The sequence below is a fragment of the Perissodus microlepis genome, chromosome 23, assembly GCF_051167445.1.
Source record: "Perissodus microlepis isolate ML-2025 ecotype Zambia chromosome 23, ASM5116744v1, whole genome shotgun sequence".
NCBI classification, from domain to species: domain Eukaryota; kingdom Metazoa; phylum Chordata; class Actinopteri; order Cichliformes; family Cichlidae; genus Perissodus; species Perissodus microlepis.
In genome coordinates this window covers 8164128-8452485 of record NC_140482.1, presented here as the reverse complement: position 1 = coordinate 8452485, position 288358 = coordinate 8164128, and the positions used below count along the sequence as shown (strand labels likewise).

At 40.2% G+C, this 288358-nt stretch overlaps 3 protein-coding genes and 1 long non-coding RNA gene across 8 annotated transcripts; 2 read left to right on the top strand and 2 right to left on the bottom strand.

Annotated features, from left to right (window-relative positions):
- Positions 1–12570: 12570 nt before the first annotated feature.
- On the bottom strand, positions 12571–99798 carry LOC146360919 (E3 ubiquitin-protein ligase Midline-1-like). 2 transcript variants are annotated; one of them, XM_084920522.1, is made up of 10 exons: positions 99709–99798; positions 51949–52742; positions 38004–38099; positions 29817–29924; positions 23747–23895; positions 22939–23066; positions 20553–20696; positions 16079–16240; positions 15582–15789; positions 12571–14965 (listed from the first exon to the last, which is right to left on the bottom strand). In XM_084920522.1, the coding sequence occupies exons 2-10, from the start codon at positions 52672–52674 to the stop codon at positions 14617–14619; spliced, it is 2070 nt and encodes a 689-aa protein (XP_084776648.1). In that variant the 5' UTR covers positions 52675–52742; positions 99709–99798; the 3' UTR covers positions 12571–14616. The 2 variants fall into 2 exon arrangements, with proteins under 2 accessions (XP_084776648.1, XP_084776649.1); XM_084920523.1 differs by lacking the exon at positions 99709–99798 and adding an exon at positions 70036–70344.
- Positions 99799–111431: 11633 nt separating this feature from the next.
- On the top strand, positions 111432–117271 carry LOC146360918 (uncharacterized). Its single transcript, XR_014799517.1, has 2 exons — positions 111432–117039; positions 117122–117271. It is a non-coding gene; the product is annotated as an uncharacterized LOC146360918 (long non-coding RNA).
- Positions 117272–151682: 34411 nt separating this feature from the next.
- On the bottom strand, positions 151683–267637 carry LOC146360917 (rho GTPase-activating protein 6-like). Of its 3 annotated transcripts, none has more exons than XM_084922282.1 (14): positions 266740–267637; positions 176207–176366; positions 172397–172468; positions 167487–167635; positions 167221–167349; positions 166931–167126; positions 165807–165862; positions 164195–164345; positions 163953–164101; positions 160714–160893; positions 158796–158887; positions 158471–158700; positions 158240–158311; positions 151683–154907 (listed from the first exon to the last, which is right to left on the bottom strand). In XM_084922282.1, exons 1-14 carry the CDS (start codon positions 267205–267207, stop codon positions 154363–154365), a joined length of 2649 nt encoding a protein of 882 aa, XP_084778408.1. In that variant the 5' UTR covers positions 267208–267637; the 3' UTR covers positions 151683–154362. The 3 variants fall into 3 exon arrangements, with proteins under 3 accessions (XP_084778408.1, XP_084778411.1, XP_084778410.1); XM_084922285.1 differs by lacking the exon at positions 266740–267637 and adding an exon at positions 207250–207886; XM_084922284.1 differs by lacking the exon at positions 158240–158311 and having other exon boundaries at positions 266740–267634.
- A 4625-nt stretch (positions 267638–272262) lies between these two features.
- On the top strand, positions 272263–286332 carry LOC146360916 (MSL complex subunit 3-like). Of its 2 annotated transcripts, XM_084921943.1 has the most exons (15): positions 272263–272523; positions 274857–274939; positions 275050–275145; positions 275342–275436; positions 275521–275618; positions 275841–275969; positions 276201–276358; positions 276867–276929; positions 278058–278216; positions 278320–278555; positions 278647–278736; positions 280166–280275; positions 280451–280550; positions 280636–280720; positions 285063–286332. In XM_084921943.1, the coding sequence occupies exons 1-15, from the start codon at positions 272425–272427 to the stop codon at positions 285160–285162; spliced, it is 1701 nt and encodes a 566-aa protein (XP_084778069.1). In that variant the 5' UTR covers positions 272263–272424; the 3' UTR covers positions 285163–286332. The 2 variants fall into 2 exon arrangements, with proteins under 2 accessions (XP_084778069.1, XP_084778070.1); XM_084921944.1 differs by lacking the exon at positions 276867–276929 and having other exon boundaries at positions 272264–272523.
- The last annotated feature ends 2026 nt before the right edge of the window (positions 286333–288358 follow it).

The window sequence follows — 288358 nt, the reverse complement described above, 5'->3', positions numbered from 1 at the left end:
CACATGGGGATATTGAAAACCCTCCTGGGGAGCGATTGTTGATGGAGGTAACTGTCACTCTTTGAAATCCTAATTTGCTGTAAGACAGAAAGCAAGCTTGTCAACTGAGAAAATTGCTACCTATATTTTCACACTCTTCCCTTCTGTTTAACGTAAATGACATAAATGACAGTCTGTCGCAGCAGAGACAAGTAACAAAGCTTCACCACAATATCCATACCTTCAGTAGAATAATCTCCCTGTTTAGCTTGTACATGTACAGTAATGTGCAAAAGTCTTGAGCCACCTGTCCTTTTTCTTTCTTTTTCTTGTTTATTTTAGAGCAAGACCTTATTTTTTATTTAGTTAGTTTTTAAGTTTGTCCTGGTCGGTTGGATTTTGGTCAGGCGAGCATAGGGAGCCAGTCAATGATCAATTCATCCATCCTCCAGGAACTGCCTGCATACTCTTGCCCCATGAGGCCAGGTATTGCTGAACACGAGGAGCCGCAAGGACCCACTGCACCAGCATTGGGTCTCACAATTGGTCCAAGGATTTTGTCCTGATACCTAATGGCAGTTAGGGTGCCATTGCATAGCCTGTAAGGGTCTTCGCGTCCCTCCATGGATAAGCTTCCTCAGACCATCACCCTCCCATCACCAAACCGGTCATGCTGAATGATGTACACAGGCAATATAACATCCTCCATGTTTTTTAGACCCGTGTACATCTGTCACATGTGCTCAGGGTGAACTGCGCTCATGCAGTGAGCACAGGGCCCACCAGAGGATGGCCTGCCCGTAGGCCACAGTCATAAAGTCCATTTCTCATTGTCTGATCAGAAACAAAGCCCTGTCCAGCTCTCTACAGTTACTGCCTGTCCCTTGAAATATCCTCCACGCTCTTGAAACTGTGCTGGCAGACACAGGAAACTTGTGGTAAGAACACATATAGATGTGCCATCCTGGAGGAAGTGGACTACCTGTGCAACCTCTGTAGGGTCCAGGTATCGCATCATGCTACCAGTAGTGACACTGACTCTAGCCAAATGCAAAACTAGTGAAAAAACAGTCAGAAAAGATGAGGAGGGAAGAATGTCAGTGGCCTCCAGCTGTAAAACCCTTTCTTTTTTAGTAGTTCTCTCATTGTTGACCCTTCAGAGAACTTGTTAATTATATTAACACCAAAGCAGCTGAAACTGATTAACAACCTCCTCTGCTATTTAAGTAACCAGACCAATATCTGAGAAGTTTAACTGATTTAATGCTATACTCTGATAAAAAAAAAAGTCTTCCTTCAACTTTTTTAGGAAGTGTAATTCTCCAGGCTTACCCAAGTGTTTCCAAGTGTTTCTTTGGACATTGGCTGCTTTTTTTTTCTTTTTTATGTTTTAAGCTACTGAACACCAACCTTTGAATCATTCAAGCATTATTTTATAAAAAAGCACCTACCTCAAGGGATGAAGCAGCGTTGTCTACACATACCAGGTAACTTAGAAGAGCACCAATTTAAAATTGCATCTTTAGGCATTTTGCTGCTAGGAGCCTGCTGCGAAAACACAATTTGTTTCCCTCTACAGTTGAATTTATGAGGAAAATGCCAAAATAACACTGTTTGACACACATAAAATGTGTTTTGTTAAACCACCTGACAAGCAAAAAAATATTACCGGTCAGGTACTAGGACTTTTATGTCTGCATTCTTGAGTCAACAAGCATTGTTAATTTTGTGTTCATTGCTGTGTATTTGATAAGTATTCCTAACACAAACAATAGCTAGTGTTTGGTGTTATGAATTTTAGTGGTGCACATTATAGCTCTGTCGGGTATATTTGTCAAGCAAGCACAACCACGTGCTTGGAATAGGCAGACATGAAAAGATTTATTCTAATTGCCCGGTAAACACTTACACCCTCACACTCACATGGTTTGAGCTAGAAATTCAGGGCCCCTTGAGAACAACACAGCAGTTATTACACCTGAAATATATGTAATTGCAGCCATCCTCTGAGGCCTCTGTGCAAATTTCGGCCTCTCAAATCACTGATGCTACACACTTTGTGGAAAAGCCAGCTATATTAAATTGTTTGCTGCACACAATCCATCTGGATAGGATGTCAAGTTGCACGAAAATGTTCCTGGTTTTAGTTTGTCATCTGCGACCACACGGAATTGAGCTGAATCATGGTTGATAGATTTCAGGGTCTCGGTGTATCTGTGTTCAGGCTAAGTTTATATGTGTGTGCAATGAACATCTCTGACGTCACAAGATTATTTCTTTGTGAGTCAGTTAGATGAAAGAGACAATGTATCCCCCTCGGATCTGCAAATGATTGCGGGCAACATATACAGATACAAGGGATGGCACACAAGGATGTGCACACAGGAGGCAGAGCAAAAATCAAACCCTCGCTCAGACCGGATATGAACATGATTCACCGAGTCACCCGGGAGTGTCATTTCTAAGTATCTCCAATGGGACTCGCCTCAGGTAATCCATAAGCAATTATTCTGCGGAGACAACAGACAGGCCTGTCATATCCGTTCTCTTCTCTTGGCAAATGCACTCAGGCAAGAACAAACGGTGCCACGAGCCAGCGCGCAAACACACCCACGCACGTACACACGCATCCATATACAAACGTGCATCTTCCTCTCACCTTCACACACAAATACACCTAATCTCACGCATACGCGATGCTCCTTTTTTTGTGTTTCCTGCACAAATTCATCAAATTCACCTTTTTATTTTTTCTGTTATCATATTTTCCCTGCTTCTCATCCTCACCTTTCTCTCCTTCATGCACTCTCACATAGCAGTTACATTTCAGACCTAATGAGGTCTTTTCAGTGCTCTTCCCCGTCAATGATTGTACGCGCAAGGTTCATATTACCCGTCACAAGAAGTAGTACTCAACCTGAACAACCGCTGTATAATGTTTTTAGCATCTCTGAAAGAAAGATGGGGCTTTTTCAGATTATCTATAATACAGATGTTACTGATTTCATTTTATTTATTGGTGATGTGCACATTCAAACTGGCTTTAAATCTGCAGTGTGTAGAGAAGAACTGGGTCTGCAACAACAGCGGCAGCCTCAATGTTGTCATCTTGTGGCATTTTTTAGCCTCAGAGTAAGTCGAACCATAAATTGTAGTACTGTGATTTGATCCATTTGGCTGTGAAGCCTCAACATTCAAAAGTTTTCTTTTTGGAGCCAGAAGTTTACAATGTTTGGACAGAAGACACAGAAGAGGTGGAGTGCTAAGTCATTAGTCATCGATGCTAGCACACCTGGTTTCTAGCATTGATAGATTGATAGTTAGATGGTCTTCACAGGTACAGATACCAGCTAATTAGTGCTAAGCAACATCATAATGAACTACTAAAATTTCTCTCACCAAAACTGGAGTATAGGCTTCTTGAACAGCCAGCTAGCATAATTAACTTCACAGCATGCTGTACTGACATGGCCAAATTTAATGCAGTTAGCAGCCAAAGAACTTCAGCACTACAGATCAAACCAAGAAGTGACACCTAGCAGACAGAAAAGGTCAATTACCTACAGAATCCAACCTAGTTTTTGCCCCAGGCTCTAAATATTCCTGCTATAAAGTTAGCTATTTTAACATGGGAGTTTATGGAGGTTGAGTAATTATTAGAGCCGCCATCAGGAACAGGAACTTTAGGCTCTTCCTCATAGGTTGGTACATAAGTTTAACAGGTTTTCAATTCTGACACAGCTTAAACTAACCTTGACTTGGAACTGCTGTTAATGATTTGCCTTATCTTCCTTTATCTTCACCCATCTCTTTTCAGTGTATGTGTTTATGAACTACTCTACATTTAGTCATTACTCATTATTCATCTCTGGCTCTTCTTCATAGAAGAGTGATTTTTGAGGTTTTGTCTCTATTATTGTAATGTCTTTATCTTTCAATGTAAAGGGCCTTGAGGAGACTGTGATTTGGTGCTATATAAATAAAAATGAAGTGGGTTGAACTGAATGTGAAATGGAAGATTTGGTGCTTTTAAAGCATGATACCTTTTGGATATATCTATGCCCACATTTGCACAATTTTCCTATTAAACGTCTGAGGTCGGAGTCATCATCTTTGATGACCCGAACACTAGCATCAAACCCTTAACCAGTATTAGAATTTGAGACAAGCAAAAAGTGTTTATTTAGAAAATAATGTCAATAGTTTTTCATGTCTGTCAGTTTGTTCCCCGATTGCAAAGAATTCGGAGAGCATTTTTTTAAAAGATCAAATTTAGATATTTTACTTGCATATGGTGGACCTGAAAGGACTAAAAGAGGGTACTAATCAACAACTAATATTGTTCAAAACCCTCAAGCTTTAACATAGTCAAATTACAGTATAATATGATCCTATTATGACCTAATGGTCCCATTTTAGAACTTGTAATAATGTACTGTGATAATTACATCTGATTATGAGAATTTGAACTTTGTGATCGGATGTGCGTGCGCAAAATGTTTTGGAAATAAAGAGGAGGAAAGGTTTACCCTTATGAAGAAATGTCATCTTTCAGTAGACAGTGATAAAAAGCGTATAACACAGACACATTTATTACATTTCTCGATATCAAGGAGAAAAGAGAAATGTGTACACATTACAGCAGGTATGGTCACTCAATTCTGAAATTCATCATTCTCCAGAGTTCTCTGTTTAGCTGCTACCAGATAAGGTGAACCTCTCCACTATCACCAATCAGACAGCCTGTCCTTGATGTAGTTCGTAGAGGCAAAACTCAGGTCACTATGCTTATGACTCTTTCAGACTTCCCCAAAAATAGTGAGACCTCAATAAATGGTGTGATCAACTTCAAAATATCCATCACACAAATTATAATAGGTAGATTTATCAAAAAACGTTGCACTTCCCAGGTCAGGGCAGGCCATTCTGCTTTATGGACTAGAAAATCTTTTTCTTTGTTGACCACAACAGCTTTAACCCTGCGGTCAGTCATCAGCAATGACACTGTAACCCTAAGTCTAAGAGTATGCTATCAGAATGTGATTTTTCACCTTAAAAATTATTCTTCCAAGTCTTTGAAATGAGGGGAAAACTTTCTAACTGACACACACACCAGGTCTTTGCCTTCATATGTCCTTTTTGTTCTAAGGGCGAAGTTGTTAGGACTTTTACACACAACACATGCCACAGCACACGCATTGAGTATTATCATTTGACTTATTCAAATTCATCTGTCTGATTGTTTAATGTTTTGACTCTTCATTCATTCTCTGTGACTTCTGGAAACTTTTAATTGTCTATTCTCCAACAAAATGATTGACCTGCACACGTTTTCAACCTAACCTTAGAGTGCCATCGCTATTGTACCTAAGAAGGTTAACTCTTCAGCCCCTGAAAGCCCGAGCAGGACTAAACCTTGAAACTCTTTCTGAACTGAGCAGTTTCTGTTATACTTCAGGCCTGCTTGACTGGGTTTGCTTCAGAAGTTAGTGAGGGTAATCTCTACCCATGCATTTACCCTTGGAAAGACCCCAAACCTGTTTTAATGGTCGTCAAAACCATGTGTTTACTGATATATACTGAGGTGTCAAAACTCGTAGTTAAGGGTAGGGGGATTGTCAGAAGTTGTGTTTTGGGGGGAAACGACAACTTCTCAAGACTTTTTTTCTCTGCAGTGGTACTGAATTTACACTGTAAGTCACTCACAGTACAAGTCAGACAAATCAGTGCCTGAAGTCTTCATACAGAGGTCAAAAGTCATCACCAAGTTAATAGTTACAAATTCCTTAAGACAAATTCCTGCTAATTTCAAATGACAAACAACATAGTACGGATATTTATTTTATTATTATTTATATTTTACAGCCTCCTCCAAAGTAAACAGCCAGCATTATGAGCTAAACAGTGATGGCAGTAATGGCAGACAGAGCTTTTAAAGGTGGCTTGGGGTACAAACATAAAATATACATTTTTATACATTTTCTTTACTCCTGATTTATTGTCAAGTGTTCTTTTTATTTAATATGTTAAATCTGTTCAAATATAGTGAGCAATAAAACTGTATTTATACACATATAGTAGTACAAACATGCCAACCGAGCAGCGCCGTTATGAGGAACCGAGGGTTAATGCTATCTGAACTTTTACTACTACATTTAGTAACACCAAAGTCTACTCACATATGAGAAATGCTGTCACTCAAGCACATACAGTACACACAAGGAAGTGCAGCCTTGTCTATTCTTCTACTTTTCCGGGTCTGGTACTCCCTCCAGCACTTTTCCGATAAAAATAAAAGTTGATGTGTTGCTCTCCTGCATTTTAAAACCAGATGAGACACATTCTAGCTCTGAGCCAACTTCTGTTGCACACCGCCCCGCTGGGACTTCTTTTGCAAATGCCTGCCACTTAATTTGGCCTTATTCAAAAGAGAAATGAACAGAAATAGCTGAAACTAACACGCGGCCAGTGTCTGCTACCTTTTTAATTCATGCCTTTATCATTTCTTGTTGCTTGGTTGCTCCCCTCTCTTGTCTACCTTATTTTTTTCTGCCAATTACTTGAGTGCACAAAAGCCCTTCCCCATTTGGAGTGCAATAAATTATCGTCTCTTAATTAGGCAGCAAGGCGGTAAAAGCATGTCTGTCCAAGTTTGTTTCAACCCAACTGAAGATTTTATGATTGAGAGGTGCAAACTAATTGGATTCTTGACTGGCTGTCTGGATGAAATTGCAAGACTATTGAAGAGAGACTGAGTGAGTGAAGGTGGGAGAGAGAAATTTTAAAGGAAAGAATCCCAGGAAAAGAAGAAGCGCTGAGAAAGACAGATTGTCAGTACCAAGAGAAAGGAGAGTTCAGAGGATGAAGGGAAATGAGAGACAAGAAAAACCCAGGGTAAAGACATGTTTATTTAGAAACCGTGATAAAGAGGCATTATGATCAACCATCAGAGAGTGTGATTTGTTTTAGTCAAAATTACAGTTATAAAGATCACACAACTAATTCTCTTTTTTTTTAATCTTAATATTTGGGGCTTGATGACTGTGTTCAGCTTCCTTCCTTCCAACTTTCCAAAACCCTATTATTTTTAAACCAGTCACTCTTTTCTGTTGCCAATGGCCTTGTCTGATCAATAGATTAGATTGTTCATCACAAAAATAATAATAATTTTTAAAAAAAAAACACCCTTTTCCAACGCAGTAAGATTAGAATGCTAAACTAGGGCATACATAACAGGTCTCAGATTAAAACCAAATGCATTGAAATAGAAATTAGGGTTTCTGTTCCAAAAATATTTAAAAAGAGGGTTTTGGCAAGCGAGGGTACATTTGAATATTGTTCGTCAGGTAGCGGCTGGTAATAGGAGCCCTAATAAGATGCTGAGCTGGATCTGATTCTCATTAATGACCCTCCTGTCTGCTGTCCCTTCAGGAGGCTTAGGAATGAGACCAAAGCTTGTGAGAATAATGAGTAAGCCACAGAGATGTTTTGGGTTTTTTTTGTTTTTTTTTTAAAGAAGATAGAGTTGCTATTAAGTCATGAACTTTGTGGAAAAGGGAAAGAGAAATTTGTTCTTAGAGTAATTGCATTGATCTGTAACAAGGTTTAGCAATGCTGACAAGATGAAAAGCCTGCTACCTCCAAATTCCACAACTGCTAGCCTGCAATTAGTAATGAGAGTAGAAGGGCTAATTGCAGGCTTAGGAAATGGAGTAGCCTGCTTTTTAGGGGTTTTCTAACACCAGCTTTTAATAAAGCCAGGCAATGAGTTCTGTGCTTTTAGAGGATTTTTTTGAGGCCATCAGTAGATATGCTTAGCTGGACAGACTTTGGCTCCTTGTAGCTACCCTACCTCCTTACAGGTGAGACCCAACTAGCAGCCAAAAGCCTTGCAGCACCCTCCCAGATGTACTTAAGCCAAGTGCAGAGCCTTATTCACGTAAACCAAGCCCGGAAGCAGTCTCTATTGCCAACAATCTGGTCTTCGGGATGTCGGCCAATTCCTGGATTCTCAGAGTCTGCAGCTTTGGTGGTCATTAAGAAGCTCAACCGGTAGGTGGAAAACATAGGCAGCAGCACATCAAAAGATATGGTTGACTGCCTTTAGTGGCAAATCTCTGCTGTAAACATTTGCTGCGAGAGACAATCGGAGCCAGCAGGGTTTGCAGCTGCCCACATCTCTCTCCACCTCTCTGCTAATGATTGACCTGGAACCTGTTAGCCACAGAAGCTAATAACTTGTCCACAATAATTATAATTTTAACATCAAAACTAGCAATTATTTTGTCAGAGTGGGTGTTATTTCTCACAAATAGTGGTTATTTAGCAGGTAATGTATAATAACACTAATACCAGTGGAATGATCCCTTTAGAATAAAAAGCAAATCAAATCACACTGTGGCATCTCTAGATTTGGCAGGGATGGGGTATCTCACTGACAGACACATGATTTTGTTCACTTTTATGGCTAGTCATTTAGAGATCTCAAGTCTCAGAAAGTGCTGCCACTGACTGACCTGAATGACATTCAGCTTAGGACTCTATGCCAGACTATTGCATCAGTCCTCGTTTGTCTTTTCGTTGAAGAATGACCAAAGCTGCATGCTAGTGTTTATTCCTGAATGAAGTTAGTACCACCCAGATGTAAAAATCTGAGGTGCGTTAATTTAAAAAAAGGAAGTGAGTGCAGGTTGAGCTACGTTTTTTAAAAACAAAGGTCTCCAGTTGGTGAAAAATGAATCCGGGCACCTGTTTTGCATCTATATCTGTATTGGATCTCTACCTGTATTATCACATTTTGAACGTCTTCTGATTTGAGGGAGGTAAACTTTTTTTTAAAATTGTATTTCAAGGGCACTAGCCTTTTTTCCACTAGTACCTACTGAGCTCGAGTTAACTTGACTCTACTCTGGACCACAGTGTTGGTTTTTGTGTACCCATTTCCCTCATTGCTGGTTTTCAAAAACTCGTTTCAAATGACTCGTTGAGTGACATCATTGACTAGCCAATCCGCTGCTACGACATTATGCCTGCAGTCAAGCCTCATGACGTAGTTTGTCTGTCCATACGCAAACATAGACACCTACAGCTTCTAATGGTGATACTATAACTTGTGAGGATTAAACAGTGGTTTGTAGTCACAGAGTGACCTGGTGGAGAGCCAAACAAGTTACTTGCTCATGCATACAGGAACTGCATTTCATTTTTTGATTTCCTCATTTATGTTTAATGAAGTCTAAATCAGTGAGAAGATGTATTATTTTTTTGGTTTGTTTTCCACAGCTGGACCAGAGGTCTCACTGTATATGAAATACCTCAACTTCATACGCATGAATTCCTTATAGATTATTATAAATGCCAATCAATCAATCGCCCTGATTGAGAATACCTTTTTCTTTGATGCCAGTAATGACTCACACACACTCATGTTTGCAAGACTTTACTACACTGCACTGACATATTCATTTCCTGAAAACGTCTTAACCCATAAACTAAATCCCCAAAAAGGGAAGCTGTGTGAGTAAACATCTTTATGTCCTTATGTCTAACACACGCACACAAAACACATACACACCATGTCTAAGTACACAGAAATTCATCTGCATGGTTGCCATTACTGTCAATAATGAAGTGCCATTTCTGTGGAGGTACTTGTGTGTTTATTTTCTTGAATCCTAGCAGTGACATCTGCTGGTCATTACAAGTAAGAGCCCTGTTTGCAAGACTGCACAGAGAACAAAGCTCCTGCACAGCCAAGCCAAAGACCTACATTAGCAGTTAGACATTAAGAAAAAAGGAAAGCTATTGTACCTTTCTTTTTTTTTAATTTAAGTGTGAAGTGTATTAGAATTTCTTCTGCACAGAGCTGGTGTATTAAAAGCCATTTTAACATGTTACAAATCGGAATGATGTGAAGTCACTAATGCTGTTGTTAGACTTGGGTTTGTTTTGTCTTTGTTGCTGCTGTGCCTCTGTAAGAAATGCTCTCTCATTTTGTACACCCACTCCTGAGGGAGTTGCTGGTATTGCTTATCTTGAAATTCTGCAGTTGCCTATTTGCTTAAAATGCCAAATTGTCAGCAGCAAGCAGCCACTACTGCATGCCCACTACACACACACACACACACACACACACACACACACACACACACCTCCTTGTATATTAGGATGGCAAAAGCCCATAGAGTACATGTACAGCTCCCCAGGGAAGACATAGGCTGTGTCTTTTTGTCTCTGTGTTGTAGTGTAGCCATGAGAAAAAAGATCCTCATGGGACTGCAAGGCCTCTGGACTCACCAGACAAGTACAGCTGCAGTGCACAAACAGCAACCCACTGAACCGACTCTGGCCTGATGGCATGTGCAAAAATGGGACAGTGTTTGCCTAAAGGACAGTGAAGTGGTCTTGTGAAGGAAGGTCAGTGGTTCAACTTCCCACAGGGGGGGAGGGAATGAATGAGCAACAGTTTCCTTGTCTTGCTAAAGTATCATCAAGGTCCCCAACAGGCAGCAAAGAAAAGGCCTGAGCTGTTTAAGTACACTAGTTCACACTAGTTGTCATGTGTTAATACAGTGCGACATCACGAACCGAGGCTGTGGAGAAAAACAACATGAGCTCAGCAAAACCTTCCCTTGACAAAGGTTAATAAAATTGTCCGGACTCAACCTTTTGAGGTACATTTGAGGCAAGCAGCAAAATCCCAAGACACATTAAGTTGCCGCATCGATTGTTTAAAATGTCACACAAACTCTTGTATGGCAACGCCAGAGGATGGGTAAGCGCTTTTGAACTTTGCTCAGATTGTATAAAGTTAAAAGCTGGGGTCAGAATTTAAAAATTTAGATTTTGCTGAAAGTAAAAACTAGTTTTATTAATACAGAAATAATGAATCAGTTAGCCTATGTTGACTCTGTACCAGGCAGGAACGTTTAGAATATAGACCTCCACATAGAATATCAAGAAAATATCTTCTTACTAATTTTGTAGTAGTACAGATGGGCTTATATAATTAGTTGCACCTCTTTGCATAAAATTATTAATCGATATAGACTAGAGCTATTTATCAATAAAAAATAGATGGAATTACCATGAGCAAGCACTTGGCAAAAAGTGGAAAGAAAAACTCCCTTTTAACAGGAAGAAACCTCCAGTAGAACCAGGCGCAATGAGAAGCAGCCATCTGCCACAGCCAGCTGGTTTGTTGTCCCTCCTTCAGATTGTTTCCTCTTTTATTTTGAAATTTAGAAGCTAGTTCCTTATATGGCTCATGGCGTTGTGTGCGCCCTAGCTTTGTTTCTTCCCCACCCTGTGGTATACTATCCTTTTTGCTTGGGTACATTTGGCTTCCTGTTGAGTATTCTCACTGTTGTTACATTCTCCCTGCTGGTGTTCAGAGTTTGGTTTCTTTTAAATTGTTTTTGGACATTCAGCTTACCTGGAGTGCTTTTCATCATCCATGTAAGCTTGGAATAAAATTCAATTATCTTACCTACCTGCTGTGTGCCTCCACAGGTGACAGTAACATTTCAGTTCAATTCAGTTTTATTTATATATCAACAAACCACAACAACAGTCACCTCAAGGTGCTTTATGTAGTAAAGTAAAGACCCTGCAATACAATTTTTCCTAAAAAAAAAAAAAATACATAAATTAAATGTAATAAAAAGTTAAGAACTGTTGGTAAGCAAAAAACTCAGAGCTGCCTATACTGACACGTTATTAAATCTCAAAAATAAGGCTTAAGATACATAGTTACAATACCACAACCCATATTTCCAGCTTGTTTTTTTGTCATAATGAATTTTATGAAAACAGGCAAAGAGCCATCCTAGCTGTGAATTACAAACATACACTCACACACACATGCGTGACTCTGCCATTTGGTGACCTGAAAAATTGTCTTTGTGTCCCTTTTGTTGTTTGCTCAGTGGAGCGCTGGGTAAACTAATTTGCCGTGCTCACGCCACTGAACCGTGTGAACGACACACAGAGCTTCAACTAATGCTACACTACAACAGTCTAGCAGTGAAGCCCCACTGAACCCCTGGCGTCTTAGAACAATTGCTCCTGGAAAAATCAGGAAGAGCCCCCGATGTCCGCGGGAAGTTCACGTGATAAACTTGACAGCTTCCTCTTCTACGGGAAACGTGTAAACTCGAGTGAACTCAGCAGGCTGAAGTCTGAACCTTCTGAAGTGTTTGACGTTAGAACATTTTTTGAATGATTCATGGCTTGACAGAAAAAGCCCACGCTGTCAAGTCCCTGTGCAGCATCTGTTCCTATAGAGTGAAATAGCAGTGAAGTACAATGCTGATGTAAGAATATTGATTACAGCAGCTTTAAATGACTGATTCTTGCTTACAGCACCGAGTGCAACACCTGCCCGAAGGGCACCAGTAACTTTATTCAAAACCAAAATGTCACAGTCTAAACTTATTGAATTTGGGACCGCCTGAATTTTCTCAATATGCGATCTTTATTTTTCACCAGAAATGGCTCCTGGCATTTCTCCTGGATATTTTATGAGATCGACTCTTGACATTCTCACACCGGCGCCATATTACTTAACTGAAGAAAAACAAAAGAGCACACTTTAATGTGAAAAGGAACAATGTTTATTTTTCACTCTCGTACAGACTTAGCTCAGACAGTAGTGACGCAAGCTTTCGTACTGTATTATTTTCCCGTAAAAATATCCACAGAGACTGAACAGATAACATCATGGCCTCATACAAAGTTCAAATGGAAACATTAAATTAAACACAATATTTGCATCATTTACAATGAAACACAGAGTTCAATCTATCGCCAATAAACACAGAATTGAAGCTCATTTGTCCTATGTATTGTGTTTTGAACCAACGTCCGTCAAGATATACAACCAAATCTTTACATTTACAATTTTGTAATGCTTAACAATTATTCAGTGGACTCTAACCTAAATTACAGAGCACATACTGTACTCGATTGTGTTTCTTCTGGGAGGTTTTCTTATACAGATTTGGACTATTTACGTATCAACAGCTAAAACTCACGTTGGCTAATTTTATCCGTTTAAATTGGAGAAATTAAGGAAAAACAAAAAAAAACAAATAGGACCCGGTGACTGAGTGAGGTGAGTTTACCCTACTGACATCGTCATTGTGCAACACGTCTGAGGACAGCCCCCCTGTGCGTGGGTGGTTGACTTAATAAAGTATCTTTTTATAGACAGTCTGAATATAGGTTTGATGACCTGAAGTGTAAAAAGAACATGTAAAGCAGTATGTAGAGATGAGAACACCCTGGTTTTGGTGTAACGGTACTGTGGCACAGATGTGTCCCACTAAATATCCATATGCTCAATTAGCAGAACGTTTAAAAAAAGAAGAAAAGAAAAGAAAAAAATTACACCCAAACGTCCATTTCACACCTAATCTCCAATAATAACCTGTGTCTACAACTGTAACACAATTCACATATTATGTACCACATAAAATAATAATGGCAGGACTTGTATGACTGCCAAAAACAAACTGAACACAATAAGTCCAACACAACACTTTCCCAATATGAATACATGTTAATTGCACCAGAATGCATTTGAATGTTAAGCTGCAAAAAGCATGAATAAAGTATGAACAATGTGCAAAGACAAAGTCTATATTTAAGGGAACGCTGCATTTAATGTTGACCATAATGCTATTTTCTTCTCTGTCACATTTTAAAAATAAGTCTCCATTTATTCTCGTAGCGTAAAACTTATATGAACAGCAATGGCTACTTTGGTTCCTTTTTAATGAGCAAGGAAAAGATAAGAGGGGTGAAATTACTTTACAAAATATACATCTGTAATTCTGCTCTTTCCAACAACCCTGACTGATGAAAGTATACTTTTTGTTTTTATGTGTGCAGTATGTGCAGTTTGAGGGAATTTCAAAATGCAATATCTAAGAAAATAATCTAAAAAAGGCAGGTAGAGAGGAAAATAATAATTGATTGTGGCTTGTATCCTAGTTACCATGGTACAAATATGCTCACCATAGCCCAAAGTGCCTTAGAGTAGACTTTTCTAGTCCAGCACAGTCTTGAGCTAAGACTGATTTAGACTGAGTTATCACAAAGCCTTTCAAAGTCAAGCCCAACATTAACCAGTGTCAGATTTGATTGAGCAAATTTTAATAATAGACAGAAAATCTGTTTGAGAAGCTGTGACAAAGCAACACGTCATGCAATACGTCTTTTTTGCACAGTAAAGCTGCACTAGGTAACTTTGCACAAATGCTAGCAAGTTCTGTTGCTGTCTGAGAAAGTGAAGTTGCCGTGATACTCACATAGACATTTAGCCCAAGACAAACAGGGTGTTATGGCATGTATCAAAGGAAGCCAGCTCGTAAAGAATAAATCAGACATTTGCAAGTCTGGCTTTTTATTAGGACAGTGTGCTTGCTAGCTTCTGATAGAGATGTCATTGCCTCTGGGTACAAAAGTGCATATGAGGAGAATTTATGTTGGGTAAATAGAGCAGAGCTGATTGAATTAAAGAGGATAGATCCCTCTTCTGTTCTCTATCCAAAGATGAGTACTTTCACATCTCTTGCCCAGTGCAGCTTTAAGATACTAAATTTGGGTTGATTTATTTTTGTCTCTGTGTAGCCTTCAGTTGTTGGGTTCCAGTCCCTCTAGATGGTCAGGGATCGGTAGACCAGTAAGAATGGTTAGACACTTGTTCCACACGTTGAACACAGGACACACGGGTTGGATGAAAGAGACATGAAATGTGTGTAGGTGCTGGGAGCCTACAGCATCATAGAAGCTCAGGTATCCGGAATCGTAATCCAGCAGGACCCCAACGCGTCGCAGGTGGGGTGATGGCTCGATCGCTAGCTCCTTGCTGTTGTGACGAACCACCCAGGAGTTGTTGCAGCGGCAGAGCACCCAAGACGCTGAGTTCTTGCCGATCCATTCGTGCTTGGGGGCTGACTTATAGGCTATGCCTACAGCATACCTTGGAAGGAGATAAAATTTCTATTATCATTATTTGGAAACCAAAGACCATCAGTATTTGCTTAGTTGAGTATCTCAGTATTCTGTTCATAATTGAATTTGGTGGTATAAGCAGATGAAGTGGTGAACTGTCAGAAGTAATTGTGAAATGAGGCAAAGCTTTCAATTTCAACATCAATCTAGGTTCCATCCTTCATTTGTTTCCATGACTGAAAAGTTGGGATTGCGGATACAGCTACCTGCGTAGTGTGTCTACACGCATCTTTTGCAACAGGCTGAGGATCTCAGACATCTCTAAGAACCTGCTGCTCCTTTATGCAGAAAGCAACAAACTGAGGTGGTCCAAGCATCTAAATAGGATGGAGCTTTCCTTTTAGAGGTTCTCTGGTCATGCTCGGCTGGGAGGAACCCCAAAGGCTGATCCAGAATACAATAGAGGGATTACATTTGTCATCTGACATAGGAGGATACCTCAGGAGAAAGAAGGAGGGTTGGTGGGGAAAAGTCTGCTTAGCCCCACAACCTAACTTTGAATAAGTGGACAGAAATGCATAGATGGATAGATGTTATCCTCAAACAGAATCCATAAATTATTACTTAAAATGTGTAGCTCTCACCATGTGCTCCCTCCAATGAGAGCTTCCCAGTAGTGACGCCCACTGTCAATATAGACATTTCCCACTACACCGTAGCTGCTCTGGCTGGTGAACCGCTCTTGGCTGTGGCCTTTCTTGGATGTGGTTTCATCTCGCTCCACTGTCAGGTTGTCGTGAGACACTTTCAGCTTCTTGTGAGCAGATTTAGGATCAAGCTTGAACGGTTGGCCTGTTCATAGTAAACGAGATAAATAGAAGAGTTGATTTACAAATGGTTCCCATAATTTGCTAGGAAAAGACAGAGTATACCTGAGTTCTTACTTGACCATAAGGACCATGTAGTTACCAGTAAGAGATTATAGTGAAGACTTTTCCAGCATATGTAATTTCTCTCCTTGACCTACTTACCACCTATGGCAAATATTTAGCAGTCCACCAAATAAATACTAATTAGGGGCTGTGTGTTTACAGACAGGAAAAAAAAAGACTCAGGACTATTTCAGTCTTTACTATCTTACTGTTTGTCTTTAAAGTCCCTGGTTCACTGCTTCTGCTCCCCGCTTGGTTAATAGCCTTCACAACAAAGATATACTTGGTGCCACTCTGCAGACCGTGCACTGTGTAGTGGTTCTGCTTGATGTTGGGAACAATCATCCAGCTTTCCAAGGAGTTACAGAGACCTGAGAGTGGAGGAAAAAAACAAAAAAGTCATGTCAGATTTAGTAAATAGACAGTTAATTCACTTAAATTATAATTCATTGTATTTATTTTTTGCATTATGCGACTCTATAGGACAAAGTCTAGAATGAAAATGAAACTGAAGTGCTGAAGAATTCATATAACTGCAGGCATTTCTCCTTAAAATAACTCACAAATAACAGAAAAACTATTTACTTAAGAGTTCCCTGGAAGAATAATGCATCGCTGTGTGAAAGGACGGTGAACAAAATAACTGGTTGTGTGCAACCCCATGCCAGTGGAAACAGGTGAGAGGGTGTGAAAAGGCACATGAGGAAACTATTCACACCTCGTTGACTTCATAGCTGCACTGTGCTCCCTCTGCTATGTGTGTTTGTGTGTCTTTGGTATGTGCTTTTTATTTAATGGCACTTCAGAGCTGCTGCACAACCTCCTAAGGCATATGTGTGTATATGTGGGTGTACATTTTCCCTCCATTTCATGTCTTTGTTTGCCTGCTAATTTACTCGGGAAGTTGCCACTGCTCGTTGTTATCCATCCATAGATGGAAACCAGTGTTTTGGGTGTGTGTGTGTGTGTTTTTTAAATAATGAGCACCCACAATGCAGATTTTAATGTCACTGTCACATAAACTGTTATGCCACATTCTAACAAAGACCTCTAAACAAACAAAAATATCATCGGGTGCGCTGACACTGAACACAAAGTCGTTTAAATATTTGTTTTACCTTTTAAAATGTTAAAGGAAGAGAGGAAATGAAGAGTCATATTCATTTACGAAATGAAATGGAAGAATTTCTGCAGTTATGTAAAGATAATTTGCAGCACAGGCCTAAAACTAACCTGTATATTATGGAGCCCTACAAGGGACATTGGACAAAAAAATGAAGATGAACTTTTGTGAGATCTCGCAAAGCTTTTGCGAGATCACGCAAAATAGGCCGCATCCTTCAGAGGCCGCATTTGAAGGCTGATTATGTCACAGCCAGGCGAAGACGGCTGTCCCAATTCGAAGGCTGCTCCAAATGCATCCTTCATTTCCCCGAATTTCATGGATGGGTCGGGTGTATCCTTCGTGGCCCAATCTATCCCAGAATTCATAATGTGGCGCAGCCAATTCCAGTTTCCAACAATGGGGGCAGCTATTACTCTTTCTGGGTCACAAAATACGCTTTTAAGATATTTTCAGGCGAGAATGTAGCTGTGTAAACTTCAAATATCTGCTCGGTTTATCAAGACATTTAACACTTGCAAAAGTGCTCCGAGGTTTTCAGAAACGCCTTTTACCCACCAGCTCAAACCTGACCAGGAGGTCGAGGCCCACTAGAGCTGGCGAGAACACCGCACTCCCAGTACATCGTGCCTGGACCTCCCGGTCAGCTTCAAGCTGGCGGCCTCCGAAGGGATGCAGCCTATTTTGGAAGATCTCACCAAAGGTTTGCGGGAAAAAGTAACTTGAGATCTCGCAAAAGTTCATTTTCATTTTTTTTTCTCTAATGTCCCTTGTGGGGCTCCGCAGTATATTGTAAACTCACATATGCTAGCTTAATTCTTTCAGAAATGATAGCTAGACAGTGAGATAGCCTTGATGACTAACTTTAGCTAACGCAAAAACATATCTTGTCAAGGTGATTATAGATGATAGTTTGTTATGTAATATATAATTCACTGATTATGGAAGAAAAAGCATCTAAAGTCAGGCTAACAAAAGCTAGCTTAGCATAAAAGTATGATCTGTTAATAATATAATATGGTCTAGTAAAGCTACTTTCAATATTCTGAATTATTTATATTGACAATAATGTGCTTAGTAAATGAATAATCATAATGAAAGTAGACAGGCACCTAAATTCATTAATTATCCGTTTAGGCTAATATGTTATACATGTATTTGTGTGTACTTTGTTTTTGAATGCAATTTAAATTCCTTTGGAGGAAAAAGAAACAATGGAATGTAGTTAACTGAAAATCCTGAATCCTGAAAATTATTAAATCCATGATGCTAAAGACTAAAGGCAATATTAGTGTATGCCACCATGCAGTTATTATTTAACTACTGAGGAAGCTACTGACACTACAACAAGCTAAAAGACCTCTAAGACTAAAAAGCAGTTTGTGCATGATCTTGTCATGTATTTCCCACTGGAAATTAGATTCAGAAGGCTGTACAGAACAATTAGAAGGATAATGTTTTCACTGTTCCATTCCATAAAATTACAATACTTCTACTTCCTGCATAGTGATACAACTCAATTTCCACAAGGGGGAAACTTCTTGCACATGACTTGAATGCCAAAAGCAACACCTCTGACATTACCAGACCTGATAACAAGAGGAGAGAAAAATCACGCTGTCTTCTTGAATGGAAAGAGACAGAAATGTGAAAGCAAGAGAAGAAATGAAGTGTCAAATGAGTTTAATGGCTGTCATTTTTAAATACTCTTTAATCTGTGAAGTAATGACAAGGCAATGGCAAAGGTGTAACCTTACATAGATGGGAAGGAAAAAAATAAAGGAAGGGTGTAACCCAAAAGTATCAGGAGCTGAGTGAAAAGGAGGGAAACAAAGCATGGGAACCAAGAAAGGAAATGGAAAAAGGTACTTTTGCTGTTAGGTAATTCTGTTTGAATGTTAGAAAGGATTTCAAAAAGAACAGATGAAAGACAGAGAAAAGGCGGTTTGATTGAAAGGGAGCAGGGGATCTCGCCTTCAGATGCCCTGACACCATTTTCTTCCTTGTAGTTGTTGCTCACTTGAGTGTGCTCATGATTGTCTAGGGCTTGTGTGTATTTGAGCAAGAGTGAGTATGTCGGCATATACTGCCTGTCTGTTGTTGCTCTACGAGACATTGTGTCACTTAACGTGTGTCAAGGATGCCGATTCGTTTCCCAGCTGTCATCCCTCCTGACACATCTCACTCCTTCGATGCCACTTAAACCTAAATGTTTCACATGTTTCAGTGTAAGAACTCTGCGTTTCCAGTGAAGTCTAATCTTTTACTGAGTGCTCTTCATGCATTCTGGATTTGCTATTGTCAAATCTTATCCCTCTTTCATCCTTCACAAGCTACAGTCATTTGATGTGTGACAACATCAGGGTGATAGTAGCATAAAGGCCAGAGGCTTCACTTCAGGAGCTTCCACTTCCACTCCAACGCTATCTTAGAAAAGCACTTCAACTCCCATCTGCCTAAGGGGAGCTAGTGGCCAGCAGTAGGGCAGCATAAATGTACAGAGTTGATCTTAGGTCTGACGAGGATGCCTCCTGGACGCCTCTTAGGTGAGGTGTTTCAGGTATGTCCTGCCAGGAAGAGGTCCTGGGGCAGACCCAGAACTCACTGGAGAGGATATATCTTTCAGCTGGTTTGGGAATGACTCGATGTGCCCTCGGATGAGGTGAGATGACTTGTCTAGAATTAGGGTTAGGGCTTGGTTTTGGATGTTTCAAGGTGGATGCGTTTAGAAGGCCCAATTGACATTGGTATGGGGCAGAATAGGGCTTTCTGGCACTACTTTGTCTACTTTCAAGGTGCATGGAGAGGAGAAGAAAATCTAAAGAAGTTAAAAGTCTATCAACACTTTTATAATAACTTTAGTTCTTGACCAAGCCATTAAAGCTCGTGGCCCTCATCACGGTCATCCCTGATGTCTGTAGTGCACCCGTGCATATAGACAGCTGTCACTGGATTACTGTGATGATGAGTAAAATTAAACTACCATAAAAGTGTCAGCATTCAAACATAACATGATTCTTAGACAAGTTTTGATCTTCTTAAAGGATATGTGAATGTTTATTCACAATTCAGCGTGACAGATGGAAATTACATCAATCTGTTTGCATTCACATTTACCAAGTTAGTACTGCTAAAAGGATTGCTTTTTTTCCCCACAAATTACATTAATTGGATACTTAGGAAATGGAGTTGTACCTTAATTACTTAATGGAAGCCATTAAGGTGCTTTAAGACCCTGAATGTGGCGCTCAATGGGTCGCTTCAACCTCTCTCCTTCCCCCTGGGAAGTTTTTTTTTATGCAGTTCAAAAAGCTTTTCCCTACAAACGACTCACCATCTTTCAACTTTCTTTTTTATTTTGCTAATGCTAATGAATTCACCCCCATAACCTCTTATTTTCTTTATTGTAGCTGGGACCTTAAAAATAACTACTAAAATAAACTTTGTAGATTGGTTATCTGAGCTGGGTTATATCTTTATGTATTTATTCATTCTTGTGCTTTCAAGATTTGAAAAACCATTTAGTTCTTATCTGATTCCAGCATTCATTTCATACTTACTGGCAATGTTGGACTGTCCGGTGAAAATAGCATACTGGAGCTCATAGGACGTCACAGTGAATTCATCATCTGACGTCCAGTGGGCAGTGATCGTGTCATAGGACGCCGTGCACAGTTCTTCCCTTATGCACGGAGCACTTGGAGCTGCAATGATTGAAGAAAAAAAATCATCGTCTCAGGCCCTAATTTTAGATTGTGTTTGGATAAAGTTACAAATTACATTAGCGATATTCCAAAGTGATGACACACTCAAAGGTTGTCAGCTGTTACAACGGTAGCCCTGATTAACCTTGTACGTGTTCATTTGCTTCGATTTATGAGTCTACAAGCTTCATTACACATAGGACTGAGGATGCTCTTTCTAATAGAGTGGTAGGCTGAGCATTAAAAGGAAGGCAGCAGCAAAATAATAAACAATTCAGATAAAAAGCAGATCGCATTAACAGCAGGAACAGTAAATGTAACAGCCCTTTTTAGGAGTAACAAATGCGAGTCGTTACATAACCAGAGATGTTAGATTGGCTCTCTTCCACTCATGCATTGATTCATTGGAAAACTTCATTATGTTATAACTGTTTTTGTTCCACAGAGAAATAAATACAATGAATCACTCTTGTATTCAGTGCATGAAGCCTCTCGGTAGAAAGAGATAGAAACAGAATGGACCGAGGTAAAGAAATAAAGATACAAAGGCACAGCTTAAATTGATTGTAAAGCCACTTCCTATCTCTTTCTCTGTCTGTCACTCGCTCCCTCTCCCGAGCCTTCTGTCATGAGTGGCTGCACATAGTGGAGTGATTCAGACTGATTCACTTAGTGAAAAGGCCCTCCAGCGAAGCCCTCATGCATCACAGAGAATAAATACGAGCCAGCCACTTTCACAGACCTTCAAAACCCACTACACTACCTCGTTTTTGTCCCCACCAAGCTCCATAATTCATGCAGTGACATTTTGATGGGGCCTTGCAAATAGGGCATCGGAAATTAATGTTGAAAATTAATTTTAGAGTTAATAGGCTGGGGTCTGTTCAAATGCAATGCTTGAAGAAAACCGAGACATCAAACGATTTTTTTTAAATCCTAAATTAAAGCATGAATATAATCTTAATTGGAGGCAATATTTGAGTTTCACAGTCCATGAGAAACTGAATCGTGTAATCAAAGGGCTACACTATAGATTAAGACTATACATTAGGTCATGGATTCAAAGAAAGAAGCCATCAAAAGATGATGATAATGAGGATGAACATGAACAGCAGTTCTCAGTGATTGTCACTACACATTTTGAAAATTAGTTGTCTGGTTAGTCAGTATAATCTGTCCTGTCTTCCACCTCTGTTGTTGTGATTTAGCACCGTATAAATAAAATTGAATTGAACTGAATTGAATCTTAATCAGCAGACGTCCATTTGAAAAATGGAGGTTAAACATAAAGGTTTCCCAAGCAGAAAGTTCTGGGTTTCTGGGTAAAAATAAAGCCTGCAGTTCCTTAAATGGCCACTTGAGGCTATCTTCAAATGCAAAGACTTCCATGTTAAAAGGCTGAACTTTACAGCAGAATAAACATCTTTACTGCCTGATACAAAAGACACTTTGCGTCTTAATGCCAAATTACTCCCTTTTGGAGTCACCCACCTGAATTGTATCTAGGCTATTGGGGTCAGATTTAGTTGAATAGGCAAAATAGAATAGGCAGATATTCCCATTTTCTACATGCCACCCTGTCACTGTCCTCTCTTTGTAAATACTTAAAATTTTAATTTAACCTTTAGGGCCCTACATGGTCAAGCTCCCCAGTACATATCTGACCTGCTGAAACCGCATTCCTCTTACCGAGCTCTAAGGTCATCAGGTCAGAGACTGTTGGTGGCCCCACGCACTCGATTTAAAACTCGTGGTGGTCCGGCCTTTCAGGCAGTGGCACCAAGGTTGTGGAATTCTCTCCCACTGGTTTTACGCTATATAGACTCCATTGATTCTTTTAAAAAGCAGCTAAAGACATTTTCATATAGGCAAGCTTTTAATTAATTTGTTGCTTTTATGTTGTATTTTACTGTTTTACATTGTTATTTGTTGTATTTCCATTTTTTTCATTTTCTTTGTTGTAAAGCACTTTGTGATTTTTATCTGCAAAAAGCGCTATAGAAATAAATTTTACTTACTTACCAACAGCATTTTTTTTTCCTCCAATACCCACTCTACACTAACGAAACACATTAGTTAAGCTGGCCCATAGTCTACTAACCAGTGTTCTAGCATTTTATTTGAATGCTACTTGGCACTAATTAGCAGTGATCTGTATAGTACATTGAATGCCTGCCAAGCTTGTTAGCATTAGTTGGTAACATAGCACATCACCCAAACACAGTCAGGCTATGATTTTTACCAGTGAGGTAATCCAGATTCTCCAACAGCTTCTTCTCTCTAGTAAAGTCCAGGGCAAATGTGTCGAAGGTGTCAGTCAGGTGTATCTCAGGGATCAGCACTTGGGTTGATGCAGTAGCCATGGAAACCCTATATCAGGACCATTAGATACTTGTAATACACATTTCATATGAACTAGTCAGTTTAAGTTATTTTGTAATTGTATATGTATGTGTTAGGGGTGTTTTTGAAGGGTAGACCACCCCAAAATAGATTTTAACTGGACTTGAAAAAAAAAAAGCATCGCTCATGTCAACATCACAAGTGTTAGCGATACAGTGACAAGCATTTTTAGCATTTTGCAAAGCATTGTACATAACATCCATATATAGAATTAACACCTCAACAGTTGCTAAATAAAAACACAAACTCCCAATCTAAAGAAAATCATCTTCCTAATTAGTGAAGCTGTGCATATTAGATTCTGATTGAAACACTGCTTTTATATGAAGGACTAAAGGATAATGATTTCTTTTTATATCACCCCTTTTGTTTCTCCTGAGGATGCACATATTGGAGAGCAGGTTTTGTTCTCAATTGCCAAATCAATTAGTCAGAGAGCTTAAGCAGGGAACGGAATAAGATTATGCTAAATAGAAGATGAAATCCCACTCTACTTGTTTTGGCTGTTGGCGAAGTTATGTACACAAAGTTTTCAAACTGTTTTTCACCATTTGTGTGGTTGCAGTCTTTAACCTCTCCCTTAAGCTAGATTTCAACATGCTGAGCTGAATAATTAAGGCATGCGGTCAGTGTGTGGGCTGTCTGACCTCTCATTGATGCTCTTGGCTGTCTGCAGAAAGCGAGCATGATCGGTTTCTTTCAGCGTTTGATCGGCCTGTGTTATGAGGGCTGTGGACCTCTCTATGCATTGCTTGCAGTTGGAGATCTGTTGGGCGAGCTTCCGAAGCCTCTGTGCCTAGAAAGTGTGAAAGAGAAAGTCACAGAAAAGACTATCAGGAGGAATCGGAATGGATGAAACAGTGGTTATGCAAGTTAAGGTGTTTTGAGTCATTATGGCTGATAACATAATCAGAGCTGATGGCACGAAACGTCCCAGAAATATGGGGTTTTATGGGCGCAAGAAGATGGATGTTAACATTTTGAAGTCACTCATACATGAAAAGGTCAAATCCATGGTTGACTAATGCAGGTAGTCATCAAATTCTGCATGTTTTCTTCTACTGGTATTAACATCACAGAAGGTTAACAAAGGGCATGAACATACCCATCATCCATAAATAAAATCACAGGACATTTAGTTTAATGGCTTTCACTTTACTTGTCTCTTTTTCCACAATCTTTTTGCACCTGACACTTCAAGGTAATGTTTTGGACATAGCTACCCATAATTGGTTGGTTTCCTAAATTCTGTTTTGAAGCCTCGAGGAAACAGACTTGACAACGAGATTGAAAAGTCATTAGGCATTGAGCACATTTATCCGCTATTTTGAAAAAGGGAAAAAAAGACTTTTGAAATAGACTTTTTATTTTATTCAGTATGACATAAAATTAGTGACTGACCCATTAACTTAGCAGGATAGCGTTTATAGGTGTCATAGGGGCTCATTTGCTTTCCCATAGACTTCTATAGAACGACTATAGAAAGGCTTTTTGCAACCAGATACTGGCTATCTCGTGGCCTTCGAATAGAATGGTGGTTTAAGACAGCAGTCCCCAACCTTTTTTGTACCAAGGATGGGTTTATGTCCTACAATATTTTCACAGACCGGCCTTTAAGGTGTTGCAGATAAATACAACAAAATCAAACCAGTACCGGTACCAAAAAAAAGAAGATTTATTCATAACGCACGGGAAACGACCCAGGGAAGCAGAGTTAACGATAAAAACAATTAAAAAAAATTATGCTAAAATTGCTGAGAACCATGAATTTCACACCCAAGCTTCAACTCTCACGGCCCGGTACCAAACGACTCACGGACTGGTACCGGTCTGGGGGATTGGGGACCGCTGGTTTAAGACACTTCTGCGCTGACTTAATTTTTCCAGCTTGGAAGCTACGTCCATGGTTTATCTTGTGTATGCCAATAAAAATGTATGAATTCAATTATTCATATGAATCATTTTAAGGGCATTCATTCTGGTAGGGAAATCTGAAATCGTGTTCATTATTTGAGTCACTTTACCCTACCTACCTTGTTGCTCATCTGCAAGATGCTTTGCAACCCACCAAACGAATATAACAACATGTCTCTTGTTTTCTGTGGTTGGAGATATGGGTGTATAGGTCTTATTGCCGCACTACTAGAGCTACCATCAAAAATAAATTGTTGCATATAAAAAAAAACCCAAAACATTTTTTCTTGGCTGGAGTAGTCCTCAGAAGCTCCATATAGATTTAAAATCTTAACAAAAGAAGAGTAAATAAAGAGCACACAGGGTGCTTGGCAAAATGTTTTCTTTCAATATCAGCTAATCTTCTCATGCCCCAGCTAATCTTAACTTTTTCAGAGCTGTCAGTGATTCTGCTAAATGCAAATCTGGGATTTTAGATGGCCTCGTTTGCTCCTCGGTTTCATTTTCTTTCCCTGTCAGCAAAGATTTCAGGAGACAGATTTAGGTCAGTGGTTGCATTGAGGTCAAAGGACATTTCATCAGCAGCTTGGCTTGCAAAGAACCCAAGATACTGTAATCCTGACTTAAGGGCACTGAAAATTTCCTTCAATTGCTAGTCATTATTACTACAGAAACTTTGTCTCAGAAAAGACAGTGTTGAGTTGTTTTTGAGTATGAGCTAACACAAACACCCAAAATCAATTTGTAAGAATTCTGTTGGTCTATAAACAATGATCCATCCATCTGTATCCATTTCTCTATTTGCTGCAAAATCCTAACAGCTGAAAGCCTAGATTACATGGTAAAAAAAAACACCCATCCCTAGTGCATTCCAAGTCTCATTAGACGGAGCTTAAAGAAATCATCTGTGTTTAGAGTACGAGAAAGAGTGCCGTCCCATATGCTCTGGGATCTGCTTTTGGGCAGTCTGTCTGTTTTTCCCTTCTGTTGAATATGTGTTGAAGGGTTTGCCGTCTGTTGGAAGAGTAAGGATCAGGTCAAGCAACTGTGATGATGCATTGTGTTGAATAGAAAATGAGGTCTGATGATATCTTAAATTGATGTCAGAGAGTTTAAATTGGGATTAATAAAAGCTTGGCCTTATAAGTCAATCAACTCTAGCAAAACACAAGCTCTAAATTGTAGTTCTGTGTAGATATTAAACACACAGCATGAATGAGGGAATCCATTTGTTTCACAGGTTATTACAGCTGCAGACAATGTTCACTCTCGGAGGATTATTATGTGTGCTTGAGCAATTGATAGATGGACTGAAGCAGCATTTTAATACTAAATGAAAGTTGTAAGAAAGATTGAGAGAATATGTAGGGAAAGCTTGTTATAAATACAGCATTTATAGCAAACAAATGGTGTCACAGTCCTCACCCCTCTGAGCGTTCTATGGGCAGAAATCTGTGCCATCAGAAACTGAATTTGAATAAGTTAAATTTGAATTTGAATTGCTCGGATTGAATCTGAATTGTAACTTGAATAAATGCTTTTAAAAACTGAATATGAATTAGCCTAATTTGAAATTCAATTTATTGGTTTGAAAATGATCATGACTAAACTGAAATTGAATTTTATAGTTTGAAAATGAATTCATTTGCTTTGAAACTGTATTTTATCCTTTAAAAATTTAGCTCTCGAATAATTTCAGATTCACTTATCACCATTCAGTTTCAGTTCTTAAATTCAATTTCAGTTCCAAAATTCAGTTTTTTTGGGACTTACATCCGGTTCCGGTTCAAGAGTAATCGAGCTCAGATTAATAGAACTACGTTTTACTAGCGGACCGAAAGTGTTACTGATGGGAATCTACAACGTCTTGAGCTGAATTAAGACTTCAGAAGTCATTCGTCATGTCGAATGACCAGCGGATAAACTCTCAGGTTGGTAATAAATGTATTACATGTATAAGAACAAGCGTCATGTTAACAAATGATAGCCGTACAGTAACTTTTATGCTTATTGTAGCTGTTAGCTAAAAACGCTAATTTAGCGTAGTTTGCCCTGGATTCAGCTTTGACAAACAAATATGATCGACTGTTTCTAGTAGAATTCCAAAGTTGTCATCTTGTACCCTGTCAGAGCCCTGTATGCTTGCAGAGACCCCTACAGTAGGGAAACATGCAAAACGGTGTCCAAACCTTTGTATTTTATCTTTATTTATGTCTTACACAGCATCCCAACTCTTTAGCTAACTTAATAACTTTAGCTAAAGTGAATAGTTAGTCTAATTCATTAGTTATTAATTAATTATTAGTGCAGCGTTACTGGATCACCTCTGTTTGAAGTGATATGATATGTGACTATCACTGTGTTTAACTACCATAATAATTCTTAGGGTACTGAGTGCATGCTTAATTAGTTTTTGTTTTTTTTTTTTAACATACTGCTCCATTACTATGTTTGACAGGCTGAAGTTGTTGGGTCACCTCCTAAGTCGACCATCTTTTACAGGTGTTTTGTGCCAGAAATGGAGTGTCCACTGAAGACTGAAGATACTGAATCTCTACACCTTGCCATTGATCCCTCTTGTGCCTTCATCTAGACAAGAGTCATTAACTTAACCACTCTCACATGCTCTGTACCTACATCACCTTCCCTGACAGTCGTAGCTGGGCTCATCTGAGGGTGAAATTATAAGAATGTGTTATTTTGCAAAGTGCTCTCTAGGGTTCCTAAATAAAATATGGCATTGAGGTCATTTCTTTTGAATTAATCCCTTCTTCTGAAATATAAGAACCTCTCCTGGTTTTAATGGCACTTTGGATTTCCTTACCTTCTGTTCCACTCCCAACCCCAAATAGATGCTGACAAGCTGACACAGTAACATGGAAGAGGGAAAGAAGTTGGAAAGGACTACTAGAAATAAACCTAATGCCTAACAATGTAAAATAAGAACAATAATAATAATAATAAAGGTAAAAGATGAAGTAACAAGTTTTTAGTTTTTTGTTTATTCCAAATGACCATCCAGATGTCTGTGACATGTGATGACAAACACCATAATGGAAGGCCTTTGTCATCACATGCTTAAACTCATCATATATTTTTGCATATGCTGAACAGGCAGTCAGACATGCTGTAGCTGTGGGGTAGAAAACTGCATGAACACCATACGGCAGGGGTCTCAAACTCCAGTCCTCGAGGGCCGCTGTCCTGCAACTTTTCTATGTCCCTGTTGCAGCACACCTAGTAGGTCATTAGGAAGACTATAGAACTTGACTGCATGCTGAGTTGGCAATTCAGCCATTTGATTCATGTTACAGCAGCTCATGAGTGAATGAACATGGTGCAATAAAAGTATTTTTAGAAGTATATGTTTCCAAATACATACATTTACTTAAATTTACTTGAGTAGGGTTAGGGGTTGCCACCTCAGCATGCAGTCAAGTTCTATACTCTTGCTAATGACCTACTAATTGTATTCAGGTGTGTTGCACCAGGGACACATGGAAAAGTTGCATGACACCAGCTCTCGAGGACTGGAGTTTGAGACCCCTGTCATACGAAATATGACAGGTGTGGTTGAACTGCATGAAGACTCTGAAGTTTCTCTTCTCTTCTGGCAGGACAGGAATGTAGCCTTGTCTTGTGAGCCACCGTAAGGGTGTACTTGGAGTTGAACTGTCACCAGCCTCAGGCTCTTCACCTTTTCAAAGACAAAGCAGTCATTTAGATAAAATATTAGATATTGTTTACCTGTAAATGCACAAAGTAAATTTAGAAATGTAATTATTGTCAAGAGTGAACAAGCACTGACAGTGTAATCTACAGCTGTGGCCAAATGTTTAGAGAATGAGAAGTGTTGTTTGTTTATTTACAAAGTTTGCTGTTTCAGTGATAGTTGTATATCATATTATATCACTTCAAACAGATGTGATCCAGTAATGCTGCACTAATGAATTAGACTAACTATTCACTTTAGCTAAAGTTATTAAGTTAGCTAAAGAGTTGGGATGCTGTGTAAGACATAAATAAAGATAAAATACAAAGGTTTGGACACCGTTTTGCATGTTTCCCTACTGTAGGGGTCTCTGCAAGCATACAGGGCTCTGACAGGGTACAAGATGACAACTTTGGAATTCTACTAGAAACAGTCGATCATATTTGTTTGTCAAAGCTGAATCCAGGGCAAACTACGCTAAATTAGCGTTTTTAGCTAACAGCTACAATAAGCATAAAAGTTACTGTACGGCTATCATTTGTTAACATGACGCTTGTTCTTATACATGTAATACATTTATTACCAACCTGAGAGTTTATCCGCTGGTCATTCGACATGACGAATGACTTCTGAAGTCTTAATTCAGCTCAAGACGTTGTAGATTCCCATCAGTAACACTTTCGGTCCGCTAGTAAAACGTAGTTCTATTAATCTGAGCTCGATTACTCTTGAACCGGAACCGGATGTAAGTCCCAAAAAACTGAATTTTGGAACTGAAATTGAATTTAAGAACTGAAACTGAATGGTGATAAGTGAATCTGAAATTATTCGAGAGCTAAATTTTTAAAGGATAAAATACAGTTTCAAAGCAAATGAATTCATTTTCAAACTATAAAATTCAATTTCAGTTTAGTCATGATCATTTTCAAACCAATAAATTGAATTTCAAATTAGGCTAATTCATATTCAGTTTTTAAAAGCATTTATTCAAGTTACAATTCAGATTCAATCCGAGCAATTCAAATTCAAATTTAACTTATTCAAATTCAGTTTCTGATGGCACAGATTTCTGCCCATAGCGTTCACCTCACCTTCCCCTCTTTGATCTTGTTCTCGATGATCTGCCTCCTCTGCTGAATAATGTCAATCAGGACGTCACACTCCTCCAAGAGCTTGCCCTCCTGGCGGGACGCGTTCACCTGAGAAACCAATTCACGGCGAGTATTAGACAAACAAAGAGACTGATGAAAGGTGTGGATGGGGTATATAGAGGGATGTATGTTTAGTGATTCCACATCATGTCCACTGAGGGACAGGGTGTTATTTTCATCCATCAGCCAGCCCTCCTGTCTGGAAGCAAACACTTGACGAAGATGGGGCATATTCAGCTATTTTGCCTCCTGCTGGCTAGAGGGCTGAATGATAAGGAAAGTAAGCGGGAAGCACTATGTCTGTAAGAAAGCACACATGACTCTCAGCAATATGCTGTGCAAGGGTAATGAAATGAGCTCTTATACACGGTACAGTGTATATATATTTGCCTTTTTATCTGAGTGTGAGAATTCTGAATGTGAAAGAAATGTACAGTAGGTTTATGTTTTTGCTGTTTTATATATTAAACAAGTACATAAAAACGTGAAGCGACGTACAAATAGACCTTGTGGAAAATCTGACTCTCTAAGCAACTTCAATAACAGAAGTTGCTTTTCAAATTCAACAAAGGGCATTTGTGAACTGTCACAGACATGTAGATATCTATATCAAAATGCCCAATTCACAGCAGAGATAAGCATGTTCACAGGCTGATAAACTAAAGTATTTTTGGTCTTATTTTCCCCTTCATAAAAACTCTACTTCCTAACTCATAACTAGTTATCCATTATTAGAAGTGTGGCAGCTTTCAGAGGCAGGTTGGCTAGCTACAAACTGGATGGCTAGCTCTTTGCTAATCATCGGTTCAGCTAATTTAAATCAAAGATCTAAATCTTCAAACTGTGTTTGAGATGTTGGTGCCTTTTGAATCATTTTTAATGCAATTATCTGACAAATAATATGCCATGCTCTTCCACTAATTTTACTAAACAGGCGTTCTATCTATTGTAGCTAACCTAGGTTAGTTAGCTTGCTAAAGAAGCTAACTAGTCAAGAATACTTATTATTCTTGACTAGTTAACGTGCTAAAGAAGCTAACTAGTCAAGATTACTTATTATTCATGACAAACAAAAATATGCAGCAACTTTATTTTTACAGATGCTGTCGTGTAGCATTTAAGGGGAATGGAATATAAAGGTGATTACATCTAAACAGTCAAATTATTCTTTTCATATACAGACATATATACCTACAATCATTGTAGGTATATATTATGGAATTCACAATATGGAATTCCAGTGTAGAGCCTAGTAATATCCTAAGTGAGCAGCAGTATTATAAAAGGAGCATAATTAGCCTAATTTCAGTCTGTGGACTGAAACATCTGTGTGCCTCAAATCCCACTGATGGCAGTTAACTTTAATAAAAATGATTTAGTCTAGCTGGAAGGTGTTTGAAAAAGTGCAGCTGACCGCTTTCAAGGTGGTTCTGCCATGAGGGTCCATTCTGTGAGGCAATTGATTCACTTTGCAGTTGGAACCTGTATAGTCTGAGCAGGCTATAAAAGTTGTTCAAGTCCAATTATGAGAGTGCAGGTCCAAACATAATGTGTAATTTCTCATTGTGGTCATTTCCTAGCGGCCCTTTCAGCACCTTGTAAAGTGTTTTCTTGCTGCAGCAGAGCGATAGCACTGGGAGCAATGAAAGGGAAGTCTGCTGTGAGCGTTACCGAGCTGAAGAAAGACTGCACAGTTATTCATGCAAACATACACTCTTACAAGCACACATCGATGCTGACAGGTGTTTTAATAATGACATCATAGGGGCTCATTTGCTTTTCCTCCACAGAGCCAAACGAGGTTGGAGTAGACTTCCACAATATCCTCAGCGTCCCTTCCTAAACAGCATTTATGTGATTTTCTGGGATCATTTTGCCAACAGAAACAATTTTCCACCTGGATTACATCTCAGTGCTTATGTTAGACATGCCGAGCTGAATGCCTAAGCTCTGCTCTATAGCAATGCCTCTGCAACTGTCTTTTCAACACTGTTAATTGGTTTCATCAACATCACTGTGACAGCTCTGGGGAAGCCTGACATTTTTAACAGTTTACTGTATATGTTATCTCTGAGTGGCATTTTGTACACCACTTAGTATACTTATGCAGATATAAGGTATTTTGGGTTGAAGCCTTTCTTAATATAAACCAAAAGAGCACATGCTGAGGCTAATCTGTTCCTTGGAAGGCAGCTCTTTTCATCTCTAGCCGCATTTATTTAACTTCTGGCACTGATTAATGTTTTGATGTTTTAGGAATGGCTTCCAAAAACTGATTGAAACAGCCTAAAATGAAGTTGGAACAAAAGCCTCAGAATTTTCTGGCATTACTTTGTCTCTTTAGTTTACCAGAAAGCTCTAACTTGCTTTCTCGGACATTGCGTGACTGTAGAATGTAACATCTGAAGGTGTCACTGTGGATTTAAGGTGATATACCCCTCTATGCTTATCTCTCAATAAGATGGCACAGACACACAAAAGTAATCTTAAGCTCTTTTCACAGATGCACTTTAGCCCTGAACCTTTTCGGGATTTACACAACAGACATTTGAGAATGCAAAGGTCTGACACATCCTGGATGTTAGCCAGTATGCCCTCTGTGCCCTCTCTGTTCAACTTAGTCTATGTGCTGTCTGAACATGCCCATGTGAGAATAACACATCTACAGGGAGTGCAGAATTATTAGGCAAATGAGTATTTTGTCCACATCATCCTCTTCATGCATGTTGTCTTACTCCAAGCTGTATAGGCTCGAAAGCCTACTACCAATTAAGCATATTAGGTGATGTGCATCCCTGTAATGAGAAGGGGTGTGGTCTAATGACATCAACACCCTATATCAGGTGTGCATAATTATTAGGCAACTTCCTTTCCTTTGGCAAAATGGGTCAAAAGAAGGACTTGACAGGCTCAGAAAAGTCAAAAATAGTGAGATATCTTGCAGAGGGATGCAGCAGTCTCAAAATTGTGAAGCTTCTGAAGCGTGATCATCGAACAATCAAGCATTTCATTCAAAATAGTCAACAGGGTCGCAAGAAGCGTGTGGAAAAACCAAGGCGCAAAATAACTGCCCATGAACTGACAAAAGTCAAGCGTGCAGCTGCCAAGATGCCACTTGCCACCAGTTTGGCCATATTTCAGAGCTGCAATATCACTGGAGTGCCCAAAAGCACAAGGTGTGCAATACTCAGAGACATGGCCAAGGTAAGAAAGGCTGAAAGACGACCACCACTGAACAAGACACACAAGCTGAAACGTCAAGACTGGGCCAAGAAATATCTCAAGACTGGTTTTTCTAAGGTTTTATGGACTGATGAAATGAGAGTGAGTCTTGATGGGCCAGATGGATGGGCCCGTGGCTGGATTGGTAAAGGGCAGAGAGCTCCAGTCCGACTCAGACGCCAGCAAGGTGGAGGTGGAGTACTGGTTGGGGCTGGTATCATCAAAGATGAGCTTGTGGGGCCTTTTCGGGTTGAGGATGGAGTCAAGCTCAACTCCCAGTCCTACTGCCAGTTTCTGGAAGACACCTTCTTCAAGCAGTGGTACAGGAAGAAGTCTGCATCCTTCAAGAAAAACATGATTTTCATGCAGGACAATGCTCCATCACACGCGTCCAAGTACTCCACAGCGTGGCTGGCAAGAAAGGGTATAAAAGAAGAAAAACTAATGACATGGCCTCCTTGTTCACCTGATCTGAACCCCATTGAGAACCTGTGGTCCATCATCAAATGTGAGATTTACAAGGAGGGAAAACAGTACACCTCTCTGAACAGTGTCTGGGAGGCTGTAGTTGCTGCTGCACGCAATGTTGATGGTGAACAGATCAAAACACTGACAGAATCCATGGATGGCAGGCTTTTGAGTGTCCTTGCAAAGAAAGGTGGCTATATTGGTCGCTGATTTGTTTTTGTTTTGTTTTTGAATGTCAGAAATGTATATTTGTGAATGTGGAGATGTTATATTGGTTTCACTGGTGAAAATAAATAATAGAAATGGGTATATATTTGTTTTTTGTTAAGTTGCCTAATAATTATGCACAGTAATAGTCACCTGCACACACAGATATCCCCCTAAAATAGCTAAAACTAAAAACAAACTAAAAACTACTTCCAAAAACATTCAGCTTTGATATTAATGAGTTTTTTGGGTTCATTGAGAACATGGTTGTTGTTCAATAATAAAATTATTCCTCAAAAATACAACTTGCCTAATAATTCTGCACTCCCTGTAATGTTCCAATGTATTAACCAATAGTAGGTGGGTGTCACCTTTGCTGTCACCTATATGCTCTATGTCAGGGGTGGGGGAAATCCAGGCCTCAAGGGCCGGCGTCCTGCAGGTTTTAGATGTGTCCTTGATCCAACACAGCTGAGTTAAATTGCTAAATTACCTCCTCAACATGTCTTGAACTCTCCAGAGGCCAGAGGTAATGAACTAATCGTTTGATTCAGGTGTGTTGACCCAGGGTGAGATCTAAAACCTGCAGGACACCGGCCCTTGAAGCCTGGAGTTCCCCCACCCCTGCACTATGTAGACAGTACCCTTGACTAAACCAGTAATCACACTTCTATAAGTGCAAATACATGTATTTATGAACTATCTATGGCTCATTCAGAATAATCAGACTGAAAGGGTAGTCTAAAGGTAAGGTAACCCATAACTGACAAGCATGGTTCTGCACTGGTAGTCCACATGGACTTTTGGCCTTAGTGTATAAGATGATTACTCACAATCGCTCTATCTGCACTACCCAAGATAGCCACCAACGTGGAACCATAAATCCCACATCAGAAAATAATCAAAGTTGAGCATGGTCTAAAGGACAAGGTTTCACAGCACCTGTATTTGTATATTGTTCCTCACATTCTTCAACTACCACTTTGTTTTTGTGTCACTTTCTTACAATAAATTAGTTATTGAGTTATGTGTAAGCTAACGTTAGCAGTGCTTGCGTCAGCACCTGATGCTTTTACCTTTTAGCTTTTACCTTGCAAGCTTAAGGGATCGCTCTGATCTTAAAAAAATGATTGATTGTATGTGGCCTGTGTTGGTGTACCACACAACCACACTGGTTAACACACAGCTGTCAACTGTCTTACTTTTTAACATCGACTGTTAATGACTTCCTGTGGTGTCTGGCACCATAACCAACTCTACCAATTCTAGTGCATTTCTAGCAGTGGTAACCAATCCCTCAGGAAGCAGTGCATAATTACAATATCTTATCAGCTAGTTTCCTGCTTCAAATCCACTTTCATAGTTCGACAAAGAAAGCTTATTTTCAAGTTAGGAAAAGAATACTTTCTGTACCCTTGAACATAGTTAACCTGTTAGTAAATGGATGTCATAATATAAACAGCAGTAACAAGGGAGTGGCGCAGACACACTGTCATGTACACAGCCACACAGACACCCACACACAATTTGTGACCAAAGTACATGATGTGCTGTGTAAAGATGTGAAGCATCTAATGACTGTGGGCAGAACCCTCTGGAGCATATGATCAGTATGACAGATTATAGCCTGAGAGGGACATTAAGTGATCCATTTAACCACAGAAACACACACGCATGCACACAAATGATTCAAGCCTGGAGGATATCCAAACTTTGTAAAATGCGCATCAAACAAACTTTCTGGAGGGGGGGTGGGGGTGAAGTTGGTCTTGAAGGGCCTATATTCCCTGACACGCATCAGAGGTAACGCTTTTCCTTCTCGCTTTGGCTTTAAAACAAAACTGCAAAAGCGCTAATCCTTTTTCATTTTCTTGTGTTCTTTTTCTTTTTTTAATGGGATAATTACCTTCCTTTCATTTAAATAAACAAACCAATTAACTGCCTAAAACGATCCCTCTTTGAGTATTTAGGATTATTGCATTGAAACTCATTGTACCTTCACCAAATTATAACTGTGCCCCATTTTTGCAAAAGAAAAAAAAAACAGCATAGAAGGGTCCAAATGTGGTTTGGCACTAGATTCTTTGAAAAAGAAAAAAAAAGTGTCACGATGCCAGCCGAAAAAGAATGCGTGCGTAATTTGGTGTGGGAGCGTTAAATGAAACTGTGGCCACAGCTGAACCACAGCAGATGGTGACTCAGAGGAACTGGGTGTACAGTCATTTTTTCTTCTTTGTTTTTATTTTTTTATTTTCTTTTTTTAAACATGACTCGTTAAGGAAGGTTGCCATTTGCTTGATCTTTCGCCAACATTCAGGGTCTGAGAGAATCTCAGCAGCCATCTTTAGTGAGGCTTTGGGAGAGTCTTAATGTGATGTGAAAAATTCAGAAAGCTCCATCAACAGCACGCCAACCAAAGCTGAGTGACCATCTATTTATTTATTTATTTTTAAGCACTGACATATTCATGCCAAGCACATCAGACAGCTCAGTTTCCTGAGTTCACGTAAGTTGTATTTGTATTTGATGTATTTTTTAGCCCATGATCGTTATTGGTTTTTTGCTTGCAACTTTTTCTAGTCCAGTTCGACCCTGTGCAGCTTGACCTGACGTGCTGTCAGTGTACACCTCAGAGGTTATTTAGGGTTATAGATTATGTTGCGAAACTCCACTGCATGTGTCATAATGCACTGGGGAGAAATAGGTCAAGTGGGTTTGTTTGCCCTTTTCATGTTCATCATTTATTCATCAGAAAAGGATCAAAGTTTTTCTTTCTCCTGTTTGAAATTCTTGCCTCGTCACAGTTTCCCCCTGAGCTTAAAGCTCAGAGGAAGCATATCTGTGTGATGGGAAACATGAAAACATGCTTGAAAAAAAAAATGTATACAGCGCTTAAATGTTAATAAATCATAATCCTCTTTCCTTGCAGCATGCAAAGGCCTTGCCACGCATGCAGGCTGTTCTCCGTTATTTCTAAACTAAGATGTCACTGCCTTTCAACCACTGCCTGTGGCATCACTTTATTTAAAGCTTCTTAGTGGGCTAGTGGAACATGAACAGGCAGACTTAGCACAGAATTGCCTTCACTCGAGTTAAATGCATGCAGACATTCGCACAATTTGTTGTTATCCCAAAAATAAACGTGTTAGACTGAAACCTGATGATTTGCACTTGCCTGTTTCTGCACTCAAAGCTTTTGGGAAATTTCAACATTTCAATTTCGAAAACAGTTTTTTTAGTGCATGGAGTTTGAAAGATGTTGCAGATGTTACATATATTTGTATTTTTATATATTTATATGTAACCCTTAAAAGATGCTAAAGACGCTATGTTTGTTTGTGTGCATAGATTTTTGTCTGCATCCTATGTAAGATCAGATTTTGGAACGTTCTCTGTTATTATTAAGAATATTTATGTGAAATTAAACAGAGCTCTGCAGTTAATGTAGATGCTAGATACATTTTAGAAGCAGTTTCATTAAAAATATATACTTTAGGAGCGTAATATTCATAATGTATTAATCACTGAAACTTTGAATGTTGTAAAAAAAAAAAATCTAATATGCTGGCCACACTCCCTGAGTCTACGATGACGCCTCCAAAATAACTTTTACGAATAATGAGAAATCTGATTTTCTTGAGTAAACTTTGCTTTACTCGTATTTGTTTTTAATGTAAATAAATCTACACTTTCACTTGTCATTTTTTTCCCTTGTTTCTGGGCAGATAAAAACATATATTAGACCAGTAAATGTGAATGAATAAAAGCAGGTTTAAAAAACAAATCAATGTAAATTAATTTTTTTTTGCCAAAGTCTGCTATGTTTACATCTTCATTTTTTAAAATGATATTCATTAACAGTCTCACGAATACATAAAGAAAAAAGGTTTTTGCAGTGCCATTACAAAATACAAAACACAAATAAAACAGCACAACAGTTTAAGTGAGTAATCAAGGAAAAATGACAAATATTAAAAAAACTAAAACAAAAAAATAAATATTATATTAGGTTTTCAAAATGATAGTCATATTCAGTCATTTACTGTAAGTTTTGTTGTCAACTCTTGCTACATGCTAAGCTAAGGGTTAATAATCAATGTTGAGTAACTATACTGTACAGGTTACACAGGAGATGCTACAGTTAAGTCTTAAGTAGTAAAATATTATATTATCCATTGATTTGATAAATTCCAACATACAGCTAACTATAAAGGGCCACGTGGGACTCACCTCTACATGCTGACAAGTTTGAATCAGTTTTCCCATAAGAGACTCCAGCTCGTTGTTCCTCTTGATCAGATTACTCAGGTTGGAATCCAAAGCTTGCTGCAGAAAACAATAACACAAAAGAGACAACGGAGAAACTGAGAGACAAGTAAAAAAACAGCCTCTGACGTGAATGTAAAGAAATCAAAGTGGAGAAAGAGCTGTAAATACAAGGAAGATAAAAATGCAAAAAGAACTGCTTTCCCTTTTAGTTTTCTCATGGAAGCCAGAGGGGATGTAAGAATATCAGAACAACAGCAACAACAGAAAAAGTTCTAAAGCAAGTGGAAAAGAGCTGCGTCTGGAAAACACAAGAAATAAAAAAAAAAAACTGTCTGATTCCTCAGTTCAGGTCCACAAAATAACAGCAAAGAGAAGCAACGATTTTCTATCAGCTCTCCTTCTGTGCAAGCGTCCCCAGGAGCTCCGGCGTTATCGACTGTCTTTTTAAACAGGTGCGTTTGGTGACCACGTACCTCTGAGCTCGGGTGATACCCCTCGTCTCTGTACTGCCTCCTCATACTGCCCCGTCCGAGTCCGAGCCTCTGATAGAGAAGCCTACTCTACGAGAGGATGTGACTGGGACAGCCACTCCACTGAGCACCAAGCCATGCGCAAACCCGGCCAACCGGCAAATTAGGCATCAAAAGCTTTCCCTATGAGAGCATGCAGCAGCGCTCCCGGCTAACGAACCGGCAAACAGGTGACAGCACGTCAGTGCTGTCCCTTAATGCTCCTCCCTGCTCCCCCCCCCCTCCATTCCCCTTCCCCCCCCTTTTTTTCCTCCTCTCTCTGTTGCTTTTCATCTGCCTGGGCACAAGCTGTTTCTACTTCTAAGACCATCATATTATTGCCAAACCAAGCGTGCTTAAGCTGCTCTGATGCCACATCTCCTCTTGCCCATTCAAAACTGTTTTCCAGATGAATTTCACCCCAGACTTGGTGAACTCTGAGATTTCCATGTCTCCAAAAACAAAAAAGGTGTGCAAGTTCGCTGGAGCAGCAAGGCCGTGACAGGCAGTACACTTTTCCTAATGCACAAGAAGTGAATCTTTTGCTTTCTTTACAGCTGCTACTTACTCGCCTTCACAAATGAAGCTGCTGTGAAACAACATTTGTATTTGCTCGACCTTTAACCCCCCCCCGTTTTTTTTTTTTATAGCCGCAGTGTAAACAAAGGTAGTTCTGATGCTACAATAAGGATTAAAAAGGCACTACCAAGAGGGAATATTGTATAAACAACCACGGTAAATAGTGATAGAGATTTGCGTGTGCAAGCATGTGTACACTACTGTACTCGGCTTAAATGGATGGCCTTAATACGGCAATGACACACAAAAACCAAACAAGGCATAAAGGACCGTTTGAACAGAAATATGGCGCTGTCATCATTATCCCTCTAAAAAAATTGAGCTCTGAAAGGATGGAGATGAGGACAAGAGAAACAACAATAAGTCAGCAGCTCCCTCAGATGCAGTTGAAATGTGTTTTCACACCCCAGTGTAATGTAGGAAAGGTAAAGTTCATGAAGTACACAAACACGCACACAAGGGAAAAGGAGCAACGAAAATTATGTTAAGTTTTCCATGCCTCTGTTTACGGCTACGTTCCTGTTCATGTTAACATAACCTTTGCGTGTTTGTTTGCTGTTTTATTTGGACTCCACATCGACAGCATCCATGTTGCCAAGTGGCGTTTATCTCTGGGGATTGCTAGCCCTGTCAGGTCACCTGTCAGTCATCCTGCCGGTTAATCCTACCATCTCTCTTTCTCTTTGTCTGCCTGTCCTCTTTTTCTGCTGCCGGTCCAAGCAAGATTTTTACCCTGCATCCCTCCAAAAAAACAGAAAAGTCTCTGTGTGAAGTTAATCTGCTCTGAATCACCTTGGCTAAGCCTTTTTGATTTGTTGAGTTTTATTATACATAGCGAGCCGCAGGATTTAGATTATCTTAACATGGATGCAAAATGATTTAATAAAAAAGGATGGATACTTTCACATTTGACACTGCAGATGTGAAATATACAGTTTATAAAAATGTGGAACACTTACATGTACTAAAAAGATTTTATTGCTTGAATGCTACGGTGATCTTAGACTACCTTTTTCCTTCTCCGTCCTCCTTTACTAAGTGGTTTTTGTCCTGACACAAAGACAAAGACTGACACAAAAACTTTAAAACTTAGTTATTAATTCAGAGTGTGTGACTATAGTTTTATTATTATCATGATATTTTACTTGTTTTTATTTTATCACAGATTTATCCTGCATTATAGCATTTCTTTATTTAAAAATGTGCCAGTATTTTGAAGTTTGGAGGTAAAACTTAATAGTAAAACTGAATATTTGAAACAGCTGACCGGGTTAATTTATTTGCAGAAAGGACGCACTAAGAAAGATACAGCTCTTTTCAAAGCCATCAGACAAAAGAGTGTTTTTTGTTGTTCGTCCCACTGAAACACAAGTTGCCGATAAAACCTGAGCTAACCGAGTGAGGCAGTGCCAAAAAATGTGTTGCATAAAATAAATGTCATATCAAAGTGTTTTTTTTTTCACTTCCTTGTTTGATATGGCTGTCTAATGGGAGGTAAAATTGTAAAAATGCTACAAAATGCTACAAATACTTGTTGTACACCAATAATGATTTCTTTTAGCTGGTTGTTCATTGCCATCTGCTGCAGAGAACACACTGACTGTGGATCAGACACTGATACTACTCCACTGCAACACCAATGAGCCATGCCCAACAGAGTGAAAACAGATTACCCAGTAAAACTGTAGTTGATTTCCAGTACTTTGTGACATCTCACATGTTTCTTTCATAGAAAATATCAAGAAATGGATTGTGTATCACCATGCAGCCTAAAAATATCAAGGTAGGACTTCTCAGTCCACTTGGTTTCCACACTTTCAGAAAGCTTGTTAGTTTACTCCCACAACCCACCTAGGATTTATGTAAACATCCAGAGGTCAGCGATAGAGGAGCAGTCTCAACCTGTTCCGTAGAGGCGGTTTGATTCAGGCTTTTGTGTAGAGACTTGAGACTTGGCTCAAACGGAGTAAGTAGGCGAAGTGAATGAAGAGCAGTTCCATGAGAAGACGCATAATTCAAGCCTGTTCTCATTCCCAGGGCCTCAATTAAAGCTGTTTTGGCAAAATCACCGGATTGGGGCTTTTGGAATGAAGGTATATTTGGCCACTGTGCCCGGATGCACAGGCTCACGGTGTTAGTAAGATGGGTTTAAGTCATTATTTTTCAAATGTTGTGAAAAAGAATTTTTTTTTTTGCCAAACTATGGTCTTTTCTTTAGTACCCACACCTAAGCAAGAAATTTCCAGTGCCTAAAACTAAACAAGTACTTTTCAGTACCTGAATCTAACCAAGTAGTTGTCAGTCCCTAAACCCAACTAAGTAAATTTCAGTACCCAAACCCAACCAAGAAACATTCAGTATCTAAACCTATCAAGGCGTTTTCAGTATCTAAACCTAACTGTAACTTTGTTATGCCCAAATCTAACCAAGTAGTTTTAAATGGATAAACCGAACTAAGTACTTTTCAGTACCTAAGAGTAACCAAAAAACTTTTAGTGCCTAAATGTAGCCAAGAAGTTTCAAGTGCTTGAGCCTAACAGCCATGAGAGTTCAAAACAGTTTTTGTGAGGTTTTTATATTTCAAAGAAAAGCTTATTCACTCAATGGCATCTGTTTTTAATTAGTAAGAAGCTGTTCTGCTGCAGCATGCTCAGAACTTCTCTTAGGTTCTTCTTAAATCGCCCTAAAAGAATCCACTCTTTGAAACCGAGGCAAATTTTTCATCTCTTTCATCACCTAACATCTTTGTGACGGCTTCAAAAACGGTTACATGTCTCTATATAACAAGCATCACACTTGTTATCAGTGTATGCACTGTTCGTGTGTTCAAAAATGGCTGTAGATGCATGCTGTGAATGAAACAAATCACCCTGGAGCAGTGCTGATAAGCTAAGAATGTATGCGAGCTCACTCACAGATAGCAAATGGTAAGCAACTGAAGTCAAAACTTCAGAGGACCTACGTCTTTTCTAAGATTTACTGTGACATTGAGCAGGATTGTGCTCTGAGGATTCATCTCCATTCTTTTCCTGGTTCATGAGTTAGAGAGATCAGAGAAACCTCAGTCACGCAGATGAGGAGAGAGACTGTGAGGAAAAGATGAGGAAGAACAAAGGCAGACAGTTAAACAGCAAGACAGACATTGAAGAGGAAGCAGGAAGGGGAAACGGGAACTTTAAAAGAGTCCATGCTTGTTTACTGCTCTGCTTTATAGTCTGTCCACCTGTCCCTACACACATCTATAATGTATTTATCTCATATCATCATTGAAGTAGGCGTTGTGTATTGGTTGGTTTCCACTAGTGAGCTAAGTTATAAATTGGGAACAAATTGTTTGTGTTTTTTTTATCAATCTGAGAGAAGCACAGATGACTGCTACAGGAAAAGGGCACTGATTATGAAGCAAAGCACAGCAGAGTAAAAAGAAAACACAGCATGAAAGGAGCATTGTTGTAGAAGATATTGAAAAAGGATGAGTTGTGTGTGTGTGTGTGTGTGTGTGTGTGTGTGTGTGTGTGTGTGTGTGTGTGTGTGTGTGTGTGTGAGAGAGAGAGAGAGAAACAAAAAAGCCCAGAGCGAAGAGAACATTGAGTACAGGAAGTAAAAGTTGTCTGCAAGTGCTACACAATGCACTGTAAATTTTCACAGAGTGGCTTTTATTTATTACAGTTAAAGAGAGAATCTCATATCTGTATATGAGCGCATGGGATACCAAGCATCTTATAACATCCTTGGTTTGAAATGCAGACTCTAGTTTAGGATTTATCCTTTTATCTTCTTAGTAGCTACATCAACACTGCATCTAACAGCAGCAGGCAGATCTTTCGAGGGCAAAATGACTCAAAAGCACTAAACAACAGGAAATGCTAGTAACCAGTTCCGAAGACAAAGAGCTTTAGCAATGACAAAGCCCAATGCACAAACACAGCAGTCTATTTATGCTAACCACAAATAAGCAAAGCTTGATAATAATGTCACTATTTCAACTTTACAAGGGCAACAATACAAATGCTAACATCGTGCTTTCACCTCAAACATACCAGACTTTGATATGACCAGAACCAGACCAGCGAAATATCCAAAGTGGCCTCATGGACATTTATTGAAACATGTACAAACATATAGTATGGAAGACAAAAACTGATTTTGCACAATTCTAACTTGAAAGCTTATAAGTCAATATTTGGTGTGACCACCCTTACTCTTCAACACAACCTGAATAGTTCTCCAGACGTCTTCTCTCCAGCCACACTCCTTCAATAATGTCGAGGTCCGGGCTCTGGGGAGATCAAGACTGAAAGAGTGGCTTTTCTATCCAGGTACACTTTTACTGCATTGGTGGAGTGTTTGGGATCATTGTCATGCTGGAAAATGAAGCCGTTGCCAATCAGATTCTTCCAGATGGTACTGAATGATGGATCAAAATCTGATGGTACGTTTCTGTTTCATATTTCCATGAATTTGGATCCGCATAGTCCGCAACATCACTGGCTGAAATGTATCCCCAAACCATGACAGAGCCTCGACCATGCTTTACAGATGGCTGTAGACACTATCATACCTGACCTGACTTGAGTCAAGAAAGAAATTTGGATTAATCACTTCATTTTTAGTCTACTTCCTTACAAAATTTGGTATATCTACAGCCTTTTCTCTTTGTTTCCCTTCTTCATAGACACTTTTCCACCTAGACCATTTTTGACGAACAATAGAACATAAACTGAAGGGCCAGATGCATCTCTCAGGTCCCAAGTCAGGTCTTTGTTGGATTTTTAGTTGATTTCTTAAGAGCATGACGTTAAAGTACTGTTCATCTGGAACAGATTCTTTCTTTACCCTCTACATGTCCAATTTCCTTGTTTTTTAAGGACACACTGCACACAGATATGCCATGTTTGCAGGTAATAGTTTTTTTTAGAATCACCTTGTTAGGACAAAAGCACTATTTTATGTCTGTCAAACTATGTTGTGACTGTGCTGTGTGTATGTGACTGAATGTTTAGAAAGTAGGACATTGTTGAAATTCTTTTTTGGAAGTGCTCCTTACACTTTTTGTCAGGATGTTGTTGATGTATTTTTTGTGGTTTTTGTTGTTTTTTTGGGGGTTTTTTTGGTTTTTTTTTTTTTTTGGGGGGGGGGGGTAGCTGAGAAAGATGATTTACCAACTAACTGACTCTTGCTTACTTCCAAACATGATCCTTCCTCAAGAAGTCCAAAAAGATCAGCTATTGAAGATTTAAGTGACTCTATACCATAATATTGTAGGTGATAAATATGACTGGCATATTAAAGAATAGCCAGTTGCCCCCTAAAAACATTGCCAATGGGTTTACTTTTCATCTTGCTGCATCAGTAAAGTGATGCAGAGTGTCCTCTACACTCTGGCATCACTGCTGTGTGGTCAGAGGGAAGAACCAGTGCTCACTCTCTCTGTTTGAAAGTTTCAAGCTTGTTGAGCTTTTGATCACACCCAGCGGCAGCACCAGTGGAGGGTGTGATGTCAAATTGTACTGACACACTGTATGCTTTTGGCTGTCAGCATATGTATTTCTAATTTTGCTTTTTATTGCTGTTTTATGATCCACTTTAAAGATTGTTTGCCAAAGTCAAGGTTGCATTTAAAAAAAGGAAGAAAAAAGGTCAGGACGATAGGATGGACTGTCAAAGCATGTAAGGGAATAAGTATTTTTTATGATATAAAACATGAAGGAAGTGGCTGGAGGACATGGAGCTAAATGTCATGCTTATCACCAAGGTTACGGTTCAGAAGCTTTTGTGTCTGCTCATGTTTTAATGTGTTTGTACTTGACAGCCCCACGTATTTTTTAACACTAAAGGGCAGCTGATTAACCAAAGTGGATTACAACAAAACAGAACCAACCTGTGATTTGAAATTACACACACAAAGAGCAGCTGCCATCTTTTATCCTCAAGGTTCTTTCTCCTCAGACCCAGAGCCAAGGACTTTAAAAGCTATTTCTAGCCGCCTCCTCTGTGACGGGGGTAATTTTATCTCCGAAAAAGGATGGGTGTTCCCACAATAACCTCCATGGCTCTTATCAGACACACACCACCACCACTGCCACTGGAAAAAAAGGAAACTATTCCAATCATCTGATATTCTCCCCCGCACCCCCGTGGAGTGGGGATATCTCAAACTCCAGCAGATCAGGGCAAAAAGTGATATGAATGAAATGTTCCAGAAAATATGACCAAAACAGTTCCAAGTTGTCAGACTTTATAATGAAAGACAAAAAAGTGAAAAATCATATCTAAAGAAAATCGGGTGACCTGTGACAGATTGAGCATTTTGGCTTTAAGCTATTGGAACTACCTGACAAAGGGAGGCTACGTGCTGGACCTCCTCGTTTAAGAAGTCTCCCCAAAGTTTTCTGTCTTTATAAATTAAATATCAAATGCGTTTTTCAGCATTAATATTGCATTGCACTTTACTTGGTAATTATGTTAGACCTCAATTTACTTCCTACCCTGTTTCTGTTTACCACGCAACCTGCCTTTTTAAAGCACAACACATTCAATGTATACTGTACAATGCTCATAAAATCTGAGGACAGTCTGTGTCTAAATGTACTTGTGTTGCATAATCATAGCTCAGCATTGCTTTTATTTATTTATGACTATATGCTGTCTGGTTTTAATGCATTGTTTCACAAAATACTGCCATGCACAGATTAGAGAAAAAGAAATAGCTTACAGAAATGAATTAAAGTTAAGTGACGTGACCTGTGCGGTGCCTTGAGTCAGAACTTATCCTGAGGCAGAGATATATTTTAAGCCTCACTCGTACCGAAGACAGCAAAACAAGCCAGTGGTCTGAAAAATAAAGTGTGGCTTTTAATGTGATTAGCAATAATCCGTCTTTAACTTGAAGGATAATGTATAATATTCAGCTCAATGGGCTTTTTTTTAATCCTGGACTTAAAGTCGTGTTTATGAAAATCAGAAATGCTGTTGTGTTAATGTTTTTTTCTTATTTTTTGAAGAAAAAAACCTGGAATTTTCACCTCAGTAACAAACAGTCAATTCATCAGTTTGTGAAGTGATTGCAAATTTGATTTTCTCACCATCTAGGCACGCAAAAATGCAATTTCTTTATAGCAGCTCAAAAGAGATGATTGAAATTAGTTCCTTAATTTTTTTAATTGCATGCCCTTCACCATTTCATTGAGACAAAGTGCAAAGACAGTTCATTTCAACTTGCTACCAAAACAAAACAAAACACAAAAAAGCTAATACCATGAAGCTGCATTATACTGGCACACCCCACTAAATATAAAAGAGTGAGTAGATGTAGCCAAAAGTACATGGCATCAGCTCAGTGGTGGCTTATAACATTATGTTTAGCTAATAATAGTAGCTTGCTAACACAGAGCTAATGTTAGCTATATGACAGCTAACACAAAACATGGTAAAATAATCAATTGAAATCAATTTTATTTCTACAGCACCAAATCATAACAACAGTCACCTCAAGGCGCTTTATATTGTAAGGCAGACCCTACAATAATACATACAGAGAAAAACCCAACAGTCATATGACCCCCTATGAGCAAGCACTTTGGTGACAGTGAGAAAGAAAAACTCCCTTTTAACAGGAAGAAACCTCCGGCAGAACCAGGCTCAGGGAGGGACGGGGCCATCTGCTGCGACCATTTGGGGAGAGAGAAGGAAGACAGGATAAAGACATGCTGTGGAAGAGAGACAGAGATTAATAACAAGGATGATTTCATGCAAAGAGGTCTATTAACACATGTTGAGTGAGAAAGGTGACTGAAAAAGAAAAACTCAATACATCATGGGAATTCCCCAGCAGTCTACGTCTATTGCAGCATAACTAAGGGAGGATTCAGGGTCACCTGATCCAGCACTAACTATATGCTTTAGCAAAAAGGAAAGTTTTAAGCCTAATCTTAAAAGTAGAGATAGTGTCTGTGTCCTGAATCCAAACTGGAAGCTGGTTCCACAGAAGAGGGGCCTGAAAACTGAAGGCTCTGCCTCCCATTCTATCTTTAAATACTCTGTCAAAGCTGCATATAAGAGTTAAGATATAAACAGATAAGAAATAAGGATTTTTTAAAGTCAAATATCAACTATATTCTACTGGAGTATAGCCTGGTGGAAGGCTATACCCCAGTATATGGAAGCCTGATGGTTTTCCTGCCTCCTCCAGGCTCCAGTCCACATGCCTATATGTCCTTGGGCAAGACACTGAACCACAATTTGCTCTCCAGTGTATTCATATGTGTGTATGTTAGATGGAAAGCACTTAGGTGGAGGAAAAAAGTGCTTGTATGACTGGGTTTGAGTGAGTGAATGAGGCTTTTTGTACAAGCACTTGTTGTGCAAGCTTGAGTAGAAAAGCGCTAAATAAAAACCAGCCCATTGACCATATTGAATATGTTAAAACATACTGAGGTGATGAGTCAGAAAGCTATGTTATTAAACACTGAAAATAGTGAACATAGTCACTGAGTCACTGAAATACTTGGAAATTATTCCAAATAATAATTGTTGAAATAATTTCACCTATGTGATTTTTAAAATAAACTTTCAAAGTTATGTTGCAAAGCACATGGTTAACTTGAAATACAATATGCAACTCAAAATTTCATGTCATTTTCTCTGAAATGTGATTTACAATGTTAAAAATGTAAGATACCACCAAATTACCTGAAATTATGACCTATAGATGGCAAAAATGTTTTGTTTTGTTTTTTCTTGGATAGAAATGTCCTTCCTACTGGCCTCACAATTCATTTAAAAAGCTGCCACTAGAATACTGCCTACACACCAAGAAGAGAGAACACATTAAACCAATTTGTTCTGGCTTCTTGTGTAATACAGCACTGAACTTCAGGACCTGGTTTGCTGAATAAAGAAACAAAAAGCAGACAAATCTCTCAAACCTGCAAGGACTGGTTCAAACCAAATCCAACAAACTGACTTTAAACCAGTGCACAGTTGTGATTCAGCTGCATTTGGGGCCTAGAGCTGCCCCAACTCGAGCTATGTTTAAAGCCAAGCTAATGACTTTTTTTTCTACTGCTTTTACTTAATATGGACCTTGTACTTATTTAATAAATTCAGATTTAATCTTACCTGCTCATTCATTCAACTGGTTCATATTTTATTATGTTATTTTCTTTGTCTTTTACTTCTTTTCCCCTGTCTTTGGCTTTTAAAGTGTTCTTTTCAGTCTTTTTTAAATATGCATTTTAATATTCTTATGAAGTTTTCCTTTCTTTTAAATATTTCAGTAGATTATGGAGAGCCCGTTGAAATGCCTGTGTGTATAAACTGTGTGTGTCCGTGTGTGTGTAGACGTTAGTGCCTTCGTGTGTATGTTTCCTTTTGTGTAAGTGTGCGAGAAAAATCGAGCGAGCGCGCTCACAAGTTAATGAAGCAGTCACATATGCTTTGTTTTCCCATCTGTTGTCAGTGTCCTCACAAGGTACTCTGAGTGATGTCAAACAGCAGGAGGACTATATATTTCAACAAGAACTTCATTTAACCAACGAGCCCTGTCAGAAGTAAATGTCAAGACGTTTGGGGGGGAAATGACTGAATAACAAAGTTGGAACATGTGACAGAAATCCCTCATTTGGTTTTAGACGTGTATCCTCTCGCATAACTGTTAAGAAACGCTTGAAACTTGGGAATGCACATGAGCTGCAGTAGTATTGCTCACGCGGATTCAAAGTATGACATGGTTTGCTTGGCCTAAACAATTTGTCTTGCACACTTTCTTGGCTTACACAGGCAGTATTTAAAAACCTCTGCGCAGGTAGGAGACACGAGTGCCATCCCGTTGTTTTGTTTTGGGTTTTTTGGGGGGTTTGTGTTTTTGTTTTGTGGTATAGGCGATAATTAGTTTGTATAATAACTGCAGGGTGTGCTGACCTGTGCTATTTCTCTCTGGTTGAATGGAGGGAGAGCGGGGAGAAAGAAAATCACGATAATTAGATGATGCACTGACCTGTAGCCTTCCTGCTAATTTTTCTTCTCTGCCTAAATTTGCTGAAACAGGCAACATGAGGCGGTAGAGGCACCCACATTAAATCTAATGACAAAGAACATCAAGCCCATCATTGGAGGCAAAGCTGGTTCTAAAACAAAACAATGATAAACAGAAAGGCAGGAGGGAATGTTTGTAGGCTTATTTATTGGGTGCACACATATGTAATCATAATCACTGATTTTAGTTAGGTTCAATTTCTCCAATTATATCACTGCATGCCCTTTCTCCAAGGATATATTACCAACTACTAACACATATTTCAAAGCCCTTGTAAAAGGAGAACCACGCTCAGTCTTGACATTTTATTTATGGGTGCTTAGCAAGGCTGAATAAACACTATTTGTGTGTGTGTGTGTGTGTAGTACGTGGCCAAAAAATGTCCCCTGGTTAAATGACACTTTGGAAAAGTTACATGTATTTCCCTGCCTGCTGCTTTGTTGCGGTGGTGGGGAATCTTTATTCTCCCTGTTGCACGTATGCTTGTGTGGACTTATCAGCAGAAAAGCTCAAACATTGTTTTTATTCAAATCATCAGGTTTGACCTAGGTGAATGCGCTTGTGCTGGACATTAGAGGTGACACAGCTGCAACCTAGATGCATAAATGGGTATACTTGGGATGCACCAGTGGGGATCATGTTGACTGGGGTCGATACCAAGAGGAACACAGAAATAGCACAAAAAAGTCAGTTCCTTCAGCTGCAGCTTGAGGCTGCCTCCAAAAGCGAGTCAGTCCCAGTAGATTAGCATCTTAAAATGCCCAACTTTAAAGCAGAAAAACATGTTTACAGCCCTGTGCTCTATAGCTAATTCCCACTTCTAAACAACTATAAAGGAGTGTTTTTGTTTTCTTTTAACATGACTCATTTTTTCTGGAAGAGAGTTTTATACAACCCAAGACACTTTCCTCCATATTTCAAAGGTATGACATCACAAAAATGTGACTGGTCCTGCATCGTCACAATAATGGGATATCTCACAGACCCATTTGTGCTATAATCAGCTAATTTCAGTTCATGTGCAGGAGGAGGAAAATGTGGTGATAGAAACATAGTTTTTTTCTTTGATAGCACAAAGGTACAAGCTCATGATTTGTCTAGGACAGAAACAAGCACCGCTAACACAATCTCAGTTCTTTTGCAACCCTCTACACAAAAACATGCTAACACAAAGCTAGTCAAGAGCACAGAATGAAGACAAAGTTATTCGCATGCTGGCCCCAGCCCAACAGCCAGAGTCTGAAGTTCAACAGGTAACAGAGGCAGTGACATTGTAGCCTCCATTCCATATTTGTAAAGTAGAATTACCATGGCGATCCCTTTAAAGTCTCTTTGAGTTTGTTTTCAACTTTGCTTTGTGTTCTTGGCACATTACATACGTACATACTAAAGGAAAGACTGTATATGTGTCCTCATTCAGACAATCATTTGAGTTGTGTGCAGAACTGTAGCCTATGGTTGATATTCCTAACTTGTAAGTATGAGACAATGTATTTCCATTCATTTTACTTAGATGAAAAGTACTGAATAATGTGTAATCTGTTACTTGTTTCGAGTAAAGACTCCAACACTGGTTATGATTCAACAAAGCTAAGCTGAAATAGTGATAGTGTATCTGTATGTGCCTATATACTGTTTTACATAACTTAAATAATGTCTAATTTTCAACTTTAACTGAAGACAAAGAAGCATTCTAAAACAGAAAGTGTTGTTGCAAACTGTTGACCTGTTGGCTTACTCTAACTGAACAGAAGAAATGATGTTTTCATTGTGTGACATAGAAGGCCGTTTGCCAGAGAAAACTTTCTCTGTGCTGATCTAAAATCAGATTACTAGCAGCCTAGTAGGACCACAAACGTGAGGTAAAAGTTAACTTACGTCATCAGGGGTGTGATGTGGAGACTAGCGATGCGTCTTGCATTCATTAATTCAGCTTTGTAAATGGAAGTAACTGCATACTCCTAGTTTCTGGATTTTGCTTTGTACTATGAAAGCTTGGCTTTGGACTGAAGTCGCTATACCTTGGCCATTTCTGCTTTGACCTATTTTTTCCCTTTTTTTGTCTCCCTTCCCTTTTATAGAAGCCATTAAAATACTCCAACATTATGCAAATGTAATCCTAAGTCACTGGAGACACTCTCCAGCAAAGTGCTTATATTAGTCAAAGGCAGATTAATAGAAGAAACCATCTGGTGGACATCCAAGGTAACATTTACTTCTGCATGATCTTTGCTGTAAGACACACACACGCACAGACACACACTGCCTCCATCTCCATTACCAGCACATTGTAATACCCATGCTCAATTAAGCACACCTACACCCAGCAGGCAATTGGTGCTCGTTAACCTGCAACCTCATTAAAGACACCATGCCTCGTCACTAATGACACTCCCCATATTCGCTCTGTGTGCTTGCTTCTGAACGCCCTCCTGGCACAGTGGCATGGCGCAGTGATTATGCTAATTGCTTAATTATTCAGCAGAGATAATAAGTCAGCACATGATAATCTCACATGATAATCGAGTGAGATACCTGGATAAGGATAATAGAAAATTTCACACTTTTGAGCAGAGTAAAATTAAAGTTTAATCTTCATTATATGGGTATAAGATAAAGAACAAAGAAAGTATAAGCTTATCTGTCATTAGAATGTGACGGATCTTGCAGGTTTTAATTAGAAAATGGGGATTTTTAGAAGATTTCAAATGTGATATAACTTCATCAAAATCAATTAAGCAAACATAAGAAGGGTGAGAAAAAAATCCATTTCTGTGCTTACCCTGAGTTTTTCATAGCGGTCGCTCAGTGCTGCCACCTGGTGGTCCCTGTGACGTCCAACTAACTTGCAGAGTGAGCAGATGAGCTGATCGTCAGTGACACAGTACATGTTCACCTTTTCCTCCTCGTGCTCCAGGCACTGGAGCCCTCTGAGGTGGCAGTCCGGCATAGGCTCGATGAGCCGGTGGCCGGTGAACGGCTTCTTGTTGGGGTGCGTCGCTCTGAGGCATTCGTCGCAGTACGACACCTCGCACGTTACGCATGTCTTAACAGCGTCCTGTGGCGGGTCCTGCTCGCAGAACTGGCACTGGACCGGCTCCGGAGGTGTGCTCGGGCTGGACATGGCAGCGCTGAGGGGGACCAGGGCCAACCGGTTGCTACCTTCCTCGCCGGGAGAGTTGGGCCCACTGTGAGGGGCAGGCAACGACAGCGGCAGGGGGAGCCCGGCTGAAGATGAGGCCCGTTGAACTCTATCAATAATATTCTGCAAGGTCACGTTTCTCTTAAGTCCTTCTAGTCCACGCTCTGGACTCAGGGAAATGACATATCTACAGGTGGGGCACTGGAAGGCGCCGATACTCTGAACTGATTCGTTGGTGGTGCAGTGGGAGACGAGGATGCGGTGGGCGCAGCCGAAGCACAGGCTATGGGCACAGGGGAGCAGCAGTGGGTCTTCAAAGAGCTCCAGGCAGATTGGACAAGTTAGCTCTGACTCCAGAGTGTCCATCCTGATTAAAAAAGGCCAGGCGGGACCAGGCGCAGTGTCAGCGAAATCCAGAAGAGCCACTCAGCTGTCTGGAGGCCAGAGAAATAGATGGAGGCGAGCAGAGAGAGGGAGAAAGGAAAAGAAAGCAGGGGGATTTGTGATTAAATGGTGTGAAACAGCTTACTTCTCTGCGCTTTCTTTGGAGGGCTTATATCTCAATGGAGCAGACCACTGAGTTGACTTAAAGTTGCCGGGTTTTCTACGTCTGACTGAAGACTGAAAATAAGATTAAGCAAACAGATTAATTAGCATGGTTCGGTATGTTCCACCAATAAGCATTTAGAAGTTTAAAATCAACACCTGATGATAATTTGGCTGTGGAACTTCTACTTTTGTCCACAGTATTAAGTAGAAAGGAGGCACAGGGGTCTATATATTCCAAATTATTTATGTACTGCCTGTTACAGTGGCCTCAAGGCTCTTTATTTTGTAAGCTACATACCCTTCAACATTAGAGAGAAAACCTCATTTATTACACAGTTCTCTATGAGCAAAAATGTGGTGATGGTGGGAAGGAAGAACTCACTTTGATGAGGAACAGACAGCCATCTACTGAGCAGTGAGGTCAAAAAGAAGACCGAAAAGAAGAACACAGCAAGGCCACAAATAAAAGACAAGCCAAAACTACAGGAGAGATGCTCAGTGCATGATGGGAGGTTCCTCATCATGGTTCTGGGTCATCTGACCCAGCCCTAATGATATCCTTTATCAAAAAATAAAAAAAATCTCAAGCTTAATCTTGAAAGTGAAAATAGCTGGGAGCCTATTAGCAGGAGTCAAGACAGTCTAAGTTAGAAAAAGCTGCATTAGTATCAAAAAATAAGCTGAGAAGAATGTTGCTAGTAAGTTTGGAGGTTTCTTCCTGTTAAAATGGGATTTTTCCCTTCCCACTGTCACCAAGTGCTTATTTATATGAGGCCATATTTATATGGCCTGATTGTTGGGGTTTTCTGTTGTGTATATACATTTGAATTGTACTAACAGAAAACGTAAAGACCATTCTGTAGGCTGAAAGCCAAACATATAGTTGCTCTCATGGTCTTTGTAGCAGCCACATTGCAGATGTGCTGTTGACCCACTTTGTGCCCTTTTGTGATTCTCATTGTTGTTGACCGCAGTACGCTATAGGTTTCCCTATGCTTGGATTAACAAGATTACACACCAGCAGCAGCAGCTGCCACCGTCAAGAAGCATCTGTCAGGCTGGACTTAAAACTACTGAGCCACAAGCCAGTAATGCAACTTCTCACTAATCAGATACTTTATGTAACTGGTAAATAGTGGCAGTGACGTTCGCTTTATCCCTCGTTCTTTACCATTAAGTCACTGTACAGTTAGAACAGTATGGAAGCCCTGAAAAGACAAGTGACAGAAAAGGCCTTAACAAAAGTCTAAGAGCAGGTTGAAGATGTCTTTTTTTTCAACTTGCTCTTAAATGGGTGGGATTATGGGATGTGGAAAATATGTTTGTGCTCTACTCATTTTGGCTACAGAAGGCTGACCCCACTCATGTTTTTTCAAATTATATTTAATTGCCTGATGCATGATAAACACACAGAGTACATTTTGTGCTAGCACCTTCTGTAACATTACTATCTTTCTTTTAGCTATGTACTAGAAGGGGTATAATTTTCCCAGCATGCTCTGAGTGAGACAAAATAATTAGTGTTCCAAGTCATCTGGTACATCATGTTCTAGCAAGAAGCACTGCGAGATCAGATAGGGGTAGCATGACAGATGTTTTAACTAGCTACACTGAAAGTTTCAGAACTCATCCGAAACTACTGTGTTCACAGACTGAATGAGGCTCGCACACAAACTCGACATAACCTCTTTGGCGGAAGTAATAATGCTTCAAAGAAATGACTATAGATTGTTCTTCTCACCTGGTTTACATTAAACAAAGGAAAGAAATGAAATGAAATTTGATGAAGCTTGATGAGATTTTTAATGGATTTTTATGTCTTTTGAGGCGTCCGTACATTCATTTCAAGCTATTTCAAGCTTACTTTTGCTCAAATCATAGAAATTCAACTTTGATGCACCTTTACCACTCGAGTTGAAATGGGAGTCTTGTTTTAACATTGACTACAGCTGTGGCTCCATCTGCCACATCTGGAGTCAGTTGCTAATTAGAACACATGCCAATTCATTTCTCCTGCAGAGCCGCTGACTCTGGATTTCCACGTGAACCTGCATGCTGTCAACATGTCTCCAAGAGACTCAGAAAGAAAATGTAGAAGAGGCTCAAACTCAACTCAAATTTAGAAACATTAGAAAAATTAATATAACTAAAAGTGCTCAAGTAAGCTAATGAATAAGTGTGGCTCTGTTTCCAGTCAGTTCTAATAAAGACAAGTTACCTCTGAGACTTTGCCTCCAAGTTAAAAATTCAACAGTGCATGCTTTCTTCATTTCTGAACTCATAGCCCTGGGCCTTTTAATACACTTTTGGTTAATTTTAAGAAGATAAATTGGATTTTACTGTAGCTGAAAATGTCAATGAAAAAAAAATCCCTATTTTAGAAGTGAAATAAAAGTGAAACCAACCCTTAGGGCTAAAAGGATCTTTGCCAGTTTCAGGAAATGTGTCACAGCACAAAAAAAGAAAAAAGAAAGAAAGAAAATGTCAGATTAGCACAGAGATAATTCTGAAAACAATGAGATTTAAAAAATAAATGATTTTGAGTATGAATGCATTTGATTATAATGAGTATGTAAATTGATATTATAAACCATGCTCCAATTTCTACACACTTTAAGCATAATAACGACAGTGACACACACAAAAGAAAAATGCAAGGAATGAAATGAAATGCAGGAAAGAAATCTGCTCTTATCTCCATGGTGCGGCCCTTTCAGCAGATGTCACTGTTTACTGAGATTAAAACTCGTGTGAGTGGACTGCTGCACTCTGAATATCTCCTCTTCATTCTCTAATCTATCTTTATGCATGGTTTCCTCTCATCCTCTGGGGAAAAAAACAAAAAAACAAGTGCTGCAGATAAACTGTCCTCATATGAGCTCAGCACAGTCCAACCACCACTTTTAGTACCCGTGATATTTGAGATCAGATATTTACTGTGAGACCTGATGAGCTGGTGAAAGAGATGGGATGGGGGGGAACTGTGTACAAAGACGTATTACCAAGCAAGCCCTTGATCTCTTGCGTTTATATCAGAAGGGAAACACCAAATGCTGCAATCAAGCAAATATGGAAGGATATACAGAGGAAAATGCAAGTAATTGAATGTGGGAGATGGGAGTGATTTGGCAATCGCATGCTTTAAATGAAACGGAATGGGTATGTGTTTGCTTGGACTGTTAAAAACAAACACTCAGAGAGACACACTCTTCTACACTGGCATCGCAGCATGTGCACACACAGTGATACACACTCATTCGCACAAAACACCTACTCTGAAACATCTAAGAGCCTCTCTGAGGTGTTTATAATGGCAACTAATCTGTCAGTGAGACCCGAGCTTTCCGACTGTCAAATAAAACTTGGAGGGTTGAAAGGGTTAGCGTATACTGTTATTCTTTTGGTCGAATTGCCTTTTCATAACAGCATCGTTGGATGTTAGCTTACAGCAGCTCTGAAGCTAAATAATCACTAAATGACCAGTTTCAACATGAGGGAGCAAAGTTTATGTAGTAGGGTGAGATGTAATCTTATTTAGCCCAAGTATTTAACAGTATGCATCTGCGGTCATGTATGTAAACACAAACTTAACACACAGACTTCTCCAAATGTAAGATCATGGTAGAAGAGCTCCAAATTCACTCCTACCTAAATGCAAGCAATGTAAGATTGGGACAAATCTTTCAACTTTTTTTATGATTTTTTACAACAAGAGGCTGCGACATGGCACGGCTTCACTAATCTGTTTCTTATATATATAAATAAGGAGAGAACACTTGTGTAGGGAATAATTATCATCAATCTCTGTATTTTAACTCCTGTCAGGTGTGTAAAGTTTTTTGTGACAAAAAAAAAATCTTCTTAAATCCTACTTTTACCCGGCATGCAACCAATAGTAGCCAGACTAAGTTAGCAACTAGCTTGTGGCTAAAGATGCCGAAAAGCTTGATAAGTAATTTTCTAGACAAACTCTAGAACTTGAACTAAATGCATATGCTGTCATTTAAAGCCAAAAAAAACAAGCCCTTGAATAGCTGTACACCATTAGCCTAACAGTTGGAAGACTAAGCTAAGTTAAGCTAACTTAACTTGTTGGTAAGACTGAAAATCCCAAAGAGGTCATTGTAACCTGTTTAATCTGGTATCCTCTTTATTTTAGCTTAATTAGATACGATGCATTAGTCAAACATCTTTTTTTTTAAATTTTTTTTATAATGTTCTACTATAATAATAAAATAATTTAGATATGTTTATAATACCCTTTGTTTATTTGTTTATCTATGGATTCTAATATCTAATATGTTACATATGTTATTTTAATAAAACTAATGAAACCCTTAAAACTTAATCCTAGAAACATATTTTGTTAAATCCTACTTATAATTAGAAAAATTAGATGACACATCTTCACTCTTTCAAGGTGATTTCTTTGGATTTCTGCTATTGTTGCAGGACAGGGTCAAAATGACCAACCATGGCAGTTGTGAGGGGAATGAATGATGCAAGTGGTTCTAGTATTAAAGAGCCTCATAAGCTAAAGTGAATGATAACTATTTCCTGACACATCAGCTTTTTTACTGTTCAGTGCACTTTTATGCAATCTAGTAATCATCAGTTCATAAGATACTAAAATATAAAACCATATAGCATTGTGTATCAGGTGATTTTTTAAAATATTCCTATAGGGCAGCAAATTATATTTGCCCTATTTATTAATATCTGTAATGAGTTTTCACTAATAAGCGACTGGGCATTTAAAGCTAATGTGTTTGTACAATCTTTCTGCACATGTTTAATAATTTCCCCTTTTTCTATCAGTAACAAACATCTCAACGTGACTCAAGCTGACAGAAAAAAGGGCACAAACTGGCTAAGATTAGCTGGCAAACTTGCAAACATTTATCCTTTAAATTAGTTTGAGGCTTGCATTTGTTTTTAAAGGATGTCAAAAAACGTGACAATCCAACCACGTTGATGAAGTTAATATTAAAAAATGTGTGAGCTCGGCCAATCGGATGTCCTCGAACTGGTTCATTATGTTCCACTTGTTCCACACTGATAGCAGAGGACTATTGACCGACTGTTGTTAATTAAAAGATGAACTAGATTAAATAGCTCACTGATAAAGACCGCAATCATCCAATATTACATTAAAAAAAGTTCTATTTAATTCTCAGGTATTCTTGAAGTCTAAAACAGTTCCACTCCTTCTGGAGCTTCCTTTTGTTAATCAGACTCTCTAGACTCATCACAATGAGGTTAATACAAAGCAGAACCATTAAAACAAAAGAAATCTAATGCATGAGTGTTGTCTGTTTGAAGGTAATGAAAGTGCATAAATGAACTAAATATGAATTGGACCAGTCTAAGGACTATTTTTTTATGCACTCCATTCCAGCACACAGCTGTCAGCCAACTAACAAACAAAGTAGAGAAGGTAGATGCAGGAAAAAATAACTTCCTGACAAAGCCAAAAAAAAGTTAGACATTGACGAACCTCTGACAGGTTTGAAAGGGGAGGGAGGAAACCTGGAGGCACGAAAGGATGAAGAGGGGAAAAAAAACCCTCAGTCTGACAAAAGAACACACACAAATCTAAATCTGCGCTTACATATAGACATGCCATAGTTACACAAATCCAAATTGGCAGGTGAGACGAGATGAAATGCCTCTCAACACACCATAGGTGACACTGTTGAACCATGTTTTGAGGTGACAGAGCACAAAACAGAAGACGAACGAGTGGAAAGGGGATGTAAAGAAGTACTTTCAAAAAACTGGAGGCAAAGAAGAGAAAGCAAGAGAGAGAGAGGGGAGAAAGGCCATTCAGAGTGGAGGAAAAACTTGATGGAATCAGAGTTGTTTATTTTTCCCACCATCACTTTGTGCCCCATGACTGTCAGAGCTGCCACTATGTGTGAAAGACTCGTCTGCTGTGCTGGAACCACTGAAATGTCAGTACCAATAGCGTTCAGTGGGGGGCAATACAAAGCTGAATGAGCGGTGGAAGACTCCTCCGCAGTCATTTCTCCTCTGTTTCTCTGCAGCTTCAGCATGTGAAGAAAATGTTTCATTCTGAACAGGAACTGATGTTCCTAACATTACTTGCAGCTATATTTTTATGGGATGCTGGATAGTGTCTCGTCCAAAATGACATCTATCTAATTTATAGAAGTCTATGTATAAAAAAAGGAGAAGGCTCATTATATTTTTGTTCTTCATCTTTCATTAAAATGCTTAACAATTTTGTGTGCAGACTAAAAATGTTCACAACATATTTATCTAGTTTATCGAAATGTTGTGTAACAGCTGCTTTCAAAGAAGTTCTAAATGTCGCGTTTCATTAAAATAATCAGTTTTCCTCTGTCTATATTCATCTATCTGCTTGGAACAATCTGCAATTGTTATTCATTATTTAACTATTTAAGGTTGTGTAAAAAAAACAGATTCATGATGTTTTGAATTTTAGCTTATGTTAGCAGCTCTATCCTGCTGTGTAATGAGTAATAATGCCATTGTACACGTTACTAAAGATATGTCCTCATGCTAAAAGCTTTCTGATATAATGCTAAAAATTTAAAAAACAGCTTTAAGCATACAGACTAATCCTTTCTATCAATACTTTAATCGTTTGCCTTGGTCATACAGTGTTAGCTATTAGCACGATACTATATAGTCTTTAATAAGCTTGAATGATGTTTTCACTTTTTAAAGGTGCCTGTTTACAGGTGAGTCATATTTCAACAGGAAACTGTTTTCAACCAAACTATACAGCTATTATAGGTTTAGCATTAGTGCAAACAAAATTGCTAGCAATAATCATCATTATGTCATGAAACTTTGCTAGTTTAGGTGTAGTCTCAACCAGCCATTATGCAATACTTACTTACAAATACTTACTAATACTTACTAATTACTAATTAGTAATTACTACTGCCAGTGAACACTATGTACTGTACGTGGTATTAGCTCAGCTCAAATGTTTAGTACCCTGAAAAGCTAAAAGACCTTTTTAAACTGCTATTTAAGTCGCAGTTATAACATTGATTAAGATTTCTATTGTTTACTGGCTGTTTGTTGGTGCTCGCAATCAGTGCATCCCTGCTTCTGTCTGTAAAATAGCTACTGTCTTACAGTTTTGTATTTTCAACCATTCCTAAAAGAGGATGCGGATATTGAAGCTGCTGACTGTTAAGTGTAGGGGAGCCTGCAAAATGATTTTTTTAACTCATTAACAAGGAAGCATTTCAACAATAGATCCTGCTCATCATGTAAAATCAATGAATGTTCCCACGAAGAGGATTTTGAGAGTGTACAAATCTCAAGGCAAATGAGGAGGCAGTTCAATTTCATTGCTTTAACCACGAAAAATTCAGTCAGAAAGCACAAACTGTAACAACATTCAGTGAAACTCTCTCAGTGACCTTTTCCTCAGAAATGGCAATATAATATTCAATAGATATGATAGGCTCAGAAGGATCAGATTGACATTTGTTTATCTCAGTCTTCCTCCGTTTCTGTTTCTGTCTCTACTCATCTCATGTTACATCATGACACAAGTCCAAAATGCTACATTTCTATTTTGAGCGGGCACAAATGTCATTGCCCCGATGCCTCGCTGAAATGCCTGCTGTTTTATTTTGAAAAAGAAAAGTAACTTTTATATGGTCTCTGATCCATGAATGCCAACACATAACCTTTTGCAACTGGCCGTTATTTCAGCGTTCACTTATTCAGTGAGGGTTAAATCAAACCCAACTTTTATCCCTGTGATTTCTAAGTACTCTGGTAGTCTCTTTAAATACTTAGGGTTTGGTTTAGGATGAGGGTTAAAGTAGATTCGCCAAAGATTTGGTGTGTGTAGCAACGAGTGTTTGTTGAGACAGACAGGGTTGGGTTAGAGGTTAAAGTACTTTTTAGAAATGAGTTCATATTTAGACAAATGCTCACTCACTCCACATACAAATGTATCTGAAAATAACTAATAAATTCATTTGGAATTTAAGCCTCTGTCAACTTTTGATCTCCCTTCCTGTTTATATTTGGGCCCGGCTCCCCCCATTAGTCTGCATTCGACTTCTAAATCTTTCATTAACGTCAGGTCCACGAAGGTTGCCGCTTTCCTTTCCCCTTGTAGTTTGAACTGTTAAAATTTTCATAGGACCTCTTTCTTTTCCCTCCATTTTCTAAAAACTGATTCAACAAGAGAATGATGCAGACAAAAAAAAAATCCCCAGATGAGTGAGAGAGAGATTCTGTGTTCGATTTAAAGGGAAAGACTGAGCGCTGCAATTTTACATAATGTACTGAGACACTCATAATGAAGATGATAATTGTTGCTAACTGCAGGTCTAAACACTGATATGTTTTATATGTTTTTGTAATAAAACTTACTTCATGATCATTTGTTCTCTTAAAATGTTGCTTCAGGGAAATTTGATTGCATTGCTTTTTCTGATTTTTTTCAGCACAATGAATTCTTCAACTGCACAAAAACCTGAAAAACTCAACTAAAACGAGCGACACTTCTGAAGTGTAGAGAGATTCCATTACCAGATAGCTTTGAGTAAATTGCATAAAAGAAATTACTCGGCAATAAGTACCCAAAAAAGCTATGAAAAAAACTCACATTTGGGTGCAGGGTCCATTTGGTGATTTGACGTGTGCGACTGTGGCAGCGCACGGAGCTGAACTGAGAAGTAGGTCATCCCCATTGACCTGGCTCGCATAATAAGCATACACACTGCATGTGTGTGTCACTTTATGATCTCGCTGTTCCAATTTGCTCTTAACTCAGAGAGGCAGAAAATAGCAAACACACAGCGAAATGTTACAACCGAGCGAAAGAGGGCAAAGCAATCTGAAGCCGAGCCAAAACATGACGATATCTGGCTGTCAGCCTTTTTAATGTTACATTTTACACGCCACAAAGTCTTTTCCTGCTCAAACTTCAAAATGGAAATTTGAATCTGTAATAGATTCAAAATGCGCTCAGGGTAAAGGTGACCAGAACCTGTCCGCGGTGGATTGTCAGGTACCATTTTGCCTAAACTGCCCACAAACATCGCCTACTTTAGCAACTGGGACAGAGAGAGAAAAAGAAGCAGCTCTCAATTATTCACATTTTTATAAAAAGCTGAATAAATTATTTACATTTTTGTGAGCACTTCAGTGCAACCTCTACTTGGCTTCGCTTTTTTGCCAACATCTAAACCATTTGACACCTCACATACACCAATATGTCAAAGAATTTTAAAGATCCCTCAAATGTTTATGTTTTTCCCTGAATTGCAAATCCTATAATCTGGTTTCATAGGAGGGCTGGAGAGCTAGAGAGATTAACCCTCAACCTCGTGCGGTTGTTGAGAACAAGGAGCCTTTTCGGGGGCTTTCTCTCCTTGCTAAGGTCAGAGGAGATTAATATTAACTGTGCACAACCAAATGTTTTAAATTAAACAGTTTTTTTTATTAAATGTAAAATCTAAGTAAATGTTTTGAACTTCATCTTTTTGTTTAAATGTTCTACTTAATATACGATTTCATTGTACTTGGCCATCAATAATTAACGGTCACATCCGGGAAGCTCTGGAATTCCAGGTCCAAATTATTACATTAGCTAAAATATTTAGCTAACGAAAAAGTTGGGTGATGAACATGCCCAGAGTTGAAACTAACAAAGTCCAAACTCCACTTCTAGTGATAAAAAAGCTTTTTGAGTGTTAGATGTCAAATTCAAGGGAGGATTAGAACTCAAAATCTTTTTCCTTTTCCTTTCCTTCCTTCCTTCTACCTCCTTAACTTCTCCTTCCTGTTCACTACAGTATGAGACTGGATATTTAACAAGTTACCAACACTAGCAGTTGCCACACGCACGCACACACTCAAAGCTTTTGTCTGATTCCAGATACCCTGCCATGCTGATCCCTAATCAGCTTCCTACAATACTGGCTGTGACCAATCCCGGCCTTTCATGTTTCGAAGCGGTCAGTCACACCTAACAGGATTGGCTGGTGATAGTCTGGGATGCAGAGGCTATTAGTGATTATAATAAAGGGTGACATTTGTGAATATGGTGTGGGTGCGTGTGTGAGCCGGTGCGTGTGTGGCAGGGTCTGTCTGGGATCTCACTTGTGTGACCCAGATTGGGTACAGTGGCGCATGTGAAAATGGAGGGCGGTAGGGGGGCGGAGATTATGTTAACAACTCAAAAGCTGTTGTTGTCAAGGACAGTTTTTGTCAGGGTGAATGATCTTTACTCTCCCACCGCATGCAAACACACAAAGCTGCCTTTATCATCTATTAGTAAAGGATTTCTATCTCCTATATAACTTTTAAAACCTGGTGATCTCAACATATTGCCCATAAATTCATGCAATAAATAAATGTAAAACATTTTATGGAAAATTAATCGCAAAATTCTCACTGTGTGCCAGAACGGTTAGCGCTGTTTTAGGCTCTATCTGTGGCCAAAGGTTCAACAATAAGCATGTGTAATCAGCAGCTCTAAACACTTTGTTTCTGATTTTTTTCTACTCTCAACTCTAAATGATGTCACAGGGGTTATCCCTAATGTGGTCTGCCAATTAGAAGAAAGTTGGCTTAAAGGAAGGGGAAAGGCAGCTAAAACACTCAGAGATGAAGTGGATGACTGCGCCAAGGCTCATCATACATGAACAAGTGTCATTTTGAACTTTGAATCACGCAATGTGACTTTAGTAGAGTCCAAGAGCAAAAATACAGAGCTGAAAATGAGTGTAATAGTCATCTTTTTGAATTGGGGTAGAAAAAAACACCCTACACTTAGCTGGAAGCAAAACGTCACACTTTTCTGACACCTTTTGATAATCACACATCACAATAGTGCTAGCTTGAATTCAAACTGTAATAGAATTCACCGCAGCAACAGTTCAGTTAAGTGCCATTTACTGTCCGATCCTTAAAAGCTGATGCACTTCAACGTTACTTCTGGTTCACTTTTCAAACTGTACAGTAAGATCCTCAGTTGGCTATTTGCCATAAGACTGACTGCAGAAAAGAGAGCACTCACTGAACCCTCATATGCTGCATTTCCGGACACTACAGGTTTAGTTAATGTCTCCTTCCATGAGCACAATTATTCTATAATGCCTTAATGCTGCCTCAAAATGTGTGCTTTGGATCCCCTAGTGGAGATGAAAGTGATTAAATTGTGGTTATGCCCTGAAGTGCTAAATTATCATAGCAACTTTGATTGGATAATGAAATGTTTTCGATGTGAAAATGGCCCCAGAGAGCTGGTAAAGATTAGGTAAGCCAGTGTTTGCATGCATGAACAGAGCACTAGTGGGATAAACACCACTCATGCAGCATTTGCATGACTCATGCAGTGTAGCATGCAAAAAGATCTTGTTTTCGGGAACTATTCAGGGCAATTAAGATTACTGATGCAAAATATCCTTCTTATCAAGTTACATTTACATGTTATTAAGGCTTTCCTACATAAAACAATGAATATCTTATAGTTGTGCACAGATTTCTCTGTCGAAAAACTCAGATTTTCTTTTGTGTTTGAAGATTTTTAACTTGTTGGAAATTAGGATTTCATCTTGTTGAGAATTTGTTAAGTTGTGGTCAAGCAGTCACCTTGGACATCTGCTTCTTCAAGAAAAAGCTGATTACTTCTATATAAACTCCGTTTAACCTGCCTGAAATGCCTAAATGACCCTGTTCCACAGGGCACCTTGTGTCATGACACAAGAGATGTGGAATATGCTAACAATTATACTAGATTTTTAATACAAGGCTTCAAGTCATCTGTGTTTATGTTGAACTGGAAGGTTAGGAATGTCAAAAAGCATGATGGTATTCAACCTATCCAAGACCTCAAGAATGATGGATATTCCAAACACATCTGCCGAGCCGCAGCTGATTGAGTAAGTCCCTTGATGCGTATCAAATGTCCGCAATGTTTTTTCAGAACCGAACACCCCAACCTGACACCTGTGAAGGGGTGTTTTTTCAGGCAGCATGCTGAGAGGATCACTGATTTTGCCTTCCATTAGTAAAGCTGAAACTTCATGTTACATAAACAATTTAAAAGCAGTGCTGATCTTTGGGATCTTCATTTTTGTTTTAATACTCTGAGAAAATATGACCTAATTGAGGATGGCTCCAAAAGTTAATTCATGCTGCCCACATAAGACAAAGACTCCAACCTACCAAGACTCTAATGCATACCCAAGAGTGAGTTGATGGATGTCAGTTGAAGTGACAAAATTATAAAGACATTTTAAGAAAAAAAATTTAAACAGAAAATGTAGCAAGTTTACAAAGACTGAAAGCAGCATTTAGAACTTGGGAGAGGTTAACTCAAGGCATTCAGATTTTTAATGCTTTGCAGAAATCATTGTGTGCCAACAAAGGCAACTGTACCTGATTGCTGTCTGCTAGCTTTACCTCCTGCTAACCTGAGTCGCTGAACTGGACTTCTGAACACGCTTAGCATTTTGAATACAATGATGTGACAAACTATATTGTTTTCTATGTTGCTAAACCAGAAAGTCTGCTTGAATTTTGGTGTAGCATATTAAATATGTTACTTAGCACTGATTAGTAGTTATCTTTAAAGCTTGCTAATCAAACTGCTTAGCATTAGCTATTAATGTGATAACTTCTGGTTCCAGAAAGCCAAGATGGCAACAACTATGATGCTAGAATAATTAGAAATCCATAGGCGACAATATCAGTGAGTGTAGTCACATGGCTATGTCCATCTTTTACAGTCTATGGATTGAGTTTAGGTTTTGTGTTTTTATTATTTTATGGTGAAATAGTCAAAGGTTCTTAGCCGATAATATGTGGAATCAAATGACCCAAAAAGCAAAACAATGCCATTAACAATGTGCAAAGAGACTTACAGAAATTGAGCTGATTTGTTTAAGGATGCTAGATTAAATCTTTAGATTTTATCCGTAAAATTTCAGGCTGTTTTTATCATAAATTTGACCACGCTAACATCACTCTGCTCCATACTACCGGCCGACTCTTATCAGTATATTTTTTAGTTATGATTTCCAAAAATCACCAGGCAATACAACAACTACTTGTTCAGCGGGGAAGCATCATGCAGAATGTGTGGCCGCTCATTAATTTAGTCAGAGAAGCAAAACTGTCATTTACATTTAGCGAACGAGACAAGGATTTAGATGTTGAAGAAGAGTTCGACGTCAATTATTTATTTATTTATTTTCATTTTTCTTCTTCCATTTCTCTGTGTTTCTGTTCAGAGATTCAGTATCACAGGTTTTACTGACCATATTGCCACATTAGTGGAAAGTTATTTGCAGTGCTGGGTCACTGCATCGTGGTATAATCCTCCACTCAACCTTTTAGTATAAACATGAATTATTTCGACTGCAGATCAGACAAAAAGGCTACACTTCAGCCTCCATTAAGTAGAACAAACTGTGTTATAGCCTGATAGTCGTACAAGCATTGTCAATTTCATATTTATATAGTTAAAATGTTGAAACTTGTCTAATACCACACTGCAGCACACTGTTGAGGCTCCTGACAACTTTAAAATAAAAAGTTTGAGGAACCACTTATCCTCTCCACAGGACTGCACAAGCTGCCAACTCTCACTGAACCGATTGTGCTCATTGTCACCGTTTCTGATGTTTCCATAGCAACATTGCACTCTCATCTTATCCAGTGGGTGATTAAAGAACGCACTGGGGTGGATAAAATGAACTGATCTGGAGTGGAAATAGAGTGAGAATGAGAGAGAGAGAGAGAGAGAGAAAGGAATCCAGTATGTCTTGTCCCTTTTGAAGCGTGTTTAGATAGCAATTAGCAGTTCACCCCTCGAGCGTCTGAAGTAGGCAACTGCTGACGCTTTGAAGATCAAATTAACCAATTACGGGCAGATAAGACTCTCAGGAGTTCTACCTCCCCGTTTTATCATGGATACTACATGCTTGTGAGATAACAGAATATTTTGGGGGTAGCACTGCTGTCTGCTTGTCACGGCATTAGCCACCAAAGTTTTTCTGGAATACATTTTTTTCTTGTGGTCAAAGCGTTATTGTACTTTCTTTGAAGCTAGGTCCATAATCGGTACCTGTACCTGCAGCATGCCCCCACTTTGGAGAAACTAAGTAGTGTGCTGCTTTATACACTGTTGCTAGCAAAGCCTATTTTAGCACTAACAAAATAACAGCAACCTAACCACCAAAATCAATATCCTAATTGTACTTTTGCAGTGCTTTACCTTAGAGTCCGATCATTCAAGAATTTTAGAGATCCTCATTAACTGGTGCCATGATTGGTTAGACTTTTTATCAGATTTAAATGGACTTAGTGACACGACTCCTAGTGAAGACACATGCAAAGTACAGCGGTCTTGAGTTTTGGTGATATTGATTAGTCTGACACTTGCAGTAATTAGCAGATACAGTATCTGTCTGTGCATTGCAATCAACAGTTTATGGATACAGCTGGCTAACCACGCTTGCAAGCATTAGTTGATAATTGAGCACATTACACTCTTGTCCAAATATGCTAACTTCAGGCTAAATAAAAGAAAACAACATGGAAACAGCCAAAAATGTTAAATTTGAGGAACTTTGACGAACTCTGATGTCAAACACTGACTTTGGGCTCCAGAGTGGTTAGGCTACGAGTGGAAAACTGATGTAACCAAACAGCTTCAGAAAAGGTAAAGTCTAAAACAAAAGTAAAATAGTTTTAAAAAAAAACAAACATGTTTCCTAACTTGAGGCCCCAGCTACCTCAGGAGAAGACAACATAAAATTTTAAGAGGAGATGGGGTTTGTGATTAAAAATGACTGTTGAGCTGGAAGTGAGAGCATGTTATGAGAATACTAAAGTCAAAGCTGTAGTTGATCAGCAACCAGTGTTCTGGAAGAAAAAATAAGTTATTTTTTGTCGAGGGCGTTTCTGAAGAGGTTGGCTTCAGTACCTCATCAGAAAGGACTGCCGTACAGCGAGGTAAAACGGTGACACAACTTACCCTACATTTTCTTCATCTGTGGGTCTCGGATTACAATATATTTGGCTTCCAACTCTGTCAATAGCAGCACATTGCTTATCTTGCAGTCCATTAATGCTTCCTGCTTCTCAAAACTAGAGGCTACACTGTCTATAAATACCTCACACAGCTCTTCTTCAAAGAAACCAAGCCATCCGTTTTACATCAGCAACGCTCAAAGTTTAAGAGTGCACCTTATCCCTGAGTCAAGTTTACATAAACTGACAGATGTGCTCCAAGAAGGAAAACAAATGGAAAAAAATCTGCATTTGCTATATTTGTCTACATAGTTCCCACGCTCAGTCTTCATTCACGGGAGAGAAAGGGGGGTTTGAAACCTAAGATGCTTCAGTCAAGCCTGCCCAGGCTGACAATGTCTCAATGAAACATGTCGGGGGGAAACAGGAAAAGAAACCATAACAATGCTATTGTTGCTATATTGGTCGGCAAAGTGACAGCTAAGGACCAAGTACAGAGGGTCTTTTTGTTTTTCCTAGTCTATTCATGTCAATGCAGACTTTGAATATGGCAACTTATGGTGAGCACATTTAGTACTGCTATATTTGGATGGATTGGATAATTTCACTTCCATATGACTTCTATAGACAGTTAAAATTAATGGTGAACAGTCTCTGTGAAAAGTGCTACACAAGCCGAAAACTAAGTGTTTTCAGACAAGTTGGCATCTTCCAAACAAACTATGGACAACTGTGGTAATCTGCTGGTGACCAAACTTTGACCTGTACGGATCAAAATACGTGGGTTTATAAATCATAGCAATCATAAACTATTTACTTTTTTCCCCACCAAAAAGTTCTATTTTATGAAGACTATATGGTTAGGGGTTAGGGTTACTTTACATCAGACCTCATGAAGTTAAAGCCATTTCCAACTTCAACATAAACTATCACTAAAAGTGAGCAGCACCTACTTCTATTTAATGCATTTGATTGCTTACTTAAGGCCTCAAGTTAGGCTACAGTGACCTCCCCTTCCTCAAGTTCTCCACTGTCTCGCAGATCAAACACAGAAACCTGGATTTCCTTGATCTCGCTGAGCCACCGCAGGTGAGAAAAAGCACTCGCAGCCCTGAGCCCGTGTTATCCAGCTGTCACCCACATGATTCAGCACGCACAAGATGCATGCACGCTCTCACACACATGCACTGATGTGTACTTAACACGGCTCAGCACAGAGAAATTCAATAACTTGACCTCTGGGAGGCTTAAAAACACAGAATGAGCGACTTGTGCGGATGTGAACAACGTGTAGAGCATGTAGTGCAGCTAACCTGTATACGAAGGTGTTTTATCCTATCTGCACATACAGGGCTTTCAAATGAGGAGGAAGGAATTGGGGAGGACAGTACAGATAAACATCTCCCCTTTCAAATTAACGCTGTCAAACTCCCTGCACACTTTAGTGGAAAGCAGACAAAACATTTGGGACCTCTGAAGCTGCTCTTACACACTCAAGTACTCAAGTACGAGCGCACTTTTAACCATCCTTCAAGGCACTGTCTCCTGTCTCCTTTATGTGTGCCGGTGCTTCAAGCAACCACCAAAATATCCAGTGGCTCTTTGAATTTGGGTCACAAAAAGCCAGACTCACATGCTACGTAACAATGCCCACACACAGACTTTTTTGGTAAGCTGCCAAAGTTTTACAGCTAATACCTGTCGACCTCTTAAAGTGGGATCAGCTGATTTGCTCGTGTCTGTGGAAGCTGCCACACTTCAGGGAGGACCATGAGCCCAAATTAAAAGCTGAAGTTCTTCAGAACTCCTCGCTATAAATGTCTGTCCAGCAACTGTTTCTTCACAAGTTTCTTTTCAACCACCATACAGACTGGCTCCACACTACTCGCTGGCTCAGTCCTGAAGCCACCGCTCTGTCATTATCATTCCAGCAATGCTGGCACTGAATGCTTCCACTCCTTATTTCCACTGAGAATACAGTCTGATCTGAGATGGAGGGTGAAAGTATGCGGGAATCCCCCAGGGACTGGGAGACTTAAGTAAACTACTCTAAGAAGAACTCCCTCTGAGACAGCCCACACCTCCCACACCTCCATACAGTAAGCACACAAACATACAAAAAAAAAAAATATACAAATCAAACTCCCCTCTCTTCTTCCTGTTCCTTACCTTCCACATGATTAAAATCCCATCATCCACAAACAAAAGTGAAAAAGAGAGGAAGAGAGAGAGAAGTAGGAGAGGGGGGGGGGGGGGGATGTCAGCTATCTTTGGCTCTCTCTCTCCTCTGTGGGATGCAGAAACAGCAGCGGCGGCAGTGGCAAAAGCAGCAGCGAGCAGCAAACTTGGGAGTCAGAGAGGATGTGGATGTGTCTCCGTGGCTGTGTCATCACCTCTCATGACATGTTTCCTCCCCTGCCTGTGTAAGCCTTTCCATCCTGACCCGGCACAGAGAAAGAGAGAGAGAGAGAGAGACGGGACAAAGTAGTGTACCGCCCCCCTCTCTTTATCCCCTCCTCCTCTGTCCATTCCTCCCTTTCTGTTTCCCTGTATTCAAATCTGCCAGCGAGCTGCTCTGTCTCAAAGTAGGCCAATCACTGAACTGCTCGGGGGTGGAGTCAGGGCCCGCTCTGTGTGCAAGTGTCCTTGCAGTCATACAAACAGACATTGGGTGTGCATGTCTACTTATCCTTGCTGCAATATGCTTTGCATGCAAATTCATATTCCAAGTGTGATGAGCACAAAAAAAAAACATCCCATAGTTCTCAAGAGTGGATTTTCAAATAATTGCTTAGTCTCAGATGCAATAATCGAACAAATAAAAAGACTCCAGATTATTTTGCTGGGTTTATGTTTTCGTCTTGCAAATATTTACTGCATCTCTCAGTCACTTCAAGTGCCCTCTAAATGGCCAAACCTCCGGGAGTGAAAAATGAAGCCAGTAACAGCAGCTCCAAGAGTGGTTACTTGAGCCTGAAACGCTAGAAAAGAGAAAGTCCCCACAGGCTCTCATGTTAAAATGCCCAACTTCATAGCATTAAAATACACGCTTACAGATACACGAAGCATTTGGGGTGTTTATGGATACTTTCCCCTTTCGTAACAGCCTTATAGTAGACACATTTTTTTCATAACTTCTCCTGTTGGATATTTTTAAGGCTAAAAGCTAGAGGTAGGGCTTTTTGATTGGCATAGATGATAACTATAATACTTTTAATCATGAGAGATATGGCTTGCTTATGTGGCACAGATTGTCCAAGAAGTTTCAGGTCTATTCTTGGTATATTAAAGTGCAGCATCATATTAGCCCATAGCTTTGCACCAGTTAGTGCTTCCAGCACATACAGATTATGCAGCTTGTTAATTGAGCTAGCTTATATTTACACCCCAGTCACTCAGGCCAAGATTGTTGCCCCAGTTGGCAACTGGCTGCCAACCACCATTTGGTATAGAAAAAAAAACTTCCTGAGTGTTTGCTGTAGGCAGCTGGAACCCTGAAGCCGATCACTAAAGTCTGAGTCATCCAGGTTTAGAGTCCATCAGTGACTGCCCGATAGCCTCCTGTCACTGGAAAAAATCTATATTTCGCAAGTAGTTGGCAAATGGTTGCTGGAGGTTGGTAGGTGAAATTGTTTGCCAAGCTTGTTTGTTTACAGTGCCTGGTGAACCAAACTTCAGATTGCCACAGTTGTCCATAGTTTGTCTGAAGATGCCTACTTGTCTGCAAACACTTGCCAACTGCTAGTAAAGTGGTAGTAAAGTAGTTTTCAGTTTGCATAGCATTTTTCACAGTTGCAGCATTAACTTTTGCTTTAAAGGCATCACAACCCTTTCATAGTTTCAGGTATTGTTTGGTAGTTAAGCATAATGGGGGACATAAAAACTGTTGTAAAAAACATTGCTAAGATTACATTTCTGATTATAGCTAATTTGTTTGGAGATTTGCAATGCAAAGTCAGTTCTTCAAATGCATCTGCACAGGTAGCATGCTAACACGAAGGAAGCCAAGAATCCAGAGCCCGAACTTAAACTGGTCCACAAATCACGTGTTGAGCTGTCAGGATTTAAGGCTCCATTTTCTAACTGCGCATGTTTCTAAAGACGAATCACTGTATTGATCGGTTACACTGGTGCCAGTACTGAAAGAAAGACCTGATGTGTGTCCTCATCAGGATAGGGATTTGTGTTGATGTGTAGGCCTACAGCTTTTACATTATTCACTTCAAAATAATAATATGTGTGTCTGACTTTTGTTGAATAAAAGTTACATAAAACTGAATTGCTTGAAATACAAGTGCAGCACGAAGATGAGGAAATCTCTTATTACATATTACATACTGACACTAGGTTTATCATCGTTGTGGTCAATGACCCCTAAAGACACCAGTTGAATTTGACATTTAACTTTAATTTATACCAGCTGTGCTACAGTTAATAGCAGTTAGTGAGGAAGAACATTGTTTATGCTAGGGAGCTTAAAACCACAGATTAGTATAAATGCTGTGACCGTGATTTGTTATTTACTAGGAGAACAACAAGCATAGTGGAAGCTGTACTAAAGGCGAATGACATCAACAGCAGTTCAAAGTAAGAACACTTCAACAAATATGTTAAATATTTGTCAAATGAAGTTCTCTTTGTATTGGAGATGAGTAAAATCCACTACACATGAGACACCTGTGTATTACCTTCCATCTGTCCACCCATGACACGTCCTCAGCACAAATTCACCCTCTGTAATTTATTTAAATGCCTCCCCGATGTCCCGATGTCGCTCCCTCTCTCCCTCCACCTTGAAACCTCAGCTGTTTTGGCTGCTCCCCATAAAAACAATCTCCTTTTTTTCCCTTTTTTTTTAACACAGCCCACAAGGAAAGCAGCTTAAATTAATCTCCGAGATGCAAGTCAGTCGCACACACAGCCCACGCTGGCCTGTCATTATTGCAATCTTTGATCCAGAATCTTCAGCTGCTTGGAAAGTCTACCTGTCTGAAATGCAGTGGACAGTTCACTTTGAGAAAGCGATTATGTGTGAGAAATGGCAGAAAGTCTGAATCAAAACCATTTTTAAGAAGTCTACAGTTTATGTTTTAAAAAAAACTTGATAGCAAGCAGCTCATTGCTAGCTTATCTGAAATAATCCCTAACATTTTGCCCTAGAGAAGTGACTCCTCTAGTTTTTGAGTGTAGAACATGGTTCCTGCTCTTGCAGTGGATTGTGGGTTTAACTCTATCTTACATGCTTGTATGTTTTGGCGTGAAAATATGTTGAATATGCCAGATAAACCTGTTTGTTTGGGTCTGGTAAGTCCCAAACAGCATGCCTAAAACTGTCAATGCTTGGCATTTCGTTTCACTGGCGCGTTTAACAGATTCCTATTAGATAAAGTGTTTTTGGAGTTCCTATAAGGTCATTTAGAACCAAAGTGGTAAAATACGCTTAAAGTGGGAAAGTATGGCATGCTTAGTGAATTTTTTAAACATCAGGGAACATTTTCATATTCCAAACCCTAGACTAAGTTCACTAAAGTGTATGTGTATGCTCAGTGTGTGTGTGTGTGTGTGTGTGTGTGTGTGTGTGCTGCGGTTGCAGGATTCTGGTGTGTATTTCTGGCGGTTGGAGTGGGATCAGTCGAGGTGAGGCTGCTGCTAAAGAATGCTCTTTTGGAAAAGGACAAGGAAAGAGTTTCCATCTCGGGTCAGTTGCCGGCAAGAGAGCAAGACCACTCACTTTCTGAACACTCTTTACCAGGCCGGTAAGATGTGAAGTGTTCCCTCGCTATGTGAAGAAGGAAAAGTAAAAGCACATGCAGTTAGTAAAAAAAAAGAAATGTCAAAGGAAAAATATGACCCTACGATCTAAGAACTAAGAATAAACATGAGTTGACTGGTGAAATTGGAAAATATGTCTCGCTAAAGGTTGGACTTTCAGGAGTGCCTTTTTTAAGTCTCAGATATTAGCTTCACAGAGATGGCAAGCATAGTCAGCTATGCTAAGTAACATACAAACACATTAATCGAATTTCTTTCTGCTGGTTAGTGTGATAGAGTGTGATACAATTACAGTGTGATGTAATTGTAGCAAAATTCTTAAAAAGCACACCTAATAATGAAAACTATAAGAACTTATACATTTTAAGATAGCTAGTTACAAAAGTATCCTGCTGGTACCACTGAGGAAACTAGCTATACACATACCAAAGCTGTATTCTTAAGTAGACGTTTAAGTTTGATTGGGACTTCTATGGAAAATCTGGGTCCTAACTTACGTCGTAACCTGAAACTCCTTTTAGTCCTACACCATAACCTTCCACGCCACTCAAGTCACTGCCGGCTGCATCAACCCAGCGTGTAGTTACATTTCTCAGGAGGTGCACGTCAGGTTACATATAAGGTTACGGTGTAGGGTTAAAAGGAGTTTCCGCTCCTGATGGACGTTGCAATGTAGATTTCCTGCTGAAGCATAAATAACAGAAAACTCTGTTTCTGCTCTAAAGTTGGGCCTTTTAACATTTGAGGATTGACATATTTTCAGAGTCAGACTCAAGTGGCCATTTCAGGAACTGCAGTTTTTCACAATCAGCATAACGTCAGTAAACTTGTGTACGATCGCCAGTTCCTGTTGGAATTACGAACATCGACCAGTTCTCAAGCAGTAAATTCATCAGACCATATCTTTGTGATGCTAATACTTGCATATAGGCCCCTACTGATCAGAGAAAAACTCTTTGTGAGGAAGGTAAGAGTTTGGTCTGAGGGATTAATAGAAGTCTAACAGAACTGCTTTGAATCCACACAGACATGTTCTGAGCTGCTGCCACTGATAATCAGCACACGAATGTGCAGGAGTATGCTACATCTGTATCTGCCTACATCCAGAAATGCACAGAGGACCTCTGTGTCATAAAGAACATCCCCACTAAGGCCAATGAAAAACCATGGATGATGCAGGAAGTACATGAAAAACTAAAAGTACAGAATGAACCAAGCTCAACTGTCTACAGAGGATGCCATTTCCTCTGCTTTCCACCGGAGCTTGGCACTTGTGGAGGAGAAGTCATGTATGAATGCTGCTTGTTGACTTCAGCTCAGCATTCAATACGGTCAGCAGATTGTCAACAAACCAACACCCGAGGGTATCTGCACCCCCATGTGTAACTGGCTGCTGGACTTCCTCACCAACAGACCTCAGTCAGTAAAAGTGGGAAACACCATCTCCCTCTCCATTAGCTCGCCTCAGGGCTCTGTTCTGAGCCCACTGCTGTTCACGCTGCTGACATATGACTACAGCGCTGCATCTGCTTCTAATCACATCATCAAGTATGTAGATGAAACAACAGTGGTAGGTCTCATTAGGAACAGCAATGACCTGTCCTATAGAGAGGAGGTGAAGCGATTGGTGGACTGGTGCAGTGTTAATAGTCTGTTCCTGAACGCTGAACATTAAGAGGACCAAGGAGATTATCATCGACTTCAGGAAAAAACAGCCCAGTCATTCCACACTTGTCCTTGACAACAGTGCTGTGGAGGTAGTCAAAAGCATCAAGCTTTTGGGGGTAGAGATAACTGACAACTTGGACTGATCATTTTATACAGGATCAGTAGTTAAACGGACTCAGCAGCGTCTGTACTTCCTGCTCCTGGATGAGGAGAGCATACCTTCGCCCTCCCATCCTCTCCACTTTCTACCGTGTCACTGTTGAGATCGTGCTGACCAGCTGTACCTCCATCTGGTTTGGCAGCTCCAGGGTCCCAGAGAAGAAGTCGTTACAGAGAGTGGTGAGAATTGCTGAAAAGATCAGTGGGACTTCTCTTCCATCCATCCAGGATATCCCACACAGACGCTGTCTCAGCAGAGCCCGTAACACCATCCCTACTATTCAAACTGCCATTATTCATTTGACTGATGTTAATCACCAGTCTATTTTGCCATCTGACTATATTTTGTTCTATTGTTTTGCGTGAAAAGCTTCTACCTATTTCTTTAAAAATTGCTGCCTATTTTTGAACTTACCATTTATTCAGTTTTCTGTACCACTAAAGTGAGAGTTTGCTTTCCTTTGAAACAAAGTTTTGTCTTTGAGCTTGCACAGACTCAAAATGTTTTATTCCACTGATGCAACACTGTAGACATGGATACTGTATTGTGTTGCATTGACAGGTCATCTGTTACTTTTTTTTCCCCTTGGAAGTTATCCAACAGCACTCTTTGGAATTAAAACATGAACACGAGGACTCTTCATTCAAGTCTCTCAGCACACACAGTAGCTAAAGCTTTGTCAAGCATGGTCTGCTGTAAAGCAGCGTGACTGTTTTTCACTTTGAACTATATATCCCTGTGATGCCCCTGGTGGTATTGTGATTGTGCTTCAAATGTCATTGTGGAAAAAGACAAAGGGGTGCTGAGTATTAGAATAATAATGGCTTCATTTGATAACTTTTAAAGCAAGAAATAAAGGAAAAATATTTTTTTCTTCTTTTTTTTTTTAGTAAAAACACAAAATCTTCCATTCTGTTCAGAAATGTCATTTCCGTGAAGATGTTTTGACACACACATAGAAACACAGATGTATTCACAAACCGGAGAGACCGAGAAAGTTTGACTCTGTTTGTATTCAAGGCTGCGGTTTTGTTTGTACCCAGAGAGCTTTTTTTTATCATCAGCTGTAAGAAAACATGAGACAGATAATAAAGTTAGTGACGGTAAAAGCTTTTCTATGGAAACCCAAAGCACTATTTCCAAGCTTGATTTTTATCGTCTGCTTTATGAAGGCTGCTCCATCTTTTGGTAAAATATAGGGCCTGTACTCTTGCCTTTTCATTTTCAAGTGTCCCATGACGACTCTCAATTTGGGAAAGGTTGGCCTCCGCTCAGAATTTAAAGAGGCTTTACTTTCAACTACCAGGAATGAGCGGAATGCAGAGGGGTCTGTCTCCTCTCTCGGACCATTACAGGGATAAAAGACGACAGGGTTATGACCAAGACCTTTGCAGAGGGCAGCAACGCCATGGGTAGCCTGGGATTTGTAGGATTTACCTCACATGTGTGCACTTCAAGGTATTTAAATAGACCCTGGTCAACATCCTGGGTGAACGATATGCAAAAAGACAAATTCTGTAGAGTATCCAACAATGCAAATCCTTTCAAACCCACCAATCCGTACTAAAAAAACATCAGATCCATCTGCATATTATCTTCCAGAGGCACCTTTACGACTTGGATGGAGAGCATCTTAAAACCTCCCCTCTTCACTGATTGTTATCTTTAACAGTATTTACTGTATGACTCATATGAAGCTTGGGAGATATTCTGTATAGGCCTTCTTATGTTTGCTCTTAAGTGCAGACCTTCTTGTATAAGACCAAAAGAAAACACAGGGCCATCTTTGTAGTTGCAGTAAAAGCCCTTTTGGAAAATGCCAAACAGATTTCCCCTCAAGCTGACCTTTGGCCCTTTTTTTAAGAGCAAGTTCACATGCGGTCAGCAGAGGACTGGTTTTAATCAGGAAGTCGAAGACATACAGCTGGTACCAGCTGAGACATTGTCTGCTTTGAAGCGCAGTTTGGGATTTAAGAGGGTGTAAAGTAGGAATGAAGTTGCATTTTGGTTGTGCTCCTTTATGTGTTTTGTTAAGGAGATACTCTTGTGGAGCCTGGAAGCTATCTGTCTCTGTCAAGTGACCTCAGTAAATAAAGTGATCTAATCTGTGAGAAACTAATACACAGAAAAGCCTCGAAAAACAGACATTAGGAAGGGAGCAACCAGGGACAAGAGGCAAGACAGACAGATTAAGAGATAAAAAGGGGGGGGGAGTGCAGGAGATAAAGAAATCAACTAAGTGCAAGGTCTCTCTTTTCTCAGATGTAGCTATATTTGTATGCAGACGAGGAAATAAACTAAAGGGGGAAAAAGAAGAAGAGAAATTGAAAATAAAATGACTATAGATCAAGAGTAACCTTTCTGTGGCAGCAAAGAGTAGTTCCAATAACAAACAAATCAGATGTGGGGCCTCAATTTGCTCTGTTAGTACACTCCATGTAGTGCACACTATTTTTAAATAAATTATATTGCATATTATGTGAGTTTGTCTCTAATCGAAGACAGTGAGTTGTCTTAGTTTTAGGCATGGCAGCAGTAGCATTTGCGAAACATACCTATCACCCAGCATTCACTTACAAGCAATTCAACTTGTGCATCATCTGATGACACATAATACAAGTTTACACTGAAGGACACACTTACAAATAAATTTGAGACACCTAGTATTTCAGTGTAATGTCGCTGTTATAGTAGCTAGTGATGAAATAAGAAACAGCAAATAAGGCAGTGGCTAGCAATGACTCCTGTCATCATAAATGTTGAATACAAGCTCCCTGTTTTCGTAGAAGTAGACACATTTTTATTAAAATAGAAAAGTAAATGGCTGTTGATCAAGAGTAACTTTTCTTTAGCAGCTAAGAATAGTTACAATAAAAAACTAATTTGACCCTACACCTGGTATTTCAATGAAACGCTGCTGCTAGCTAGTGACCAAACTCAGTGATAGCTTGCTATGCAATGGCTAGCTAAAACTGCTGTTATCCTATGCTCTTCTACTGGAACAGCAATGTTATTCAGGTAACCTGTTAGAGGATGTTCAGATGGTGAAGGTTTTATTCCAAGAAAATATCCTCCACGCCATGACATCACCACCACCAGCCTGAACCACTGACATAAGGTGGCTCCACGCTTTCATGTTATGCATGCCAGACTCTGACCATACCATCTGAGAGTCATCAGATCAGGGTTCTAACCATCTATAGTCCAATTTTGGTGAGACAGTGTGACTTGTAGCCTTTTTTTTATGTTCTTCACTGACATGTGCCTCCTGGTGTGCTCTTCTGCTTAAAGGTTTGATATCTTGTGAACCATTTAGAGATGCTCTTCTGCATACCTGGGTTGTAACAAGTTACTGTTGCCTTCTTATCACCTCAATGCAGTCTGGCCATTCTCCCCTGACCTTTGGCATCAAGAAGGCATTTTCCCCAGAGAAGTGCTGCTCATTGGATACTGTCTCTTTTTCAGACCATTCTCTGTAAACCCTAGAGATTTTGGTTGTGTGGAAAAAGTCCGGAAGATCAACATTTTCTGAAATACACTTATAAAATGTGTTCAATGTGCAGCCCATTGTGTTGGATTGTCAATGCAACCCTCTTCTCCCACTCTTCACATACTGATAGCAACACCGCAGGAGAAATGCCAGCACAGGCGACCCAGGTGCTGCACATCTCGTATCTTCACACCATAGACAATTGCCTTCAGATGACCCCAAAGATAAAAGTCTAAGGGGGTCAGATTGGGAGACCTTGGGGGCCATTCAACTGGCCCACGACGACCAATCCACTTTCCAGGAAACTGTTCATCTAGGAATGCTCGGACCTGGCAACCATAATGTGGTGGTGCACCATCTTGCTGGAAAAACTCAGGGAACGTGCCAGATTCAGTGCATAAAGAGGGAAACACATCATCATGTAGCAATTTCAAATATCCAGTGGCCTTGAGGTTTCCATTGATGAAGAATGGACCCACTATCGTACCCACTAGAGATGGCACGATACCACTTTTTTATGTCCGATACTGATATCATAAATTTGGATATCTGCCGATACCGATATGAATCCGATATAGTGTTTTTTAATCAATAAAAATGTTTTTTTAATATCTTGCTGCTTTTTGTATAAGTTCATACTCAAGTTACAAAAAAACAAACACTAAAGCTATTCTGTTATACCTAGGGATGAGTATCGAAAACCAGTTCTTGTTGAGAACCGGTTCCCACTGTTTCAATTCCTTGGAATTGTTTGCCATTTTTGCAAATGATTCCCTTATCGATTCCAGTCGCCCCGAATGACGTCACCACGTTGCGGAACGTCATTTACCTGGCAGGAAACATGGCGGCTCAAACGCTCAAAAGTTTGATTATACTTTACGAGAACGGATGACAACAGGGCAACTTGCAATACTTGCAAAGTAGATATTTCATTTAAGGGAGGAAACACTACAAATGTGCAAAAGCATTTGCTCACAAAACACGCGATAACCTTAAATGAATGTCATGTTTTTAATTGGGAGAAGGGAGCCGGAGATCGACAGACGGATTGGGGCTGCAGCTGCAGTAATGCAGACGCTGCAGCTGCAGCGAAGAGGGAGCTGAGTATAAAAGCGAAGCTCTCAATTTACCGGTCGATCTACGTCCCTACCCTCACCTATGGCCACGAGCTGTGAGTAGTGACCGAAAGAACGAGATCGTGGATACAAGCGGCAGAAATGGGCTTCCTCCGAAGGGTGGCTGGCCTCTCCCTTAGAGATAGGGTGAGAGGTTCGGCCATCCGGGAGGGGCTCAGAGTAGAGCCGCTGCTGCTCCACATCGAAAGGAGCCAGCTGAGGTGGTTCGGGCATCTGACAAGGATGCCCCCTGGGCGCCTCCTGGGTGAGGTGTTCCAGGCATGTCCCACCGGGAGGAGGCCCCGGGGCAGACCCAGGACACGCTGGAGAGATTATATCTCTCGGCTGGCCTGGGAACGCCTTGGTGTTCCCCCGGATAAGCTGGAGGAGGTGGCTGGGGAGAGGGAGGTCTGGGCCTCTTTGCTTAGGCTGCTGCCCCCGCGACCCGGCCTCGGATAAAGCAGATGAAGCTGGATGGATGGATGTTTTTAATTCCGCTCCGGACTCGTGAATCTCAACCCAGCAGTAGCGGTAACGTTCGCACGTCCTCTCCCGTTAATGCGGCAGGTAAATAATCAACTAACAGTGCATATTATGTTAGCGCGATCTGCCTTATTACAAAACCTGCTATTACTGTGCATTTAGGTGACCATGATGAGAGAGACAGACAGAGTCTGGCTGGCTCAGATGCTGGCAGTTCTCGCTGCAGTCTACCGGTAGCGTCTCCTTTCAGGCCAGGATAGACCAATGTCACCGAGCAGTGACTGAGGCTACGTTCACACTGCAGGTCTTAATGCTTAATTCCGATTTTTTGATCAAATCCGATTTTTTTGTCTGCTTGTTCACACTACAAATAAAATGCGACAGCAAACGCGCTCTAGTGTGAATGCTCAAAGCGGCCCGCATGCGCAAAAGAAGATGTCACACACAACGCGCTCTGTTTAGACTCAGAGCAAACAATATTGTTTGACTGATGGCCCTTAATATAAAGACTTCGGACTTCACGTTTCCCAATTTTTGCTTTAAGTTATTTTGTTATTTACATAATAATGTAGATAACCTAATAATTATCCTTATTGCTGTTTTAGAGAGGAGCAGTGCTTCAAAGGATAGTTGCAGATTTCTGTCAGAATCTGCAGATTATGTAGTACAAATAAAATGTTCACGTTTCTCCAACGTTGTCTTCCCAGCAGTTTCACCGGATGGCCAGGAAGCGTTCGCGATGTCTTCTCGGGCGCTTCTCCGGTGCTGATAATTGGCGTCTGTCTTGTGTCAGTGACGTAAAAGACGGATTTAATGCGACTTGACCGTTCAAACAGCAGTCGCTTTCTGAAACATCGGATATGTATCGGATTCAGTACCACATACGAAAGCGACCCAGATCGGATTTGAAAATATTGGATTTGTGCCGTTCACACTGTCATACCATGATCGGATATGGGTCGCATAGGGTCAAAAAAAATCGGATTTGATGCGCTTTCGCCTGCAGTGTGAACGTAGCCTAAGTTTGTGGTAAAAGGCTTGCACCCATTTGCCACAGCAGATGCCCCCGATTTTCGGTAAGTGAATGTGTTTAATTGTAGGCAGGGACATTACTGGATATTCTCGTGTAATTGCTACAGAATAATTTATGTTATACTTTGTTATTGCTACAGAAGAATATTTATTTTATTATTTTACATTTACAATTTTTTTTCCTGCGGACCCTGTGACACCCCATAAGGCCATAAGGTTTGTAAGGCCACGTTACTCCTAAATTTCTATCTTGTTCAAAGAGAAGATATAAAACAAAGTTCTAAGCTAATCGACCTTAGTGTTCTCCTTTTTTAAAAGAATCGATAAGAGAATCGATAAAGAATCGAATCGTTAAACAGAATCGAAAATGGAATCGGAATCGTGAAAATCTTATCAATACCCATCCCTAGTTATACCTGTATGCAAAAAATATACTGCACCCAAAATATTTCATAGTTCAGCAATACAGATCAATCTAATAAACTTAAACCTACTCCATCCTCCCTGTTCTGGTATTTTAACGAGTAAGAAACCTAACTAATAGTGTACTAAAACTCCCAGCAAAAAAAAAAAAAAGGGAACCACCCACCCTCCACCTCATGATGCTTAATCGACGTAATCAACTTTAATTTGATGCAGTGTGGGAAAAAAATGCACAGAAATAAATTATTTTTCAAGAATAGTTGAATAGATTCAACATCTTTCTTCTACAGAATTGCAGACTGCACAGATGGAAAAAGTACTATAGCTTACCTAGGGTATATTAGACTTAATAGTTACTATATACAGTAATGGACTTCTATACATTTTTCATCAGATTAAAACTTTGGGTGTAAGATTCGGATAATTATTTATTAAAAGCTACACATTTTAAATGATAATAAGAAAGAAAAGTATGTCTTTGTGCCCCCTTTTCCCTGTTAATGCCCTATTGGCCCCACTGGCTAAATTTTGCTAGATCCGCCCCTGCACAGTTACCAGCCGTCAGCTACGTAGAAAAAGATCCTGGTGTAAAAAGTAATATTAAATAAATTCTAACAACAGCTTATCAAGCTTAAACGTGCTGCTGTTGTTCAGCCGCTGGTTTCCTCTTTCTGGTGCAAAGTGGGCGATGAACAAACAAGAGAGACGGACTCGCGACAGAAAAGCCGATCAGCTGATCATTGATCAGTTTCATGATTGAAGTAGCAGAAGGAGAGGGAGGAAGAGAGAAGAGGCAGTCGCTCCATATATCGGTTGTTAAGCTTAACGCGGGAATGCTTTAAAAACATTCAGAGATGGACTTACACACTTGCTTTACTTCTCTTGGGGATAACTTTGTCGGAGATGAAATGCCGGGTTGGTAGCGAAGCTCCAAATGCTCAACCAGACCACCAACAGGTCTCGCACGCCACAGACGCTCTATCACGTGACGCATACTGTTCCGACGTGCTAAGGTTATGAGGCGAGTTACGGCGTGTCGCAAGTTTTGTAAGGTGCTTTTTTGATATTTAACGCATCGGATTACATTTTTTATTTCTCTCCGATATCCAGTAGTTTAGGTTAGTATCGGACCGATACCGATACGTAATATCGGATCGGTCCATCTCTACACCAAACCATCACTTTTGTTGTTCCAAATAGTCTTGGAGGGATCCATCCAATGTGGGTTAGTGTCAGACCAATAGCGGTGGTTTTGTTTGTTAACTTCACCATTCACATAAAAGTTTGCCTCATCACTGAACAAAATCTTCTTGCGTGAACTGAGGGTCCTGTTCTAATTTTTGTTTTGCCCATTCTGCAAATTCTGTGTGCCGATCTGGGTCATCCTCGTTGAGATGCTGCAGTAGATGGAGTTTGTAAGGGTGCCATTTGTGAGTAGCTAATATCCGCCGAAGGGATGTTCGACTAATGCCACTCTCCAGTGACATGCAGCGAGTGCTACACTGTGGGCTCTTGCTGAATGAAGCTAGGACAGCCACTGATGTTTCTTCATTAGTGACAGTTTTCTTGCGTCCACATTTTGGCAAATCCAACACTGAACCAGTTTCACGAAACTTAGCAAGCAGTTTGCTAACTGTACCATGGGAGATGGGTGGTCTCGTAGGGTGTCTTGCATTGGAATCTGCTGCAATGACCCGGTTACTGCGTTCACCAGATATCAACACAATTTCAATCCGCTCCTCACGTGTTAACCTCTTCGACATGTCAATGGCTGTGAACAAAGAGAAACTTGTAAATAACTCATGAAAGAATAAAGTTACGTTGAAACCAAGCACACCATTGTTTTTCTTGTGACATTACCAATAAGTCTGATGTGTCACATGGCCCTCTTCCTATTGAAAAAACAAAAGTTGTATCCAAGATGGCCGACTTCTAAATGGCCACCATGGTCACCACCCATCTCGAGGAGTTTGCCCCGTCACATATACTAATGTGCCACAAACAGGACTTTAATATCACCAACCATTCCCATGTTATTACGGTGTATCCATATAAATGGCCCACCCTGTACTCAGACCAGCCCAACTAGGCCCAACAATCATTCCACTTTCAAAGTCAATTAAATCAGCTTTTCTTTCCCGTTCTGATGGTCAGTTTGAACTTAAACAGTTGCTGATTAAACATTGGTGCTGACGAGCAGTTGAACAGGTCTTCCTAAAAATGTGTGCTCAGTCTACATACTATACTTACATACCCATATGTCACTGCATGTACATGAATGTACCCATTCACTCAAAATAGCAGGAGTACATATGAACATATGCGATTTGAGAAACAAGAAGAATACTGAATGTTGCACATTTACAACGTGAATCAGCAGATAGCACAGAATCAGAGGTGAGTCTGCACTCACGTCTATTTGTGTACGTGAACTGGATGAACTCAAGCCTGACATACAACAATATTTTGATTCCCCGCTGTTTGTGTGTTCTGAATAAAAAAAGAATGAGACAACCGAGGTCAGGCTGAGTAATAAACTCTGAACCATGAGCAGTTGTGAACATCTCCTTTCAAGCGTGACATGTCATTGGATGTGATTAAAAACAGGGTTACAGTTAAATTAGACTCAGAGCAGTTCTTTTCCACATTATTCATGCGGGGTACTAAACATCCTCTCTTCTAGATCCATTGTCTAAATCTGGCACATTACCCAACAGCTAGAGCTCAAGGTCATTCTGTCACCACTGCAACATCATCTGGGCTAATGCAAACATGCCCCTATGCACAGAGAAGCGTGCAAGCATAAATGCCCCAAAAGCCTGCACACGAATGTGCACCCGTATTGCACACGGGCAAACGGGGATAAACATAGACATGTGCACATAAGTGTACTCACACACATGCATACATATGGGTGTCAGGCAGCATCATCATTAGCTGTCAGCGGACCCAGTGTGGCCTCAAACTGTCACTGAAGGACTCCCATCCCCGATCCTTGCCTTCAACCCATTGCAGTACCAGCTGGCACGCTATGACATCACATAATTTCACCAAAAAAAGACTAAGACAAGAAATGTCTGTATCTTTAAAACAATAATAATAATAATAATAATAATAAAGGTCAAAAATGTTTATTTTGAGCAAAAGATTGACAGCGTTTTAGGAGTTTAGCCATAAAACTAAACCACTGGTTTGGTTCATAGCCTCCAACGGTCTTATCTTTGTTCAGCATTTCAGTTCAACAGTTTGAATAAATAAGAGCTGCTTATTACCAGCAGACTACCACAACTTCATTATTTGTTACAGCTGGCTGTGCTGCATGCATTGTGGCTGGGCAAAAAAGAAAATCTGTCTTGGCATATAAGACAAAATCATTTTAGCTCAAAGTCAAAAAGCTTCGGCTTTACCGGAGCTTTCGCCTGCACCTCGTATCATCAGCAAATGGAAGTCATTTCAATTTATAATGCTAGTCACAGAATAAAGGCCTGTATAAAAAAAAAAGAAGTCAGGGAGCTTCATAATGGAAGCATCATTTTCACATCAGTAAATTTTAAATGATACCCAGCACCACTGATGCTAAGGCGTATTTCTCTGACCTGCCTAAAGGCTCAATCCAGCGTTAAAACTCTGTCAAACGTAATGAAGTTGGACAGTTTTTTGACCAGGCTCTCATAAACCGAGACACTGAAAACTGTGTGGAAGACCTCCATAAAACAGGGCTATCTCTAAGCCATTTGTTACTGATTCATTCAGCTTAAGGGTCAGTAACATCCTGCTTTTTTTAAGTAGCAAAGAGCAAAAAAGATCAGATCATTCTGCCTTTCTTTTTTATATTCCTATTACTAATACCAATCCAGTTTTATTAGATCAAGATGCAACTTGGGAAGGTTTAAAGAGGAAAAAGCATCAGCTGCACATAATAGGTCACTGGATATTCTGCACCACTTGGTGAGCATTAGCTGGCTCTCGGGCGGTCGCTGTCACGCACAACCAAGTTTGTTTCTCTGTTCAGGCATCGCTGCATTATCTATTAAAATTCTCGCACGGGGGCAAGAGTACCGCAGAGTGTGTCTGCCATCTTGAATGAGGGTGTGATGAGGGTGTGATGAGGCATAAAAATTCTCTTCACTCCTCCTTCCTTTCAGCCCAGGCTACAAACGAAATCCAGTTTAAGATATTTGCCGTTTGTGGCCGAGAGGAAGGTCAGCGTGTTTTCCCTTTATTGTCCTGTCAAGTACAGCTGAATACCACGGAGCTTTTCAAACTAAAATCCTAATTATGCCCCTGTGTAACCCTCTAATTAGTACATTAACATATCCGTCGATAATGCTCTACTTGCATGTCGCACCCATTCAGCTCACCATTCGTCCTTGCCTCATTGTATAACTCATGAACCGCACATTCTACAGTAAATGACGGTCTTTACAAACTTGGATGATAAAGTACAGCAAATGTCAGTGGCTCATAAGCACTGAGAGTACAGCTGGTAAATTACTAGTGTTGATAACATTTTATACATTTTTTATGCTACCATAGATGACATGAGACAGTAGCAATTACGTGTTTATAACCCTGGTACATTTTAATATATGCTATATTTTGTATTTGTTGGTGATTAGCAAATGTGATATTTATGAAAAAGATTTCAACAGTCAAATACTGTTGTTCAATAAAAGCCCCTGGCAATTCAGATCAACACTCAGGGTCCAACATAACTAGGGATGGGTATCGTTTAGGTTTTATCCGATACCAGTACCAAACCGGTACTTTTGAAACGGTGCCGGTGCTTAAACAGTGCTCGAACCGGTGCTTAAAGAATGGAGAACACAAACTTTGTCCAAAAACCTCTCATGTTCAGCTGGTTTTTTTGTAAAAAGATAACAATGTTAGCCTTTTCTGCAGCTATAGGGCATATATGGCATCACTCTTGGCTGGAAGCAGTGCTTAAATAATGGAAAAAACACAAACTTTGTCTAAAAACCTCTCATGTTTAGCTGTTTTCCACTTTTTCTTTGGTCATTTTAGCCTTTTTGTCCAGGGTGAAGGGAGCATCTGCCATCAAACAAGAAGACAGCAACATGTAACTACAACGGTGTTTGCTAGTTCACCTTACGTGCATTAATGTAATAACGTGGTTAGCCTACTCAACGTAAATTACACACGAACAACATTAAGCTACTCACGCAGAGAAGAACGGCTGCTGTTGCCATCATCATCCGTCATCATTTCTGCTACACTGGCAGGGCTAGGGGCCAGGACTCTCCTCTTCGGGGTCTTGGGGGATGTTGCTAACTCCGGGTCCGATAACAGGCACCACACCCGCAGTAGATGTGCTCGGTGTGAGGTCTCGCAGCAAGCTATCAAATACGGTGCATTTCTCAGCTTTTACAAAAACGCTATGCGTCGCCAGGTGTTTCATCAGATTCGAGGAGTTACCTTCTTTGCACAGTATCACAGTATCACCTTAAAGCACTTGTTGCAGGCTGCTGAGTTTGCATCTTTTGCTGTGAAGTACAGCAAGACTTTGACCGCTTCGCCTTGGACATTTTTAATCTGTGGCTCTGCTCTAAAAGAACGTACGTTCCTGGGCCCGCCTACTATCCTTGGAAAGGTAAAATGATTGGCTGGAATCCAAAGTGTATGACATCTCAGGAAAAAAAAGCACCGAAATAAAGCACCGAAATGTGCGCTGCTTTTCGGTCTGGTTACTACCGTTTATGTCAGAACCAGTGCCATCATGGCACCGGATACTGGTACCCATCCCTAAACATAACTGATGAAAAAGCCCTAATTGCCTTTTAAGCATAGACTGTATATAAAAGATAGACAGGCCACCTACCGGTTTTGGACTCCACATTTATCTCAGTGGCATCCAGATGGGGCCAGAAATTACCACATCTGGATGTAGTACTAAGAACTAAATAATAAACCAAGGCTAAGCTTTACCACCATTGCCGTCTAGAAGATGTGCAGCACCTGAAACTACGGATACTGGATGCCTGTGCTGGCATTTCTCCTGCGGTGTTGCTATCAGGGTGTGAAGAGTGGGAGAAGAGGGTTGCATTGACAATCCAACACAATGGGCAGCACACTGAACACATTTTATAAGTGGTCAGAAACTTGTAAATAACTCATGAAAGAATAAAGTTACATTGAAACCAAGCACACCATTGTTTTTCTTGTGACATTACCAATAAGTTTGATGTGTCACATGGCCCTCTTCCTATTGAAAAAACAAAAGTTGTATCCAAGATGGCCGACTTCTAAATGGCCACCATGGTCACCACCCATCTTGAGGAGTTTGCCCCCTCACATCTACAAATGTGCCACAAACAGGAATTTAATATCACCAACCATTCCCATGTTATTACGGTGTATCCATATAAATGGCCCACCCTGTAGATCAAGCACTGAGCAATGTAATTAAATAAAACTATCAACAGCTGCAGGAATAAAATGCATATGATTCGAAAAAGAGTCATTTCATGAGTATATTTACTTTAGGTACATTTACTAAATATTAAATATATTGGATTATACAACCTGTGAACTATTAGGATAGCTTTTTTCCATCTTGCAAAAGGAATATCCATCACAAGATTATGGAGCTCTACTTTTCACAGAAATCTGTCAAAGAAAGAAGCCGAAACGCGTTGGTCAATTATTAGTTGTTCATCTTCCCTTAAGTGTTGCTGGAGTTCCTGCATTGTGAATTTTCCCACTGGGTCCACAGTAAAAATAAATAAATAAATAAAAAAAACAATTAACAAAAACGTTCAGTTTAGTAATTACCGGGGCGCTACCAGAACTTTTTTTCTGTAATTTTACACATTTATTTATTCATGCTAACAGATTTATTTCATTTTCTACAGCAGCATTTCTTGAATATGTGGAAAAACTCAGAAATGCTGTTAAAGCTGCACTTCTTTTTTCTTATAATAAGATATCTCAGGAATTTAAAAGTGTAGTTAAATATCTTCACAGTGAAAGGGTGGTTTCAGTGGTTCGGCCCACTTACGATGGGTTGCATGTGGCCCCTGATGTAAAATGAGTTTGACATTATCAATCTAACAGATGGTTTTGATTGGTTACTACTTCCATGAGATGTGATCATGTGACTGACTGGTGATTTCAGATGGAACCACTGTCTGTATTATTGTCTACTTATAAATTCTTTAAAACAAGTATTGTATTACTTGGATGGAAATTATAAAGTATGTTGTAAATGGTCATTAAATGCTGCAAACTGCATCTGTCAAGTTTTATAAAAACATTTGCAACTTTACAAAAACTACCCAGACAAAGTTCATAGATGCATTAATTAAGAAACCTCAACTGGAATAAAAACTACTTGGAGTAAAGATAAAGAAAACTGCAAAAATAAAAAATAAAAACATGATGGACAGATTGAAAGTGTAACTGCATATCATGCAAGATGACTCTCTCCAGACTGGCCAATGATTCAATCAGCCAACTATGACATCACACCAGCTGGAACACTGATACCGACTGTGAGCACAGAAGTGCACACCTTACTTTGGGTTAAAAATAAATAAAAAAATAAATAAAAAATTGCAGCTCCCATAATTTGAAGACCTAACAGAGGTCATAGGAAATTCTATGTGGAGATGATTGAGGAGCAAGTTGTCATTTTAAAGTCAAAGGCTTCTTAAGCTGAGCATTCCCACTGTGAAAAAAATGGACTTTTTCACAGGTGTGCCGAATGACTGCGTGAAGCATGAATAAGTTATAAGTGAAAGTCAGGCTCTCCGACCTCCCTCTGCTCTTGTACCCTGCAGTGCAATGCTGCTCTGTGATTACATGTGTGTGTGTGCATGTGTGTGTGGTAGTTAATGTAATGCAATAGTTAATGTACTATAGTCCACCCAACAGTGAGAAAATACTCTGATTTATGGGACTGCCATCGCCTGTGACAGGAAGAGCACACATTTGCGTGCGCACACACATCGGGAACAACTCGCTTCGCTCATACCGCATAAAAAAGTACACATCTTCTATGGCAATAAAAAGAATCCGAGATACTAGCTGGGGATGCAGATGACTATGAAATAGAGTCAGTGAGAGGAATCGAAAGCTGGAACATTAATCAAAGAGCATGCATTTTGTATGAAGGCGGGGGGGGGGGGGGACTTAAACAATGTGATGGCAGCATGGCAGTATGAGACAGTGATTAATTATGAATGGAATAAATGATGCTCTCAGTTGGATCATTAATGGGCTGAATTATTAATTAAGTCGTCTGGGCTTTAATAAATCCTAAATATACTTTTGACAATGTTTACAGCTTCAAGGCACGATATGTGATCAAAATGTAAACACACAAGTTTGTTCTGCCTTTTAAAATTTAAAGAGAAGTATACAACATTTGTTAATCGTGTTTGCTTGTGAATAAATTTTGAATTGGTATTAAAGTGGAACTGAAATGATGGTGGGGGGTTCAAATAATGAGGTGATGCTTGTGAGCCTAAAGCCTAAAGTTCAGCCTTCAGGCTGCTCGAAATACTCCCTGTCTGGTGCAAAGACACCACTTGCTCTCCAAACGTTCTTTTTGAGGCTCAACCAATCAGAAAGTTACCCTAAAGCGAGAGGAGCTAATGTTTGCTTGTTTCACATGTCCAATGGTTGACAGCGAGGCCCAGAATCAGATAAATAAGAGAGATTTTGAACAGTTAATTCTCCAAAGTTGCTCCAGCAGAGTGCAACAATAACAATATGGAGCTCCAATAAAGAGAGATGGATTTTACTTTATTTGTGTTGCCATTTCATCTCTCGGTCTTTTGATGAATGATGATTGGTGCAATAGCAAGGCATTGTAAACTGCTGCAGGTACTTATTTACTCTATTACTCATGGAAATGCAGACACATATGTGCACATTATGCCCCACCTTCTGCTGCCAAAATGAAAGTAACCAAACATATTTTCTTGCAAATGAGTAATATATGATCTTCTACTGCTGCTTTAAGGGGGCATCACAGTTGATCATCTGCCTAATGGATAAGGAATTGCAGAATTATCAGAGACTATAGCCTATTCCAGTTCTGTGTTTGAGGGATTCGCTTAGACACATAAGGAATATTTGGATTTTTTTAGATTGTAGAAGTAAATCAATGAACCAAAAACCTGTCCACATAAAATAAGAACGTGACTTCGGACCCTTTGCTTTTCAGCTGTTTATGGGGAAGCTGGACAGAGACAGACCCACCTATTTAAGTCACTTCGAATGCATTATTCAGACAGGGAGATAAACGGGAGGTTTTTGTTTGCGCATGCAGGTGCATCCCAGGGGACGATGCTTCTTAAAGCGAATGACATTTGCTTCCAACATGGTTGCCTGCCCTCTCTACGTGTCTTGTTTCTCTATCGTGCTGGAGCTGTCCCCTCAGGCTGGGCCAACACCTTGTCTCTATTCTTCTAACATCAGCAGAGATAAATAGTGCCAGCCACAGACACGCGGGGCCAATCTCACGAACTCACACCAGCACATACACACTGACCTCAGAGTTTTAATCAATAAACCACCCGCAGCACTTTTCCAAAGCTTACAGAGAGACACTGTGGGACTACTTATGTGTGTGTGTGTGTTTTGTTACCACTCTCCAAAAAAACCCCACCCAAACATGCCAATCTATAAGCCAATAGCAGCACTGCATCCCTTGGAATGCACAGTTTTGTATATCTCAGTTCATGTTATCTGTTTGCACAAAAGAAATCCATTCTCAGCGGTGATGCTAAAAGAAAGTGTTTTCTTCAAGTGTTTGACTCTTGCTTGGAAGAAGCATCACCTCCCATTAATACAAATCGACTTATAGATTGAGTACCTCACAAAAATTCAATTCAGTTTTATTTATGTAGCACCAAATCACAACAAAAGTCATCTCAAGGTGGTTCATATTGCAAGGTAAGGACTCTACAATAATACAGAAAACTACGACAGTCAGACGATCCCCCGTGAGCAAGCACTTGGTGACAGGATTGTTATTATTATTATTATTGTCATTATGTAGGATTGTTGACAAAAGTTGTGGTTTGTGTCTTGCGATCACTGGTAGCCCCTCCCAGTAGCCACTGATGTAAGTGGGCTCATCAAATTTTTCATCCCATGGTGGTGCCAACTTTTTTGTTTGTGGCTCTTGATTGTTGGTAGAAAACACCTAATTGTCACACAGATTTCTTTAAAAGTGAGAACTTTACATATCAATCTGCTTTCTTTAATTGTTGTCCAACTAGGTTTGGGGTCTGTAGCTTATCCCAGCTGAGATTATGTGAAGAGCTGGGTACAATTTGGACAGGAAAAAGGAAACCATTAACATATTCAATTACACCTTGGACAGGTATATTGGATAAGCAGTCACCAGGCTAACACACAGAACAAGCCTTCACATTCAAAAATCACACCTTTCGCAATTTCGATTAATCACTAACTGCATGTCTCTGGACTGTGGAAGGAAGGTGGAGGACCCAGAGAAAAGGTTGCAGCCAAGACCTTCTTACTGTCAGGCAACACTCAAAGGTCTATTACGAGCTTAAATACGGGCTAGTATTTCCACAAGATCAGTGGCAATTTCTGGGGATATAGAAAGTGTTATTTTGTTCTGTTTATTGTCTTGTCTTTTTTTGGGGATATTTGAATCAGGGAGGTCATTTTCTTAAAAAAAAAAAAAAAAAAAAGTATTTTCTTTATTTTAACATTATTTGCTAACAGGTCAAAATCACAATATCAGTTAAAAGGGTCGATATCAGCAGATACCAATATTAAGCTGATATCTAGGCATCTTCTTTAATCACTTGCAAGGCACCAAATCACAACAACGGTCCCCTCAAGATGCTTTATATTGTAAGGTGAAGACCCTACATATCGATGGGATCCACTAAAATACAGTTCTAAATATTACTTATAACCCTCACTGAATTTATTTCAGGAAAACATGCACCATAATTCTTTTTGCATTCATGTATGCCATGCTAATGAATGCAAATCATAATAAGGTGAATTAATATCCAAGAAATTCTCAGCACTGTGTGACACAGATGAACCTGTAAAGACGAAATTAGGCTGCGTAGGGAGTACTACTTGATACAGCTCTTTTTTGGAGCAAAGAACACTGGTGTCACATACTGGTCCCACATCAGCATCCAGCAGAGAAAGACACCCCCACATAAAAAGGACCATCCTGATCATTTGCGGGCATTGGTGGTTTAAACAGTGTTAAAATGTGTTTGTTTTCAAGGGTGTAAAGATGCACAAATGCATTAATGTATTGTACAGTGTATTAGCCAATCCAATACAATTTGAGAGACCTTTCCAGTGCAGGGAAGGGATGTTGAACTAGAGCAAACTTTTTCTTTCATTCTGCTGCATTTTTCCAACATAGCTTGGCTCCTACATGACTGTGATACTGTTGACTAGTCACATTCCTATTCTGGTTTTCCCCTAATGCAGACCAAACAAAATGAAATCTGAGTCGCAAGTCTCTGGAATGGGTTTTGTGTTTGGACAGTGTAATCCTTTGTTATTCTTACATTATTGGTTGTCGTATTGACAATGAATTGGCGGGTACACCACAATGTTCAGATTGCACTGTGACAGTCATCTCCATCCACCCACGGGTTATTCTTCATTCATAGTAATGAATTTATAGTCATGAGTAATGAATAATTTAAATAAATATTTAAATATTTGTTTTCACTGAGAAATATATACACTGGCTCTCTCACTGTTTTACTTACAAATCAGAACTCTACAGTTGAATACTGGCTCTCCTAAAAGTTGGGAGACCTTTTAACCATAATCCACAATGTGATATCAGGATACAGTGATAATACTGCCTGTTTCTGACCATATTTTTTTTATGTTCAGCTGCTCTTTTTAGGCTTGGAGAATGGCTACTTCTGCACCCCTCTGCAAGTTTATGAATTCTCCATGAGGACACATCGACCCCCTTCTACTTGTAGTCCAGACACTGACTCCGAGCTTCAGCTGATCAAAGAGCCAATTAATGCTGGCAGCAGTATGCGCACAGTGTTGCAGTGCTAATCAATGGCATACTAAACTGCACAGGCACAAAGACTTGGTAAACTAGACAAGACAAACAGTGTCAGGTACTGCTGGAGTCACTCCAAATTACCTTCTGTTGGTATTTACATGGTCTCTTTTATTTTATTTTATTCTCATTTTATTTAAAATGAAGGGGGAAAAGGCTACCACAGAGGTTTTTGGACTGCTGGTTCCATACGTGCACTTTTCATGTCCTGGTGAACATTGAAATTATAGTTTATTTTGATAATACTTCAGCATAATTGTGAGATGAATGCGCAGTGATGTTTCAGAATCACTGGCAAGAAGCCAGAATTGCTTCTAGAAAGAGTTTTTCTTTGTCAGGCTGTCCACTGTGGCTGTCTTGTCTGGACGCAGGCAAGTACTATGAACAAAATGGACAAGAAATCATATCAGAATGGGTGCAGGGACAGTGTTACTTGAGGAAAGCTAAGACTATTGTAATTATGTGAAAGCAATACAGAATACCTGAGAGCCTGACTGCATTATATTACAGTAGATGTGTTGAATTCTCACCTGGTGCCTGTTTGTTATGTTTTTATTAGCAGAAAAAGCACAAAGTGATGCACAGAACTATGCAATAAAGCTTACGCCTGAGAGACTGGCCAAGAACACAAGTAAATATACAAATACATGATTAAGAATTCATTTTCTTAGCTAGAAGTGGCTCCTGGTGTGGTCTTCTGCTACTGTAGCACCTGAGGTGCTCTTCTGCATACCTTGGTTGCACAAAATAGTTATTTGAGTTACTGTTACCTTCCACGCATTACCTCAAACTAGTCTGACCATTCTCCTCTGAACTCTGCCATGAACAAGTCATTTTTACTGAATGTGTCTGTCTTTTTTGGTCTGTTATCTGTAAACCCTAGAAGTAGCTGTGCTGGAAAATCCCGGTAGTTTTAGAAATACTCCGACCAGTGTGTTTGGCAGCATGAACCAAAAGAGTTCAAAGTCATTCAGATCACCCTTTTTACCGATTCTGGTACTCGGAATGAACTTCAGCAGGTTGGCTTGACCACAGCAAGCCGTATTATTTGATAATTACATTAAAAATACTCTGAGAGGCAACAACAGCAGAACCACAGTGGTCAGGTCTGGTACAGTGACATGAATGGGATGAAGTGAAACAGAGAAGACAGTGGTTGACTACAGCTAATACCCCTCAGTTTTTAAGCATTACCTATTTTGCAGATGGATCCAACAAATGCTTTGTGAGGATCTCTTGGGTCACATTTCAACCCCAAAACTTTTTTCAGTAAATGTAACCAAGCAGTAAATCTAAACCCAACCAACAAGTTAAACTGAAACTAAATGGTACATAAAATCAATGCAAATCACAGTGTGAAACATAAAGTTCCCAAAAAGGATACGAACCCTGGTTTCCAGGTTAACAATTGTTTAAAGTCGCTTTCTGTGGATGTTCTCAAAGAGATAATGCTATCTATAGAAGGTTCCTAGCTTATTTAACAATAGTAAAACTTTATGATTCATCCTCTCTCAATACATTGTGTATTTGAGCCAGCCATTACATGACAATAGCAAACACAGCCAAAGCTGCAGGCAAGCAAAAGCTGTTAAACGGTGACGGAACAGAACAGGACACTTGACTGTAATTCGCAGTCCATCTCATTACTAAGTGTCTTTGGCTCGCCTTAGCTTTGTCGTTATGCAGATAAACATTCAAGTGCCATGTTTGGTCACCCGTAGAACAAACCAATCCTTTCATCCTGTCCCGTATCCTCAGGGTGAATAAAGGGGGCCACTACAAATAAAATGCTTCTACATTTAACCTCCCTCCTAATTCTCCTCAAACTCAAGCCTCTGTCTTCTCTCTTTATTCAAACTGATCTTCTTGAGCTTTAGTATAAGACAAGGAGGTGGCTATGAGCCAGTATTCTGCTGTTGGGGAGCTGAAACATGAATGCCAAGATGGATGGGATTTTATAGCTGGAATGTGGGGGGTTTGGCTGGGCATGAAAAGATTGGACACACTGGCAGTCGCTGATGCCAAGGCCTTCTAGCATGAGACCCTGCTGGGTTCCAAATATGGCAAAGAGTGTGTCAAAATTAAACTTCAAAAGGAGAAATATTTTAGAGAGTTTCATGCCACATTAAAGTAATATTCAATTGTTTATTTTATATTTTCATAGTAAAAAAAAATCTGTTTCTGACAGAAAAACCAGAAACTGTAGCGGAATATAGCAATAATGAGTAGCTAGCATTAGCAGACTGTTACAACCTCCAGAAAACATATATACAAGAGATAAATATCACCCATTCGTTCATAGATTCAAGCTTTTAAACCTCAACTTTAGCATTATGACTGGTCTCATATTGTTTTGTGTTCTTTTGCTTTGATTTTTTGTGTCTGTGTTTTGCAGCCCAAAATGAAACGTGTAGAAAGGTTAGCAACCAGGAAAGTTATCAGGTAACGCTATAAAGTTTTGATTGCAAGCACTGGACAAATCATGGGACACAAATGTATATTCCCTGACAGGCTGTGAGTGGTTGCTGGCTGATGCTGACTGAAATTCGTTGCAAAGAGAGATTGGCTGCTAGCAGTTTACTGTTCTTGCCCACAGTTTGTATATCTGCAAATACTCACTACTTTACACTCCAAGCACTTGCAAAACTTGAAAGAGTGCAACATAAACTACAACCAAATTATTTCAATATTTTTAACCAGTGCAATTGCATGGAGGCTTTTGGTGTAGCATTGCATAACTCTTTGACATCAATTCCATGCTAGCGACTGCCAGCAATCTCAGAACACACTCTTCCCTATTACCCAGCATTTACCAATGGGTATCTGATAGGCCTCTAGCACTGTTTGAACAGGCCTTTAGCGATCAGTTTCACAGCAGCTGCCAGAATCTGTAGCAACCACTCGCAACCAGTCAAAGAATACACTTTATTCTCTCATTATTCTCTCACTGGTTCTTGCTAGATGCTCGCTATCTGGCCTCTAAGTCTGTGTGACTAAAGTCTTAGAGAAACAGAATTGTAGGGGTTCATTCACCACATACCAAAACTGCTGTGTTTTACAGAAAGTCATATCCCTTACTGCATAATTTCATTAACAATGTTCTAAAAGGCATTAATACCAAAAGCATGGTTTAGTTCAGTGATTCAAATTAGGGGAGGTGCAACATTAGCTACTAGCTAAATTCACAAGCTTTGGCATTTACTTGTCAGTCAAAACACAAAGACACCAATCAATACTAATTTAAACTTCCAGCCTTAATCGAAATGGGTGCACTTTTTCATCTTTGGTTTCATTTTACCTATGGCAAAAACGCAAATGCCTCTACTTTTTAATTCGCTCACTTGCCATCTTGGGTTTTCTCCCAATACTTGTACACTTCACTGTGACAAGCCAGGAAAGTCACACGTTTGCTCCAGGTTTGTGTCACGTATCCAAACCTAACTCCTTATACGGTTTCACCTCATTTTACTTCAGCGCTACTAGCTCCAGGTATGCAACTGTCACATCCTGCTGCATTCACCAGCACCTCCCTCTCCACATGTCAGCACTGATAAGGGAATTGAGTGCATGGCATCTATAATGGGGGAGGGAGATAGTAGGAATGTTATGAAATACAACTACTTCCACAACCAAAGCAGTAATGGCCACAGCACGCTGTTGGCTCAGTTAGAAATGAACAATGACACATTTCATCCTTCTTGAAGTAAAAGGTCAATACACTAGCAGAACTCACAAAAATCTCATCTACAGAAGATGAGCAGCATTGGAGCCTTCTGACTGAATAAAATATGCAATTCTTCAAGAACAGAGAGTATAGCTGCTCTTGTGGGGAATCATCTCAGCAATTCTAATGTTTGTGATTGTCAAAGAATGTCTATAAGAAAGGTTTCAGCCTTTCAGTTTACTACTATAGCTCAGAAGATGTTTAGATTATGTAAAACACCCAAAAGACACAATTCTTGAGAATATAACTGAATTGCTAACGTCGTTTTTGGACCACAGTTAAAACAGATTCCATTTATCTCGCAATGTAGTAAACTGTAGATACACTTTGCTCAATCGCCCACAGAGAAATCCTACTAACTGAATACATTTTACATCATTATTAACATCTCTGTGTGTTTGTATGCCGGTCTTTAAAAAAAGGCAGTCATAGCCCCAGTGCCAACAACTCAGCTCCGATGCCTAAACCAGGCAATAACAAATACAACCAAAAGATTAGCATAGGTAAACACACATTCACTACAGATTTCTGTGTTTAGCATTCAGCTTAGCAAAGCTGTCTATAATTCATAGCTGTGTATGGGCACTGTTTGTATTATTCATTATCAATTTTCTGCTGCACCTTCCTAGAGACACATTGCATTGCGGTGACACATCAGAGGCTGTTTAATGCTGAAGTCTACACAAATTTATGCAGACCTGAGGGAAGCTGAACTACTTATCAGTTTCAAGTTGAACTGTACTTTTTAATCTTTGCAGAAGGGTGACTACGTGTTTGCAGATCGGGGTGGGGAACGCATTACAGAAGAATCTGCTTGAAGAAAGGTTCGCAGTGACTCATTCCAAGGAACTAACTCTTCAAGCACAATAGAACACATAACTGCTTTTGCATTGCAATCATGGCTTACATTATTTAGCATTAGCAACATTTAGCACCTAGAAGACCCATTGGCTTGACGTGTCTATCTAAATAATTCCTTGAAAAGCAAAGACTTTCATTCATTCGGTGCTATATGTACTCTGGTGGGCTTTTTTTTTTTTAAACAAAAGCAGAAGCTGCATCTTTAACTTGTAATACCCAGAGTCCAAGAGAGGCTAACAAAGCTTACAAACTAAGCCTATTACAATGACTAGCAGGAGATTTAGCATTATAATACATACAGGCTATCCAGTTCAAATGTGGAACATTGTTTTCCATTATAATTGAGTCCAAACAAGCAATTTGTCCACTGGCTCTTATACATGGAGAAAAGGGACTAAATTGGCTGATATTATGACATAAACAAAGGCCTCTTTGGGTAAATGCAGGGTGCAGCTAATAAGCTAATAGTAAAATATGGTCTTTATCAACTTTTTTTTTATTGTATATGATTACACAAGTTAATAATCCACTTAAATCCCTAATTAGCGGTTATCTTTTATTTAAATAATTCTGTAACAGGTACATTTTTATTAAGTTTGGTTTTTTTGTGTTCTCATACTTGCCTTTCATTCTTGTCTAAATATGCAATACTCGCAGTAAATCAGTGCTACACTAAAGCATGTTAAGTTCACAGGCAATACAAAGCTACTCAAACAGGCACGAACCAAAGTGGAACCAAAGGGCAAATCTTTGTTAAAAAAACTCAAAAATGGCACTTTAAAACAATAACAGCAGCATGCACGTGCATTCAACTGCCACGCTTAGACCACATGGAGCAATCAAGCCCCCAACACCACCACCCCACCTCCGCCCCCCACCCCATTCTGACCCACTCCACCCCTCTGATGTATGACATCCTATTGTGAATGTGCTATGAGGTAAAAAAAAGAAGAAAAAAAAAGAAAGAAAGAAAGAAAAAGACCCTAAATCTATTGCCTCTAAAGGATTGGTCCTGGAGAAAGTGAATTAAGCAACAAAAGAGGCACTTACGTTCAAGAGCCTCACATGGTCGTCCGACAGAAAAGAAGAGAAGCGGGCAGTGATTCCAGCCTGAGACAACAATAGTGAGTAACCTTGAAGAGAGAGAGATGGAGAGAAAGTGAGGGTGGTGTTGGTGGTGGTGGGGGGGGGGAGAGAGAGACAGTGAGTTAGAGAGATGGGAAAGAAATGTGAGAAAGAGAGGAGACAGATTGATGCGTCCACACACCGCGGCGTAGACGCAAATCAAAACACTTTGGATCTTTTCTTGCATCTCCCCTCCTCTCCTCCTCCCGTTCAGTTTTGCCCCCCCACCCCCACCACCAACCCGTGCCTTCGGGTTCCACATGTGTTCAGACTCAGGCAAGCGTGAAGCGAGCTGAGGAAATCAGCGCTGCAAGTGCTTTGTCCAGCGGTTGGGAAACTCATGCTTCCATTACGTGGAACATTGAGCTTTCTGGCTGCCTTCTGTGGGTCTGATCCGCAGCAGATGGATGGAGAGGCAGGAGATGATATCCAGCATCTTGGCCCTTCTATCACACCTTTCCTGGAAGCTTTCCCTAAACATAAGATTTTATTTATTTATTTTTTAAAACTTGCATGTCCTCTGGAAAATGCAGATAAATCTCTTTCAGTGGCATGTGTCCAGTTTCCCTAAAACTCTGTTTCTGATCATACTGCACTTTTTTTTTCATCCTCTTTAAAGAGATGATGTAAACTGCTTCAATTTTTAGGACTGTCTGCAGTTTTCTACAGCTTTGAGTTGCTTTTAACTTTTAACAGTTTCCACCCGGAGGAACGACAGCAGAGCGCAGCAGGATCAGCAGTTGTTTTGCAACTGAAAAAACACAGATAAACTATGAGCACTGGAGTCTTTAAACTTAATATCAACAGTTGGTTGATTGGTAGTTTTAAAATCTGATGTGTACCCCTGTCAGAGAAAAAAGTCTTTAATGAATTTAATTTTAATAGGAAGGACAGGATCATGAAAACAGGATCCAGGTATGGTATCGTTCTAATCCATTAATATGTTTTTAAATCCAGCTTCAGTAGTTTCATTCTAATTGCCTTCAAATAAATGGCTTCCACTTACATTTGCAGGCATATTCTACTTTTATTCTACTTTGTTTATCAGCACTCGGCTCATTTCAAATGAAGTTGGGTTACCATGGAAACACACCTCTTACTGGCAGCACAACTCTCTGTATCATTGATTGTAACATGTCATTTTTTAACTGCAGATCTTCAGTCAAAGCTGTGTTAAATTGTATATGGATATTGAGTATATAATGCATAGTATGGAATTTTGGATGCAGAGTAAGCTGTTTTTCATTATATTATCATGTATACACTAAAAAATAAGACGGTTGAAATAAATAGTAACAAATGCGCTGGGTCTTGGAATCTGTCACAGACTGAATAATGGAAGGGCGTAGCCTCCATAAACTCATTAACAGATTTTGAACTTTGCATTTTTTAAACTCAACATTGTTATTTTGGCTATTTGCATTATGCCAGAAGTGACCCTATACTTTGATGAGCGAGTGCTAAGCTATCAGCTAATGCCAGTAAGCTTGGTTAGCAAGGTGAATTAACAGTGGGTGCAGCACACATGTAGTTATTCATGCTAGGTGACACATGACAACATTCTAGAGTTTAACTCACTAAAGTGGAAGTACGAAGCATGATATTTATCAGGTGAATCCAAAAGTCACAAACACCATGGAGAGAACGATCTCAGGGTGGAGTCCTGTTGGCTGAGTTGAAGTCTGGTAATATCAAATCACCTACAATGAGGAGTTGCCAAAAAAAACAACTAAAATTAACCCTGTGTACAACTTTGGCTTCATTTTGTAGCCAAGGAGTTTGTACCTTGTATGTAAATTATAGTAATGAGCTTTGTTAATAATACTTTTGTTAAGATTAGCAAACAAAGTTATCCATATTTGTTTGTTTTCAGCTTTGCATGTCACCATACTAACATCTGCAAATTCACTTGAAATAAAAGGCAGGCTGCAGCACTAGCTAATGCTATTGTACTAAGACTGTTAGAAATTTTCCAGTTAGATGTTAGTTAAGTAGTGCTCGATAAATTGATACATTTACCAACAGAAAGCTGTTATTTTACAGTGTTCCTACAGAGAACTGTAAAAATATCACAGTACTGTTTAGTATAGATTATAAGCTGTAAAGTATAGCTTTACTTCATCATGATTTCTTAGTTTGTTTGGGGTTTTTTATGTATAATTTTCACAGTTAAATGTTTCAGATCATCAAATTTATATATTAGACAAAGATAACCTGAGTAAATACAAAATCTCATTTTTAAATTATGATTTAATTTTTTAAGAGAAGCCTTTCTAAAACTACCTGGGTCTATTTGAACAGGTAACTGCCCACCCTGATTAGCCCCACTTTTACAAAGTTTGATTTTACTAGCCACACCCCAGCCTGCTGAATCAAGAAATCGGCTAAATCACTAAAGAGATGTAAACTGATGAGGAACAAAGCAAAATAAACACAAATACTTATCTTAAATTTGACAAAAACATCTTGCTACACAACACTATTGGGAAAATATTGTGGACTGTGGACTGAAAAGACAAAAATGGTTTTAGTCAAACTAACACAGCATTTCATAAAAAAAAAAAAAAATACACCAACAGTTAAACACGGTGGTGGTAGTGTTATGTTCTGGGACTGCTTTGCTGCTTCAGGACCTAGACAACTTGTCATAATTGATTGACCCATTCATTTCAAAGGCCATTAGTTCATTTCCTGAAGCTCAAGCACATTTAGGTTATCCAGCAGGACAATGATCTGAAACACACCACCTCTAAACGGCTCAAAAAACAAAGAAAATGACGGATTTGTAGCGGCCAAATTAAAGTCTGGACTTAAATCTAAATAAGATGCATTACCTTAAACAGGCTGTTCAAACTCGAAAAGTCTCCAATGTGGATGAATCAAAACAATTCTGCAAAGAAGAGTGGCCCAAATTTCCCCCACTGCAGTGTGAAAGACTCATTGCTACTTATTAACCCTCTCCAGGCAGGCGTTGCAGATTTGCAACAGTGAAAAACTAACAACCTGATTACCCCACATACATATTTTATGAGTTTTTTTTACTCAGAAGTAACCACTGCAGGACTTGGTTGTGCATTAGCAACAAAAAGTTTAATTTGAGCCTGAGAGGGTTAATAGTCAAATGCTTGATTACAGTTTTTGTGGCCAAATGTGTCAAAACCAATTAGATGTAGCAGGCACACAGGGCGAGTTAGGTTTGGATAACTTTTTACATTAAGAAATTAAATCATCATTTTAAAACTGTATTTTTTATTTCCTTATATTAACTTTGTCAAATATTTACATTTGTTTGATGATCTGAAACAAGTGTGACAAATAGGCAAAAAAGAAACAGGTAAAAGGGCGGGTGCAAATACTTTATATCAAAGCTCACAGCTCATGTTTGATTCTTACAGTACTTTTAATACTGAATATTAGCTAGAAAAATAATACAGTATCTTTCTAGTTAACATTCATATCAACATCAACATTTACAGGATTCAAAAGAACGATATACCACGTGCAACATTTCATGCATTTTGCAGCAATTTGTTATATGTAATTTTGTAGGTTTTTGTCCAAGGCTTTATCCAAAGTAAGAAAACAAAATAAATGAAGCCATAATATTTGAAGCATCTTTGAAAATGAATGAAATTTAATGTTTGTTTTTGGGGGGGTTTCCCGAGTCGGATTATAAAATAGCCGTTGTTCTGAAAGGGTTTCTGGCCATGTTTGCATGACTGACAGGTGTCTGAGGCTATCACACTCAGCTGTGTTGTTTATACCACCTCAGCTTCACTTAGTGTCTGGATTATTTTGGTAGCCACAGCAAAGGCAGTGACAACAGATGAACCCAAATCCAAATCCCAACACATCTGAAGCTAAAAACTGTCAAAACTTCAAAACACTCCACTCTTTGGCTTTTCTGGCACACACTCAATAACATGTTTGTGATGACAAGAAATGTAAGGTTTAAACATCGAGCTGAAGGCTCAGTATGGGTGCACACCGGGGCAGTATTATGAAAGAAAACACAGTTTCTTACAGTCATTATACACTCAGAAAAAAATGTGTCTGGAATGGCATATGGCGAAATTATAGAGATTAACTGATTTACCCATGCATTGAGTAAAGGCAGCCATTTGAACCCTCCCATCTGACAGTGGGTAGGATTTAAATGACCTAAGCTCTTCCAGCGGCCCTTAATAACATGATCAGCAGCTAAGTCAAGCTCCACAAGGGAGTGTAAGTCCTGCAGATGATGACAGACTTGCCTAATCATCGTCTGTTTCAGTATTATGAAAAAAACAACAACAACAGATTAACATGAACATTAATAATATGCTTTTGAGTGACTATTTCATGCTCCATAAAGATTTTTATGTCTGTATCTTCTCTCTCTTATGCCTCATGGACACGTAGGGAGATAATCTTGCGATGCAAGTGGAAGGATAATCTTCCACCCAAGAGATGTTGTTTAATTTTTATGTGTATTACCTTACTCATAATACGAGCAGCAGTGTTTTAGTGTGTGTGTGTGTGTATCTTAATAGAACAACTCTCTTGCTGCACATTGCTTTGCAAAGCTATTTTGGTGCACTTTAAACAACGTTACAGTACCGATCATTGAGGGAATAATAGACACTGTAGGGCTCCCGTGAGATTCAAATACATTTCAAAGCTGTTTAGCTGTTGTGTTTGGATGTGGTGCAGCTGTATTAATGTTTCCCCTGAGCTTAAAGTTCATTGCTAATATGTTCCACACCAACCTCTGGCACTTTTTTTAGTGCTTTCATCCTTTCTTTTCTGTAGTGGAACAAATTATGAAAGAACTGTTTTGTCTTACTTTTCATTACTTCAACAAAAATGTTAGCTGGCCATTCGCTTTTATTCGCTGTCATTGTCAGTGTATCAGCTGTGATAAGATGTTGTACTTTTAGAATAGAATAGAATAATCCTTTAATTGTCCCACAAGGGGAAATTTGGTTGTAACAGCAGCCAAAAAGACAAATATACAAACAAACAGTACACAGGACATGGAACAGAAACAAACACAATTTTTCTTACATATTTACATTAAGGACAATGGTTACTATAAACAGAGAGTACTGTACAGTTATTAAATTAAATAAAAATAATTACAGGTAAGAGGCAAACCAGGTTGTAGTGCGAATTGGTTAATTAACTAACTTATTGCAATTACAGCATTGATGTAAACATCTATGTTTGTTGGGAGCAGTTCTGATTGTACAGTCTGACAGCTGCAGGGAGGAAGGACCTGCGGAAACGCTCCTTCATGCATCTAGGATGCAGCAGTCTGTCACTGAAGGAGCTCTGCAGTTCAGCAACATCTACATGCATGGGGTGGGAGACTCTGTCCATCAGAGATGTTATTTTGGCCAGAGTCCTTCTGTCTCCCACCACCTGTACTGGGTCCAGGGTGCATCCCAGAACAGAGCTGGCCTTCCTGATGAGTTTATCCAACCTCTTCCTCTCAGCTGCCGATAAACTGCTGCTCCAACATACAACACTGTAAAAAATTACAGATGGCACCACAGAGTCATAGAAGGTCTTTAAAAGCGCTCCCTGGACTCCAAATGACCTCAGCCGCCTCAGCAGTCTGCTCTGACCCTTCCTGTAAAGAGCATCAGTGTTGTGGCTCCAGTCCAGTTTATTATTCAGGTGAACACCCAGGTACCTATAAGAGTCCACTATCTCAATGTCCACTCCCTGGATGTTCACCGGTGTCAGTGTGGTGGGTCTGCGTCTCCGGAAGTCCACCACCAACTCCTTCGTTTTCCCGGCGTTGATCAGCAGGTGGTTCTGCTGACACCAGTCAACAAAGTCCAGAGTCCACTGTCTGTACTCTGAGTCGTCCTCACCTGTGATGAGGCCGACTATGGCAGAGTCGTCAGAGAACTTCTGTAGGTGGCAGCGTGGGGAGTTGATGGAGAAGTCTGCAGTGTAGAGGGTGAAGAGGAACGGTGCCAGCACAGTTCCCTGTGGGGCCCCCGTACTGCAGACCAGCGTGTCAGAGACACAGCCCTGTGTCCTCACATACTGTGGGCATTCTGTGAGGTAGTCCAGTATCCACTGGGACATGTGGTGGTCCACTCCTGATAGCTCCAGCTTGTCTCTCAGAAGTCGTGGCTGGATGGTGTTAAAAGCACTGGAGAAATCAAAGAACATGATCCTCACAGTGCTTCCAGGCTTCTCCAGGTGAGTCAGAGCTCGGTGCAGGAGGTAGATGATGGCGTCCTCCACCCCAATGCCAGGCTGGTAAGCAAACTGCAGTGGATCCAATGAAGACCTCACCAGAGGGTGCAGATGGTTTAGAACCAACCTCTCGAGGGTCTTCATCAGATGCGATGTCAGGGCTACCGGCCTGTAGCTGCTGAGGTCCTTGGGATGGGAGGTCTTTGGTACCGGTACCACACAGGAGGTCTTTCACAGCTGTGGTACTTTCCCCAGTGACAGGCTCAGGTTGAACAGATAACCTAGGATGCCACACAGTTCATCTGCGCAGCATCTCAGGAGCCTGGAGCTGACGCCATCTGGACCTGCAGCCTTCCGCACCTTGATCTTGCGAAGCTCATTCCTCACTTGAAGTGCTGAGATAGAAAGAGTGGTAGTGCTGTGTGCTTAGTAGTGCTGTGTGATACTGCAAATTCTGGTATCGATCCTATATCGGGTAAATACAGGGCCAGTATTGCTGATGCTGATTCTGATATTTTCAGTCTATAAAGGCAGCTTATGTTGGGGAGATCACTGTGAGATGAATCATCATCAATTTGCACATTCTGAACACATTTTAATGACCACTAAGTCACTGATTTTTAATTGCCATAATAATTAGTTAATAACAACAAAACAGACCTGGAATGTAAATGTGTCTGTCTCTAAAGCACTTTGGTTCAACTTCTAGCATCTACATGTGTTATAGGATATAAATAAAAGAAATGTGACAGTCAACACAAAAAGGTTCAGTTATTTTTCATAGCACATGCTTGAGGTATAGCTTTACATTTTCAGAAAATATATAATTTAAAGTGGCCTATAAACCTAACTTAAAACAAAATATCAATCCCATCAAGCTAGTATCATTCCAATAACAATACCAATGATGGTATCGATACTGTCGATATTTGGATTGACCCACCCAGTTCTACTTTTTAGAGACTTAGACTGAGAGAGACTTAGAGCTTTTTATTGTCATTGTGCAGTTTCTTGCACAGCGAAATTGGGTAGCTGAACCACAAAGGTGCTAAAGTAAGAAGAAGAGAAACCAATATACAACGAAGGTGGAAAATAAATAAATAATTAAATAAATAGAATAAAATAAAAAACAGTGTATATGTATACATATGTGAGTGGAACTATATACATGGTGTATGTGTAGGAAACATTGAAACAGACTGGGACCAAAATAATTGCACATGAGCCAAAAATATTGCACAGAACATGGAAAGACTGAGATATTGCACATAGATGATCAACAGGGTGTCAGGGTGGATGTGTTGGGGAAGTCTTTACACACTCTTAGTTTGCATTAAGAGTTCTGACAGCCCACGGGAAGAAGCTGTTCTTTAGTCTGTTGGTTTTGCACCTGATGGATCTGAGCCTTTTTCCAGAGGGCAGGATGTTGAAGAGGTGGTGGTTAGGATGGAGGTGGTCCTTTATAATTGCCCTGGCTCTGGAGAGACATCTTGAGCTGGCAATTAACTCCAGGGAGGGGAGTGGACAGCCGATCACCTTCTCTGCAGTTCTGATGACCCTCTGTAGTCTCTTCTTGTCAGCTGTTATGCAACCAGCGTACCACACAGGGATGGCGTGCACCAGCACACTCTCGATAGTGGCACGGTAGAAGGACACTAGGAGTTCAGTCTGCAGCCTGTTCCATCTCAGAATCCTCAAGAAATGGAGGCGCTGCTGGGCTTTCTTTACTAGGGCTGATGTGTTTGTGGACCAGGATAGGTCCTCGGATATGTGGGTGCCAAGGAACTTAAAGGAGGACACCCTCTCCACATAGTCACCTTTTATGGATAGGGGAGGGGGATCAATTCTTGTTTTGCGGGAGTCCATGACCACTTCCTTGGTTTTCTTGGTGTTTAGGGTGAGGTTATTGTAGTTACACCATTCTGACAGTCGCTGGACCTCATCCCTGTAGGCGGTGTGATCATCGTTGGTGATGAGCCCCAGCAGAGTGGTGTCGTCTGCAAATTTGATGATGATGTTGCAGGGGTGCGTAGGGGTGCAGTCACTGGTGTAGATGGTGTATAATAGTGGACTCAGCACACATCCCTGTGGTGAGCCAGTGCTGAGTGACAGGGTGGATGATCGGTGGTTGCCAACCTTGACTGATTGTGAACGGTCTGTGAGGAAGTTTTTGATCCATGCACATGTGGATGGGGGGAAGTCCAAGTTTACCAGCTTGTCTATAAGAATGTCTGGGATGATAGTATTGAAGGCCGAGCTGAAATCAACGAAGAGCATCCTTACTGATGTCCCAGGATTCTCCAGGTGATGCAGAGCGGAGTGGAGAGCAGTGGAAATTGCAACCTCTGTGGACCTATTTGCCTTGTAGGCAAACTGGTGGGGGTCGAAGCTGGGTGGGAGGCAGTCCTTTATGTGTTTTAGGACCAGCTTCTCAAAGCACTTTGCAACCACTGGAGTCAGTGCGATGGGTCTGTAGTCACTGAGGCTACTGATGGTGGTGGACTTGGGGACTGGGACTATTGTTGATGATTTCAGGCAGTGAGGGACAGAGGCATGTGTCAGGGAGAGGTTGAATAGTCTGGTGAACACAGGAGCCAGCTGGTCGGCACAGGCTTTGAGCACTCTACCAGGTATTCCGTCGGGGCCAGCAGCTGTCCTCTGATTTACTGCTCTGAACACATTGCGGACCTGATGTTGTTGGAGGCTAAATGTGTGGGGGCTGTGCTCAGAGGACGCTGTGGGCAGAGTGGTGTGCATGGTGGGGGTGATTGCAGTTTTCTCGAAGCGGGCAAAAAAGTGGTTAAGTTCCTCCGCTAACGAGATGTCCATATTATCTATATTTGTCCCATTGGCTTTGTAATGTGTTTCAGGCCCTCCCATACCTTCCTGGAGTTGTTATCAGAGAGGTGATCTGATAGCTTGTTTGAATAGTCCAGTTTTGCTGCTCTGATGCCTTTTTTAAGGTCTGCTCTTGCTCTGCTGTACATGTCCTGGTCCCCAGATTTGTATGCAGAGTTGCGTGCCTTTAACAGTGCCTGAACCTTGCTTGTCATCCAGGGTTTACGGTTGGGGTAGATCCGGACCCGCTTTTCCATGGTGACAGTGTCCATGCAGTGTTTGATGTAACCCAGCACTGCGGTTGTGTGAGTCTCTAGGTCATCCTGTTCAAAGACACTCCACTCTGTGAGAGCAAAACAGTCCTGCAATTGAGCGAGAGCTTCCTCAGAAATGGTGTTAATGGTTCTGATGGTGGGCTTTGTCCTTTTCCTGAGTGGTGTGTATGCCGGGACAAGGAGTAGAGAGAGGTGGTCGGACATGCTCAGGTGGGGGAGGGGAACAGATCTGTAGGCTTGCTTAATATTTGAGTAAACATGATCCAAGGTGTTATTTTTTAGCCTCTGTTAATTAGATAAGGTTAGAAGTAGTAGGGGGAAAATACATGCAGCCTGTATTTTATAAGACAGAGCAAAGAAAAGACATTAATGTGGGAAAAACACAAAGAAACTGACCTTCAGTACATGGACCGCCTGCTTAACCAGGTTAGCTATAGCTGTAAGCCACTTGTGTGAGTTCTGAAACTTAAATGCCAGAACTATGGCGCTATTATTAAACTGTAAAAAAAATAAATATTACATCATAGTTACAAGATGTTAATAATATTAAACCGTTAGGCTTCTGTGTTCACCATGAAGACACTGAATGCCCGATTTGTCTACTTCTTAACACCAAAATTGTTGATGATTAAATAATAGCGAATTTTTAGTCGCCTGTTTTATGTTACAAAAATACCCAAAGCTTGACTTTTTTCACTGGTTTAACCAAAAAACATTTTAATATAAAATAAATTTTGATTTTGAGATGGGGGCAAATGCAAAAATGTTAATTCATTTCCAAGGTTTTAACCCTCACACCTGAGACACTCTATTTGGTCAGCCTGCTGCCCCAAAGGCTTCTCTCTGCATTCAGTGAAAGTGATGAAATACAACTTAAACACACCTCATTAAAATGAAATGCATTAAGCTGGAATAATTCCACCATCCGTAAAGTAGAAACATAGATTTGGCTCTAAAAAGCCATTTAATAGATAATATATCACCAGCTCAGGATCTTCAAGCATCACTTTTAGCTTAATTCAATACTGTTAGAGCCAAAAGATGCCAGCAATCACTAAATCACATCTTGATCTTTGCTATCGATCTCCATGGATCTATTTTCTTCCGTTGATCAAAATCAGGGTCATGGGAGGGTTGGAGCCTCTCCTTGGACCAGTTGTCAGTCTGTCGCAGGGCTAAATCTCTCTAAAAATTAATGAAATAAAAATAAAAAAGCAGAAAAGGAGTTTCTGGGATGCAGCGCCTACCAAAAACCTGAATGGAGACCAGATTAGTGAGGAGCTGCTTAAAGAGCCTACACATACAGTGTGAAAAGTACTGATCAAATAAATGTATGTGAGCTAGTATTAGTGTTGAAACAGAAAGAACATAATATATAATTCCCTTTGCTGATACCAGTATGATACAGTATGATACAACCCCCCCACCCCCACCCACACACACACACACACACACACACCAGAAAAATACGAAAGTACCAAAATGGCATTCACTGTATTGCATTGCTGGAAGGATACAGGGGTGTATCCGGAGGGGGGCACCGGGTGGCACTGGTCCCTCCAAAATGTTTATGCAATATAAAACTATTTTTATATTGTTCTGCAATGCTGCTTTATGTCCATCCTATTAGGACACATGAGCCAGAAACTGTGCCCAATGTTTTCTATGCACCTGGAAGAAGAAAAAATATGTGTTGCCAGATTTAGTTGACCTAGTGTGGAAATGAGTTATAAAAACAGTTGGAACAGAAGCATCATCACACTGGGTTCCGCCAGCTACGAGGGGAGGGGAAGCTTCAAAGGACCCTGCAATGTAACTGAAGTTTAATTATAATGTGTTAGGTGCTAATTTCAAGTTACTCAAGTTTTACAGCTCAGTCCTCAGCTGCCTAAAGCCCACCTTCATCCAGCTGTAGCTTGGCTTATAACCTCCACAGCACATCAAAGAGGATAATTAATTGGATCAATATGTTCCAAAGTGAGCTGATGTGAGGAATTTACTTCAGTTTCAGTGACACATGTACATCCAGATGTGTGCCGTATATAGGCTGGATGTGAAACAAACAGGTCAGGGCTCCTTATATATTGGCGTGAGGAGCTTTCCTTCCGCTCAGTCTAAGCAGCCAGGAGGTCAGTTCAATACCAGAAGGGAATCACTAACACACGTGCACCATCTGTTGACCCACTTAGCCCATCTGTACAGCAGAAACGGCACACACACGCACAAAGGTACATTGCTGGCATTAGAAAGCGACAGAGTTGGTAACAGGTCACTGCTCCATCTTTATCTCAGAAGTGAGACAGCCTTTTGTGGTGTCATCAAAAAGTTGCTCACATTTACGGGGGGGGGAATCAAGCTGGCCACCATGCACTGAGATGTTTTATTTCCTGTTTGTTCTTTTTTTAAACTGGTTTTGGGATTCAATTCAACTCAGTTTTTCTTTATATTGTAAGATGAAGACCCGGCAACAATAGAGAGAACACCCAAACAATCAATCAAAGGACCCCTTTTGAGCATGCACTTGGCAACAGCGGGAAGGAAAAACTCCCTTTTAACAGGAAAAGCCTTCTGGTTTTTCATCTGCTTAATCTTGGAGTAATTTGACAGTTATTTGGACCTGTGGATAAGTAAGTATAAACTTACAGCATCAAAAAATGTGAATATATTTTATTTTCTATAATAATTCCTTACACAAAAGCAAACCATTCTGTCAGCATAACAAAGTCAAATAAACAGGACATACATTCCTCTTTTTCCCTTCAGGGCATGATGAAATTATACCAATTATTTACTGTTGCTGCATACATAGATGCAGGGTTCTAAGCCATGCTGTACTCTCTGAGTCATTTCATAAATATTCCACATAATGTCTTGACTGAAACAGTGACAACAAGGTTTGTTTTCCTATTTGGGGATTCAGAGCATGGCTGACTGGAGAGCCATCAGAGCATCGTACTCAGGAGGGGGTTTCAACAAAGGGAAGTCTAAGTGGAAATTAAATATTTGTTAACACATTTTTTCTGTAGAATTGTCAGAACAAAGACGGGGATGTTTTACATAATATGCTCTACCAGGCAGATGGGTCCATTATCAACAACAACTACCCACTTCCTCGCTCAGTCCCACGAGGACTTTCCTTATATAACGCAGAGGAATCAGAGGAGTCAAAGGGTATGATAGCTGAGGGAAGATAGAAAGTGCAGACAGTGCAATGTCCTGAGGGAGGAATCACTGTAAGCATATTATCATATTAAAGGACAAATAAGTCAAATTTGATGATATTTAAGAGACTGGGTTGCTTCTAGCCCATGTACAAAATATTCATGACCTATTTGCGTGTAAAAGTACAATCTGGCTACGCTTTCTTTTTTTTCCATGCTGAAAGCTTTATTTCCTTTTTTATATCACATCACAATTTGGAGGCTTTTCTAAGCAGAATCAATTGAATATTTTTGGTAACTTTAGTGTATAAGTACTCACTGCATTACATAAAATCTTAACATTAAAAAATATTTGTATCACAGTACTGTGCAAAAGGCTAGAGCCACCCATTATTTCTGTATATTGTGTTAGAAAAATGGGAAATATAAGCAGCAATTTATTGAAACATGTACAAACATAGATGTAAATATAGCATATAAGGTAAAAACAGGGCCTCTACAACTGCCAAGCCAGGGCTGCTGGTGTTACATTGTGTGTTTCTATATCCAAGCAGTGGTTTTGGGATCATTGTCATGCTGAAAAATGAAGAAATTCCCAATCAGACACTTTCCAGGCATTATTCCATTGTGGATAAAAATCCTGTTGTACTTTTCAGCATTCATAATTCCATCAATTTTAACAAGATCTCCAGCATCACTGTGTGTAAATCATGACACTGCTATTCACAGATGGCTATAGACACTCACTGTCGTGTCTCTCTTCTGACATATTCATCTATAAGCCCTGTTGCCACTGATTTTCAGTACAGTTCTTGTGTAATTTGGCATACATCAACTCAAAGTCCAGGTGCTTCTCTCAAGTCTTGTATCATGTTTTTGCTGTCCTATTTCTTATCTAAGAAATAGGACATGACTTTGTTCTCAATTTGTCCAGTTTCCTCTGATTTTTTAAAGGACACACGGCACAACATGCAGCATAAAAGTGAGGGGAGTAACTCCCTGGAAACAAACTATGAAGAAATTCGGGATTTGAAACTTTTGCACACTGCTGTATATTACATTTTATATCTTTTAGAATTATTGACATGGTCATGGCAATAACTATTTGTGTAGTGATGTGCCTAAAATGAACTGCAGAAAAAAATTAAACTGCAGTGAGAGCTGGAGTCACAGATTTCATTCTGTCATTATGGCTTCTTCAGTCTGTTAGACAAGCCACTTGGATATAGAAAACTGCACTTGTATGATTGTGTGTGTGATCAAATGAATGAGACTTATTAGTAGTAAGAAGCACTTTTCTACTTCCAACTGTTTACCATTCAGTACTGGGGGAAATAACACCCTCTGAAATCTTGGCAGCTTTCAAAGGTAGCCCATGTTAGTTAGCAGTAAACAAGCTTTTAAAATAAGAGTGATGACGCTAGTTCACCAGTAAAATGGTGTTAGGTTCCAAAAGTAAAAACAACAACAATAGAATTTTCTTAAAAATGCCAAAAAATTAATTGCCGCATATAGTAGGCATTGTTTGGAATACATTGCTCAAGGGTAAGTTAATACTATGGTCTCCTACTGATGTAAAGGAAACAATAGAATTTAATAAATGCTTTTGTTAAACACACTTGCTAGCATTAGCTGCTAACTTTGCACTCCACACTTCTATCCAAATTTGATCACTTCCACATAAAAAAAACACATTAAAAAAACCCATCAAGGTCATGGCCAACATGCAGAAGGTGAAGCTTTAAAAATAGAATTAGCTGCGTACTTCTACTCTCAGTGGATTGAAATGGTGAAGTACAGAGTCATTCAATAGGCTGTTTATTTTCATCCGCTTTCTCTTCTCAAGTTATGAAAGACTGGAACGTATCCCAGTTTACAATGGGCACCAAATCCCTAAATAACTGGCTAAAATAATCAAGCTAACCCTTTGGCTTGGTTGTGTTGTGGTCATGGTATTTTCCCAGATCTGTGCACTAACTTTGGTCAATATGTGTTGGCCATGTCATTCACAGGATCCATGACTGTGTGAGTTTGCACTGACTATTGCCAATTACGCCAAGCAGATGGACTAGATATGATTGAGGGAATCCTCGGCTGCATGGAAACAGGGGTTATATTGTGTCCCAACCTTCCCATGTCCTGTCTGTTTTTGGCATCGCTCCTCTCTCTCCTCATTTTTCCTTCCCACCAATGTAATGCAACTCCACAACAGAAGCTGGCATTTCCATTCTGCCTCTGCGTGCCCAGTCTTCTGTGGCTTTTTCTACTGGCCATATTACTGGATATGCACATGCCGCTTCCCTAAGCCGTCATGACCTCTGGCAATGCCTGGGGGCATTAGAACATGTGCAGTCGGGGGGAAGGGGTGAGCATGTCTTCGTCGAAACATCTTCCATGCCAGCTTCTTCTTGCTGACTCCCTCGACCCCTTGGCTCGCCTTTAATTATCCTATACATGCTGTGCTAACAGCAGGCCGCGAGACTCAGCTGTGAGAAGCAAACAAGCAAGCTGACCTGGAAAAAGCATGCCTTTACACTTATGGGCCCAGAGGGTTTAAAGGCCACTATATAGGAGAGCACGCCGGGCAGAGCTGAAAGCATTGGCAATATTGCTCCCATCAGCCCTTGCTGTGTTTGTTTGCCATGAGCTGCTGTTTTGAAACTCGTGTGCATGTCTTGGACGCTTGCTTTCACATGAAAATTGGAGCTGTGCTGCGGTTTCACCAAAGACTTTGCTTTTCTCAACTAAATCCAGATATTACAGCAGTAAGTGAAGGACTCAGAGGACACATAAAGACCTTTGAGCATCCTCTTGGCTCTCATTCTCATTAGATAAGGGACTGAATGCTTGCAACACTCCATTTTACAAGGGGCTATTTCCTATGGCTTCCTCCTTCAAGCGTGCGTAGTAATTTAATTAAGCCAACTGACTTTTCTAAAGGGCAACTGCTAAAACCAACATAATTAATAAAATGGGTGACTCCTCTGCTCTTTGTTGCTCTTTGTTCCCCTCGCCTCATTTGAGTGGCTCAGCACAATCCCCTCGCGGCCCCCCAACTTGATTTGCATTTAGAAAAGTCAAATCTGGCCTTTCTCCTGTAATTATTCATAAACTTTAGGTACACGGTAAATAGCACACAAAGAGCTCAGCGAGCAGAGTTCTGAGAAAACTTCTCTTTCAGAAGTTTGTATAAGTGAAAGCCACATAAGAGGCTTAACATGAGAAGAAAAATAATGGAGCTTCACGGGCACGGAGAAATCATTTCTAGGTGCTCTTTCACGCAAAAGCACTCCGCGCTACACTGTGATCACAATGTTTTTTGGGAGGTTTTTTTTGTTCGTGTGTCATTGGGAGTCTACTTATTCTTTCCAAATGTCAGCATTTAACCGATGATGCTGCTTGCAAAACGTTGGCTCCTCTTTGGGATTTCTCTCTAAAGCTGAGGGTTATTAGCAGGCTGGCTGTGGCTTGTAAGATGGCTCCGGGGTCCCATAGGACAGTTCAAAGTGTAACGAGGTTAATTAGCAGGAATCATGACCTAGACTAAAGAAAAATGTTATAATGTATATTATAACAATGGTGGGTAATTTAGAACCTTTTAATTGGAGACTTTAGACAAAGAACTCCATAAGTCAGACAGTATACTTTTATCAATCTGTTCCAAGTACGGGCTTGAATAGAAAGGACATTTCAAGGCCATCGCCAATACCTCTTGGGGGATACTCACTACTGAAGGGAATTTATATTTTTGTGAGGTGTCTTTTTAGTTGTACCATAAAGAAAACCTCATATAAAACTTGTATCTATTCAAAATGCAAGGGAAGCAAGCCAATTATACAATTTGAAAAAACAAAATACCAAAAACCACACACATACACACAAATATTTAGCCATGAAAATGAATAGTCTGTTGCTTGGTTTCCACCAGACAAGTTATTAAATCCAGCAGGCCTGGAGGGTATTACCACTGTCTACCACTAAAACTGCCAACTGTGTGACAAAGTTGGAGCAAATACCTTAGATGCAGATTTGCAAGGAGATAGCCCATATGGAAAAGATATATATAAATCTTATAACGTTTGTATCTGTCTTGTGTGAAACTTGTATGAAAAGCATACAAGAGTGAAATGAGAGTAATGAGAAAGTGGCCACTTTCATGAGTAAATCATATAAGCCTTATATGATTCACTATATGAAGTAGGCCACATCTTATGCAAGTCTTTTCTAAGTTTTTACTATTTCTTTTCCATATGGGAGAGCAGGGAATCTAATCCTCTTGTCATTAAGATCACATGTGGATCAAATTAATTTATGAATGAATAAAAATGTTCATTCATAACATTTTCATGGTTCATTGTTTTCATATTTAAACATTATTTAACTCAAATTCAGGTTGGCTAATAACATACATATGCTAGCTTAATGACTAGCTTAAAGAAGAGGGGGGGAAAGCAACATAATATAAAGATGAATAACTAAATGCTGCTAGTCTAGACTTAACTGTGGGGAGAAACTGTCAGGGTCCTGGGTCTGAGCGACCCAGGATCCCTGAGCAGTTATGGACTAATATTATAATATATATTTTGTATTGCTGTCCCTCGTTATCCCTGCTTGTATGTGTGTGTATGTGTTTCTGCCGGCGCCTTCAGGCCTGGTGGGTGTGGCCCTGCTGGCGGACTGGCCACACCCAAAGCCACACACCTGCTGCTGATCAGGCCTCGTCGGGGGAGCTACTTAAGAGAGTCTTGGAGCTCCCACCGACGCGGGATCATTTCGTGAGACTTCCCGTCAGTTCTCCAGCTGGTCTGTTTGTGAGTGTGAGCTTACCAAGTGAACTGAGGGTACTAACTACTGCCTCTATTTTCCCAGGACAGATTGCTGGATGAGAGGGCAGCAGTCACAGAGTGCACTGGCACGAGGGAGCAGACACATGAGCACAAACACTGGGAGAAGACGGGGATGTGTTATTGTTGTGTATCAGTTCCATCACTGTAAATAAACGCACTGCTTGTACATAGAGCACCGCGCCTGGGTCCTCCTTCCCCACACCCCCCACGGTTTGCCATGCCAAACCGTGACAGAAACACTTGAATGATGTAATTTCTTCTTACTTTTTTGTTTGTTTGCTTGACATTTTCTATTTGCTAACTTAGTAAGCAGAGTAGCCTGGTGTGTTGAGCTTTGCTAGCCATGATTTGACCGATCATGACTGAAAATCAGTGGCTGGGAGTCAGACTTGAAAGGACCTGTTTAGCTCACCATTCTCATCCTTACGAATGGCACTGAATGATAAAAGTGACATCACATCCACTGGAGAAGACCGCAAATCTAGTGCTTAAATGTAGCACTCATTTGCTATCAAGCTAAAAAATGTAAAAGCTAGCTTTAACAGTATTAACAGTTATAACTTTGTCTTTTGCATTATTAAACATGGTCTTTGCCATTTCTGGGGTAACCCTTTATAAGGGTTTGTAACCAATAATGAAGAACAATGCTGTTTAGAGTGGCCCTCCTATGAATTTTTGCCTAGGACCACTAACAGACTCTAGGATAGCCCTTGCTATTGGAAGGGTCAGTAAGTATTTGTGTAGGGTTCTCAGTCATTCAGGTCAAGGTTGTCTTAAGAGCTTGAAAAAAGAAGGCAACTGGACTAACCCTAACCCTAACTGGGCTACTAGGTTAATCTTTATGCATCACAAGTCTATGGTAGTTTAATTATTTCCCATTTATGTTGAATAAAAGACAATTGTTTAGCTCAAGGTCTCAAATGTACATCCTATATATCCATGCATGCACATTTCCTTGGAAATCTGCAGTTCTAATCAAAATCCTTAAACAGTCAGATAAATCTTATAAATCCACAAGGGTTAATAAATATCTGGGCTGCTCATTTATGCAGCATAATTTAACTAAAGGTCTCCACCCACACACATACCGTCCATCCGCGGCTCAAGGATACACTGGTCATGCAGCCAACGTGTGAAGGTCAGTGTCTGGAGGACGTTCCCCACAGCAGCAAAGAGAAAAGGTTTTAAGGTCAAATGTGAAGAGAATATCACTGATGTTTTCATATGTTTGTGTGGGCGGTAGTTCATGTAAATTGTGTTTCATTTGTGTTTAGTCCTAGTTTTTTTCTTTACTGTCCCCCTGCTTTTTCTGCTTTATGACTTCCCATGGAACATGTTAAGAGGATCATTGGTCTCCAAACCTCTCAGTATACCAACATCTGTTTTCCGTTTGTCTTGAGTGTCCTCAATTACAAATCTCATTACTTGATTTTAACGTACAGCACACATGTTATGTTGTAGCGCAACATGGGGAGGTTACTCATGTACACTGACTTTTTTTCTTTTCAGTTCCTTTTTTAAAATTTCTTGACGTTTTCTTTAAAAAGCAGAATATTTATGTTATTTTTATTCCGTCTGCTCCCTTTTAGCAACAGAAAATCTTTTCAATATGACATATCAAATAACAGCCCCTTTGCTTTGTGAGCTGCACTAAACAGCCAATCCCTTGTTCCTCTATCCAAGATCCATAAAGGTGTTGTGTTCTCCGATAAAATGAAATAGCATTTCTATTTTTTGATTCACCATCTGCTTCTAAATTCCCAAATGCGATCATGTTGAGAGCTTTTCAAATAAGGCAAAACCACAGTCCCCACTTCTCTTTATATATATTTCATGTTCTCTGATTCTCGTACTGTATTTCTACATATGTAGAAGTCTATATTTCTACTTTTACCAAAAACACCCTCTGAACAATGCAGCCTCTGGCTCTTAGAAAGCATTATGGTATGTCAGATGAATCGGAAAAAAATCAGGCATTGAAAGGGAATGAAAAGCTTTCAAAAGCCACATGAAATCTTAAAGACTTTTCAAACCTTTCCTTTTTTTTCTTTTCATTTGGAGAGCAGCTCAAACACCGAACAATCTTAAAGGTTTCGCTCAGTGGGTGTACAGCACTTTGCTGTTTGTAGTTTGTTTGACTTGTTTTCCCACCAGGTGAGAACTGCGAGACAGTCAACAGGGCCGAACCCAGAAGTGTCAACACAAGCAATAGCTGAATGAAAGAAGCTTGGTTGTGTTTTTGTCACTGAGAGCGTGAAACCACTAAATGTGCATGCTTTTGTAAATAAATGATAATCGCTCTGTCACATTGTTGCACTGGAGAAACACCTTTTTTTTCCTTTTAAAACCACTTCTTAAAGTATATCGAGGACTGAACGAATGTGTAAAACCTGCACAAGTAGAAGCATTTCACTGTGATATCATTACACATTATATATTACAGACAAAGTGGGCGAAAACTAGACGAGATTGTTTGTACCTTTACCCTAACTCCTGCCCAGCACTCCAACACTAGAAGGACATTTCAGAGTGCTAAGCGGACAAAAGTATACATACACCCCATACGTATATGTGGTTAAATGCACCTTATCAAGTAGCAGCTATCTATTGCAGCAATATCAGCAAGCTTCTGGCTAGATATTTGACCTCTCTTTTTGGCATAAATGGTAGACTTCATTTAAATTAGGTAAATTGGTCTGTTCCAAGAAACCAACCAAAATTAAAAAGATGGAAGACGCTTGTGGAAAAAGCCCACATCTGAAACAGAGAAAAACTTTACTGTGTTGACTGTTACAGACAAAGATCAAACAACTGCCACACGGGATGTTGTGATCAAGACCCTCCAGGAACAAAGCAGCCACCCTACTTCAGAGCAACATGTGGAGTCTTCTACCCAAGCCACAGAAGCTTCATACAGACCTGAAGTCTGACAAAGAGGCTAACTTTGAGGTCCAATGCAGTAAACAACAAGAGCAGATCGAGCAGCTCCAGCAGAAGCTCCTTGAAGCTCAGACACAACTGCAGCAAAACACAGAAACTCTACTCTGAAATCAATGAGTTTATAGCCCAGTTCTGCTCCAACAAGGTCCGTCATGATTTCAAGGTAGAGGAACTGGATCCAGAGGGGAAAATAGCCAAAGCTTTGTACCTTAAAGTCATGCAGGAGCAGAGCGAATAAAGTACCACCATTGTAAATCTACTACAAAACAGAGGAACTGTGGGGTCTTTGCAGAAGTCTCTGCAAGGAAAGCAAGACATCGAGGAAGTCAAGCAAGACAAATAGGATTTAGAGCTGGAAATTTTGATGGCTCTCGAGGAGTTTCTACAAGAAATCTAAGAGAAAGAGGACATCTTTACATACAAGCTGGATAAACTTAGTACCCAAGCTAAGTCATGTCTAAGACAAACTCCAAGAAGAAGAAGCGGAACTGCCTGTTTTGACTATTCACCTCACTCTAACATACCGAGTCATTCAAGGATTCAAAGTGTTTATTGTCATGTGTACAAAAAAATAGCATTTCTCTGTGCAATGAAATTCTTCCTTTGCTGTCCATACACAAATGCCAAGTTAGGTTGGGTTGAAGGAACAAGATAAATAAGGATAAAAATAAGGATAAAAAATAGTGAAAGATAAATAAGTACAAAATAAGTAAATGAAGACAAGTGAAGTATAGTGTTGTCAATGTAAAAGGATGTTCAAAGGAGCTTAATGTGCAAAATGAACTTAGTGTGCAGACTGTCCTGATGTGCAAATTGCAGTTGAGGTAGGTCAGCTGTTCAGGAGTCTGATAGCAGTGGGGAAGAAGGAGTTGTTGAGTCTAGATGTTCTGGATTTCACACTTCTAAACCTTCGTCTCTTGGAAGACAAGATGAGCCTGGTACATGAATGGATCCAAAACGGATGAACTGGGAAGTCATCTTCACAGTATCAACAAAACATCAAATAATTAAAAAAAAAAAAAAAAAACAGGTCAGTCACTTCATATACAGTATTTCATCTAATTGGTGTATAACTAGCAGTGTTGGCATCAGTTCTCAAAAAAACATTGTATTACACAATACTTGTTCTTTTTTTAAAAAGTAATAAATTACATTACTTAGTTACTTGCCAGAGAACGTAATTCATTACACTCCACATTACATTGCATTTGTTACTCCACAAAATGATCTGAAACACATCATCACATAAATATTTGTTAACGATATAAACCCTGGGCTACAATTCCACATACCAACACAGTTCCCCGAGATAGCAAAGTGACTCTAGACAGGACCCATCCCAAATCTACCAGAGGCTCCGTAACAGATCCATTTACCAGGTTCAGATTAGCATGCACTTGCATGGTGGAATGGATCTGGAACGCATCAGGACCAGATACAATTCACATCTGGTTACTTCCCAGTTCATCCGGTCTGGATCCCTTTTGGATCCGTTCATGTACCAGGCTCATCTTCAAAGAGACTATTTTACCCTGCACTTGGATCCTATCCTATCAACTGTCTTATTTGGTTATATAAGAACGTTGATAATCATCCCACCCACCTCACAAAAAGAATCCAAATCTGTGGGAAACATTGAGAACTTTGTTTGATGCAAACAAACTGCTTCACCTTCTGTTTGCCATCATGATCACTGATCCATCTGTTTGTCTGGTTTTTAGGAAAGTTTACACATGTCCAAAAAAAAAAAGGTCTGACACTAGAAAGTCCTCCATCTGAATCTATTTTGTTCAAGTGAAGCAACAGTAAGGTCATCTTCCTGCACAGGGACATTAGCACGTCCTGTATCTGCTGCAGGTTGAAGGCTTTAGGATGTCGTCACTGACACTTTGGGAAACATGACTCTTACTGTAATCACAAAATGCTAGCCTGACTCCTTCCAGTGATGCATAAATCATATTACTTAATTTGCTTATTTAATAATTTTCTTCAAGTTCTGCTTGAGGACATTATGTTGCTTGGTGGAAAAACTTCAGCCTGATTCCACTTTGTAGTTTTTCAGAACCCCAGCCCATGAAGCTGACACATTGGTCTCAATCAAAATGATTACCGTTATTACTTTTTTTTTTAACGCAGTCAGTTTATATGTCGGTTTGATCACAGCATTGCTCTGTGGCTTCATATGGTTTTAAACATTATAACTTACAAATGAGGGATGTTGTGGATTCATCAAGTTGATTTTTTTCCATATTTTTCCCCTTTTGATTTATCTCCCTCCAACATCTTCATAAAACGTGGGTGAGGATTGCAGCCAGGGAGGAAATCTATAGTAAGAGCAGAGAGAAAGAAAAACTAAATTCCTCTCAATACCATATAACACACATAATAATACGTAAGTAATGTGTTCTCTACATGCACACATATGTGTGTGTGGGTGTGTATTCCTTTTGATGAAGCTGGCGAGCATTTCAATGTGAAAACAAGTAAAAAGTAAACACATACTAGAAAAAATGTGGTGAAGTTGTTAATGATTCTGTATCGCTTTGAATTATTCTTTGGTTATTCTTCATTTTCTTCAGATAAATATTCAAAACATACACATGCTGACTTAGCAACACATTAACATGTGTTTGTAAGACGGTGAATTACATTACTGTCTTACTGAAAAATGTAATGTGATTACAGTAACACAGTACTTTAGAATGCATTACACCCAGCACTGATTACTAATCAGTTTCTGATGGTGAACCCGTAGCCTTCCCCTACCTTGAAAACCCCAGTATATATTAATCGCACAAACGTTGGATTATCACGTGTTAACGTGATTTACAAACATTCGTGACATGAAGTTTAATGCTAATTGATATTGAAATATTGAAATCAATATTTAATGCTTTGTCATTTGTAATGCAAATAGAACACATTAGTAATTATTTTAATGCATTGTGGTTCATACTGCTGTGTGCAGTCTTTAAATGGCAGAGCTGTTAATCTTTTAGCAGCTGAAATGATCATTTCTGACTTAGTCCAAACATTCAGAGGACATTTGAAAGCAAAAAATATCCATTTAACTTAAAATTGTGTTGCTTTCTTTCTTTAGTAACTGTCAAATTGTCCACTCTTGGTACCTGTGAAGCTAACTTTATCGTTCTGCTCTTTGGTCAGGTTGGTACAGCTGTAAATGAGCCTGGCAAAAGCAGAAATTGTTGCAAAAAAAAGAGAAGCGCCCTGTCCTAAATGAGCTCAAAATGTTCAGTCAGATGTTAAATTTGTGATTATGTCACTGTGGATGTCAACTTCCAAATTGCACGCAGCCATCTGGTCCATTGTTGCTATAAAATATTAACATGTGTAGCTTTAAAGGTCTTTGTTTCCGCTTGATACAGCTAACACACGCTCTAATCTTACGAGAGTTTCAAATATGCACACATTTTGGTTGACAATTGGGGTTCTAACACAACACGTTAGTTACTTTTTAATTCAATTTTATTTCAAAATACCTAAAAAATCTCTTTAAATATGGATGGCAGGTCAGTCAAGGGGCAAATTTTGCAAGCCTGTCCTAAAAGCGTTGAATTTAATGAGCTTATATTTTGTGTAGTTGTCCCTGATATGTAAATGTATTTGGCAGATGGTGCTCCGTGAACTCGTTTCTCCAGACATTAGTGGTAACACACAACATTACCACAAGCTGTTTTCATTGCTGATACAGAGGAAACACCGACACAAGGACATGTTTGCATGTGCACGCCACAAAGAAAAGGTGGCCTATTTGAGGTAAACGTGGAACTTGTGTTCAGATGCCCTTGTGAAGAAGCAAAACATGTGTTGAATTACCCAGCACAGTATCGTACCTCTGCTCCTCCTAAGCATGTGGACCCACAACACTAAGCCATTTGGTTAAAAAACAGTCTCTGAAAGACGAAAGACAAACAAATTATGAAAAGACTTGAAGGCAAGATCTTTCAGTGAAGCCATCTATCAGTGATCAGACCAGACACTGATGTTCATGAGGATATAATCCTTTTGTGGCTGATCCAAAAATGGGATTGAGATCTGTGGTTCTTTTGGGCAAGAACACACGCACACAGAGATACACACCACCTTAGTCACTTTTTCCACTCTATTTCCAGGAGCCTGTGGCTGTCTTAAGCAGCTTTCTGGCAAGTCTAACGCCAAACGGTCCTCGTGTGCTCCAACTTTCCAAAAGTAATCTTCTGTCTGTACATGTAGAGTCTTAAACATGAGGAAAAATTTCACAAAAATTTAACATGTCTGTTCTTTGCAGCAGTATCACTGATATAACTCTTAAACGTCATCATTTCAGCGAAGATTTTTAACAGCAAATTTGGTAGTGATACCATAAATACACAGGTCGGCATGACTATCAGTAAGAACAAAAAAGAAGTAAAAAGACATGCCTGCTCCTCATGGGACTGGAGCAAAGTTTGCTTGTCTGAAAATTAGTTTAGCCACACTAGGATGGACTAGCTGGATGAACTGCTATGAGATGTGGAACAGTCAAAATCAAAAGGATAAAGTAAAATACTTTGGTGCTAAGAAATAGCGGAAGTACCCATTAAAGATAAATAAGTAAATCTAGTCATTGTGAACGTGTTTGCAATCTAAAGTTAGCATTAAATGTTAATCGACTGAAATTGGTTCCTAAAGCTCCCTAGACACCAAGTGGTTCCCTAGTAGGGATGGGTATCGTTTAGGTTTTATCCGATACCGGTGCCAAATCGGTACTTTTGAAACGGTGCCGGTGCTTAAACGGTGCTTTTTAGCAGTCTCTTTTTTTCCTGCAAAATGATAAGCACCGTCCAGCCCCACGCACGGGGCGATCCGCGTTAACTAGCTAATGGAGATTTACCACACCCGCAGTAGATGTGCTCGGTGTGAGGTCTTGCAGCAAGCTATCAAATACGGTGCATTTCTCGGTTTTTAAAAACAACGCTATGCATCGCCAGGTGTTTCATCAGATTCGAGGTGTTACCTCCTTTGCACAGTATCACCTTAACCCTCTGGGGTCGACGGATGCGCCGGCGCGTCAAAATCATATGACCAATTTAAGACGACACAGCTACAAGATGCAGCGATTCAGAGTCTCTATTTCAACTTGGGTCGAAAATGCGGAGTTTTTGAATTGTGTCGATGGGCCATGTAAAACCAGAGTTATGATAAAAAATAATTTGTGTGCCTTCTTATTTGATGCAGCACACCTGATTGTTCTGTAAATAGATTTGAATGATTATATAAAAAACGCCTGAGGCCTTGGCTTCATTTTTAGGTAAATAGTACCATATAACTTTTGTAGAAATGTACAATTTCTATTTGCATTTCAAGTTATGAAAATGATTCGTTAAATATGTTTGTGGGTTTTATAGTAAAAAATATAACTTTTTTCTACTGGGATTTTGAATTTCTTGTCTGGATTTTGATCACTTGTGCTAATATAGTATGCCAAATTTCAGATATTTGAGGTTGTGCTAAAAATAATGATACCAAACAAGGCAAGATAAACAGTTTTTAAAGGTGAAATATAGTCAAAGTAGTCAAAAACGGCCAATTATACCCCTGGACCCCAGAGGGTTAAAGCACTTGTTGCAGGCTGCTGAGTTTGCATCTTTTGCTGTGAAGTAAAGACTTTTAACCGCTTCGCCTTGGGCATTTCTAATCTGTAGCTCTGCTCTAAAAGAACGTACGTACCTGGGCCCGCCTACTATCCTTGGAAAGGTAAAATGATTGGCTAGAATTCAAAGTGTATGACATCTCAGGAAAAAAACAAAGCACCGAAATAAAGCACCAAAATGTGCACTGCTTTTCAGTCTGGTTACTACCGTTTATGTCAGAACCGGTGCCATTATCGGTACCCATCCCTATTCCCTAGTAACCTCCAGTTGCTAGGAAAAACTTGTTCTGCGACTGGTTACTGGCAATTGTTGATGCTAGTCAGAGGGGGTGTCCAAATTCATAGGCTGCATCCCCCTGAGGCTGCATTTGTAAGCTGATTATGTCATAGCAACGCGACAAAGGCTGTCCTAATTCATAGACTCCTTCAAATGCAGCCGACAAATGCAGCCGACAAATGCGTCGTCCGTTTCCCCAGATTTTAAGGATGGGTCGGGTGTGTCCTTCGTGACCCACCAAACCCCAGAACTCATAGCGCAGCAAAAATGATGCTGATTTGTCTGCTAGCAAACTACTGACCAAGCATTAGTGGAACTTTGAATAGTGCAACATAAACCAGAAAGAGAGTCTGTTCACAAAGTAAAAGCTACAAGTAATGCTCAAGTTGTGGTAAGGCCCAACTTTTACTTTGAAGGCAAATGTTCATCGTTTCCAGTTTTACTACAAAGGATTTGAGTCTCTCTTCCCCTCAAGGTTACCAACTATTATGTTTCTTGCTTGTGACACATGCGTGATTAATCCTTTCATGCTGCCAGATAACAGATGGCATTAATTATTCATAACTATTGTGTATTTGCAACACGAAACAAGATTGGTCAAGACCTAATGGTAAATCACCATTACATTTCTACAACAAAGTTGGGAGAAGTGTCACACACAGTCCTCCTTTAAGCAACCAAAGACAAAAATATTTTCATCCTTCTCCTTTTTATTTATTTTTTTATTTTTTTACTTTACATTGCTTTTATCAGTATTGTGTGTATGATGGCTGTTCACCTTAGAATTAGCCATATACTGTTCAATCATACTGTATGTGTTTGTGTTTCTTAGCAAATACAAACGTAGCCTAGTAACAATGCAAATACAATTAAAATCCTGTTCATGTGCGATGATAATTTATCACACTTGAGCCTTTAAGTCTTTTGAGAATTTTGAGTATCATTAATAGAACTAAAATGTTTTTGTGAGCAGAGCAAACAACAGATTTGTTTAGAATCACCAATTAATTAATTTGGGTATTGTTCTAATGTAACTGTGGTAGCAAAGAAAGATTGTGTGACAGGCACATGTTATGTGTTTGAAGCACTGCATTGTGAAATTTTTTAAAATAGCGATATAGCTTAAAGCTAAAGACCCTGCAACTGCAACTTTATTGTGATGTGTGCAATGTCCAGATGGGACCAACAGATGACCTTACTTGCTGATTTGTTGAGTAAGTGTGTTCATGATATTAGCTAGAAGCAATGCCAGGTCTTAGTTTTAAAAAAAAACCATTTGCTATTTTTATGTATAAATTTGATGAATTCATAACTCATTAATTGAAAGTGTCAGAACGCCATTCCAGATTGTTCCAGCCTACTTCAACTCCCTTACATACTGTCACCTGATTAAGATGTGATATATTATTAAGCATGCAGGAAAATATGCTATCCATGTCTACAATGTGTTTGCCCTCTGCTGGAAAACATTTACAGTAGTTGTGTCCAGGGTGGGTTTCCCAGCATGTGACATTTTGTTAAGTACAAGCTTGAAGCAATGCAGAAAAGAAGCTATTTTACAGGAAAATACACATTCTGTGGAGTCCAAAAGACTCTTTCTGAGTCATTGTGCTGACTTTAAACAGAGAATGACACAGCACACTGAGGTCCTGGTTTAAAAAAACGTGTGTTGGACACAAATTGATAACAGATGTAGTTTGAAATTGGTGTTTTTTAGCCTCTAGACCTCAACCAAGTGATATCTTTGGTTTTCCATCAGCAACTGACAGACTAAATGCTTGACATATTCACAGTAACAGCACTATACTATCATGGTCATGGTGAAAACAATGAGGCAGTTGCTCCCTCTCAGGGAAATGGAAAGAACCGTATGCTGATGCAGTCATTTCTGACGTGGTGAAAGGCCACAGATGTGGGCGGACACGCCCTGCACAAACCACATGCTGGATATTTCCACTCACTGAGGACATCAGGAATTTAACTGGACTACTGCAGGCAAAACTGAGAAAGTAGGCCAATAATCACACAACATTAGCACAGATGATTAAAATGGGTAAAATTGACTTTTTTATGGAAAAAGAAAATCATCTAAAGCCTTTTGGGTTCTTTTTAGAAAACTTGGTAATGAAACAGCAGGACAACATGTTCAAATCAACCCTGGTATTACTGTCAATCGTAATCCAAGTTATAGAATAATGTCCTCGTATATATGGCAAGAAGTATTTTGAAAGTTCATGGAAATAAAACCTATGTGACCCTCCATCAGCTTTAAGGTTCCATTATTTCCCCTTAAACTGCACAATTCAGGTTAGTTTGCAGGTAACATTTTATCTTTAACCACTAACCTATCTGAGGTTAGCACTTTATTTTAGATATTAATGGTATTTAGTTCTTTAAACTGAAACCTCTTCCCCTTGTTTTCCCTTGTTAATAGCTTTTCCAGTTTAACTTACTAACCTAAACCCTAACCCACATGGAAACCTGATGGACGCTTCTCATTTTAAAAGAAAGCACAAGTTGTGTGAGCCTAGATGCTTCTTTAAAAGCTAAAAGGTACGATCAAGCCAGTGGATGTGTTTGATGATGACAATATAACTCCTATACCTGTATACACAGTAGATTGATTTTGCTTCTATACTTGAAATATAGAGAACTCCTTCTGCTCACTTTTTTTTTTCTTACTGACAAATAGAGCTGTCCACAAAGGTTGTAATTCATTTGGTGCTGTGCATAGTGCTTTACTGTCAAGCCATTAATTCTGAGACTTTTGTAACATTGCTGTCAAAAAAACAATACCCTAACCATTAGTCTTCTACCACTGAAATTTGCTGGTTTCATTTATTCCTTATAAATTCAGTTTTTCTGCAGGCCCATGGATCAAAAACAACCTGATTTGTAACTGCAGAGTTTCATATTCACATTGGCTGACCTTGTCCTCGTGAATCTGCTGCCAAAGGCTTTTGTCATCTACTGCCCTTGCTCTTTCTCTTTAAGCCAAATATAGGAGACATCTATCACAATACCTGTGCTGAACAAGAACATTTATGGGAAAAGTGCAACTAAAAATCTTTGTGCAAAGCTTTCTGTGTTTTCCAAATGACTTTGTCTTACATGACTTATTCTGAAGTGCAGGAAGAATTGCATGAACCTCTTGACATCAACCAGGTTAACCACTGAGGCATAGAGTTAACAAAGGTTGCATTTTCACCACATCCTAAACCAATCATAGTTTTAGAAACTAGAGGACAGCATCCCAAAAAGTTGATTCTGTTCATCTGGACGTAGCGTTTTCAGTGGGAGAAACATTTCATCATCATCCAAGTGGCTTCTTCAGTGTCAGGCTACGTCCACACTAGCCCTGATAGATTTGAAAACAGCGTATGCATCTGAAAACACTCTGTGTCCACACTAGCGTTTTCAGTCGCTTTCACAGAGATGTGCATCCACATTGAAACGGCCGAAAACGCTTACGTTCTAGTACTGCGCAAGCGTGAAACACAAGACGATTCGACCTGTGTCATTTCTGTCTGTCGTTTATTTACTTTCCAGCTCTTTGAGACGTTGCAGCAAAATGTCAAGGAAAAGCACCAAGTTTTTTAAATGGACTAACAATGAGGTGGAGTTGTTGCTGCAAGTAACACAAAAGTACAAAGTTGCAAAAGTGAGTGAGAATTAAAGAATTTGAATTAAAGTTATCTGGAGCATGTACAGACTGATGCTTTAACAGGGCTGTCAAAATTGAGAGCAAACAAAACAACTGCTGTATAATGCCCTCCACTATCTTAGTTTAATTGGTCACTTGACTGCATCACATGACTAAAATGTGTGACAGTTTTCAAAAAGTCTCAGTTTTTGCTGTCCACACTGCGACGTGAAAGGACCATTTTCAAATGTATGCGTTTTCGAGAGCGTTTTCAAAACACTGCGTTTTCCTTGAGCGGAAACGCTGTCTCAGTGTGGACGGGAGGCCAAAATGGAGAGAAAATGCATATGCGGGAGGTTACATATAATTTAAATGATTTAAATGCAGTAAGTATACACGTTTTTCATATAACTATAGTCTATAACTTAATCATTTTCTGTAGCCCACATAATTAAACACTTTAGTTACATAAAACGTGAATTTTGATGTTATGTGCTGTATAGCCTGTCTAATAAATAAGTATGTAGCCCAATGAGAATAAAATCCAGAAAGCTAAACAACATGGGGCGGTTCATTTACAAACACAAGTGTAACTTAAGTTTCACACTTTTTTTGTTAGAAAAAAATCAAATTGTTACATGCTTAATTTATACAAAATGTCAGAAATCGGCAAACAAAAAGTTTAACCTAATTTTTCATTATTTGTTGGGTTAACCCTCTGAGGTCCAAAATATAATTGCCAAAAAAATGTTCTAAAGTACGATTTTTCGGTTTTTAGTCTTTTACCCTCTTCCTTTGAGCTTAAGGATATTTCCAGACTGCTTCCCAAAATGTTTGGTCTGAGAGTTGCTCCAAAAGACAGACCTAAATCAAATCTCTTTTTCAAAATTGCCATCACTAGAAGAGCAACAACATCAAAATATTCCCTGCATATTCTAGCTTTTACACAGATGTGATAGGAGTAAAAGTCATATGACTCTTTGCACAAATTGAAATTTACATCATTTATCCAAGTCATGTTTAGTCGAACATTTTGGATAATTCCTCCTTTTGTGGTCCTTAAATACCAAATGTATGGATACCCAGCTTTCAGCGCTCACCCAGTTTCAAAGTCTGATTGGCTTGACAATAAACTTTTCTGTACACTACTGAGAATATGTATGCTGGAGTCATTGAAGTTCTGCCAGACAGTGGCATCCTGTTTCTACCATGTAAGCCAACATTAACTGCTGAATTGTCACCGGCTGTAAACCTTGTGACACGCTCACCTACACAGTCTTGCTTTTGATTTGCTATATAAATCTCAATTTGGCTCGGAATATAAGCACTTGTTTCTCTAATTCTTGATCCAGTTTCTAATTAGAAAGTCGGGGACCAGAAAAGTGCTTATGGTTCATCCTATGCAGGTCTGGAATATCTATACCATGTAAGTATGATGACAATAAAACTAGTAGCTGGAACAGCTGTAGCTGTGCCACAATTTTAAATCAAATCAAATCAATCAAATCAATTTATTTATATAGCACTTTTCACAGGATAAAAACCATAAAGTGCTTCACAGTAATATAAAAACAGAAATGCATAAAATGCATTAATAATCAAACATACAGCAAATCTAACAAAACAAATCTAATTAAAAGCCAATCTAAATAAATGAGTCTTAAGCTGCTTTTAAAAGAATAAATACAATCAAGGCAACGTAATGATGGAGGGAGAGCATTCCACACTATCTCCTCTGGTCTTAAAACGAGTTCGTGGGACTACCAACAGCCTTTGATTAGATGATCTCAGGCTGCGAGAGGGAGCGCGGGGTTCTAAAAGATCAGAAATGTAGGCAGGGGCATCACAATTCAAAGCTTTAAAAGTCAGTACCAAGATTTTAAAATGAATTCTAAAATGTACTGGAAGCCAGTGTAATGAACGTAACACTGGTGTAATGTGCTCTCTTTTTCGTGTCTTAGTTAAGAGCCTTGCAGCAGCATTCTGGACTAACTGGAGACGGTCAAGATTCCTTTTGCTCAAACAAAGAAAAAGGCCGTTACAATAATCTAAGTGAGCAAAGCAGATAGCAAAGTTCGCAGTTTGGAGATGTTTCTTAGCTGAAAAAGGCAATTCCCAATTAACTGCCGAGAGTGTTGTTCTAGGGACATTTTAACTCAAAATAACACAAAAACGGATCGTATAAGAGATCATATCCCAAAGTTGGAAACCCCATGGTTAGACAGGCCATGACCAAAAAGCTCTGCACTAGATTACAAGCCTTTCTGGCTTCTATGCCTTTACAGCTAAGTAATTCATGAGGAATCCTTTTCTTCTCTTCAGTAAGCAAGTGGTGGTGGGGGGAAGGCATTTGAAGAAAAAGAAAATTAAAAGGATACGTGGAGGACGGAGGAGATGGAGGAGAGAAGATGGAAAAAGCAGGGAACAGACGACAAACAGCTCGGCAATGAAACATTAATATGCCCACTGTGTAATGGCACGGGCAACTCTGTGCTTCTCTGTCATACTCATTTTCTCTCGTAAAAAATTGAACCATGCTTCCCTCTGCGTATTAATCAGTTACATACAGGAGGTTTTTTTACTGCAAGCATTTACATTTTTGTGCAATTTCCTCATACTTCATAAACACTAGGCCGGCTGGCTGCGGGACAATAAAAATGTCAATAAGTGAATTTAGCATTCATGTGCCAGAATGCTTAATGTTTTGTGGCACTTGATATTTCTTGATATGTTCGGCGCAGCAAGTAGGAGGAATTGGCAGTTGTGAATGAGGAAGGCACTGGAGGATGGTGTCGAGTAGCAGAAATAGAGGCGCAAAGCTAAGATAAGCACGAGCCATGCAGTTATTTGACAAGTGCGGCTAACTGGGCTTTGTTATCTCTGTCTCTTTATGCTCACTAGCATTATAACATGGTTATTTCTGAACGCGGTGCGGCCTGAGAACAACAGAATGTGTCAAAGTAGGAGAACAGTACCAAAAAAAGTGGACAATTTGCAAAGATTTGCAGCTGCAGAAAGCCTGATGAAGACACTGGAAGGCATTTTCAGAGAAGACAAGGGAAGTGAGGAGGTGTAGCAGAGAAGCGTAGCACCACATAAAAAAGGAGCACAAGTGACAGCCAGGTTCTTATATCTTGTAATTATAGCCCATGCCATCACTTCTCCTCTCTTCACCTACACAGGCGTTTGCATTTGTGCTCACCCGTGGGAAAGGCTGGCCTGTTAGCTCACCCAGCGGGGCAAGTCCATCACAGCATTGCATGAGAACTGCTGTTTTGTCACACACAACTGCTCTAGCAAGGCGAATATTGAAATAAATTCAAGCTAAAAGGGCAGCATGCCAGGACATCTCGAATGTGTAGTTTAAATGAGAGTGGTGTTGCTTTTTTTTTTAAATCAAATACAAAATACAGAAATTGGTAGACAAAAGTGTTTTCATATGGAATTAGGATAAAAAACAAAGGTTTACCTTTATATATTTTATGGTATTTTAACTTTATGCATTCCTAAGCAACCCTTGTCCAGTCTTTGTATACTTCTTAATTTTTGCCAAATTCTGCACATACACATACATACACTTAGCTAAAGCTAATGTAAACTGCTTCAACAGTCCTATAGCCCTACATTCATAAAGACTGACATTTTTAAAAAGTAATAATTTGTTGAACCTGTTTAACTGATTTGATTTGGAGAGGCTGTACTTATGAACATATATGTTAAAGGCTAGGTCACTGACAATGTCTATCATTTTAATAGTGTCATTTTATCGAAAAAACGTTTCCGTATTTGTTCTCTGCCATTGCTGCTATCTCTGTTTCTCTGAGGACTGGACACTTCAATGTGAAACACTGTGAGTGGCACAGCACCCCTCTCAATTGCCTGTGGTGAATATGTGGTTAAACACCACATTGAACTCCCACTGTGGACTAATATCGTGCCCACAGGAGGCAAAGTCAAGCTGGCATTCCCTTGATGGAAAAAGAGATGACTGACTGGCCGGTCAGATGAGGCTGACTGTGATTAGCCATGGGTTTGACTGTGTTTGCAGTCGTTTAGCGTGTAAATGTATTATACGATTATGATGCAATGTTTACCGTCTTTAGTATGTTAGTATAGAGCGCAAGTATAATGGTTATCAAAAAATGTAAAAGTGATGTTGATGTAATGGTGTAAATCTCACCCCCAATCGGTCACGGCAGAAGACCCTCCCTCCCTCAGGATGGTTCTGCCCGAGGTTTCTTCCTGTTAGAGTTTTTTCTTCCCACTGTTGCCAAAGCAACAACAGACAAAGCTGATTTATATCTCCATTGACATCCTAGAAGATGGGCAACATCCAGACAACAACTTCTAAGTGGTAAATCAATATTTCACAAAGTCTCCTTTGCAGCGCCCTGGGCTGCATAGGTCCTTCACCAAACAATAGGTTTCTGACCTGCATTATTCATCCCTCACGCATTCATTCCTCTCTTACTCAAACACAAAGCTCGCAGGGGATTCAACTTTCCCGAACTAAACTTCCGATAAGAAACCCTTTAAAAACATCAGCCTCTCCGCCCTTAAATCTCAGAGGTACTTTGAGTCGCTTCATACCATCCCTAATAATGCTAACCACGTTGAATAATGCATTGCTGACTCATATCTCACAGCTGGGCCAAGATAGAATCCTCTCGGTTTGACAGAATGTCAATGAGTAAAGCAAACAAAACTGATCGGGAATTTTTATGATATGGGGTTGTTTAAATTACCTGCTGCTTTAAATGGAAAAGCCCTGGGACCAAATATACCCAGGTTGCTTTACAATAATATAAAAATCACACAAACGTAGCGGTGCATCTATATTTAGAAGTACTCCAATCCCCATTAAATCTTACTTTGAGTGTCCAATAAGCATAACACAGTTATTACAAAATGCTCCAAATACTGGCAGCAGATTTTTAATGAACTTGACATTTAATGCTTCATGGCTTTTAGTAAGTTTCCCCTAATGTCTTTTCATAACGTGTAATTAGGCACGGACTTTAAATAATGTGTGCGTGCAAAGGTTCCTAACACAGGAGATGAGGATCGCTCAGTCTCAATCAGTGTATTATCTCTGCCGCAGACCATTACTGAAGCCCGCTACTTAATAGCCCTGAAATTAGATGTGAGGCTGATTGCACATTGATTATAAGTGAATGAGGGCAGCGGGTGTCAATTGCGACATTCAAAGGGACTTTAAAGAGCACGAAGAAAAGTCACCAGGGGAGAGTTTTGTCATTGAACAGATGTATTTCACACCTTGAAATCTGGCAATCGAATGTATCTGATATCACCACTGAAAAAATTAAAGTTTAGAATTACAATATGTTAAATTAATCTAGTGAACCAGTTTGCACTGAGATACCCAAAGGTGTATATGCACGGATACATGCAGCATGACATATTTCTACATCATGTATTTTTTATTTTTTTAATGCATTTTCACTTCATGAAGATAAAAGAAGCACCTGCAGTGCTGTGCTAAAGTTTGAAAACTTATTATTTTTGTTTTCAGTTTAAAACTTAAAAAAAAACAAAAAACATTTTGACCCATTGACCAAAAAACATGCGACACTGATTGGCTTTTTCAATCTTCGCCTTCGGTATATATGCTCACATAAATTTGCGAGACAACCTGCGACACTTTAGAGATCATCTGAAATTAACACCTTGGTAAATGTAAAATTCAGTGTAAAATACAGCTAGTACAAGGCATGTTGGATTGTAGGTTAAAGACCTCATAATATTACATAGAGATCCCCAATGACCAATTACTTGGCAAAAGTGGGAACGAAAAACTGCACCGTAAAAAAAAAAAATCCTAAAAAAGGGGCGCCAAAATAATACCATAAAATAACTTTCTCATGAAATTTTTCAGTAATGACAATACAGTTTGTTGCCCTAATTTTACATGGGATTTTGCCTTTTTCAAGTGCTTTTAAACATTAAATTAGGAACATTTTAATGTGATTAAACAATGAAATTACCTATAAACAAGGTCAATGAATGCGGCAATATGAATAATAATACTTAAATGTACAGAAATATACAGTTAACAGTTGGTTTAAATGATAATAATGGATTGTATTCATATTGCGCTTTTTGAGACCCTCAAAGCTCTTTACAATTCCACTATAATTCCCCTCTGGCCGTAGGTGAAGTGTCTTGCCCAAGGACACAACGACCGAGATTGTCCGAGCCGGGGCTCGAACCGGCAACCTTCTGATTACAAGGCGAACTGCCAACTCTTGAGCCATGATCGCCCTAAATAACAATAATAATAATTATTATTTGATGTAAAAACAGTTTATAAGAATCATTTTATATATTTTTCAATAGCATTGCATTTGAATTTAACAGTTCAATCTTTCAAATAACAGACAAATATTTGTGAAATTATGATGCATTTGTGAATGTATTTTAACAATCTAAATATGCATATGTACAAACAAATACATTTAAAAACCAAGAAAATTATGTTTTATTACATTTACAGTGATTTTACGTTAATTTACATTTGAAATGTAAAATCACAGTCTATTTATGTGAATTTAATGATATTCTAGAAGAACAGTACAAAACTGTAAAATACACAGTAAAATACTTTTATATTACTTTTTTTTTTTTTTTACAGTGATGTCTTTTAAGAGGAAGTTAAAATTTGCTCTGGTGATCTTACACTCTTGTTGTGCACATGCATTTCGTTTTGCGCCCCAGTTGCTATGAACATTGTTCTGTTTGAGTCTGTCTTAGAAACAAGTAAATATCGAAGTGAACACTGGATATTTTATAATTCGATGACATTTGGTTGAGAATCTATTTGGTCATGAAATGGTTTTGATCTGACAGCTTTCAGTGTAATCAGTGTAAGTGTATAGTACATGTAACATGTATTTCCATCTTTTGTTTCGTCCAAATGGGCTTGGACGGGCCTCTGACCTGTCACTGTGTTTATAAATGAGTAATATAAGCTGTGGAGTGATCTTAACATGCTGGCTGATTAGCTCAGTGGGATAAGCTATAGCTTAAGAGTTGACTGTGGTTTATTTTTGACTTCCCTCATCTCACCACCGGCCAGAATTTTTTTTTTTGTTTGTTGAAATTCTTGTACGAAAACTTCCCTTTGCTAAAAAGTCAAAGAAGAATGCAAAACAGATGTTAAGGATGGATGAAAAACAAAAGGTGGGGTAACGTCACCTTAGCTTTTATTTTGAAACTTTTTTCAACCAAGACTGAATCTCCAGAAAGGACAGTTGGGTTTCTTTTTCCTTTAATTCAATTTGCAGTTCTCTCTTTGGTCTCCTCTGTTTTCATAGGGAAGCATTCAGGGGTTCTGGTGCACAGCCTACTGTATCAAAGAAGGCAAAAAACCTCTGAGAACTCTCCACTGGCTTTATTTAGTTTTAAGCAGTTTCCCAGGCTTTTATGTGGCTGTCTTCCTTTTCTGTGGTGGTTTCCATAATATACATAGCATATGATTTTCTGATGACTTGTAATTTTCCCCATTTGGCATAGTGTCTGAAGCAAAAGTTTGTGACAGGCTAACCTGTACCTGACCCACACTGCCTGTTTTATACACAGTAGTCAAACTTGAGAGAAACGTCTTTCCTGAACTGTTAACTTTTGACAATCTGAGCCAGTCAAAAGGCTGTCTCAATATGTGTCATGAGAATGTGGGAATAAAAAAATAAGGATAAAAATAACATGCAGACACAAAGTGGACAGCTGGTATCATACTTGTAGTTCTAGTTGCTGAAGATTACTCTCTAGAAGTCTGGCTGTATAATTGGGCTTGTTGTCATGCTGCAGAATCAATTCAATTTAATGCCTCCTGATGGTATTGCATAATAACAATTTAAACATATGAAGTGCCTATATATAAGAGAGAGAGAGAGAGAGAGAGAGAGAGAGAGGATCACTCAGGTAAAATAACTACATCTTTTCAATGATGTCATTCTAATTGCAAACCCACTTGTTTTTTCCTTCGTGTGCAGCTGTTAGACACAGAAGGGATTGTTTGCCAACACACAACATTCATTTTTCATGAGTATTTGTGTTGTTTCAGCAGTAATGCAACTGATGAAACTAATTTCATACTAATTTTTCTGTTGACTATTTATTTTTGCTTCTGATCGTTTATATTTATTTGCCAGTAATACAGTTTTATGCAAAGTGTTTTCATTGCTACTTTTGCTAAAAGGATGGTTCTAAAACATAATCATCCACCACTCATCATTATAAGCTTTTTGGCCATTGATCTGAGGACTAGCATAGATGCACTAGCATAGATGCTGTACTTGCTATACAAAGTATGACATTACTTTTTCTCAGTGTAGAAATAATACTTGGATTTTAGTTTTAGGATCACTTACTGCAGCCAGGATTAAATAAACCATTCACGCATCTTCACAGGCTGTACGGTCAGCCCAATTCTGAGGCTGTTCTGCACTTTTGACTACAGCTCAACTATGATTTTTGACCTTTGACTCACTTTCACATGGCTGATGACACAGGTAAACATAACATAGACAGATGCTAGAGAAAGATTTTAATACTACCAAGATAAACAGCTGCAAGGCCATTTTTCGTGTTACAAAGAGACCAGGAGTTTTACCCTTTAGTACCTTTCTGGTGATAATGGAGAGACCTTACATAAAAATTCCTATTAGTTAGAACAACACTCAGACATTTCCCAGGTTTAATTCTTTACTACGTCTGTGTGGGTTCCCTGCGTGTACTTGAGCTTCCTCCCACACTCCAAAAGCATGCGTGATAGCTGGTGATTCTAAATTGACTGTAGGTGTGTATGTGAGCATGGATGTTAGTCTGGCAGCCTGTCCATGGTCTACCCTACCTCTTGCCCTATTACTGCTACCATAGGCTTCAGCCCTGAATTGAAGATGAAGATGATGAGTCAGAAAGTAACTACAGACAGTATCTTTTCACTATCACTGCTCTGCAGACAGCACAGTGCAAAGGAGGAATCAGCAAAAACCAGCTGACAGCCATGCTTAGAGGGCTCATCTGTGAAAAGTGCACATGGATGTTAGCTCATTGAGATTCTGGAGATTGGCAGATGTTTTTTAAGGACACCAACATTTTCAGAGCTGCCTGAAAGAGGAGAAGTAAAATGCAAGAGTGGATTTACATTTATTTGGTCTCGCTATAAATACCATTACTCCAAGGAAGGTCTGCTTGCTAACATCAGCATTCAACATCATACTGCTGCACCTTGTTGCCTTCAAGTGGGAAATTCACTGTGACGTTAATGAGTGGCTTAAATTAAATAAATAAATAGAAATTTAAGCTTATTTTGGGACATGTACAGTTGAATTTTTGCTGACTTCAAACATCTTACAAACATCCACTCATTAGCCAGAACCAGGAATCCTTTCAGAGTTCAAATTTAATCTTACAGCTGTTAACTACCACACATTTACACTGAGCTAACTTTGCAGCTTCTACAGTAAATCCTCAATATGTAATTTATAATTGAAATGATCTCAGAGGTCAGAGGAGAATGGCCAGACTGCTTCCCGCTGATGACAATATTAACTCAAATTACCACTCGTTGCAACCAAGGCATGCAGAAGAGCACCTCTGAACGCACAACAACCTTGCAGCAGATGGGCCACAGTAGCAATAGACCACACTAGGTGTAGCTAAGAACAGGAAAATGGGGTGACTATTCACACAGGCTACACAAAAATGGACAACAGAAGATTAGAACTGATCTGATCAGTCTTAGATTTCTGCTGTGACATTCAGTTTGTTGAGTTTTTCAATACTTATTAAAGATGACATGAAACACTATATGTACTAGGAACCGAGAACCATTAGATAACTGCACAGAAATGCCAACAAGCTGCTGCTTCCTCTGACCACTTGATTGGGGATCTAACCATGACTCTGACCTACCAGATGCTTTGCTGTGTGCTGGATTAGAAGTGGCATTGCTCTCCCTCCACAAACTCTATCCCAAGACTCTGGAATGATCCATCAACAGCAAGAACTCTAACTTTGGCTAATGGTAGCTTATTGGTGTCTAAAATTGGACAGACAATTTTGAAAAGTTGAATGAAAATGCATATTTTTTAAAAGTCACTCATTTTAAGTTGACATTCAAATCCATAGTTGATGTTTGGCTAATAAAAGTATTTGAACCTAAACATGTGCTAGTTAGCTAGCAAGCTAATGACTAGTTTGCTAGCTAGCGGTAGTTGGCAGACAATACTGAGGTCATGTACTGGACTTTCTCATCGCCTTCTCATCACCAGGGCTTTGAATATTTTTATAAAGACATTTAATGAATTAATGCAGAACCTAACATGGATGACAAATAAAACTTAAGCTTGACTAAAAGTGAGAAATGCCCATGTCCTTTAATGCCATGGAGATACAGGTATCACTGTCAGCAGTCTTACTAGTGTTTGAGGAGATTAGTGTAATTGTCAGGTGAGTACAAGTGGTTTCAGAGTCTAAGTGGGTAAATTTAATGAGTCTAAGATAAGCTGCAGAAACACAGAGTAGAGACATTAGAATATATGTATGTAGTGCTAGTTTATAACACACCTTGGAACAATGCAACAGACTTCATGTAAAAGAAAATTCATTTATATATAAATTATGTATTTTGATTGCATGATTGCATTTTACCTGCTGTATGAAAACATGGGATTATCTAACAATGTGTGTGTGATTTTGTGTCCTCTGTTGATTTGTTGTTGGTTTTTTCCCCTCAGCGATATTCGTGAGACACTGAAGGTGCAAATCTGCTCAGATGTCTTGCCACAGAGAGAGCCTTGTCAGGTTTTCCAACACCTTTATGCTGAGCCAAGGTGACTGCTGTCCCAGGCTTTGGCTCTTGCAATGTTGGACGGATGGAGAAAGATTTGCACCTGCGGACTGCTCCAGACACAATGTCCTTTCTAAAGGTATAGTTCATGTCCACCTTTCGTGGTGTGTTGACCTTTCAGTATTGGTGTTTGTAGTCTTCTTGACCGTGCTGTTTTGTTTTGTTTTGTTTTTTACATTCTATCGATACAATCATAATAATAATTAGTTAATATAAAAATAAGACCTGAAATGTCACCATCCCTGTCTCTAAAGGACTTTGGATCACCTTCTATTGTTTAAATGTGCTAAAGGCTAAAGACAACAATCAACACAAAAAGGTTCTGACTTTTTCATAGTGCATGTTTAATGTTATTAATTCCATTTCCAAGCTTTTTTTAAACACAATTCAGTGTGCTGCACACTAAACTTAGAGGATAGAAACAAAGTATCGATCCTATTAAGCTAGTGTCATTCCGATATGAATACGAGCATTGGTATCAATATTGTATTGATTTGAATTGATCCACCCACCTCTGCACGGAGGATGCTCAGCTGTTTTTCCATCACAGGTGCTCACAGAACAGCAGAGATGGTTTGTTGTGACCTGGATTCATTCATTGACATCTTCATTGTCGCTCTTTGTCAGTCTCTTTTTTTACTTTTACAATGTGCCACAGGTCATACTCTTGCTGGATATGTGCGTGTGACTTTTTGTCCAGAGGTGTGTTAGTAAGTAGCAATTACAGATACTGAGACAGCATAACCTTCAATCTTCTGCAGACATCTCCCCATGCCCCCTACTTCCAGCCAGTAGCTCTTTTTTTTTTTTACTTCTGTAACCATGACAATCTCCCACACCACCACTAAATCTGACTTGGTGTGCAAAAGTCAGTAAGTCCCAAATGTGGCATTGTGGCCAGGGCTGTCACACAGGCAGTCTCCACAAACAACCAGTGATTCATTATTCAGTGCTGGCAGTACTGCTTCACTGTGTGCTGTCCATAGTTCATTTATTTCAGGGATGGTATGCTGTATGCTTTTTGAATGACAGGATAAGATGCAGGGATGGTTGTGCTACATGGTTCCCCCTAAACAAACCCTGATAGCTCCAGGTAAAGTCATCATGGCCATCTTGGCATCAGTGTAACCTTTATCCCCTTTTCTTTATGATTAGTGGCCGGACTAGACATTTGCCACAACCTTCTCAGTGGCACACATTAACAGCTTGTGATTTGACACAGTGCTGATTTGGTCCTGTGTGTGCCACGTCACTCACAGTTTTACTTTAATCAGTGCTTTCTAAGTCACTCATCTGAAACTCTTCATCACGCTCAACATCTGAGCCCTCCTCCATTAAGCATCAACACTCAGACTCTCCATCCAGACAGAGGCTGTGGTGATGAAGAAATGACATCTTCAGCTAGCTTGCCATAACAGTGATCGTGACAAAGATCATTAATGAACTGTGTGTGATCGGTCATAGTGCATTGGCTGATGTATTATTTAACAGTTCCTGCCTCTTCCTGCTGATGTTCTTCTGACTGTGTACTCATGCTGATCCTTTCTGTAGTTCCCTGCTGCTCCTCCAGACTCATGTCTGTCTCTGTCATGCTGCTACCATCCAGGTGCATGCATGCATGCCTGACCTATGAAAATATACAAAATATGTAAGGCAGAATCTATCCCAGCCTTTCGTTTTCCCTGTTATCTTCTTCACTGTCGCTCTGTTCAAGTTACACGTCTACAATCAAGTTAGCATTGGGATTTTCAACATGAAAAATTTCCCATGTAACTTTCATGTAATGAAATTTGATTGGTATACATTTTGTTTATACCAAGCAGATGTACTGCATTTTACATTCATCCATCCATTCTCTTCTGCTTATCCTTGTCAGGGTCGCAGGGGGGTGGAGCCTATCCCAGCTGTCTTAGGGCGAGAGGCAGGCTACACTCTGTCAGGCCGCCAGTATGTCGTAGGGCTAACACATGGAGACAGACAACCATTCGCACTCACATTCGAGCACTATGGGCAATTTAGAGTTGCCAATTAACCTAACCTCATTGACTGCATGTCTTTGGATGGTGGAGTCTTTGGACTATTACTGTGTTTCTATACAGATGCTACATGAAACAAACTGCTTTTCAGTAGCAATTTTGGGCTGACAAAACTTCTCACACTGTTGAAAAAGATGTCGTTCTTGAAGGTTGTCACTGAGAAGCGACACTTCTCTTTCACCTAAAATGTGGTTGGTAATAAGAAATACAAATACAGCGAAGTCTTAGGACTTTAACTCAACATCCATTTGCTAGATCTCTTCTGAGCTTTTAATCAAAAAAGAAAAAACTGTCAGGTGAGCAAATTTCATCCAAAGTTCAGTGATTTAAAAAAAAAAAACTGCACCATTAAGATTGATTTATACATAATTTTGTCAAACAGTTTTCAAGGTCTAAATTTAGAATTCATGCTCCGGAGCTATAAAACCAGTAAAGTTGGAAATAGTAAGATGACATAAGCTTTGTCACCGTATATCAACAATGACCCAATTTAATCTGGAATCAAGTAACGCATATATTTCATGACAAGGTTTCTCTTTTTAATCATGTTATATCCCCGTACCGTATGAGGTGCGCACATATTTTAGAATTGGCTGTGCAGTAATGTCAAATATTTGAATTGCTGTGTGACAGACATTCCTAGTTTATATTAACGCTGTGGCGTAGGCATCACAGCGTGACTCAGAACTGGCATTGTGCAGTCTGTGACCAAGACCTTGCTGTGTGTGATATGCAATTAACCTGAAGGATTGCCGTGAGCGTGCAGTGTGAGACAGACAGCTGCCTAAGCTGTCTTACATTATTTACTTTTCCATTACTAACCATCACTTTTGAGTAATTGGTGAAAATTCAAATTTATAACATGTATATTTAACAGTCAGCGTGAATAAGCCTCACCACTTTATATTCTAATCTGTTTTAAAGTTCTCCCATCGGCTTGTTTATTTCACCCGCTTTCCTTTGGCTTTTTGGCCCTCTGCTTTTCTGTTACCGCACATCCGTAGTGTCTTTTCTTTCTACTTAATTGAACCGACAGCTCATTGATTGCAGCTGTGCCTCTGAGTGACCTGTAAACACGCATTTGTTCACTGCCGGTGTGTTTGCCATTGATTTTGAAGTTTTTGCAGCATATGTTCCAAGGCTGTTCTCAGAGTCTCTTTTTGTACTTTTATTCTGAGGGCAGGTAACATTCAGTTTCTAGCCTTCCACTCAGACAGTATTTTCGAAAACAAACAAGTCAAGTGCTTTCCAGCTGAGAAAACAAAGATTTATTTTTCTCTTTGTGTGAGTGTGTGCGTGCACAAATGATGCTTTGAAAGTCATGCTGTGTAACAAAAAATCTAAAAAATATATTATATTTATTTTGAAGGCTCCAGCACACCTCTTGTTTTGCAATCAGATAAGCTTGGGCCCATCAACCCAGTAACCTTGCTATGATCCTTGTTAGCTGATATAATTCTTAGTTTTTTTGGTATCCGATTGTTAAGTCTGGCATTTCCAGGTCCAAAGTTTTCCTGGGGGTCTGAAATATAAACAAACACCAAGGCACCACTGAGAGGTAAAAATAGTCCAAATTCTTCCAGCTCCAATAAAATTATCAGTGCAGCCATTCTCATTGGGGTAGCAATAAAGTTTAACATCCAGGAATCCATGAAGAAGAGCATTAGCTTTAGCGGAGTCAGAAAATACTGAAAATAATACAAATTTCTATCTAAAGATGATGTGCCATGTTCTGACTGAAGGGTTTCCAAAAAATACAGCCTTGTTATCTCTTTGGACATAAGACATTTGGAGGGTTTGTGAAGTTGGGCTAGCTGACATATAGCAATGTGCTAACTACAACGCTATGGTTAGGCTAATATAAATGAATTAGTACAGGGAAGATGGAGGATAAGGATTCTGTTTTTTCCTCAATAAAAGTTATTGTTGAGGGTTCCCAATCGACAGACATCAATGGACATCCTATGGCACAAAGAACATGCCCAAAATAGACCAAACTCCAACCAAGGGAACATCTGAAATGAGCCCATCCACACACACGTCCAACACAGGGTTAGTTATTATTATGTCAATGCTTGGTTTGGATTACTCACTGTGAAAAAGTCCAAATCCTAAGCTTAATATCAACATGAAATCTTTGACGTCCCGGGAGTGATTCTTTTCTGAAATCTTCAAATATTTGTCTCCAGGATAATGTGAGGCCATTGGTTGAAGTGCAGACAGTGAGTTTTTAAAAACTTAGCTTAAAGACATCTTGCACGAGAATAGCACTAGTAAAAAGCCAGAGAGGCCTTGAGTGACCACTGGTTACTTTTAGAGGAATGTGTTTCCTCTGCATATTCCTGTAGCATGATTTTAGTTTGTCTCCCTTTCAACAGGTGCTGGCAACTGGATTTCAAAGCCACAAACCCAAATCCTGTCCCTGTAATTTAGACACTTGCGAACAATATATTTTTGGAAAACCCACAATCTTTATGTCTGCATTTACTTAGACTACCTTAATGTGTTGGTTTAATGTAGACAATTAAACTGACATATAATAGACAAAAACCTCAAATCGATAAAATTTCATACATACTCTGTTTTAGTGTGAACATGTTTACAGCACTGCTGTGCCTTCCACATTTCTGATTCAGATTAGTGTATGTATGATGGTTGGTTGCACAGCAGCCTCCCATGACATGGCTACAGCAGTCAAGTCACACTCATGAATGCACATTGCTACAAATAAACCATGTCTAGCGCATGAGCCCAGAATCACACTGGAAAACCTTGTGCAAAGCGTATTTATGGCGGACAAATTACACAAATGATGTTGTGCTTCATTCTTCAAGCAGCTGTGACATTTTCTACCATTTGTTTTCACGGTTCTTTTGACTCATCTGCGCTCTCGGTACAGAGCAAACAGCCATTTGAATGTTGCCATCCATAGATCATATCTCGTGGCTCTAGGAGCTGCTCTCCATCTGTGGCAGCAACTTTTCACTGTTTATTGCACACAGAGTTCACCCAGGGACTCTGTGTGTTCACTTTTCAGAAAATTAATTATAATGTTCTGGCTTGGTTTTGCTGCAACCAAACAAACTGACACTCATGTCAACCAGTGAGGGTATGTGTCTGGTTCCAGGACGACAACAAGATTAGGTTACAAAGTTTTGTAACATTTGGTTGAAAATCAGTCTGCAGGCAAAAAACAAATTTATGGGTTTGTGTAAAGATGCAGGAATTTAAATCGCTACATTAGGTTTGCACAATTATGTATTTAACTGTTTTGAGAAAATCCTTTGAAATCATTAAAGCTAGTAATGAATTTAACACAGTAAGTGTTGTCTTTGATGTCAAGACGTCTGTGCCACAGCTTCATTACCTTTATTATCACCAGCACAGGCACCATATTTTACATTAAGTTGTTTTCTGGTACCCTGACCACTGTGCCACTCAAAATAACACGTTAAATTACGTCTTTGTTAGGGAAAGATATCAGGTGATGGACCAGCTGATAGCCTTCTACACATCCAATTGGCAAATCTAATACAAGACATGCTATTTAAGCCGCTTTAGCCTTTCTGCAGTTGTTGTGGACTGCAAGCCACTTTGCAACCCACTTTTCATGCTGTGTCTTTGTCACAGACTGTAGTATTCTAAGCAAGGAGTCCTGCTGCTGTTTTCCCTGCCTCTGGTTCTCTATTTACATACATGGGAAAAGCAGGAAGGTCCAAGAACGAAGTCGTATAGACAACATAAATTATTCCAGATGTAAATAACAATTGTAGTGACTGTACTGTGCCTTAATGAGCTCTTATTTGAGTAAAGTTAGTTAAAACCTACAGTTCAACATGTTTGGGGGAAATTTAAAAATTATTTATGCCCAAAATGCTGACTGAAGTAACTGCATTACATTTAAATTTTCTATGTATTTTTTTGTTTTACATAAATGTAATGTAAAATGTTACATTGAATGGAATCTGGTCAAATGAAATGCATTTGACATTTGATTTGAGATATTTCACTTGGATTTTAATCAAAATTATTACTTCATGTTTATAAGGGTAAGGAATTTTTTTGTGTACTTATGACCATTTTTTAAGTATCATGTCTTCACCAAAAAAAACATAGGATTGCATCCTTAGTTCAACAGAACTGACAGGATAATTATTCTAAGATGGTCTTTGAAGTTTCTAGTTCTAAGAGCATTTCAGCATGTTAGTGTTTTGGCTTTTAACATTTCATTGCGCGATCTTGAACGCATTTGTAACTTTCTCTTGAACCACAGTGTGTGAAGGAAAGACAGATTTTGACTTGACAAGACAGTGAAGTTTCTATGTAAGTATCTAATGCCCTAAAAACCTAAACTTGTATTTCATTAGGCTTATTTCAGTATTTGGAACTTTGTGCATCTGAGAGAATGAAAATGAGCATGGTGTTAGTTCACATAGGCCACAAAGTGGATCAGCCAGTCTTCATTCAAGCCTATATAGACCGAAGGCTGCTCAGCTATTTCCCTTGTAGACATCCAACTAGTAAATCTCATATGAGGCTATTCAAGTCACCTTTTATCCTCCTTGCTGTTTATCTGTAAGCCACTTTACAATCCACCTCCACCTCTATCTTCCCCTTTTATGCCTCTGTAGACAGGAGTTTGATCAAATAACAGTGGGTTAAATAAGGTCAGGCATCCTGTTTTGTACATTTTCTAACATTTCTATCTGCAGGCCATTTTTTTTGGACCTTGTGAAGCGACACATGAGAATGGACCGACTGTGCCTGCTAATTAGGACCTTGTGGGTACAAATTCCTTTCAGGATCTCCGTGTGTCTATGCGTGTGTTGCTTACTTTACATCATGTATTTCTGCAAACATAGACAAAAGAAATGTAGTTCTTAAACTGTTGCGTTCCAAAAAAAAGTGACGGCCTTTGGAAACGTGACAAAACAAAGAGAAATGCACATTTTTGTTTGGGGCACGCATGAATCCCCTGCAAGAGTGGGGCTGAACCCTTGTACTGGCGATTACAAGTGTCTCTGTGTGGATGAGTTCATGCATACCTATTTGTGCATGTGTACTTTTCTGGCAAATTGTTTTTTAGCTTGGCCAACTGGAGAACGTTACTCGAGGCCAAGTCATTAGCTGCTGAAATAAAGCAGCTTTGTTTTGTTGTCATGCTCCACAAAATTCTATTTAAAATCCGGCTCCCTTCCAGAAACTGACAGTAAGGGGACAAAAGGGAAACAGAAAGAAGCACACTAGGAGTACAGTATCTGAGACAAACTGCTTCTGCGCTCCTTAAGTGATTGCAATTAATCACAGGCTCCTTGAGCAGAACATGACTTTCTCATTCAAAGCATCACAGGGACGCAGTCCACAACAAAAGCTCTCAGTTGTGTTGTGAACAACTGGGGTGCTGGAATGAGGGTGCAGTTCCTCTGATAAATAGCAGGAGAGCTAAGCAGGAAAAATGTAGCTGACAAAATGAAGAATGCAACAAAGAAAAATGTTCTCAGATTGCTGCTGTTGCTGTGGACTTAAAAGTGAATATCTGATTGTGAACTGAGATCCAATTACTTTCCAAAGTTTCCAGACTCTGTCAGAGTTGATCAGAACTTCTGATAATCTGCGAGAAAGTAAAATAGAGTGGGCACTGCAGATCTTTGGATGACTCACTAATGAGACGGTGACTTATTTTCATTATTTCTTTAGTCTGCCTCCATTTCAAATGCTGGCTCGTGGCCACCTGTCGGTTACAGCCATTCTCCAAGTCTCTGTCCCCTTGCACACTTAGTTAAACACCCAGATGCTCATCCATTACTTCTTTCAATGAGTCTAATGTTCTTCTATCAGTTAATCTGACTTCTCTGTGGGTGTGTTAGGTGATTTAATATTCTATCAGGCAGGGGAGAGGAAAACTTTCCCTTCTCTACTTTCTCTTTCCATCACACATCTATTCTCACATTTTTTGCCTTTTACTTTGCAATTTGTGAAAATGTATAACTGGTCACCACCTGCGACTAGCTTGAGTCCTGTTATTCTTACTTGAGGTTTTCATGATATGCAATGAAGGAAAAGCAGACGACATAACCCGAAAAAAAGATGTTTTATCTATTTGAGGCTCTTGGCTGATCTCTAGTGGCAATATTGGGAAACTACATCAACCACTTGCACACACTTGCTCATTTTTTGACTAAGAAAATAAAAGCAGGAAAAAAAATCTGTTAATGGTATTTTAGGCAGTGATGGACTACAAAAAACAACAAAAAGCCTCAGTTTGCAGTTTCAGAAGTTCCCATGCGGGGCAGTGAAATCATTTTCCCATGTGCGGCTCGATGTTTTTGGTGATTCGTGGGACAAAGCTACCGAAAGCCACAGAATTTCAAATGAATGCTGAGCCAAAAACACTTGAATCTGATCGCTTATTGTCATATTTACACCAGGATTTCAACAGAGCGCCCGGGTGTCTTGCCACAGACTTTGACTGGCTCCATTATACTCTGTGCGTTTTGAGAGATGACTCACTTCATTGCTCTGCAGACCACCACTTCTCTTGATGCAGCACTTCACTCACAGGCATGTATTTTTTTTTCTAAGTGTAATAAGTTTTTGAAGGTGAGACTGTGAAAGTGCCTGCGTGCGCCTCAGTCTGACATTTACAGTCGAGTGACTCAGAGTTTTTTCTTCTTTTGTTTGTTCTTGCATCTAAAACAAGAAGCACAGCCGTCAAATGAGAGCTGTGTGTGACAGCTTTCTCTCAGACTTCCTGGCTCATGTTCATTTTGTTAATGTTCTGCTGGCTGGTTGAGGAGTTTACATGGCTCCCTGTCCCCCTTTTATCTTTCAGCACCTAACAATCTACACCGTCTGCTGCTTTGATCTCCTCCAAAATCATGTTCTTTGTGCATGCATTTTTTTTTAAACTCAGATTCCCAACATTAATTTTTTTTCTTTTCACTTTTACAAAGTAAATCAAATTTCACTTCATAAAGTTTTAAATTTCTCCAAATTAAGAAGACACACAATAAAAGATTTTAAATGTAAGCTTCCATTTATCTTTCACTAAGTGCACTTTGCGTTAATAGAGTCATAATGGATTTCAGCTAATCTTTGAATGGACCACTGTAAATTACACTGCAATCCACACATTACCAAGAAGTACTTAACTATGCCTTAAAAATGGTGTTAGGTACCCTTTCTATAGAAAATATAACCATATGGCTGCAATTATGCAGTATCTGCTGGATAATGAGGAAAAGAAAATAAGAGATTCAAATCAAAGACTCAAAACACTCAGTGAACTTCTCTTAATTGCAACCTAGAAAGCTAAAAAATAATGATTTCTATTTGTTCTACAAACTGAAGATAATTGGCAGCTGTTTCAATGACTGAAAATCACCAACACTCACTTTAATGGGGAAAAATGAAGAACAGCATCATTAACACAGACTGCTAACTTTCTCTCAATAGCCAGGTCCACATTTGCATGTCAGTCCACAGATGAAATGAAACAGGGAAATAATGCTCCAAATAAGTCAATAAGACTTTCAAGAAAGATATGATCATATTATCTGGCACACACCAAACTTAAAAACACTGAGCAGAAAAGAGCATTAATCGAATAAATCATGAAACTATTGTATATTTGGATACTTTTATTCAGTGCCACATTGTACACCGTGTACCAAAGAATAGTGATAGACTATTGCTGTCTCCAGTCAACCAAAGTAAGTTACCCTATAGGCCTACTTGCGATTTACTAAAGACACTGAAACATATAACAGTGACTACTGCCTATTCTGACCATAGATAACACTGCATTATTTTACAGTAGGGAAACCAAATTTATCATGGCTACTGGAGACCTTTTGTCCAGACTGCTAAACACAATTTTGCAGAATGAAAGGATGCCTGAGGAATGGAGAAGTGTGCTGGTGCCTATTTCCAAGAACAAGGGTGAAAAGGAAAGCTGTAGTAACCACAGAGGGACAAAGCTGATAATTCAATGAACAGTGCACCAGAGGGGTGAAGAAGAGAGTGCAGAGAACATATGAGTGGGTGAACACAAGCGTCAGGGTGATTTGTGAGAAAAGGCTGGCAGCAAGAGTGAGAGGGAAGGTTAACAAAATGGTAGCGAGACCTGCTATGACATAAGTGCCTTCTAGTGGTCAACCTCTGCACCATCAACACTCATAACATGGTTGAAGCATGTCTCTGCTGCCTTTTATTTTTTTCTTTGATTTAAATTTTTTCATTTACTGACCATTTTAAATGCTTATACAGCTATAGAAAATAATAAAAATCAACTGATATGTTGGGCATTATTAATATATCTGTAAAGCTCTCATTTTTGTGTGCAGTTGGTTGTTAGAATAGAATAGAATAATCCTTTAATTGTCCCACAAGGGGGAATTTAGTTGTATCAGCAGCAAAAAAACACACATATACAAACAGAATGTTATAGTTTCTACAAAAAATTAAGTAAAATAAAAACAATATAACATAAAACAACAATTATTATGATTAGCTTTGTATTGACGCAAATCTGGTATTTTTAGTTAACTAAAGGTGTTTTTTGTTGTGTTTTTTGAGTATGGAAACTATGCCACTGTATTACAGATGTATTATATACACATATATATACAATATTATAATAAACTATAACACTGGGGCGATCGTGGCTCAAGAGTCGGCAGTTCGTCTTGTAATCGGAAGGTTGCTGGTTCGAGCCCCGGCTCGGACAGTCTCGGTTGTTGTGTCCTTGGGCAAGACACTTCACCCACTGCCTACTGGTGGTGGTCAGAGGGCCCGGTGGCGCCAGTGTCCAGCAGCCTCGCCTCTGTCAGTGCGCCTCTGTCAGGGTGGCTACCTGACAGAGGCGCCCTGTCAGGGTGGCTACAATGTAGCTTGCCATCACCAGTGTGTGAATGTGTGTGTGAAAGGGTGGATGACTGAATGTGTAAAGCGCTTTGGGGTCCTTAGGGACTAGTAAAGCGCTATACAAATACAGGCCATTTACCACTATGGTATAACCACCTTTTCCATGAAATATTACACTGTGTGCGTATATCTGTGTAAAAGACTAGATTGTAAAATATAATATTAGATAGATTGTACAGTAAAAGCAACTGAACAACACTATCGTGGATAACAACATGCTACACCACAGCATGCTATATAATAGAAATGCACAGCAGTTGTAAACTTTGTCATATTTAATTCCATTGTAGCATACTGATGAGGACTCGCAGTACAAAAAGCAAATACCAGACATTCCATTACAACTTGGACCCAGTAAACCCCACCAAAATATAAAAACAAAACACAACAGCACAACGTTTCTTGTAGTTACAACGTGACATCGACAAGACAAACATCTCGATCTGGGGAAAGCCAAGACCATGGTGGTTACTGAACAACTGCCTCTTTTCTGAATAAAACTTGTTATATTGTATTTTGATATTACAACACTCAAGAGAAAATAAAATAATACAGAAGATTCACAATGAACCTTAAGCACTGCATGGAGAAACAGCTTTAAAAAGCAAGACCTATGGCACGTTTATTTCCTGACATAGATTTGCATGTTTTCACAAAAATATAATCACAAGCTTTGATTTTAAACTGAGTACAGATGGATAGATGGATTCCCATGGAAATTGTGAAGTGTAAGAGCAGCAACAGGCTAATGTGCAGAGTCTGTCAACAGATGGCGCCATAGGCCTTTCCACAATCCGTGCATTTCTTGCACGTGTGAGAGGCTCGTTTCCATTGACTTGTCAAAGTTTAAGAAAATAAAATGTGATGATGATTCATTGTCCATCTTCCTATTTAATGCTGAAGTGGCTCCATATAAGCAAATATTACACCTTAAGATGAGAAAATGTGAAATATTTGCCAGCAAATACCCACTTGACTACGACATTTGAGAAGAGTTGGACAGGTTGGCTGTGGGTGTAGATTATTATAAAAACAGATATTCACAAAGTTGCCTTCCACCTTAATGAGCAACAGCAGTGCCACACAGAAGTGAGAAAACATCACATGAACCAATGACTTTTTGATCATGTTATGATCTAAGCAACACTTTAAGCAGAAATTCAAATCAAATAATACAATAAATTGTAAGTTTTAAGAATATTTTGGAGAATAAAAAGACAACATCTGCTCTGTAAAATATTTGTAATGATGGCAAATTTCAACACTTCCAGATTCAACCTTCTGATTCTACATGGCTAAGAAATTCTCAGAAAGCTCTGACTGACGTGCAGTTTTTGTATCAGTGAGAAATGTAATAAATATCCACAAAAAGGTTTAAATGTTAATTAGTACATAATTCTAATTTAGCAGTTTTAGGAATGGAAATATGACAACGAATTCCTGTTTCAGTACCGTAGACTTTTATACTTTTAAAGCTTCTGAAATATAAAACCAATGCACAAGTTTCATTTTAATGGCCAACAGGGGGCGATAGTGCTGGATTCAAAATAATTTAAAACTGTATGGAAGTCAGTGGGGAAAACACCCTTCGGCTCATTTGATCTGTGGGCTCGGTAAACACTTTTCTAGTTTATGGGCTCATTTGCTAGTTTCAAGTCATTCTTAATGAAACACGATGCCCAGTTTATTAATTATGGTACTTACTAGAGTCAGCCAGTGAGCATGCCCTGTCCCTTTTCTGATGACCTGTCAGTAACGATAACACCTCAGTGAGCGTGTGGTTTCCCTCAGTTTCAGTCAGATCCAATCTTTATTCATAATGTCCAGTTTTGGCAAAAATGCTAACCTGGAGGATTTCAGAGCTAGTGGCTACTTCCATCTATTATTTACAGTTTATGCTTTGTGCTAAAATATGAAATTCTTGATAAAAATGCCAGTAACTTAACTCTTGAGTCTTACTAGAAATAACCAAATGGATGGAATCAACACAACTGAACAACAATGATCCTTTAGTTTAAAAAGAGAGAGAGATACTTTGGCACATTGTTTCTGCAGTGCAGCAGGTGGCGAGAGCACAAGCAAACTTACAGCAGATTGCTTCATAATTAGGTTTAAGCGTCTTACTGCAAGTGAAGCATTTTACATTCAATATCAAAGACAGAAACAGCAGTCTGACAAACACCAACATCTGGACTGCCGATTAAGGGGCTGACTTACATTTAGGTAGATACTTTTAGGCAAATTATACACTTTACATATAATATTTAAGCACATCTGTCAACAATTTGTGTATTCATATACATATATATACAGTCAAAGGTAATCTGACATCAAAAAGCAACTCAACATTTGATCTTTTCAGAAAGATGCCGCTGAATTACATCATTAGTATACACACAACAAGTCTGTAATTAGCAGCAGTTACTAACGCGTACATCTTAGTGGGTGGTGACCAATGTAAAAATTATGAAATTAAAATGTAAAAAACTTAAAAAATGTTTTCCTAATATTCTCCATTGAGATATGAAGACTGACGTCGCACAAAATAGAAAATCTGAAAATATTCTGAACGGATTTTTTGAGGTATTTCGGGTAGGCATTTTTAAAAAATGCTCCTAACTAAATGTTGACATAATATATGGGCCAGGAAATTGAGCAACTTTTTTAACATCCCTACAGATCAACAAATACTAGTGGCTCCTGGATGTAAAAGTCTGTTGGAGGCAGCAGCTGCACACGTAAACAACAACGCCAAGGCGCTAAGTTGCAGGACAGCACATGATGTTCATAGAAAGCAGGAAATCAGTGAGTGAATGGATGAGAGGGCAGCAGAAATAAAAAGGGAAAGGATAGGGATAAGGAGTGATTGTCATTGGAGGGGTTTGATCTTGTCTTTGATTGGCCAGGAGAGGCTGAGACAGAGTACATTGTCTGAAATCACACCAGAGTTTCTGGCAGTGTGTCAGCATTGTCCGAGGATAGCAGTTGCCATATCTGCCACCGGTCCCTCTGCCACTCCTGCCACTCTGGACTCTGTGCGACCACCGGGGCTTCTGTTGTTGAAGCCGAGTTGCTCTGCCCTGCGCTCGACCTCCCGTGTGGCTGCTGAGCCGTCGCAAGCTGAGGGGTACTTTGTGAGCTAGCCAGTCGATGGTGCGCATTATAAGGGGGAGGAGAGCGTCCATCGAGGGGGCCGCCTTCTCCGGTGTTCGCTCCAGCTTGAGGTCTGAGGGTCGAGTTAACTCCATGTCCCCTTTGCAAAGTCACAGGAGGGTTGATGTTTAGCTGCAGGCGTGGTCGCCCCTTGTCCGCATGAGGTTTGGTGTACACTCTGGTGACCGGTGGGTGGAGTCTGCACTCGGAGATGTCAGGCGTTGTCTGAGTCCGTTGTACTGCTGTCTGATGCCTGCTATCACTATGGAGTCCATCTAGACCTTCCTGTGAGCTGCGGGAGCTTCCTTCTGACATGTTGCTATGGGAACCTAAGAAGAGAGCATCACTTCATCAGTAAGATTGTCAACGAATATTGAGGGAGACACACATCTCCATTTAGTGACTGATATAAAACTGTACAAAGAAATGTAAGAAAGGCTTTTATTAATAATTAATTTTTATGTTATTGATAATAAACCAAATACTAATTTACTACATAAACCTATTTTTCGTAGATTGAATCACTAGAATTCTCAGTCATCTTATTATAATCATCATCTGTATATGTATGAATATACATATACATACACATTTATGTACATATGTCTGCATGTGTCCTATCTCCTCCTTAATCTTAACAAAACCACATATACACACATACAGTAAGTAATACCATCTATAAGGTTCTAAAAACCTTTATTATTTAGTATTATTCCCATATCCGGCATCCCCCTGCAAATGCAATGTTATGTTCACGATTTGCAGTTTTTTCATGTGCCACGTTCAGTGTACGTTACCCATTCATAACTTAACGGTCATATAAATGTGTATCCATGGTGAGTCATCAGTAAATACAGAACAAAGCCTTAAAAGCACTGGTTTGGGGGGTTTTGTGATGAAACATGGTTGTGAAAGTACAGCCTTATGCAAAAACGTTTCTGGTTTCTGTAGCTTATTTTAAGTTTATCACAACTGAATTGGGGGATGGGGAGTATAATGTGTCATACTCTGATAACTAGGGGCTGACATGCTAAAATTGAATTTTAGGTGTTAAAAAAGTTGCTGCCTTTACCTAAGGTACTTGCCAACACGGTCAAAAGCTAAACTTCAGCTAAACCTATAAAAACATATCTGTGAAGGTTCTCAGTCATCCAGGTCATCGTAGTCAAAGGAGCTTGCAAAGAAAAGCGTCTGGACTTCTTTAAGTTACTTGAAGACGTTTCACCTCTCATCCGAGAAGCTTCTTCAGTTCTAAGGTCAAATGGTGGAGAGTCCCAGATATAAACCTAGTGGGAGTATCCCCCCACAGTCCCTCTGTGGGGGGATACTCCCACTAAGTCCAGAAACTTACCCTGGATCCAGATGAAACCATGGTGTCCTTTGATGTAGTCTCTCTCTTCACTTGCATACCCACCACGGAGGCCGTGGAGACTGTCAGAAAACGACTACAAGAAGACAGCTCCTTGGAGGACAGGACCAACTTCACACCCGATCAGATTTGCACACTGTTAGACCTCTGCCTCACCACTACATATTTCAAATACAACGAAGGCTTTTACAGACAAAAACATGGCTGTGCCATGGGCTCCCCCGTGTCACCTATTGTAGCCAACCTTTACATGGAGGAAGTGGAAAGGAAGGCTCTTGGCTCTTTCAAAGGAAGAGTACCCAGCCACTGGTACAGATATGTGGACGACACCTGGGTCAAAATCAAGACACAAGAAGTGGAATCCTTCACTGCGCACATTAACGCTGTGGATAAAAACATCAAGTTCACCAGGGAAGACACAAAGGACAACTGTTTGCCTTTCCTGGACTGCGCTGTGCACATTGAAGAGAACGGCAAACTCAACATCGAAGTTTACCGGAAGCCCACACACACGGACCAGTACCTCCTCTTTGACTCCCATCACCCTTTGGAACACAAACTTGGAGTAATTAGGACCCTACACCACCGGGCAGAACATGTTCCCTCTAAGCCTGAAGGAAAAAAGAAGGAACACACACATGTAAAGGAAGCACTCAAAACGTGCAGCTATCCTAAATGGGCGTTCTTAAAGTCAGCAAAGAGGCACAGAAAAGAAGACCAGACACCAGCGAGGGAGGATAAGAAGGACAGACGCAACAACATTGTCATCCCCTATGTAGCCGGTGTATCAGAAAAACTTAGGAGAGTTTTCTCCAAGCATGACATCCCGGTGCATTTCAGACCCAGCAACACGCTCAGACAAAAACTGGTTCACCCGAAAGACAAAACGCCAAAACACAGACTTAACAATGTGGTGTATGCTGTACAGTGCAGCGAGGAATGCCCAGACCTCTACATTGGAGAGACCAAACAGCCACTTCACAAGCGCATGGCACAACACAGAAGAGCCACCTCCACAGGACAAGACTCAGCAGTCCATCTGCATCTTAAGGATAAAGGACACTCTTTCGAGGATGCCAATGTTCACATTTTGGACAGAGAGGACAGATGGTTTGAAAGAGGAGTGAAAGAAGCCATCTATGTCCACTGTGAGCGACCATCTTTGAACAGAGGCGGGGGTTTACGACACCAACTCTCTGCCATCTATAATCCAGTTTTGAGATCCCTTCCCAGACGCCTTAACGCCCACTCACATCCTGGGCCATCTGACCTCAGGAATTCGCATGATAAGGTGGGGCCAGGTTTCACAATGAACACACCCGAAACTCTGGCTGATTGGGACCCACACCCAGTTTCACACCTTGGCTCAGGCGATTAGAGGATCATCAGGGGGTCCTTTTGTCCCTCTGTGGGGGGATACTCCCACTAGGTTTATATCTGGGACTCTCCACCATTTGACCTTAGAACTGAAGAAGCTTCTCGGATGAGAGGTGAAACGTCTTCAAGTAACTTAAAGAAGTCCAGACGCTTTTCTTTGCAAGCTCCTTTGACTATAAAAACATAGTAACTTGAAAATGACAACTGAATATTTGACCTATTATTATTGAAATATCAAAAATTATATAAAGTGTAGAATTCAAAAATTAGAGTCCCCAGTTTTGCCTTTCTTCCTGCTTCCGGCATCTTATGACTTTTAGGTATTGTTTTTGTTTTTGGCTAGCACATGAGGTATCTTTAACCTAAACAAGTCAATAGAAAGCTATGACTACTCTTCCTCTTCCAGTCTGGGTAAAACTTAATGCCACCACCTTTCTTTCTCTATTAAAGCTAAAAATGTATCAAGGTACATGTAGTCTGTTGATGTAGGTTGCTACACAAGCTTCCAAGGATTAGCTGATAACTTAGCGCTAACTCCAAATTTGGCTAGTTTGGGCTCTAAAAAGTAACAAAATTGTAGTGGTTACAGTGATAAACCCAGTGTTTCAAAATGCCAGCCCACAAACCAATGGGTATCGTCACGGAGACTCTAGCAATCCTTTTATACAGTCAATTGTTTATTCGTTTTTAACCAGGATCGTATGTGCTGCCTGGGTACACAGATAAAACTAACAGTCTGCATGACTGTGGAAACTAAAGTGGCCAATTGAATAATATAGAATGTGCTACGTGCTTCAGATCTGTTCCCGTCATGGTTAATAACTAACACCATGTCTCAAGCGCATAGCGCTCTGGCTCATTAGCCACTTGAAACAAAATTTGCAGCGGGCATGGACTAACTTGAAAATTGTTTACCTGTATATGTTTGATTCTTGAGTGCCGATTTCAGAGTACTGTGCCATGTGCCCCAAATGTTAGCATGTTCTTCTGAAAAAGGCACAAGAGAGGTCAAATTCCTGCCACTTCTGAGTTATACAGCACATTTATTATGAGACATGTTGCTGATACCCAAGAAGAAAGGCCAAAGTGTGATAACACGTCCTAATCACCTATCTCTGTAAATACCAGACATTGTGCATCTCTCACCTTTATAACCCCAAGTGACAGCTCCGCTCTGCCCCACTAGAGAGTACTGTTCTGGGACGCGGTAGAGCTGCTCACTGGCCGGGCTCCCTGGTTCCCCTCTGCGCTCACTCAGGACCGGGGAGTTGTTATCATAAGGGGACACTTCACCACTCGACGCCTTGTTGGAATCGCTGGACGAATGCTGCTCGCTCAGGACGAAGGGCTCCTCTGGCTGTAACAGGTCCGGACTCCTGCGGGAGGAAAAAAATAATTAAAATGGGTTCAAATAGTCAGAGATTGAAGGAAAGGGAAACACAAGACTAAGCGCTCTATAGGTGTAACTCACTGAGATGCTTTTCTCCTCAGAAGGTAGTCGACCACATCTGGATCGGTCTCCAAAAGGCTCATTAAAACTTCGTTTTGCAGATCAGGAGGAACCTACATAAAAAAACGTAAGCAAAATAACTGAATACAGAATACAAAACAACTTTCGGATGTCATTCATAGAACTTGAGCTGCCTACAAATCTGTTTTTACTCTCTAAGACGCGCAAGTCAGTCCCAATTCACTTTATGCGATTAATGGCTCTTCATTGGCTTACTGCAGGAATGTAAGCCTCCGTGGCAGATTACGAAACATTAGAGTTTCAAAGTTGTGGACCTGAAATGACCCAAACTGTCTTCCCGTTTGAGGGACAGAAAAGAACAAAAGCAACTGATGAGGCAGTAATCTGTGTAATGCTGTGACCTCTTCTGACAGCAAATAAAGGATTTAATGCATGAATGTTCGGCTTTTATTTTGGAAAAACAGGTTCAAGTATCTGGATGAAAACTTTAAGACCTTTTTGATTCCTCTGCATATTTGGTTCAGTCAGTTTTTTGCTTTTTTGTTTTTCTAAATTTTTACTTTATCTCATCTTTTCCTTCTCGTCTGTCTCATTACCAAAGGCCAAATTCCATTTTCATCAGCACACAAGACACAACAGAGAAGATTTTCATCCTATCCTGTGCTAAGGCCTTGAGCCACCCCCTCTCTCCTAATGGCCACCACCTTTATTTTTCAACCAGCATGAACTCCCTAGTCGTCAGTAGTCTTCAGGAAGAGTTCTCCAGGCTTCTTGAAGGACATTGAAAGCTCTTCTTTAGATGTTGACTGCCTTTTATGTCATCTCCCCCCAAAGAACTTGGGCACTTGATGGATCTATGGTGCCTGATTGGGCATTTAAGAGGGGTTGTGGTCCAGGGTGGCTTGGGCCTCTTCATCATGTGGTGGGGGCTCTGCCAGGGTTTGGGTGGTTCTCCAGTGTCTGTGGCCCCATCTTCGGCTTGTGCTGAGGGAGCCAGCCTCCGGCGGGGTTGGCTGCTCACTGCCTCTGGTCCCCTGACACCTCCATCCCACCCCAGAGCTCCGTCTGGGGGCCTCCCTCTTCCCTAGGCTAGGGTGGACGCATTGTTGTTGTCGGGACGTGTGGCCCTGGATCTTCAGCTATCTTGTGTGCCGTGGACAGCTGGGGCCTCCTGGGTCTTTCCCTATAAGCCTCTGCCTCTAAGTCGGGTAGCATTATTGCAGTCTCTCACCCTCATTTTTCAAGCATGGTCTATGACAAACACTCACACACAGACACTCACAGCCTCTTTCTCTATCTCACGCACATACACACACACAGCAAAATTGTATATTGGTTTGTGTACCCCCCTCTGTTTTGCCTTTTTGACGCTGTGTATCATATGATTGTGCCTTTAAACAGAAGCAGCAGTTGGACACCCTGTTTACTTCACCCTCAACTTTTTCCTCGCCCTTTTCTTTTTCTATTTCTCTGCTTTTTTCTCTTATCTTTCACCAGTCTGGCTTTTATCCTCTGTCTGCTCTAGAATAACATCCACAGGACCTACAGAGCAGGCAACCATATACCGTATGATTGGTGAGCAGTAGGCCTGGGTTTGAGTCAGACCCGTGGCCCTTTGCTGCATGTCTTCCCCTCTCTCTCTCCCCGCTTTTCCTGTCTATCTACATTATCTGTAGCCAATAAAGGCTAAAAGACCAAAAAAATAAATCTTTTGAGAAAATTGTCAAGTACAAGGGCTGAACTGAAAATGCGTGGAAAAAGCAGCCGAAGTCCAAATGAAACCCAGGGAACTATTGCTCAAGACCACTTAAAAAAATGACAACAAAGATTGGCTCCTTGGAAGCAAAATAAAAAGAAATGGAGGGTTGCTCAAGACTTTTGCACAGTATTTTATTTTTAGAAATCTTCAGCGACTGACCATGAAGAGTGCTTGGTAGCTGGCGATCATCTTTTCCAGCACGGCGATGACGGCCGTGCTCTCCTCGGCCCTGGCTGAGCTCTGGACAGTGAACTCCTTGTCTGTGCTCTTCTGCTTGTGGAGGAGGTTGGGACCAAAGATGGTGGCGAGGTTTAAAGCTGTCATCTTGTTCCCTGTGATCTGGGACACAAATGTACCAACCTATTAATAATGGCTCACTCAGTAATTCCTCAGGCTCAGTCTTTTACTATTAATTTAAATGAACTGCAACCGTATGGTAGGCCAAACTAATGAAAAATTATGTTTCAATACAATTCAGTTATATTACATTTATATAGTGCCAAATCACAGTAACAGTTGCCTATGCGCTGTATATTGTAAGGTAAAGACCCGACAACAACAGAGGCAAAATTCCAACTATCAAACAAGCCCCTTTGGGCAAACACTTGGCGACAGTGGGAAGGAAAAACTCCCTTTTAACAGGAAGAAACTTCCAGCAGAACCCGTCTTTTTTTTAATAATATATTTTAAATAGGATTTCATGAACTAGAGACATTTTTGTTTTTCAAAGGGTGAGAAATTACAGAAAAATTCGTAACGCCTATTTATAAGAGTAACAACTTAATGGACAGCATCAAAGTTTACATAGAAGATTAATGATTAGTTGTACTCAATACAACACGGAAGACTCGGAATGGTGTTGAGGTGAGGTCGAGGGGTTGAGTTATGTGCTACTTTAACAACAGTCGCCATGCGTGCACTCCATGTGTTTCCTTTGTGTTCCCCCTTGTGTTCTTGTCTCCTGCCTGTTTTTCCAGTCTATTGGGTTTTTCTCTGGGTCTCCACCACTACTGTGCTGGCGTTTGCCCATGTATCTACTTCAAGTAGACGTGAAAGCTGCGCGCCATTCAAATGGTAAAGAAACCAGTTCATATCATCAAACACTCACATATCAAAAGTGCTGACAAACCCAGGTTTTAGCTAGAATATTTCAGTAGATGGGTCTGTGTGTTTGCATATGTGTGTGTTTTACCTGGTGTATTAATGCAGGTATGATCACAATATTTGTGATATTTAATTTCCATCCATTTTCCATTTGTGTTGAAATTCAAAGAGAAAAACAATTTTTAGCAAAGGCTGCATCACAGACACCAGGGACAATTTTCTCATTTCTCTTCCATATTAGGAGATTTTTTTTTAATAATTCCAAAAGAACTGCAGAAATGATCTTCTGTAATAACACAGACTTGGGAGTTCTTCCTCCCACTTTCTCCTCCCTCTCACATTACCATCTCTCATCCATTCCTTTGGAAAATCTCCCTTCCAACTTCTTTGCTGTGTTTCTTATCAACCCCCACCCCTCTGCTTTTTGTCATTTTAAGCTGAAGATAGACGAAAAGTAGCATCATGGGGGTTTCTGAACACGAAGCACAGCTGTCTCTGGCTTTCTCTGGGTTGTGTAATAGTGCATGTACTTTTGGACAATCGACATCTAAAATTAAAAGTCATTTAAAGCTTTGACAGCTTTTTAAAATACAAATTTTTCTTTTTTTCCTTTTTTTTTATATTTCTTGTTGAGTTTCCTCCCTTTTCCACTCCCAGTCCCAGCACAGAGACGAGAACCACAAAGCAGCCAAGGAGTGCTGATATTTTCCTAGATGAGCTCGAAGCAGTCCGATTTCCTGTCAGAGTTGCGGACAGAGATACTAGAGCCACGAAGGAAGAATCATACGCATCGATGTTTGAGTCCATTCTCTTGTGTCTATAGACACACAGAGACAACAAAACAAAAATCCATCTGTGCGAACATGTGTGCCAAAAAAGCAGTTTTTCACATGTAAACACAGCAACACACATTCTCCTGCAAAAGATAATGAAAGTATGCATCACCAGAGACAATAAACTTTTTTTCTCAGTGCACATACACAGATGTCTTCAGAAGTTTCCATACAATCATTATGGACATGAATGTCATGGTAATTTGGGGCTTTTAATGATTTCTTTGAACTGTTCTTTTTCCAGGGAGGATTGTTATGAAGCGCCTTGAGGCGACTTTTGTTGTGATTTGGCGCTATATAAATAAAATTGAATTGAATTGAATTGAATTGTTATACATATATCTTGGATTTTCTCTAATCCACACAGGGTCAAAGGTATACATACAGGATCAAATTCACCCCCCCCCCCCACTAATATTTTGTAAAATGTCTCTTAGCAAGTTGCACTTCAACCAGGTGCTTTTGGTGACCATCAACATGTTTCTAGCACAATTCTTTCTGTATATTTCACCACTCTTATTTTTAGAATTCATTTAAATTATTTGGTATCCCGGCACTAAGCCGGATTTTAAGCACAGTCCACAAATTTTTATTTTTTGAAGTTTTGACAAGTCCAGTCCAAAAGCTTAATGGGCAACTTCTAAACAACTAAAGATATTAGGATGTGCCAGCACTTTGCCAAGATCTGGAAGAATACCCAAACTGTCACAATCAGATGAGAGGAAACAACCTAGGAACCACCAAAGCTCAAGCCTGCCACAATATGGAGACCACTGGAACGCCAGCGTGACTGTCCACAGTGAAGCGTCTTACATCGCCATGGATCGAGATGGTGCCAATGATGAAAGAAGCCCTTGCTCCATAACAAACACCTTAAAGCTCAACTGACATTTGCCTACTAGAGAGAAGTTTTATGGTGAGACCAGACAAAGACTGAGCTACACTGAAAAGAGGTATGTTTGGAGGAGTAAATGTGAGGCTTTCAAACCTATAAAGTTACCTATAAAGTTACCTAAACCTATAAACCTAAAGTTCACAAAAAGTGTAATAGGGTAAAATTATTTGATGACCTTTTTTCTCCCAACAATCAAGTCTGAACAGACGTACGTACACTGCAACTTTACCGGCCAAGTGTGCTGGAGAAAGATGCCGAAATATTTACTTTTGCAGACTTCCCCAACTTGGAGTAGTTGGCCCAGTCCAGTCCCCAGCATAAATTGCAAAATTTGAGCAAATGCAACGGTTGACACTATCCCCGGATGTTATAATCACTACTAAGCTATTTAGTAATCTTACATCAGTGTTTTTGTAGTGCTTGTGCTGTTTCTAGAACATATGTACAGAATCCACCCAAACTGCTTCCTATCACTTCTTTGGTAATTTCTTCCCAATGAGGTGGAACCAAAATGCCATTAAACTGTCCACAGGCTCTACATTTGGATGTTTCAGCCTGTTGCTCACCTCCTGCCCGTCTTTATCTTGCTGGTCATGGGCATGATCAGCCACAGTGGACAGGAACTCCAGCAGGCGGTGAAGTGTGTCACTATTACATGCTGGGAGAAGGTAGATCAGCAGCTGAACGACACTCTGCTGCTCATATGAGTCCAACACTGCAGTGCACAAGGAAAAAAAGGTGTCAACGGGAGGTTAGGAATGAGGAGACAACAGAAGGGAAAGTGGGAGGGGTGCGAAAAGACACTTACATGTGGTGTTAATAAAGGCCGTGTAGAGCTCCTTGGTTAGGAGAGGGTCCGGCAAATCCCTTAGGAACTCCTTCAGCAGAGCAGCTACATCGTGAACACTGTACTCCTCGTCTAGCTGCACATCAATGCCACGATCAAACTCTTCTCGCAGCTGAAGGACAACCAAAAACAACAGGCCGAGGGGAAAGAAAGGAAAAGGGGCACTCAGAAATATCCTCTGCACACAACAATGGACATTATATTCTAGGTAGTGCACACGCCCACAGAAACTCACTTCCTTCTGGTCCTCCAAGGGACCTGCTCGACTCTCAGCTCAAACTCGTTTTACCAGTACAGATTAAAATCTCTTCCATGTGACCTTTGGATGACTTCTTCAAAATTACAAAGCCTATTTTGTTGCCATGACAATGGGTTGTCTGCACGTTCACTAATGTGGTCGTTTTTACACGAAATGTACAGCAAATTAAATTAATAAGTCCTTTTGTCTTTTACAGTCTGCTCAAATGTGATTGGTCAATAGCACTCAAACTATAGACAGACTACAAATAGAAATCGAAACACTTCCTACACTAAAAAAACCTGTGCATTGCTTAAAGACCCTATATATTGATACGCAGGTAATGGCAACATATTTTATTTTTTAAAAAGCATATATTTTTTTCTTTTTTTGTTAGCTGGTCTCCATAACAATGATACTGTCAATTTGAAAAACTCTGATAAAAAAAAAATTATTGTATCACGCGATGAGCCATCATTAGCCATCACGTGACTTGCAGAACAGGTTGCAAAGTGCAACTTAGCTGATGTACAAACTAGTTAATTGTGCTCTAGAGCGTCGAACATCTGCTCATTGTACCTTAAGCTTAACATTTAGCAAAAATTCTTACGACAAAACTAGCCTTTGTTTCATCTCAGTCACCACACCTCTGCTATGATGGAGACCTGAAAGTCACAGATGTTTTCTCAGAGGCTGTCAGTGAATGAGTAACCTCCCCTCCCTAAGTGCCTTTAGTTTTCTGTAACCGCTACAAGTGCAACTACATGCCAACAAAACACGCAACAGATTATATAAAAAATTATACAACCCACACTGATTGCTCCATTTCGTTTAACCCCGATTTATTCATTCTTTCACTGTGTGTTCATTCGAGTCAAAGGTAACGGATAATGAGCGGTGTAGGAGTTTGTAGAATAACTTCATATTTGCTTGAATAATGAGAATAAGCTCTGCTGGATCACTGTGAGGCTGGAAAATTCAGTAGATCAAGCTTTTCTAGCTTAAATGGCACATTTTAGTGCAATGTGCTGGTTTTAACACGTTCTATTCTTGGCAACAACATTTTGTTTGTTGGTGTTGACTCTTGTGAAAGGAAAGAGAAGTGTGAAGAACATTTCACACCAGAAACTTTCACTTTCTACAAAACAGGCCTCTGATTTATTGTTGGGCTTTTTAGCATGGCGCTGTGCATCTTGTTTGTGGATGTCATAAAATGATACTTTCATATAAAGGACAATGGGTTACTGATGAGTATAAAACAACCCAATTAAGGGCCTGTGAGAGATGTTATACCACATGAAGGAATATATTTTACTACATGGACAGAATACTGACCTGTCGGACTCTCTTCTTGGAGCTTCCAACTCTAAAGATCCCCACAGTGTGCAAACCTGAAGTAGTAAAAGTGCAGAAATAAGAGAAATCAGACATGGCTTGGTAAATGTAGAGTCCCAATTCTGAAGAGGCAGGGACACAGAAAACGTATCAAATGTTTAAAGTGAGACATTTTACTGTTTTATGAAAAATATCAGCCCATTTTGAATTTGATGCAGCAACACATCTCAAAAAAGTTGGAATAGTTGCAAGAAAAGGCTGGAAAAGTAACGCTTTTTCAGCTAATTAGGTTAATTGGCAACAGGCCAGTAACATCATTGGGTGTAAAAAGAGAGAGTTTCTTAGAAGTAAAGCTGCATCTATAAATTCTGAAAAGATTAATGTTGCTCAATGTGAAATTGTTAAGACTTAGAATTTGTACAAAACTCTGCACGCAAAAGAACAAGGAAAATTTACTGGATGCCCCTGAACCTCGTGCCCTCAGGTGATACTGCATTAAAAAACGGTATTATTCTGTGTTGGAGAGCATGAGCTCAGGAACACTTGCAGAAATGTTTATACAGGTTTTAGATCAACATATGCTCCCATTCAGATAACATCTTTTTCAAGGAAGCCCTATTCATAATAAATTCATAATTCAGTAAGAGGATCCATATGCTGTATTTATTACAACAGCATGGCGTCAAAGTAGAAGTGTCTGGATGCTGAACTGGCCTGCCTGAAGTCCAGCTGAAAACATTTAGGGTATCGTAAAACAAAACATACGACAAAGAAGAACCAAGTTTGAACTAGAATCCCATACCAGACAAGAAGTCCAGCAACTGGTCTCCTCAGTTCCCAGACATTTACAGACTGTTGTTAAAAGAACAGGTAATGCTACACAGTGGAAAACATGGTCCGGTCCCTACTTTTTTAAGGCATGTTTCTGCCACCCAAGTCAAATTGATGTTGCTTGTTTTCCCCTAAATAGTACATTTTCTCTGTTTAAACATTAAATATGTATGTTCTATCATGGTTAAAATATGGGTTTATGAGATTTCCAACCTGCGTTCTTTTTTTATTTACATTTCAAACAGGATCCTGATTTTTGGGGGGTTTGTATGAGCGATTAAGCAGCTGCTCACCATATTTTTCGATGTGCTGACAGCAACTATCGACGACACGTGGCACCTGACGGTAAATGGGATTCAGGCTCAGCCTTTTGTCCCTGTGCTTCTCTTTTTTACTCGGCGTTTCAGCTGGCAGAGAGAGCTGCAGCGCCTCAAGCAAGCGGGACTGGTTGTCGTCTAGGTCTGTGATGGAGTCCACTGACATGCCTCCCTAGAGGATAATCAACAAACCCGGCTGAATAGAAAAAAAACCTCCACTTGATCTGTGCGGGCGGCTCAGGCTATGATGAATTTCAATGCCTCACCCTCCTGCGCGCTCGTGGGGCAGCTTCAGGGGTGTTGGGCGATGTTGACTCATTAGCCGTTTCTGATGTGGAACTTAGCGACGAGTTACTGCTGGATAACTCCTTGTTGGACGGCCGCTTGGTGGCAAACTGCAGGACACATGATTTAAGAGTTCAATCTATTCTCTGGAGTGCAAATACATTTGTCCCAAATGTTCCCAAGACTGAAGATGGGAATTACAAGACTGAACACACAAAGGGAGAGCCATACAGACGAGCTGACGGACCTGTAAAATGGACGATACGAGGTCTGAGGAGTCTTTGTGCTCCTCCCGCTGTGGAGGGTCCTGACGAAAAGAATCCTGTCGCTGCCTGTGAGCTCTGTCGTTGGCGATGACCTGGGACAGGGGTATACTAAAGGCCTGGGGTATGAATTCTGTGAAAAAGAGCCAAAAGATGTTGGGAGACGAGAGAGGGAAAAACAGGAAAGAAAACAACAAAAGGTTAGGGTAACTGAACTAATATTAGCTCCATGAAGAAATGGAAAAAAGAAGCTCCTTACCAACATCCAAAAATAGCTCTCCAGCATAAACAGTTAACAGCTTTATCACTTCTGCTGCAGCCTGCCTTTTACACACATGCAATGGAGGCATCTCAAACCACATTAACTATATCAGTAAAACTTTTATGGCACTACTAAAGAACTACATCTGTTTTCCAAAATAAGACATCACAGAAAGTCAACCGACGTAAATCTGGCTACGACAGCCCACTAATTCTAGGGGCCTCTGACAGAAATAACACAACTTTGATGACGCTCACCCACGACGAGGTCAACTTCAGTTGGTGCGCAGCTTTGACACATACTCGATATGAATAATAGTTACTTGTTATTCCTTTGCTCCATTTACCCTAGTCTTACATAAGCCCAGAATTCAGTGATGGCACAACTGCAAAATAGCAACCCTGCATTCACGTGCTCCTCTGATAGTCCAGTTGTAACGCTGCCTCTCGGAATATGTCGTTTGCTGTGACGGATTGTGCCGTTTCTGCAAGCAGAGCTGGCACAGAGAAATGCTTGGTGGTCATGCCGACAGTCAGCATCCGATGAGTCAGGCTAGATTTTTGCTCATTCGAAGCTGCAAGACTGAAAAGTTAAAGTCTTTAACGTTTTTAAAGTTTAAAACAGTCATCAGCTTCTCATGTACTTCTGATGGATGCACACATGCGAGGGCCCAATTACGTGCAGTGCTGCCTTCAGAGAGGAATTATGTCATACTGGGCTATTGCAGGCTATATATTCCATTTACACACAATCCTAAGGGCTGAGCCAACAGCTGAGGGGGGGGAGGAAGAAAAAAAAACTTGTCCAGCTGTGCAGTGTGTGTGTGTGAGAGAGAGCCGGAGTGAAGAAAAGAGGCAAAGGAAGACAGAGGAGAGGGAAAGCAAAATGCAGTCCACAACCACAAGTGAAAGGCTGTGGTTTATGAACAACACTGTGGCACAAACAGTTTGCTCTACAGTCGCTTAAATATCCAACACATACACAAGCGCACGTGCTTATATCCAGTCTCTAAACCCCATAACATAGACGTGATGAGCAGCTAAACCACGTTCATCAAACCATGTCAGATCTTTATAAATCTTCCATTTTGAGACCTTTGGCGTCTCAGGAACACACACTTGATTTTCAGCACTTGGTTTTTCACGTCACCAGTTACATTAACTGGTCTAAGTTCATTCAGGAGTCATCTCACAGCTTCAGGAAGTAGTAAATGCTCAACTCCCGGCACAATACAGCAAGACATAGTTGAGACCAATTAGTGTGTCTTTTCCTTAGAATGACAACTTGCTTGATGTTGTCAGGTTTCAGAGCTCATCACAGCACAGAAACAGCTTTAGTGAAGGTTACAAATGATCTTCTTATGGCCTCTGACAGTGGACTCATCTCTGTGCTTGTCCTGCTAGACCTCAGTGCAGCGTTCGATACTGTCGACCATAATATCCTATTAGAGCGATTAGAACATGCTGTAGGTATTACAGGTACTGTGCTGCAGTGGTTTGTATCATATCTATCTAATAGACTCCAATTTGTGCATGTAAATGGAGAGTCCTCTTCACACGCTGAGGTTAATTATGGAGTTCCACAGGGTTCAGTGCTAGGACCAATTCTGTTTACATTATACATGCTTCCCTTAGGCAGCATCATTAGAAGACATAGCATACATTTTCACTGCTATGCAGATGACACCCAGCTCTATCTGTCCATGAAGCCAGATAACACACACCAATTAGTTAAACTGCAGGAATGTCTTAAAGACATAAAGACCTGGATGGCCGCTAACTTTCTGCTTCTTAATTCAGATAAAACTGAGGTTATTGTACTCGGCCCTGAAAATCTTAGAAATATGGTATCTAACCAGATTCATACTCTGGATGGCATTACCTTGGCCTCCAGTAACGCTGTGAGGAACCTTGGAGTCATTTTTGACCAGGACATGTCCTTCAACGCACATATTAAACAAATATGTAAGACTGCTTTCTTCCATTTGCGCAACATCTCTAAAATTAGAAATATCCTGTCTCAGAGTGACGCTGAAAAACTAGTTCATGCATTTATTACTTCCAGGCTGGACTACTGTAATTCATTATTATCAGGATGTCCAAAAAACTCACTGAAAAGCCTTCAGCTAATCCAAAATGCTGCAGCAAGAGTACTGACAGGGACTAGAAGGAGAGAGCATATTTCTCCTGTTTTGGCTTCCCTTCATTGGCTTCCTGTTAAATCCAGAATTGAATTCAAAATCCTGCTCCTCACATACGAGGTCTTAAATAATCAGGCCCCATCTTATCTTAATGACCTTGTAGTACCATATCACCCTATTAGAGCACTTCGCTCTCGCTCTGCAGGCCTACTTGTTGTTCCTAGAGTATTTAAAAGTAGAATGGGAGGCAGAGCCTTCAGTTTTCAGGCCCCTCTTCTGTGGAACCAGCTTCCAGTTTGGATTCGGGAGACAGAAACTATCTCTACTTTTAAGATTAGGCTTAAAACTTTCCTTTTTGCTAAAGCATATAGTTAGGGCTGGACCAGGTGACCCTGAATCCTCCCTTAGTTATGCTGCAATAGACGTAGGCTGCCGGGGGATTCCCATGATGCATTGAGTTTTTCCTTTCCAGTCACCTTTCTCACTCACTATGTATTAATAGACCTCTCTGCATTGAATCATATCTGTTATTAACCTCTGTCTCTCTTCCACAGCATGTCTTTTATCCTGTCTTCCTTCTCTCACCCCAACCGGTCGCAGCAGATGGCCGCCCCTCCCTGAGCCTGGTTCTGCCGGAGGTTTCTTCCTGTTAAAAGGGAGTTTTTCCTTCCCACTGTCGCCAAAGTGCTTGCTCATAGGGGGTCATATGATTGTTGGGTTTTTCTCTGTATCTATGAAGCGCCTTGAGGCGACTTTTGTTGTGATTTGGCGCTATATAAATAAAATTGAATTGAATTGAAATTGAATTGAATTGTCTGAGGTAAAACATCCGCTTTTAACAAAAGAGACTGTAGCAGTTATTAAACCATTTGCAAATGCAGTTTTGGCTGGTGTTTGACCATCACATGTCTACAGATCAGATTACTGCAGCAGCATCACCAGAGACACAATTTTCTTTTCCCCCCTCTGTTTCTCTCTTGCAGAGAGGACTTAGAATTCTTTTGTTCTTGAAACCATGCATAAATCAAGCCTTCTGGGCTCAGTTTAAAGCTAAGCCCACCATGCATCACTTGATAACAACCGGACTTATAACACTATATTACTTATAACATCTGACAGACGTTATAAGCAATAAGCGTTGATCGAAGCATGTGCATTATTTACATGCCAACCTAACACTCACTCTCTAAAACCTGGAAAACATTTTTGTGTTTTGGCTGCTGTTTTGCATCTTTTAACTATGCACTGCCATGCTGGCTTTAGCAGTTACGAGTAAATTTATTGTGTTTTTTGTCTCTGATTTAAAAAGCTTTATAAACTCAGGTGTGTTTTTCATTCAGGAGGTTGACTCCAAATGCCACCCCATAGACTCCTGGGTTAAAATGTCCAAATTTACAGTGGAAATAAACATGTTTTTCTTGCTGCTAGCTTTATGCTAACTGTCTGCTAACCAAGTATGCTAGCAGTAGCTAATGACTAAGCACTCAAAATGCTGTCTTTAACAAACTTTAATTGCATGTAATGTTTTGTCATTACTAGGGTGACCATATTTTGATTTCCAAAAAAGAGGACACTTGGCCCAGTCATGAAGAACTTTAATGATACTGTTTGCTTAAAGAAAATTTTAACATATTTAAACAATGCCTTCTCTGTGCGGTTAATGAATGGTGAAATAAAAAAATAGAATTAAATAATGGTACAGAAATAAGGCCACAGAAAAATACGAGGCTATGAGGGAATTTTTTTTGCAGTTCGTCTGAAAAGCTGCAGTTGTGCTTTGGCATCTTTTAAACATCAATAGGCACTGATGCACACAGTCTGTCCCGTCTGTGAGCGCAGAGCAACCACTCACAAAGCAGCTGCTCAGGGATGAAGTCACACATATGGGCCCTCTGTAGGAAAATCCGGACATTTTCATTAGTCTCAAAAATCGCCCCGGACCGAACGTGAAAAGTGGACATGTTCGGGGAAAAGAGGACGGTTGGTCACCCTAGTCATTACTAATTAGCTAGTAATTAGCTTTGTTCATATATCACCTTAACAGTAGCACTTTTCCTTATCATTAAGTGTTCTCACACATTCTGTAACAAGATCCCATTTTCATTTTACAGTTCACTTCGCTCTCCACTTTATCGTCTTAGACTAAGTTTTTTGCTCTTCCTGCCAAATATGCAGGGTTTGCTTAGCGCAGCACAGTGGCTGATCCTCAGAGCCAGTCCCCTTACAAGGAGTCGCTCCACTAAAGCTAAATATAAACTGTTGAAGCCCAGTAAACAGAAACTGTTTTTGTAACCTCCCTGTTCACCTGCCTGAGGGGTGGAGACCACAGACTGGACCCCTATGTCTCACTGGTTGGGTGGAGGGAGGGAGGGGGGAGGGAGGGGGGATGGAGACAGTCGTGACAAAAACAACTGAAGGCAAAGAGACGCAGAGGGAGAAAAGCCTGTGAAATGGCAAAATATCAGAGTGTGTGTTAAAAGAACTTGGCGTACCTTTGTCTTTGCTTTTCTCTTTTGCGAGCGAGTCCAACTTCCTTCTCAGTGACTTTTTCCTCTTCTGTCCATCTGCACATGGAGGGAAAAAGGGCCAAAATAAATCACCTGAAACAAACGATTCCCATATCTGCTCTTTCTTATCTGGATTATTATATTTAATAAGCTTATGTCAGGAATGCAGACATGAATTAACTTCTGTGGTGGGGGAGGGAGGTGAGGTATCCATGCACTCAAATCCATTTAATGGAGCTGTCAGACAGGGTCAGCAACAGTAGTAGTCAGCACAGGAAAAAATTACTATGAAAACACATTAAATCACTTATAGTTTTTATCTAAATTACCAAGTATATGTAAGGCTTTTCTTACCTCAGACAGCAGTACATGTCACAGCACCATATATGGGCGCATATACACAAACCCTTTTCTACATTAAGAGCACAGCATTGCCCCCATTCACTGCATTTACTTTCATAGTGATCTTTAGAGAAGCAGCTGATGGGCTTTAACTTAACAAAAATAAAAAAAATCTCCATCCTAAAAAGGACATCAATGTCCACATGTGAGCTTTCCATCGAGGTATTTGACCGCAATTCTTTGAAAAGAGGAAGCCGTTTTGTCGGCCGTCAACATGATGAATGGCTCCTGAATTTGCTGACTGACGATCAGGAAACTGTGGAAGCTGCGCCACGTGAGACTTGAAAGTCTTGGGATCCTCATCTTGTGGCGAGGAATGTCAGTTTTGTGGAAACCTCAGCAACTTTTAATGTTATCGTTCTGTCACTCTGCTATAAAAACGCAGTCCTTTTAACACGTGAGATCTTTCTGGACTAATTCGCGGAGCCTCGATCTGCCGGTGTAGCAACCGCAGATGTTCCCTTACAGCTGTGTCAAATGAGTCACTTGGAGGGGGGATGAGGGAACTGCATCCAGTGCACATAATGTGCTTGATGGTGGTGCTGGCAGGTTATGTCAGGTTTCTGATCCATTTAACCTGGCCTGAAACTTTAAGCGCAGCAGAAGCACAAAGTCTGGGAGAAAAGTAGGTGAAAACAGTGAGGGGCGTGAGATACCGCGAGAAAGAAAGCAGATGTTGTGATTGAAAGCGGGGGCAGCAAGAGTGAGCAGGGAGAGGAAGACAGAGGAAATGGTTTGGATTTTTGACAGATGATTTCCAAAAGCCTTGCGGAAATCCCCCCGAAAACGGCACACTCCTCTCCTCAGCTCGCAGCCAGTTGTGAAGTCGTACGATGAACCTTTGCTGCCTTTTTCTCATCCCATCCCGCCTTGTCTTCCCAGCTTCTGTCTTCCTTTAATCCTCTCCCCGTTCTCGAAGAAACCCTAGAAACATGATTCCTGCCTCTCGGATAAATATCAGACACAAAACGCACGTTATAGCGGAGCCGAAACAGCGACCGGGCACGCACACAAAATCTCACACAGTTGAAATATTTCTCTTGCTTCCACATGGCGGCCGTCAGGGGCTCTGGAATTCATAAGCAACGCAGACAAGTACGTATTAAATCATGCTGGGGAGAGGTTTAACCTTCAGCTGGAATGCAAGCCCCAGATAATCCACTCACTGCACTATAGTGCTGCTACGGCACCCACTCAACTGATATAGTGCACAATGCTACCCTCACTGTGCCCCTTTGTGCACCTTAGCTTGTAGCAGAAACCGATTCAAAATTCTGATGTCATATGATATTGTGAGTTTTAGCTGTTATTTTTATTGATTATTACCTTGCAAGATTAAAGTAACTGTAAAGAACAGCAGAATGCAAAAAAAAGTGCTAGCTGCCCCAAAAAGAGTCAACTGAGAAATGTGGGGATTGCCATTACAAGGTCAATTTTAACATGTGTCGTTTGCATGAGTTAATATGCAAGTTGATGAAACTGAAAGACGAATGACTTCTTAATTGGGTAATCGTGGTGCCCGTGATACTAAAAAAAGATGATAAAGCAGGGTTGAATTTAGGGACTCGATACTTTGTGGTTTGTAAGACCTTCCGTATACGTGAGTAACACGACTACTTTAAAAACATTAACAGACCAACTGTTAAAAGACTTTGCCCAATCTTTCAAGGCGAGCCTTGACGAATTAGTGGGTGAGGTCATGAAAGCTGCGTTCATGTTATGCAGCCATGTGAAAAATAACATTCACTGTTGTGAAAAACTAAGCCCAACCCATGATCCAGTAGCTTGTAGAACCAACTTCAGCAGCAATAACTTGAATTAATAATTTTTTGTACATTATCAGTATCCCACATCGCTGTGGAAGAATCTTGGATCACTCCTGGCAAAACCTTGATTCTTTTCTTTTTCAGAGAATCTGCTGTAGATTTGGGATCATTGACCTGTTGTATGATTCAATTTCAGTCGAGCTTTAGCCTTCGGACACATGGCCTCTAGAATATACAGAGAAGTTCATGGTGAGCATAATGACTGCAAGGTACTCAGAACCCGTGGCTGCAATAGGCAACATAGGATGAATTTGCTTTGATATTCACTCCTGGGAAGATCGTGGCATTATATTAACACATGCTTGAATGCTAAAACTGCTTAAACGTCTGCTTTTATAGAGGGCTTGATGATGATCAGTTAAGCCAGGGGTGTCCAACTCCAGGCCTCAAGGGCCAGTGGGTTTTAGATGTGTCCTTGATCCAACACAGCTGATTTAAAGGGTAAATTACCTCCTCAACATGTCTTGAAGTTCACCAGAAACCTGGTAATGAACTAATCGTTTGATTCAGGTGTGTTGACCCAGGGTGATATCTAAAACCTGCAGGACACCAGCCCTTGAGGCCTGGAGTTGGACACCCCAAGTTAAGCAAATGCATCTAATTAGCAGCACCTGGATGCCACTTCTCCACTTAATTCCTATGGAAACAGTAAAGGTGTACCTAGTTTTAACAGGACTGCATATCTGCGTATTTCTGAACTCCATACTGATCGACTTCAGGACTACAGAGCTAAAATTACATCACTGACAAGTCCAGTAAGGGTTTACATTTATTAAAATTTGCAAACTTATATTCTAAATTGGGTGGGATTATATTTGTTTTCTCTGAGATCTAAAAACTGATGCATGTGGACATTTTTAGGCTGGGCGAGACCAGTGGAAAACCACCAACTCCAGCAGTCTCACTGCAGTTCTCTGTCCGTGTTTGGAAAATGAGAAGATTTGACAAATTAATCCAAGTTTAGCAAAAGCTTAATTATCTGGTTTACAAGAGCAAAACACGGAACAATAAGGTCAACTATATCACTGTTGTGCACACCCTAAGACTTTTTAAATAGCATTTACAGTGGCTGCACTTGGCCTCTGCCACAGCGGAAAGGGAGTTTCATGTCGTTATGAGGACGGGAGGTCAACAGATACCAAGGCGAACAGGAAGCAACCAATCCCTATGTGAAATAAGGCTTATATCTTTCGTGTGTTGTCACAACTTCCCCAAGCATAGACCATACACGACTTCCCTTCAATACACTTAGGGATGTGGTCAGGGACTTGAGCATTGGCTGTACTTTATGGAACAATTAAAGATATCTGGACAAGCTTGCACTACAAACCCAGGTCAAGCATATCAGTTTGTAGCGCATGTAACACAGAAGAGTCCTGGAGGCAATAATACATGCATTTGGTTTGGTAACAGTCATATAACTGTCAGGTTCTCAAAACCCTGATGTTATCCAAAGCACTTTGTTAGCTCTGAATGGGTTGGATATACTGATTTAAATATAAAAATGATGTGATGCTGTTTAACTCAAGTCTACAGTATGCATTAAAAAGAACAAAACAATCCCCACCTTTTGGCATGGTTATCTGACATCCCAAGTCATAGTCCTGGTGTAAACGGGAGAAGGCCACTTCCTGTAGCCGGGCCCTCTCCAGCTCTGACAGGCTTTGGATGGCAACTGGCATCAGACGCACGCTCCGCCCCGACAGGCTGCTCCAGGTGAAATCCCCCTGGGAAGGACAAGTGAGACAAAACTTATACCAAAAGGAATATTAACAGTATGGGAACATGGAACCATTTCATGTCATTTTACATTGCATTGCTGATTTTTATCGGTTTTCATATAAAGATGCACCAATTTTCAATTTTTATGTTGCAAGTCCAGGTCAGAGAAGTTACGACATAAGTTATCATATGGTTAGGATTAGGGCTGCGGTTGGGAGTTAAATGCCATCCTGTCAGTATCTATGTGTATCGAATATGGTTCCTCGTCAGGTAACTCGATTGTTGATTGAACCCTCCAGTGACAATCCTGTTCTTAACTTTATTCACTTTCCATATAGTATGTTTTCATATGATAGGAGATACAAGTGAATCAAGCAGTCAGCTCAGTGGCTGCATGCCTTTTCTCCTGTCTTTCTCTCCTCTTTCCTATTAAAAGGGAGTTTTTCCTTCCACCTGTCACCGAGCACTTGCTCAAAAGAGGTTGCCCGATTGTTGAAGTTTTCTCTGTATTACTATAGGCTCTTTACCCTACAATATAAAGCACAGATTGTTTTGGTGATTTGGTGCTATATAAATAAAATTGCATCGTTAAAATATCTTCTATAATTTTGGTGCGCTCCATGTCTGCTTCCACCTCACTAATCTTGCCAACTAACGCTCACTTCACCGGGTTTTCCTCTCCTGCTTTACAAAGCACACTTTAGCAATGCAAAACAGAGCTGTTCTTCTTTGATGTGGTCAGCCAACTTGTGATGAAGTCGGGCTCACAGACGCAAAGAGCCAGGCAGCAGCAAGCTGCAGAAAAGAAGCAGAGGTGTGAGGTGTGGACTAATTTGTAGATTTACAGAAGGTTTTAATCTATTCCAGGAGAAGGACCTCTAAAACCTTTTTACTTGGGTAAAATGTCTTGATCCCTGATTGCGTATGGAAATAATTAAGTTTATGGGACTTAGTTTATTTAGCACCAAATGTTTAAAAACTAATGAACGTGAAGCTGATTAAACCTACTGTACTGCTGATGTAGCCTACAAAGACGAATAAAGACATCACGTGCTTTGGAAGACACTCCTCTATTCTAGTTCTAAGGAGCAATTGGGGACATCTTAAGCTGGCCCTATACTGATGGATCTACAATATGTGCCCTGGATTCAAAATGAGCATATTTACCTTCCAGGTTGGGCTTTATCTGCGATCAGGATGAAACTGAACTGATGTAAAACGTAATTAAATACTGGAGATTCTGAGACAGCATTGGTTTTGAACGTTTCAGCCATCTGAATATCAATTCATGCATTCCTGTGTGTCAATTTACCTAATGCCTTAACCAGACTGAGGGCTTAACAGTGTGCAATGTGTCTGCATTTATGCAGGAATGAGCATTTTCTTTTTCTTATTAGATCCCTGTTTAAATTTTCATCTGACTGATGTTTACGCATGGTATGTAGAAGAAAAATGAGACACCATGAAGACTTAACTTTTCATATTTGGGCCTCTATCAACAATATTTTCCTGAAGCCATTCAACCCTCCCTGCTGTCAGCTCGCTTGTTATTTGACCCCAGTCAGTGCAGTGAGGCAACAGAGCCATCATTCAGCCATGGAAGGAAAACATGATGTGGATACAGGCAACCTGGAGAGCCAAATGACTTTGTGTGCGAGTGAGCGAGTGAAGCGAGTTGCATGTTGCCCCCCTTTCAGAAAGCATTTTATCCAGCACAGCTGTTCTGCATATTTTTTGTCAGTGCACGCCTGTGTACCGCCATTCCTTATCGCTGACTGAGGAAACCCTTTTTCAGCCCGCTTCACTTCAGAGGGCACACACATACAACAAAAGAAAAGACAAGCTGTTGGAACGATGTTATAAAAAAAGTAAATAAAAAAAAAAGAGGCCTGTCCTCGGTCGACCTGGTTCTGCTCAGCGGGATCTCTGAACAAGACAGATGAGCTTCGGCTCTTAAGTGTCGAGCTATGAAAACTGTGGAATGCTGACAGAAGAGCCGAGGGAGGGAGACCAAGTCCTGCTATCACTGCTGGACTCTGGTCACAGTGAGCTGACGGCCTGTCTGTCATTCATTCAAAGGTATAAACCAAAGTTGCCTTGTACAATTCAACTCTTAACCTCCTAAGACACGAATTCTGGCATGCATTTTTGATTTCTCTTTGATATTTGGGCATATTGGGACCCAATGAATGTAAAAACAAAGAATTACCTGATTTTTTGTTTTACCTGATTTTTGTTTCTAAGAAAAATGAGAGCCACTTATGAGGATATTCGTTTAAAATTTCGATAGAACAGTAGCAGTATAATGTCTTCGTAAGTGGATATCAGGCCCTTGTATAGCAAAATTGAATATTTTGGTCTAAATAACCCAAAATGTGATGTCCACATATGTGGACACCAGGTCCTAGGAGGTTAAATAAGATAATATGTTGTGTATGTGCATTTATAGTAGTAAAAGTACATTATAGGGCTGTATTATCTGCCAATATTAGCGCTATTAGCCAATTCATCGGTATCACATTTATAATAGCTGATTACTAAAAGAAAAAAGAGACAAAAGAAACACCCTTCAACTTTGTTTTGAGCAAATCTCTCTAAATTTGTATTTAATATTCATTGTAGAAAATTAAGATTTTAACTTTAAAACACACACTGGGTTTAGGGAGTTTTGGTCTTCAAACCATGACAGTAGATGTAGTGATCCTAATCAAGAGAATATGTCAGTGAAAGAGTTATTATTCTTTGCAGAATATGAATTCCACATTGACCACATTTGACCATATTATTTCCTATTAAGCTGAACATGCATGAATGAGACGTGCAATAGAGCCTAGTAAAATGCAACGCCAGCACGCCAAAATATGCTCAGAAAATAGCAAAGTTACACAATAGTGTTGTTCAATAGTGTTGCACACAGGTCAGGACAATCTGTCCAACACTTTGCTCAAAGAATTCAAGATTGCAGAAGACATGCTTACTTCAGCATGATACGCTAATACTTGTAAGAGTGTAAACGAGAAGGAAATAACTATAAATAACAAATATAAATCTGTTTGTTTAATGTGTCCAAAAGAAAAAAAAACATAGTAAATGTGCGTTGAATTTTCTTACCATCTACATCATTAAAAAACTTTCTTTTTAACCATAATTCCTACTTGATGCTCTGGCTCATGGTTGGCCACTCTTCTGGCCAACAATGATTGAATATGTCCCAACCAAAACTGGTGCACCAGCATCAATTCTATCTATTTACACTGCATGTTTCTTTAAATTAACAGTAACTTTAAATTATTTTAGTATTTTCCATGCTTAAATAACATTGAGGTAAAGGAATACCAATTCCTTGGTGATGATATTCATCCATCTGATATCCATCTGTAGAATAGTAAGTCCATTCAGGGCACAAAAATCCAAGAAAAAAAGCTCAATATTTACGTCAGTTATTACCCCTCCCTGTTGTGCACCAAAGTCTGCTAATTATGGAAAAAAAAAGATACAACATGTTTGAAAACTATTTTTTCACATTAGTGTTCAACCATAAAGAGCAAAAAATACTGGGTTGGAATCCATTTTGGCCTTAAAGAGCCAGCACCAAGTTTAACCAAATCAGACATCCAACTGGACTTCAGAGCAACAGACATAAGTAACAGCCATAGTTTTTGCATGTAAAAGTCAAGCTCAGGGGATATCATTACACCAATTTCCCGCCTTCCTATTATACTTACTATTTAGTCAAACTTGCAAAAACAGCGGCTGGACACGTGTTGGCAATTTGCCTGAGTTACAGCAGTCAGTCTGAGTCAGACCACAATTGTTTGGAGACAGGTGCCAATCACCTTTTAGTCTAGCATGACTGAATCATGAGCAGCTTTAGCCTGTGCACAGCTGATGCAAGCCACTTTGCAAGCCACCTCTTACCCCAGCTCCTTCTTTCACGCTGGCTTGTATTGTAAAGCCTCCAATTGGCTGTTTGCTGGAATGGCTGGGCAGATCTAATCAGATAATTTAAAGTTTAACGGGTGCTATTTACTACTTTTTTGTTGTTGTTGTTTCAGCAGAAATGACTGAATATATTATGTGAAGGAAGAAGAAAGACAAGGATTAGTATGAGACCAAGCATCCAGATATTTTTAAGTGTGCAGGCCTTAGTTTAACGCTTCTGTTAAGGACTGGATTCAGCAAATGCTATGCTATCAGTGTTACTGCTGCTTTGTGCTCCCATCTGACAGATTTTACCCTGGAAAGATTAATGACTCTGCTGACTGGGCCAGCACTATGCAGTTAGATGACTAATACCATTTGGACATACACTGAACTGCAGCATGTGGTTTCTGTTCTATTTTAGACAATGGGACAAATGGCGTAAAAGCCTCAGGCAATAGACTATGTCAGTTTCCTTGGCAACACATACATACAGAACTCAAAAGAGCCAGGAAGTGAGAGAAATATTACTATGGTAACGCACCTGGAAGATACACACGCGCATGCACGCACTCAGGCACTGGAACACTTGTTGCTATGATGCACTGCGTAAATCATTAGATGCCATGACCATGGTGAAACAGTTATGATAACCCTGCAAATGTGCACTCACAATGTGATGTTAATTAAATACATCATGAAAGTTATACAGAATGTGTAAAGGTATGTTTAGTGGCACATGACATAAAGACTGGGGTTATAATAATTGATGCTCTACTGGATTGTTTTTGCATTACCGGATCATTTTGGTCATTATACATTCCTATAATTTACTAAATAATACACAACATGACTTGCTCTTTGCTCAGTCTAGTACCACAACCAAACATCATTTGGACCAGACCACAGGTACTTTTGGTGACTCATTCTAGTTTTTTTTTTTTTTTTTTTTTTTTTGGGAGGCGGGGTTCAAAGAAAATATGTCTCACAGAATTCTGTCATCTGTGATCGATTTACTACAGGACAATCCCCTAACTCCCATTTGTTGGTCTCACGATAAAAACCACTTTGCAAAATCAGGGCATAGTCACGTGCTAGGTTCAGAGACTCACTGGAGAAACACATTTTTAAATTATATCATTAATAAGAATTGTGTGTGTCCCTGGATATATGCATGAGTGCATGCAGAATCTGAGCACTGTAACTCCACCTACAATACCACAGAGGCATCAGTGTGACCATTCTTGGCCTCAAGCAAGTGGCATTACAAAAACTGCTGTAGCTTTGTTTTTTTTTCATTGGTTTCCCATTGACTTGTGACCGTGTGTCATCAATGAAATGTATGCATACACATGTCCACAAGTGCTACTGACAGTGTCCTTAGTATAAGAGGCTGAATGTTAAGGACTGAGTGTCTCTCTACATACCCTTGTTCATATTTCAGTTGTGTGGTTTTATTTATTTTATCATGCTAAGTCTTTTTGGATTCAACACACAACTGACAGACAAATAAAGCACGATATTTACAAACTCACTCATTTCTAAGGATGGGGGGGGCACCCAATATCAATATTTTAATAAATTAATATACTCTGGGAATGAGAGGGCTCATCTCATGAATCACCATGCTGAGAGCAAAGATTTAGCCTAGCAAACTTACATTAACCTCCTAGGACCTGGCGTCCACATATGTGGAAATTACCATTTGGGTTGCCTAGACCAAAATACTAAATTTTGCTCTACAAGGGCCTGATATCCACTTACAAGAACATTATACTACCACTGTCCTATCAAAATTTAAAGCGAATGTCCTCATATGTGGATCTCATTTTTCTCAGAAACAAAATCAGGTAAAAATAAAAATAAAAAATCGAGTATTTCTTTGTTTTTACATTCATCAGGTCCCAATCAGCCCAAATAGCAAAGAGACATTAAAAATGCATCCCAAGAAAGAGTTCGGATCTTAGGAGGTTAAATTGGTTCAACTGAAAAACCATCCAGCACTGGACATACTTAGCTTGCTCTGAATTAGGAAGTAACTTTGGCTAACATCTCAGTCACACAAGTAAAAATAGGACATTAACTTCCTTGCGTCAAAATAAATAAAAGTCGATGGTTGCCTGGTGATTGTATTTTTTTCCCACATTCTGTGACCGGCTACAGCTTGTGGTGACTGAATGGTTGCCCAGAGTTTAAGGATGTTGCTCACTCACGACCACCTTTGATGCGAAGGTGATTGCACAGGTCACCTGAAAGAAGCCAACCTTTCTGCAAACAGTTGGAGTCTGACTTGGAATGACTGTAATCACTATCAAAAATGTCAGAGCTTTGTAGATAATTGCTGCCTAATTGCCAACAGATTGCCAACAGATTGCCAACGTGTTGCCATCAGTCTGAATGAGTCCTTGTCAACTAGCACAAGTGAAGAGACTCAACTCGGCTGGTTGCCGGCTGGTTGTATTCCGGTTATATTCCCGTAGAACATGAAGGTTGCTGAGTGCAAATGTAATAGTTAATTTTGAATTTCTGTTAAATGTGATTTTTTTGTCAATGTAAACAGCAACAGACACGTGATTTTTGAAAATGTATTACATTTCATTGCTGTACTATCAAAAGCAGATTGCATATAGTTACTATCTTGGTCCCATTCAATCGCAGACTGATATCAGACTGACTTATTGCAATATTTATGGCAAAATAAATGAATTAAAAAAAAAACTAAAGTGAGATAACTGTATATTATTGGGCAAAACATATACCGATACACTTTGAAGACATAATTTGCAGCTAAAAAAAGGTGATGATTTGCAGTATATGCTATATAATAATATTACATTGTGGGGTGCCTAGTGATTCTCACCTTTGCTCATTTAAACATAATACTAATAACAACACAGTAGTGTAGAGTATAAAAGGTGGACGTAGCTCCACGGGTTGCAAAATACCAATAGAAATCTATAGAAAGGTTTTCTGATCTGACCTCTAGAAACACTGCAGAGTTTATGGTGTTAGTCACTTATTTTCGGTCATACTGATCAAAGACTAAATCAGCTTTCTAAATCTTGGTCATGCTATGTGTCAGAAAGGAGGGTTATCTGGGGTTTGCTGATTGCAAATGTGTGTGCAGATGTCGCATCTACTTTTTGAAACATCATCAAGTTGGCAAGACCGAAAATGCTTATCTCAAGGCTTCAAAACACCACTTCAGAAACCAGTTAGTGACGTCACGGTAGCCATGTCCATTTGAGTGCGAAGGTCTTTGTGAACGTCCGTGGACCAACTGTTTAACAATCACTCTCTCTAATACACAACACCCACGCACACATCTCAAATGTACAAACTATCCTGGACATTTGTGCAGGTTTGTATAAACTGCGATGGTGGAATAAGTGCAGTAATATTCCTTGAAGGCACCAAAGGCCTGTGAGATCACTTAGAGCAAATACAAACACGATAAAGGAACATTCCACAAATGTTCACATCGTGGGCTACTTCAGTTTGTTTTCTTTTGCCTCGGTGTTAGTGGCTGGCTTTAAATGACCCTTAAGCAGAGTTTCTGTGCCACAACACCGAACTAGAGGAATGCATGAGTATTTTTCAACAGTCTGATGGTTTATAAGCCTACAGATTGGCTTCAAGCATTGTATTACATTACTTTTGCTGACCTGAATCCCGAAGTTCACATCTGCAGACAATTACCAGACAGCCCAGCTTGTGGATGCCGTTAGTGTGTTTGCGGACATTTTTGCATGTGTACTCATCACACACGGATAATTAAGGGGTTTTTCCACCTGTTTTGGATTGCTTGTGATTTCACCTGGGGGAACATACCTACTGAATTATTATCACTACACAGTTTACATAGTGAATGGGAAAGGAATTTAGTAGTAGCAGGCTAATCAGCAGTTTTAAAACATTAGATTATAAGCCTCCAGTATGGGGGCTCATGCCGATGGAGTATTATAGTGATAAAAACAGCAAGTTATGGCAGTAAATGCAATTATCATACCATGTAGTCTAGTCCAACGACAGGGTCAGCTGCTGCGATTAGGACATAACTGTCTATATGTAGTTGGAAAAGAACGCAGAAAGTTTGAAAAACAGGTTTTTAAACATGTCAATGAAATTCAGGCTGGGCAATAAGACAATAAAAAGTCTTTTTTTTTTTCCATTTCATAAGTATTATGAAATAAGTTCGCCTAATTTTTTTTGTATATTTCTTTTAAACAGTTTAAATTTATTTATCTTATTTGTTTGGCATTAACCAGACTGAAGTTTTCCATTCTGTTTGGGTTCTTCTGTAAAACTTGAAACTTTTGACTTCTTAAAGTGTGAATGGGTGGATGACTGGATGTGTAAAGCGCTTTGGGGTCCTTAGGGACTAGTAAAGCGCTATACAAATACAGGCCATTTAACATTCTTAAAATTAAGATTTTTATTATGTTATTTATTTAAAATTCGTTTGTATAATGCATTTATCATGTTGAACTGCTGACTAAAAAAACAAAACAACTTGAATCGAAATTTACCTTATAGCTTCACTTAGAGGTAAAAAGTAACCTTTAAACTTGAGAGAACTAGTAATTTGACTAACAGTGTGATCTGTATTGAGACTGACTTATATGAGTGACGGGTTTATATTAGCTATTTGGCAATGTGTTGGTATTGGTATTTATAATGGCCATGAGTAACAAACACATGTAATGACATTTACATTTTTGGAGTAAATGGGTTCATCGGGTGGGGGCCTCCAGCTCGCACTGGAACGGTTCGCAGCCGAGTGTGAAGCAGCGGGAATGAGGATCAGCACCTCCAAATCTGAGGCCATGGTTCTCAGCCGGAAAAGGGTGGAGTGCCCACTCCGGGTCGGGGATGAGTTCCTGCCCCAAGTGGAGGAGTTCAAGTATCTCGGGGTCTTGTTCGCGAGTGATGGGAGAAGGGAGCCGGAGATCGACAGACGGATTGGGGCTGCAGCTGCAGTAATACAGACGCTGCACCGGTCCGTCGTGGTGAAGAGGGAGCTGAGTGTAAAAGCGAAGCTCTCAATTTACCGGTCGATCTACGTCCCTACCCTCACCTAAGGCCACGAGCTGTGGGTAGTGACCGAAAGAACGAGATCGCGGATACAAGCGGCAGAAATGAGCTTCCTCCGAAGGGTGGCTGGCCTCTCCCTTAGAGATAGGGTGAGAAGTTCGGCCATCCGGGAGGGGCTCAGAGTAGAGCCGCTGCTGCTCCACATCGAAAGGAGCCAGCTGAGGTGGTTCGGGTATCTGACAAGGATGCCCCCTGGGCGCCTCCTGGGTGAGGTGTTCCAGGCATGTCCCACCGGGAGGAGGCCCCGGGGCAGACCCAGGACACGCTGGAGAGATTATATCTCTCGGCTGGCCTGGGAATGCCTTGGTGTTCCCCCGGATAAGCTGGAGGAGGTGGCTGGGGAAAGGGAGGTCTGGGCCTCTTTGCTTAGGCTGCTGCCCCCGCGACCCGGCCCCGGATAAGCGGAAGAAAATGGATGGATGGATGGATGGAGTAAATGGGTACATAAATACACATAACAAATGTTAGAGAAATCTCTTCCATATTTTATGTGTCTGGAAGAAAAACTAAATATTGGCAAACAGATCAGCATATTGGATTTTTAAACTTTTAAATGACCAGATATTGGTATCTAAAAAAATTCCCACATCATTACATCGACCGATGATTAAACATCATCTAAAATTAAAAGTTCAACAGAGTAAATTGTTCAAAACTAATCATTAACATTTGTTGCAGAAGAGTTCAGATTTTATCATCATTGGGTTTACTGGGTTCTGGCGATAGTTGCAAAGTGTTCCTAATAAAGACAATATGTAAGGGAAAGATTTATCATCCACGTTGCATGTATTTGACCATATTGTTTCTTATTAAGTTGAACTTAATAAGACATGTAATAGATTCTAGTAAAATGCAAGTCCATCAAACCAAAAGAGAACAAAATACACATATTAGCAAAGTTACACAACAGTGTTGTTCTTTTAAAGCACACACAGGACAATCTGTCCAACACTTCCCCCTCAGAGAATTCTTTCTAAAAGGATCCAAAATGGAAAACTTGGCTCAGTTTACCTTTCAAAACAATTTTTATGTTGACTTTCAACATTTAATGCACTTGGTATCATGGAAGAACTACACAACACACTCTAGTCCAAAAACGCACAGCTTGAGTTAGTTTACAAACCCTTTTTTCAGTTTTATATGCACTTTAAGGAATTATTCTGGTATTTATGTTTCATATGATATAGGAATCACAGTGTTTTTAAAATAATAACATCCACTGCCAAAAAACAAGCAAGAGCCATAAACTATAGTTTTAATGGTTATCGACATTTTTCTAGCTGTGAGTTGCCACCACACATTAGCAAAAAAATAACGGATTTCGAAAGTGGTTCAAAAGCACTTACATGGGTATCAGCTTTCACTTCATATTGTTTTTTCTGGTCTGCCTTTGCATTTAATGAGGCCTTGCTGGCTCAGCCACAAGAATGAGCAGCTTGGAGTGCATGCTCCAAATATTGCCCCCAATCACTGGCAAGCACATCTAAAGCCTCGAATGAACTTCAAACATTTTAAAGACAGATTAATATGAAAGGCCTGCAGTAGTAATGAGGCCCGACCTTCAAGACTTAGGTTCTTGCATAATGGTTACATAATCTGCAAAGGAAATCAGGTATTGTATCAACACCACAGTTGATAGTAGAACGAGAAGTTGAGGTAATGTGTGTGTTTATATGAGTGTCTATGCGGTACTGGCTTGTAGAAGGCCAACCTGGTCTCATGGTAAATATGGCATGAAATGTCATCTATGTTTTTGTGCAAATGGACATCCAGCACTACTTTCAAACTAATGTTTTTTATGGAACGTGTTTTTATGCCTGCCCCTTGATTTTCCCCCCAATACCTTAGATTTTCTCTGACAAATACGGAGGAAAAACTGGTAGATGAGTGGTTTAAGAAAAAAGAAAATGAAAAAAGTGATAGAGGGCCTTCTGTCAAGTTGCATTTTTGGTCAAGAGGCCACTAAAATAGGGAAATGCTGTTCTGTCAACCTGACTTTTAACTTCATCCTTATGCTAATTCTAACATGATTTGCTAGCTAGCTAGCCACCATGTAGCCTTTCGTGGCATTATCCATTTCTTGTAGACTGCATTTTGAAATCTCACCCTTAGCATTTGAGCCACCACCATGTTGCTGTTTTGTAGAAAGAAAAAAATATATGGCCCTTAGCTAAGGGTGGAGTTTTTATTCATTATTAATGGTAGTAAGCAAGCTACATTCATTATAACTGTTAATCCATAGTAAGCAATACTACAAATCAAAAAACGTAAAGCCATACTTTTGGAAGGGCTGTATCGCACAACAAGAAATATTCGTCCGGTGCCTCAAAAACTGGGCAGGCCCAGTTCAGAGACTATAATTAGCAGAACCCACACTAAAAATGCTGATTGAAATCTCAATCAAGGTTTTATGAAGAGGGAAACTGTCCATAGAAGTCAAAAAAATTTTCTGTAAACGTGAGCATTTTAGCACGGCTTTAAGAACCAATTTCATGTGTTTTTCCCACTTTCACATTGGGCTCATTTTATAGTCTCACAGTTTATTGCTTGTGTTAAACTATTCATTGTTTTTCATCTAAAGTTGTCTTTTAACAATCGGAGCTTAAACTTCTTGCCAACACAAATGCCTTAAAAATGGCATTCTGCAATTCCAAATTCATGGTTCATGTTGATTTATTGCACTGAGACAAAACCCTGGGTCAAAATAACAAGGATGTACTATGTATGTGTCGGTGCACACCCAAAGAATCAAAACTTTATCTCCCTGAACATAAATCAGTACACTACATTATTTGATTAAGTGCCATGTTTTGGGTGTTCAGGTGCACCACAGCTATCACTGGCAGACTAGATTATATAAGCAATATTATACTCCCATAGTATTAAATTCTGTTTTTGTACCTGCAGAAATTAAAGTACTTTAGAGAATTCACCCTTTCCCTGAATTCATGTTAAAATTACAATTGCCAGTTATATGACATAAGCTTCATGCTTATTTTGTCATTATGGTAAAACTCTTTTTTGCTGTAATGTTGTCTTTTCTATCTCTATAGATGAGACCTGTACAAAGTGAAATAGCGTTTTTTATAGAATAATTAATATGTTTTATTTATTAAGCCTTTGTTCTGCATGCAATGTCTTAAATCATAGCATACACCATGATCGTTTTTGATAGCAGATTGGTAGCAGCTGTTCCTCAAATGCTAAGAGTAGGTCTTCAACTCTGCTTTGCCTTGCAAACAATTAATTTGTTTGCAGCGTGTGTTGGGAAATCTTCAAATTGCTTGGGATGGTCAAGGAGCCAGACGATAAACAATGGAAAATTTGACTCTTTCCCTTTCTCCATCCTACTTTATCTCCTTTCTTCACTTTCTCTTCCATATCCAAGGTCATATTTTGAGTAAGCAAGTTCAACATCATTGTTTTTCCCCTCTTTTGCTGTACCGTTTCCACCGTGATGCTCTGACTAAAATCTAAAAATCCTCTTAGTAGGTCTGCAATAAAAATTAAGCGAGATTTGAGTAAATGAAAAGCTGTTCTTTATTCTTTTTACCCAGGAGATTGCCTGCCAGGTAACTTTTCTGTGTCAGTGTCACCCTGTCTTCACTGTCAGCATTTTGTCTTCTTAGCTGCACACACAGACACACACGCACAGATGCAAATGGAACCTTAGCCGAGGAATGTGTGCAATCCCAACTGTATATGAGTCGGTAAATTCTCCTTCACTCTCTTTAACCAATCTAGCCGGCTAAGCTAATAAAGCTGGTTAATCATTACTAATCCAGTGTGGAGAGTTGAGCATTACAGTGATTGCTCTGTGTGTGTGTGTGTGTGTGTGTGTGTGTGTGTGTGTGTGTGTGTGTGTGTGTGTGTGTGTGTGGACTGAGGGGTAAGGATCATGTGTGTTTTAGCATAAATAAGCAGAAGAAATGCATCGCCTGCTGCATTTCAAATGAGACAAAGTGATTAGAGCCTAATGGCAGCAGAGATGGTCAGAGCAATCAGTACTCGGTCCTTTGCGTGCATGCAGGTGCGTTTGCGAGTTCCACCAGGACTTTATGCATTCTACTGAGTGATGTGAAACTCAAATTAAGGTCACAACTCAGCGGTAACCTCATCACTGCCAAACAGACCAGTCCAGGCTTTCAGCGACTAAAAGATGATGATTGCGGTCACCAGACACTTACAGTGTAGATTAGGGAGTAGGACAATTTGCAAAGATAAAGCTTTTCATGTTCATTTGAATGATACTGGTATATTATAATTTCCCATCAATCAGTGTTTATTCAGATTAATGATTTACAGTTTGTACCATCCTCTACAAAGACACCTTCACCAAACACAGTCAACTGGCTTCCTAGATCTGCTCATATCTGTCACCCTGTCACATGCTGCATACTGAATTCATGCATCTAGCATTTTCACAATGTTTTTTTAATAACTCAAACACACAGGATGGAGACTTAAACGATGGAGATCAAAAAAGGGCCATCAACCCAGGCAGGTTCTGCTGTTTTAATGGGGTTTACACCTTGAACAGGAAGTTACAGATTGTGCCCGTATGTGCCTCTATAATTAGCTACTAAATAGAATAATTTTATCTTGATTGATAACTTGGTAAACATATAAAATCCTGAAAGTTTCCAGAAAGTTAGAAAAGACCTATACAATTAGCTTTTTGTTTTATTGGACCGACGTTCCAAAATCTCAAAGACATTCACAAAACTGTCATAATACACAAGTAAATGAGATTTACACTGGATGTAAACTTTTTGAAGCAAAGGTTGATACATTTTCATAATATTTTTTTAATTAGAATTAAATGAAATCACCAATTAAATAAAATCCCATTAGTGGCATCCCGAGTGTTTTCTTGTTATAGTTTCATGTGTTTCTCAGTATCTTGTTTTTGAACTTTCTTCTTCGAGGTTATCAAAAAATCCTGAACTTTAGCAGCGTGGGCTGCACGGTGGCCCTGAGAGGTCAAACACACTGCAATTTATGAAAATAATCAGAAAGCTCATAAATATGTATATCACAATAATTAATGGGGGGATAGAACAGCTGTGAAAGTGACAAGCTGACGGTAAACAGCTAATAGGGAACACATGCACATACAATATGGGTAATGACCTCATGACCTCTTTCCTACTGTGTAAGGACATAAAGTTTTATGTTTTGAACTTTAACCCTGTCCAGTGTTTGGATCCTGTCTCCTCACAAATCAAAGAATACTGTTCCAACTATGTTTTTTTTTATATTTTGCTAGTAGGTTTACATCTCAGATTTGTGGTTACCCACATTATTATAAGCCTGGTCTCACAGGAAAATGTTTAATCACACAGTCACAAATTGTCCTCTGTTTTCATGAGAATTACTTGTCATCACCCTTAAAATTTTAATAAATACCTTTACAATGTGTCCATGGATGGTACGATGGATTCTTGCCCAGGAATACAAGTTAAAAGAGCTTTCATGAGACTGAGCTGGTATTTCTGAAACCGTGTTCGGTTGTCCAAAAGTCAGACCCTCTTTGCATATCTCATTTCTATTTATGTCAGCTAATTGCAGTTAAGATAATAACATATGAAGTTATTAAAGAGTTTCTGAATGTGAGTTTGTGTCATTTATCTGTCAATCAAAGCGGTTGCGTAAGTGGCCCCATGGGCATTAGGTTCCCATCGAACTCTGCAATCTAAGCGTTCTACGATGCCAGCACCGTGAGAATTGGCTCCCTCACACACACACAAACCACTCCCAGAGAAACACTGTGTCATTCCATCAATCCTGGAATGTACTATAAAAAAAGAAATCTGAGATTAGAACCGGCATCTGTGCCAAAACGACATAATGTGCCAGGGCCTCAGATGTGAAGTAGGACTCTAGTATTCCCATTATAATTTTTTTGCTACTTGCACTAATGGTTACTCAGGTTTCATCCTCACCTTCTAAGCTGCCAAGGCTTCAATAAAATATTTCGGGAACAAACAAAAATGAGCGTGTAGCACCCACAACCAGACAACGATGTCCCCTTTCTTCCCGCTGTGCTCGTGATGACAACGACTGTGCTCAAAAAACGAGAAGCTTCTCCTTCATGCAGAAAGCCTTATGAGTTTCCCAGAAGCTTTAAGGCATGTGCCAAAGCACAGAATAAATTGTACAAAGAATTTCTGGCAATTAATTTCTAATTCCAAGCTGTTTTTGTCATTAATCTGTCATTTCTGGAACAGATGTTGTCTTTAGGACCATTTCTAATTTTTTTCCCAAGAGCCCGCCATTTTTTTCTCAGCTCGTCTAATTTCACAACAAGCTTGATTTCACCGACCGCACTTCTCGAAGTTTTCATTTGAGGAGTGGTTTTGCAACCATGGCCCTCACCCCCTCCTTGCCCAAGAAGATTTCCTAATTGAATTCTTCCAGGCAAACAAACATTTGCACGTTGGATCCGTTGGTCTTTTGGGTTTTTTTTTTAAGGAAGCTGGGGTTACGGCTGCCATTTAAGATGACTCTGTCTTCTCCCGGAACCATTTCAAAAGCACAGTGTTCAGCTTCCATCTGAATGCCCTTTGCTCTCGTATTTCAGCGTTTTTCCGTGCATGTAAGCAATATTATTATATGTTGATCCTATTACAAAAACGGCTTGTTTATTTTTCACACGTGACCCAACCACACACACAAAAAAGAAAGTACAGAACATTCTCTTGGGTTTTCCATCTTGATGTTTCTTCCACCGTAACCATTTAACACAGTGGGATCAGAATAAAGTCTCCACTAAGGCTCTTTATTTTCCACGTGGGTGCCACGTTAATCCCGCGAGGTAGTTAAAGAGCAGGGATTATACATGCTGCTCAGCTCCTCAGAATCCGGATGATGTTGGCGAAGAAGATGACAGACTTAAAACAGACCTGCGGTCACTTTATGAGGCACATGCGAGCATTTAGACACAGTGTAATTGTGTGCGCAGCCTCTACGAGGAGGAAAAAGACCCTAAAAAAGTGTGTTCTGCTTGGGGTTAGTTTAAACAACACGTACTTGATGCGTAACAACTGCAGTGAAACATGCAACGGTAAAAATAGTCTTGCGATTTCCTGTGAATCATTCATTACGCCTGACCAAAACTGTGCTTTTTTTCCCAGTTTGTTTCCTTTCTATTTTTACCACGTGTGACAGTGTGAACAAATTGTTTATCTTTATCTTTGATTTAAACGTCTTAAGTGCCTCTTTTTTTAAACGCTTTAGGGCTCTTTCCAAGAAAGAGTCGGTTCAGTCTGGACTGCCTTTGCAGTCACACCGATGGAGATTGAAAGCATTCAACAACTGGAGTGAAATGTACAACCGGGCTGAGACAAAGCAGATTTTAGCACCGAAGGCTACTAATGGCTCAACCGCTAGTGAGCGTTTACATTCTTGTAACTGCATACCATGGCTTTAAATACAGCCAAGATATATGTATATATTGCATTTTGCTTCCATGTATTTTCTTTGCTTTCAGTCTCAAGTGTGCGTGCACCTCGACACATACATGGAGAAGCAGACAAGGCACAGTGGAATCACTTTAGTCAAGTTACCAAGGAAGACAAGGAAAGCATGACTGATGGATCTTTTTACTTATTTTCAATCTAAGCCCCTGCTGAGACTGCTGACAACTACTGATCATGGGCAAAAAATGAATATGCCCCAAGCGGCTGCAAATGTTTCCTAGAGAATACTGGCAGTCACTGTGAAATTAATTGCTAAAGCATTTAAGAAAGTCTGTGATAGCATATCATACAATCACACACTAGGGAAAAATGTGTTCCCCAACCTGTTGACAAGTGGTTACTGGAGGTTACTTATAGTTGCAAGGTGCAACTGTTTTCAAAGAAGAAGACAGTGCTACTCTGCAAACCTCTTTGCTGTTTCTCCAAAAGTTGATTCTGTTCATCTGGACGTAGCGTCTTTGCTGTTTCTTTGGATTACCATGGTCACCTACAACTTGTATACTAAACAAACATTTTTCTGCCAATCACTAAGGAAATACACTTTATCTACAGCATCTGGAGGTTTCCTTGGGGCTGCCTCTAGGCCTATGTGACCGAGGTCTTGTTTGACTGCCGTTTGCAGGTAATTCAAAGCTGCAAACAGCAAATTTATCGACTTAAAATGTAAAATACATCCAAAATTCTGCTCATCTTTGCTGTTTGCCTCCTTCATGCTATGTTAGCCCTCCTTCTAGTAACCAGCACTGCTGCTGATGAGCAGCATAACAAATACAAATGTTTGAGGCAGCACTGGATCTATTTCCAATCCAATTATTAGAACAGCCCTGCAGATAATCAGTTATCCAGAAACCAGTCATTCAGTATATCTATCCCACTAGGGGCCTTGTTATATAATATGATATGATGATGCTTTCTAAATGGTGTCATTTCATCCTAAATAAAATTGGGAACTAATCTAACAATCATTAATACAAAAGTTTAAAATTTTAGATTACATATAAGTTACCTGAAATGACACTACAGTCTTGATTGACGCATGTGTTGCCTCGTGTTATTACCTCCTCTTTTGCTATACCCTCAGCTCCCAGGGGATGTGTGTATATATGGGATGAATAATAGGGGCTGAGAAAAAGCTTCAGTCAGATACATTATATAATGATATGCTATCCAGATGGAGCTGTTAATGCCTGGTGAAAACAGTGATGTTTAATGATGGTTCACCTACAGAGTGACTTCAGAAATACATCAGAGTAATGGAGTTTATTTTCAGTTCATCATCAAGCCGTGGACTAAATCATTATCATGCCTCTGGTAAAACGAGTACTAACTGACGTTGGATATCCTCGCTTACTTTCTTTGAAGTCTTCAATAGCCATCATCTATCCCTGATGTTTGAGATGTCTGCGATCTAATGTTCCCTTTATGTACTCGTTTATTGTTTAACTTCTTTGAGCTTTTATATCTTTTACCTTCTGGCCTGCATTTGTCTTTTATATTTGGTGTTACTGTACAGCACTTTGGTCAGCCATGTTGTTTTTAAAAGTACTTTCTAAATAAAGTGCTATGGCATGGTATGGTAACAGCACCAGAAAGCCAAATTCAATGTGAAAACAGATGGCTGGAAAGAAAAAAAAATTCCACTTACAGTGCAAAAGACATGAAAGTTACCTCCAAGTCTACTTGAGCATTTATTAGCCATGACTGACTAATATCTGATCTCATTTTGATCGACAAGTAAGCCAAAGAGGACAGAACACCTTAAAACTAACAAAATCAACACTTAAAGCCCATCAGCCTTGTTTCACTCCAGGAAGTTTTAACCAAGTGTAACTTCCTGGAGACCCAGCGCCACTCCCATCAATGCCCGGCGATGCTTTGTTCTCTCGGCACAGTGGATGTGACAGTGCATGTGTTTACGCGTGCACGTGTAACACGGGTCATCTCTGGGTCAGCTGGTCTATTATTGATTTCCCAGCGGAAAGAGAATGAACAGCAGTGTTTCGGCGCTGCTGTCCTGTTCTCCAAAACAGCCGACCTTCAGCTCTCTATAAAATGTGTACAAGCATGTGCCAGTGAACAACGCTACGAAGTGTTAATAATGACGAGGTGCTGAACAATTTAAACAGAGACTGATAAGTGGTAATGGGGTGTTTAACGAACACGCTAAACTACTTATCGCCTTCCCGCCTTGACAGCACGCAGTGCTTTGTGAACACTTTGACGTGTGCAACAGATAAGGGGCTGTGTGAAAATTATTTTTAGGGAATTTAGAGCTGCTTTTTGACTTGCACCTTGCCTAAATTATAGGTCTCAATGTTACAACATGAGAACAAAGAAAAAAGTGCCTTTATATAGTTCAGCTCTCTCGCATTTTAAAGTTACGTGGCCCAGAAGTGGTGATTACCAGAATCAACAAGATAAGCAGTGGTACTTTATGTTTACCGGGCAGTACAGCTGTTTTCTATATTTGAACCAAGAGTTCTTGGGTTGTGCAGCTAAACATGGTGGCTGGGGAAACGAAGGTCTGGGTATCTCTGCTTAGACTGCTGCCCCTGTGATACAGACTTGGATGGATGGATTGATGGGAATTTTAGCCAAAATTTAGTCAAAACAGGATTGTAAGAGAGAGCAGCAATCTTTCAGACCAGAGCTGTTACCATTACTGTAACTGAGTAATGTGGTCTTCTTGGACTACTGGAAAAACCTGTCTTCAAGGCATATGTGTTTAACTTTTTGTAAACTAACTAATTTAGGTGAATGGACTGATGGATTTTTTGTTGGTAAAACCATAATTTTTACACACTCCCCATGAAACATTTCATGGTTAGGCCTGGTGCCAACGATCTAGTCATTATTCAATGTGGACCCAGGTGTGGCAACACCTTTTTTTTCCTCCCACCGTTTTCATAAAAGCTGCCATTTAAAAGAAAAATAAATATAACTGGCAAGAAACTGACAGTTTGAAGTTAGTTTGAAGAATGCCACATGCAAGAGCCAACTCTCTGTCAGCGCTGTGTTTCTTTTCTTTTCCCGGCCGCGAAATGGCAATTTTATTTGTCTAAAGCGCCGCTGCATCACCTTCAGGGACAACACGGGGTAAATAAACAAAGGCTGTGCTTTCAATAAAACCGTCTTGAAGAGAAGTTTGCTCCAGCTTTCAGATGGTTTCGAAATGTGTGGAAATGAATTATTTGCACAAGGATTTGCGGATCCAACAAGTGATGCCACGCTGAGTGAATGATTGAAGATGCAGTCATGCGTAAGTCACCGTGTAAACACTCCAAAAGAGCTACTTCTGCGCTAATCCATCAATCAGCACGTGTAAGTCTCAGCTCACCTGCTTGGATGGCGTCATTTCATTTTTGTGGCAAAAGAAGCTTTTGAATGAAACTAAAGAATTTACGCTGTACACATGACATGTTCTACAGTGGGGAAGCAAAATGTCCATTAATTCTCATTTATATCCACAAGTTGATAAATGAGATTAAAAAAAACAGCCGCGCATTTGCTCATGTCACCAGTGCTTGTTTGCTGAAATCAAATTTCAATTATGTTCCCGGTGTGAAAAGCAAGAGGAAGGAAAGCAAAGCAGGCATATTAATAGAGAGTAATGGGCTGAAAGATAAATAGTGAATGTGCCACGACGGAACGGACGTGTGCGTGTGTTCGACCGCGCACTGCCACAACAGACTTGTTGATCCACGCATTCCAGTGGCAGCCTTGAGAGCAGCTAATCCTGTCTCACTAAAAAAGCCCCTTGAGCTCCTGGGTCGCACTTCTAACCAGTCTGCACACAAGCTGAAAGCATGGACACGCACATGGCAAGGGTTCGTCCTGTGCATGCATACCGAGCGACACATGGATGCCCACACCCCACGCAAGCATGCGCCAAATGTGCGTTATTAATGTCACAAAAATCTGTGTGTTATTCTTGGCATCATCTTGGCAGATGAAGATGATTTCCTTTAGGGAGAATCTCTGAGATGTCACCAGATTTCCACCTCTCGATTTGATGCTATCAGTCCATCTGACTCAGCATCTGACTGATGACAAAGCTGGTGATGATCAATTGAATGTGCACATGGTGGCAGGTCACGTAGACTCACACACCGGTAATATGACAGGCAGCTTTCACCACACGACAGACTGAGAATGAGGCAGCTTACTGTACGTAAAGCTAGGGTGCTTTTCACCTTGAAGCTACTTGTTCACACTCGTTTATAGTTAGATCTTGATGAGCTGTCTTTAAAACAGCCCTTTGCAGCTGCTGCGTATTCTGTACTGTGTTACTATGCAACTGATGTAATGTAATGTACAGATATGGCAAGACATTATCTTGTTTATCCTATCTTGCTTTGACGCTTTAGCAATAGCACATACTATTGAGTTTTTTCATTCCGATGGAAGGTGAATGACTGACTAGTTCCCTCTCATCATGATTGCCATTATTATCATAAATACATAGAATTTTTCCAAACTTGCATTGAACAGAAAAGCAAAAGAATCACCACCTAGTTACAGGTCTCAGTTTTACCTTTTTACATCACCAAGAATGTGGCATTTTGGGTACCACAGTTCTAAATCAGACCTACCTTTGGGTTGTGGAGCACCCACAATTTCGTGTTCATGTACAATGACAATAAAGGGCTATTCTATTCTTAGTCTCAAAAACTTTAGGCATTGTTAGCAGTGCAAAGAAAAAGGTTTGCTTGTTTTGTGCACAGCACCTGCCGCTTTTTTTATAAAGATATATTCAACACTCTGTTTTTACTACCTTGTACTTGGTAAATTAACACAATTTCCAAAATGTCCAAGATTGTTGCTGGTTACATTTTATAGGCTCTTAATGCCTCTAATAGAGTTGGTCAATGTACTTCAGCTGTTTTTATCTGAACTGTGGCTGACTGTGAATATTGCTGGCTGCAGAGTTCATAGCCGTGGAGGACCTGGCACTGTATGGTCGATGTTAAGCATCATCTGGAAGCCATCACCTTTGGTTCCTACAAAATTTGTGAGCCAACTATGTATCCTGGAGCCCATGCTAGGCAAGGTTTAGTCATACAGGCCTAGAGATTGGGTGGTGACACCCTTGGCCACCTCCAGTCACTAGGGAAAAATGTGTATTCCCCAACTGGTTGATGAATGGTTGCTGAAGGATGATGGCTGTTGCTTGATGAAATAGGTCAAAAAGAGAATGCTGCACTAAACACCTCCCAGCAGTTACTTTGGCCTTCAGCAGATCGGTGCAGTTCCTGGTAGTTTGCATGGAAGATTCCAACTCGTGCAAGCAATGGCAAATTATTGGTCGAGTGGTGGTGAAACTTGAAAAAACTGTGGCACTAAACAGAAAACTGTTAAAAAGTGCTCTGCAAATAGTTGGCAAGTGTTTGCAGACAAGTTGTTATCTTCAATATAAATTACAGCACCGCGCATAAACTAGGGAAAATATATTTTTCCGTAGCCGCTGACTGGTCTACAGGTCTCAAAGACTGAAATCTTTGAAATTGATTGCTAAAGCTCCAAAGCAAATACCAGCAACCACTTGCCAACCCTAGTGACCTGTGGTTACCAAGGGGTCGCCAATTGATCTCTAGATTTCAGTGATTGGGGCCTAAGCTTCACATACATCCGCAGATATATCAGCAATCTTTGGTTGCTGGACCACTTGGAAATTCTTTTTTACAATGCTACAAACAACATGGTACACTTAGTAATGCTGGAAAAATGTAAAGAAAAGAAATAGTTGCTGTTGCAGGGACTTATTTGTGTCCTGAAAGAGAACGTGGAGCACAAAAACCTCAGTGAACAACTGTACTGAGGTAGTTAAGACTCAGCTAGACTAAATGTGACATCAGGACTTTGGCTCTCATCAGTAAATGTGATGCTGAGTCAGATGCCCATCATGTGAATGATAATTTGATCTTTTTAATTAATGAACTATGTGACTGTCTCATGGAATTTTCTTTTATCTAATCTAAGACTTCCCCTGTGAGGTCATGTTGTATACAGCATGGAACCGATTGGTACGTGAGCATTTTTGTTGGAGAAAAGCAGATGTACCTTGTTAAAGGAAAAACACCCACAGACACACTTTCCCCCCATGCCCTTTAACCTTCAGCAACACACTGAAGCAGCAAAACAAGACTTCATGCTCGATAGAATGACTCAACAGTAGCCTTAGTTTTACCTTTATTACTTATTGACTTTAAATTGTATTTTTAACCCCATGTAAGCAGTAAGGGTCACTTTTTTCCATGTAATCTCAAGTCTGCAAGCATTTACTTTTCTCATCAGATTGCTATGCAACACAAATTCACTATTATTGATGCTAGAAAGTGCAAAGCAAGGAGATTTAACAGGTTTTTGGCAGAGCCAACTCCTTTAGGTTATCCGGAGAGCAACAGCTGTCTGAGGTGTTGAAAACATAAGTAGGGATTTCTCAATGGGGCAGCACAATCTGTTAATATTTAGAATCCAGCTCTGCTTTGTGTGTATGAAAACATCTCAAAACTTGAAACCCAGGATAAGTTCTCCCTTGATTCCAGCTCATTACGCCATCTCGTAGCAACATGCTGCTGGGATTCTTTAAAATTCCCAAACTATGATGTAATGCTTCTTCACTTTCACACAGCAACACGATGACGGACAACATACACTGGCGGATTTGTGCGCAAACAACCAGGAAACGTGCCTAACCTTTACTGGAGCCTACTGGCCAAGTCCCTTAGGTCGGGCTGAACAAAGACACACCTCTGGATCAGCTAATGAAAAAGGCAAGCAGGAGTGGTAAATCAAACTCCTTAAAACATCTAGAGCACATATTTTATCCAGCTTCAGAGACAGACTCCTGCCTCTCCGAGCACATCTGCCTCCAAACAGTGGATCAGATCTCGCCAGAACTTTCTCCTCTGTGTTTCCTCCACTCTGCTTTCCTCCGCTCAGCCTTCGACGTCTCCATAAAAAGACAAGACTTTTAGTGGAGGGCGGACTTCTCTTTCGCTGTTGATAATAAAACAAGTGCCTTTCCCTGATGGGTCTAGGAAGAAAAACGAGGGACTGACAGTGTTGTCATGACGAGCCAAAAGTGACAGCAATGGAACGCACAGAGGCCATTTTTTTTTTTTTTTGCCTTTGTGGGTTTTCTTTTTCCTGCCACGCTGCAACTGTTCTACACTTGCCATATCCTAGCAAAAGTCCCACAAGGTGCCATGCTAATGAGCATGTGCAGTGTCAACTCATGACTTACTTTACAAGAGGTCAACAAGACCTTCACATAGCTTTGATTGGCAAACTATTGCTCCAAAAGTGCAAATTTAGCCGACGACTCAGTGCATTCTTACCAAGTGCACTCCCATGAACAAAACCTCCACTCCCGCTAAGTTTTCCGTCTGGATTGGGGTGTGCTTTGGAAAACTTGTGATCAAAGTAAATAGACACACTCTGCTGATGAGTAAGGAGCTGCACGGATAGTTGATGCCATTCGTCCAAACACCCACAGACATGCACGAGCCCAGCTGTTCACAACAGTCACTAAAGAGCCTGGGACGGACATTTGTTTGCTCTTAGATAACATGTAAAGATTCATTCAATCTGCAAAAAAGCCTCTTTATTTTGCAATTGACCACAAGAGTTAAAGGCTTGTGCCTCCCAAGGCTATTTGTACTGGGAGTGGCAGTGGCAGCGGACTAAAGCAAACAAACTTTCCAAGATAGAACAAGGTCACACATCAGCAGGTAAGAAGAGTGCTATAAAAATGTTTGCTCCCAGCATTTCTAAATTAGAGGAGAGGTGGAGGGAGGAGGTGAAAGAAGAATTTCAAGTTCCTGAAAACAATGGCACGCAGGAAAATGAGGAGAGGAGCTGGATACAAAAGAAGAGGGAGGATGTCTAAGCAGTCTGAGGCTGACAAGTATTTCTGGGTGGTTTGAGGAAGATGTAGCGTTTTTTTTTATTTGATCAGTGACACAAAGAGTTTAAGACTAAAAAGCTAATGCAGGAGTCTCATCAATCATTTAATCAATGCTTCCTTTGAGTTGTGCTCTGTCTGCCCTTGTACTTCTCAGTGTAACTCAAGAGCTGCTACCTTACAGTATAGTTAATTAAAATAAAACAAGACTTCCTGGATCTTTCTTCACTATATCAAGATTTCTGACTCTAAAAATACCCCCTCGTCTGAATTGTAGCCTTCCTTAAAGAGGAAAACTTGAAATCGCTTGCTAACACTTGCAAATACAAAAAAAGATTCAAGACAAAGACAATCATTATTGGACTACTGGCAAACTATTGGCGCTACAACTGGCTGTTGTCCAAGATTAGCTCACTCAAACTCGTGTTCTGACACTTCCTTGTTCCTTCACTTCTCCGTTGCTACGATATGACATCCAGACAACGTAGTGCTTCATGGTGCACATGACCCACAGCTAAACTCACAAGTCATTAACAAAGTTTAATCAGTTAAACCCACCAGTCCTGTAGCTTGTCATGGAATATTGAACTGATAGGGCCAAACCCAACAGAAGTAGGTTAAATAAACCAAAACAGACACTAATCTTCTGATGTGGCACACACGACTTGATTGTCCTGTTTGAGCTTATGTGTTCAATCACTGTGGTTGCTAAATAAATGACTGAACTAGTCTAGTGGAGTGAACAAACATTTTGGCTCCAAAAGCTGATTCAGTGACCACTGATTCTTTTATTCAACTTGTTCAACGACATTTAAGAGTGTGAGACAAGAAATAACCAGTTAATTATATTAACTGTTGGATAGAATAGCATTAGACTGTTAGATCTCACTTACTTTAATCAACTAAAACGTCCTCGAGTTAGGGGACCACCAAAATATGCACTGTAAAAAAAATTGTAACATACAAGTATTTTACTGTGTATTTTACAGTTTTGTACTGTTTTTCTAGAATATCATTAAATTCACATAAATAGGCTGTGATTTTACATTTCAAATGTAAATTAACGTAAAATCACTGTAAATGTAATAAAACATAATTTTCTTGTTTTTTACATGTATTTGTCTGTACATATGCATATTTATATTGTTAAAATACATTCACAAATGTATCATAATTTCACAAATATTTGTCCGTTATTTGAAAGATTGAACTGTTAAATTCAAATGTAATGCTATGGAAAAATATATAAAATGATTCTTATAAACTGTTTTTACATCAAATAATTATTATTATTATTGTTATTTAGGGCGATCATGGCTCAAGAGTTGGCAGTTTGCCTTGTAATCAGAAAGTTGCCGGTTCGAGCCCCGGCTCGGACACTCTCGGTAGTTGTGTCCTTGAGCAAGACACTTCACCTACCACCTACTGGTGATGGCCAGAGGAGAATTATAAAGTGGAATTGTTAAGCGCTTTGAGGGTCTCAAAAAGCGCGATGTGAATGCAATCCATTATTATTTAAACCAACCGTTAATTGTATATTTCTGTACATTTAAGTATTATTATTCATATTGCCGCATTCATTGACCTTGTTTATAGGTAATTTCATTGTTTAATCACATTAAAATGTTCCTAATTTAATGTTTAAAGCACTTGAAAAAAGCAAAATCCCATGTAAAATTAGGGCAACAAACTGTATTGTCATTACTGAAAATAACCGTATTTTCATGAGAAAGTTATTTTCTGTTATTTCTGTTCTGGTATTATTTTGGCGCCCCAGCTGCTGGAATATTACTGTTTTTTTAGGATTTTTTTTTTATGGTGTGGCTGTTGAGTTTAAGATCAAGATGGTAATTTGTCCAGTGTTTCTTTTAATGTACTAGGTTAAAAAAAATATCAACAACCTCTACCAATTTCAGTTTTACATAATTTTAATGTTATATAATGACTAGTCTAACTCACTTAGACAAAATAGCATAACTAACTCACAAAATAGCATAATCATAGGCTGTTAGCATTGTTGACATGTATCTTAATGTTCCTGCTTCTGTTAATATAATTCCAAATAGTACACTTTGTAAAATATAAATGTAATGTAAATCTAAAATGTATACCTCCTAGTAGGGATGCCACAACTAATATCAACAATACTTTTAACTGCTGAAACACATCCCTACAACTGTTCTAGGTGATTATTCATGCTAAAGAAGGACACCGGAAAAACGACATGGGGAAGATGGCGAAAGTGACAGCTGATATTGTTTTTATGAAATCAACTATGTTTTGTAGGTTAAAATATTTGCAACATTACATGCATGCTTAAACTAGCGTAAAATAACTAATGCTATAACTTCTAACTTTCTGATATCGTGACATGCCTATTAGTGTAGTATGTGAATTCCTATACTTCACACTAGTTAGAAATATAGATGCATTTTAAACCTGAAACGTTATGCTAGCTGCCGCATTGTGCTACCATTTATAACTTGTTGACCGTCTGACCAAACATCAATCTTCAACAGTTAAGACGACAATTTAAAATGCATGCCTGACCAAAAAAAATGGTGCTCTTAGCTCATTAGCTAGCATCAGTAGCGTCATGTGGGGTTTATGTTTCTCTTCCTACTGGCTGAAAATTGGTTGGAAGCCCCTTCCTTTACAAACCACAACGAAACTGGCAACCTCTGCAGGTGTGAAGTATAAAACTTCACAATTAAAAAGTCAAGTAATTGTAACACAATACAAATAGCTTAGCAAGCACTGACTGAGAACTTAAGAAAGCCTGGTTATTTTTTTTTAACAATTACAACATCAATATTTAATATACATTCATGTTTATCCTGTTATCCAGACTAACAAATGTTAAGCGATAAGATGGGATCTAGCAGTTTAGTAGTAACACCTAAAAGACAACTAGCAGGGCCAGAAGGAAAGTTAGACGCAGTGCTGTCTTAAAGATAGAAAGCTTTTACGCAGCTCAACTGTGTATTTAAGCAGCTCAGCTGTGAATTTTTCCTTTTTCAGTGCTGATAAACCATGACATCAAGAGTGATTTGTTCCTCTTAACATTTTTAGAGTCTTTGCGGGTGATGAATCTTGCCTATGTTGACTAAAAGGGTTGCCTGTGTATCATTCTTATAATCCTCATAATACCACGTAAAACCTGTAATCTACATCTACAAAACAATTTCCTCCCATCTATCTAGTCTGGCATGAACAAAAAAAATAACAGATTTGTTTATCAGCAGCATGTAAGAAGCAGCTTGAAGAGGCATAATGCCCCCATTAATACAAGTCCAATTTCATCTGGAATTACTTCTTTGTCATATCTTCAAGGCTTTCTCACACCGAGCGTTTATGATTTATGAGCCGACAGTGCACATCCTGGCTGAACACTCACTTGTATTTGGTTGTGATGCACTGTCAGGATGTAATTCTTATGCCTTTACCGGCTGCTTTTTGTAATACAGCGATGTCCAAGTTTCCGAATGAAAGACTTAAAATGTTAACAATCAATAGATCCTGTCTGAATGAATTTCACTTCAACTTCTTGTGCCCAACTCCAAAACTTGCTTATTTTTGCTTTTATTAAGTGTAGAACATCAAGAGAAACTATGCCAGATGTGTCCATACAGCCTCAGTGAACCCACATACTCATGCACAAGCTGAAGTGAAAAATAAAAATAAAAGAACTGCAACAATGTCGAGGCAAAAGACGAAGCTATGTTTACAAGAAAGTCTGACATTCCAGTGCCACTTAGCATTTGTAGTCTTTACCGGACAAACATTTCCTTCAGTGGTGGCTTTTAATTAATGAGAAATTATCATCTACTCTTCTGAGTCGAGGCTTACTGATTACATATTGCCCCTAACGGTCAAAGCCGACAAGAAAACATAGGTTAATATGTAGGATTTACATGATTAAGCGCCATTTATTTTTTAAAAAAATGACACGAAACTTAACTGCTTAAGAATTATCTTTGGGTTTGGGACAACCAATGGGAATGTAACTGCCTTTGGAAAATGGTAATGTGCAAGGTTACCATACTGAGTCTAAACACTGAAGAAATTTGTATTTCTAAACATAAGCCACAATCTTTAAGTTGCCTTATGGATTTAATAACCTTACTAGCTAGCATTATTAACTTTTCTTACTTGATACCACTTTAGCTTAATGTGATACCTGTCTTAAGTTTACTGTTTGAGTCTAAGTAAAGAAGACGCAGGAGAAACACTCTGCTATAGTATGAGTGTTATGTTGTGACGAGCTTCCCTGTGCTCAACATATGTTTGGAAAGCCACCGTATTTATTCACCGACCTGAGCAGTAGCTAAATAACAACACATGATAAGTGTTTAAGAAATCTGATTATGTTTTGAATTTCTGAAAGAGAAGAAAAGAGGGATAAATATATGATTTTTAAATCGCCAAATATCGGCATCGATATCAGCCTTAAAAATCTGTCGTCTCTAGTAGGGTGAGACGGATATTAGCCATAATTCAGTGTTGTACAGAGCAGTTATTTTGACTTCATGCCCACCAGCAGTAGCCTATCTGCAAAGACAGTGGAAGTTCCACACATGCACCTCTGCACTATTAAATGAGGGCAAATCAACAGCACCTGCTAATACTGACATTTGTCGATGTCCTATTTTTTAACATGAGCCACATGTTTGACCGCATAATCAAGCATGCACCTAACAGAATGATTAGTGATTTTTATGAAAAAGAAACTAAAGACTGTGTTTTCTCTTTCCTTATATGTAGCACAACTGCATTCTGCGCCTTTTTTTCTATTGGTTCAGGCCGAGTGTCCCAGGTCCATATTCACCTAGCTACTTCCTCCTACTCTTAATTCAAGAGCTGTGCAAAAATCAAAAAGACATCAAATCTATAAGATAAACATTTCTTCACTTCCTCTTGCTCTGCCTTTGATCTCCTCCCAGTTGTACTCAACTGGAAAACATCCACAGGGTGGCATTCAGTCGGAATGCAACTTCAATAGGAATGCCACTTACTGAGCTCTTCACCCTGACCCTAAGGGTGGTAGGAAACTCATGTTAGATGCTTGTACTGTGGATCACATTCTTTTGGGCACTACTATTGTTTTTTGGGTTTTTTTTTTTATCCAAACAAGAACTTAAGCCATCAATATGACTTTAAAGATGCTGTCCCCTTATTGTGGCTTTACATTTATTAAAAGCTGTTTGTGTTGCTCCAATCAGAGCAGTCATTCTGAGGGCTTTCGGAATGATTTTCAGCCATTTATTATTGGGCTCACAGATGCAGACCACAATTTCAATAAACAAATACAAATCCAGTTACATCAGATTTCATTTCTCTAGACAGACGGCAGCCACTGTAACTATCTGGTCACTGCACCAAAGCCTCATTGGACTCTGCTGGATGAATTTTAGGCACGTAACTGTGGGCCATGTGGTGATGGCATTCACACCACACGGGCCTGCTACAAAGCACCGATCCAGACCACAGCGCGATGGCCAGCCGAGCCAAAGAAAATTGTATTGTTTTCCAATCAGCGCTCTGAGCGTTATGAGGGCTTCTAGCCACAGAAACACTGCTCATAAACGAGCAGGCGGACCGCTGGAGCAGTCAGCGGAGGATTCCTCACCACTTGAGATGAGACAGGGCAGCAGATGGCGGGAGAAAGGGTGGCTGAGGAATCTGTGTCTACAGCAAAAACCGATCCAGTTAAAATGAACCTGTTCTGCAAAGCAACCCAAGTGGCTGCGATCTTCAGAATTCAGAAATCTGTCAAACACACGTCAAACACAAACCGAGGAACAAAAAAACGCTGATGGAAACATTTTTGAAGGTGCAGTTCTCACAGCAGCCCACACCGCTCCACACGGCCTTGACCCATATCTGTGTGTTTTGCCTTCATTTGGGCCACGGCTCTTCGAGGTGTAGAATGTCAAACACAACACCTGTGGCTCTCCACAGCGAGCTGGCAACAGGTTTCTGTCTTTCTGACTCGCTTTTCAAAAACCAGGAAGCATGTGTGGTCTTGTGTGCGTGTGTGCATATGTACGCGCTCTGCGCACCACATGCCTCTTAAAAAGTTCCATCACAGGAAGTTTTTTCTCTTTCTTTTTCTTTTTTTTCTTTGGCATGTTGAGGCCCCTTTGCTCTGCTTAGGTTCAGATTTCTGATTCACACCGACTGAGTGACGTTTATGAGGTGAAAGCTCTAAAAGCTGGTGCAGAATTGGGCTTTAACTTGGCTTTGAGTGGCTGCTGAAAAAATAACGGTAATTCTCCGTGGCACTCCTTTTTTAATGCATGATCTTAGATATGAGGAAAGAGAGAGAGGCTTCATATCGATACACAACTGCATCGTGCAGGAAATGAACATCTTTCTCAGGCATGCGCGCAGAAACTACAAGATGTAAGCCCTCGAGTCTCATCAGTGCACGCTCCAGTCGCTGTCATTAATCCACGGCTAATAAACCTGAGGGGGGGTACTTACAAGATAGGAATTCTGCCTGTCGAAGAACACGGAGTCTCCCATCGTCCCGAATAATTATCCACATATAGTAAATAATGCAGCTGCAGTAAATGATATCCCAAGTCTCCCCCTCCAAAAAAGAAAAGTGTCTGTGCGCGTCAGGACGGACCGCAGGAAATGTGTCCGCAGGTCACTTGTGCGCTCTGCTTCTTCTCACATTAAAAGACAGCGAAAGATGTTGGAAGTTTGGAGACTGCGAGTCACAACAGAACCCCTTTTAAGAGTTTCCACAGCAGTGAAAAGCGCGTGTCAGGAAACGCTCTGTGCCAGAAGGGACACCATAGCGCGTAACGCGTAACGGATCCATACTGCGCGCCCCGCGAACTGTTGTGAAGACAGATGCTGAACCAGAGCGAAGAGAAGTGAGACAGCGAGCAGAGACCCACGTCAAGCTGGCAACGCTACTGACTGATACTTCCGGCGTAGGTTTTCAAACTAAGACAAAACACTGGCCTTGCGGCACGAATAGAAGACGGATACTGTATTACCAGAAACAAACTAAACAAACTGCAGTTCATTTGTTGACTGGAGAAACGTGTTTCTATGTTAATCCCTGTCTTAAAGCAAAGTAAACCTACACAGCTTTTTTATGTTTTTATCTTTTGTGTTAAGCACATTGAGTTTGCCCATAATGTTATGTGCTATATAAATAAATCATAACTCCAAATCAAAGGAAAAAAAAACACTATAACTACACAGGCAAGCTTATACTATACCAGTACATTGACTTTCTACTCATGAGAACCATATATGTGCTTTTATTTTGATCACAAAGTCGCCTCTTTCCGGTCTATTCAGCGTTTTTCTGGGTACTCGATGCTTAAAGCCGGAGAGAGAAAAGCGAAGGATGGGCGGGGCTCTGAAGAAGGAGGACCAGCAGTGCAAAAGCTTTTGATTATCAACAGCAGGGTAGAACAAATGTTTTCCTGTCAGTGACCCACAAATGGAGCTCCACAGTTTATAAGATTTGACTGAAGAAACCCCATACTGGGAGGGTTTTCTTTGTGGATAGCTCATAATATGGAGCTATACGTGCTGTTGCAATCAGGCTGGCAGAATGCTCCCCAGCAAAACTTCACTGTTTTTTGATAAAAGTTGAATCATAACAAATAATAATAATTTTTTTAAAAAAATCTCCTGACAGCAGATTCATTTCTGCCATCCTCACTGGAAAATTAAAACAAACAAAACAAAACAACTTGTTGGTCAAGCTAAAAACAAACTCCTTTAGGGAAAGTTGGCATGTCAAAGATGCAAAATTTCTTCCAGCATTGACAAATAGCTCGCTGTAAGCCTAATTACTAAAAGAAATAAATCACAGAGGCGAGAGTGTAACAGATGGACCGCAGAACTGAAACTGTGATGGAGTGCTTCCATTGTAACACTTGGTAGTAATTTTTGTTTATGAGCTTTCCCCTTTGAAAATATGCTTTCAAGAGAGACCATGAAAGGCAATTGCCCCTACGCCCTGCCACCAAACCCCCTCTCCACCCTCCCCGCTGGTGCATTTCAAATAAGTTTGTGAAATACTTAATGTGGAACCAGCGTTGAGCAATCTGTGTCAAAACCACTCCACTTGCATCCTGTAGTATCTGCTGTTATTGTTCCATCAATTCACTTGGTAGACATGTTTAACCAACTCAGTCTACTTCATTAACATTTGTCAGGCCTCTTTGAATCCCCCTGTTTACATGCGTCAGTGTGTAACCCGTTGCTTCCTGTCAGCTCACTTGTAAAATGATGTTACAGGAATACTGCCTCAGACTCTGCATAAACGATAGATGTAGCCACCATGATGTCATCCATTGTTTATAAAGTCCTGTTGTGAAGCACTGGTGTGAGCATTTTGTCCATTGCCAGACTTAGTTTTTGGAAGCCAGATGTGTTTAGGGGAAAATTCTCACTGTTAAATTACAGGAAAGTTATATCAAGAGTACTGTTTTGTTCGGAAAACACGATTTGCAGTATAATAGTGGCAGCTGTTTGATTGCCCTGCTTCTGTTGTAGTATTTCTGCAGCAATATCCACAAATAGTTTACTACTGTAAAATGTAACAGCATATCCTCACCAAGGGTCAACCTCAGATGTGGAAGAGTTACATTATTACGCTCGAGTGGCAACAATTGCAGTTCCTCTAATGGCCACTTGGGGCTGGTTCCAAAAAGGAGTCAGTCCCCAAAGACTCCCACGTCAAAACGTCCAACTTTACAGCAGTAAAAAGCACAAAACGTATTTTGACGTTAAACTGGATTTCTGCACTTTGTGTGTGCACTGTTTGTGCATTTGGAGTATTTTTAGCTGATCATTATAACTAATATGATGGCTTTCTTTGTGCCACAGATCATCCCAGAAGACTGTGCTTCAGTTTTGGTAAATGAAATTCTAGGATTTTATTATACTAAAATTGAACCCATAAGTATTTTGAGTGCAGATCGCTAACCCTGCTAGACAGCATTAGCTGATAACTTGGCACTCCAACCGTTCATCAGTATAAGGTAACTGCTAGCTTCCAAAAACCAAAATGACAGCATCCAAAACATTAGCATTGCAGCTTCAAAATAGTCCAAAAACAACTTTATGGCTGCCTTTACCATATCTAAGTCCAATTTACTGTATATGGCTGTCATCCATTCACTGTGAATTTAGGCTGGTGTGTTTTTTTTAAACCACAGCAGTCTATCAGCTCTGATGCAATTTCAGATTAAACCATTAAAAAATGGAATCTAGCCACTAGAAATGATGCTGGCTGAATGTTAACACTGTTCTCGTCACACATACACTGGAAAGTCCCTCATACATCCTTAATCAGAGTCCAAATGAGAAAAATATTAAACCATCAAAAGGTTTAAATCAGTGATTTGTAATAAACATTCATATTCCCATGAGTCTTTGCACTCACTAATGAACAAGTATTGTAATCTACCATAGCTATATCCAATAGTGTGCTATTTATATTCATTTTTCCCTCAGTGGCATCAGCACTTATTAAATTGTCTTAAAACCCTGTAAATTAGTGTATAGAATTTCTGTATTTTTATAGTACTTTTACAATGTAACTGAAAACTAAAAAGAAAAACAAAGTAACGCAAAATTAAAAAGTCCTTGAAACTATCAATGAAAAAAGTTAACATGTTTGGAAAGGTAATAAAAACACAGTCTTAGAAGCCACAGACGTCTAAGACTCCCTCCCTCTCTGCTGGCCATGTAAAGAATGCACAATAAAAGCACTTCTGCACTGGCTTTGCTTTTTAAACCCAACAGCTAACTCCATCTTTTATATACAGTCTATCAAGCCTAGTAATAGATATCAAAGTAAAGCGAAACAAAAAGAGCACAGTGTGGTTTTATCAAAGCGCTCATAAACAAACCCTTAGCAAGAGTTAATAAAACGTATTTGCGCTGCTCTGTGGGAAGGGTGTTATTGAGAAATATCTGTTTTCTAATCTTATATACAGAACGTGTGAACGGGTTGGTAGGAAAAATGAGAAACTGGATTCCTCTCTTATCAGATAGTACCTTTTAAAGAATGCCGAGGAGTTCATAGGAGCACTCACTTTAAAATCAGCAGATAACAGATTCCTTAACTCCCGAAGACTGACTCAGCCTTAAAGCAGGTGCTGTGGTGTACAATATACTTTGTATCTCACACAAGAATCATCAAGACACTGCACTGATATAAAGTTACCAGCTAAAAAAAACACATGCTCTTGCAGACAATGGACTCCTGCTTATCAGATCTTCTCTGCAAGGTTTCGAATGAGATGTGTTTGTTTACAACAAGTTAATCATTTTTGGATTAAATGAAATCAGCAGTGTGGTATTTCATTCACATATTTGCGCTTTTTTAAATGAACTTTATTTGTGAGTGTAGCTGCTGAAATTTCACCTTATGATTTGTGCTGTGTGTCTTTTTTTGTGACGTGTCCTGAGTCAGAGTTGCAGAGTCGCTGAAGCCTATCCTGGCATGCATAACGCAGGCAGATGCACATTTCTATCTGTAAAATCTCTTGTGTTTGGAATGTTGACGAGCACCAAGAACACAAAAGGAGCAACATAAGTGAATGACTTTTTGATAGGCAAATGTTCTAATTCAAACGTTTGGTCAGGTTTTAGTCATTTAAACTGCAGCTGTAAGTAATCCTGGCAGGAGAATTGCTTACCAAAAATGACTAAACAAGTGACTCAGTGTTTAAAAAAAAGGTGTTTTGTTTTGCAAAAGAAAGCTCCGACTGCCCCGTTAAGGTTGCTAAAATTAACACTGGATGCTCTCCCTCACTGATAAATCTGTAATACAAATATTTCAAAAGTTGCTATAAACCAAAGGAGAAGTCCCATAACATTAGCACCGCAGTTCCTTTAACGGCTACTTAAGGGGAAGCTGCAAAAGTGAGTCAATCAGGAGCTTATTTCTTCTTCTATAATAACGTTACAGGGGAGATTTTTTGTTTTTGTTTTTTAAATGGCCAGTTTGACAGTGCAGATACTTTGTGTGGTCAGCAAACTGGACTTTTCGGCCATAGCATTTCATGCAACTGTGGGACAAATAATAGGGCCTATTATTGTTCTTGGTGTTAGTATTTCATTAGTCTGTTATTTAGTGTCTTCATAGCTTAGCGGTTTAAAGATTTGCCAACGCATGAAAGGTTGTGGTTTTGTCACGAACGGCATCTGATGCAAAAATCTGACAAATCAACTAAGTGGCGTTATCAGGTGTAGCTGAGAGAATCTGCTAGTAGTTAGCACTATTTAGCTTGACATATAGCAGCTATTGAAGCGGCTTGCTAACAAAGATAGATAGCAATAGTTGCTAAATCAACACTCCACCTTCTCGATGAAAATACTGCAATTTCTTGCTCAAATAAATGAATAAATAAATGAATAAATCATGTTACAGCTTAAAAATGTAGCAGTTGCTATGGCCGTGTTTCCATTGTTTAGATACAGTCTATGGTCAAACTTTGCCCACGTATTTTCATGGTCATAAATCATCATATCCCCTTTTTTCTTAGTTTAATCTTTATCTAACTTTAGTACACCTAACCTAAACTAGTTAGATTGCTAGTTTATATATATGTGTGTATATAAATACATTTAGTATTGCTACTAAGAATTAGTAACATTATTACCTTATGTCTCTTTTATTTTATTATATTTGTCCATTTTCTTTTGCTTATCCATTTCAGGGTTGCTTAAGGTCACAGGGCAAGAGGCGGGGTACACCCTGAACAGGTTACCAGTCTGTCACACATACACAAAGACAACAATTTACGCACACATTCACACCTTTCGTGAATTTAGAGTCATTTAGAATGATTACTTAGGCCAATAGTGTGGGAGGAACTCCAAACAGAAAGGCCTTTGATTTGCAAGAAGGCCCTGGTGTATATGTGTGGGTGTGTGTTTAATGTCTTCATCCAGAATGTGTCAGAAAACCCACGCAGGAAGAAAATAAAATTGAATATTTATAAAATATCTGACTAGATTCTTGATAATAATGTACACGATTAAAGGAGGGGAAAAGATTTACAGGTGAAATATACGATCTAACACATTTTAACGAAGGGAAGTTCAGTCTTTAGCACCACAGTTGTGTTTAATGGCCCTGAAGGAGGAGCCTATTATCTCGTAAAATGTTATTTCAGTGGTCCTGTGGCTCACACACAAAAATGCACTGAGCCTGTGATAGATGCTAAAGGAGAGGCAGTGCAGAGGGGAAGAAGAAAAGCGAGGAGAGCAGAAATAGACGGACATCAATGTATGTATGCACAGTGTGAGTTGGTGGGGCTCAGTTTACTGCTGCATGTTAGAACAAGATTAAATTGTTCACGAAGGACACTGCAGAGCAAAGCCTGACTCTACATGTCCCCCCTGAGCCGACCATCGCTCCTCGTATCATCATTAAACTGTTAAAAGGATGCTGAAAATGAGGCTGCCTGTGATCATATATCACCTTCAAAGCACGCTCCGGATTTTCCACTGTTGAATTTGGCTCGGTGTGTTTTTGTTGATGTGTAATGTCTCAGCGATTAAAAGTCGATCTCAAGAAGAAACGGCTTGAAATTTTGGGGTGAGAGAACAGACGGCGAGGATTATTTTCAGTGATTTATACTCATGTTATGATTTTGTATGCCTATTCTCAAGCAAATTAAACACCAAAACAGTAAAAAAAACCAAAAAAAAACCCCAAAAAACATTGAATGCAATATGCAATTGAATATTTTACAGAGAGAACATGAGGCCGGACTATAATTCCAGTTCTATATGGTTTATGGCTTTGCAAACTGCAAAAGTTCATGTTTACATTGTTTATTTCAGGAGGAGCAGAGCCCTCCCTCCAAAAGCCTGAATGCCTGAGTTGTGAAATCACTCCATTAAGTGGAAAGTATTCTGTTAAAGTGCTTTAAGACGATCCAGTATAAGAGAGAGAAAATCCTGTGAGGCCTCGATCTGTTTAATAAACACTCACAAAATAGATGTCACACGATAGAGGCATTTGCATCGCCTCATTCTGTGGATGCTGTGTAAAAACGGGTTTAAAAGCAGAGGATATTTCATGCACGTTATGTATATAAACTGAAGCAAATGAGGAAGGACCTTCAGCCTGCATTCTTTGATTGATCTGCATAAACTGAATGGACTTCAGCTATAAATACAATATCAACTGATTACAATTTAGTCACGAATAAATATGCCTCTGTGAAGTCTAATAATTTAAATGAATCAAGCCAAAATAATAATTTTAAAAAAAACATGGTCTTTAACAGATCAGGTGTGTGTTAACATGATGTCACAATCTTCCCAAGAGTGGACATCCCGCCAAATTCAGCCAAAGGTCAGACTGTGTAATGCAAAATTTTAAAAACCCCAACAGCTCAGATATCTCAGACTTCTCAGGCCTCAGTTAGCATGTTAGGTGTGGAAGTTCATGATAATGTCGTAATGTACCAGACCAAAGTTAATGTTTGGCACTTATTATTAAATTCACAACTGGCAAATACCAGACACAACTGTCAAGCACGGTGGTGGAAGTATGATGATTTGGGCTTGTTTTGTAGCCACAGGACTTGAGCAACTTGCAATCACTGAGTCTTCCATGACCTCCTCTGTATACCAAAGTATTCTATAGTCAAAATGTGAGGCCTTCTGCCCAACAGCTATAACTTGGCTGATATTGGGTCATGCAACAGGCCAATGAATGAAGGTGCTGGAATGCTAAGATTGGGCCTTAAGAGAGCTACACAAAAACCAGGGATTTCCAACTCCAGGCCAGCGCCGGTGTCCTGCAGGTTTTAGATGTGTCCTTGATCCAACACAGCTGATTTAAATGGTTAAATTACCTCCTCAACATGTCTTGAAGTTCTCCAGAAGCCTGTTAGGGAACTAATCATTTGATTCAGGTGTGTTGACCCAGGGTGATATCGAAAACCTGCAGGACAGCGACCCTTGAGGCTTGGAGTTCCCCCATCCCTGGCATAAACAAATGCCAACAATCTCATCTGAAGGAACACTGTAAAGAAGAGTGGACCAAAACTCATCCACAGTGATGTGAGAGACTAATGAAGTCATACAGATAAAGATTACTTCAAGTTAGCTATTGAATCATCATATTTAGTTCTTCCCACCCTACTTCTGCATTTTGGCTTAATTTTTGTTAAATAGATGAAGACACTTGGATATATTTTGTGCTGTTGTTCATCTCAGGTTGTATTTACCCAGTTTTAAGACTTTTATAAGAAAAGTATCATGTAATTGTCCTACTGTGTAAAACCTAAGAATTGACAAAGCGTGTATTTAAATTTCACAGTGATAATAAATTGATGAAAATCATTACATTTTCATATTAAATTTATCTTTAGTTTTCTTCTCTTTTCATTTTTTACAAGTATTATGTTATTAGTTTGCAAATATATGTGTCAGTTACACATCATGCAACACCAGCTGTGTCATTTAAGGTGATTTACTTTACTAAAAGCTCAATTAAGTTCACTTTTATTTATATAACATCAAATCACAACAACAGTTTCCTCAAGGGGCTTTACATTGTAGGGTAAAGACCCTGCAATGATACAAAAAGACAAAAGAAAACCCCAACAATCAAATGATTCCCTTTGAGAAAGCACTTTGGCGACAGTGGAAAGGAAACTCCCCTTTAACAGGAAGAAACCTCCAGCAAAACCAGGCTAAGGGACCGGCAGCCATTTTCCACGACTGTTAGAGTGAGTATAAAAGAAAGTTTGAGAAAAACATTTAGCTGAAAATAAAATTGACTTTAGGAAAAGAAATCAACTAAAATAATACTGCATACTTACAAATCTAGCTAAAATATATACAGGAAATGAAAAAAGTTATCGAATACAACAGCACAAGAAAAAAAACGTGAAAAACTCAGTCCACAATCACCACTTTGATTGTTAATTACATGTTGTTCTTAAGGTTTTATCTCTCTTTCTTTCAGATGCTGATCTTTCACCTTTAGTTTCAGCTGCAAGGATGAAGGTGTGAGAGAGAAAGGGGAGCGGGTGGGGGTAAAAACCTGGGCACACATAAACGAATTTACAGCAGGAGTTGCACAAAGAGGCTCCAGGGGATGACCTCAGAACTGGGGAATGTGTGTGTGTGTGTGAGACAGAAAGAGAAAAAGACAGCACCGTGGATCCCTTCACTCAGGAGGTAAATAGAGAAATCACTTACAAACAAACACAACTTACAAATTATATCTTGTCAAGGGTTTTCAGACCACATTTAAACTCTAGAGACGATCTTCATCCAGCAGTGAAAAAAACACACCAAAAAGTTGTTTTTAAGGGGAACTGATCACTCAACATAGACCAAAACCACACACACACACACACACACACACACACACACACTTGCACACACAAAGTGACGACGGCATGGGTCTGGATTCAATCTAGAGGCCTCTATCAACAGACCAACCCACTTGTCCTAAATCACCATACTCTGTCCTGAGGGCCAATGAGGGGGAGAAAGGAGGGATGTAAAGTATTCTGAGTACTAGCTGTGCATTGCTTTAGCTTTCATCTCCATACCACCTCCATCAGAGCATGCTCAAAGCTACTGGGAGGACAGGACTGTTGTTCCGTGGAAATGTTTGTCCTGACAGGATACATTCAAAATTAGATAATACACACTCCCAGAATATTTTTAGCCAGTGCGGAAGATGTAATTCCTGGGGGGTTTATGGCAATTGTGCAATTTATTTAAAATGAGTTGCAAGAATGAATCCAGGCTGCCTTTTTAAGAGAACGTTATGTGGATTTATTTAAAACGTTGGTTGAGAGATGAAGTTACAATTATCTCTCATGAGGAATATATCAAACAACACAGTGCTAGAGCTGCTTGTGAAATCATCACAAAATTTAATCCACTGGTTTGTGTTCATTGACGCTTGTTTGTCTGCATAAGCACAAGAAAACAGCTGGAACACATTAAAAAAATGAAAACAAACTTAAACAAGAAAATGTAAACACATAAATAGATTTGTTTAATGGTTTAACCTAAAGTTAAACAGATTTTATGGAGAGAGACTTTCACCTGTGGTGTCCTAGCAATGGAAATCTCCAAACTTGGACAAGTTGTAGTGACCTGAAAATGGTGTCAATAAGAAAAAAGACATAACACAAAGTTTTTTTTGACAGCAGGATATTCACATGAAACCACAGTTTGAGCTTCACTAGTTTTATGCTTCCGTATTATTTTTGCAATTTACTTTCGTTTGCGCTGATTCATTATGTTTCAGCACCAAACTACTTGGTAAGTTTCAAGAAAAGATCAGGATTTGGTTTTAAATGCAACACAAACACCCTGTTTGAATGCTCATTTTCTAGTGGGCATTAGTATTATGCCACTTGCACTATCCCTTAGCCTTCTACTAGATTAATTTATGGTGTTGTGGAGGTATGTAAGGATGAGACGAGAGATCTCAATTTTCCCCTCCAACTTTAATCACTGCTTTACACAACTGAACATAGAAAACGCCAAAACCTTCACCCCCTCACTTCCCCTAACCCTGGGTGTGAGTGGAGCCACCTGGTGGTCTGCCACAGTGTCAATTTTAAAATCCTAGGTCACAGTTATTGCGCAAGATTTCTGGAAAACTTGACTGATAGTCAAAGTCATCGATGAACTTATGGTGTATCTATTGAAATGACCTGCGACATGATTTCCTCCATTGGCTTGTTCTCGAGCTATCATATTCACAAAGTTGGGTGTCCAGCGGTGTCCCAACAATACCCCATTAGCATTTCAGCGCTGAGAGGTTAAAAGGACGAAGGGCTGAAGAGACAAATTTGCCACGATTTTAACAATTTGCCATTAGACTGGACTGAGTGGAATAGTGGTGATCCTTTAAATTCAGTTCACTTATTTAATTCAGTTATTTCTTATATAGTTCCGGTTCACAATAGTAAACCCAACAGCCTCAGAGATATAACACTACCTCAGTTGCTTCATATCTGTAAGTACTTGGCAACAGTGGGGGAGGAAAAACTCTCCTTTAACATGAAGAAACCTCTGGCAGAACAAGCGCATTTGAAGATTGAAAGGCATGTGGACATTTGAAGGGCCTTAATTGAGGTGTATGGTCATCTACTTTGGACTAGCTTGACTGGCAGGCAGCAAAACAGAGATGTAAGGCAGAGGGATACAACTGGCACTGTTTCTTCAAAGACACATACCTGAACTATTTTGGTGTTAATATCCCTGAGCCTGGTTCTACTGTAGGTTTCTTCCTGTTAAAGGAGAGTTTTTCCTTCCCACTGTCACCAAAGTGCTTGCTCAAAAGGGGTCATATGATGGTTGGGGTTTTCTGTGTTTCCTTTGTATTATTGTAGGGTCTTTACATCATAAAGCACCTTCAGGCAACTGTTGTTGTGAGTTGGTGCTATATAAATAAAACTGAATTGAATTAAAAGTGTGCTATACTTAGTGTAATACAAGGACAATATAAAGGTTAAATAGTGATTTCACTTACAGATTTTTTTGCCCATTAAACACTCTTCAAATTGAAAAAAAAAACCCACCATAATATGATGAAAACTTCTTTGTAAATTATTATTAGACTGTCAAAGAAACAATATCATCTGGGTGGAACATAAGACAAGCAATCTACTGTGTACATAAATTAGGTCTGAGTAATCTCACATCATTTGTTTTGGTAGCTACCAATGAGTGATTGATTTAAATTAAGTGGTGGGTTCAGATTTAGCTTTTGCACACATTCCAAGCCTCTGTATTCTTTCTTAATGCTGTTTGACTCATAGTTCCTCTTATTACACCAAGCTCTCCAAACACAGGCTCTCACTATCACATGTCAGCATTCCCTCCTTGAAACAGATGCTTTTGGGTTGTTGTTGTTTTTTACTGGGACATTTCCAGTTGTTGGTTTGATGCACACCACATGAATAATCATCCAAACATACTGGGGATTGCACATGTGTCGACATCTACATGTTAATCTTCTTTATTAGAAAACAGATTTAAAATATCCAAACAATTACAGATGGCCAGTGTGTTTTTGGTCTTGCTCCAGTTAAAATGTTCTCTTTTGCAAACCAGCCATTGTTGATTCTGTCAGCAAGTATATGGCCTGAGTGGGTTACTACATGCATATCAGCCTCAGAAATTTTGATTTAAGGGCAGCGCTTGACCTCTAATAGTGCCTTTCACAAAAGATTTAAGTAGGAGAAGCAAACATATGTTCATTTGTGATTATTATACACTTTAAATTTGGCTTTAAGCAAATAAAACTCCTGCAAAACCTTTTTACATCTTGATATCAAAGCACGCTTGCATATCAGAGTGCGCACGCACTGATTTCAGCACAGGTTTCTATTTTTGTGCATGTGCTGTTCAAGTCATATGCATTCCTCTAACCCTGGGTGTTGTTATTGCCCAGCTTTCAATGGCGTCACCACACTGACAAAATAAATCAGTTTTTCTTCTTGGTGAAGTATGTTCTCTGTCTCAGTCTGTCAGCTCATCTCTGTACATGTTTATCTGTGTCTGTCTCTCTCTTGATGTGACCTTCCAACCTTCCATCCATCTGTCCAGCTTTCTACCTGCTGCTGCTCTGTCAGCGTGTTTGTGTCACTTGGTTGGCAGCTTGCTCTCTGTGCATCTATAAGTAATACTGGTTAGGTTGTCTATATGAGAGTCAGGTGCTTTAAAGGCATACATACATTATTTTTTGTTATCTTTGAATCCTCAGATTCATTCATCAGGGATCAATGCCAAAAATAGCTGAAATCACCTTAGAAAAATGATCAAGCTAGAACTATGACAGAAGTCCAGTAGATATAAAACAGTGTCAGGGACAGCCCAGTTTCATAGCAAATCATGAAACAGTCACAAAAAAGCAATATATAATATATTTGTTTGTGGTCAAATTTTTATTAGTCTGTTTCTTGTAAGCAGTACCTATTTTGTCCAGATAAAGTGGGTATATTTCAGCATGGCAACCAAGAAAAGAGCTACAAAATGTATTTTTGTAAAACTAACACTTCAGTTTTAATGTCTCATCCTAATCAACCTTGTTTGAGGTGTACTGGCTGACTGATGATCTGCAGTGAAAGTAGGGAGCAGTTTGAAGAAAGACTGGAGAAGTTGAGGTATGCATGGGAGAGAAGAGGAATCAGGCATGATTTGTGACAGAATGATAGGCTAAAGGGAGCAACCCTAATCAAGTCATGCCCCCCCTGCCCCCAACAAGGTAGCTTTTATAACCTTGCCTAACCAGGTAGTTAGGTGGACGAGATGGTACCAAACCAAGAAACATGTTTTTCATTAGTAAATATTTAAAAAAAAATAGCTTAAACGAAGTATGAAAATCTAGGATGTGTATGAGCGGCGAAATGATTTGCTCCACCACCACCTACTCAAACATCAAAACAATGCTTTGTTCATCCTTTAAAAGTCACGTACATGGACACTAATCAGTACATATGAAAGGGAACAGATGAAAAATAGTGTTAAGAGGCACAAATAATGGTGGGAAATTGATGTTGGGAAAATACCATAAATATTGTGTCCAGACACAAATAATTTGATTAGGGCCTTGGTACTGAAGATAATAATATTAATCATAAATCATAGAAGTGTATTTAAAAATAGATAGTCAGTGTGCATTAAATTTTCAGACACTTAAAGAAAAAGTGAATGGTTTTGAGTACACACACACACACACACACACATATATATATATATATACAAATTTTTCTTGTGTATCTAACTGTGCAGTTTATGAGTTCTCTGTAATAGCAGGGTATATTGCAGAGATGCTGCATGCAGTTCCAGTACTTTTAACTTCATTTTCCCCAGATTAAATTAAACTGGCCCACATTTATAGCTGACAGGCTAACCTTTCCTTTTAAGCATCTTAGACTTAAATTCAGAAAATAACTCATATGGCCTCCAATCATCGTCGCTTCTTGAACAAAATTAACCGCTGCAGGCAGAAGTAAAGAAAAACAAAAAACTGCATGTGTTCTTAGTACTTTACCACCACACTCAAAATGTGTCATAAAGCAGTGCAACTATTAAAAAACCCAGATCAGTTAACAAATGTAAAACAGCCCCACAGGAACGTTTGTGGTGGTTTACTCGGCATAAAGAGCTTTTGTAATGATTTGTTGTTCATCGTGAATCATGAATCACTCACAGATTAAGTACAGAGAATTCCAGATGCTGCAACTCAATGTGAGGTTTCAAATTTATTGCCGCAGGGCTGACGTTCTGAGTGAAACATAACAGTTTCTTTTGGAGACATTACAAGAGGCATTCAAAGAATCCTGAACTGAATATTACGAGAAACAATTGTGGTAGAAATTAAAACTTTTTCAAATTGTACTTTGAAAAGCAAAGGCAGCAATCAATTAAAGCAAGACTCTGATAATGGCTGGTCAACCTATAAAAACAATTTTCATGTCCTGGTGATCACTGAAATTAAATTTCAATAATACTTCAAAATAAATGACCAAGAGTGCTGCTAAGTGGTGGTGAAATTTATTTCTTTCCTTACGGATTATGGAAGGCTTATGGATTTCATTTCTGTCAGAATCTCATCCGAGGGTTGTCTTAGTACTACCAGCATCTGCATTGTCTGAACCAGCAGTGGCCATGTCGACATGATTTAATGTTGTTTTTGGCTCTGCTCTCACTCCTCTGAGTGTCACATTCTTTAGATGAAAACACTCTTCCATTCAGTTCACCTTTCAGTGTTACGCGGGTTCATGGAACTCAATCAGGATTTCAGTCGACCTTGTAAGATTGTGTAGCAATGTAAGATTTGAGGACAGATTCCTAATTTGCATCCATAGTCCCTGTGCAAGGAGTAAAAAACAGAGGCATACTACATATGTAGACTGTCAACAAAATTAAAGAAACACTTTGAAAACAAATCCAGTGTTGGGGAGTAACGGAGTACATGTACCGCCATTACGTATTTAAAATACAAAATATGAGTAACTGTATTCTGTTACAGTTACCGTTTAAAAAGGTGGTATTTAGAATACAGTTACTTTGTTGAAATAAAGGGATTACATGGCGGTCTTTTCCTGTTTCATATGTTAGGCTATGCTCGCTCTATATTTGGTAATTCCACGCCGGTGGAAACCCAAACAAAACACGCATTAAGAGGCTCAAATGCCTGTGTCTCAATCTTGCGTCTCAGCGCCAGGGAGGGAGAAAAAGGAGAGTCAAAAAGTACGAGTTGTCACCGAGCAGAAACGGGAGCTGGAAGCATGTAAATATAATAATAACCACTGCAGCCAAAAAGAGAGCCTGACGAGCCCAGTTGTAAGTAAGCTATTAAGACTCGACTGTACACTGTGTTCGTGTTTTCCTCCGAAACAATAAGTTCCGCTGGAGCAGCCTTTCAACGCCTCTCTCTGTCTCTCGCTAGCAAAGTTGACACAGACAACAAAGTAAAGCTAGTTTTTAGCTACGAGCCCGACACGAAACCCGACGCATTTGCCAGAAGTCCCTTTACTACGGTTCGGAGCCGCGGACCTGTTTTATTATATACGCAGAATAGTTTTCTATACGAGATCACTGCAAAAAGTGCAGCCTTACCTAATGTCCACCCTACTGTTACTCATTTATATTAAGATTTAAAAATCTAGTTGGTATTGGTATGGCGAGTAACCTTCAGCAATAGTAATAAATCACACAGCAATAGGACATTCATTAGTTGTAAAAAAGCATGATAATATGTTAGGTAATCCAAAGTATTCAGAATACGTTGCTCTCACTCAACGTAACGGAATACATTACAAAATACATTTTGGGGCATGTATTTTGTAATCTGTAGTGGAATACATTTTAAAAGTAACCTTCCCAACACTGAACAAATCAAATGTGAATGGGAAGAAATCATGCTGGATATCTGCACCAATATGTACTGGGAAAAGATTTCACACTGATGGAAATGATTATCAACCTACAGAGGGTGAATTCAAAGACACCATGAAAATCAAAGTGAAAAAACGATGTGGTACGCTAGTGCATTTTGCTAAAATTTCATTGCAGCAACACGAAATGGTGCTTGTGCTTGTTTGCATGTCTGACAACCAATGTTCCCTCTAATTTTTCATGTGTCTGAGCAAACACACAAACTCCCTGAGCGATCTCGTGGACCACTGTGAGCGACATCAGACGTGTGCACTGTGGTCACACGTCTGACGAAGTTACATGGTTTATTAAAATAATAAAATTACAGCATTTACATTTATGTTAGACTACTTTTAATTAACTGCTTTAGCCCACTTACAATAAAATTTTTAAAATCTTGTTCATGACCTGTGTAGTATGTTAACACTATTGGAAGTAAAAATAACTTGAACTCCAATTTTGAAAACACAACTTTTTTTTTTTAATAAAACTGATTTGTATTATGAATCTCTGGTCTGAGAGAGAGTCCTGTAACTCTCTGGCTGCAAAATACAGCATATAATGACCAATGTTGGGCAATTAATTATATAGTTACTTCTTCAAAAACGTTACTGAGTTTTGCAAACAACAAAGTTTTTTGCAGCTGTTTACCTAAAAATGCAGCCAAGGTGGTTTTTTAAACAAACATTTCAAACTATTTACAGAACAATCAGCTGTTCTGCGTCAAATTTGATGCCACACAAATTATTTGTGCCACTCCAAAAAAATTATTTCTGTCCACTATGACATAAAGGAGAACACCAGCCTGATACCTGCAGGCCTGACAACAGCAGATGTATCACTCCTGCAACACCTGCAACATTCAGCAGTCGCCTCATTGTTCTGACACACACAACAAAACTATTGACTACACTACACACTAACTACACAAGATTTGCGCTAAACGTTGCAAATCTCTCACATCTCAAAACACCGCCGTCACTCCTAAAACTTCCTCCCGTTTCTTAACAACTAAATGCCATGTTTTGATTGGTTGACATGGTACATTTTTTCGACCAATGGGAAAGTGTGGTGTTTTTTTGTTTTCATCTTTGCTCACAGGCGGAGAGTGCTTTTGAGTGTTTTCCTTATAAAACGCCGTTATTACCGTTTCTTCCCGTAGTAAATATGAACAACAATAGTATTCAGGAAGAAAACCAAACATTGCAAATATTTTTATCATAACTCTGGTTTTACGTGGCCTATCAACGCAATTTTAAAACTGGTATAAAGTCCACACTTTTTCTTTCAATTGTTCCGTCTGTCCTGCTCACATCTCCAATGGTTGTACACGTTGTCATTAACGTGGCTTCACTCCACATCAGCCACGCTGCTTTGCTAGCTAAATCACCGGTGTCGGCACATATTTACTTTAATTTCAATTCAGGTTAGATTTTTTTTGTGTGCGCAACGCAGATTTTCTCTGCGCAGAGACCGTCCTAACAGTGCGCAATTGCACACATGCGCGGCTTAGAGGGAACATTGCTGACAACGTCTGCTGCCACCAGTGACACTGACCCCAGCCGAATGCAAAACGAGTGAAAAAACAGTCAGAAAAGATGAGGAGGGCCTTTACCTGTAAAACCATTCCTGTTTTGGAGTTGTGTCAGTGAATTTCATTAACACCAAAGCAGCTGAAACTGATTAACAACCTCCTCTGCTACTTAACTGCCAGATCAGTGTCCCTGATGTTTAACTGACTTGATTTTATTTCATTTACCCTAAACCACTGTTCCTTAATAAAGATGTACAGTAGAGTTACTCTTACTGCAGTGAGTCATTTCAATATTAACTTCCCATTGCTGGCAGCACAGGAAAGAGAAGCAAAGTAGGTCATAGGATATGATGGATATTTTTACTTATAAAAAATAAACATTATTACAGATCAATTCTGATGTGCATTATGTAGTTGAGGTTTGCAGGGAAGAATGGAAAACATAATGAAACAGAGTGAGATGTCCACATAAGTTGCCTACACAATCTGTTTAGAAGTATGACTCAAATGATTAGCCAGTGCGCTGCACTTTCTACGCTGTTGTTTTCCATTGGAGTTCTTATTATTTCAGTTTTTCTAATTTTATATTAATCGGCAGCGTTCACGCAGTGCTCAAATCCATGACAAAAACACAACCTGTTTGTTCAAGTGCAGAGTATAATCCTTCTCTGTATAATAAAGGCTGCTATCTCACAAACAGATACTTTGTCTTTCAGCTCCTCCACCTTAATTCGCACGTGCACACACGCACGCACGCGGACGCCAGCAGACGCGCTGTCCTCCACCTCCCACGCCTCCTTAATGTTTTCTGCCACAACAGTTGCCATGGTGTCTCGGCTCGCCCGCTGCGCTGGACAGTACAATAACAGGGACGTGTGTGTTTCTGTGATATCGTCTATACGCATGTGTCAGCATATAATAGGACGCGCTAATGTTGTCTAATAGTGCAGTTTATACCCAATAATGTGCTGTGATTATTCACAAGGTAATTGTATTTGAATACATTTCTGTAAATTTGTGCTGTGTGATGTATTTGGTGGCTGCAGGAAAGTCAGAAATAGCCTGCACTTGTTGCCATAGCGCCACAGTAGAAGCGTCTGGGTCATTATGGGACGCTGGGAGAGTGACATGACATCAGCATGCTCACATGGGCTGAGATTGGAGATACAAAGTCACAGGGTTGGCGGTGGTTCTTAACCACACATGTGAGCGATGAACACTACGATATCACATATTTTCTCTTTTTTGGGTGCTCGAAAGACTTTCCCACAAATTCAAACATTCTTCTTTTATAGAAGCTGACAGTACGTGAAGAAAACAGCAGCCCCACGCGTGCTATAATACGTCAAGAGAGCCACCATAGCAAAACCTTACTTTGTCTTCTTGCCGCTTGTCGCTGACACAGTTCTGTCTGACGTGGGAGGTTCGGACCGGCTCTTGACTAACAGCCGTTAAGGAGATTTTCTCCGGCGAGCGAATCTCCAGAGGACGGTTTGGAATAGCTTGGATAGTAGAATAAAATGTTCACTGACTGATGTGACGCAAGTGTGTTTGTTCAAGCCTCTTCCAGCTGAAGGATAGCTTCACTCTCTGCACATTTATCCAAACACATCGGATGGGCCCTTGTGTGTATTTGTGCACTGGCTTTTGTGTGTATGACTCTGCCATCATGGATATCTGAGATCTGTTAGAGCTGAAACACTGGATGTTTGGACAGCGTTTGAACTCGTTTTATATGAATTCACACAAACAAACCTGTCCTGATGCTTTAAAGTATTCTCAAGTCTTCTTGAGTCTCCTCAAATCCCCTGTCATTCCAAAGATCTAAACTTTCTTGTAATTTTTTTAAAGTGGTCTTGAGCAACAGTTCTTTAGGTTTTATGAAGGTCTTTCAAAGTTTTTCTTTGGACTTTGGCAGCTTTTATACTCATTTTCAGTCCAGTCCTTATACCTGACAATTTTCAGAGGAATGTTCTTTTGTCTGTTACGCCACCTGACACTAATCCATGTGTCATTCAAGGATAAAAAAGGTACTTACTTAAGGGATAAAAGTTTTGAATCTATACAATGGGCCGGTTCCTATACTTTTCTACTTGCGCACTCAACTGACTTTATACAACTTGTCTCATTTACATGGTTGCATCAAACAGCAACTTGGAGTTCAGCATTTTCACCAAGGATACTTCGGCATGCAAACTGGAAGAACCAAGGATCGTACCTCCAACCTCATAATTAGTAGCTGCCATGCTCTACCTCTTGAGCCAAGGCCACTTATACATTGCAGATAACTAGGCAAAGTCTAAGTGACTAAGCAATCTCTTGCAAAAGCATGCAAAGCATGTTGAATTTACAAAAAATAAGCCATAAAAGTATTTCTGCACCAACAAGGTGTTCCAAAACAGCTATTAACTGAAAATTAACAAAATTTCTCTAAACAGTTTCTTTGTCTGACGTCTTGCACTCCAAATCTGCAAGTAGAGAGCCATTTCAGCCATCAAAACACAATGAAATCAAATTAAACAGTTTTGTATTTCTTATAATGACTTAGCAGTATACCCTGGGTGTTGGTGGGGTTAACATCCAATCAGATCCTTGCCTGCAAATGTATTTGCTTAATGTTTCCATTTGATTTTTGAATTACTAATCATACAAGCACCAGGTGCAGAAGCACGGACACAGACAAAAAAGGAGCTGAATGGCTGTTACTAACATACTGTACCTGGCTCCCATTGCCTGTATTGTTCTGCTTATTTTCACCACTATGATAATCAGCTCAGTCTGGTCACTGCCGCACTTTCCCATGCAAATCAATTTGTCTCATAAATTTGAAGGTATCAGGTGTTTGTTTATGCCAGAATAGGCCAAAGCCTTCTGTGAAGGAGCTAAAACAAGGAGGTATCTTAGTGACTGTTGAGATGAGAAATACTTCCCTCCCTCCTCCCTGGAGTCATATCTCTTTCTCTGTCACGGTAACCATCTTCTTTCTTTGTGTTTAAAGTCATCCATCTCTCTTCTGTGTGCTGTGTTTGCAGTACACCCTGGCCCACATCTTCCGACAGTAGCTTCTTTCATTTGACGAATGGAAAACAACAGGTAGCATGAAGCAGAGCAATGCCGCAAACGCAATTAAAGCCGCAAGAAGACAAATTTCTCCAGCTTAATCGAGTCTGCTGCGATGATAAAGTAGAAGCTGCAGATTTCTCCCTTTGGTTAGGCCTCCTGTGGACTTTGAACTCGGTTGAACTCTTATGTTAATAACAAATTAGCACAAGTGACACTGCTTTGACATACCTGTCAATTGTGTTTATGAGAGTGTGTGCATTTGCATGTATTTGGATTCTTTGCATTTTTCCAATATTCCCTTTTTAAAACTATGTGTGCATTCCTACACTTGCAGGATTGCGGGATCAAAGAACATGCTGATATGACCTGTACAGTATATATTTGCATAGCTGGATACACAGAACATAGACGTGTGTGATCAGAGCAGCATGGAAGTCACCTGGCCTGAAGCATATCAAACGGTTACCAAAGTCAGAGTGAGCGGCCTCAATTCTTTTCAGTTCATGGTATAAATATTTAGCCTGCTGTATAAACACAGCAGCGTTTGAGAAATGTGCTGTTCACAAATGAAAGCAATGCTTTTATCCTTTTACTGATAATATGGGTGAAAGACAAAACTGTTGATTCAACATGTGCAGCTATTAAGTATGTGTCTCTGCTACACTGTTAGCAAATTATCAGGCTTTATCAGAGATATTATGCCGTTTTGTTTATGTGCGATCCAAATTTGCCACACAAAGAGAGCTCGGAGTGTTGTAAAATTCTGCCCTAAAGAAATACATCGATTTTCCCCTCAGCATTTCCACTTCAGAATTACCTGATACGCCTGTCCATGCAGAAAGGCTCCTAGGGTAGCAACAGTGTGCCACTGTGCTGTCTGCAGTCTATGGCTTATTTAAGATGTCCTACAGATGGTGCATACGTTTCTGTTAACTATTAAAGAATTACAAGTATCTTTTTAGGAAAAGAACAATCATTTAGGAGTTTGTAGGACGCAGGTCACACAGATACTACTGTGAGGAAGATATGTTGCAGCGTGAGCTATGTCTTATAACGTCCTGTGTGACGTTATAAGACATAGCACATTTAATGGATTTGTGCCCCCCCCCGTGCCCCTGATAAGGACAAGCAGAAAAGAATGAATGAATGATGGATGGGGTTGGTTAAAAATATATGTCTTGGTTTAGCCATTAAAAATAAGCCCCATAAAAGAATTGTTTTAATTTATAATTGAATTATTATTATTAATAATAATAATGATGATAATAATAATAATAATTTAACCAGTCATTCAGATGTGTTTATTGAGGCTTCTCACAAAAAAACATAACAAATTAAATATCAGTTTGTATATATGAGGTCCTTTTTCTATTTTAATTGGTTACTGATGTGTAAAAAGTCCCAATTCATGTCCATGAAAATGGAAAAAATTAATTAATGAATTCATTTTCATGACTATTTATCCTAACTGCCAAGATAACTAACTGCCAGTTATGATAAATAAAAAGTAATTGATATAGAAAGTTTTACCAAATAAATTAAAATTGTGTGTTGACAATAATTATGACAGCTCCATAATGTTCAAAATGAATATTACATTTCCACAGCTATTTAAATCTTACAGGACTTTAATCTACTGATTTTTGTTTCTTATCATGAGTTTCCCAACATTGCAAAACCATTACAAAAATTTGCCATTTTATATAGAAACAGCTAGAAACAGCTATTTTCAGTTGAGTGATACTATAGTAACATAGGCTGATCTTAGTTTCCTTTAGCCCTGTCCCTGCAGTGGAAAAGAAGTGTGTTTTTGCAGCCAATGCATTGTAGAATTTTTATATTAATTTGCTCTCTTCTCGTCAGCTATGTCTGGCTGAACCTTTGAAGTAAATATGAATACTCTCCTGCACTGGGTTTCTAGGGAACACTTTTTTATATTTTGTTTTTGTAGGTATGTAGAAGTACTGGAAAGTGCTGGACTCCATCAGAAATCAAGTGTTTCATAGTGTTGCACTTGCATATACACAAACAATGGGCAGACATTTTTGTCAAAGTTCAATCCCTATTTCTTTTCCAAACTCTGCACTGCTGGATAATCACAGCATGAAACAGACATGAATCTCATGTGAATGTTTTTTTTTCTAGTAGAACTAAGCCTTTAACAATGTAAATCTTTACAATATAGTAATAATAATGGATTGCATTTATATAGCGCTTTTCGAGACGCTCAAAGCGCTTTACAATTCCACTATTCATTCACTCTCACATTCACACACTGAATGGAAGCAAGCTGCCCAGGGGCAGACTGATAGAAGCGAGGCTGCCATATCGCACCATCGGCCCCTCTGGCCATCACCAGTAGGCGGTAGGTGAAGTGTCTTGCCCAAGGACACAACAGATAGTGCTGGGGATCAAACCGGCAACCTTGCGGTTACAAGACGGGTTTCCCAACCCCCTGAACCACGGTTGCCCCACGAACCACGGTTGCCCCACAAATAATGCACAATAAATGCATCTTTTTAATATGGGAATGGCTGGTATCAAGGTGGGTTGCAAAGTGGCGTGCAGATGTTGCAACATTAGCAGGCAGGCTGCAGCAGTGTATATAATATGTCTAAGGTGTTTATATAAGACAGATCTCAATCAAATGCATAGAAGAGTGTTAACTGAACCATTTAGTAAATGTAACTCAAACATGGATATTTTTCAGGCAATATTTTCAGTTAAAGATCAACATACAGTATGTCTCTAAAGTGTATTTACAGCAGTAGGAATCAAATCTCTAAAGCACATCGGGATAAACATATCAGGCTTTTGCTATCACTGGGTTTGGTCTTTCATGGGATTCATTAACAATAATAAAAATGCAGATTATCACCAGTCTCATCCATCAGCAAGTTGACCTTCCAGTCATCCTCCCAATAACAGGCAATTTAAAGTCTCAGCATTTTCTTCACATTATTCTGGCAGCACATTGGTATGCTCCACTTGTAAATTGTTCAGCTGCTTTAACAATTTGTCCAGTAAGAATGCTTCCAATAGAACTTGTCTACAATGACTTTAAACATTTACTTTGTCTGATTTGGATTTCACCACTGAAACATCTAAATATGGAAGAGCAGAATAAACTTGGGATTTTTTAGGCACACACACCCAAAGACACATGAAGGTTTTATGTTCTGAGAAGGTTAATTTCCTAGACAGTTACTGATATGCGGTTTACCCTGAGCTTCAGCAGGCAGTGCCTGTGTGCATGCGTGTTTAGGTGGAGGACGAAGAAAAGTATAAGGAAGACAGGAGGTGGGGGTTGACAGATCCATCTCCCATGTCTTTTTCTCTCTCTGGAATGCAGCTGGAATCTAAGCTAGACTCCCTGGTTGGCTCCACCCACACTCCCACCACCTTGTATCATTGTACACACAGAAACATGCTGGGTTTGCGCTAGCTATAACTTCTGTTGTGTCACTTTAGCCGTAAAATAAGAAATTGAATGTTCCAATCTTTCCAGCTGATGTGCAGCTTAAAGCACGCTCCTTTCCTCCTCCTTTGTGTGTGTGCAAACTGGAAACAGAGCACTTGTCTGACACTGACTGGAAAATATGTTTGCCAGGTTGTTAGCCAAACTTTAGCTTTTGGTGGACAGATTTTAGTAATTTAGGTAAAACATCAGTGATGACACATGATATTTTGACTATATTACTTAGAAGAAGAAAAAAACAGAAACAATTTTTGTGGTTTTATATTGGTGCTTATTTCATTTACACACAACCAATTTATCATGTACGTATGATATATTGCTAAAAAGCCTTCATACCTGAGGCATATACTCTCTAGCAGAGCTGGAGATAGCCATGACTTAACCTGTTGGTCTGTTGGCTTTGTGGCTGTTTATATATTGGTGTTTTGCAACCTTGAGCCAAAAATTACCTTATCTATCTAAGACATTTAAGTACCAAAGTATTAGCTAATGCTAGCAAGGTTGGCTAGCAAACATTGTATGCATCCCACAGACACAAATAAATGCCAACTTGTGCTAAGTAACATGCAAATAAGATACTATAAGTTCACTCACCATAAAAGGCCAAACATTTAAACCAGTGAGTTTAAAAAAAATCACGACTACTTTATAAACAGAGAATTTAAAGACCAAAACCATGTTTGTACCAGACTGTAAGTGTATTTATTTGCACTCTAACATTGAGTATTTTAACATGAGCATCTATGGGGAGTGACTTCTTTCTGGAACCAACCAAGTTTTATTTATTTATTTTTTTTATTTTCTGATTTTTCAGGTTCAGGTGTGATTGCATGTACATGGTGGTTATAATGTCTAGCAAAACAGTAACATAGAGCAAAGCACAGCAAATCACAGCTCAGTAACACATCAAAATCAACATTAATACTAATTGTTGGTAAAGTTGCTTATGTTGTACTAACCCAATATGTCCATGGCATGCCACCTGGTGTCATCTATAGCTTTAACACTTGTTTATTTGGAGCTGTTCTTGATATTGAAAAAAAAATGGTAAAAAAAAACCTGCATTAATACATATAAATATTAGTGCTGTCAGCGTTAATCTTGTTAAAATGACCTTAATGCCATAACTGAATTAGCGGTTAGCGAGTTAATGCGGATCGCCCCGTGCGTGGGGCTGCACGGTCTCAACGCGTTAGCACAGTTAGCTCGTTAATGCGTTAGCGCGATCCGCATTAACTTGCTAACGGAGATTTGCCGCGCTAATTTGGTTATGGCGTTAACATCATTTTAACAAGATTAACGCTGACAGCACTAATAAATATATATAGTGATAAAATATGATATTCAAATTACAAACACTTAAAAGCTGACTGTGTCAAAGAGAAGCAGTTTACATAATTGTAATTATTCACTTTTATTTAGGGAGGTCAACAATAATCTGAAAGTACAAAGGTAATCATTATCATATGATTTAGGAGTTTTTTTCCCAGTAAAGAGAGCACAGGTACAGTTATATGTTAACAAATGGAATAGAAATCATAACCTTGTGCTTGTGCTGTAGTTTGCCGGAAATGTAAATATGCGCTTCCTTATGCCTATGCATAGCATTACATTAGATATGAAGGACATTAAAGGTAAATAGCATTTTTCACTTCACATCTCTATTCCTACTTTGATTGTATTTGTTAGTTCGTTCATCTTCCTCTTGTCTGATTTTTCCATTGCTGAGAAGCTGCACTGACTGCGTCAGAGCCTTTGAACATATAAACTATCGCTTAATGCTTACGTTAAAGAATGACGCTTTCTTTGTTCTCACTCCTACAGCCAGGGTCAGCGGCGGTGTTTACATCACTGAGTTGTTGCTGTGGCAACAGACAGAACAGTCAGAAAGGAGAGAGTCTGCAGAGTTGGAGTTTGAAGTCCTTGAAAAATAAAATGGAAACAAAAGCAAAAGAGGAACAGAATCCGCACGGTAATTAGTTCTGTGTGCATATTTCTTCTAAGATGCTTTCATATCCTCTTTGAAAGTCCGCTGGCAAATGCTGATGCTCAGATGTTATAGCAAATAATTTAAAGACAGCATAATGTAGTAGAAATGTGAAATATGTGTCACACTTTGTAAGTAAAAAGCATGAGCTGTAGTTCTAAAACAGTGAGTGTAAATAAAAGATGGAAATCACCAACTGGTTTATGGTTTGTACTGTTTTGCCTTAAGCTTCACCTTTTTCCTATATCTTGTTTTTTTTTTTAGAAACACAAGTCACCTTATAGGTCAAGTTATTTTGGTTAACAAGGAATTTATGGATGCTTCGCACAGCAAATTAGCACTAGCGTAAGCAAGTAAAATTAGTCACATGTCAAGTCATGCTATCTGTCACATGATTGCTTTGCAATTTTTTCCAAAATGCACAAGCTCCAATAACATGTCTGAGAGGTCCGGTAGGGTGAAATTACTCGTCTAACAGACAGCTAGCAACTATGGCAATTTAGTTTAGCATCGACCTAGCTTTCAGGCAAAGCAGGTAGGCTTCAAACATCTTTACTGCTGCTCTAATATTGGGCATTTTAACATAATACTCTGTGGGAGTGCCTCGCTTGGGGAGACAGTCAAAGTTAAAAGTCCAGTTCAGCTTTGGCTTCATTTTGGATCCCTACCAAAACAAACCAGATGAGAGGCAAACATTCTAAACAAATCTGCCACTTAACTGTATATAAACACTGTGGTTTGACCAATAGTTCTATATGGTAATACATCTAAAAAAAAAAACACCTAAACGATTGGACTGATCGGATCGGCAAAGCGTGTTTCTGGAATGTTATGTTTTTGTTGCTGCACATGCTTTTTATGCAGTTTTTGCAAAGCCATATGTGGAAGGAAACTGTGACTTAGGACAAGCTGATGGCATAAGATGTAAGTACAACTCCTCCGGTTTCATATGCAAAAAAAATTATTGCGCTAGCTTACGTGGTTGCAGTGCTACCGGGATTTAAAAATAGTTACGCAAAACAAGAGCGTGCCCGCTCCGACCGGCTTTAAAGGGTTAAAATGCTGAGATAGAGAAAAAAAGTTTAGCTTGAGGTTTCAAATTAAGAGTTTTGTAACCAGCTGGTGACATCATGTTGGCTATGTCCATCTTTTTTTGTACAGCCTGTGGTTTAGTCTCCTGTGGCTCAATATAAAATCTAAATTCTGTAAATACAGGCTATCAACCAAATCTAAACATTCAGCTATCTTAGAGCCAGCATACCCCACATTTTCTTTACAATAGCTGAGTGTCTACATGTTTAACAGAAATCAAAATGGAAAGATTTACTAACTTCATGAAGCCAAAAAGCATACAGAGAACCTTTAAAGAACACGCAGTGAAGCACACACTGCACGTCTGAACACACACTGTATGACTGCAGTAAGTCATTTCAGAGCCTATTAAATCTCCATTAACACACAGCCTCCCTGCTAGCCAGAGCTAATCCGACACAGGTGTGTGTGTTTGTGGTAGTTCTCTCTTTTTTTTTTTTGCTTTTGTTTTGTTTTTTTGTTTTTACTTCATGCCTTCTTACCCCATATTTTCTCTTGGCATGTCTATTATTTTCCTACTCCATCTTTCACTCTCTAGACATTTCTCAATTTCATATCGGTAATTTAGCAAAAGTCTTCTTTTTCAGCGTTCTCACTTAAAGCTGGCAGCTTGACAACAGCAAACCCTCCTCCAATTAGGTCAAATTAAGGCAAATTGCAGCTCTCAGTGGGAAACCAAGCTGACACACCTCACACTCTTATTAAGCACAGTCATCTCTTCATGCTCAGCTCTAGAGTTTAGCTCTTTGAAATAATTTGTCTGCCTTTGTTTTGAGGCCTCCAAAAGTAAACCCTGCATGCTAATTGACATCTGACCTGCTACTTGAGGTCCCTCCATTAGCTTTTTTTTCCTTCAGCCTGTAAGCTTCACTTTAATTATTTTACAGTGAGAGACAAAAACAGATGCAAGGTTTGCTATTGCTATTGCTTTCTATTGTGTTCTTTACACTTTTGCTGAGTTTTCATCTCTTGTCAGTCTTCTGTCTCATCTTCTGCTTTTTTAAATAGGTTGTTTTTTTTCTGCTACGGCGAAAGTAAAAATGCAAGAAAGACCAAACAGCAGCCTGCAGGACTGAAAAATGCCAAGCCAAAGAAGTAGTGCCAAAAACTGCAATTTATGGAGTGGCCACTTGTGGCATTACAAAAGGCAATATTAAATTCTATTGACAGTTTTCAACTTGCTGTACAATACATAATTTAAAAAATAAATAAAACAAAATTCATCCACTTGGATACTGTTAAAATGTAAAGCAGATTAACAAATGTGCAACATGGACAGCTGTAGCCCATAACTGTCTGCTAGGCCTGAAGTCGCTGAACTGGACGTGGCCACCAGGTAAAAGTTTGTGAAATATGTCCAATACAAGTTGAGTGAACCTCATCAAATGAAGCTGTCCGATAACAACACTATGGAGGTGTGTTGTTGAGGATTGTGCCAGTAAGTGCCGCTGGTTAGCCTCTGTTAGCTGCTGTTAGCCACCGCTAACAGAAACGAAAGCATTCTTTTAAGTGACTCTGATGTTGTCACACTGGGACACTTAGCGAATAAATTTTCATTCAATTTGTGAATGTAATCAAACTGTCTTTGAGAGGGAAAGTGTGTGGGGTTTTTTTTTTTTAGGAAACTTGAGTCTTAGCTGGCATAATGTTAGCTTATAACTAACTATCATTGTTTAGCCAGCTAAAGCCAGTTAGTTGTTGGAAGGGTTGCATGTCTTATCTGCTGAAAATCAGTAATAACAATATCGGAAAATAAATAAGCTATAAGCTAAGCTATTAAATAAGTTATTATATTACTAAAACTAACATAATCAACATTTTTAGCTATATTTAGAGATTTTGAATGTTTAGCAGATTTCCTCTTTCTTTTAGAATTCTCATAAATCTGGAATTTTTTTTAATAGAATCCCGTTGGGCTACAGAGGGTTAATTATTTTAGCATGCTAGCTATGTTAGCTAGCATTAGCTTATAACTGAGCATTCCAGCTTCTTTCAAAAGAAGGTAGAGTACACTGGTCACACTGGCCAAAAATAATAAAATGATTTGAAAATGAGTCAAGAATTTAGAGGGTGATGCCTTCTGGCTACATCCAACTTTTTATAAGATAAGATAAGATAAGATAACTCTTTATTGTCATTGCACAGTCATACATAGTACAGTAGTACAATGAAATTGGAAAACTGTCCTACGTCGGCACTACATATAACACAACACGACACGATATGACACATCACAACGCAACACAAACAACACAACACAGTATATTAACTTAGTATAAAAAGAAGAATAAGTGTATGTGTATTGCACACTGTTATTATTGCACATTAATTATTATTGCACCTTGTTATATAGGCGATTGCTAGTAGGGCTTTTCTAAAGACTGTTCAGAGTAGATAAAGGACTATTTAAACAGGAAAAGTCAGCAAAGTGCAGGGTTAAACTTCATTTTACAAAAATAAAGTTTTCCTATGATTTTTTCTTATTCTTTTTTTTGTAAAAGCAAACGTGTTTTTATCATTCCAATCCAAAAGGTAGGTCAACAATTTCTGAATCTTCTGGGACTACTGGACCTCAAAAACGAATATCCCATATATGAGCATGCACACACACGCACACTCAGATACACACACCAAAATGTTCTGGGAAGGTGCGCTGCAGGAGAGAATAGGATCTCTGCTTGGAAGTGACGCTGTTCCCTACTAAAGCAGTACAAACACACATTGTTATGTTTGTGTGTGTGTGGATGTGTGTGGATAATGTGTGTGCTGGTGACAGTACAAACAACTCCATTCGGCTGCAGTTGCCTTATGAGCATACTAAGCTAGTGTGTAATAAGAACAACACATACCCACATTTACCAGAAGATTTTATTGCTCAGATAGCTTTAACAGCAGGGGACGTGATTGTATCAGTGCTCTGCAGCCCACAACCAATCAAGAAAACATCATCTATATAAATAAGGCTTAAATGTTTGAGGGCTGTAAAACATCCTTATGGAGTTAACGTGTTTCGGGAACTCAGATCAAATTGTTGGATTTTTCCTCCTTGTCCAGTGCATTTATTAAAGGTTTTATTTGGCCCCAGTGCTGTGAAATACACTCTGCCTGCAGCTGTTATCAGCTATTGTAATGTATTTATAAGATACTTATGACACAGAAAGGCTGAAGAGACAGATGTGTGCAGCTGTGACTGGCCACAACACAGCCCACCCACATTTGTGTGTGTGTGTGTGTGTGTGCGTGCGTGTTTGCATGTGAGACAGTCAGGAGACAGCTCAGTGTTCCCCAAGTTTGTCCACAAGCCAAAAGGGTTATTAGAAGCTTGCTGGTGCCCTCTGCTGGCTAAACAAATTTCTACATTTAATTTAAACGTGGCCGCATTTTACTGAATTACATTAGATGATAATGGCATTTCTATATCCTCGGAAAGGCAGGTTCAGGGCTTAAAAATATTGCCCTAATGATATTGGTTAAACCCCCCAGTCTTCAGCTGATGCTGTGTTTTTCTGATGTCATGAGTTTTTAATTGAGTTTACATGTTGTGTGTTATCCATCACTCCCATGTGTGTCTGTTTCTTTCTTCGTTCCTGTTTTTTGAATCTCCATTGTTTCCTATCATGCATAGATTGAAACACTCAACTCTACTTGGTTCCTTGCTTTTACACCCCCTGTCTGTCGCTTGTGTTTACACATCGGGTCCTCTTTCCTAACAAACCATGACAGGAAATTTCTTGTTTTAAAGCTCAAGCTCTAGCTAAGTCTTTTTTTAACTGACTGAATTTATTAATATTTGTTTTACTAATGAATAATAAGGAACTCAGGGGTCTCTCATTAACTGGAGGTGGAGACGTGTTGATACAAATCTATGGCACAGAACAAGTTTAAATGCACTGGTTCAGTGTTGGTATCATGCAGCTGCTATGCAGAGCTTTTCCAACTCATAGATCCTCCAGAATTACTGCAACTGTGTGCAATGAACTTGCGGTCTTGTTGCCTTTGAAATGGTGGCTTAAAAGATGGGAACCACTTGAAGTCTGTCTTCAAAGCAACTTTGGTGCATCAAGATGGTGCTAAAATAGCCAGAAGATGGCGCAGTGGCTGACAGTCGCATGGCAAGCGAAATGTTGCTGGTTTGATTCCAGCCAGTTGTGTCAGGAAGGGCATCTGGCATAAAACCGTCGAATCAAAACCAGTGGCTCTACCTGTTGTAGCGACCCCTTGTCCCAAGGGAGTAGCTGAATTACAGAATTACATAGGTGCTTGGCAATCTTGCTTTCATATAATCAGATTACAACCAGATGGCTTCTACTCATCAGCACAGACTGACTAAGATTGACTGAAACATAAATTAATAGATGATTATTTGCAAACCTTCGCAAGTCTATCTGAGAGTAATTACAGTCAGTTCAGGTCGGACTGCGATTGTGTAGATACAGGTTGCAGAGAAATTTCAGTGGCTGCAACTACTTGCAATTGGTTGCTGACTGCGAAAAACTTCCATGCAATCACCAATCACTCGTTACAAGGAGGCTGCTGCCCTGGTTTAACTGTAGCGTGACTGAGCCATCACAACATGATTTTTATCTCCGCACGCTTTTCTCTTTCTTGGCTTTTTGTGGAAACCTGCACCAAGAGAAAGCTTGACTTTCAGTAGGTAACAAAAATAGAGATGATTCAGGTTTGTGGGATTGTACATTTCTACCTGTACTTGCACCCCAAAATGCCATATGTATGGTGGCCTGGAGAGGTCAAACGCACTGCAACTCAAGAAAACACCAGCAAATAGAAAATCGCTGTAAAAGCACACAAAACACAACAGAAGTTGAATAAAACACAATGGAAAGAGAAAAAACTAAAGTGTTTTTGCTGAGAAGACAATGCGATGGAACTGCTCCGGAAACAATGAGCTAACAGTAACAATAGCAACTGATAACTAGCTAATAGCAAACACGTATCTACATTATGTATCTACAGTATTATATGGCTCATGTGATTAAAACACACATTAGAATTCTTTTTTTTCTATTCTTTTTCGTCTCCGTGCAGTTCTTCACATGTTTTGGTTTCCGTCACTTTCTCAGCTGGTCCGTCACATTTTTGTTTCTCCAGAAACACTTCTGCTGAATTTTCTGTGATTTTATTTTTATTTTCTACTTCTATGGTTTTTATTTAACTTTCATTGTTTTTTGTGTGCTGATTCTGTGTTTTTCTATTTGTTGGTGTTTTATTAAGTTGGAGTCTATTTGACCTGTCAGGGCCGCCATTTATATGGGCGTCCTTTGACTTTGCTGTTGTTGTTTTTTTGGAGGGTTTTTTTTTTATGAAAAGGAATATGAAATATATTACAACTCCAATAGTGTGTACGTGTGTGAGAACACAATATCCACAAACAGAAGTTTGTGCTATAGACCAGCAGTGTCAAACATATGGCTCTGGAGGCCAGAAAACAGCCTGAAGGATCCAGCCAAATTTTCACTGTGGTTTGTCCTTAAGTGTGGACCACATGGAGTGAGTCTATAATATAAATAGTGTTTCAATTGCTTTAATCTGTCACAGCTCAGACACTTTTAACTTTTAGTGAGCATTTTTTAGGATTTCAATGTCTTTTCAGTGTTTATATGAGTAGACTTTAACATAAGCAAGCACTGAAAAAATTTGTCTGGGTGCCATGTGTGTGGGTTAGGGGTGAAGGGCTTGCGTTTTAATAACAAAAGTGCCCACTAGATGGCATTAGGACATTTTGATGCAGATTCTCAGTCAGCATTGCCATTACATTGCCTTTCTGATAAACTAACTTACAATATTAGTTTCCTCACCAGAAACTCTGCATTATAAAGTCTGAGTTTAAGAATATCCACACCGTGGTTTAACTGGAGATATATGCTGCTTAATCCTCAACACACACACCTGCAAGCAATAGGCCTCTCCCCTGGAACTTGAGCGCCTCGACTCATTCCTCCGCTGAGCTGTTTTTCTATTTATAGCCGCAGAGCTCCGGCTGTGTCAAAAAAAAAATGCCCGCTGCCTCGTTCTGTTTTGCTTCCCTACTGTTTGACAGATTTGTGGCTTGATGGGGTGAAGGGGGCTCATCTGGTTTAAATCACTTTGCTTTTCAGGCACTGCAACCATTGATTTGCACCCTTGGATGATAAGGCGTTGCGTAGAGGTTGATCAGCTGGGCAGGAAAAAAAGGGTTCAGCCTATAATAGATCTGTTAGTAAGATGATCTGTGGGTGTCACTTGAGTATTTGCCTCAATGTGACTTCATTTCTAGTGCTTACACCCTACTGACCTATTGACCCCAAAAAGAAACTTGCAGCAGATGTATGCAGCAAACTCAGCGCTCAGTTCATCAGCAGCACGGATGTTTCTCATCTGTATTTTATGGATGAAAAAAAAAAAAGAATGAGTAAATGTTTATGCTATGCTTAGTGACACAAGTGAGGGACAAATCAACATTGCTTGAGAGAAAGTCCCTAAGACGTTCCCAATTGAATTAACTGTTCAGCCAATTGTGTGAGTGTACTCCCAGCAGATAACCGAGGTGGCCAAGAGATGTGCGGAAAGCAGGGAGACGATAAGATGCTGGAAAGAAGATGGCTGACTGTGAAGTGAGCAGTGTTTTGTGACGATAGCCAACACTGTGGGAAAATCACACACAGGAAAATGCCCAGAGATTAATTTTAGGATTTTTTTTTCCCCCATCATCGACTTGTAAAACATAAGTAAACAATACAGTGTGCATGTCACAGTTTTAGGTTCAGACCAAAAGCCAAACAGTTCTTAAATGAATCACAAAAACAATTAGAAATATGCCCTTACTATCAGGGGTTTACTGGTTGTGGCTAAAAGGAAGGTGATTTTTTTTCTTCTTTTGTTGTTTGGGAACTGGAAAGTGCACATCAGATTTTATATGCAAAGGCAGATGTCACAATAGAGGCTTTTTTTATTAGCTCATGATATCATCGAAGTCCTTCTAGAGGCAACTCATCAGCAATGAAGGAACCTTAGTTTATAACCTGTAAATAAGTGGGAAGCGAGCCACAATTTTCAGTTTCAGTAGGAGATAAAAGCTGGCACAGTCTCATTTCTCCATGTTGGTTTTGTTCCTACATTGTCATAACGGTGTTGGTCCAGGATTAGTATTGCAGGTGACCAATCATCTGAGCATTTACTTAGCATTAGGCAAGGAGGTAGCAAATGCTACAAAAAAAATATCACTTGCAAACCAACATGATTTGAATCAATATAGTTTTGTATGAACAAAGCTATGACATCATTGCAAAATGACTGGTCAGTTTCAGTGTTTATACACGGCCAACATTAATTATAATGATGCAGGAACAACACCAACACAGGGATATTAGATACAATAAAAAGCTGCAAATGTGCAATCTGATATCTGATAGCCCGGTGTTGGTGTCAGGGTGGGGTCAGGGTTAGGACAGGGTTCTGGTTAAGCCTGAATTATACTCAGCAGCAGACATGGACATGGTCAACTAGAGACCCAATGGCCAAGTAGTCATTCCTGTTATACTTCTTTGAAGTCTGCTTGAAATCTGGCATCTGGGTGCAAATTCTCTGATGACTAGTCATAGCTACAAAAACAGGCAGTTATGCGGACATCTATGCGAACCCTCACACTTCCAAATTTACATCACAGGGACCCAAGAGGACTCGCAGATGCATAAAATCTACTTTAGGGTTAGGGTTTGCTGTATGATGGAATGTGTGGGTCCACATTGAAAATCCATAGCAATGAAGAAATGACGCGCTAACTCACCTAATGGATATAATAAGACACAAAAGAGTTTTTAAAAAAAGCATCCTAATACATGTTTTTTCTAAGACCGCAAATTAAATGCCAGCGATCACACACAGTGGAAACAGTGTACACGTGTCAGTTCAAAAAACATGATTTGCTAATTGTTTCCCTTTTTGACTTGGAGGCAATGCCAGGAGGTCTGCCTCTGTTAGCATTTTAGAATTATCCCATACATTTCTATCCAGGTTTCTTTGAGTGCTTTGTCTACTCATGTCAATGTCATTACCAGCTTTGATGCTGTAACCAAGCAACATCACCCACACATTTGGACCACCCAATGGGTCCAAATGTCTTGCACTTTCTCTGGTTCCTCTGGTAGACTGAATGTATCATAGTGACGATACAGTAGGCAAAGAACAGAGTGAGACATACAGAGATTCCTCAATTTGTTAGTAAGATATATCCTTTCAGATTAATAGAGTGAAATGGTCCAAAAGACAAATGTAGGTGCTTATTTTGCACATCTATGCGAATGAGTGCATGCACGATTTAATATGCAGTTAGTATATGTAAAAACAAAGTTTCACAGAAACTTGGAAGAAATGTAAATATTTAAATGTAATGTCTCCCAGAAAAGATGTTGAACAACTACTACTGAATTAAGTGAACTTTCCTTTGTTTTGACCCTGGTGGTACAGCTAGATTCAAAGTTAGAAGGGGATCAGGAAGAGTGAGTCATCCTCTGGGAACCATAAAAGTCAGCACAGTCATTTACGGCAGCTAGCTTTTGACACAGATGAGTCAGCAAAGGTAGACACAAACTTGACAGAGAACTGAAAACGAAATGTGCAGATATTTGAAAAATGACACTGAATCTTTATGTCAGAGAACAAATTGCTGCATGGCGTCACTCTAGTACTTGGAAAGGTGAAACTGGACCTATCCAACAAACTCAGGCTGCCATCCCAGATTGGTTCTCAAAACTAAACTCAAACTGGTGTGATCTCATCTTTGTTTCCTTCAGTGGCTCCATGTAGCTTAGGTTGCAGATTGGAAAGCAGAGGGGTTTGTAGGCATGTCCATAAAAGTGAGTCAATAAAACAAAGAATGGATGGGAGTGAGCTTCTCTGAAGAAAAATAAAACCAGGAAAAAAGAGAGAGAGAGAAAGTGAAGAGCAGTAGAGAGGAAGTCGGGGGTCACTCAGTCAGCCGCCAGCCCTATTTCAGTAGGAGCCCTGGGGCCTCGGCATGAAGCGCTGACCTGGAATTCCAAATAAATAATTCCCTAAACCTCCCCACTGAGAGAGACTCACGCACACACTCACACACACACGTACGAGAACGGGGTACACCCAGCAAAATTCACATTTTCTCTAAATCCACGGCTTATTTAAACTACTTTAACAAGTATTTGATTTATTTGATATGGGGAAACTGGATAAGGCTACAAGGTAAAATACATACACGAACACACATGCGCACACACACGAATACATAAAAACGCACACAATCGCAAGTACTAATTCTCAAAGCATAGCCCTCGGAGCAGCCTGAATCCTCCATGAGTGTGAGTGAGAACAGAAGTTAATCTGGACTAAACACGGCACCAAAACGATTTTATTCTGTAATAAATAGACATGAAAAATGATGCACACAGCTGCCGTACGAACATAAGAGTTGTAACAAAGACAAATTCTACTGAAAATACTTGTGAGGCTATAAGCAAGATGCCCTCCGTACAACTCAAGTTTCAAATCAAGTCTCGTTCCTGTTTTTTTTTAAAAGCAAAACAAAGCAGCAGAGCTTGATCAAATTTAAAATTAAAAAAATGGATTTTATTCCTTTGGGCTCATTTTTCAGCAGTAGGACAGGAAATGAACTTGGAGTGTCCTTTTGATATGCTTTATGAGGATGATGCACACATAGAAGACAGATATTTATGCTATATGCAGACAGATGACATGACAGAAAAACACAGTCTGCTAAGCTTTACTAAACTCAATCTGTAACTGGAAATGTTTTATATCAAAGACAACTCTAGAAAAAATGTGTACCCTTGTGAAATATATGGGGTTTATGCTTTCTTAGCCTCCTCTATATTGTACCACAGGTACTGGACTTTGATTATTGTCTCATATTGCATACTCTTAAACTTGCTATTTTGAAGTGGATTACGCTAATGAATATCATAGTTTCATACAGTATCATGTGTCCAGGTGCTGTACTGGACACAACAGTGGAGAAAAATGAGCGTGGAACTGGTTTGGTGGTTGCTAGCTTTCCTCTGTGTAATCAGTCTCCAGCCAGTAGAAGAAGTGCACGTTATCAGGACATAGCTAATGCTAAGCTAATACTAGCTAGCTAACAGCAATCCGGTCGTTAAGTGATGACGTGACGAATCCTACTTCCGGGCCTAAAGTAGTCTGCGTTTAATATGGCTTTTGTGTTGTTAACATGTTTAATGTTTTGTATTTTCTTCTATTTAATCTCAAAAAGCTCCTAAAACAGTCAGTGATCACTGTTGATCTCCCTCGGCTTTTATTACCGCTAATCATTTATTTAAGCTCAGTTTTTAAAACCTTAGGATGTAACTACAGCCCAGCCCATGCAGCAGTATATGAATGACTAACCTTGTATTGTGGATGGATTATCTTAGTTGTTCTCCTGGCTGAAGTTTGGTGCTTTTACAGCATCCTGCCATGCGATTACATTTGTTCCTGACCACCGAGAACACTCACGTTAACTTTTATCGAGTGGAAAAAAAGTTAGCTTGTTTATATTATGCTAACATAGCTGTGTCGCTAGCGGTCACGTAGCACATCATTATATACCAGCTAGCCAAACTTCAGTAAAATGACGTTAAAATGACGTTAACGCCATAACCGCATTACTGGGGCAAATCTCCGTTAGCGAGTTGGGGCTGCACAGAGTCAAAGCTTTAGCTCTGTTAGGTCGTTAACGAGTTAGCGCCGTGCAGCCCCACGCATGGGGTGATCCGCGGTTATGGCGTTAACGTCATTTTAACGAGATTAACGCTGACAGCACTAAATTGTACTGAATCGAATTACCAACCACTAAAAACCCACCTAACTAAACCTGTACCATGTTCAAGGACAGTCTGTGACTCCAGAGACTGTTGTTACAGGCATGGCCCTTTAAGGGTGAAGCCTGATGGGAAATGTATTCGGGATGTGTGTAGCGGGACTGCCTGGTGTGGGTGTGTAGAGAGAGAGCGGAGAAGGGGAAAAAGTAACGGTTAGCTACAGAAGAGACGGAAAGAAAATAAATAAAAGGAATATAATAACTCCCTCGACAGCCAGAGTTGTGTCGGCGATGCTCGCTGTGAGTAAACTGTTTCAGCCCACTGTACGCGGTGTTCGTGCCTTAGAGAAGAAATAAAGTTCGGTGAAGCAGTTTCCTACGCCTCCTTCGATCTTTTTGCTAGCGGAGTTGACCTGTATAGTAAGCTGTTGCCGGCTACGAGTCAGTAACGGAACCTTCAAGTAACTGCCAGAGGTTTCCTTACTACGGTTCGGGGCCGCGGATGCTGAAGGGGATGACATGGTAATGTACTTCAGTAAGAGCAGCAACCCATTTTTGTCAGAATCCCCAGAGAGTGGCACAGCTAATGTGGACCGTGCCACTTATGTAAACAATAGAATCTACAGCAGCAACCCCTTCATCACAGACATAGAGTTAACGCCAGCGGCCAGCATAGCAGCAGCCAATATGACAGAGTTTGAGGCTGCATGGCATCTCACCCCGCCACCTTCAGCTCACACCAACCCTTTCTTAACACCAACAGCAAAGCAGAATGCAGTGTGCAATGAGTTTAAGCAGTTTCGGTGCTCAGACTGCGAAGGCCCTGGTAATACTACATCTACACCGCTTACAGTGGGACGGCATGGCACACATGATCACCTATCTCAGATTGTTACATCTCTGCCATGCAGCCAGCCATTCACCGCCATGAACTGTACCTGCAATGTCCCTACAAAAACACAGTTTACTGAGCCAGCGAAGCTACACATTATGCCAGGTACACCCCAACCTGCGCAATACAGCTATGAAATGCCAGCTCAGGGCTATTTTTCCCCAACACCTCGCATGGTAATACCAGCACCAGATGGGGGGTAGGGGCTTTGTAAGCATGGCCAGGGTCACAGTTCAAAACAGGCCACGCCAGGGCCACGCGGCTGTTTTCCTTGTGCAGTGCAAGACGGTGGCTTTGCAGATTGTAGTGCTGATGAACAGACGAGGGGCAAGGAGAAAATTCCCACATTACAACCAGACCATTTCGATGGGTCAGGGTCATGGAAAGACTTTCTCTATCAGTTCGAGACCTGTGCAAAGACCAACTGCTGGACGGAGAAGACCATGGCTGTCCAACTGAGATTCAGCCTGAGGGGCGCAGCTGGAGCCATAATCCACAAAAACCCCAAATCTGCTCACTGGAGTTACCAGAGGATTGTGGAGGAGGTGGAGGCTGCCTATGGGCCGTGTTCAGAGCATGCAGCAGCCATTGGCATTGAGCTACGGCAGAGAATCAGGAAACCAGGTGAGGCCCTGCACACCCTCAGAGATGATATATATGAGAAGGTTTCCATTGTGTATGCCAACCGCTCCGAGCTGGAGCAGGACTGTATTGCTGTAGAGATCTTCACTAATGCTTTGGCAGATGCTGAAATGGTCCAGAAATTATTGGAAGAACAACCACGCACCCTGGCAAGAGCCTATGAAATCGCCCACAGGTTCGAGACAATGAAAAGGGCCGCCAGGGCAGTCACGCAGCTTATGCAGCCAGGGCCACGAGTCTCTGCAGCACAGGGGGCCCAAACAGCTGCATTACGGGAGAATGTTCATATGCTAAGTTATGAACCACCGGAGAGAGCTCAAAGACCTATCCAGCGTGGGCGCCAAAGCTGGAGCACATTTAACAAGTCAAGCAGGAAGGAGGCTGTTTGCCATAACTGCTCCGGCATAGGACATCTACAGAGGAACTGCACCTCTCCTCGCTCACCTGCCCAAAAGCCTGTAAAAGCTGCTAGAGGCCCAGCCCCTGACCCAGGCACAGTGTTCCACAACGGAGGCCAAGATGTGATGTGTGTCCAGATAGTAGTACAGGGACGGGAAATACAGGCCTTGCTGGATTCTGGTGCACGGCGGAATGTGCTGCCCCTCCACTATTTTAACACCATCCCCGCAGAGTCAAGACCCCAGGTGCAGGCATCCATTGCTCAGACTCTACAAGGCATTGGTCCAGAGGGATTGGCCGTCCTGGGTGAGGTCATCCTGCCTGTACATGTGGGGAGCGGTGTTAAAAATGTAGACTTTCTTTTGGCCGACATGGCTGAGGGCACTGAAGTTATCCTGGGGCACCCTTTCCTGCAACAATCGTGCGCTTGCTTAGACTACGGCCGCCAAGAGATAACCCTGTTTGATGAAAAGATACCATGCTTTGGCTTGTGCCCTCAACCCCAGGTGCTTGTTGTTAGGGTGGCACGCACTACGGTTTTGGAATCAGGCTGCGAGTGTGTGGTCCCCGGGTTTTCCAGCTTCCATTGTGCCGCTCATAGAGACATGATGCTAAGCCCCACAAAGGGCTTTGTGGAGAAGCACCAAGTGCTGGTGGCTCACGCAGTTGTGCAACCTCGTAAACCCTCTGGCATCCCAATCAGAGTCTTTAACCCTGGGGCTGCAGCTGTTACCTTAAAGCGGGGTGCCGTGGCAGGGGTTCTTCAGCCGGTGCAGGTCCTGGAGGGGTCGGGGAGTCACCCACCAAGGGTCTTGGCAGCCCTCGAGCTTAATGGTACTCCCCCTGCTTCTGTGCCAAGCCATTTGCAGGCCCTTTATGCTGAGAGCAGCCCCGGTTTGACTCACGTTGCCCGCTGCGAACTGGCAGGCCTGCTGAGGTCCTATGGTGATGTCTTCTCCACTGGCCCAAATGACCTTGGTCGCACTGGTGTTGTCCAGCATGACATCCTGACCACGCCAGGGCCACCAGTTAAGCACCCGCCGCGCAGGATGGCAGGGGACAAACAAATAGCGGCTGACCAGCAAGTACAGCAGAGCCTGGAGGCTGGGCTAGCGCAACCTAGCAATAGTGGCTGAGCTGCTCCAATTGTGATGGTGAAGAAGAAAGACCAGAGTCCCAGACTATGTGTGGACTATAGACCACTAAATGAGCGAACCCTTAAAGACGCTTATCCCCTGCCACGCATCCAGGACACCCTTGACACGCTTTCCACTGCCAAGTACTTCAGTACACTAGACCTGACATCAGGGTACTGGCAGGTAGAGATGACCCCCAGAGCCCGAAAAGCAGCTGCATTTTGTACCCGTAAGGGATTGTTCGAGTGGAATGTGATGCCGTTTGGACTGTGCAATGCACCGGCCACATTCCAAAGGCTTATGGACAGAGTCCTGGCTGGGCTGCAGTGGGAGAGGTGCTTAGTGTACCTAGATGACATCATTGTCCTGGGTCAGGATAGCACCCAGATGCTGGAGCGGCTCGAGCAAGTGTTCATCAGATTGCGTGGAGCCAACCTAAAACTGAAGCCATCTAAATGCTGCCTGTTTCGGGAGCAGGTGGCCTATCTGGGCCACATCATCTCTGCTGGAGGTATTTCCACAGATCCCCAGAAAGTTCAGCAGGTGACGGACTGGCCTACACCGCGGACCGTCACAGAAGTGCGTCAGTTTGTTGGCTTAGCCTCATACTACCGCCGGTTCGTGGAGGACTTTGCCACAATAGCCAAACCCCTCCACGAACTCACTAAGAAGTATGCCCGTTTTAACTGGACTGCTGAGTGCCAGGAAGCATTCCAGGAATTAAAAAAACAGCTTACAGCAGCCCCTGTCCTGGGTTACCCACTGGACCAGGGTGACTTGTTCCTTGACACTGATGCCAGCGATTGTGGGATCGGAGCAATTCTCTCCCATGTGCAAGGGGGCGAAGAGCGGGTCTTGGCTTATGGGAGCAGGCGGCTGTCAGCTACCGAACAAAACTATTGTACAACCAGGCGAGAGCTTCTGGCGGTTGTGGCGTTCACTTCCCACTTCAGACAGTACCTGCTGGGTAGGCCGTTCACTGTCCGGACTGACCATAGCAGCCTCCGCTGGCTGACCAGGCTAAGGGAGCCCGAGGGCCAGCTGGCCCGCTGGTTGGAGAAGCTGGCAGAGTATAACTTCCAGGTGCTGCACCGACCTGGGAAAAACCACCAGAATGTGGATGCACTTTCCAGGAGACCCTGCCGCACTTCATGCCCGTGCACACTTCCAGAGCCCACCATCAACAGCGGCCGGTTCGAGCATAAAGGTGTGCAGTGTAACTTAGAGGACTGTTGTACCAGCATAACCCCCCCCAGGGAAGCCCCCAGTGGGGGTAGTGGGGCCTGATGGTACCAATGGGAAAAGCCGGGTAGCAGGACCAGAGTGTGCACCCGTAGCAGCAGTGGACTGTTGTTCCGGTAGTAGCCACGACACCCGCCCAAATATCCACCGGGTGGATGAGTCACATCACACTAGCTTGTTCAGTGGCTGGACCCCAGAACAGCTCTTGGCTAGCCAGAAGAACGACGTGGATATAGGCCCAGTTTGGGAATGGAAGGAAAAAGGGGGAGGTCGGCCAGTCTGGGCTGATGTAGCGGCATGCAGCCCCGCAACCAAAGCCTACTGGGCGCAGTGGAAAAGACTGTACCTAAAAGATGGAGTACTGGTGAGGAAATTCCACTGTACAGAAAGTAATGTGTTTTTCCCCCAAATCCTTCTGCCTCACGCCTATCGTTACTCCGTAATGCAGCAGATGCACGATGGCCCAGTGGGCGGCCACTTTGGGGCAGAAAGGACCCTGGCACGCCTGAAGAATAGGTACTACTGGTACAACATAAAAGATGATGTGACCCTGTGGTGCCGCACTTGCACCAGTTGTGCTGAAAGGGCGCGGCCCCTAAAAACCCCCCAGGCAGCGATGGGCACGGTACGTGTTGGCGCCCCCATGGAGAGGATTGCAGTCAATCTGATGGGACTGTTGAACGAAACAGAGAGGCATAACCGGTTCATATTGGTGGTACAAGTGGGTGGAGGCTTATCCAGTCCCCGATGGACAAGCACCCACGGTGGCAGAAAAGGTTGTTGCGGAGTGGGTGTGTAGATATGGAGCCCCACAGTCTCTGCATAGTGACCAGGGCACCAACTTTGAGTCAGCTGTGTTCCAGGGGATGTGCGAACTGTTCGGAATCAAAAAGACGCGCACCACGCCGTTTCATCCACAGTCCGATGGCCAGGTAGAGCGTTTTAATGCTACCCTTCAGAAGGCCTTAGCCACCACCGCGGAGCGCTGCCACTGGGACTGGTATATAATGATCCCATGTGCTGTCATGGCTTATCGGGCAACTAAACACAGCTCCACAGGACTGACCCCAAACATGATGCTTCTGGGGCGAGAGATAACCGAGCCTATTGACCTGGTCGCGGGTCTGCCAGCCGACGACACCCCCAACTGCACTGCACCACAGTATGTGGTGCAACTCAGGGAAAGGCTGGAGCTTTCCCACCAACTGGCACGGGAGGCTCTCGGGAAATCTGTTGAGCGTGCTAAGAAACAGTACGATAAGAATGTCTGCCAAGTTCAGTATCAAGTCAGCGCTGCAGTGTGGCATCTGATCAAAGGGACCAAGAGAGTGCGGCACAAGGTTCGCAAGTTTCTGCCTTCCTATGAGGGCCCCTACTTCGTAGTAGGCCTGCTGGATGATTTGGTCTATTAAAAAGGGGCCCCGAGCAAAGGCTAAAGTGGTTCATCACGACAGACTCAAGCCTTATCACTCAAGAACGCCGCTGGACAACAGCTGGGTCTTCCAAGACTCCGACCAGGCAGCACCTATCGAGGTGCCTCCTCCAGCGCTCGACGAAAGCGATTCTGACATTGATTTCGGTCCCTTCGACTTGTGGGAGGCCCCATCCGGGGCAGATCAACCAGATACTGGTGCTTCCCTGAGAACTGGCTCTCCGCCACCCGCTCTAGGAGACGGTAGCGGGTTGCCAGCCAGCCCTGTTCAGCCTTACGTGGATGAGGCTGAAGGACCAGGACATCACCCTTCCTTCAGGTCCACACCCTGTTCCAGTTCACAGCGTGTGCGGCGGGCGCCGGACATGTTTGGTGACTGGGTCAGTCACTAGGCTAGTATGTCCAAACTGAGTCGGGGTGTAGGCGGATCGCTGCCCTGCTCAGTCGTTCGAACATAAAGAAAAAATTTAAAAAAAATTGTTCATGTTACATATGTTAAGTGATATGACTGTTGTAGATTGAGTTGTTACAGGGGGCTATTCTTACGTGTACTGTTGGGCTTGTTTGTCTTGCTGTTTCCTGGTAATATGGCTGTTGACGGGCTGCAAGTTATTGTTTGAACTGTTGATACTAATGAAGTAAAGCTGGATATAGGGGCAAACGTTCAGCTGTAGTGCCTTAATGTCGTAGCGCATCTTGGATAATATGGGCATCACCTCTGAACGCTCATGGGATCGATGTAAATGCTGTTGTGTGTGGTTTTTTTTTTTTCTTTCTTTGTGAATACTGTATATGTGAAGGACGGGATATGGACATTGACTTGTACCCTCCTCAAAGTGAACCCTGTGCATTCTGTGTTTTTTTTTGTGTGCAAGATATGGACAGTTGTCTACTTCAAGATTGTTCCCTCCTAAGCATCGCCATTCATGGACTGGGGGCATGACTGCTGTCCCGCATAGAATGCTGTATGTTTCCTTATTAATGTGGGGTTCATGTGCTGGAATGATGTTAAGGGTTTAATTATCATCCAGAGTGGGGGTAGTGTTACAGGCATGGCCCTTTAAGGGTGAAGCCAGATGGGAAATGTATTCGGGATGTGTGTAGCGGGACTGCCTGGTGTGGGTGTGTAGAGAGAGAGCGGAGAAGGGGAAAAAGTAACGGTTAGCTACAGAAGAGACGGAAAGAAAATAAATAAAAGGAATATAATAACTCCCTCGACAGCCAGAGTTGTGTCGGCGATGCTCGCTGTGAGTAAACTGTTTCAGCCCACTGTACGCGGTGTTCGTGCCTTAGAGAAGAAATAAAGTTCGGTGAAGCAGTTTCCTACGCCTCTTTCGATCTTTTTGCTAGCGGAGTTGACCTGTATAGTAAGCTGTTGCCGGCTACGAGTCAGTTACGGAACCTTCAAGTAACTGCCAGAGGTTTCCTTACTACGGTTCGGGGCCGCGGATCTGGCGCGGTAACACTGTATACAAAAGATCATTGTTAACTGGTCTTTGTTATTTTTATTTCAAGATTGCCATTTATAAGTAAATTATTAGAAAAGATTGTAGAAAATCAGTTCAGGTCCTTACTATGCCGATTGCAGATTTTTGACCCTTTTCAGTCTGGCTTTCAAAAGCAGCACTCTACGGAGACCGCTCTCTTAAGGGTCTATAATGATCTACTAATGGCATCTGATGCAGGAAATTGTTCCGTGATCATTTTGCTTGATCTTAGCGCTGCCTTTGACACCATCGACCACAAAATCCTACTCAACAGGCTGAAGGTTCTGGCTGGTGTATCTGGAACTGCCTTAGACTGGTTTTCTTCCTACTTATCAGACAGGACTTTTTCTGTTAGGACTGATAGGTTCTCCTCTAACACTGCTGCCCTAACCTGCGGGGTTCCACAGGGTTCAGTATTGGGTCCATTATTATTTTCTTTTTATATGCTTCCTCTAGCTGGCATTATTCAGTCTTTTAGTGACCTGTCTTATCATTTCTATGCCGATGACATTCAGCTGTATATGTCCTTTAAGCCTCATCACCTGGATAGGCTGTCCACCCTAGTCCAGTGCTTAACTCAGGTTTCTGACTGGCTTTCTAACAATTACCTTGTTTTAAACATGAACAAGACAGAGACCATGATCATAGCTCCTCCTGATCTATATTCTAAAATCAGTCAGGTTCTTGTCCCTTTCTGTTCTTCTGCTAAGCCAAATATTCGAAATCTTGGAGTAATACTTGACTCTTCTCTGGGCCTTGACTCACACGTAAAATCTCTGTCTCGTTCCTGTTTCTTTCATTTAAGGAATATTTCTAAATTGCGACATATGGTCTCCTTAGCTGAACTGGAAAAAATTGTCCATGCATTTGTGTCATCGCGTTTAGATTATTGTAATTCCCTGTTTACCAGCTTGGATAAATCATCTCTTTCTCGCCTCCAAGCTATACAAAACGCAGCAGCCAGACTACTAACTCGCTCTAGCAAGCGAGCTCACATCACTCCTATTTTATGTTCTTTACATTGGCTCCCAATAGATTTTAGAATTCGTTTTAAAATTATTGTTTTAACGTACAGAGCACTAAATGGCCAAGCCCCAGATTATTTATCCAAGCTTCTCACAAAATACACTACTGCTCGCTGTCTCCGCTCACAGACTCAGAGTTTGTTGGTTGCTCCCAGAACACGTCTGAAGACGAAAGGGGACAGAGCCTTTCAGTCTGTGGCACCAAGGCTGTGGAACAGTCTACCTCTACAACTACGTTTGGTTGACTCTGTGGAATCCTTTAAAAAACAGTTAAAAACTTTACTGTTTAAACAAGCTTTCTGTTGACCAATGCTTTTTACATTTTTATATTTTTAATTTACATTTAAACTCTATATTGTGTATATTGTGCATTTTGCTATTTATCGTACTGTTTATTTTAATCTCTGTGTGCAGCGCTTTGTGACTACCTGTCTATGAAAAGCGCTTAATAAATAAACTTACTTACTTACTTACTTACTGTTATCATGTAAATAATTGGAGGATTGGCTAGAGCGACAGTTACTAAGCAGTGCTAAGGAACATTAAAAAAAAAATTGGTTAAAAACCAATGTGCTTGGTTCGGAGTATCAAATCAAGGGCATATCAAAAAGAAACATCTGATGTGAAAGTGCGTATATCTGCAGCTATCCACCAGTAGTGATCAAAACGCAAATGTGAATTCCAGGCTGGTAGTAAGTAGCATAACAGTGAGATTAACGCTTTCCTCATAGCAAATTTTCTGCAAGAACCTAAACTAACTATAAATAACTCTGAGATCATAAAAAAACTACAGTTAAAAATTCTTTCAGCCTCTATCTCCCTGCAACTGTTCCAAGATTAGGCAGAGGCCGGCTGTGTTTTGAGATGTTGTGAAATGTTTTCATCCACTGTGAGGTTCATATCACCAGAGTATACAGTGATTGAAATGAATACATAAATGGGAAGTTGTAAACTTAACACACCGTGGCCTATGTGAGACTTATCCGTGCTTCCTCTCTGGCCTGTGACAAACCACATTAGAGAGAAAGTTAGCGGACATGGGGGTCACCGTAATACACACACAGAGTAAAAGAGGGGATAGACATTACTGCCGTCAGACTTGAAAGTCCGCAATTAGATCATCGACCCTACTTTTGGATTCTCTCCCACACACATGCACGAAATCCTCTGTACAAAAAAAAGTAACTCAACACTGCTGGTTTCTCACTGAAGGAGAGTTTTAATCTGCAACAGACAGGGAGATTCTGGCTACGGAAATTAATGTTTTCTTTTCAGTTGTCTCTATTTCAAGCCGCCCTCGTCTCCCTCACTGTTGAGAAACGTCCCAAAGGAGATGTGAGAATGCTAAACCAAAATACTACCAAACAAACCCCATAGCCTTGTGTGTTTCTTTTTAACTGAATATCGTGGAAACTTGTCAAAAAAGATTGCTCGGTGCGGTTTCGTGTTTCTGTTCACATTTTCTTAAACACGTTGTATTTTATACCATCTCCTCTTGGCTTCTAAGTTGTATTTCTTATGTTGTGATCTGCTGTTTAGGTTTGTCTGATTACTTTATGGTGCAAAAGGAAGATATTACGTTACAGCAGAATGAAGAAAAACAGGCTACTGAGCAAAAAAGGATTTGTCAACTGTACTCATGCTTTATAGTGGGAAAATTTGGCTTGTTTGAAAAGATATTGTCCTGATTACACAAAGAACAATGTACCTCCTTGACAGATCTTGTCTTAAACCAGTAGTTCAAACCTCCAAATTGTTTCAATTATCAAATAAAGAAAAGCCTCAGATTTAAAAAGCTGACCTGTGTTTTAAAACTCAAACTTAGTTTCTAATCAATTTCTTACAGTCCTGACATGTTTGTGTATACACTTGCTTGCGTATGTACAGTTGAATCTAACCCTTCATATTCTTTAAATGTTAACATTTGATAAACTGCAGCTGACATAAAAATATGATATGATACAGCAAAACTTGCATTATTCCTCCTAACATGTAGTGAGATCAAAGTCAGAATTCTGACTTTTATCTCAGAATTCTGACTTTAATCTCCGAATTCTGGAGAAAAAAGTCAGAATTCTGACTTTTTTCTCCGTGTTTTCTAGATCAGCGGTCCCCAACCCGGTCCGTGAGTCGTTTGGTACCGGGCCACGAGAGTTGAGGCTCAGGTGTGAAATTTAGGGTTTTCAGGGTTTTTATCATTTTTTTATCGTTATTTTCTTACTGTTTTTATCATTAACTCGGTTTCCCTGGATCTTTTCCCGTGTGTTATGAATAAATCTTATTTTTTTTTGGTACCGGTACTGGTTTTATTTTGTTGTATTTACCTGCGACACCTTAAAGGCCAGTCTGTGAAAATATTGTCGGACATAAACCGGTCTGTGGCGCAAAAAAGGTCGGGGACCGCTGTTCCAGATGGCTGTAGACACTTACTGTTGTTGTACTTCTCGCCTGATCATTTTTGGACATATTAATGACAGTTTTAATGAAATGTTTCATCACTCAATCGGACCTGTTGCCACTGATTTTCAGTCCAGTTCTTGTGTAATTTGGGATACTTTATCCTTTTCTGTTTCCCTACATTAAGAATGGCTTTTTGACAGCCACCCTTCCCACTGAGACCATTTCTGATGAGGCTTCAGTGAACAGCAGATGGAAAGGAAAGACCTTCAGAAAGCCTGGAGAACCACTGATCAAGGCCACTTTCAAATTACAAGAAACTCTGGGTCCTTGGAGGCAAAATATCAAGAAATGAAGGGTCACTTAAAACAGTTCCACAGGAATGTAAGTCTGTGTAATTCAAAGTAATCCATTTTTTAGGGAGACTAATCCTGCCATACTGCCCAGAAAGTAGAATTTCATTATAGAAGAATGATGCGATGGTATGATGCAAGTATTGCAGCTGCAAAAACCGACATGTTTAACATTACTTACAGGGTTTCTATTACTCCCCTGTGTACAAAAATCTTGGCCCATCAGTTTAATGCTGACAACCAGGCCTATTAAATTGAATAAGAATCATAATCAGACTAATACCCCTTGCAGGCCCACATGCATACATGCAGACCTCCTCTCAAGAGGGGAGACTGTAGGAGAGAATGCTGCAGAGGTCATTATAACCCTCTGCAGTGACTACAACATGACTACAACATGACTGAAAACATGATTTCAGTTGGTTAAAGTAAAACAAAAATCCACCATAAAATCATCATTTCATTTCTGTCACTGTGTTTATTTTGTAGTGTCTCTACCAATAGAGACAATAGAATTGACTGAATAAAAACTTTACCACTTTCTTAAACACTGCGCTATACAAACTACCTTTACATTTTATACAGACAAAGACGCCCTTTTATCGCAGTTCAGGGTGATGGGAGGTCCGACTACAACTTTAACACAGCTGTGACTCGCTCCAGGACCTTCTGTTTCGAGCCAAGAAAAATCCACATGCATTTCATCACACTTTCAATGTTTTCATCAAGGCTCTTGCAAGACTGTGACAACATCGTCTGTTTCAATCCTTCACTCCGTTTCACATTATGAACCGATAGCACTGTTCTCTTAAAACACTGATACTGCAAAAATTTGTTTTGTTTTTTTCTGTGCGGGCGTTTGTGCATGCGCAATTTTCATATGAGCATTCCAAAGATGTCCAAACATCAAAGTCTTTTTCCTCCAATGCAGCTTCATCAGTCGGAGGGAACTTAGGGAGGAAATCAGGGAGTAAGAAGGGAAAAATGGATGGCAGGAAGGTTCACAAGTTCAAACCACTCCGTTTGCTGGAGCATGTAAAAGAATCAACTGCGGACAAATAGATGGCTATTATAAACTATGTTTGTTATTATTTTAAATTGTTATTGGGGTTGGTGTGTAACAAACTGATGTAAAAATACTGTAAATTTTATAAGATATTACTCTTTGTCAATACAGTTGAAGGCTGTACATGCTGACAGCTTTCAGAAAAGAAATGAAAGTTAATTCAGGGCACAAGAAGCTGCAGACTGGGATCCCATTTAACCTGAAAAAATATGCAGTTTGTAAATATACATCATATTGTGTATGTCTGTTACCTAACTCCTCTTAATCAGTTGGGATTAAACCTATTAAACTGCCTAGGGTCCCAGGATTATCGTCAATACAGCTTTAGGGAATTATTTATATAACACTCAGAACTTTACAAATTATATATATTAAAAAGGCGACATTATGAGTACTTTCCTGTGCATCTATTAACAGTCCTTTTACAGATAGAAATCTATACATTAGATAGAAATGTGTACCACTACTGTATTGCCCCATAACACCACAACAAATTCATCATTTGTGTACAAATTTGGAGATAAAAGTGATTCTGGTTCTGATTGTGGACACTGTTTCGGTCATCCCAGCACCGATGTGTTAACTTTGTTACTAACGTGACTTAACTGTCTGTGGCTCTGGCTGCTCTCTTGCACTTTTCCCAATTAAAAAAATGTATCGTACAATCTGTCTTACTATTTTGCCTGTAAATGTTGTTAATATTACATCTACATTACATGTGCCTTGATGTTCGTAAGCACATTTTGGTAAACTATTTTTTATTCAGTTGCACGTTGGGGGTCACTGAAATGTGTTAAATGAATATCTATAATTAACTATTCGTCAAACAGTGACATGCTTATACTGCCTGTTACTGATTACTTTGCCTCATACAATCAATATGTAGCTGTCAAAGAAGAATATGAATAAATATAGCATGTTATTATTAATATTTCTTTGTGTGTGTTTATGAACAGCGATTTTGCCATCTTACTACATAGTGATTTCATAAAGACAAAAAGAATAACACGACAAAACAACTTACATGTGTGTGTTTTCATACAGATTATAGTAGCAGCACCACACCAACAGTATAATGGCAGCTAAACAGCTGACAGTATTATACTTTAGAGCTTACATTTCATATACCACAACTGTCATATGTTATATAATGAATGCTGTTTAGCATGTACACAGTAAAATAATGGGTACTTGCATATAAGTGTGAAGTTCTTTGTGTCTAATCCTGACCTTATGATTGATCATGCAGTTGTTAATCATAATGTAGCAAATGTATTTTATTCTGAATCATGATATTCAGCTAAAATGGGCTCCATGTGGGTCGAATACCCCAAGCACTGGTGAAGTAATCATTTTAGGAACATGGATAGCCTGTTCTCTTAGTCTTGGAGTGCTGACGGCAAAGGTATGATTGCCTTCAGTTCTCAGTCTAGAGTGTCCTGCACAAGAATTTCAGGGATGCAACCCAAAAGTAATTTGAACAGTTTGCATCATTAAGGTAAAAGAAAAAACACTTGTCTTGTCCTTTACTTAAAGCTTTGGAGCAAAAGCCCTGAAGAGTTATTGTTGTTATAAACACTACAGCGTGGAACACATTTGGTAGAAAAGAACAAGAACTGCTGCCTCCTGGCTCGGAGCCATGACCCGTGTCAACTCCCCACCTTGTATGGTTCACAGCGTAAGCAATGGCAAACATGTGCAGCAGTTTAAATGCTTCAGAAAACATGCAACACAAAGGCTTTTTAATTAGATATTTCACATACCTTGTGGGCGATTCTATCACAGTACATCACAGTAATGTAAAAAGGGAAACTCTACCAAGTAGCCAGCAAAATGTTGGGCTCCTAATAACAGTTGTATTTCATTTTTAACATTATTAACATTACATATTGTGTCCTTTAAAGGAAACATTTTCACTCTTCCTCTACCTTTTGCTTTACGATACTTTAATAGGTAACTATTAATTGAAGTATAGCTCTCATTTTTGTCGAGTTGATATTTCTGTATCTGCCTAAACACCTTTTCATGTTGTATTTTACAGCTGTGAAAAGTCAATTTTCACAGCACTCTATGCAGTCCTGCAAAAAACTAACTGCACCCAATAACAGAAGGATGCAATAGCTGGTAGCAGAAATCCTTTTCTGTATGACTTTATCAGTCTCTCACACCATTGTGGAGGAATTTTGGCCCACCCTTCTTTACAATGCTGCCCAAGTTCATTAAGGTTTGTGGTCATTTGCTCTCTTAAAGTCCTGCCACAGCATTTCGATTTAGTTAAGGCCTGGACTGGGCCATCGCAACACCTTGATTCTTTTCTTTCCCGGCCATTCTGTTGTAGATTTTTAAGTAAAGGTTAAGCTGTTGGACTGATGGCCTCACATTTGACTCTAGAACACTTTGGTATACAGAGGACTACATGGACAACTGAATGATTGCAAGTTTTGTGGTCGTGTTGCTACAAAACAAACTCATAGTACCCTTCTACCACTGTGCTTGGCATTAAGGTGTTTGCACTGATATGCTGTGTTTTGTTATCACTTTGGTCTCACCTGTCCAAAGGACATAAATTCAGAAGCCTGGTGGTTTGTTCAGATGCCACTTTGTAAACTAAATCATGCTGCGGCACTCTTCTTACAGAAAAAAAGGCTTTCTCCTGGTACCTGTCCATGCTAAGTAGGCTCGTAGGGTCTGAGATTGACCTCTTTTTTAACTTTTCTCTTTTGTATTTTGCTGATCATTGCTCAGTCTGACCTTGGGGTGAATTTCCTGGGGCACTCCTAGGAAAATCGTGGCCTTGTGTTAACATACACTTGAATGTCCCAGACCAGAAAAATGCCAAAACTTGTGCTTCCATAGAGGTGTGCAGACTCGTTGATGATCAGTAAATCAAGTGCATTTGATTAGCAGCAGCTGGCTGCTACTTACCCTCTTAATTTCAACTGAAGCATTAAGGTTGTACTCAGTTTTCAACGGGACTAAACAGTTTCCTATGAAAACCTTCTTTTTCACAAGACTGTATATCAGGAATGGCTTAAGAGATACAAAACAATTCCCACATATATATATATATATATATATATATATATATATATATATATATATATTAGGGGTGCAACGATACACAAAATTCACGGTTCGGTTCGATACTTTGGTGTCACGGTTCGATATTTTTACGATACAAAAAAATGTTAAATTTAATGTTGCTGAAACAACAAAATAATAAATCTATCTGATCGAGAAATCACTCATCTTTGGAAAAGAGAGTTTATTACAGAGAAATGGCTCCTTCCAAAATAAAAGCTATACTATACGCTTCTTCTGGGCTATATTCTCAGCAGCATATTAAACATATCAGGTCCCCATAAGGAGAATCATGTGCTAACGGCTGTCTAAATGACTCGGGTAAAGTTTGTAGCATGCGTGCTTGTTGTTTTTGTCTGCTTCCACTTGTCTTTGCACTAGGATGATATCGGAGTAAATGTGCAGTCATATTCATTGTGTTCCCACTAGTGCTGTCAGCGTTAATCTCGTTGAAATGACGTTAACGCCACAACACGGCGTCAACACGTTAACAAGCTAACTGCACTAACGCACTAGTTCCCACCAATGTAATTGAGCATTGCGTGGCACATCTGACATAGTGTTTTACTTTTGTCCATGACACGCTTACCTTCAGGGTCATGCTTCACATGAAGACCAAAATAGTTCCAAACGCCAGATCTGAATTAGGGTGGGGGAGGTTCAATTTGCCATGTTGCAACGAGCTTAGCTTCTGTCTTGCTAGCTTGCGCTGCGCTCAGTGGATCTGCGCTCGACAGTGCAGCCTAGGCAGAATAGTAGAACGCAGATCCACTGAGCTCTCAACACAGACAGATGCTGTCTGTCTTTTCTTCTGACAGATGCTGTCAGAAGAAAAGTTGATAAAATAAATTAAAAATTTTGTATTGTTCGATACATATGCGTACCGTACCGAAAGCACTGTATCGAACAGTTCAATATCGATACGAGTATATATATATATATATATATGTATATATATGGAAAGTTTCACAGAAAGGCAATTGAGTTACACGCATGTTAACATTAGCAGCTAATTCATCTCATGGAACTAAACCTCTTGCCTGTGTTTGTGATGAACAATATGTGATTATCATTATCATTTTGCTTCTAGTTTAGAACTACCAGTTCTCGCTATCTGTATCTTCTACCTTACCAAGCATGCTAGCTAGAGTTAATTGATCATTTAGCACTCTAAATGAAAAGAAATGTCCAAAAAGCAAGGGGTCCAATTTTAGTGATTAGTGACACGATTACCGGTTATCTGTGTCAGTGTATGGATACAGCTTACCAAGTATGCATACTGAGCATGCCTTAGCTGATAACTCCACCTGCTCGTCTAAATGTAGTCTTCTGGTTCCAAAAAAACAAGATGGTGACAGCCAAAAAGCTACAGTGCATATGTCAGATTTAAGTCCATAAAGTACTGAGAGAGGTCACTGGGGCTATGTACATCTTTTAAATACGATCTGTGATATAAACTTAATGTATGAATTTGTTAGGGTCACTTTCAGAGGATGGGGACAAATGACCTATATGTTTATCCAGGTTACATAGGCAACTTGGATATGATCCCACGTAAATTAAAACCTACAGTCCCAAGGTCTCATCTTCCAGGGCCTTTAAATGTCACGGGTACGGTATTTAATGGCAACATCCTGCTGAGACACTTTATTCCACACCAATGTGTGCCACCCTAAATGACCAGCAAAGAAAACGAGACAAATTGACTTATTCTAAGAAGACAAACAAATGACTGGTTATCGTTGTGTTATTCTACTTATTCTGTGAGCGCTCAGCACCCTGACATAGTTTGATGATGTTGCATAAACATGTGGGCCTTTCGAGAATTTTAAGAATGGTAACAACTAGATGCAAGCAGCAGTAATTTTTCCAGAAGATAATCAAGAGATAAAATACAATGACAGATTAATAAACACTAATACAGAGCCATTTCCTAACTTCGCATTCCTTTGGGGGAGATCATAAGGCATGCCAACTTTGTTTTTTACCTTGCATATCTGAAAGCTTATACAAAACTTTCATGCCTCAGATTTTGTTAAAATTCACAAGCACAAGCGGAAGTAGAATATTCAAATGGGAATTCTCCTTATCTGAAGTTCTCATGCCAAGGGATTCAGTAATGCTGTAAGGAAACAAAAACACAAAAACTGTGGTTACTTTTGTGCAAATGTAAGCAACCACAATTGTGTATCGTTACTTTTGGAAGCTAATAACACGTGAGACATTACAGCAAAAATCAACTTTTATTGTCTCTTTATTTAGATTAGTCTGCCCCTCCCCACCCCACTTTCCTTCACTTCCCCCCTAACACTGCTATTACTTAGGAGCTCAGTGTGTAATTGTGCATGTAACATTTTGATTACAGTTACGAATGTTAATCACCAAAAAGGCAAAGCTTTTACCTCAAAGGCCCAGCGCTAAGTTTCTAAAAGTCATCTGTTATCAATCATTTAGTAACATTTCTTTTCATACTAAGTCTCTTCTGTAAAGCATTCGAGTAAGTGGTTCTAAAAATAGAATCTACAATGTCAACAATCTGGAGCCCCATAAACAAGCAAGATTAAATTAGCCGACCGCTGTTTCCTCTCCGAGCCTTCGTGTGTGTGCGTCTCTGTGCGCGTACCTGGAAATACAGCGGCGCTCGTGTAGATTCAGCGTATGCTTCAAATGCTAAACTTTCAAATACCAATGTCTGAATGTGCCTATAAAAACCTACATTGTTTTTATACTCGTGCTATTTTGCAAGAACATGTGTTGATACGGTGTCCAATTTTGGAGCCCGTAACTCCACGAGAAGGACCACATCCAGTCACTGACACCCCCCCGCACCCCCACCCCCCTCTCCTACTGTAATAACACAGAGGGTACTGCCTGATGAATTTTTCTTTTTCTTTTTCTTTTTGCATCTCTTTTTGCTCTTTCAGCATCAACAACCTGGCCGTGGAAAAATTTAGCTGTTAAGCAATCGTGGCCAATATAACTGTCAGGCTTTGCTTCACTCCGTCTATGTTTCACCCTTTCATTCTTCCTCTCTGTCCATATCTCCCTCCTTAAAAAGGCATAGCATGAGACCAGTCTGCACAGGTTGCCCTGTTCACATGCATACACACTCAGTAGTACACGTGCAAATGATTTAAAGTGGGATCTCTATCTGGGCAAATGTCTGAACTTTGACTAGATAGCGATGCATGAACTGGCACCTGCATTTACATCACTGATATTGCAGTGCTGGTCTACCTTTATCTTTAAACATTTGTTATGTTATTAATACATACAATAAAACAACATAAATATGCCCTCGTTAGATACAGGGGCTATTGCTTCGTTATAAATAGTTGAGCTAAACCATCAGAGGTAATGCGATAATGTTGATCCAGTGCATTTGCATCGGCAGCAACCTCGCAGTTCTTCTCGTAGACTGTACACGAAAGATCAATGTAACCATCTGGATGTCACCAGTTGGTCTGTAAAGTCTCATTATGAAGGCTTAATTTGACTATTCTGGCCATCTCTATCTTCTTTTTTAAAACAGACATCACAACAGAGGGGTACATCGACAACATAGGTCCACCCTAAAAAGCACACCCCTCTTTATTGTGTATTTAACTCTAAATACAATAATATTTTACAAAATTAACAAGAGAGCTTTCTCCTGATGATGTCATAGTGATGTCATTTCAAGGTTATCTGATTTATCAGTTAAACATTAAAAAGAAAATTGAGCGTCTAAATTGCGTCATTCAAAATCAGGATTCAGTGTGTTATGAACTTATCTGAGGCATACGAAAGACGAAAAGTCAGGGTTATCTCAGCCTACTATTTCTTATTTTTATTACTGAAGGTATATTTTCATTTTGAACTTGCATGTGACAAAGAAGATTTTCATGGGAATCTATGCAGTCCTGAGAATAACCAAATAAACCTTTTACCATATGCCCTTTTAGTATCATTCACATCGTTATGGAGGAATTTTGATCCACTCTTTTTTTACAGCATTGCTTCATTTTATTGAGGTGTGCAGATGTTTGTTTATGCACAGCACTCTTAATGTCCTGCCACACCATTTGAATAAGGTTGAAGCGTGCACTTTGACTGGTGCATGCTTCAACCTTAAAAGGTGATTCTTTTCTTTTTAAGCCATACTATTGTAGATTTACTGCTGTGCTTGGGATCATTTTTCTGCTGCATTACCCAATTTCATTCAAGTTTTAGCAACCAGACAGATGGCCTGACATTAAACTCTACAATACTTTGGTATACAGACGGGTTCAAGGTTGATTCAATGACTGTAAGGTGGCCAGGTCCCATGGCTGGAAACAAAGCCCAAATCATCACGCCTCCACCACTGTGCTTGATAGTTGTTATGATGAGTTTTGTAAAAACCAAACACAGTATGTCAGTGCAAACATGGTGCTGTGTGTTATGGCCAAACATCTCCACTGTGGTCTTGTATGTCCAAGGGACATTGATCCAGAAGACTTTGAAAAATTAATCTGTGCTGCCATGTTCTTTTTAGAGAGTAGAGACTTTCTCCTGGCAACTAGGCTGCAAAGAGGGTGCTGCACCAAAATCCTTCTTGCAATCCTTGCCTGTAGTTTGCACTGAAGTTGCTCGGTGCTGCAGCCAACATTCTTCAAAAGCCACAACTTTTATTTTGAAGGCAAGCAGTCTCCGTGTCCGGTTTGTGTCACACTTCTCACAGCCTGACTAGCGCTCGGAGAGTAGTTGTCAAGTGTTCGCAGACCAGTTGGCATCTTCTGTGCAAACTACAGGCCACTGTGGCAATCTGCTACCAACCAAGGCAATCTGAAGTTGTTTTCCACACTTTTCCCTTGTGGTTGCCAGATGGTTGCCCAATGGCTTCTAACTCTTTGTGACTAGGCCCTTATCCACGTGCCCCATAAGTTAACATGTTCAACACCCCCCGGTCATGTCAACCTTGGAAAAAAATTAACTAATTGCATCTTAACTAATGTTAAAAGCAAAATTCTTTCGATTCCCACTATTAAATACATGCTTACACTTCATTTCAGAGTTTTACTTCACACCCACAGGTGTTTGACACATCCCAGTAGACCAGTAACACTTTCTTGGCTCCGTAATTTTACAAACACTCCGAGGAGCAATAACTTCGGTCCAGATTGCACTAATGACTCCATACCGATGGCCTCATGTTGGCCCCAATCGGGGGGTGGAAACTGCAACTTAAACAGGCTTACAGTGATGGGAAACGCCGCTCTCTGAGAACCTCGAGACATCTCGCAGAAGAGGAGAGGGAGGAAAATGCGAGTATGGACGCCTGCGTGTGTGCGTGCGAGTGTGAGAAAGAAAGAAGAGGCGTGCTGCAAGAAAGTAAAACACAGAGCGGAGTTGGAGCCGTTCCTTTTAATGGGAAATGATGGGGGAGCTGTTTGATGGCTGCGTGCTTTTGACCCTGTGACTGCTCGCAGTCGTGAGAACCAAGTCCCCGGCCATGTGTCCTTAAGCCCCTCATATCAACACACACACACATACTGCCACATATACACACACACACACACTTCCAATCAAATACAAGCAAAATATGCAGAAAAGGAGACTAAGTGCTTAAAGAAGCAGGAAAATTATACCTTTCCAGACAGAGTACAGGTGGACTAGTGCCAACTATGCACCCCCCACACACACACACTTAAAAGAAGTCCCCCAAGTATGTTTTGGTAAGGATTTCATCTACTGCCTGCCCCATATTCACACTCAGTTTGACATCTATATGAAGACAAAAGCCAAAGCAGCCCAATGATGACAACAGTAGGAGGGAAAAATCTATCGACACTTCATTGCACCTTTTGTTGGAGTGATTTAATCCTCAAAGTGCCGTAAGATTTTCTTTTGCTTTCCCAGGATAAGGTGTGACTCCCACAAAGACTGAAAACACAGTAATGACCATGCAGCCAAGGGAGAAACAAAAATCCAGGTGGGAGAGGTGGACCAGAGCTATCCCTTCCCCCTGAGTTAATTACCCATGTGCCCTTGGGCCAGACTAGGAAAAAAAAGCACTTTCCAGGCTGAAATGGGCTGACTGCTTTGGTACTGTAGGGCTTTCAGGTGCAGATGTCATGGCCGGGTTAAACATTCCCTGTCTTTTAAAACCCATAAATCTTTTAGTTAAAGCTCCAACATCTCGCTACCTCAGGTCATGGTCGAATTTCAGATAGCATTGTGCAATTTTGGTATCGATCTGATATCAAGTAAATGCAGGGCCAGCACTGCTGATACCAATACTTTAACCTTATAAAAGCACATTCTGAATGAGTAATCAGTCACTGTGATATTTACTTTTCACAATAATTACATAATGAAATCACACATCTTTTAGCTTTTCATCTTTTTTAAACTGGGTTTTTGGAAACCTTGAATTTACATTGTCTGTCTCTAAAGCACTTTGGGTCAATTTCTGTTGTTTAAATGTGCTACAGGCTACAAATAAAATATACAGTCAACACAAGAGGTTCAGATATTTTTGATAGAGCATGTTTGAGGTATATTTTTTCATTTACGAAGTTAATATGAACATTTTCTTTTTAAATTATGCATTTAACACAAGTCAGCAGGCTACACACTAAACTTAAGAGGCTAGAAACAAAGTATCGATCCTATCACCCCCCCCAAGCAGTTATGTCTCTACTGGCGCTCACTGGAATTGTCTTGAGTCCATATGCTGAAAGCATTTTTCCTATATTGTTCCAGGAGCTCTCTCACAGACGCTCAAGAATGTACTTCAAGGAAAGCGATGGGGTTGGAGGGCACATAACTCCCACAAATATGTATCATATGCATTCATGTAAGAAAACTAATTAGCGAGCTGAAAGATAAGAGTGGGATTTCGTTTTAATCTGTTCCTTTTGGCCACCAAAAGAAGAAAAAACCTGTCACCCTGGGAAGGGGGTTTACCTCTGACTTCCACACGACGTAAGAGTGAGAGCTGGAAGGCTGCACTTTCTTCTGTAGCCACCTCCGCGGGGAAAACAGCGTGCCGGTGCTCCCTGAGGGAGCGGCACCAGCTCCCCTCACCATAAACGGTAAATCCCCGGCGGTATTCCTTTTGGCACGCTTAACCACATCATAGTCAAAGTGGAAGTTGGAGGACGGGGAAACATCCAGAGGTATGGAAGGAGAGGAGATGGAAGGGGTTATAGGTTCCTTCAGGGTCGGGATCTTGGTGCGTAAAGCCGGCTTCACAGCCAAGCGCTCGGCGGACGCACCTGTGTCTGCGGCCGCTCCATCGCTCCCGGTGCCGCAGTGTCTGATGATGGCGGGGTCCAGGCTCCGGGTCTGGCGTAGCCTGCGTTTGGTTATGGCTTTGGAGGCAGGGGACGAGCAGGAAAAGACGCTGTTTAGAAGTCCTTGAGCGGCTGACATGTCTCCTTGTGTTCAGAACTCACATTAGCGCACTTCGGAGAAGCTTCCCCCCGAACTTAAAAGTTCAGCGCTGCCCCATTAAAAGAGCCGGGCGGTGATGCATCTGAGCGGAGACACCGTGGACAAAGTCTTCTCTTCCTCCTCCGTGCTCCTCTGCTTATTCCTGTGCTGGAGCTGGGGCGAGAATCCTAGAAAGGTGGGGTGGGGGAGAGTGCGCTTAGGGGGTGGGGTTCAGAAAATGTAAGACGAATGCCTCCTCGCTTGTTTTTGCTTAATAGTCAATTGAATGTTTGGTGATGGTTTAATAAATATATTGGGCTTGGGTGGTTTTCTCCACAAGATAACCAGCTGGTGAGCACTGTTCCTCCTCTACCAAAGTCCACCCAGAAAAATATCATTTTAAGATCAGTCTTAGTTAAGTTACATCACTTTTTTTTTTTTTTATAAAATAAAATAAGGGTAAGATGACTTTCTGTAATTATAAAGCCCATTTCCATAAGAGGTAATTAAGACAAGGACAGACAATCAGCAGACAGGAAGGAGGTCATGCATAGAGATAGATGTGATTTAGCTGGGGATGAGTATTAATCCCAGCTTCCTATTAATCCACCTTGCTGTCTGGGAATAATAGACCTATCAGCAAAAGGCTGCTGCGCGCTATTATTAGCCAAACAATAAGTAAGCCAGGATTAATAGACCCATTCCTTTCTTTATACACCTGTGCATGAGACATTTGTTTACACAGATGCCCAAAAAGGGGGGAGTTAAGCTGGCTGTGTGTGCACAAGGAGTGCGTGTTTGTGTGTGTGTGTGTGTGTGTGTGTGTGTGTGTGTGTGTGTGTGTGTGTGTGTGTGTGTGTGTGTGTGTGTGTGTGTAATAGAGAGAGAGAGAAAGCAGAAGCATGTGTGGCCCCGTGTGTGTGAAAGTATGGGAAAAATGAAAAGAGACAGCGGGAGTCTGGGGAGGAGGGTGTCTCCCGGCTGATAAAGGAGCTTATGAAGCTGCACTGCATGACACACAGATACACACATGCGCACACACAGATACCCACAGAACAGCGTGACACGACACTGATAACAGCTGAGATAGATTTGACCCTTCTAAAAACAGTCTGAGGGGGGAAAGAATGGGACGCGGGCTGAACAAAAACACTCCAGTCCCAATTAGAAGAAGACACGATGGGTAGTTCATGAATCTGCTTCATGATTGGAGAATTTATCTTCACCTTTCTCGACAATCTTTCATTCAGTCCACTACAAAGTTGGTGGGTACACTCCCAGGGATGCTGGTAAGCACACTGAATAGTCTGATGTCATTCAGATTACAGTCATTCTCACATATTGGTTAAAAGCATTCTCTGTCACTACCATTTCAGCTACAGCGACTGCTGCCTGCTCCACTCTGTGTGTAGGGGGAGGGGCAAATGGCACCTTTGTGAGGACATATTACTGCATTCCCGAGTCTCTCATCCCTAGGTTTAACCACTAACCCCAATCACTAAGCACAATCATAAACATTTAATTCAATGTATTTATACAGCACCAAATCACAACAGCAGTCATCTCAAGTGGATCACCTATGAGTAAGGAAGGATAATCTCCCTTTTAAGAGCAAGAAACCTCCACCGCGACCAGCGACAGGACAAAAGACACATTGTGGAAGAGAAGAAGAGTTATTACTAATAACCATATGCTCTGTCAAAAAGAAAAGTTTAAGCTGAATCTTAAAAGTAGAGAGGGTGTCCGTCTTTTAACTAGAAATTGGGAGCTGGTTCCACAGAAGAGGTGCCTGGAAGCTGAAGGCTCTGCCTCCCATTCTACTTTTAAATATCCTAGGAACCACAAGTAAGCCTGTAGTCTGAGCGAGAAGCGGTCTGTTGGAGTGATATGGTACTGTGGGGTCTTTAAGATAAGATGGACCCTGATTATTCATGTGAGGAGAAGGATTTTAAATGTGATTCTGGATTTACAAGGGAGCCAATGAAGAGAAGCTAGTATTAGGGAAATATGCTCTCTCTTTATAGTCCCTGTCTGTACTCTTGGTGCAGCATTTTGGATCAACTGAAAGCTTCTCAGGGAGTTTTCAGGAACACTTAATAATAAAGAATTACAGTAGTCATTAGTTTGTAAGATCCTTATAAATTCTTATGACATCAACTTCTGAAATGCCTTGGGGGCAACTGTCAACTGTAGCTGCAAAAACAGCAAAAATAAAAAATCAATTTCGGGAGCTCCAAAGACTGCAATTCCTCTAGTAGCCACTTGAGGCTGTTTTCAAAAGTGAGTCAAACCCAAAAACTCCCATGTTAAAATGCATAACTTGAAAAAGCATCACCCCAGCATGTTTACAGCCTGGTACAAAAACTGTTTTGGCCTCCATGTAAATAAATATTTCACGTTTTCTCCTATGATACTGTGTTTTACAATAACTAGAGGTGGGCGGAACAATCCAAAAATTGATAGTAAGCATACCAACATCGATATTGGTACTGATCGATACAAGCATGTTGTAAAAGTGAAAGTACAAATCACATTGATTTTGTGGTCATCAGTTTTGTTAGTTGATTTATTCAGAATTAGCAAAATGACAGTGACTCATCTAATAAGTCACAACGCCCTTATCCTCCCTACATAAGCTGCCTACACAAAGTTAAAAATTAAAAGTATCAGTATCTGGTACTGGTATCAGGTCGATACAAAACTGTTCAATAACTGCTGCAATCACACGATGCAGGATGCTGCAGCCTGTAGGCGCTCGCTAGGCCTCAATTCCACTATTTCCAGTCAGTGACCTGGATCTCCCCACTGTGTTTTTCTTGAATTTTCTGTGTGGTATAGCCCACCCAAGAAGTTTTCTGTTGTATAGAGTGAAATTCTAGTATTTTATTTGTCTGTTGCTTAGCACTAATAATCAGATATGGGTGTCTGTGGGCTGGCTGTGTCCACTTTTATACAGAAATAAGAAGGTGCATTGATGCTCTGAACACACCCCTCATCTGCCAAATGCAACAGGAATTTATGCATCACTGAAACATTTACACCAATCTTTGACTTTTTAATGTTTTGCTGTCTTCCAGCTTTTCATCTGTGAATTAATGAGCTCGTGTTACAAACATGTAATCCTAGAAAGCATTTCATTTGAAACTGATTTGACACATCTGTTAAAATACATCACGTGCAGTCAGGGTAAAAGGCAATGAGCGGAAATTAGCAGCGCTGCACATTGGTCGGTAATGTTCAGCGTTATATGCATGCTGTCCATATTTGGTCTACAGTAGTAGACCAGCATTGCCTGAAACCATTTTAAGCGAAATGAGTCCAGGTTTAGCAGCAGAGACATGGTTTCCTGTGCCAGGGATCAGTTCACATTTCATTGTTCAAGCCTCTTAGAGAGAGATAAGCCTCAGTGAAAAGGTTACAAGGTCAGGAAAAAAAAAACCTGCTGAAATATGTACCACGAGTAAATATCTGTCTAGACCTACAAATAAATCACATGTTTTTAAAATGATGTCTGTAGATTGATACACCATTTAGTGTACGTAAGCGATAACACATTGGTTCAGTTAAGGGAAATTTAGCATTATTGAGACATGCAAAGTTTTCATTTAGTCTACTCTAAGTGATCTTCCAAAACTGCAAATATGAAAAACTACATGTGCTGCACCCCTGGAAGGCTGTACCATCCTCAGCTTGCTTAATTTGTACTTAAAAGGGCATTTAACCTTAGGAAATTGTCCATAATATATCTGTGCTTTTTATATGCTACGTGGTTTTAGTCTGTTCAGAACTTAATTAATACATGGATGGCTTTCATCTTTGAGATCTCATCCATGGGATTTTTTTCATAATGAAAAATCCTACTTTCTCTCCCTGCCCTCGAGCATGGGTGCGGGACTTAGCCTCAACTCAATTAGTTCAAACCAATGACATTTTTTGTATTGGACCAATACCAAGTAACTATAGGGCCAATATTGCAGACACCAATACCAAAGCAATATTAATACTTTTAACATGTAAAGGTAGGTTATGTAGGGGAAAGCAGTGCATCATTATTTATGAGATGATCGAAATTAATTTGTAAATTCTGAACACTAAATCACTGTATGTTTTTACTTTTCACAATAATAGGTTAATATAATAAAACACACCTTTTACCTTTTCAAGTAGTTGGACACTGTTTTTTACAACAAAAAAACCCAACATTTATTTCATATAATTCAGTGGGCCACATACTGAACTTAGCAGATAGAAACAAAGTATTGAGCTGCGCTAGCATCGATCTGATATCAGTACCAGCCTCGAGATCAGATGCTATTTGGATCCGCCCACACCTGCTTGTCCACACCTGGATTAATGGGAGACAGCTCAGGCCGAGTTCAGGTGTTTTCGTTTGGATTTCTACAGCATGTGTATCGTATGTGTAGCATTTTTAGTTCCTGAAGTCGATTGTACACTGGAGGAATTATTCAAGTGAGTGATATTTGTTTCAGGCATTGCCTTTGTTTTTCGTTTGCTTTAAAGCCTCCCAATCATGTGTATCAGTCAGCCTATAAAGGGGAGCCTATAAAAAAGCGTTTAAGTTAATACATTGTGCCCTATTTCCTTAAACTGCTGTGCTAGTCCTGAAGCTTTCTGAGGGATGCAGCTACAACAACGCCATTCTTATACACTAACAAAGTCAGTTTCGTTTGGATTTTTTTTTTAAAAAGTTCAAATACTGATATCTTCTGGTGAATCTTTGAAACTACACCATCTGTACGGTGTCCCCGAAAGCTCATTTCAAAAGCTCATTGCGCTTTTATGTGCTGCCTTCACTGTCACGCGGGACTTTTGTGATTGTAGTTGCAAGGCTGCGGCAATTCACGTGCAAGAGCCATAGTTTCCAGCTTGAGTTTGTAATGAAAGTGCGTGGAGGGGGGTTTATAAATGCATTTGACTCGCCGCCTCTGCACCTGTTATCCACAAGTAACCACAAGTAAGCGCGTGACCCACAGTGGTCCCGCGCGGTGCTGACTAGAGAAATTACGAGCGGTCCTTGAAAGTAGCCAGAGCATCAGCAGCAGTAAGACTAGCAGCATCTCATCCCACAACAGCGCCATCCTTCCACAGTGTGTTTTGGTGGGAGAGCCTTCACAGGGAAGAGTCTGGCAACGAAAGGGTTAAGGGGTTTACAGGGTTCAGATCGATGCCTCCTCTCCCACACGTCGCCATGAACAAATGAATTCGCGGGGAATTAAATATCAATTTCACAAAGGAGAGCGAGTCCTGTGCTTTGAACCCGACCCCACCAAGGCTAAAGTGTTGTATGACGCTAAGGTAAATGTTTTGCACAGAAAGATGCAGACTGGTCGGATTTCCGACTTTGTATAAATGTGTAATTCATTCTAAGGGGGAAAGCAGGGTTGATTCTTTAAGGTGCGGGGCTCTAAATTTAGCTTGGGATGGCTGCTTAGGCCACAGGAAAATACGCTTGCACAAATAACGCCCAGGCTAGGTTCTCTTGATGTTTTTCGCGTGGTTTCCGGGTGTGTTTGATTAGCTGTGTGTCGCTCGCGGGTCACAATTTAGAAAAAAAAAAAGTCAACACAACGTTGACGTTTTGTAATGTTACCGGTTTGTTTGTGTGGAGGAGGCTGCTGGAGGGGGAATTTCACATGAAAATTCTGTTGCAGTCAGTTAGCATTAGAAGCATCTTTAAACAGCAGTAAGGGAGTTATTAGCCGGGCGGCTTGCCGTGCAAAGCAGATTAATGTCAACACACCAACCAAAGAGCGCACCACGACAGCAGGGCTGCTAACTTTGCACACACAGTTGTCTGGCTATTTCAGTTTAGTTGTTTGCTGGCTTTTTTTTTTTTAAAGCGGGCTAAAATTGTCCAGCAGACTGGTGGCTATTCTGCTGCCTGACTAGCTGGTAAGCTAACGCTCCAAGAAAGCTACAGTCTTTACTCCACTCTAGCATGGCTGTTGCTAACCTGCGCTAGCTAGTGGTTAGCATTAACAGTTATTTGCAGTTGTCTTACTATATTATATTAAATGATCATTCTTAGTGTCAGAATGTAGCTGATTTACGTGGATATTTTTTATCCTGATAAACCTGTAAGTATTTAGCTTTAGTTATAAGTTGGGTAATTACTGTTTTATTATGAGAGGTTCAAGGGTAAAGGGTTTATCTACACTTGTTTGTACTTTCTATGGTCTGTAATCCTTTCATAGCTTTATGATTGATAATGATTGCATTAACATCAAGATTCTGCTGAGTCTAGATGTTGCAAGTGTCAAATCCTGATTTGCAAAGTAATAACAGTCATAACCCTAGAGAGTAACAAGTGCAAGAGATTTTTTTAATTATAATAGACTGAGTATTACACATAACTTAGCTTCATATGCAGGTAATAACTAAGCAAATGGAGTTTTTGCATCATGTCTTGGGGTGTGATAGTATCCTAATATATTGCGTGGCAGTATCTGGTGTGTCTGTATCGCTACAATATCAATATTTTGTTAAATAAATTAAAATACCGTGGGAAAAGAACAAGAGTACACCACCATCCGGTTATATTGTTAGCCATGATATTGGGTGAGCCAATTTAATGTAAGTTAACAAACAAAACGACCAACACTGGACACACTTAGCTTGCTCTGAATTAGGAGGTAGCTTTGTCAAGCTAACGGCTCAGTCACACAAGTAAAACTAAGACAGAAATCTCTTTACAGCTATAATAATAGTGGTTGGTGATGATTGTATTGTATTTTTTTACATTCTGCAAGCGCAACTTATGGTGACTAAATGGTTGCTCAGAGCTTGAGGGTGTTGCGCTCGGGGCCACTTTTGATCTGAAGGTCGCCTGATTAGAGGCAACGTTTCTGCAAACAGTTACAGTCTGACTTGCACTGACAGCAGTCACTCTCACAGAGATTGTTAAAGGTTTGCAAATAATTGCAGTCTAAGTTAGAAATGTAGACCGATTGCCAACATGTTGCCATCACTCTGAAAGAGTCTTTTGTCAATGAGCACAACTTGAGGGGACTCGACTGGCTGCTAGTTGGTTGTATTCTGGTTTTATTCCTATAGATCAAGAAGGTGCTGAGTGCAAATGTAATGGTTAAATGTGAATTTCTGTCTATGTAGACAGCAGCAGATATGTGGTTTTTGAACTTATCTTCTGTTTTATCATCTTATGGCAACATTTGTGCAGGTTTTACTGGCAGTGTTGGTTTGGTCGGTTGACAGTCTCATTTTGCTGCAAACGATTACATAAAGTGAGATGACTTTCTTAATGAATAAAAAAAGATATAAGTAACAGAGGTGATAAATCACAGTATATGCTATTGCAATACTCAGCATGTAATATATCCTGATCAGTTTACTCAGTCTGCTGGTGTTCAATGCCGTGCCACCTGCAGACCACAACAATGTACACTGTGCTTGCCACAAATAAGTGATACAAAATCTCTTTGTTGGTCTGCTAGTTATGCTAATATGCAAATTCCTTATTTTTCTTCTTGTACTTGAACCCTTTATTGATTATTGACCCTTTATTAAAACAGGAAATGAATGATTACCCCAGAAAATGGTGGTGTTGGGTACTTGCTAAGTTATAAATAGATGTTTAGCAGGACTGCGCTAACTGTGTGTTCATGTTGCAGGTCCTTGATGTCTTGATAGGTACAGATGAACATGGAAGACGAATCCCGAAGTACCTGATTCATTTCAATGGTTGGAACAGAAGGTAAAGTTCTCCTTTCATCAGCTTTTGTATGAAGCAGTAATGTAGCACTGCTGTCAAGGCCACGCACTTTTAATTATTTATATATTTTGCATATATGGCTGTTTTTGTAGCTGGGATCGTTGGGCCGCAGAGGATCATGTCCTAAGGGACACCGAGGAAAACCGTAAATTACAACGTAAACTGGCTCGCAAAGCTCTAGGTCGCATGTAAGTTCACGTTCTAATCGTCTACTGACAATTATTAGCAATTACTTGATGATGAAGTTCTGAAAAATTTTGATTTAAAAAGTCCAGTGTGGTGTATTTCATTTCATTGCCTGCAAGTTTTGGATTTGACCTTTTGGAATGTCTGTCTGTAGAAAAGTCTGAGACAGTTTTTTTTCTTTTTGTTTCTCGGTGATAGGAAGAGAAAGGGATGGGTAAAGAGGCGCCGTCGTCAGTCTGGTACTAAATCTTCTCTGAAGACTCTCCCAAAGGAGGACGACAGCGATGACGCGTGTGAGAAATCTCTCTGCATCTCTTTGTCTTTTCCTCCCCGTCTCCCTCAGCAATCAAGTTAAGCGCCACGTGTTCTTTCTCCAGGCTTAATTTCAACTTCGGAAAGCAGCGACGGGGACGATTCTGACCCCGAGTCTTCAAATAGCGGGGACAGCACCTTCTCTGAGGACATCAACAAAATGGTAAAAGTTGATCGGCACAGGTTCAAGCGCATGTAGATCACTAGTTGCATTGCAGGCTTTTAGGTAACATCACTGTCAGGCTTAACTTGAAGTAAATGATCTTGATATGTGTAATTTGTGGCTAAAAAATTCAACTGTGGTTGTGGGAGGGATTTCTGGCCACGGAAAATCTACGCGATTGTTTTTATTGATCCTCCATTTGTACATTTGTTTTTGTATCAGAGGGTTGAGGCAGACGTGAATGTCAAGAGGGAATGTGAGGAGAAGGTCGTTCATGTTGACATCAACATCCCCGATGTTCTGAAGAAGAAACTGGAAGATGACTGCTTCTACATCAACAAGAGGAAGAAGGTGCGGGCAGCAGATCCTGGGCACACACCGCTTTCTAAAGCCTATATACAAAATGTCAACAGCTCATTGGTTGTTTTTGTTCTACAAATCCATCATAATTTAGCTTGGCAGCTAAAGGACGAGTGGGCACGACTCAAAGATTTCTGACACTGGTTTGTGTTTGGGAAGAATTGTAGGATATGGAACTGAAGCGTGTCAGTATTTGACCTCGTGTTGTTTTTCCTCTCTCAGCTCGTGATGGTTCCCTGTCAGACAAATGTTGTGCACATCCTGGAGTCCTACGTCAAGCACTTTGCGATCAACAAAGCGTTCATGGCCAACGAGCGGTACAGGCGTCAGCAGAGCACCACGCAGAGCGGCAGTCCACAGCCAATCCCTCCAGAGAAAAGGTTAGTATTAATGTTCTTTAAACAGTAGGGGAAATAAGGCGATCCAAGCATGCAAACCACTTAGTCTTCATTTCCAAGTGTCCAATAGAAAATGGTTAATGGGAATTAAAACTGAAACATGCTCTAATACATACAAATTTGTCCACTCAGTGGCCACTTTATTAGGTACACCTTTCTTCGAACATATTTGATCCCCTTTTGCCTTCAGCGCTGCCTTAATTCGTCATGTAAAGATGGCATTTGGTTCTTGTTGATATGATGGCATCACAGAGATGTTGCAGATTTGACCTTCTGAAAGTCATGGCAGAAATGGAGACTTAGATCAGACAGTAATCAATTCAATTCAATTTTATTTATATAGCGCCAACTCACAACAACAGTCGCTTCAAGACGCTTTATATTGTACAGTAGATCGTACAATAATACATACAGAGAAAAACCCAACAATCATATGACCCCCTATGAGCAAGCACTTTGGTGACTTCCTGTTAAAACTCCCTTTTAACAGGAAGAAACCTCCGGCAGAACCAGGCTCAGGGAGGGGCGGGGCCATCTGCTGCGACCGGTTGGGGTGAGAGAAGGAAGACAAGATAGAAGACATGCTGTGGCAGAGAGCCAGAGATTTATAACAAGTATGATTCAATGCAGAGAGGTCTATTAACACACAGTGAGTGAGAAAGGTGACTGAAAAAGAAATACTCAATGCATCATGGGAATCCCCCGGCAGCCTACGTCTATTGCAGCATAAATAAGGGATGATTCAGGGTCACCTGGTCCAGCCCTAACTATATGCTTTAGCAAAAAGGAAAGTTTTAAGCCTAATCTTAAAAGCAGAGATAGTGTCTGTCTCCCAAATCCAAACTGGAAGCTGGTTCCACAGAAGAGGGGCCTGAAAACTGAAGGCTCTCCCTCCCATTCTACTTTTAAATACTCTAGGAACAACAAGTAGACCTGCAGAGCGAGAGCGAAGTGCTCTAATAGGGTGATATGGTACTACAAGGTCATTAAGATAAGATGGGGCCTGATTATTTAAGACCTTGTATGTGAAGAGCAGGATTTTGAATTCAATTCTGGATTTAACAGGAAGCCAATGAAGGGAAGCCAAAACAGGAGAAATATGCTCTCTCTTTCTAGTCCCTGTCAGTACTCTTGCTGCAGCATTTTGGATTAACTGAAGGCTTTTCAGGGAGTTTCTAGGACTTCCTGATAATAATGAATTACAGTAGTCCAGCCTGGAAGTAATAAATGCATGAACTAGTTTTTCAGCGTCACTCTGAGACAGGATATTTCTAACTGTAGAGATGTTGCGCAAGTGGAAGAAAGCAGTCTTACATATTTGTTTAATATGTGCATTGAAGGACATCCCCCTCCCCCAACCAGATTTGGTGAGCCCTTGCAAACTCTAGCCTCAATTTTTTTCTTAGCTGACAGGAGTGGCACCGGGTGTGGTCCTCTGGACATGCAACATGTTAAAAATTGAAGCGGATGAGCTACAGAAGCAGAGATGCTCTTCTTTGCACCTTGGTTGCAATGAGTGGTTATTTGTCTTTTCTTCTGACCATTCTCTGTAAACCACAGTAACATTAATCTTGTTGAAATTATCCTCAAACAGGGCACTCGAATAGCTTCCCTTCACTGGGGCCTGTATAATCAACTCACACTTGTTACATCTCTTATTCCTTCCTGTTTTTTAATAAAGTGAGGAGCTGTGTAAGGAAATGGTCGATGGCCTGAGGATTACGTTTGACTTCACCTTACCCATGATCCTTCTCTACCCCTGTGAGCAAGCCCAGTTTAAGAAGGTCAGCTCCTCGAGGCTCTTCCTGGCCATGAATGAAAGCTCCCCCTGCTCGAGCAAGTAAGTGTGCTGCGATGAATCCCTTGCGCCGCATCAGAAAGCACTGCGTTCAACTGCTGTGCTGTTTATTTTATTTTTTATGCATTTGCCTTTGCTTCCAAAGCACCCAAAGAGAACGCAGTCCAAGCCCACTGGGGCACAACCCGCCTACCCCTCAGTCCACAGACAGCCAGCCAGCCCTAAGTGACATCTCTACTACCACCCCCACCACTCCAGCCCCAACCCCAAAGCGCCGGCGCCACCCCGATATGGACTGCATTTCCTACCAGTCGCAGTCACTGAGGCGCTCTACCAGGAACACGTCCGGAGGCGACCGTCCAGCTGAGGGAAGCAGCGGCGGTAATGAGTTTAAGTTCCTCCTGGATTTGATGTAGCTTTATGTGTGTTTACACAAACTCAACTTAGAAATGCAACATATGTCATGATATAGGTGGAGGCAGCGCCACGGCGTCACCGCAGCTGAAACGGCGAGTGGTCGACACCTCATCGCAGCCCAAGTTCTTCCTTAACCTTGACAAAAGTAAGCTCCGCGTCTCTGAAAGTACTCTGTGTGATTGTAAGTTTGCGAAAATCACTATCATGTCGTAGCTGCAAACCTCTTTGAAACCCTACAGCGTAACCTGACGTGCACCTCCCCAAAATTCCCTGCAGAAGTCTAAATCAAATTTGACTCATGATTTAACTCATTAGAATCCTTAATTCGTCCACATAAGTAGACAAATCAGAACAGAATCAACTTTTGGAGATTTACTTTCCTGGATGATTGAGAATGCATCAAGACATAAGTAGACGAGTGTTCACCTGGTTCTTCGTTCTTCTTTTAAACTTTCTGAAGCAGGTCTTATGTGTAAAATGGCAATAGTAGCAACTCTCTGCTAAACGATTGCTCTACTAGGCTTGTATTGTCACAGGTCACGGTATGCTCAAGTACCACAGAATGAGACCAAGCATTTCTCTGTAACCGTATTCTTTGATCTAGTCGCCTGTGCAGATAAAACCTCCCCAACATTGACAAACACAGCTGCCGTCAAGAAATTTAAAAGCTATGTAATTCTAAATAAAATGCAAACCAACAAGAAGAGTTTGCAAGAGTAGAATGAGAGGTTTCGGCTCTCGGGCTCCTGTGGAAGCAGCTCCCAGTTAGGTTGAACAACTCGCTCATAAGGGATCGTTGGTGTTCTCTATCAAATTTGGTGTAGTCTGGAAACTTTGTCTTTCCCTCAGAGATGCAGATTAATTTATTTTTATGTTCTTAGGGGAATGTTTGCATAATTACACTCACTTCCAGAAGGGGGAGACATGAGCTCCTCACTGCAGGCTTTATTGTAGCCATGTTTCCTGATTGGGTGAAGATCAGAATAACGCACTTCCTGTAAACGCACAGTGATTGTGTTTGAGTGCTAACTTTGATTTTGTAGTAACCAGTTTAGCCCAGTAGGTGGTGTTATCTCACTTCTGTCCTCCCACATTCTTCCCCTCTTCAAAGTCAGCGAGCTGCTCTCTGCCAATAAAGTTATTACAGTGAACTCAAGTTAAATGTAAAGAAACATTTTAGTTAACAAAATGAAAATAAAAAACAACTATTTTGTGAACTTTACATTTTATTTTAGTTAGTTTTTAATGATTTTATTATTATTCCTAAATCGTACCTCTGACACACACCGTAATAATTAAAGACTAAAACTAGCAGTGAAATTAATAAAAACTAAACATTTTCAAACTAAGCTGTAATAAGAAAATCCACACTGGAAACTAACTGAAACTAAACTGAATTTAACAGGTCCAAATGAAATGAAAACAATAACTAAGCTCTAACAGTTTGAATCGTTTCCTTTGAATGTTTTTGTTGATCATCGATAGCGTGCTGTGAAAATGTGTGAATAATTAACAGAATCAGCTGATCTGTCTTTCTGGCAGTGATCTTTCCTTTTATATTCCCCGTCCCGCAGAGACTCCAGTGCACAGCGGCTCCTCTTCCCCGTTGCCTTTGACCCCAAGCAAAGAGCGCAGCGGCCCTTTCTACGGCCTGGAGAGCCGCAGAAACAACGAGCTCAATGAGGTGATGAAACTGCGTGATTATCTGGAATGTGGGAATTGCTCAAAGGCACTAGGATCATTTTATGTATTGTAATGTGCTGGTGTAGGTTTGTATACACCACCCAGTTGACAGGAGATTGAAACATTGCACTCACAACTCCACTAAACTGTGCTGTTCTGTTTGCTCTGCCCAGCAGGTTTTGAGTTGGAAGCTGACTCCTGATAACTACCCTCTGAATGACCAGCCTCCTCCGCCATCCTACCTGTATGGGTCACAGCACCTTTTGCGACTCTTCGGTCAGTTTCAGTCCAGACACGGTTTTTGCTACTAGCCTTTTCCCCACACTGAAACACTCCCATAATCCCTGTTTTTGGCTTTTAGTGAAGCTTCCTGAAATCCTGGGAAAAATGCAGCTGCCTGAGAGGAGTCTCCGAGCCCTGATTAAACATCTGGAACAGTTCCTCAGGTAATCGGTTGTTAGTTAGGAGACTTAGATCAGCAAACCTGATTCACGCTCAGTTCTGCTGGGTTCACAAAAGCAAGAGTTTAAAAGGATGGACAAATCACTAGTACGCCCAAAATAACTGAGAATCACGAAAACAAAAAGGAAAAGGAGGAGCAAGTAAATGAGAACATGGAGGGGAAAGCTGGAGTGAGAGGGAGCACGTGTTGGAGGGAGGGAGATGAGTGGGCGTTACACAAGCGCCGGAGTCTAATCTTTAAATCCTCCCGAGTGATCTTCAGTTCAGCTGCTCCCAAACCTGAGGGGATTTAGGTCCTCTGGTTCTGTAATCAAACGCACGCAGTGCCGCCTTCTGCCATCAAGCAGCGCTGTGGAGCCAGTGAGCCGAGCTCGGCATGGAGCGGGAACAGATCTCTTCTCTGAGAGCCGGCGTGGCCTCTTTCATCACTTAAGTGGAAAGTGTTTATAAATGGATGTCGTTAAAGGGTCGTCAGGGAGACGGTCAGTTTGTCAGGACAAGGTGAGGAGAGGGGGGCGTGCAGCAGGAAAGGATGGGATACATCACTTTTTTTGTTTGTTTGTTGGTTTTTGTTTTTGTTTGTGCCCCTTTTCTTGTGTCAAACATCATTGTCATAGTGTGACTATTACACTATTACCTCAAGCATTAGCAGTGCCTCTTGGCAAGGCGATCCCATCAGCAGTGGGGTAAACATGTGCAGAAGGTTCTCTTAATTCACTCAACTGCTGATCGCTTCTTTCTTTTTCTGAAGGATCATCGTTGTGTTAAAGGGCACAGAGCTGTTCCAGGATCAGTGTTGCTCTCTGATGTTTCCTTCATGTCTAATTAATATGTTCACCATGTTGCAGTTGGTGAGACCCTGAACACAAACTAACATAGTGGAATTTTTTTTTTTCTTCTTCTGTTTTTATCTGTAATCAGCCTTGTGGCAGATTGTGCCGAGCGGGCAAAAACTGATTGATGTCGCAGGGACTGATGTGCATTGCATTCTGGGATTTGGCCACAGTTGATCTCTCACTCTCTCTTTCTCCGCTAGTGCAAATACGATTAAGTGTGGGGCGCACGTGTGGGGCACGTCATGGCATATGTACCTGTGTCGTTTCTGATCCAGCGCCAACGATGACAACGAGGCCTAAATTTCTGGCACAAAAGAGGCCCCAAACTTTCAGATTTTATTCTTTTTATTTAAAGTTTTTAAGACAAAAGAGTCGAGCTTTGCTTTGATTGCTTGTCACGCTTTCCCATCAATGTCCCATTAGTTTGTTTGTTGTTTCTTAAGTTCTGCTCTGATGAGGATAATTTGTTTGCATTGAGATTAGGAAGGCCGGTGGAGCTAAGATGAGATGGCAAGATTTAGAGGATTTGGCCGAGTGGCGGATACTAAGAAGATTCCAGATTAGTTTTCCCCGCTACTGATTAGATGGGAGGGTGGGGTGGGGGTGGGGGGATTTTTCACTCTTTCCCTCTCTGGCTGTCGGTCAGTCGTCTTCTTGGTCTTTCTGTCACATTGATTGGTTATAGGGATTGATTGGTGGGGTGTGGGCTTTGTCTCCAAAATGTCCAAGCTGAGGGTAGAAGGCGACAGAGTGTAGGATTTATGTGCAACACAGCCAGGGATATCTAGGAAAACACAGGCTGATGTCAGCTAAGACTAGGGGTGGGTTTAAAAAATCGATTTTTTTTAAATTCAAATCTATTTTAGCTTGAATAAAGCGATATCAATTCATTAAATCCTGAATGGATTTTTAAATGTATTTTGCTAGAAAAATGCCAGAATCTCAGGTTAAAGCTCACAAAACTATTTCACCAACAACCAAACAGCTAAAACTGAAAATGAGAGCAGGTAAATTGATTCCTCACAAAGACGTAAACACAAAGTGTGGATCGTTCACCCAACGACACGTACATGCCATCGGGGCTGAAAGCCGACATCTCACAGATTCTGATGCTTCAGGTTTTGTCACTGATTGAAATTCACTGAACTAGCAATAAAAGAAGATCCAAACTACGCTTCACGTTTGATAAACATTGTCATGAATTCCCTCTTACTTTGGCTGTTTTGCTTCCACCACGATAAAATCACACTTCCTGCGCAGCTCTCATTCTCTTTCTCTGTGTACTTCAAGAACAGTTTCCCATCTAAAATCTCTGTTTTCTGCATTATTTTCTTGCTTATTGTACACCAGTCTACCTTTGTGTACAGCGCTGTTGGCCGCTGTTTTTGTTTTTTCAAAAATGACTTCCGACAAGAAAGTCTCATTTCTGCTGTTCAATATTGAAGAAATGTAGACTTTTTAAATATCAAAACGGTTAGCGGTTATATTAAAACCTGTGCTCTGCTTCACTTCAGCAGCATCAGGTAATGTTCATATGTTGATTCATGGTTTTCTTCAGTTTGTGATCTACTGCAGAATATTTTTAAGGTTATCTGCTATAAAAATATTTTATCCTCAGTTACTTTGACACAAAGGCATCTGCTACGATGCTTACACCTCTGAAGTCTCACAAGTGTCAGCTTTGTTTTTATACATAGATATAAAAATATGGATATGTACTGATAAATGATCAGAATTATAATATTTCTGACTGAGTCAAAATTTGGACCTTGTAAATCAGAATTGAATCGATTATAGAAATCAGTGACTATACAGGGAGTGCAGAATTATTAGGCAAGTTGTATTTTTGAGGAATAATTTTATTATTGAACAACAACCATGTTCTCAATGAACCCAAAAAACTCATTAATATCAAAGCTGAATGTTTTTGGAAGTAGTTTTTAGTTTGTTTTTAGTTTTAGCTATTTTAGGGGGATATCTGTGTGTGCAGGTGACTATTACTGTGCATAATTATTAGGCAACTTAACAAAAAACAAATATATACCCATTTCAATTATTTATTTTTACCAGTGAAACCAATATAACATCTCCACATTCACAAATATACATTTCTGACATTCAAAAACAAAACAAAAACAAATCAGCGACCAATATAGCCACCTTTCTTTGCAAGGACACTCAAAAGCCTGCCATCCATGGATTCTGTCAGTGTTTTGATCTGTTCACCATCAACATTGTGTGCAGCAGCAACCACAGCCTCCCAGACACTGTTCAGAGAGGTGTACTGTTTTCCCTCCTTGTAAATCTCACATTTGATGATGGACCACAGGTTCTCAATGGGGTTCAGATCAGGTGAACAAGGAGGCCATGTCATTAGTTTTTCTTCTTTTATACCCTTTCTTGCCAGCCACGCTGTGGAGTACTTGGACGCGTGTGATGGAGCATTGTCCTGCATGAAAATCATGTTTTTCTTGAAGGATGCAGACTTCTTCCTGTACCACTGCTTGAAGAAGGTGTCTTCCAGAAACTGGCAGTAGGACTGGGAGTTGAGCTTGACTCCATCCTCAACCCGAAAAGGCCCCACAAGCTCATCTTTGATGATACCAGCCCAAACCAGTACTCCACCTCCACCTTGCTGGTGTCTGAGTCGGACTGGAGCTCTCTGCCCTTTACCAATCCAGCCACGGGCCCATCCATCTGGCCCATCAAGACTCACTCTCATTTCATCAGTCCATCAAACCTTAGAAAAATCAGTCTTGAGATATTTCTTGGCCCAGTCTTGACGTTTCAGCTTGTCTTGTTCAGTGGTGGTCGTCTTTCAGCCTTTCTTACCTTGGCCATGTCTCTGAGTATTGCACACCTTGTGCTTTTGGGCACTCCAGTGATGTTGCAGCTCTGAAATATGGCCAAACTGGTGGCAAGTGGCATCTTGGCAGCTGCACGCTTGACTTTTCTCAGTTCATGGGCAGTTATTTTGCGCCTTGGTTTTTCCACACGCTTCTTGCGACCCTGTTGACTATTTTGAATGAAACGCTTGATTGTTCGATGATCACGCTTCAGAAGCTTTGCAATTTTGAGACTGCTGCATCCCTCTGCAAGATATCTCACTATTTTTGACTTTTCTGAGCCTGTCAAGTCCTTCTTTTGACCCATTTTGCCAAAGGAAAGGACGTTGCCTAATAATTATGCACACCTGATATAGGGTGTTGATGTCATTAGACCACACCCCTTCTCATTACAGCGATGCACATCACCTAATATGCTTAATTGGTAGTAGGCTTTCGAGCCTATACAGCTTAGAGTAAGACAACATGCATGAAGAGGATGATGTGGACAAAATACTCATTTGCCTAATAATTCTGCACTCCCTGTACTCAGCCCTAGCCAACAGCATCCTTGCACTGTTGTCGTGTAAGCCTGTCATGTCATCTTCATCTGAAAAATGGCTCATTCTGAGTATTTATTTGTTCTCCTTTTTGCTCTCTTTCAGGTTTCTGGCCGAGTTCCATGAGGATTTTTTTCCAGAGTCCGCATACGTGTCGGCATCAGAGGCTCACTACAGCATGAAACAACCGAGGCCGGTTTACTGAAGGAGACATGGGTCGCCCACCTCTTCCTTTGCTCGTCTCTTCCCTGACCTCTAACCACCCCCCTCAGCTTGTCTAGCGCTGACCTGTCTGAGGTCGTGTTTACTGGACTAAATGTCAGCTTTCTCTGGATTTCCGATTTCTTCGCCTCTGGCCCAACATTAGCTTTCTGGGTGTTGTACTGTGCAACATTTGCTTGTACTGTCCCCACTAACCCTCGCCTATGCTCTGCGTGTGGCAATGTCACACGCGCGAGGCCACGCCTGTGCCGCTTTGCTGTGGTTCATGTCGAGGGCAGCTTTCTGTAACCCCTGGTAAGACTGAAATCTTAGAAAACTGCTAACCATCAAAGCCTTGCTTTCTTCACTCTAGTTCAGAGCTGCGACCACATTACGGTGCTCTGCTTGTCTGCCTTCCCGATGAACCCATTTGGGATACTCGCAAGGGCTTTGTATGCAGATTTGCTTGGGGTTTTTTTTTTGTTTGTTTGTTTTTTGTCTTTAAGCTTAGCCCCATCAAAGTCATGGCTTCCTATTCATGGCAGCGCTGCCACCAACCTTCTGTATACAGTTTCCCTGAGGCTGCATTAGGACTCTCTCTCCCTGTCCTCAATGTTTTCCTGCTTTCACTGAGCTGATCAAATTCACGGACTGTTCAAGAACTTTGATTCAGGACTGATTTCTTTAGGTTGTTGAAAGTTTTATGGTCTGTTCAGTGTCCTGAGATCTGCTTTCCTGCTTTGTTTTGCATGTCTGATAACTGTCAGTCATCTGATTTTTATCTTTTCTTCCCTCCTGTCAGTAAGAATCAGGTGCAATTTGTCCTAAAGCTCATCTTCAGTTAACGGGTAGTCTTAATGCACAGTTCTTCTAGACCCTGAAGCTTTTTTTTGGACCAGTTCAGTTTTGAATTTTATGTACAAATGTACAATTTTTAATGCAGCAAAAGAAACGACGTGCTTTACTCGTGAAATTGTGAACATGTAAATAAATGCTAAACGCCTGTTCATCAGCATGTTATATTTCTTTGTACACCACTGGCTCACTCCAATAATACCTCAGTTTGTTTTGGCCGCACACGCTATGCACAGGATGTCTGAATTTTTCTGTTTCACCTGAACGCTTTTGTTTCCTTCCAGCTCTGTTCATAGTTCAAATAAAGACGTTTTCTGAAGGCTTGCAGCTTATTTACATAAGCGCGAGGCACCGAGACGACTTGGTGCCCCTGCCAGTTTTGTGTATGCACTTCTTACACCTTGGTGCCTTTTTCACTATAAGATGAATTAGCAGGAAGCACGCAAGTGGATTGTGATGGAGCACTTTAAATTTGGACACAGACAGGAGAATTTTATCAGCTGCCTCGACCTTGCTTGTCAGCACGCAGCAGATGATTTAAAATTGAGGCGGTGGAAGTTGCTGCCACAGCTTGACATTTTGATTCCGCCGTCTTTGTCAACAGGACTCTTCTGTCTCGCAGCAACTTAAAAGCGACCCTTATTGAAACTCCTGGTGCTCGTTTGTACTGTTTAAGTGTGGCACCACCGGCAGTCATCCAAGGTGATAAAATGACTGAGAGAATAAAATAACTACAGTAGCAGGAAGATGTGTTTAACTGATGGTGTACGATACTGCCACAGCCAGCTGGACTGTTGGTCTGATCGATGTCTGCTGAATGTGGATGAGTGCTCGTCTCAAGAGGTGGCCATGTTTTTGGCACTTATTTAAATCGGGTTCTGAAACAGCACTTGATTTAATGTGTGGGGGAAAGTTGGAAATACTTGTCATAGTGAAGTCAGGAATGTCACCACGTAATTCAGTGGATTTTAGGAATGAGGTCAGAAGACTGTAGTCCGCAAGGCTTTTTGTCTTGGGATTGGAGTGAGCTTACAGGGGCCACTGTGTCTGTAAGAGCAGAAAAATTCCCATCCAGCCATTTTCTTCTGCTTGTCAAATTCAGGATCACATCTGAGCTCTCACAGGGAGGAGATACAGGCGGGATACACCCTGGAGGTAGCTGAAGGGTCTACTTCAACGGGGATGCGTGGGTTAGTAAGCCATGCCAAACCTAAAGTTTTTTTTGTATTACGAAACCAAACTAAGTCGCCGTGGTAACTTATCCTGAACACGTAACTTGCTCCTAGTTAGGAGCAAGTGTAAGATTGTAAATATAATGAAAACCTTGTGCTTCTACCTAGTCTGTTTTAAGTCCTGTGAATCTACACATTACACCCCTGTTGGGCTAATGTGCTTTTTTTTTTTTATGTGCCTTATCAACATCACAAATGTCAGATTGTTGCTGGACTTTACATTCAGCTTGGGATAATTGTTTTGTTTTTGTTTTTTGTTTTTTTAAATCTGCCCTTCCACTGCTGATATTGAACATGGATTAGAAAACTGGTTGGGCTATTTATCACCAACAGCTGTTCAATCAATTAAAACAACAGACATATAATTTAAACATTTCAGTTTGCTTTAGTTTATCAGTGGAACAATGTCAACATTTCCTTTAGTCACCATTAATGTTTCAGAGCTGTAATCTGCAGCTGTCACCTCAGCAGTAAACAGCAGCACAGAGTGCATTCACTGTTACAAAAACTAATCAAAATGTGTTTTTGTAACACTGTTTGACTGCTGAAGAAGCAGCAGCATGTTAGCACTTTACTGGTATGTATATTCTTTATAAACTTGGCGCAAAAAGGAACACAAGCTTTAAGTTGCACTGTGGCATGAGCCAAAGCAGATCAGTCAAGCACGGCATGCTTGTAGACACAGTTTGACAGAAGAGTGCTCAACTCTGCTGCTCAACCCACAAATCCATTTTGTTTTCTCACAAATGTGGAATTACTATTAAAGCAATTATTAAATGAATAAGTGAAGTCAAAGTTGTATCGCTCTGGACCAACCAACACAACTCCAATTTCTCTCTGATAATCAGTTTGATTACATTCTTGCAACATTATGGGGATAAAACTTTGAGGTGGATCTAATGCCAGCTAACAAAGGCTAACAGCAGCTAACAGAGGCAAAAAAACACACCGCATACTGAGAGAAAAGCAAGATATCCTGAGCGAGTCACCTCAGTATCGCTGTTATCAAACAGAAGTGTGACTCATAACAGACTTCCTTCGCAAAGGAAAGGACATCTAGCGGCTTCTCCACCGGCATTTTGACAGCTGAGGTAAACACCGGACTGACAGCCT

Coding starts and splice junctions, on each gene's coding strand:
- LOC146360919 (XM_084920522.1), bottom strand. CDS start 52,674: ATGGACACTCTGGAGTCAGAGCTAACTTGTCCAATCTGCCTGGAGCTC. Junction 38,100..51,948: donor ACCGCTATGAAAAACTCAGG/GTAAGCACAGAA, acceptor TGTTTTCTGCAG/CAAGCTTTGGATTCCAACCT. Junction 15,790..16,078: donor AGGGACTTTAAAGACAAACA/GTAAGATAGTAA, acceptor TACTATGAACAG/GCCAACCGTTCAAGCTTGAT.
- LOC146360917 (XM_084922282.1), bottom strand. CDS start 267,207: ATGTCAGCCGCTCAAGGACTTCTAAACAGCGTCTTTTCCTGCTCGTCC. Junction 176,367..266,739: donor ACGTCGTGTGGAAGTCAGAG/GTAAACCCCCTT, acceptor TGTCCTTCCCAG/GGGGATTTCACCTGGAGCAG. Junction 154,908..158,239: donor CAAGAATCAAACATATACAG/GTAAACAATTTT, acceptor CTCTCTTCTTAG/GTTCCCATAGCAACATGTCA.
- LOC146360916 (XM_084921943.1), top strand. CDS start 272,425: ATGAATTCGCGGGGAATTAAATATCAATTTCACAAAGGAGAGCGAGTC. Junction 278,737..280,165: donor CTTCCTTAACCTTGACAAAA/GTAAGCTCCGCG, acceptor CCCGTCCCGCAG/AGACTCCAGTGCACAGCGGC. Junction 280,276..280,450: donor GAAACAACGAGCTCAATGAG/GTGATGAAACTG, acceptor TCTGCCCAGCAG/GTTTTGAGTTGGAAGCTGAC.